At 57.2% G+C, this 282,859-nt stretch overlaps 2 protein-coding genes and 2 long non-coding RNA genes across 5 annotated transcripts; 1 reads left to right on the top strand and 3 right to left on the bottom strand.

The window, feature by feature from the left end:
* Positions 1-52,729: 52,729 nt before the first annotated feature.
* Positions 52,730-54,092, bottom strand: LOC118625782. The gene is made up of 3 exons (XR_004958725.1): positions 53,991-54,092; positions 53,569-53,683; positions 52,730-52,852 (listed from the first exon to the last, which is right to left on the bottom strand). It is a non-coding gene; the product is annotated as an uncharacterized LOC118625782 (long non-coding RNA).
* A 22,572-nt stretch (positions 54,093-76,664) lies between these two features.
* ACKR3 (atypical chemokine receptor 3) lies at positions 76,665-86,668 on the bottom strand. The gene is made up of 2 exons (XM_036254381.1): positions 86,605-86,668; positions 76,665-78,492 (listed from the first exon to the last, which is right to left on the bottom strand). The coding sequence occupies exon 2, from the start codon at positions 78,464-78,466 to the stop codon at positions 77,378-77,380; it is 1,089 nt and encodes a 362-aa protein (XP_036110274.1). The 5' UTR covers positions 78,467-78,492; positions 86,605-86,668; the 3' UTR covers positions 76,665-77,377.
* Positions 86,669-96,745: 10,077 nt separating this feature from the next.
* On the bottom strand, positions 96,746-98,554 carry LOC118625840. Of its 2 annotated transcripts, none has more exons than XR_004958732.1 (3): positions 98,531-98,554; positions 97,946-98,310; positions 96,746-97,289 (listed from the first exon to the last, which is right to left on the bottom strand). It is a non-coding gene; the product is annotated as an uncharacterized LOC118625840 (long non-coding RNA). The 2 variants fall into 2 exon arrangements; XR_004958731.1 differs by having other exon boundaries at positions 98,416-98,547.
* A 25,681-nt stretch (positions 98,555-124,235) lies between these two features.
* IQCA1 (IQ motif containing with AAA domain 1) lies at positions 124,236-261,485 on the top strand. Its single transcript, XM_036254819.1, has 19 exons — positions 124,236-124,246; positions 131,646-131,970; positions 135,597-135,716; positions 138,717-138,908; positions 141,147-141,218; positions 158,537-158,742; positions 184,805-184,889; positions 195,098-195,223; positions 203,520-203,595; positions 213,302-213,408; positions 213,528-213,629; positions 219,791-219,855; positions 221,744-221,826; positions 227,664-227,771; positions 231,053-231,252; positions 242,821-242,907; positions 250,942-251,119; positions 256,706-256,944; positions 261,369-261,485. The coding sequence occupies exons 1-19, from the start codon at positions 124,236-124,238 to the stop codon at positions 261,483-261,485; spliced, it is 2,499 nt and encodes an 832-aa protein (XP_036110712.1).
* Positions 261,486-282,859: the final 21,374 nt, after the last annotated feature.

The following is a 282,859-nucleotide window of genomic DNA, read 5'->3' as shown; positions in this document are numbered from 1 at the left end:
GATGTCCACGGGGCCCAGGGAGGGAAGCGATGGAGGCTGGCAGGGTGGGGACCCCATTCCTGGTGCCGGGGCTCTGCTAGAGGTACCGACCTCTTCATCTCCCGCACTGACCGAGATCCGGGGCGATGCCGTGGGCTCCGGGTTTGGGTCTGGCTCTCTGCCTGGAGACGGCAGAGCAGTTCTGCACAGAGTTCCCGGCGGAGGGACACTCGGAGAAGGCGAGTCGCAGGCTGCCGAGAGCCCTGGAGGAGGGTGGACACCCTGGTGTCGGAGCAGACGGCAGAACGGGCCTCCCCGGTCTCCACGCAGCCTCCCTCCCCGGGCCTCCCCCGGCCTCCACGGCTCAGGTCTTCTGCGCCCCCGGCTCTGAGCACAGGCAGGGCTGGGCTTCCGAGGGGCCTCCCAAAGCAGCACTCCCCCGGGCCCGTTGTGTTTCTAGGAATCTCCCTCTCCTCTTTCTCGGCCTCAGTCCAGAGTTTCACCTCAGAAGGGCTGAGTTCTTTTCCCTTCCTGACATCGGCTGCCTTCCGCCACCGAAATAGAGGGGCCCTGGCATGTGGCCCTGATGGCGGGGATGTTGACACTGCGGTCTGTGTGGAATGAGCCCTGGTGGCCCTGAGCCACTGGCTGCTCCAGACCAAAGGAATGTGGGGTGTCCAGGCCTCCCCAACGCCGCCACTCAGCCCCTAGGGGGTGTCCGCCGGGGGCATCAGCCTTCACCTCTCCTGAAGCCTGTTTCCTGTCCAGCAATTTGACACCTTCAGGAGATTGTTATCCGGTGTCTCCTGCCTCCAATCCCCCGCCCCCCGCCCTGCAGGGTCAGTGGCTCACGTTCAAGGCCTGCCCAGGGGTGGGCAGCAGGAGGGAGCCCACCCCACACGAGAGGGGCAGGGGCTGTCCAGCAGCGCCTCGGTCTCCACGGTCATTGCTCACCTGTCAGTGCGACCTTCCCGCAGCCCCCTCGGAGCCTGCTGCAGAAATCTCATAAGCTGCGTCCACTGTCCCCCCGACTGAAGCTGAGGCGCTACCACAGGCCCCAGAGGGAAAACCAAGTCCTCGAACCTCCCTCTCTGAGCACATCCAATGAAGAAGAAGGGATGAGAGCAGGAGAAACATGCTTTTTGCCACGAGGCCTCACCTGGTGGCAATGTCCCTCTGGTGTCCAGGCTGGCTGGGTCATCCTCCCCGCAGAGGCTGATGGTCCCCCGCAGGCGGGAAGCCACAGCGGCCCCGGGACTGGAAGCCACAGGCTGGGGCAGGGGTGTCTCTGAGCTGCAAGCAACGGGATTACCCGTAGAGATGGAGGGAGATGGCGGTAGATCGAGCCCCAGGTGAGCGACGCAGGTGAGTAGGGACACCAGGGGCTCTGGTAGTACAGGGACAGAGTTGGAAGGAGGAGAACCTGCTCAATGCTGGCGCTGGGCCAGATGCTTCTCATCAGTGAAGTTCACTTGCTGAAGTTTCCACACGCGGGGGACAGGCCACCTGCTGGACACCCCAGGGTTCCATCTACAGCAGGTCAATGCACAGGAAGATTGGGGTTTGCAACTCATCCTGTGCGGGGCCAGGAGCTGATTCATGAGAGAAGATGGCCCTCCCTCAAGGGAGATAAAGAACAAACAGAGGTATCCCAGCCCCAGGAAACCTCAATAATGAGAGGGTGCAGGGGAGACCTGCCTGTCTGCCTGTGTCCTCATGAGAAGGACTTCCAGGTTTCCTTGTAGTCATCTGTCCCAAGAAGGAGCTCAATGAACACATGTTCGATGGATGGATGGATGGATGGATGGATGGATGGATAGATGATGGATGGATGGATGATGGATGGATGGATGGATGGATGGATGATGGATGATGGATGGATGGATGGATGGATGGATGATGGATGATGGATGGACGGATGGATGGATGGATAGATGGATGTATGATGTATGATGGATGGATGGATGGATATATGATGTATGATGTATGTATGTATGGATGGATGGATAGATGGATGGAGGGAGTATGATGGATGGATGGATGATGTATGATGGATAGATGGATGGATGGATGATGGATGGATGGATGGATGGATGGGTGGATGATGGATGATGGAAGAATGGATGGATGGATGAATAGACGATGAATGATGGATGGATGGATGATGGATGGATGGATGGATGGATGGAAGAATAGATGGATAAGTAGATTAGTAGGTGGATAGATGGATGGATGATGAATGATGGATAGATGGATGGAAGAATGGATAGATAAGTAGATTAGTAGGTGGATGGATGGATAGATAGATACATAGATGCACTTGTATCTTGAGGGACCGCCTTTGAATTCTAGGACAAATATAACTACCTTTCAACTTGGGGCAAGTCACTCCAACTTTGTCTTTTTGTTTATCTATAAAATGCAAATAATGATTGCACTGGTGATGAGGATGAGGGCGACATCACAGAGGAGCTTAGCCCAGCAGGGAGTCGCCACCTAACTGGGCCGCTTCTTTCTCTCCTGGGCACATTGTCCTCAGCTTGGACTGGAGGATCTCTGACTAGGTGTTATCAAGGTCTCACCCTGCTCATATTCCAAAAGTCTAAGTGCATAAACGAACGCACGCCGTGAGGGTCCGTGGCCAGTGGGCGGAGACCAGTCTTGCAGGAGGCAGCCTATGAATGCAGGCGGGCTGGCTGGGTTCCTGCCTGTCCTTGGCTCAAATCCGAGATAAGAGAAAACATTCTTCTTTTTCAATTACTGTCATGACTGACAGGTTTTGCAGGGTTCCCTCTGCCTGTGTGGAATGCAGAAACGAGGAACAAGGCATTCCTGAACTCAGCCCCGAGAGACAGACAGGCCTTCCCGCTAATTGAGTCTGCCTGCCAACGCCTCGGCCCGGGCCCCTTTCGGAGGGATGCTAACCGAGGCGTGCCGGGCGCAAACCCGCAGCCCGGCCCACTGGATCTGGGCGCTCACCTGAGGCACCCACATACTAAAAATACCGTGCTGGGATCCCTGACATCTCAGTGTGGTATTTATCTTATTCCACACGTCTGAAAAAACCCTATAGGATGAGCCTTATGCCAGTTCATAGAGGAGAGGATTCAGACTTTGAAGGGACAAGTAAAGACATCCTTCCCAGCCGCACAGACAAGGAAGGTCGCACATCTCCCTGAGACATGGAATAAAGATGAAAAACAAAGTGTCCTCTAAGCTTCGGACTGTGGCATCAACAGGTACAGGGGTGACGTGAGCACCGTGACAAACTCACCGGAGAGGGGCCTGGCTCCCTCTCTGCCAAGCCCACTGTCCCGTCTGAGGACAGAAAGTGCCCAGGACAGAGCCCTGGGAAAGTGAGGGTCATCATGAGGAGAGCACGGCCCGGCTGAGGACAGGACAGTCCCTGAGCCACATGACGCCCACCAGGGGCATGGATTGCTGGGCTCTCCTGACTTGGGGACACAGAACAGAGCAGGGTTCTCCTGGGCAAGGGCTTTGGGCTCAGCCCAGCCAAGAGCTCAACCGCAACACCCAGCCTTTCCGGCCTTGGACTTGACGCGTGGTCCCCGGATGAGGTCTCCTCATTTTATTTTGTGCGACAGACATGGAGGGCACCTCTTCCGGTGACGCCCCGCACTCCGCTCCAGGGGCATTGCTTACCCGCCTGCTCGGCAGCCCGCAGATCACAAGCACCCAGACCAGCACGTAGCTCCAAGCCACCGGGGGACCCTCTACTCCAGCCTGACTTTCAACCCACGAGGCGACCGCGCACGGACAGGACCAGGCTCCTCAGTGCCAGAAGCAGCATGGCCCTCAAATCCCCCGATTCCAAGACCTTCCCAAACCTTCCTTTACCTCCTGGGAATTCTTGTAGTTCGGGGGGGAATTAAATTGGAAGTTTTGACCCAAGTAGCAGGATGCTACGCCAAGGCCTCAGGTTCCAAACCCAGTGCACGGGAACAGGAGAAACAGTGGCCCCGGGTGGCGGGGGCTTGTGAGGACAGCCGAGAGGGTCTCACCCCCAGCTGGGGGCACACAGCCGGTGCCTTATGCCTACCTGGGTGTGCCTGGCTTCTGCTGGTGATACACACGTTTGCTGAAGGAGAACGTTCTAAACAACTGTCCCGTTCCCAGATCGGGGCAGGGAGTCCGGGGTGAGCGGAGAGTCGATCGCCAGCTGGGCTTGTCTGTGGGATGGTCCCCGAGCCCCTGGGCTTTCTCCCTGTGAGTTTCTAGAACAGGGATGCCGGTCACATTTCTGGGTACGCTTTCATCTGGATTCAAACCAGTTCCAAATGCTCGATCCCTAACGAGCCCTTCTGGGCCCTCTCTATGTGGGAACATGACCTGTCCCACCCCATGGACACCCCAGGTCCCCGCCCGGAGTTCCCCCTGGAGGTGCGTCCATGGCACCATGGTCTCAGAGAAAGCAGTGCCCCTGGTGTCCACCCCACGTCTCCTGAGTTAGCAGCCCAGCAGGACAGGGGGACAGGGGGTGTGCCGTGGGGGTGCCTGAGGCCAGAGAGACGCACTGGGGACCCGAGAGCCTCAGCAAACCCTTCCGAAGGTGTGGCTGCTCCCTCCGCGGTGAGGTCAGGGCTCGGAGTCCCCACAGCACCCCACCCCCAGCTCCGTCCACGGCCCCTCCCCGCCCGGACGTCGCCCTGGAAACAGGAGAGCGTCCCCAAACATGGCCCTCTTCCCGCCGCGTTCAGGAACTCTCCGTGGAGATAAGAGGGACCTTGTGACTGTTTTCACAGATGAGGGGCCCGGCCGAGAGGAAGAGTAAAATGTGCTCTGTCATGAACAGTCTCTGTGATGCACTGAATGACAAACCCAGATCCTCGGAACAGACAGCTCAGGGGCTCACAGTCACTTCCTGAAAGGAACCACCCACAGTGGCTTCGTCTCAATGGATGGCTTCCCCGGAGCTCAGGGACGCACAAAGGCCACCCTCCAGGGCCGGGACACACCCACAGCCGCCGGACCGCACGTCCTGGGCCGCAGGCCAGCCGGGGGAGGGGGCAGCGGACGGGAGTGTGCAGGTCTGAGCCAGGCCTACGTGCCGGAGGCCGGAGCAGAGGCAGGGCCCATGGTCCTAGATTAGCCCACGGTCCTGATGCCACCAGGGCGGCAATGGGAAAGAAACAGACCCCAGTGGGCGCCTTGGCGTGGGTACTCCGCAGGCAACGCGCAGACTTAGGCTTTGCCAACGAAGCCCGGGGGAGGCGCCGTGTTCCGGAGCACCTTCCAGCAGCCCTCAGCCCATTCCCGGCGGGTGTCGGCGGCCCAGCCTCCGGGAGGCTCAGCCCTCCACGGGCTGGGGGCTCTGGCACAGTCCCTCCAGGCCTGCTGCCCGCGTCAGCCACGGCGCCCAGCCCCAGGCCCTGGACTTCGTGTTCTCTGTTCCAGAAGCTCCTCTGAGTCCTCTGCGCTCTGCCCTCAGTCCAGGCCCCCACATCTGAGGCTTGGGCCCCCCCACGGGGCCTGCCCTGACTCTGCCCCAGCCTCCGTTCAGTCCTGCCCTCCGCCCTGTCCAGCTGTGGCCACCGCCCTGTGGCTGTCAGCCCCTGAGGACGCCCTGTTCAAGCGCTGACAAGCTGTCCACACCCAGAGAAGCCTGAGGGACCACAGACACGTCACCTCCTCCGCTCATCTGGAAACGGCTTCACCTCTGGGCCAGGATGGAGAGAAGCTTCCACAGCAGGTTAAAGAAGACGGCCTGCGACAGGGCTGCTGTAGAACTGGGGGCCGGGAGGTCAGCAGACGAGCCCCAGGCTCCCATCTCAGGGTTCACATCTGCCCACTGCACAGAAGTCAGCCTCCTCCTCGGGCCCCGAACACAGAGGCTCGGGTTTGCCATAGATGACTCCTGCTGGGGTGTCCCACCTGGGCACTGGCTGAGAGCGGGCACACAGGCACACACAGATGGGCACACACACAGGCACACACAGACGGGCACACACACAGGGAAACACACAGACGGGCACACACACAGGGAAACACACAGACGGGCACACACACAGGGAAACACACACACAGGCACACACACAGAGGAACACACACAGACAGGCACACACACAGGGAAACACACAGACGGGCACACACACAGGGAAACACACACACAGGCACACACACAGAGGAACACACACAGGCACACACACAGAGGAGCACACACAGAGGAACACACACAGAGGAACACACAGATAGGCACACACGCAGGGAAACACACACAGACGGGCACACACACAGGGAAACACACACACAGGCACACACACAGAGGAACACACACAGAGGCACACACACAGAGGAACACACACAGAGGCACACACACAGAGGAACACACACAGGCACACACACAGAGGAACACACACACAGGCACACACACAGAGGCACACACACAGAGGAACACACAGACAGGCACACACACAGGGGAACACAGAGGAAAACACACACAGGCACACACAAAGGCACACGCAGCACACATAAATGTGCACACACACACACACACACAGAAATGAGGCGTGACGGTGGCTGTGTTGCTCCCACAAGACCCGGTGTATTTCCACCTGCTTCTGACGAGCACTTTGCATGCTGTTTGGGAAACATCGTAGAAGGGGAACTGAGACTGAGAGAGGAACTGGACGTGGGGGAACTGGACGTGGGGGCGGGGCGATGAGAACTCTGTGGTGAGAAGGGAGAAGACGCAGGGTGGACGCGGACCTGCCCTCCTCGCTGTTGGCTGAGCTTCGCTGCACCAACCACTGACCACTCGACAGACCATCCGAGGCCCTGCTGGGAGCCAGGCTGGGCACAGGCCCGGGGGGTAGTGTGAGCCGCCTGGCCTTCCCCCTCCCGGAGAGGCGGTGGCCGGGTCTGAGTGCCACGTGGGAAGACGGTCAGGCGGCAGAAACCTGAGGAGCAGGGAGACCCGAGGCGAGCTTGCTCAGCCACAGCCGGGGTGACGTTCACGGCGACGAGGGACGAGCGGGAGCAGGGAGTGTGCTACGGGCAAAGAGGGTGCAGGCAGAGTGCTCCACACATGCGCCAAGGCCCTGGGGCAGGAAAGAGCTCGACACGATTGATGATCAAAAGAAACACAGGAAGAATGGGGAGAGGGACCCTCGGAATGCTCAGTACGGTGGGGAGAGGGGGCAGGGATGGGCCATGGTGAGGAGCTGGGATTTTATTTCAAAGGCAATGTTGAGGTCTAGAGGGCTTTGGGGTGGGTAATAATGTCGTCTTGGAGAGTATCGGCCTGGCTGTGGTGTGGACACAGGACACAGTGGGTCAGCGGGAGCAGAGAGTGCAGGGACCTGGGCCATGGAGACAGGTGGGAGGCTGACACATCCATGCGGGGTGGAGGCGGGTGGGAGAGACAGACGGAGTCACTGGGGCTGCTGGCTGCAGTGGCTGAGTGGTCGGGGGGCTGGGGCGGCCTGCAGGGAACACGGGCAGGGAGGGGCAGCAAGGCCTCTGTCCCAGGATTTGCACAGAACAGGACGGAGGCAGAGGACCTGGACGCCCCCAAGTGCAGGGAATTGTTGGCCCCAGGCGAGGTCTGGGAGGGGCTCGGGACATGTGCAAGGCTGGGACGAGGTGCCCTGGTGGGAGGCTGGCTCCTCGGGCACCGGATGGCAGGGTGCAGCCCAGGGCGGGCAGAGGGAGGGGCCGGCAGGCCAGAGCTGGTGGCCAGGTGACAGGAAGTGGACGGACCTCCCTGCTCTGAGAACGCGAGTTGGGGTTGTAGCTGACTTAGGTTCAAGGAAGAGAGAACCGTCTTCTCCCGCCCACGACCGCTCCAGAGCCAGGGGTCCTGCCGCCAAGTTCGGGGGGCTTTCCGGTACTTCCGTCTGCAAGGGGCTCGGGGAGAGGGGCTGGGCCGGGCTTCTTCACCAGCTGGGATGTCCTGGCACAGCCTGTCCTCAGCATCCGTGACAGCGGGGTCGTGCGGGGTCACCCAGCCTGTCACCTTGGGATCAGCCTCATTCACGGAGCGATACCGGGGTCCCTTTGTTTGCATGTCACATGCTGCCTGTGATACCGGGAGGTCTTTCAACCCCCAGGGAGGAGAAAGTGTCAAAACGCAAGGCAATGGCGGAAACGAGGCTACTATTAATCCAGCGGTATTATCACCGACACCTGTCAGTACTGACCGTCTGTGTCCCAGGCGCCATGCCAAAGGTCTACGGGACTCTCTCGTTTAATCCTTACGGAAACCCCGAGGGGCAGACACTCTGGCCCCCACTCTGCAGAGCAGCAAGACGGAGAAGCTGAGAGTTTGGGCATCACAGTCCGTAGCTCGGGAAGTGACTGGGGACAATCCTACGTCTGTTCTCCAGGGGAGAAAAGCAGGGAGCACGCCGGGGGTGGGGGCTTCAGGGGGGCAGGAGTCTCAGCTGGGAAGAGAGGGAGAAACCAGAGAAGACAGAGCACTCCTGACCCGGGTCTACCATTTCGTCTCTAATTGTAGACAAAGATTTGGGGGTGTCGCGCGCTAACAGCCCGGGCAGGTCACAGCAGCGCTGCCCAGGGCAGCTGTCTGCACGGCGGAGCAGGTGACGCGCCGGCCCTGGCAGATGGATGAGAGCGATGGCACACCATGTCCCGGCGCGTCCAGCCGCTCACGGGAACTGCCGGCTCCTCCCGGGAAGCGCCAGCCCGGATTCCGGGGTGAGGAGGCTGCTCCGAGTCCTTTCCGAAGCCAGGCTCCCTGACTTCTGCAGGTGCCGGCAGATCGCGGTGTCCCCGCCTCCGCTGTTCTTTCTCCAGCCCACGGGAAGATAAAACCTCCTTCCGAGAAGATCCACACCCTCTTCATCCCGAGGCCACTCCAGAACCTCGAAACCAAATAACAGTGCAGCCCAAAGAGGCGGGGCCGACGGGCCGAAGCCAACAGCCCGGGAGGACTCGTCTCCGCCCGGTTACTTCGCTCGCCAATGTGTCCTACACGTTTGTTCTCAGCTGCCCCTCCTGCACCGTCGGCAGGTTTCCGGGGTGTCGGTGGTGACAGAGTCCGTAGGGAGCACAGCTGAGTGGGTGGAGAGCTGCAGGGACCTGGACTCCAATGTCCTCACCAACAGCAGGATGACCTCGATAGGCCCCTTGGCCCACCTCCTCCCGGTCGTCCCCTTTGAGCTCAGGCCAAGACACTGCCTGTGGAGCCCGGCTGGTGTGGCTTGGAGGATGAGTGTCGACCGTGGACCAAGAGGTCACCAGTCTGATTCCTGGTCAGGGCGCATCCCCAGGTTTCAGGCTTGACCAAGCAGGAGGCAGCCAGCCAATGTTTTTCTCATTGATGTTTCTCTCTCTCCCTCTCCTTTCCTCTGTCTCGCTCTAAAAATCAATAACAACATGTTTTAAAAAATACTTCCTGTGGGGCCGGCGTCAGGACCAGTGCAGCAGAATCCCAGCTAGTGGGGAGGCCCCAGTTTGCCTCGTGGGGCTCAGCCACAAGCTCAGAGAGGCCTCGATGGTCCTGGCTACCTCCCGCCACCCCACCCCACCATCTCTCACTACCGGTGCTCTGCACCCTGCACCCTGTAGGGTCATCTCCCTCCCAGTCCAGTGCCCTCTGTTCAGTGAGCTCATGGCTTCCCCACCCCCCACCGCCAAGCGCCAAGAGAGACTAATTGCATTCATGGGTCCCAGGTCCAAATGATTTGGGCAGCCTCTCATTGGCCCAGCTGGGTGGCGGCCAATCCAGCCCAGTCCCTCATGCATTCACCCTCGGGGTGCTGGGTCACAGAAGGGGGACGCTGTCTGGGAGGGGCCCTGCAGGGTGGGTGCGTCCTCCAGTGTGAGGAAAGCAGTCGCCCTGGATACGGGGATCATTAAGTGAGACTGGACGCTGGCTGCCAACTCCGTGCGTCTAGGTCCCCTCATCTGCAGCCGGCAGCCCCGGCCACCAGCCGGGACCGTGCACAGTGGGTGTCACGGGGGAGCACGCCGGCCGCCAGGTCCCGGAGCACAGCGCAGAGAGTCCATCCAATCACGCGCCCTGAGCTTCTGGGGCAAAGGTGCCACTGAGCAGCTCGCTCAGGACGCTTGGACGGTTCGCAGTTAGTCAGCGGGTGACGGTGACAGGAAAGCCATGTGGACCCGCAGCCGGTCGGTTTGGGGAGGTCTGGACGCGTCGATGGAAATTCTCTGAGTGAGCGTCTGCAGAGCGGACATTCTTTGCACACAGCGGCGCCCCCGCGGTGAAGGCCACACGCTCACTGCCCCACACAAAGCAGCTGCCCAGTCTCTAGTGATGAAGGCACATCTCCCTCACCCCCTCTCCAGTCTCTACGTGTGGGTGTGTTTGATGAGGGATCCATGCCCCCCATCCAAAGGAGAACTCAGCCGTCGGCAGGAGAAGCACTCGGTCTATCACCCTAGCGCCCACAGAGAAAAGGCGACCACTGATGAAGGTGGGCCTGCAAACCCAGCTTTCCTCCCTAACCCGTCGTGGGCATCGCTCCGCGGCAATGACATCTCTCACGGGCCCAAGCTACTCCTCGGCGGGGCGCGGGCCTGCGGCAGGCTCTCCATTGGCCCCCTGCCGGCTGTGCGGGATGCTCCCTCCTCTGTGGGGAGCAGGCCCATCGTCCGTCGGTCCTCACGGACGCTGCGTCGGAGCGGGCCCGTCGTCCGTCCGGCCTCACGGACGCTGCGTCGGAGCGGGCCCGTCGTCCGTCCAACCTCACGGACGCTGCGTCGGAGCGGGCCCGTCGTCCGTCCGGCCTCACGGACGCTGCGTCGGAGCGGGCCCGTCGTCCAGCCGGCCTCACGGACGCTGCGTCGGAGCGGGCCCGTCGTCCAGCCGGCCTCACGGACGCTGCGTCGGAGCGGGCCCGTCGTCCGTCCGTCCTCACGGACGCTGCGTCGGAGCGGGCCGTTCGTCCGTCCAACCTCAACGGACGCTGCGTCGAGCGGGCCCGTCGTCCGTCCAACCTACGGACGCTGCGTGCGGAGCAGGCCCGTCGTCCGTCCCGGCCCCACGGACGCTGCGGCGAGCAGGCCCGTCGTCCGTCTGTTCTCATGGACGCTGCGTCGGAGCGGGCCCATCGTCCGTCCGGCCTCACGGACGCTGCGTCGGAGCGGGCCCATCGACCGTCCGTCCTCACGGACGCTGCGTCGGAGCGGGCCCGTCGTCCGTCTGGCCTCACGGACGCTGCGTCGGAGCGGGCCCGTCGTCCGTCCGTCCTCACGGACGCTGCGTCGGAGCGGGCCCGTCGTCCAGCCGGCCTCACGGACGCTGCGTCGGAGCGGGCCCGTCGTCCAGCCGGCCTCACGGACGCTGCGTCGGAGCGGGCCCGTCGTCCGTCCGGCCTCACGGACGCTGCGTCGGAGCGGGCCCGTCGTCCGGCCGGCCTCACGGACGCTGCGTCGGAGCGGGCCCGTCGTCCGGCCGGCCTCACGGACGCTGCGTCGGAGCGGGCCCATCGTCCGTCCAACCTCACGGACGCTGCGTGGGAGCGGGCCCGTCGTCCGTCCAACCTCACGGACGCTGCGTCGGAGCGGGCCCGTCGTCCGTCCAACCTCACGGACGCTGCGTCGGAGCGGGCCCATCGTCCGTCCAACCTCACGGACGCTGCGTCGGAGCAGGCCCATCGTCCGTCCAACCTCACGGACGCTGCGTCGGAGCGGGCCCATCGTCCATCCAGCCTCACGGACGCTGCGTCGGAGCAGGAGGTCAGAGGAGTGAGCAGTCTCCTGGGCAGCCCGCCGTCCGGACGCATAGTGAGGCAGGAAAGCTCAGCCTTCCTGCCCTGGGGCTGCGGCTTCCTGTTATCGTCCTCACTACTGCCCCCCGCTTTCCTTCATGTGCTGAGGAATGGGGAGCGCCCTGTCTGCACGTTGTCCTCCGCTGAGTTCTTAAACGCCAGTGAGCTCTCCAGTCCACCCCGCGGGTCCCCTGGCGTAGTCAGGAGGTGCCGGGCTCTCCCTTCAGACGCAGCCCCCATGGCCCCCGCAATCGACTCAAAGTTCAGAATCACACTATTTAAATCCTCACTCTCCCTTTGCCCAAGTATCTCTTTGAAACCAGAGAAGGGCCTTCCGCTGCTCTTCATTGCTGGCAAGTCCCTTGCTCCCCACGTCCAGTCGGAGGGCTGTGCTGGTGCTGTTCTTGGCTGGAGGGTCTGGGGATCAGGTCCCCAGTGGGCCCCGGGGTGCGGCCCCGTGTGTCGGGTCTTTTTCTTCCGGAACAATGGGCAGCAGCCCATGGAAACAACCCCACTCTCGTCCACAGTTGCTCTCGTGTCTTTTTTCTTTTCTTTTTAAAATTTTTTTTTTTCTTTATTGATTTTAGAGAGAGAGGAAGAGAGAGGGAGTGAGAAATAGAAACATGGATGAGAGACAACATCGACTGGCCGCCTCCTGCACGCCCCCTACTGGGGATCGGGCCCACAGACCAGGCAGGTGCCCTGACCAGGAATCGAACCTGCAACCTCTTGGTGCAGGGTCCGACGCTCAACCCCTGAGCCACACCGGCTGGGCTTGCGTCGTAATATTCTTCATCTCTCCCACCATTTTCACTTCATCCTGAATGAGCTTCTAACGGTTGCCTGATTCCGATTTCTGAATTCCAGCCGACTTTCACTTTCTGGTCCCATTTTACACTCTGACAGCTTTATTTTTCTCTAATCATTTTTCCTGAAGCCGCCTTTTCCGTGTTCACCCCCAACTTCTCGTAGCTCCTCTCTGGGCGCGTCTAGAAAAGGGGGAGACTCCACGTTTCCCTCTTGCTTTCGGGGGTACCTTCTTAGCTTCTCCCGCTTGGTCGCAGGAGTGGGTATCCTCCTGTCATGTGGCAGAATCTGCTCAGGGGTGAGTGTGGGTTTGGGATGTCACAGGACAGCATCTGACTGGACACGGTGGTCGTCGCCCCCGGGGCCCCTCCTCTGTCCACAGTCAGCACCCACACACCTGCCCTGCCTGTCGGATGGAGGCCACCAGACACCCGCTCACAGGGACAGGGCTGGGTCGCACAGGCCTGGGAGTAAGGGTGGCCTCAGTCAGCCCCTCGGTCTCTGCCTGATGTCTCCTCTCGCCGGGGAAGCTGTTACATGGATCCCCAGGGTCCTCAACGGGCCAGCCAGCCAGCCCGCCCCTCGGGTACCCAGGGTGGCTCTGGCTGCCCTGTCTGGCACCACACCTGCCAAATTGGAGAAGTGCTTCTTCCCACCTGGAGCGAGACTGTGGGTCATCCACGTGAATCAGACATCAGACGGCATGGGAGGGGCCCCTCCGAGACAAACCCGCATCAGCAGGCTTTGCATGTGGACTCCCTGAGGGTCCCGTTGGGGCCGGGCAAAGGGGTGCCAAGGGGCGTGTCCATGTGGCCCATCCTCACCTGGAGCCCTGCCTTCCCAGGCCAGGAGACAGTGAGGTTCCCTGTGGCACCCCCTCCACACACCCACGACCCTCCGTGATTTCTGGGGACAGCGAGGTGACCTCAGCAATCCTGCGTCCCCTTACGGCATCCAGCAAACGTCATCCCTTCTGGGGGCCATGGGAAAACCACCGGCATTACTCTCACCCGAGTGGGGCGCCTTCCAGACCGTCTGTTCTTTAGCTACCAAAGTGCCAACCTGCCTGCCAAGGAGCCCAAGCATTTCGCAGACGCTCGGCCCAATTAGCGCTGTGTCGTACACACAGGAGAGTTGGTGGGGTTCCCCCTTCCCTTAATTAAAGATCTCCATGGAGAAATAAACAAACGCCCGCCCGTCGCCGGCTCGGAGGTGGGCGGCTGGGCTGCGTCGCCCTGTGCGGTGCAGGGACCTCTGCGCGTCGGGGTTGGTGGGTGATCGGGAGGGTCCCCGGGCTGCCTGCGCGATCTCAAGCCAGCTCCCGTGCCTGGCTGACTTTTACAACCTGTAAATCGTGCAGGGGCATTAAGATCAGTCAGGGAATGTCTGCGACGTGCTTTGAACTCCGAGAGTTAGACGTTAAGTAAATACCCGGTGTTATTAGAACTCCACCGGGGCCGTGGAGTGTTCGAAACGGGACTTTATGATAAATACTCTCTGAGGTTTGCCAAGAATAAATTGAATGGGCACAGACAACGTGCTCGGCTGTAACTTAACCCGGACTTGGCATCGGGACGCATGAATAGGGAGCTCTGGAGGGAGCACGAAAGGCCTCTATTATCTGAGCCAAACATTTGGCTAAATTTCCACACCTTCCATTTCGTCCTTCTGCCCTTTGAATCGCTGCCTTTTAGAGGAAAGAAAAAGTGCAAAATAAAAATAAAGGTCCTTCCGCCTGTTGGCATCGCCCTACAAGCAGAACGACAGAGTGTGAATGGGTTTACAGTTCACGAAGTAACCCCCACACCGAGCTCTGCCGGAAATGGACAGACACCGGGACTCCGCCCTCCGGTCCCCGCAGAAAACGACCGCCGTCCCCTGCCCGGGCAGGGCCGCACTCTGTCCTCAGAGCGGCTCGGTCCGATTCGACGTGTGTTGAAGCCTGTGGCCTCAGAAGGAACCGTGGTCCTTCCCCCAGTGAGAAGGACGCTCAGGGCTGCTTCGGGGTTTTTACGAAGACACGGCGGGCGGGAGGCGCGTCCCGGGGCTCAGAAGCAGGGGTGGGTCTATGTCAGGGGTCCATCAGGGGAGAGGGCGGGGTGCAGGGACATCCCAAGCAGTCTCGGGGCTGGGATTGCTGAGTGTGGTCTCGCTTCTGCCGTGAGCTCGTTGTGCGGGGCATCGACTCTCCTCATCTGTAAGACGACGGCACGGATCCCAGGAACCCCCTTCTTCAAATCACCGCCTTTCCCAAAAGCAAGCCGCCCCACGCGGACACGCTGGCAGGGAACGGCCCCAGCTGAGGCCCGAGCCCACGCTCGGCCCCGAGAGGCAACCGTTCTGGGACACAGGCCTTCATCGGGCCTGACGTCTCCGTCTCTTCCCATCGCCCGCTCACAGGAGAAAGAACGTGACCCTGTGCTCCCCAAATGCTGTCGGCTATTTCCAGCGGCGGCCTCCGTCCTGGGTGTCCCTGTGTCTAAACTCAGCACGTATCTAAATTCTCAGTCCACATAAATCCTTGGGGGCACGTTTCCAGAGATGCTCAGCAGGGGATTAGCCCCCATGACGGACGGCAGGAAGAATGGGAGTCCCGTGTTTTCTGGACGGGTCAGTGGGGCAGCATAAAAATAAGAGATGATTTCAGCACAGCCGCACTCGGGGTCTGGCCTGACCATGTGCTTTCGGCACGTGAGAAAGGAGACGGTCTGGATGGTCCGGCTGATCTCGGGGTGGACACGGATCGCCGCCGCGCGGCCCAGAGGAAAGCGTGGGCATTGGAGCCAGGCTGGCAACCAGACCCGCGGTGCCCTCACCCAGCCCTCCATGAGCTCACTGTGCCCCGGCGCCCGGCCCCTGCACAGGGGGCAGCTGGACCTCAAGTCTGAATGGGGTCATGCCGCCAGGCTGGGGGCAGGGGACAGCCGTCAGCACTCACACGACTGACAATGCCAGTGCCCGACTATGTAGGAAGCTACTGGTCACCTGGCCATGAACTCCAGCCACTGGACTTGAGCCTGCTGGAGGGGCGGACAAAGGGCCAGTCCCACCACGAGGGAGAGGGCCCTCCAGGCGCTGGGACCTGCCAGAGGCCCACCCCGGGAAGCAGCGCCCAGCTCTCCTGACCTCCCGAGGCAGCCGGTCCCAGCAGCGCAGCGCCAGGCCCTGCAGGGGCTGCGGACAATGGGGCTGCCTCCCTCGTGTGGGGTGCACATGCCCGCCCTCCCTGGACTACTTGGAAGTCCTGCCCTTCAGGACGTCTAGTGTGCCAGCTGGAGCCCGTGGAGTGCCCAGGGCGTGCGGAGGATAACCAGTCGAGGCCCCCCACTGCTCTGCGACGACACAGACGGCAATCCTAGCGGTGAAGTCTCTGGGGAGACGGGCGGTGTTACTTTCCTGCCGGAGCTCAGCCTCCCACGCACGCTGTCCTCCGGATGTCCCCGTCCCCGAGGCAGGGCACCTGCTCCTCATTGTTCCCGCGGGCCCGGCCCCGGCGCTCAGCACACTGGGTTCCAGCCAAGGCGGGCGATGGCCAGCCGTGTCGGAGCGTCTGAGGAATGCGACACGGAGGCAGGGTGTTTCCTCCTACGGATGGGATGAGGCGGGGACACCGCTGAGCACCACACACACACGGCACACACTCAGACGTTTGCACCATCACGTGTGCACCTCACACTCGGGCACGTGCTCACACACAGGTACACAACCCAAGTACTCACACACGGCACACACTCAGACGTTTGCACCATCACATGTGCACCTCACACTCAGGCATGTGCTCACACACAGGTGCACACACCCAAGTACTCACACACCCCGCACACACTTTAGCAAGTACACACCACACTGCACATACTCACACATGCACACATTTATGCACTCACACTCGCTTGCACACACCGGCACACTCAGGTACACACAGAAATGCTTGGGTTGTGAGGTGACGTGACATAAAGAAAGAGGGTGGGGAGGATCCCAGACACACGGTACCACGGGGTGTGCTCAGGTCAGAAGTTCAGCTCCTCTTCGTGGGTGAGCCGTTGTCCATGTTTCCTTGGGGCGGCTCCATCCGCCCACAGTGTCACCACTGCCGCTGTCCTGGGAGCCGCAGACCCACCCTCCCCTGTGACCGGGGCTGGCACAAGCCCTTTTCAGTCTGGAGAGGCTGCAAACGTCTACAGTGTCCCAGGGACCCCCAGCTCCTCACCCCACAGCAGATGCCTTCCAGACGGCACCAGTGCCAGGCCCCCCTCCCCAGGTACCTGGGGTCTGGAGGTGTAGTGTGGGGCGTCTGGTGCCCCCGTCCCTGGTCCAGAAGAGCCAGGGAGGACGTGCTGAGGGGTCAGGGAATGAGACTCACTCTACTGCGGCCCAGATGTGTCCTGTGTCATGAAGACCCTGACCCTCCCTGGGGGCCACCAGTTCTGTGAGAGGGACAGGGAGCAGCCCTGTGACGCCATCAGCATCTCCCTGACATGACGGCGTCCTGGCCAGTCAGGGGCTCCTGCCAGCCAATGAGGAACTGCATGGGAGGTGGGACGCTGGTGTGACGGACCCGCCACATTGTCAGTCTGTGTGTGTGCTGACGGCTGTCCCCTGCCCCCAGCCTGGCGGCATGACCCCATTCAGACTTGTCAGAAGTGTGACAAGGCCCAGGAGATGGCAGCCTGCAGGGATGGTAGCAGCACAGCCCTGCTCGGCACCGAGCTCGGGGAACCCCTTACCCACTGGAAAGGTGGGGGACTGACCTGTCCCGCAGGTCGAGCAACGAGGACTCTAGAGGGGGAGTGAGGATGAGGAGGGACAAGAGACCCGAGAACTGGAGACAAGACAGGGCTCTGATCAAGTCTGTTTTTTCTGGGGAGATCCACACTATATATAGGGCAAGAAGCAGAAAAACAAGAACATCTGTTGCCAAGCGATAAGTTTGTGGTAACCACCCTGAAGCAATTTCAAGTAAATATCACGGGTGGAACAAAAGATAAACAGAGCATAACTGGCTGAGTAAATAGTTACTTAAAGGAATGCAGAAACATTGTATGCAGAGCAGATTTTAACAAAACGGATGCCATGCAAAGAGTCTCCCACAGGGGACGCCGTCCACAGTGGGGCAGAGTCCCCGTCTCCCTAGCTGGCCATTGGATTCGTCTTTGAAGACAGGTCGCTACTCTGGGAAAAGTATAATACGAAACACTCAAAGAAACCTGTGCAGGAGAAAGGCAAACCCTCTGACGGGAAGGGGTGTGGGAGGGAGCCAGGCGCTAACCCTCTGATGGGAAGGGGTGCGGGGTACCCAAGGGCAGGGCTGCCTCTGGGGCAGGCGGGCCTGGAATTCAGAAGGTTGTCGCGACTGGGATAAGGAGAAACCACTGTTTTCTCCCTCAAAGTGTGGGGGGAAGGGCCTGGAAAAGGAGGGCACAGTCCTTGGCAGCCCCAGAGTAGGCAGCAGGAGACCCCCCCCCCCAACATGGCAGCAGGGGTGAGCTAGGGGCCGATGGAGCCGGGAACCCCACTGGGGAAGTGTGGCTAAAAGTCCCCGCGAAGTGGACCTGTCTCCTGCTGGCCCGGCCTGCGGCCGAGCTGTGTGGGGCTGTGCTCCGAGTGATGAATGAGGACTGTGCACGCCGGGGAGGAGCAGGTGCGCAGGGGGTAGCAGCCTGGGAGAAGTCAGACCCAGGATGCTCGGAGGAGACTGTCACCTGCTGTAGAGGTGCCCACCTCAGTGGTCTTCAGACCGGTCTCCCCAGGGGCCACCAGAATGGGCCGGGAACCTGGAGCTCCCCGTGTCTGGTTATTAGAAGGCCACAGGCCTGAGCATACAGCTGCAGGAAAGGTGGGCTTGGCCATCACACGTGGACCACTGACCGGAGACTTAGGGACCGTGGACGGCAGAGCTGGCCCATGTATCTGTCAGGAGAGACGAGGCAACACTGCGTGACAAACCGTCCCCCGTGTTCGTGCCTGAACAACAGAGGGTCGTCCATGAAGGGCGCGGGGTCTCAGGCACCAGGGAGCCAGGCTGATGGGGCCTCCGTCTCCAACTGGGATCAGGGAAAGAGCCCCGATAAACCCTCCACTCGCCACAGCGCTGATCACATGGTCCCACCCGACCGTGAGGCCATCACAAGGCCGGTCCCCGGGAGGACGCCCCCACACCCGGCCGCCCCCCCCTTGCAGATGGTCGGGGAGCCGGCCTCAGCCTCCCCTCCCGCTGACGGCCCCTCTGAATGCCGGCGGCCTCTCCCCGGGCTGGTGGGGTTTGGGTCCCTCCGAGAACACAGGGAACTGAAACAGTGGCCCTGGGCGGCTGGCAGAACCAGAACAGAACAACCCACTGCCGAGCCCCGGCGTCTGCAGACGGACTCCAGACGCGTGCTGGGACCACAGGCCACTCAAGACTTCCACTCGGAACTCGGACTGAAGAGAACATTCGTCCGTGATTCCCTAGGGAGAAGGACTCAGATGAAGAACACGAGAGATTCCCTTCATCTTGAGCTGCGCCTTTTTCTACATTTCTACTGAGAACAGCATCGCAGTTCTCTCCATAAATGTAGCAAGTCTTCACTGAAGCCCGGCTCCGGCCCGAGGACCGTCTGGATGCGATGACGTGTCACCCTCACACCGCGGCTGCGGGGAGCTGTCTGCAGACACCAGCGAGGCCAAGTGGCCTCAGAGGTCCGGGGACCCTGGCTCCTTACTTCCCAGGGGACCTCGGCCATTTGCTCTAGTTGGAACAAATCCCACTCCGACCAGCCAGGGGCTCACTGGCCCCTGGGTTGAACCCAGCCCCCCAAATGTTCTCCTTGTCTTCATGGTTTTTGATCATTGAATGAGTTGCCAATATTTTTATTCATTTTAATTTTAAATATTGACCAAATATTTCACATTTTAAAAAAACCAGCCTGGCCGGTGTGGCTCAGTGGATTGAGCGTCGTCCCACGGACTGAGAGGTCTTGGTTCGATTCCCGGTCAGGGCACATGCTCGGGTTGTGGGCTTGATCCCCAGTAGGGGGCGTGCAGGAGGCAGCCGATCGATGTTTCTCTCTCACATCAATGTTGCTCTCTCTCTCCCTTTCTTTTTCTTAAAAAAAAAAAAATCAGTGGGACAATCTACTGGAGCCAGGGGCAGATGGCTGTCACCCTGTCCACATCCCAGTCCCCCCTACACCTCTCGGGCCTCCTGTCACCTGCCTGTCCCCCGACATCTGAGGTCGTGGCCCCTGAACTCGGCCCAGCGCTACCACGTCCGGCTCGCGGCAGGGCCAGGGCTACTTGAATGAGTGCTGAGTAGACAGACGTACGGGCCTTGGATCCGCCACCAGGACAGTACCTTCCTTAGCTCGGCCTCTCACTGGTACTGTTGGCCATTTGCTTATAAGAATATACATGGACTCTGGTGACAGAATCACTGAAACAAACAGGTGACCCTGCCCAGCTTGGAAACCTTGGGGACCTTCCCCTTGTGTGGCTGCTCTGGGGCCCAGGGTTCTTCCTCCACCCCGTCCTGTCCTTGGGGTCAGCAGTGGCAACAAGTAGAACCCATCTGGTCCTCATGCCTCTCAAGGCGTGTGAGGGGCACCTGTGTGCAGAGAGCACCTGTGTGAGGGGCACCTGTATGTGGGTCACCTGTGTAGGGGGCACCTGTGTGCAGGGAGCACCTGTGGGGGGGCACCTGTGCGCAAGTGGACACCTGTATGAGGGACACCTGTGTGCAGGGAGCACCTGTGTGAGGGTCACCTGTATGCGGGTCACCTGTGTGAGGGTCACCTGTATGCGGGTCACCTGTGTGGGGGGCACCTGTGTGGGGGGCACCTATATGAGGTGCACCTGTATGAGGGTCTCCTGTGTGGGAGGCACCTGTGTGGAGGGCACTTGTGTGAGGGGCACCTGTATGCGGGTCTCCTGTGTGGGGGGCACCTGTGTGAGGGGCACCTGTATGCGGGGCACCTGTGTGGGGGTTGCCATGGCAGACTCACCCCATCAGACAGTAGGCGCGCCCTCGCCTCACTGCTCCCAAACCCTGAGGACAGCGGGGCACGTGCTGGTTCAGCTGCCACTGTAGCAAAGGACCACCGAGCGGCTTAGAAACAGGAAATTCCCACCTCACAGCTCTGCAGGCTGCAAGTCTGTCCAGGGTCCCACCTGGCCAGTCACGGAGTGGACAGGGTGCCTCCCTTCCCAGGCTCTGGGGAGAGCACGCCCCGTGCCTCTCCCAGCATCTCGGGGGCCCGCACCCCTGGGCCGGGGCCCCTCCATCCAGAGCCCGCGGCTGCGCTGCTCCGGCCTCCTCCACCTGGCGTCTCCTCTCCTCCGCCCACACCCGCTCCGCCTCCCTCTCCCGCCCCGTGATCACACTGGATCATCAGGAAAACCTCCCTATTTTAAGGCCAACTAATTAGCAACCTTAATTCCATCTGCAACCTTAGTTCCCCTTCGCCATGTAAACTAACATATCCCTGGTTCCAGGGATAAGGACAGGGGCATCTTTGGGGAGCATTACCCTGCCCCCACAGGCATAGTTCTGGGGAGTGATGAGACCGCACAGAAGTCCTCCTGGCAGAAACTTTCATTCTGGTGACCCCCCCCCCCCCCCAGCAAATGCACACACAGAATACCTTACACCAGGGCCACTGCGGTCCCCAACCAGCGAGCCCAGTCTCTCGGGTCAAACAGGACAAAGCCGATGAATCCTAGGCCCCTGCATCAGGCGCTCTCCAGGTCAGGTGCTGTGACAGGTCCTCGGAACGAGGACAGTGGGTCAGCACCTGCCCCAGAGGAGCACACGGCCCGCAGGGAAGCGGTCAGTGGCGGGGCAGGGCCACCGTCCACGGGCCCTCCCTGGCTGGTGGGTGGCCGGTGGAGGAGCCTAGCATTCAGAGCGGCATACCCGTGGGCATATGTTCCAGCTTTTAAAACTCCACCTACTCGGCCGCGGAGTGGAGACGGGCACAGCCACCGCGCAGGGCTGGTGAGGACCAAGAGGTCGGGCACGGTGAGCCTGGCAGTGTCCTGTCGCAAGCCATGCTCAGTCCACGGCGCCCACGTGGTCACCAGGGTGGTGCTGGATTTCCACGGAGGCCACATCAGAGCTGCACTCTCATCTCTGCCCTGACTTTCTCCCCCTCCCTTGACCTTTGGGGGCCCCCACCACCCTCCTCCCCATTGCTCGGGACCCATGCTCAACGTGAAGGAAGAGAACAGCGGCCCCTGGAAACCGCCCGAGGACCGTCCCGCGGCCCCTGAAGGAGGCGTCCTTCCTTCTGAAATGTGCTGTCATCAGGGGCCCTCAAGTGCCAGCACAGAGAGCTGGGCCCTGCGTCAGCTTGGCCGGCTTTAGCTGGGTGACCTCAAGCCACTTACACGCCCTCTCTGGTCATCACCTGTAATCTCGCACGGGGTCAGTCGGGTTTCCAAACTTATTTTTCTTCCTGTAGCAGTGGGCCCTTTCCTGGCGCCGGGACCCGACCTTACAGAGTCCAACGTGTGGGGCCAGGGAGCAGGGCGCAGGGGCCAGGGTCACGGACTCCCGGCAACCCTTCAGCTCCCTCCGCAAAAAACCCCCAAGGGAAGCGGAGGCCCAGGGGGAAGGTTCCTGGTGCAGAGCCCCTTTGGCTCCAGGCCCCCTTGAGATCACAGTTTGCCCTTTGGGGTGTTTTCTGTCTTTAAACTAGGGTTCCACGTGATTTTTAAATTGTATACGTATAGATTCTGGGGCCGTGTAAATGCCTTGGCTCGCTCCATCACCGGGTTTCCGGTGTCACTGCAGGTACAACCGGAGGCCGCTGGTCTCCACGGTTTCCCAGCTCCGACCAGAGTCCGGCTCCTCTTCAGCTCGGCTGAGCCCCTGCTTCTCCAACGTCCATAATCAATACCCAGCTGCTGTGTGTGGTCCCAAACCCCCGTGATTCACCCAGAAACTGCGCTCGCCCAGAAATCCATTAAATTGTTGCAACTTGTTCCAATTACTTAACAAAGCTTGTAGGGTGTTTCAGACCCCTCTGATGAAAGCAGCATTATTAGTGTAAAACATCAGCATTACACCAACAGCCGCCGTCTTGCCAAGTTCCCGCGTCCGCTCAGAAAGCCCGTGAGCTCCATCCAGGTGGGCGCGCGGCTGCGGGAGGCTGCGGTGCAGACGCGCCCGCCGGCCAGGCCCGGCGGCTGCCCCAGGAGGCGTGGGCTGCCAGCCGGCGGTGGGGGCGCCAGTGGGGCACCGTTCCTGAGTTTCCCCTCGGCACAGCCCGCCGACCAAGGAGGCTGCTAAGATGTCAGCCACGTGCCTTGCTGATTAGGGCTGTGGTTTGGGCAGCCTTTCAAAGACGCCCCCAGGAGACGCCCCAACCCTCTCGGCCCAGCAAGGACGCTCCGTGCTTCTCTTCCAGGAGATCCAGGGTTTCGGGGAGAGCAGATGACACCCTGACAGCCGTCCACGCACACGCGTTCCCCAGCTGCAGCCTGAGCGTTGGGCTCTGCTGGCCTCTCCTTTCCAAGTCGGCGAGCCGCACGGGGAGGCAATGCCTGCCCGGCACCAGGCAGGAGCCCTCCCGCGGGAGGAGAGCCGGGGACGGTGCTCGAGGCCGGGAGCGTCCCGCAGGCCTGCCCCTGGAAGCCCGTCCCTCTCTGACCCCCTCTCTCCGCAACCCAGCGTGAGCTTGCTGGGTCCAAACCTCAGCTGGACGAGACTCGAGGCAGAAGACCGGAGACCAAAGTAAATGAAGGCGCCTCGGGGTTTTTCCGATGGTCACTCAGGGGCTCGAGGAGCTTCCCCAGGTGGGACCCCGGGAGTCACCCTCCCCGAGCCCCCTGTGACCTCGTCAGTACATCCGCCTGCTGTGTCTAACCCTGCCCTCCGGAATCACAGGAAGTCCAGTCTCTTACTAAGGCTAGCATGCCTTTCCAGGCACGGGACAGCCACCAGGCACCCAAGCTTCCTGTCCCCACACAAATTCTCTTGGGTCTGCTGGCCCTCCCGGCTCCCACAGCTGCCACCTGTTGCAGGTGGGCTCCAGGTGGGCTCCAGGTGGGGCTCCAGGTGGGCTCCAGGTGGGCTCCAGGTGGGGCTCCAGGTGGGCTCCAGGTGGGCTCCAGGTGGGGCTTCAGGTGGGCTCCAGGTGGGCTCCAGGCGGGCTCCAGGTGGGGCTCCAGGCGGGCTCCAGGCGGGCTCCAGGTGGGGCTCCAGGCGGGCTCCAGGTGGGGCTCCAGGTGGGCTCCAGGTGGGCTCCAGGTGGGGCTCCAGGTGGGCTCCAGGTGGGCTCCAGGCGGGCTCCAGGTGGGGCTCTAGGTGGGCTCCAGGCGGGCTCCAGGTGGGGCTCCAGGTGGGCTCCAGGTGGGGCTCCAGGTGGGCTCCAGGTGGGGCTCCAGGTGGGCTCCAGGTGGGCTCCAGGTGGGGCATGCTTCTCCCACCAGCAGTCTGGTGAGCTGCTGTCCCTGGAGCTGTGGCGCAGGAGCCTGGAAGGGGTTCAGTGATGGGGGGACGGGGTGTTCCACCTGGGGCACGTTCCGGCAGGTCGTTCTCTAAGGGGCTGGGCTGTGCAGGACAAGACGTAGAGCAGCGTCCGGGCTCCGCTCACCACACGCCTGCCCGATGGCGACAACCAGACTGTCCCCAGACAGGGCTCAGGTCCCTGGGGAGGCAGGTCCCTGGCTGAGGACCATTCACTAGGTAGAAAGTTTGATCGGGGTCCCTCCGACCGCAAGGTTCCACCCTGAACGATGCCACGACCTCCGACCTTTCCCCAGTCGCCTGCTTAATTCAGATGGTGAGACGACCGAGGGCCGAATGCCCGCTCAGCACCAACCACAGACCCTGGCACTGGGAACGTCCCCGTGACGACGCGATCCCGAAAGGGCTGTGATGGCGAAGATGAGATGGTGGAGGTCCCGGCCCCCTGGGAACAAAAGGAGCCGAGCAGAGCTGGGTGCGTGGCTGCGAGGAGGGTGCGGAAGCACGCCCTCCAGCACCTGCTGGGCGAGAGCATTGGCGGCGGAGCTTGGGGCCGACCTTCACAGAACATTCTGGGCACCTGCCGATGGGGGCGCCCCGTCCCTCCAGCCGCGGGCAGGGAAAACCAAAGAGCCACGTGGACCCAGAACCAAGGAGGGCAGCGGGTGCTCGGGCGTCTCTGAAGAAACGGCTGCTGGCTAAAGCAAAGTGGGGTCTTAGGAAATGGAGAAGCAGCCTCAGACGCCCGCCGCTGGCTGTGCCGTGGCCGGAACCGCGGGCGGGTGTGAGGGTGTAGGCCGGGGAGCCCGGCCCGGCGTCGCAAAGCATCTGATTCCGGTTTGACATGAGCGAGCGGCACCCGGGGAGAAGCGTGGGGTCCGCATCCAGCACCGCAGGACACTTCACCCCGGAGCCCGGAACACTGCGTACAGGCTGAGCTCACCCGCTCTGGGCCTTCTGAGGCCTCTCGGAAACATCGTTACAGCCTTTATTTTTTAATGCGGGTCAGATCGGCTGCTGGAATCAGATGGAGCTTTGGGACACGTCCCCGCCTGTTTTGATTCCTGAAACGGTTCCCCCCGGACCTTCTCTGGGAGAGCCACACGGGTCTGGGTGTCGGAACCAAGTGACAGCCTGCTCCTCCGACGCCTGCGGCCCAAGAGCTCGTCTGTCTCCGTCTTAAATGTGTGGCCACTCTGAGCACAGGAAAGGGACCCCAGGACTCAAGGGAGCCGGTGTGTGAGGGGGAGACACCCAGCTGCACTGCACAGGGAATAGGTGAGCAGCACCCCAAATCCCTCCCCCCAGCCTCTGTGCGGTCCAAAGCATTTCCGCAACGACCCACTCTGCCGCCCGCGTCACGCGTGGTGGAGGAGGGCTCCGTGCCTGGTTGCCGTCTGTTCCAGACGAGGCGGGGGGTGCGGGCTGGCGTGTGTCAGCAGCGTTATGGGTGGCGGGGGTGGGGGGGACAGCCCTATCTGTAGCCCTGGCCGGTTTCCATCCCGTAAATAAACATCTGCACCTCAGCCAAGTCCAAGGCACCCAGGTGAAGTCATCAAGTAGCTCCGCCCGTCCCCAGCACTGAGCCGCAGCCCTGGCAAGCAAGGGCACGCTGCCCGGGCACACCCCGGGCCCCCCCACCGCCTCACTGCTGCTCTGTCGGCCTTATTTACTCTTGTCTCGTAAATGCCAAAGGGCTAAAAACGTTTTTGGCAAGAGAACCAGACAATCTGGCTCTGGAGAAGGCGAAGGGGAGTCAAGTAAATTTGAGTTTGCTTTTTTTTTAGGAGACAGGGTAGCGGCAGAATCGGGCAGGAGACACGAGTGTTCCCCGCTGTGATCCCCGGAGGGACGCACTGTGCCCGACATCAGACGGACCAGATCCTTATCTCGGAAGAGGGAGAGCTGATTTATTTTTCTTCAGCTCCTCCCCGCCGCAGAGGAGCCTGTGTTGTACAATGAGGCCAATCTTTATTAAATGTCAGGGCTGCTTTTACCCATTAATTTTTTTTTATGATGGTTGGGTATCGATAGTGTCACCGAAAACCCCTGCCAGGGCTTTACCTACCTCCACGGTGTGATTTTATCATGGTAGGTGGGTCTTCATGGCAGGGAGAACAGAACTGAGCGGTCTCACTGCTCGACGTGGAAGCTGAGGGTCACTGTTTTCTGGTTCAAAACTAAATGACCCTCGTGGTGAAGTCATGGCCACGGGTGTGTGACGCCTGCTCCGCTCGGACACCCACGGGCAGAGGGAAGCTGAGGTACCCACTGTCCCGAGGGGAGGTGGTTTCATGCACATAAAATAAATGCAACAGCAACGTCGCAAGTCTGCAGAAAGACCTTTTTTTTTTTTTTTTTTTTTTTAATCCTCACCCGAGGACATTTTTCCATTTTTTGTTCAGATAGAGCGGGAGGGAGAGAGAGGTAGAGAGAGAGAGAGAAACATCGATGTGAAAGGGACACATCGAGTGGCTGCCACCCGCACGGCCAACCAGGGCTGGGGACAAACTGCATCCGAGGTACGTGCCCTTAGCGGGAACCGAACCCCGGTCTCTCCGTACCGCAGGCCGACGCTCCAACCGCTGAGCCAAACTGGCCAGGGCTGCAGAAAGACCTTTAAGAAAGCACATCAAGCCCTGGTTTGGCTCAGCGGTTAGAGCGTCGGCCCGCAGACCAGAGAGTCCCGGGTTCAGTTCCCACTAAGGGCATGTACCTCGGTGGCAGTTTGTCCCTGGCTCCAGTCGGGGTCCTGTGGGTGGCGGCCAGTCCATGTGTCTCTCTCACATCGACGTTTCTCTCTCTCTCTTCCTCCCTCTCTCGCTCTATCCGAAGATAAATGCAAAAATGTCCTCGGTGAGGATAAAAGAAAAAAGAAAAAAGAAAGAAAACACAGCAAATGACTGGACATAAACATCCAAATCGCTCGGAAGCCCTTCCCCCTCTGGTCTATTCCAGATGGGAAACAGCTAACAACAATGGAAGCGGGGGAGGGGAAGCGGATCTCCAAGGCGCCCCCACGTGCTTTCATCCTGATGACCAGACGGGGTTCATGTCAGTCCGTCTCCCAGAGATGCTCACTGTCGGTCTCCTGAAGCGCTCGCCGAACGCTCATGACTTGGCACCGGTCCGGGCCCCTGCGATTGGCCAGACACAGAGGCTGTGTGAGCGCCAAGCGGCAAGGCGGTGCCAGGGCCCCGTCGCCGCTGACACGCGAGGAGGGGTCAGCGGGCTGCCTGGTTCAGTGACGTCGTCCCACAGTCATCTGGTCTCGGGTAACCCAAGGCTCCCGGAGACGGTCCGTAAAGCCGTCCAAACCTGCCTGTGTTTGAGGGTTAGCCCCGGAGCACTGATTACAACCACGGGCTTGACACACGTAATGAGGTTAGAAAAGCTCTCTGAGTGAAACTGAAGACAGGACCTCGTGGAAACAGATGTTTGTGCAACGAATGCTGTTGGGGGAGCGCCACGGGCCGCGTCTGCGCCGCGCTGGCCTGGAGCATCCTGCGCTCTCCTGCCTGCTGGCCACGCAGACGCCTCTGTTTAACGGAGGACAAGCGCCCCGCCTGGGGCCCACCGAGGGGCCGGGAGGCCGCGCCCACCTCTTCCTCCGCCCTGGGCGTACCCGAGGCAGAGACAGGCTGGGGACTGGCGAGGGCAGCGCTGTTGTGGAGAACAGAGAAGCAGCCACCCTGACAGCCCAGCGACACCATGGTCACCAACTGTTCTAAAGACAGGTGGAGAAACAGCGAGTCCCAGGGAGGGTCCATTAGCTGGGGACCTGGGAGAAGCCAGAGACGACTGAGCTCATGGGCCTCTTGTCTCCTCACACAGCCGGTGAAGGGAGGAAGGGGCATAGTAGCCAAGTCAGACCTCAGAGGGCCCCCTGTCCCCCCCCCCCCCCGCGGCTTCCCTTCGGGGTCAGCACCCTCCGCGGAGGAGACGCCTCTCCCCTGCCGGCCACCAGAGGGGCTTGACCGGGGCACACGTCTGTGCTCGTGCCCCTGGTGCCCTTGAGGACTGGACACCAGCTCCCTCCCCTTCTGACGGAGGGTCTTCCTGTCCCTGCAGTTTCTCTGGCATGAGGGTGCTCGTGAATGCTCTCCCCTTCTCCCCCACTTCCTCCTGCGCCCCGTTCCCTCCCTACTGACCTGCCATCCATCAGGGCGTCTCTGCGGACTCACCCCATGGCCACACCACCACCAGGTCCTGTCAGCTCGGCCCCAAGCTGCCTTGGGTGTGTCCACCCCTGTCCACGTCCCCCGCGGCTGCCCTGCTCCAGGCCCCCGACCCCGTTCCATTCCACACGAGACAGGCAGGGCGATCCGCTTCAATTCCCAGTCAGTCAAGTCATCTCGCTGCCAAAACCCTCCCGTGGCTTCCTACCGCCTTTGGATACGATCCAGGACCCTCGCACGCCGAGAAGACCCCGCATGACTGAACATAATGAGAAGCAGGACAATTAAGAGCCGAGTCCATCTGAAGGAGGCGGGGGGGTGGAGGGGAACCTATTACCACACGTTAATAGGAAACTTAGCTGTGCGTTTCCTACAAGCCAGTCAAAAGCGAAATGCTTTGGTGTGTGATTAGGTTTTAAACGAAAGTCCCCTCGCGGATACACCGAGAGAGAGCGCCTGACATTACACCCAAGGCCTCCACTCGACCTCGTCTAAGGCTGGAAAACCCACCCGTCTGCGTGGCGCGGTAAAGAGCCTCTCTCTGCAAGGCCACGGACACGCCACGGACACACCACGGACGAGTCCGAGATGCCAAGAAGACGCTGCTGTACGCGAAGGCGCTTTGTAAACTGCAAAGGGCCTGACCCACCTGAGGCCATCTCGCATGAAGGAGGCTTCCGTGTCCACGCTGTTTGCATAGCTGCTCAGAAACGTGTCCAGTGGGAATAACAGGCCGTGTGGTCGAGGTATTTTGCTTCTTGGTGACCCAAAGTGCGTGGCTAGTGTGCTCCTCTGAAAGAAAGAAGGGACGAGAGTTTCTCTCTCGGACAGCCCCCTCCTGGAGCACAGCTCCGCAGGTGTCGCCGCCCAGGTCCACGCGGCCGGCAGAACGGGCTGTAGTCCCCACGGGCGGCGACGCAGCTCCGTCCTGGAACCAGGGACCACAGCTGCACCGCACACACCGTGCGCTTAGTTCTTTAGGAGAAGCTACCCGGTCACCCGTCCCCCACTTCCGGGAACAGCCGGGTGCCCGTCCAGGGGCTGTTCGCGGCTCTTCGTGTGGACGCAAGTCCAGAGCACTGTCAATGGAGAGCGGCCCATCGAGCGATGGACCCAAGGAAGGGGCCCTATTTCATCACTGTGGGTGGTGGGTGCACCTGCCTCGACCCCCTCCCGACCCCCTCCCCTTCCCAGGCCTCCGCACACCCGTCAGGTACTGGAGGGAACCGATGAGGGTCTCTGCTCCTCAGCTGCCCAGAGCAGGTGCCCAGCTTTGACGGTGAGATTGGTGGAGGAGGTCGAGGCCCCCGCGGGCCCTCCCACGCCCCTCCCCACCTCCACACCCACATGCACAGCGAACACCGAGGCCGGCTCTCTGGGGCCATCGTCCGTGTTTCCAAAACCGTCTCCAAGGCCACGGTGTATCCAGGCCTCCTGCTAACCAGGCAAAAGCACCCTGTGGTGAGCAGAAATAAGTCCGAGTCCCAAGCCTCCCCAGCGGAGACACAGCTCCCATCAAGTCCTCAGTAAGTCCCGGCTGTGGGCCCCCTGGAACAGCAGCCGCTGACGTGCGGCCTGATGCCGGCAGACACGGGGAGGGGAGCCGCGTGGGGGTCCCTCCGAATAGGCGGCAGCTGGAGACACTGCCCTGAGAGCCGCCGTCCTGCCGCGCCGTGAGCGAGCTTGAGTATGACCGTTTAAGTCCAGCCTCACAGTGGTGGAGCGTCGACCCTGCACCAAGAGGTCGCTGGTTCGATTCCCGGTCAGGCCACATGCCCAGGGTGTGGCCCCGATCCCCAGTGGGGGGCGTGCAGGAGGCTGCCAGTCCATGTTCTTTCTCATCGATGTTTCTCCCTCTCCCTTCCTCTCTCTCTCAAAATCAGTTTTAAAACAATTTTTTAAAAAGATATTGTAACGACACTATCTTCAAAAATAATAAAAAGTCAGTTCGTTATGAGTCACATTTAAACAATCTACGATTACAAAACATTATCCAAGAATAATAAAACCCTATCAAGTGTCCGTCTGAGCCAATAAAAACTAGCAGCAGATAAAAGGGGAAAAAATCAGAATTGTTTCACTCGAGAAAAAACTGCCTTGTTACGGTGCGGGGTCCTCAGAAGCAGCCTCAAGGGGGGTCGGGGCACCTGGGAGGCAACTCACTTTGGCCTCCAGGCGCCTGGAGTAGACGCATCTCTCTGCACCTCGGTCGGGAGGAGCCGGGGGGCCCTTCCAGGGAGGACTCCGGGCAGCTTCTCCCTTCCAAGGGGAGCGCTGTTACCCGGAGCCATCCTCGGAACCCCGGAACCTCTTCCCAAAGCTGCAGCCCAGAGGGTGGAAGGAAGCCGGTCTCCTTCCCACGCGCAGTGAGGGGTGGTCTCCGGGGCTGGTGCAGACCTGGCAGGAGCTCTTGCCCCCAGGCCTGGACCTCGGACCCCCGCCCAGCATAGCCCAGCGCCCCTGCGTGCCCGGGGCTGGTCATCCCCCTGGGTGTCTGCCAAATGCCCCCTGGCAACAGGAGGGACCTAAGGTCTCTTTGGAAACCTTTAAAATTGTTCCTCAGTCTTTTCGGGCTCAGGTCAGCCCTCATTTCTTAGGTGGACCGGGTGTCTTTTCGGCCAAAAGAGCGCTCCGCTGGTTCCCGGACGCTTTCCTCTCCTGGACGTGAGCCGCCTTGGACAACAGCCAGCGGCTCTTCGGAATTTTCTGGAAGAACTTCGGCTTGTGTTTTATAGGTGTCATAGCGTGCGACCCCACGAGGGTGACCCACCTGGCCTTGTGCTTTGGGAGACCCTCCTGAGCTATGACCGGGCCGGTGCTCTCTCGAGAGACTTGGCGAACCTGCTTTGTTTTCCTTGATGGGGGTCGGGAGGAGGTGCCATTTCCCGGGGGCCACGGCCTCCCACCCCGACTGGTTTTCTGACGGTGGCAAAGCCTTCCCAAGGTGCAGACTCCCCCCGTGACCTGTAGGAGCAGGGACGATTCCACCTGCTGCGGAGATTCCCTCTTCACCTGCGGAGTTTCGTAGGCGTCCACCCACCGTGTCTTCAGAAGCCTGGTCCTCACCGTGGCCTCCTCCATTCAGTCCTGCCCCCCGGACTCTGCACCCTCCTCCTTCCGTCCCAGCACCCAGCTCTGAGCAGGGCACGGCGTCCTCAGGACCGTGGACGCACGATCCTAAAAGAAATGGGTCACTGGACACCGTCGACATTTCCAAACGTTTGCTCTGCCACAGAAAATGAGAAAGCAAGCCGCTCGTGAGAGGAAATATTTGCGAATCGTGTAACTGACAATGAACCTAAGGCTATGTCAGCAACTCTCAAAGATCAACAAAAGGCAAAGCCCAGTTTTTAAAGAAAAGAACAACATTTGAGCAGGCGTGTCACCAAAGAAGACACACAGATGGCAAACCAGCTGCTTAGGAAAACTCGGATCGACCCACCACGGGACCTACACGCACCAGAACGATTTACGACCCTTGAGCGGCGATGCCGAGGGCTGGCGCATGTGGACGCCGGACCCCTGCAGGACGCCTTCGAAGGCCGTCCGCCGGCTCCCCGGTGACTCGCCCACACCCAGCAACCTGCCGCGAGAACGGCAGAGTCCACAGAGCAGCCGTGTTCTAATTGCTGAAACTGGAAACAACCACAGGCCCCCACGGGCGGTGGATAGACAACTCGGCGCGCACGTGGCACGGGGTGCGGTTGGTCAGGGGAAGAACCGACCATCAAAACCCAACACACGCGTCTCAGACGCTCTCTACGTGGAAGGAGCCGACTCGAAGGCCTGCCTGCAGTTCTGTCCCATCTACTTTACCTTCTGGCAAAGGACAGCTCCGGGGACGGAAGACGGGTCAGCGCGGCCACGGGACAGCTCCGGGGACGAAGACGGGTCAGCGCGGCCGCGGGACAGTTCCGGGGACGGAAGACAGGTCAGCGCGGCCGCAGGACAGCTCCGGGGAGGGAAGACGGGTCAGCGCGGCCGCGGGACAGCTCCGGGGAGGTAAGACGGGTCAGCGCGGCCGCGGGACAGCTCCGGGGAGGGAGGACGGGTCAGCGCGGCCGCGGGACAGCTCCGGGGAGGGAGGACGGGTCAGCGCGGCCGCGGGACAGCTCCGGGGAGGGAGGACGGGTCAGCGCGGCCGCAGGACAGCCGTAGGGGACCCCGATGAGGGTGACTCTGCCCTCACCCTGACGGCAATCACATGCCTACGCACTTGCCGAACCCCTAGAACTGCCCCCCAAGAAGAGTGTGCTCTGCTGGCGTAAACCAAAGAGCAGCCGCGAACTGGGTTGGGATCGGCTGCCCGGTGACGGACGGAAGAGAGACTTCTGGTGGGGAGCACAATGTGTACAGACATCAAACTATAACAGTGTACAGCTCAACCCAAAACTCACTTAGGGGTATAAGTCAATGTGGCCTCAATAAAAGTGTTCTACTAAACAGAAAGAAAAAAAAAAACCCTTGCCCTGGCCGGTGTGGCTCAGCGGTTAGAGCATCAGCCCACAGACCAATGAGTCTGGGTTCAATTTCGGTCAAGGGCATGTACCTCGGTTGCACTTCAGTCTCCAGCCCTGGTCAGGGTGGTGCAGGAGACTACCAATCCGTGTGTCTCTCTCACATCAATGCCCCCCCCCCCATTCTATCTGAAGATAAAGGGAAAAATATCCTCGGGTGAGGATTAAGAAGAACAGAAAGCCCTGGCCGGTTTGGCTCAGCGGTTAGAGCGTCGGCCTGCGGTCCGGAGAGACCCGGGTTCGGTTCCCGCTAAGGGCACGTACCTCGGTTGCAGTTTGTCCCCGGCCCTGGTTGGTCATGCGGGTGGCGACCACTCGATGTGTCCCTTTCACATCGATGTTTCTCTCTCTCTCTCTGTTCCTCTCTATCCCTCCCACTCTATCTGAGCAAAGAATGGAAAAATGTCCTCGGATGAGGATAAAACAAAAAAAGAAGAAGAGAAAAACCTCGAAAGGCCGGCATGCACTGTAAGCACGCATTCACTGGGGCTCACCCGGGGCTCACCCGGGGCTCACCGGCGACTGTCCGGATCTGCGCAGGGCAAACGAGGTGCACGGGTCTCCACTCTAACTCGCTGCCTAGAGCACGGTTGGCAGCCCACAGCGGAGGCCCCATTCCAGCCCAACACTTGTCGTCAATAAAGTTTTATTGGAACCAGCCTGGCCTACCCATCTACACGTGATCTACGGTGAGAGTTTAGTTGTCATGGAGACTGATAGCCCACACACGCTAAAAAATATTTCCTATCTAGCCCTTTACAGAAAATGTTTGCACACCCTTCCTGGGGTGGGTCTCCAACCTGATTTTCCCTAAATATCTCTTAGAGCCTGTGAAAGTCAAATTCTACCCAGAGAATTTCTCACTGAGGGGTCTGGAGCAAGCCCAGCCGTCTGAAGATTTCTAGATGGTTCTGAAGCAAGTAGTTCCCGACCACACTGGGGAATGCTGTTTAAGAAATCCAGGCACTAAGCAAAGAATTGCAACTGAGAGCTCCCTGTTTGCAGCTCGGCCATAACTCACGCCCGCACCTCCAGCCCCGCAGCTGGCCCTTTTAGAAGCTGCCTCCACTGTTTGGAGGTGGCACCCTCACGCACGCGCCTCCAGCCCCGCAGCTGGCCCTTTTAGAAGCTGCCTCCACTGTTTGGAGGTGGCATCCTCACGCCCGCGCCTCCAGCCCCGCAGCTGGCCCTTTTAGAAGCTGCCTCCACTGTTTGGAGGTGGCATCCTCTGGGTAAAACAGTATTTTGAAAACAGATGTTTCAGAAGAATTATGGGCACGGGGTTATTGTATTCACCTTATCTCCCATTACAAGAACATATAAAACTGTTCAAGAATTTGGTAATAAAACCGCACATTATTTTAGGTTTCAGCCCCAGCACAGTCCAGCCAGGGTTCACGAGCGAGGCCAGTGGGCCCCTCCGCAGGGAGGGTAATAGCTGTGTCCACGTGGAATCCTGATGGGGGGCGCGGGGGAGGGCATGCTGGGAGAGCGGGCGGCGCTTGGCGGGGGTGGGGGCTCGCCCGTGGGGCTCACGAGCAGAACCGCGTCCCGCACGAGAACTTGGCTTTGTGGCTCTTTGTGCAACCCGCCCGCCGCCCACCCCCCGCCCCCTCCCCAAGCGTGGAGGCCCACGCCCAGCCGGGCCCCGGTGCTCCCCACACTTACCGAACACAACACAGAATTAAAGATCAGAGCAGGAGAGGGATAACCTTCGGGGAGCAGAGGGAGTTGGGGTGAAATAATGACTGAGCCCCGAGTTGGCTAAAAGCTAAAGTGAAAAAGTAAAGAAACCCATCGCAAACTACCAGCATTAGCAAACTGTCCTGGCCATGGGTCAGGATGACTCGGGGGTAGTGGGGGGGCTGGAGGAGGGTCCATGTCACTGGGTCTGTTCATCAGCCCCCCTCCAACAGCCACCCTGGGGGACCAGCCGTTAGCTCATGTCTGTTTGCCTCAAAGGACCACGTGGGTTGTTGATTTCAGGACTCCGCGGTCAGCCCGAAGCAATCCAGAGAATTCCACCCGCTTTAGGGTTCTAATAATAACTATGCAAGCACATAACACGCTGGGAATATAACTGCTTTAATTAGCAATTAAATGACATCACCAGCGAGAAGATTTTATTTTGAGAGGGAAGTTACCCGGGATGCAAAATAGAATGATGTTTGGTCTCTTCCAGCACCTTCCTGAAAGCTGGTGGTTCTGAAGTCTCACCAAACATGTGAACCATGTCTAACATGTCAACACAAGTGGTTTTTTTTTTTTAACTCTACTTATTTTCCAAATATATGGAGCTTGAGCTCCACATCTGAAGCCAAGATGGGCCTGCTCTATAATTAGTAAGGAACTGTTGTCTGTCTTCTGTCCGCTATTCTCTCTCTGGTTATTATTTGACAAAATTAGTCTGCCCAACAGGTGCCCCATCTGAGCTTTCTCCCCAGGGCCCGAGGGGGCGACCCTTGCTGGATGGGGCGAGACCAGGGAATGCGCTCCGTGTACCCAGAGAAGCAGAGCACAGACTTCTGTCCGGAATGACAGGCGTTCCCCGCTCCGTGGACGGCGGGCACGGGGGCCAGCACTGACTTGTCCCGAGGGAACCAAGCTTCGTGCACCCTTACAGAGAACACAACCCAGCGGGAACGCCAGGGTCCTCCTCTCAATTACCGGGCGTGATAGGCGCGAACGTGGAGACAGGAGGGAGGCAGTGCGGGTCATCTGGGCCCTCGTGCGGGCTGCGTCACCGACGCGCACGTTCCGAGAAGCGCCTGCAGGACCGTCCTGCTCCCGCAGCTACGGCAGAGAAGCCGCCCAGGGCGGGTCTGACTGTCCAGCTCAGGATGAACAGTGACGGGGTGCACAGTCGGTGCGTCTCTAGACCGTGTCTGGGGTCCCGTCACTTCACTAACCGGTGAACGTGACAGAATAAATTCAGGGATTTTACTCTGATCTACACCCCTAATATATGATGCGCCGTACTGATGCGTGTGTGTGTGTGTGAGGAAAGAGCCTCGGCCGACACCCTAAGACAGTCGCATCTCGGTTAACACTCACAGGAGGGGGGAGAGAAAAATCATTAAGACTCTTCATGAAAATCCAAACTGGCTCCAATTGCCTTTAACATCCGAATGGTAAGGAAGATTCCCAGGACCCATCTCCAGGAGAAGACGTGAAGTCTCAGTCCCGGCCGTGTGCGGGCCATGCGGCCGTAGGGACAACCACGGGGAGTGGGTGCTCAGGCCACCTGGGGTCCGGAGGACGGACAGACAAACCAGCGGCGCTGCTCCCAGGGGAGGGGGCCCTGGCGCGATGGGAGGGCGGCCACCCCAAGGGGCACGGAGGACGGCAACCAGGAGGACAGGGCCGGTGCCTGGGGTCGGGGAGGTTGACTTCAGACAGCGCCCTTCAGTGACCGGGGGTGTGGGCACGCAGGACAGTGGCCTGGAGACCGAGCCGGCTGGTGGGCGTCTGCCGGGAGACTGGTGGTGGTGAGGCACTGGGCGGTCGGAGGAAGTGGGACCCAGCATCTGTGATGTGGCTGAAGTGTGGGCTGCTCTCCAGTTGCCACTGCCCTCCAAACAGCCCGGCCCTGTGCTGATGGCCCTGAGTCCAGTGTGAGTGTGAGTGTGTGTGCCCGTGAGTGTGTGTCAGTGTGTGTGTGTGCCTGTGAGTGTGTGTCAGTGTGTGTGTGCCTGTGGGTGTGTGAGTGTGAATGTGTGTCAGTGTGAGTGTGTGTCAGTGTGGGTGTGTGCCTGTGTGTCAGTGTGAATGTGTGTGCCTGTGAGTGTGTGTCAGTGTGGGTGTGGTGAGTGTGTGTGCCAGTGAATGTGTGTGCCTGTGAGTGTGTGAGTGTGTATCAGTGTGTGTCAGTGTGGGTGTGTGTCAGTGTGAGTGTGGTGAGTGTGAGTGTGTGCCAGTGAATGTGTGTGCCTGTGAGTGTGTGAGTGTGTGTCAGTGTTAGTGTGGTGAGTGTGTGTGCCAGTGAGTGTGTGCCAGTGAGTGTGTCAGTGTGTCAGTGTATGTGTCAGTGTGAGTGTGTGTAAGTGTGAGTGTGGTGAGTGTGAGTGTGTGTGAGTGTCTCCTGTATTCATGTTTTGTGGCTGCCGTAGTACGTTACCACAAATTAAAAACAACAGAAACTCTCACATCCCTGGGGGTCAGGAGCCTGAAGTCAGAGTGTCAGGGGGCATGTGCAGAGGCTCCGGGGGCCGGTCCTCCGGCCTTGTCCAGCTCCGGTGGCCCCAGGTGTCCTCGGCTGGTGGCAGCATCACACTAGTCCCTGCCTCCCATCTGTGTCCCCCTGTGTTTCTTACAGGACACGCTGCCCTGGATGCACACTCACGAGATGATCCGGGAAATCTCACCCGGGGTCCCTGACTCAATTACGCCGGCAAAGACCCTTTTTAAAGGACGTACCTCTTTGGAGGCTGCCCTTCATCCTGCTACACCCGCCTCGTCCGTGTTGTGGGGTTTTTCGGTTAATCCTCACCCGAGGATACTTTTCCACTGATCTTTAGAGAGAGTGGAAGGGAGGAGGGAGAGGGAGAGAGAGAGAGAAACACTGACGTGAGAGAGACGCATGGATTGGTGGCCTCCCGCGTGAGCCCCGATGGGGCTGGGGACCAACCCTGCAACCCAGGCACAGAATCAAACCAAAGACTGTCTGCTGCGCAGGCCGACGCTCTGACCGCGGAGCCACACTGGACAGGGCACGGTCGTCTGTGTTTTCACGAAACCCGTTGCTGTCCTTTCTCAGGCCGGTGAAGGGGGGCGCAGGTTGGCCTGTCGGCAAGACAGAGTCTCCGAGGATGAATGAGACGAGGATGGCGCCTGGCGGGCCCAGGAGGGTGGGCGTGTCCTTCAGGAGACCAGGTGGCCAGGAATTACCCACCAGGGGCGGGCGAGCCTGTGCAGGCCAGTGGTGCCAAAGGGGATCCGGACACAGGGCCCCAGCCGACTGAAGTCCCTCCCAGCTGACCGGCAGTGACCTTCCCCGGGCTCCTCAGAGACGGGCTGGACGAGGGACAAGTAGGTGCTTGATAAATGTGTTTGGAGGCCGTGCGTCGCTGGGGCTACAGAATTTTTAAGTGATCCACCCACAGAAGAAACGAGATCCCAGATCCGAGGAATGCTTAGGAAAACCGGCCGGTGACATTCCAGAGCTGTCTGTTCTCGTTTGAACAGAATCAGCTCCACGTTCAACGCGCAGAAAGCCGGCTGGGTCCGGCTAGGGCTTTTCCTCGGGAAGGGCGAGGTGCAAGTGAGCCCAGAGGCTGACTGCGAACCCCGAGGCCGGGCTGTGGTGACGCAGCACCGGAGGGCAGGGCAGCGGCGGCCGCCTGTCCCGGGGGGACACTCTGAAATCAACCCATGTGTCACCCCACCGGCTGTTTCTCCTTTACTGCCACTCAGCTTCCAGTGACCCTTCAGAAGCGCAGGGCCTGCCAGAGAGCATTCCTTCCCGGGGTGGGGGGTCACCTCCGCAAACCCCAGCTGGGGGAGGGGACGGAGCCTGGGGAGACCCAGCCGCACGGCAGGAGGAAGCTGGGGCCGAGCGCAGTCGACTCCTGGGCGTGGTTTGGCTGAACCTTGGGGACGTTTCGGAAACCACTCAGCTGCCCCTCATCTGGAAAGAACCCCGTGGGCCGTCCTTCTGGGCTGCTGGCTCTTCCATGGACATGGGCGTCCGAAGACACCTGCCACGGAGGGCGCGTGGGCGGCCCGGGCGAACCCATGGCTGAGTGCGAGCCCACTGCGTGGGGGGTTGTGGTTTCGTTTTGTTTGGAAGTTCCACGAGTCCCTCAGACGGGTGCCACTCGCTGAGAAGCAGTGAGTGCCGTGACCTGAAGTACCCGTCCGCGTCCCGGGCCCCGGGGAGCTGGATGCTTTGCCCAGGTCTCAGGAGGAGCTCCCCAGCTCCATCTTAAAGAAGCAGGGTGCAAACCTGGCCCAGGTGCACAGGCAACCTGTGCGCAGGCCTGGCCGGGCTGGGGCCCTCCTCCCTGATCACTGTCCCGGCCATGTGGGTGATGGACGAACCACAGGACCCAGGGCTGCGATGACACCAGAGGCATGGGCTCGACAGTCTCCTCCGCTCCGCCGTCCGCGCTGCCGCTCCGGGTCCCAGTGTGCCCGTCCCAGATGGGCACCTTCTGCCCCCGGATCCCGCTGAGCATCCCTGCCTTCTTCGGTTGTCACTGTGTGTCACTTCTCCGTGTCAGGCTGGCCGCCACCTTTCGGTTAGCTGGCTTGGTCTCCGTGACGCGGAGCAGACGCTGGGCGATCTGTCTTGTAGGACGTCTGGCACTCTGGACTTGCCGGGCTGTTTTCTCATCGATAAGATTTGGGGGAAGAATGCCAGAAGGGTGCATCTGCTGTCGCACATAATTATTCTTTCTGCCGGCTGAGCCCGTCGGCCCGTGAGCGCCCCCTGGAGGGCATCCGCCGTCCCTCGCCAGCCCTGGTCCGTCGGGGCCCCGTGGTTAGACACCAAGGTCTGAGAGGCGGATGTGCTCGTCGTAACAGGGCTGTCGCTGTGCCCTGCACTGGTGGGTCACATTGCATCTGAGGCCTCTGGTTCAACGCAGTGTGACAGGCTCTTCCTCACCCCTGTCCGCACCTGTCCCCCTCTGCCACAGTGAGGGCTGGGTCCCGACAAGGTGACAGACTGACTTCTTTGATCTCTCCCATGATACCTGCAAAGTCATTTAAAATGAAACTTGCAGCAGCCAATAACAAACCTGCTGCGCAAAGTTCCAAGTCATTTCAATTACTTCTTTTCTCTTGTGCGGTTACGGTTATCGGTTTGACAGGCAGATACGTTCACTTGCTCATTATGTTGTTTTTTAGTACTGGAGTTTGCTTTTTTTTTTTACTATTTTGTATTCAAAACCTTAGTTTCGGCCCTGGCCAGTTTGGCTCAGTGGTTGAGCATCAGCCTGCGGACCAGAGAGTCCTGGGTTCGGTTCCTGCTAGGGGCACGTACCACGAAAAAAAAAAGCAACTTATTTTCGAATATTAAAATATAGATGTTGCGAAAATCACAATCCCATACAGAATTATATTCAAACATCCCTTCTTTCCATTCCTACCTTCTACCTCATTCTTACTCAGTCCCTAAAGGTCACTGACTTTCCTAAATTCTATGTATCTATTTCTGTGTCTCTTTTTGCACACCTAGGCAGGTGTAATCGTATATCTCTGCTTTCTAACAGGCATTCGCACCTTAACAACATATCCTCACTTAACAATACATCCTAGAAACCGTATCGGAGCGATTCTTGAAGACCAGACCTTCCTCGTTTTCATTCCCTGGGAGTCATCTATCCCATTCTGCCCTCCTCACACAGAACCCCCTCCCGACATTGTTGAGAAGGAGACACGGGGTTGGTGGGGTGCGAAAGCGACAGCGAGAAGAGAGACCAGCGCGAAGTGGCGATGACAGCTCGATGTCCGCCTGTGGCACGGTCCAGGGCGCCATGACCTCCCTGGGGAAGGAGAGGGGGCCCCATAAGGTCCACACAGCAGGGTTCTTCGCAGGCTCAGAGAACCCCGGGCAGCGTCAGAGTAGACGCCGTCCTCCTCCGCAGATCGACCCATGGGTGTCGGACGCAGCAAGCCGGTTTGCAACTTAGAATGTCAAAGCATCTGTGTGGGATCATGACGCCCGTGGCACAGGGACGGATAGAATGACAGTCCCCAGAACAGCTCCCTCCTCAGGAGCTGGGGTCCCCAGTGGGGGGCCTGGGAACCCCCAGAGCTCCTTGGAAAGTGAGCAGGTTCGAGGGGAGGGTGCAGAGGTTTCGCTGGAGTTTGGGAGGAGCTTCTGACTCAGAAACATTTGCTGAGAGTCAGGAGCGCCGATGTGGAGGCGGGGACTCGGGGACGAGCAGATGGCCACAGTCACCACCCTGACTGCACACAGCACATGGTTTTCCCAGACTCCGTCCTCAAACACAGATGCTCTTTGCATACATAATCTCGCGCATCCTTCTGACAAGTGTTTGCCATTAGCCCCGTCCCAGAGGGTCCGTAACAACCCCAACGCCAACACGTTGGCACGTGGTGGGGCTGGGACTCGAGCCCACACCTGCCTCCCTCCACAGCCACTTGCTGAAGCCTCCATCAGGTGGCTTGTCACCGCCTAGCCCTGCTGAGACCCCCCAGCCCGCTCGGTGCACCTTCCTGAGACCAACTGGGAGCACGCTCGGGGAGAGCCGCTGCCCGGAGCGAGAACGCACGGCCTCGTGCTGATGCCTCCCAGACTCCCCTCTGCGCCAGCTCAGCCGGCACACCCCTGCAGCCCCCCAGCTCCTCCATCCCGTCCTCAGCCCGCCTTCCTCCAGGGCGGGGTGCTGCTGCAGCCCAGCTCCCCCTGTGGCCAAGTCACCACCTCCACCCCGCTCCGGAAACCAGGTCCCCCACATGGGCCTGCTCTGGGCCTTGGTACCAGACTCTTCAGTTCTAGGCCGTGTGCCCCAGGTGCCCGCTCGGACCTCCCTCCTGCCTGTTGGCTCACTTCCAGGAAGCCTGGGTGGTCTGCCAAGCCCCGGGGCCAGACACCTGCTGTGCACTTGCTCACCCCGCCCTCTGGACGGGGCAGGCTTCCTCCGGTGGATTGTGTCCTGGAACCTCCCCTGGGGCTGCTGGTTCCAACAGCCCCTGTGGGTCTGTCTCAGAACATGACGTCCCTGAGGCCGTGAGCTCTTACCAAGTGCATCATGCTAGCGGTCAGAGAGCAAGCGCCAACAGCCACTTCGGCGTTTCTCGTTTGTTCAAGTGTATTCTAGAAGCCTTTTATGACAAGCGCACAGTGATGAGGTCTCGTCCTGCAGAGGAGAGGCCAGGGCATCCCGGCCAGCCAGGGACGCGGGTCCGCGTGCCTCATGAATATTCATGTCCATGGGTACGAGCACCACTCTTATTGAGACGCCCATCAGGAATGCAATTAATAACACATGGAACGAATCCACTTATTTGAAATTATTACAGCAAAACGTTGTGACTTAGCTTTCGTGGGATTGCGTTTTCTTCAAATTGGTCATTTTCCACGGCTTCTCTCTGGAGGGAAGTTAGGAATATTTTCTGATATTTAATAAGGAATCATCCCCTTCCCGAGACACCCTGGTTTGGAAATCTGGTGCCTCGCCCCCGTGGAGCAGACGGGATTTTCCATGAGGTCATTTCGGAGGCGATGAGGACTGTGTGTGTGATCGGTCCTGAAGCCGCCCAGCAACGCCCGTGTCGTCCGTTCACGAGCAAAGCCGTTTGCAACACGGAATCCGTGCCGGGCTCAGCTGTGACACTCGATATTAGCGCGTGGACATGTGTTCTCACAGGACACCCCGGGGTACAGAAGCTTCCCTGGGTTAGTCAACTCTGGGAAGCTGGGGGTCCATCTGTGATTTAAAATGTACTAGAAGTAAAAAAGAAAAATATCATGTTATGCTAACTCCAGCCAAAAAAAAAAGGACAAGTTGCGTACAATAACGCGATAAATAGAAGCTGACGGAGGGGTTCAGACAGGAGACAGAGCGGCGGAGGGGCCGGGCCAGATGAGAGGGAGCCCCACAGGGCGGTCAGGGGAAGCGGGGCTCAGGGGGCGCTGCGGAGGTGGCCCTGACGGGGACCCCTCTAAGTGACCGTCGTCCCAGCACCAAGGCCAGAGCACCTCGTGCGCTCCCAACGCGCTACCATCTCCCCGAGAAAGAGCCGCCTTCACGACTCCTGGGAAGGGTGAGGCCCCGACGGGCTCCGCGGCCGGAACGCCAGGCCTGGGCTGGACGCAGCAGCCCTACGCGCTTCGTCCCTCGGTTCCGCCCACTCTGCGGGCCTGTTCTCCTGGGCCAGGCGGCGCTTTGAGCCGGCCGGGGAGAGGCCCCGGGACAGGGTCGTTGTGCCGAGTGGCTCATGGCAACAAGGAGGGCTCTTACAGACCTCGTCCTGCACGGCCCGGGGACCTTCTCCAAGGGCCTGGAAAATGCTCCCTGGGGGCCGTTCAGCGGCAGGGTTCCCGGGCTGACAAGAGGAATGTGGAGAAACAATGAGCCATCACACGGGATGAGGACTCGAGGTGGTTACATGCTTCGGATGATTTCACCGCCACACACGCACCCGTGTGAACACACACGCACGTGCGCACATACACACGTCACACCCCCACCCCTGCGAGAAAATACTTTGATACAATGGTACATTAGTTTTCCCCTCCCTGACTCAGACGGTCTACTGCCTGGTAGACGTTACTGAGAGCCAGGCCAGCAAGGCACCCCCAATAAATGCCAGAAAAGGGCCCCAGGCTGTTTCTTGGGGCTCCTCTCCAGAAAGCCCCGGCAGGGGGCAAAGCCCTAACTCAGTAGCGGAGGGGAAGGATGTCACCGCCAGTCTGGTCCAGGCACTGCCGGCGGGGGGGGGGGGTCTCACCCTCTTCACACCATCTGGTGGGGACAGGACAGTGAGTATTAGTCCGTTGTGGCTGCTGTAACCACCACAAGCCAGGTGGATCCAAACAGCAGTGATTGCTTTCTCTCACCGTCTGGAGCCCAGACGCCCCAAATCAAGGCGTTGGCAGGGCCGCACCACCCCGAAGGCTCTGGGAGGGCCCCTCCTATGTCTCCCCTGGTCTGGAGGGGGAGGCGGCCCGGGCTTGGAGCTGCGTCCTTCCAGCCTCTGCCTCCACCCTCCCGTGGCCTCTCTGTGTGTCCCCTCCCCTTTCACAAGGACACTAGTCACTGTCCACGATCATCCCTTCTCAAGATCCTTAACTAATCCATCTGCAAAGACCCAACTTGCAAACAAGGCCACACTCACAGGTACCAGCACACGGACACCTTTGGGAGGGTCGCTGTTCAAGCCCCCACTCGAGAGATGAAGACCAGGAGGAAAGGTCAGTGGCCCGTAAGGCACACAGCTGGCCAGAAGCGGAGCGCAGAGCCGCGGCGTGTGCTGGTGTGAGTGCGAGTGTGTGTTCTAGAGAAAGAGACAGGCCGCGTAGATCTCTGAACCCCAGAGCGGAGCCGAGTACCCCGGAAGGACAGTGTTTCTACCCTCCCGGGACCAGAGTTCCCGAGTGGACTCTGTCTGTCCGGAGGGCACCGGGCCCAGCGAGGTCTGCAGCAGGGAGCCGCCCACCCAGCCGGGCTGTGGCAGTTGGCAGCACCCACGAACCGGAGAGGTGCCGTTCTGACAACGCACACGCACGCTGCCTGCCGCCCCCGAGCGCGTGGGAACACGCCCGTGCCCATCGTGACGGCGCGCTGGCGAGGGCCGCCCTGGCGCTCAGGAGGCAGCCCTGATGTGTGAGGACTGATCATAAATCCTCATTTAACGCGAATCACTGCTCGGCGCGTGGGGAATATGTCAGCTGTCACTTGCGCCCGGGGCTCCGCGGCGCTGCCTCTGCTGAGTGGAGCCCGAGGCCTGGGGAGGCGGCGCACGAACCAGCCTCTGGAAAAATTACAGAAATCTGGGAGCAGACACGGAGGTCTGCAGACCACTGGCCCACGACTGGAGGAATCACGGTCGGAAATGTGACGCGCGCAGGGCAGGAACGTCAGGGACACTTAGAAGCAGGGGGAGAGGAGAACACAGGCAAAGGTAATTAACCTGCCAAGTTTATAATCCTTCACCTGCGTTTCCGAGCCGGGAAGAGAGCGATGGAGAGACAAAGAAAGAAGCCATTTCTGGAGCCCAGACTGCATGCGGAAACCGTCCCCAATCCCAATGCCGACGTGAGGACGAGGCCAGCGGAATGAGGGGACCAGGGGAGAGTTGCCCTGCTCCTCAGTCCAGGCTGCTGTTCGACGCTGGTGCTACTGACTCAGCGCACCCCATTGTCCCCCAAAATGAGCTTCCTGTTGACAGAGCAGCCAAGTTCCCTCCTGACTTGCATGGGTGTCAGCTGAGTTCTTGGTTCTTCCCAGCGTGCGGCAGCCACCGAGGGTGCAGGAGAGGACCTTCACGTGGTGCCCTGGGGCAGCTAGGCTGAGCCGGCCAACGGAGCAAAGGGCTCTGTTAACGTGGTGCAACTTCGCTGCAGAGACGCCCGCGGGTGGAAAGGCAAGGAGCCCAGAAAGTGGGTTCGCAGTGTTGGCGGCAGCCCCGCGTGGTGAGTGAATGCTCCAGAATGTTGCAGGTGCGGTGCCGGCGTGGTGCAGGGGGCCGGGCGATACTGCTGAGCCCGCATGGGCGCGGCGGGGCTTGTAGTTCCCCACCGATGCCCCCTGGGCCCCTGGGCCCTCCATCCCGGCGGCCCTGCCGTGAGCACACTGGACCGTATTGGAGAGAAAGCACCGCACCAGCTGTGACCCACCGTCCCGCGCCCAGGCACATAGGCTGATTTCAACAGGGAGCCTGAGAAAGTCCCTCCCCGGCCCACCTGGGCCCAGTGCCCCTCCCTGCCCTTGGGGAGGACCCTGCCTTCAGCTGGTCCACAGGAGTCTGGGAGGCCGGCCCCGCCCTCTCCAACTTTCCTTCCCTGTGCTCCCTGCTCCCACTGACCCTTGTCCCCTCTCAGACACCCAGACGCTGTCTCCGCTGCGTGCCGTCCCCCACCCCAACGCCCTGCTCCTTCTGACCCATCAAGTCGCCTCGTGAGGTCCCCTCCTCAGGGCCGGCTGCCTGGCTACCTGGGGAAGCAGGCACCGTCCAGGGCGGGTTCCGCCACAGCCCTGACCACCCAGGCTCGTCACCGCGCACTGGACCCATGAGAGTGACCTGGGCGCAGCTAAGACCGTGGAGGGACCGGCTGGGGCCAGGAGACAAGGCTCCCGAGCAGGAGCTTCAGAAAGTGCTGGCTGCCCCCCACCAGGGGGGCCTCCTTCCCTGGAAACTGCAGATAAGGCCCCACGTCATCGGGCCGACAGGATTAAATGAGATAATGTTTGAAGGGCAGGGAGGTGTCTGGCACCGAGCAGAAGCTCCTTCTCCCTTGCTCTTTAAAGATAGGGGTGAGCCCGCGGGGCCGGCTGCTTGACCCCCCGGCGGTCACTGCTCCGTACGTGCAGAAACGCGTCTGTTTTATCTCGCCCGTGAGTCTCGCGGAGCAGCCCGCTGGAGAAACCTCCATGCTTCGCCTTTCCCGCATATCTGGCGTTCCAAAAAGATTAGGGTAATGCGTTTGGAAGCAACATTTCCTTCTTCAGGGGGTAAGAAAATAAGTAAAAGGTGCATTTTGAGACTGTGCAGGGGTGCAGGGCCCGAGAGGCAGGGCCTCAGTTTCGAGAGGAAGGGATTCCGAACACAAAACTAAGAGCGGGGAAATCGGTCAGTGGCCCTCCGCCCTGGGTCCTGCCTCTGCTTGTCAACCTCCCCTGGCCAAATTTATAAAGAAAGAAAAAAACAAAAAACCCTTTTCTTCGTGACTATTAGGACATTCGGCAAACAAAGGCCTGGCAAAGTGGGGACGGCGTAATTTACTGTGGTCCCGACCAGTGCCCGTCAAGGCAGACGATACATAAAAAGGGACAAAGAGACAAAGCCCGACACAATGGACTGGGGCGGGCGTGACCGGGCCTCGCAGGCCGGCGCAGCTTTGCCCAGGAAGGCGGATGGAGTCACAGAACTATTTGCCCCCGAAGAGGACGTTTAACAGAGGTGAGAATGCAGCCCCGCCGGAGAGCCGCGTCCCAGCTTTGTGTCGGGGTGCTGGCGAGACCTTGATGGATCGCCGCCGTGAGGGGGCCATTGTGCAGGAAGAAAGAGACATCTGGAGGGCTCCCCTGCCCCCCGGTAGGTGCCCAAGGCTGCTGTGCACCAAGGGCCCGGGGTGGACAGCTGGCTCACCGCCCTCCCTGGCCGCTATCTCTGTGCGGGCCTGAGCAGAGTCGGGGTGTAGACTGCGGGAGCAGAGGACACGTGGGGGTCTTTGCTCCTAAGCCCAGGCTGCAGGCAAGGACAGGGAGTCGCTGACCGGAGCCCGGAGCACACCGTGGGGCCTGATGCATGAACTCAGAGGTTCAAAGACTCCTTGCCCTGGCCAGGAAAGTACCTAAGATAGTGCTATCTCCAGACAGCAGGCCCAGATCGCCACAGAACAGCCCCTCTGTCCTCCTCTGCGTCACCAGGACCTGCTCCACCGCCAGGCTGGGTCCATCGGAGGGGGGCAGCCCAGCAGGCAGGTCCGTGCTGGGTGTGGGGGTGCAGCCAGTCCCCCGGAGGTGGGACTCGGGCAGGCTCAGCAGGGCCGGCCACCCCTCCCAGCCCAAAACACTCCGACTTCTGTGTGAGGCGGGGTGTTGCCGGGTGAATTATGGCTCCACCCAAAAAGTATGTCCACATCCTGGAACCTGGAGCTGGGGCCTGATTTGGAAAAGGAGTCTTTGCGGATGCAATCAAGTTAAATCACGCTGGGTGATCCGGGTGGGCCCCAAGTCCAGTGACAAGTGTCCTGGTAAGAGACAGAGGCTGCAGGCCTCCACATCTCTGTTGTTTCACGCTGCGCCGTTTGTGGGGTTTGTTACGGCAGCCCCGGGAGATAACACACTCAGTTCCTTTAAGTCAAACCAGACTCAGGAAGGAGTCCATTGCTGGGAGCTGGCGCAGGAGCGCAGCACCAGCCCCTCGCCCCCAGCCGCCGGGGCCCCTCCAGAGCGGGCTCCTGCGACGCCCAGGGAAGGTGCAGTGGCCTCCGAGGAGGTCAGAGCGGACGGGCAGAGGCAGGAGAGGCCCCCCGACGCCAGCTCCCCGCCCGGCCCCCCCAAGTCTGTCAGCATCTACAGGTCCGAATGGAGGCGGGAAGGAGCAGGAGGAGGAGGAGGACCTCAGGAGGTGATCTTCTCCGGAAATCGGTCTTTGCAGATGTAATTAGTTACATTAAGATGCGGTCTGTCTGGTCGTGGGGGGCAGACACCAGGCTCCCAGCTGACTTCTGCCCGGACCTCCCCAGCCTGCTCCCGCATCTCCCCCCAGGTCACCGAGAGCTGTCCCCCTGCCCCGCGCAGGTCAAATTCGGCGGCAGGTGGGCACCCGACCGGCTTTCCTGGCCCCAGGCCCCTGCAGGCAGTGAGCCCCCTCTAAGCCCCCCCACCAAGACCCCGAGCCAGACCCAGCGGGGGACCCACAGCCCCGTCTGCTCCAGATGGAGGGGCTCCCAGGGTGCCCAGCACCGTGGCAGGCAGCCTTCTTAGAGGGCCGGGACCCCCAGAGCCAAGAGGCGGTCGCCCCGAGCCTCAGAGTCCCGGTGTGTCAGCCGACCCTGCTGCACGTTACCGAGACCCTCCCTGGGGCCACCTTCTCTCTTCTCGCTCGGGACCCATAGCGAGCGTGGCGGTGTCAGGAGACCTGGGCAAACAAGGCTCAGAACACTGTTTGCTGGGGTCCCACCTGACCACCGTATCTTCTTCTTGACACTCAGCTTCCCGAGACCGCAGCCGCGGGCCTGTCAGCACAGAGAGAGCCCTGGATGAGCTCCGCCCGACACCTGGGTCCCACCACCATCGCTAGACTGCAGCCTCCCCTCCCCGAACCTGGCATGGGGGGGAGACCAGCCAACTCTGCCCCTCACAGGGAAGGGGAAGACCCTCCTTGTGCGTAGACAGGTGCACGCCTGCCTGAAGGGGGCGCCGCTGTTGGGGGCGTGGAATCCACACAAGGAAGGAGCAAAGGCCATGGCAGGTCTGAACCCCCCACCCCCACCCCAGCATCATGAGCCGGTCTTTGGGGCGGTTCCCCCAGTTCCCTCTGCACCCCAGAGTTGACATAAAAAATGAGGAAATCTGCCCTGGCCGGTTTGACTCAGCGGTGAGTGTCGGCCCGTGGGCCAAAGAGCCATGGGTTCAGTCTCGGGTCAAGGGCACATACCTCGGTCTGAGGCTCAATCTCCGCCCTGGTCAGGGACCTGCGGGAGGCAACCAATCAGTGTGTCTCTCGCGTCGATGTTTCCCTCTCTCTCTACCCCCCTTTCTCCACCCCACTCTATCTAAAAAAAAATCAATGGAAAAAATATCTTCAGGTAAGAATTAATACATATATATAATAAAATGAAAATGGGTACGTCTGATGGGGTGGAGACAGTGTGTCCAGACTTGTGCTTCACAGACGGGAAATACTGAAGACAGTGTAGCAGGTCCACACTGAGGGGTCCGCCCTCTTCCTGCAAACATGCCACCTCGTGGAAGGCTCTCCCGGGGTCCTGGGCGCTTGTGGATTCCGAAGTCAGGGTTCCAGCGGTCTGCGCAGGAGTTCGCCGCTCCTCTGAAGCGCCCATCCGACCCCGGCAGCGGGAGCTGGGGGCCGAGGGCCTGGCTCGGCTGGCCACTGACCTGACCTCAGACAGCTGTGGCCCCTGGACGGTAGCTCCCTCCCTGCTCACTGGGCAGTGACCGCCCCGCCACAGGGTCAGGCTTGCTCCGGGGAGGCGCAAGGGACAGGGGAGACCCTGACTTACTGGCCTCTCCCCTGGTTTTCTCGAGTGTCGCTGCACTAGATAAGTGGCTTCTGTTCCGTGACATCAGACTGAACTCTCGGGAGAAAGCCACCTTTGTGCATCTGGGGACATCCAGAGCCCAGGGGACACATTTCTTGCAAGTCTGGTGACTTGGTTCTGCCTTGCAGCTCAGAGGCGTTAAATCATTTGTCAAGGTCACGGGTGAGGTCAGCTTCACACCTGGGTCTCCCGAGTCCTACTGCAGCACGTCGGTCATCCCTGTAAGATATTCACGACAGGCCGATGGGAGCCGGACACGGCTTCTGTGAGGCTCCAGCAGCCCCAGGAGCGGCCGCCCTGCGGGGCGGAGGGACAGCCTGGCGGGGCGCCACCTCCAGGCAGGCCTCCAGCACCGCAGCCTCCCTGAGGGCCTCAGACACCTGTCAGGCAGGAGGAAACCATTCTCTGACCCCAAAAGCCGACAGCAAATTGCACTAAACACAGCCGATCCAAGGTAGGGGTCTCTGGTTGCGATGGGCGACGGGAGGGTCCACTCAGTGGCCTGCCTTGTACGCCAGCCCCTCGGGTCCATTGTGAAACCTGGGGGATCCATGGACCCCAAAGGGCACCGGGACACCAGCCTCAGCTCAGCCGTCCTCTCCCAGTCCGCGGCCCCGGCCCTGACCTCGGCGGCCCAGAGAGCCCCCCGGACCTGGGCGGCGGGCGGGCCGGAGAACCACCGCTGGCCGCTTTTGCGCTGGGAGCCGGCCAGGTTCCGTAGTGGCTCGCAGGCGCGGACCCCCGTTCGCTGCCGCGCTGGGGTGCTTTCCTGTGGCGAGGGCGTTGCTGAGAACCCGGCATCTCCTTGAGGGAGGGGCCACCTCGAGGCCGTCCCTGCAAACCCTGACGGAGACAAATGGCCCTCTTGTCCGAGGCAGCGAGCACCCCGGCCATGGCACATTAGTGGGGTCCTGAGAAACGGGGGCTGCTCGGCCCGTCTCCTCCGGGCCTTTATTCCGCGCTTCATCCTGAGCGGAGCCGATTGGTCAGGGCCCCTGCGGTCGGGGAGCTGGGTTTCTGAGCAGGGGACAGGGTTCCCTCGGGACTTAAGAAAAGCCTTTGATTCCGTGTGTCCAGGGGCCGAGCGTGGGGGGAATGCTGAAATGAGGGGTGCCAGGAAGGGGGGGCAGCTGCGAACTCACAGTTCCTCCCCAGACCTGCTGTCACTGGGAGAGGCCCCCCTCTCCAAGGCTCCCCCGCCCGCTCCTGCTCCTTCGTGGGTGTTCAAAGCTCTCTAACCCTCGCGCTGGGGTCTGGGTCCCCCCAGTGCCTGTCCTGGACGGCTCTGGGCGCTCCCTCCAGAATGGCCGAGGGACTTGATTACAAAGCTGGGAAGTATTACAGGGAGACCAGCGTCAGGAAGCCTGGTCCCCTGCGCGACCATTTTCTGATTGTTGACAAGTGGGCACCCCGGAGCGGCAGATGCTGTGCAACAGGACGCCTGTGCCCTGCCCATCCGCCTGGACTGGCCCCTCCCCACCGGAAGGGTGCGGGGCGCGCTCTCTGCTGGGGGCCCTCACCAGCCGCAGCCCCCGCCTTGTCACGTTTGAGGCCCTGCTGGGTGCTGGTATTGGACTCCCCCCGGGCCGCCCACTGGCGGGAGGGGCACGGGTTCTGATCCGGATCCATCCTGCTCACCCCCTTTCCCGCCTGTGCCCTGAGCCCAGCTTCATGTCTGTGACATGGGGTGCTGTGCTAGCCACTCACACCCGCCGTGGTGGGCCCCCCCCGTGAACATCCTGCCCAGCTCCATCACCCCTGGGATGCCAGAGGGGACAGCTATCATCGGGTTATGATACAAAACAGGCTGCTCCTGAGGAAGACACTCCGTCACTAACCTCTTCAGCACGCGGATTACGGGCGTCCCAGCTCGGCCCAGAACACACCCCTGTAAGTAAGCGCCTCAGAAGTCATCCTCCGCCTCCACGCCCTCCGCTTAGCGATGGTCCTGGAGGCTCTGGGGCGGCGGGGACATGCTCCCCTGTCCTCTGGGCTGTCCCTGCTTCACTCACCTGCCACCTGCCTCACTGTCAGTCCCCTGCCCCGTCGGCTATGCTGCTCCCTGTTCAGACAGCTTTGCTGTCACTGTTACGTGCAGGAAAGGAAGGCGTTCGAGCTCCTCACCATCAGCCCAGCTGCCCCCTCACCTCTCTGCCAGCCCCCGGCGCCCTGAACTGACCGCTGAACAAACCCTCCGGCAGGGTCGGGCTGCCGTCTCCCTTCCACGGGCCGGGTGCCCCCCTCACCCCTTCCCTGCCTAGGAAACCAAACCGCTCAGCCTCGAGCAGTGCCCACCTACGCCCATCGGGGGGCTTCCTGGTTTGTGGTCGCCTGTCCTCTGGGCACCCCAGTGCCGTGGGCAACGTCGGCCAGTCTCACGGAGCCCGAGGGAGGCTGCCGGAGGCTCGTCTTCCACCCCCTCCGGCCGGCAGAGGCCGAGCCCGTTGCGTCTTTGCGTCCACGGTGCCTGGCACACGGAGGCACCCCCAGGCCCTGGGCACATGCCCGAGCAATGTATCCAGCGAATAAACCTCCGCCGGGGTCTCTGCAGGGAGCTTCTCTCGCACTGAGCTGCAGGCTCCGCAAAGTAATAACGTCCTCAGAGTTCTGGGAAATCCCGTATCACGGGGGCCAGGCGGGCGCGTGCCGGAGGGGCAGAGGGACGGACGGAGCTCTGGGACTCGAGGTGCAGCCCGCGAAGCCCTGGGAACCTCTGCAGGGAGACCGCGTCCTCCTCCCTCCCGGCCTGCCCAGCAGCAACTCGGGAAAACGCCGAACGTTTAGTCCCGTCTGCTTTGCAAGCAAAGGTGCTGCCTGTGAAGGGCCCGGCAGCTCCCGAGAACCAACGGCCCGAGAAAGCTGTGCTGTCTGCAGGGCAGAGGAGCAGTCAGCGACGGGGCTCCCCCGAGTCCCCAGCCCGCCCTTGGCCTCGGGGACAGCGGAGAGCGGGGGCATCTGGGTCCTGCCCCAGAAACAGGAAAGGGGGGAGGGGACACGATTTCTGAGCAACACGGCTTTGCTTGCTGGCATGAGGCTGTCCCTGGGCTCACGGGATGCTGCTGGGCTTCCGGAGTCTCCACCTTCTCCTTCAGAAAGTGGGACGCAACCCGAAGCCGCAAAGTCGCGGTGCGCTGCCTTCTGCCTGCCGAGCCCATCGGTCTGCGGGTCCGCGAGCCCGCACGTTCCTCCGGGCTCAAGGCAACCCGACACAAAAGCCCCCACTCTGACCGCGGCCCGAGCCTCTGAAACAGGAGGTGGTGGCCGGCCTGGCCCAGGGCGCACCCAGCCCGAACCTCAGCTTCCCACGGGGGTTACCCCGCCAGGCCGGGAAGACGCTGACCCAGCACAGCCCTCTCCCAGCTGTAGCCACACCCTCACGCATTCGTTCATTCACTCGTTCAGCAAACCCTGCTGAGCACCCAGCACGCACCAGGCCCAGCTGTCTGCACGGAGCACGCTCCGGGCAACGGCCGCTTCCCCAGCCCGGCCACCCCCTCTCTTCCAACACCCCCCCACCCCAGGCTGCTGGTCGCCAGGTGGCCATGGATCCTCTGAACTTGATGGCTTCTGACTTCTGCTTCTTTCTCTACCTCTGCTTCCTTCCCATCCCCAGACACGGAGGTGCCTCCAAGAGCAGCCCCCCAATCCCTGTGAGCTGTGAAGGGTCCTGACGCAGCCAAGGCGACTTTGCAGGCGGGTTGAGACGGAGCGACTGCTGCCGAGATGGGGATTGTCCTGGACGACTGCCGAAATGCATCAGAGACGTTCTCAGGAGCAGGAGGCGAGGGATTCTGAGCAGAGGAGAGAGGACGGTGTCAGGACGGAGGGGCTGATGCGCCTCCAAGGGGGAGGGAGGGGCCGCAAGCCGAGGCATCCCGGCGGCCTCCAGCCCCTCAGAGGAAACAGGTGATCCAGAGCTTCCTGAAAGAGCCGGCTCTGCCCACCTGGACTTGACCCGCTGCAATTGAATCTGACCCCCAGGATGTCAAGAGAATAGATAAGTGTTGTTTTCGTCCACTAAATTGTGGGAGCTTGTTATAGCAGCCACGGAAAACCGTGCATGCCTCTTCTTTCACGTGGGGGGCTCTTGGTGCCGTGGTACCCAGGCCCGGAGGGAACACCCCAGACCATCTAACGTTCCCCCAGATGCGTGGCGTTCATCAGTTCGCTAACTGGGCAAATGTGTGGGGCCTGTGTGAGTCAGGCATGGTGCCCCTGCTGGGAGTGGTGAGAACAGACACAGCCCCGGTGCCTCCCTGCTGGGGGCTGCTTGCACACACCCAGTGATGGGGAGCTCACTCTCTCCCAAGGAAGTCCATTTTATCCTGGGACAGCCCTTGCTGTTAGAAAGTTCTTTCTTTAGCTGGAATAGGGTGCCTTGGAAATTACTTCTTCCCAACGGTTCTAGGAAAGCGAGCTGCCCAGAGACGAACGCAATAACCAGGTCTTTCTGTGCCGTCACTCCCCACACCACCCCCGTGAGCGAGCCCTGCACCTGGTCACTCACCTGGAGCTCCACTCCGTCTTCCTCCACGGAGCCCGGCCTCCTCCTGCGTCACTCAGACGTCCTGCACGATGGCTTCTGGAGGCCAGGTCAGCTGTGTTTGTGAGACTCCCTCCGTCTGTCACCCATCACCTCCATACGTCACCGATATGATAGCGGCCTCAGCGCTATGTCCCCAGAAGACTCTTTCTTCTGTTATTTCTCTCTAGGCAGACCACGCCCATCCCCCCGTCCCTGATCCCCGAGCCCGCCCTGCGATGGACCGCCGGACACCTGATGTCCGACGCCGGACACCTGCCCCACCCTCGTCGTTGGCATTCTCCAGACAGCCCCAGCTCAGCCACGCAGGCAGTGGGCACGTGTCCCTCACGGTCTTCCTGCAGACCCCGACCTCAGCCTCTGCTGGTGCATTCCACGAGCCTCACCGTGCCAGGCAAAACCCTCCCGGAGGGATTCCACAGATGCAGGGAGGCCTCCGCAGGCTAATCAGGGAGCTGGCCTGCAGCAGAGACCTGGGAAGCCTCCTTATCAGCCTGGGAACCGCAGCTGCCGCCTCACGCCCACGCTAATCCAGCGACAGAGAACAGATCTAGGTGATGGGGGCGCGCCACGTATCAGAGACGAAGGGCAGGGCACCTGGAGAGGCCACTGCAGATGTGAGTGGGGGTGGCTTGTATTCACAGGCCCCCGAGCACCTTCCCAGCCCCCCCGGCGAGGCTCGTTCTCCAGCTGTGCTCACATCTGCTCCCGGCACAGGAAGGAAGACATGAAAACAAAGTGTGTGGAAAACGGGAGGTTCCCCGGCATCCCCGCTGCAATCCGCCCACTGCTGAGACAGAAGCCTGAGCGAGCATCGCGATGTATCTTCCCGGCGCCTTGGCTGAGCGGCGCACACAGCTATCGACGCGCACGGAGCGCGAGAGGCCTCGGTCTCGTTGTTTTTCCTTCGTGCGCGTGTGTCTCCCGGGTGAGGCGTCGCTGTGCGGTTTGGTTTACCCAGTGGGGCCTGAGCGTCCTCTCGTCTCTGAAGGTCACACTTGCTTCGCTCTTTCTCGGCAGCGGGCACTGTGCGTAGGAGCACCCTGTCTGTGTCCCTGTTGCTTTTGCAGTGAACACGGTGGCTGTGTGCACCCATTTCCGCTCCTGCCGGGTCCCTGAGCCTCTGTCACCAGCCGCTCTGCAGTCGCTTGTGCAAGTTGGTCTCCACCTCTTTCCCTGGCTCAGCTCCCGACCTGCAGCCACGGGCAGCCCAGGGACCCCGTGCAATTCCCGGAACAGGTGCCGAGGCTCCCCCGCCGTGGCGTGGCCCCTGTGTCCTCTCTGTCACCCAGCAGACCTGCCCGCCCTCCACGCTTGGCTCCATGGACACCTCTACCGAGGGCGCAGGGCCCACGACACTGCAGCCGGCAGTTAGATTGGCAGGAGCAGAGCAGGACCGAGGGACGCGCTGCAGAGGGTCACCATGGTGGGGACCCCCAGGTGCCCAGCAACGGGGCAGAACTACAAGCCCTGGCCCAACCACTCCCTTAAGCATTCACCACTGGAGATGACTTCTGGGCCCAGAGAGGCAGCAAGGTCAGGTGGAGCAGTCCTTGGGGACATCAGGACCAGCTGCAATGCCTGATGACCCCCGCCTGGTGCCGACCCGACCCATCGTCAGAGACCCTGAGGAGACCACCAGCAAAGCTGATGAATATTCTACTGAGATCCTCCCCTGACACCTGGGATAAAAGCTCGAAGGATGGGGGACCCAGCTGGGCTCTCTCTATGGGGCAGCCGCACCTTCCCCACCCCCTTCCCAGGCGCGCTCTCTCTCTCTGGAGCCCTGGGACTCTCTCCTCCCTCCCTCGCCCCTTCTCCCTCTCTCTCCTCCCTGCCCCCCTTAGCTCCAGGGCCCCTTCTTTTGCTGGAACTTGTTTCGTGGGCCCCTTTTTCTGCGGCTCACTTCTACCTCTGTGACTTTCCAAATAAACTTTCTCTTCTAAGTTGAGTCTTGGCCCGAACTCTCTCAGCCAGAACTCAGGGACCGCGGTTGCTGAACCGAGGTTAACCCCGGCTGCCATTTCTCCACCGCCAACAACACCGCCGACCATGGCCTCCCAGCCCCAGACGGTGCGCCACGCCAGCCAGGGCCGGCGGCGCTCGGGGACAGCCGTGAGGACGCAGAACCACCCTCCTTCCTTCCGTCTTCCTGCCCGCGTTAGGGAGTGAAGTCGGGAACCCGGTCGCACAAAGTCCTCTTCCCCTGGGGCCACGTCCCACGCCCTCGGAGCCACCAGCAGGCCCGGAGCTGGTCCACGCCGCAGAGCCGGCTCGTGAACACGCGGGTCTCTGGCCCGAGGCTGTCCTTCTGCCGTCTCTCTCTCAACCTGGTTTCGATTCGCTGTACATGGCACGCTCGCTGGGCACAGGGATATTTGCAGGGTCACCGCAGACCTCACGTGCCCAGCCCCAGCCTGCGCCCACCCAGGCCTCTGCGGGGGTTTGGGCGTGGAGGGCAGTAGAGGCTGCTGAGTTGGGGGAGGGGCTCGCGCACCGAGTCTCAGCAGTTTTTGCAAAATGCAAATTCAAGGAGAAAGTGATTAAGGATTTCAAGAGGGTGACTGCAAAGCGTTGAACCCCAAGTGCAGGGCCCTTCTGAGCACAGGCCCTGTGACCGGGCGGCCACGCACCCAGGAGGCCAGCCCTGGTCAGAGCGACCTAAGGCCCTTAGGAGAAGAACATCAACATTTAGGGTCTGTCGTGTGTCAGGTTCGGCAACTTAAAGCCTCGTCCCGCTTCCAGCTGGCCCCAGACGGCGCGAAAGGTGTGTCACTTCCCTTTCCCGAAGCTCACAGGCCCACGTCGAGTCCGGGGTGCTCTTCCCGGGCGAGCCTGGCACAGCCGCTCCTGCAACGGGGGCTCCCCGCCGCCAGCCAGCCCGCTCAGCCCGTGGAGAAGAAAGTGGCCTGGTTCCAGGGAAGGTCTGGGGCAATTTACACAGATGCAGTAAATCCAGACGCTACTGAAGCATGGACACAAACACCAGAGTCGAAGGGCACGGTGGGAGGCGGACGTTTCACCAGAACAGGAGCGAGAGGAACGGCCTCGCCCAGCCCGCGCCAGGCTTCTGGCCGCCACGCAGAGGGCGGGGCACGGCCACAGCCCTGGTTCTCCCCCGAGAGGGAGAAAACACCCTTCGTGAGACGAAGCCGGGGAAACAAGGCCGCCCCGTCTCCGTGGCGGGGACACAGGACAGCAAGTGGGACTGACTGCTGGAATCGGGGGATCACAGTTTTACAAAAACACACAGAATCCGGCCATTTCGTGAAATGAGGCTTCGTATGAAAACCACGGGCATCGGGTGCAGGTCATGGGGGTCGAGCAGGATGGACTCGGTGGGGCCTGGTTTCACCCAGACCTGTGCTTCTATCCAAAGCCCTGGGAAGCGGGGTGAACACCACTGGCCCCTTCATCCAGGGGTCCCCAGGTGTTCCCCCAGGTCAGTGGAAGAGCAGGAGCCTGTTCAATGAGGCGAGGCGGGGTGCTGAGTGACACCACCCTGTGGGCAGTAAGTGCCCCCCCTGCTCCCCACGGCACACCTACGCACACTACCTCCCTCCACAAAAGTCTCTTCAAGTAAAACAAAATAACATCCTCTTCTTCAGAAAGATGATGTGTTTGTTCTTAGTTGATATAAAAGTATGTTGCTAACAGCATTGCTATTTTTTTGCCGTGTAAACATGACCTTGGCAAAGGCCGACCTTGGAGAGACTCCTGGAGAACACAGGGCCCGGCAGATGGTGTGGTGGGCTCGCTGGAGCTGGAGAGGGGACCGGCGGGCGGGAGGGAGGGAGGCCAGTGAGTGGCCTCTGCCTGGGCTGAGGAGCTCCAGGGGAGGGTGGGGGAGGGGCTGAGCGGAGGCAGTGCCTGTGGCCAGGCCAGCCTGGCTCCCTCCCAGCCCAAGGGACCAGCTGTGAGCCCGCAGGCCAGCCTGCCCCCCGCATTTGTATAAGGGTGATGAGGGCTCAATGAACAAATCAGCAGGTACCCAGGCCAGAGCTACAAACACGTCCTCAGAACATCACTTCCCTCCTCCTCCCCCGTGGGGCCTGCCCACACTTACAGGGCCCTCGTGCGCACACCCCATGACACAGAGGAGTCTGGGCCCCTTGGGAAGACAACAGAGCAATAAAAAGCGGCTCAGGGGACGGAGAATCGTCTGACTCCTGTGAAGGAATCTCTGTGTTCCCTGCAGGGAGGAGCCGCGATCCCCCTGGGTCTCCAGAACCTTCGCTCAAATGAGGACTCTGGGGAATCGTGACTTGCTGGAGAACATGGCCGTGGGGCTTGCTGGGTTTTCTTAAACCCCACCGTTCTGTGGGCGCGGTAATGACCGCACAGGACACCCGTGACCGAGGGCTGGGCGCGGCTGCAGGCCAGCGTGAGCAAGCAGCCCAGGCCCACTGTCCTGGGGGCCCCGGGGGGTGCCAAGGAGATCTGGGTGTTTCCGGGGCTTGCCCAGAGCTCGGCTCAGACTCCCCGAAGCTGGACTCTCCTGGCAGGGCCCGGCTGCAGAAAGGGGAAGGTGAGCAGCCCCTTAGCACCCTTTAGTGTCCATACGTAAGACCCTTCATGGCAGAAAAAATCATCATCCCCAAACTACCCTTCTAAAGGCTACACAAGGAAAGTTAAATTTTAGTAAGAAAGATGAACCCTTTTTTTTCCATTCTGTTGAGTAGACTGCCGACTACATCTCTTCTGGACACCCTGTTCCAGGGGCCTCAACGCGCATGTCCTGGGAACCCTGTGCCATCCTAGATGCCTCGGTGACAGAGGTGAGTGGCGTCCAGTCCCGCCCTCGGGGAACATGCAGTCCAGCACAGAAGGGGACCAGGCAGTGTCAACATGATCAGACAAGTAGCTATGAGCTTTAACCCCATGACTTCCAAGATCAGACTCGAACATGCCCAGGAGACAATGTCTGAGGTGTCTGGTCCCCAGCCCCCACCCACATTTGACCCAACGAGAGAGCTCCAATTTCTAGGGGACCCACTTCTTTAGAACTGGTCCCCTAGAGCCAAGGTGGCCACTGAGTTTCCCCTTCGGGGCCAACCTCAGCTGCCTGCAAGTGAGCATGTGTTCAAAGGGTTTTGAGCCAAGCCAGCCAGACTCAGTGTCGGAGAACCAGGACGAGCCCTGGGTACCCCCAACCCCCATGGAATTACTGATATTTCACATCCTGATAGTTCCGCTCAACTGGTGTTGTCTCCCCAGCCTGACCCAAATGAATGACCCAACTTCTTCAAACTTCCTCTAACTCCCTTTCACAGTGCCCACCCTCACTTCCCAGGGCAGCCCCCCTCGACCCCCCGACTCCCCAAGGGTCTGGGCGTGCAGGGGGAGGCATGCCTGGCCCCGGGGCACAGCCGCCCGAGATGGTGAGCAAAATAAATTTGGCCCTAATTAGTTCACTCAAACCATCCGCCAAGGAGCAAGCTCGGAGGTTGGGGCTGATTAGTACTTGTTGCTAAGCCAGGGGTAATTAGTCATATAGTTCTGAGCACTTGACCTGGAACCCCACCGAGTTTCCATCACAAGACCAAAGCGTCCGCGTGGATTCCTTGCGAAGGGCCAAGAGGAGTGACCGGGCTCTCGTGTTCTCTGCATTTCATCTCGTCCAGGTCCGGCTCCGGGGCTCACGCTCATTGTTTTAATAAGGTGTCTGTGGAGCTGGAAAACGTGAGGATTTCTTTACCGACCCACCCGATGCCCACTGCGGGACAGAACGCACCCACCGCGCCCTGGCCGGTGCGCCACCCTCTCCCGGGGGCGCTCCTGGCCACCGCTGTCCCTGTCCCTCTCCACTCGGAGCTTGGCTCCTCCTGTCTCTTCGCTGATACGCCGTGAAGCTGTCTTTTCCATGTGCTTTGGGGGCTGCTGGTAGCTTTGGTCACGGTGACCTGAAGAAGCCCCTCACCCGGTCGTCCTAATTCTACTTTTTAAAGACTGCAGATGGTCAGTGGGTTCCACTGGGGCACCCTTGGGCTATGTGTGGTTTGCAAAAATGTGAAATCTGGCCCTGGGCATGCATTTCTAAAATAGGTGTATACAGAGTATAAGGTTAAGCCCCCAATTCCTCACCAGGCTTCGCTCTGCCCTCCCCCGAGGGAAGCCGCAGGGGTGGGGTGCTCGGGGGTCGGGCGGCAGTCCCGTGCTTTCGCCACACCGGGCCTCAGTGTACGAAGTCAGTCTTTGCCTTCATCCGAGACTCCCACGCCACCTCTTTCTGTCCATCCCAGATCACGTCAAAGGAAAACCCATCCTGCTGTACCCCGAAGAAGAGGCCTTGGAGTCAGGCAGACCCGCACCCCAGGCATGGCGCTGGGATGGGCCATGGGGTACAGTCTGGAAGGCGGCTGAGGCACGAGAGGCGATAAGCCCACCTGGGCGTGGGAACCGGTGAGTCAGGGCTGAGGGCGTGGGGACCTGGGACACAGAGGAGCCACAGGCTCGGTCTCCGGAGCTCACAGCCCAGCCCAGCCTGCCAGCCGGGTCCTTCCCGCCACCTTAGGGGCTCATCTCTTGTGTAGCGATGTCTCGCTGAGAACCGGTCACCTCAAAACCCCATGTTCTTTTGAAAATCGAACCCTACGCCAGTGACCGAGGACAACATTGAGTTCGTTTTATCGTTTTGTTTATTTCCTCATTTCTTTGAACAACAAATCCAACTTGATTACAAATATGCATAATAACTTGATTTTTTTTTAAATACCAAGACCGGACGCACAGAGCGAGGCGTCCAGGGACCCACAGACAGCACGTGGGCCAGCACAGGAGTTTCCGGTCCAGGGAAACCGTGCCCACTCCCCCACATCGGTGCGCTGAGATGCTAACCCCCAGGGCCTCAGAATAGACCCACAGCTGGAGGCAGAGTCTTCAAAAAGGCGATTACGTTAAAATAAGGCCAGTGGAGCGGAATCCAGACTGGCGGGTGTCCTTAGGAGAGGAGGACGGTGTCACACGGAGGGACACCGGGGAGGGACACCGGGGAGGGGCACCGGGGAGGGACACCGGGGAGGGGCACCGGGGAGGGGCACCGGGGAGGGACACCGGGGAGGGGCACCGGGGAGGGGCACCGGGGAGAGACACCGGGGAGGGGCACCGGGGAGGGGCACCAAAGACCACGGGAGCACAGGGAGGGCGTCAGGAGAGAGGCCTGGGCGGAAACCAGCCCCGCCACACCCTGCTCTCGGACTTCCGGCCCCCAGACTGCAGATGGACCTCTGAGGCGTAAGGCCCTGGCACGGTGCTGTTCTGTGGCAGCCTGAGCAGGGCCACCGAGGAATCTGCAGGAAAACGGGAGGAGGTGGAGGGACGAAGAGCTACCCGAGGTGACAGAGGACAGAGGAGCCGCAGAGCAGAGGCAGCCTCCAGGGAAGCACCTGCCACCCAGACGCCGCGGGGGGAGGGGGGGGCAGCAGGGGCGGGCCTTGCCCAGCGGAAGGTGGCGACATGGAGCGCAGTGAGGCGGGTCAGGGCCGATCTGCAGCCCTCGGGGCAGGGTGAGGGCAGAAGCAAGAGGGCAGCGGAGCGAAGAGGACCATGTGTCCAGGGAAGAGGGTCCCATTTTCTTGGGTCTTGTTGGCGAAGAGTGTGTATCATGTGAGGAATCCGAGACAGCTCTGTGCACGAGGGTGCCGCGCACGGCCGAAACGTGGCCACCCCCGAAACGTGGCCACCCCCGAGGGCGGTGGGACACACGCACACTCGGCGGGGCCGCGGAGAGGACCCGGGAGATGCCTGCTGAGGGACAAAGTCATTCTACATCCAGACCTGGACGGAAGAGAAACGGTGATGCCCACTTCGGGCAAGAATAGGAACCGTGACGGGGTGCCCCTCGGAGGCTGTGCCTGAGGGGCCACGGTGCTGCCAGGGTGTGTCATTGTGGGGGAGGGTCGGAAAGAAAGGCCCACTGCCTCCCCCCTTCCCCTCTGAGCCGAACCAGGGAGCTGGGCAGGAGTGTACAGTGACAGGGACAGGCCTAGGGTCGTGCCCAGGGGCACAGAGCAGAGGGGATCAGGAATTTGGAGGACGCTCCGGGTGAATCGTGCCTTCCCACAAAAAATATGTTGCGGTCGTAGCCCCTAGGACCTCAGAATGTGACCATCTTTATAAACAGGATTGTCGCCAGTGCGATTAGTGCAGATGAGGTCGTGCTGGAGCAGCGTGGGCCCTGTCCGGTGTGACTGGTGTCCTCACAGGACAGCTGTGGAAGCCACACAGGGGCGGCACCGTGTGAGGAAGGATGCCAGGGAAGCAGCTACTGGCCAGGATGCCAGGGTTGGAGTCCAAGGACTCAGGGAGCCTGTGGCCCTGCGGGCTCCTCGATTTCAGACCTTCAGGATCCAGAACTCTGAGCCGGAAAAGGCTGCAGACTGAAGGTCCCCGTGTGTGCCGCTTGTTAGGGCAGCCCCAGGAAACCAACGCGGGGTACACCGGCTAACCCGCACATTTAGAAAGGACGGCGACCACGTCCCCGTGTGGCTGCAGGGGCTGGAGCGAGAGGAGAGGAGAGGGAAGGCCCCCCAGGGGGACGGAGGAGCGGGCAGCGGGTGGTGAGGACGCTGGGAAGGAAGTGAAGGCTGTGCCCAGCTCCCGCCCCAGCTCCCTCCAGGCCGCACAGGCAAAGCCCTCTGCCTGGAGTCTGGGGCAGGAGCCGGAGGCTTCGGGGCCAGGGGACGGCAGCACACTTGGCAGGAAGAGGGGGGCGTCCAAGCAGGACGCGGTGGCCAGGGGCCTGGGGACCTGCCAAGATGGGAAACTGCTGCGTGGTTGGCACCACTCTGCACGGCCCCGTGACTTCTCTCCCCTGGCAAGCAGCCTGGTACGGGGCGGAAAGGGGGCCCTTGGCCCAGCCCCGGCTGGGGACTGGCCATGTGGACGCTGGGAGCAGCACTGCCCGGCTGGACCCCTGGGGAAGGCGGTGTTCTCTGCCCCATCCTGGGAAAGCCACCAGCCCCGCGTGCCCTCCAGCAAACTGAATTCATTTTACTTTCTTCCATTTACACTTGAACAACGGCAGGGGGCTCCTGGCGACCACACTGGCCCGGCGTGCCGTGGAGATGGTGACGGACAGCAAGGGCACCCTCGGAGAGCTGGGACGCAGGTCGGAAGCCCAGCTGGACGCCCCTCCGCGCAAAGGAGCAGCCTGAAATCTCAGACCCTCTCGACTCAGCTGGACTTAGGGGGCGACGGGCCCCCGGCCCGAAGTCGGTGGGAAATGCCCTGGGCCTTCTTGTGCCCTGGTCATTGTGTGAAGTCGTGAGCCCTGGGAAGTGGGCTGTTCCTGGCATTGCTGGTCTGGCCTCGCTCCTCGAGGCCACCAAGCTCCGAGTGTGCTAGCAGCTCGCCGAATCTGTAAGCTTCCCGGACGCTGAGGAGTCGGAGGCCGGAGGAGGGTGGACGTGCGTCCGCACGGTGTGTGACCGTATCGCTGGGCCCCTCTTCCAATGTTGTAGAGAAATCCCTCCAGGGGATGAGATGCCTGCTGATTAACCGAACCCTTAAGAGGCCATTTGCCCCCCCCCCCCGGGCCTCATTAAGCCACAGATATTCCACAAAGCAGCCCCCAAAGGAGCTGCGGCCCGGAGACATATGTCACTGCCCTTGCTCCGTCCGCTAAATTTCTCCCTGGTTTTCTTGATGCCAAAATGCATTTTTTGGAAACTTGGCAGTTTCCTTCCATGCCTGTGTTCACCCCGCCCCCCGCCCCGTCAATTCTTCAGATCCTCAGATGGGGGAGCCACGCCCCCATGCAAATCACAGGACGTCAAGCTGGGCAGTGGCCCCCAGATGGACAGGGGCCCTCCCGACCTCTGAGCTCTCCCTTCATGCCGAGTCCACTGCGAAGTGTTGCCTGCGGAACAGCCCCGGGCAGAGTACAGTAAAACCACCGTAAGGCACCCTCTTCTCAAAGCCTGAAAACCCCCACCACGGCCTGTGTTCAGATATAAGAAGAAAACAAAACAATTCTCCTGGAAAGAGCCACAGAGGAATTGTTAAGTGCAGAAGGAAACCCCGTTGGGAAGCGGTGGCGCGGTGCCCGCATCGAATGACAGATAGACGGTCTCTGCGGGACGACAGGAAGCTGGGCCTGGGGCCTGGGCACCAGGGCCATCGCGTGGCTCTGCTTCCCAGATGCAGAGGCGGCACCGTCCGCCTCGGTTTGGAGGGGCGGCCCTGGTTTCCGATGCAGATGTCAGAGGGTTAAGGGAGGCTACCTCGCACGCTGCCTCCTGGACGGACAGAAAGTGTATGCTGGCCCCACAGCCAGGCTGCCCGAGTCTCTGTCCCCGGCAGCTCTGCGCTGCCTACGTCTGGCCACGTGGTTCCCCGCCGGCTCCAGGCTCCAGCCCAGCCCACAGCTGTGGCACAAGAGAAAAGGATCTTTGTGGTCTGTGAATTCCTCATACATAATCCCTGGTGCTCTCGGGGAGGTGGGGGGGGTCCATTTATTCAAACCTAATTGGTGAAAAAGTCGTTCAGGGAACCTCAGTAAATACTGTCATTTCAGACGGGAGTGTTTATATTCACATAATAGTTAGGATGTGTCATTTGGGGATTTTGAAAAACGACTTCTTTTTCCCCCCCCCCCCCAAAAAAATAATCTATGAAGTTGGCCTTACCTCTTGAAGTCTGGGTGTTATGTTAGTAAAATGAGCGTCCCAAGGTGACACTTTCGGAGGAGAACAGGCTGGTCGCGGCACACAGGTGACCAAAACAGCTATATTTCTCTCTGGTCGAACAGCCCGAGAGGTTTCTCTTACTGTAGCAACATCCATCCCCTGCCTTTGGCTCCCGCTGGTGCAAATCAATTCTTGAACCAGCACGGAGGGCCAGTCTGATGATGAATGGAGTCATTCCGGACGGAGGGTTTGGTAGCAGCGTGGACGGAGTCTTTCGTGAGCTGCGGAGCAGACAAAAGTAAGTACCTCTGGGTCGTGAGTTTTGTTCTCTGTAGGAATAAGAAACCTTTCAAAATAAGGTCTGGTGTTGACCTCTCCTTCTGAGAGTCACCTGCCAGGTGCTGGGTTGGGGGCGGGAGCAGGAGACAGCCTGAGGTTGATTGGCAGCCCCCCGGGCGTCCACCTGGAGCCACGACCCGTCCCACAAAACCCCCAGGACGAGTGAAGGCGGCGTCCTGACAGCTAGTGTTTGCGTGATGACTGGGATTACCCACGGGTCAGTCCGGTGCTCGGCCCCCCCGCCGCCACCGCTGCTCCCCGCGGACACGCTGCGGGTCAGGAGAGAGAAGCCTGCGCCCCTGGCTGGGCCGGTGCGTCCTGGCTCGGTTTCTGTTGTTTGGTTTTTATTAAGGAACTCACGGACCCTTGCTGTCCAAACCCAGCCTGCCCTGAGGCTCCATGTGGTGAGTCGTGGCCCAATGCATGAGTTCCGTGCAAGGGCGTGAATCATGTAGCTGGGCCGGAACGAGCGAAGCCCCTGTTCCCGCGAGGGCATCGGCTCCTTACCGAGGGGACTCTTCCTGGCCCTGCTGTGTCCTGGGCAGTGTGAGGACCCGAAGACGCCGGACAGCAGGACAGTCTTCTCTTGAAGGGTCCCACTGCCCCACCCCTTCTTGGTGAAATCCATAGCTGAGGTCGGAGAACACAAGCGAAGCAACCCACACCCATTCTCTTACCTGGCAGGTGCTCCCCAGTGGGCGTGGCCCTCACCACTGCCCCACCCCGCCCCGCCGGGGGCTGCAGAGCGAGCCGCAGAGCAGCCGGAGGCTGGACGCTCAGGGACGGTGCAGGCAGCTGCCCGACGGAGCTGGCAAAGTACATTCTGATGAAGGCCTCGGGAAGAATTCCCCCTCCTCCAGGAAGCTCTCGGGGCGGGAGGCAAGCTGGGGCCCCACCCCTTTGTATGGCGATGTTCCATACGTTAATCGACCTTGGGGGATGCTGCCTGTCATTACTTACTCGGGCCTGGCTAAGACGGAGCGTTCTGTGAATTGAGTCATCATAGGTGGGGCCAAGAGTTTGTGTTCTCTATTTCCCCCACCATTACCAAGTTTCAGAAATATGTAAATTCTTCAAATATTGTACATGCGACCGCAGGGTGGGGTTCTGAAATCAATCGCAGAGGGTCATGACAACGGAAAGGAAGTTTGCATTTGAAATGTAAGAACAGGCGACCCCCAATCAGTCTGTACGGGAAGAGTGATGAAGTGGAAGGAATTGTTTTCAGAAGACCAAAGGCCTGCAGAGTAATCGGCTGCATCCAAGTCCAGGCACCTCTGCCAAGCTCGCTGATGGGGAACATGAGCTAAGCCATCGGTTCATCTGCTCACCGTCCTCCCGGCCCCCCGTGTGCGGGGCCCTCTGGGCACAGGGCGTGCCCGGCACCGTCCAGCCTGCCGTCACGGGCTTGCCCACCCTGCCGCTCAGCTGTCCTTTCGGGATAGTGTCCAGCATGGGAGCAAGGCTGGAGAAAGACGCAGACAGGTGAAGGGGAGGGGGAGCCGGCACCAACGGGACAGGGGCACACAGAGCTGTCCCCGCGAACACTCACCGCACACGTCGAGGGGGGCGCTGCCACGCAGTCCTTGCTCCCGGGAGAACGAGGCCCACGGCTGAGTCATGTGCCCAGAGGGAGAATGTGAGTCCAGGTGTGTCTGATTCCTCAGCCCTGTGGCCATCTCTGAACCAGAACGTGCTAGGAGCGGTTCTCCACCCCTCTGGGGGTCGAACGACCCTTTCTCAGGGGTCGCCTAAGACCTTCGGAAAACACATATTTCCGATGGCGATTTATAACAGTAGCAAAAGTACAGTTATGAAGCAGCAACGAAAATCATTTTATGGCCGAGGGTCGCCCGAACAGGAGGAGCTGTACTGAAGGGCGGGGCATCGGGAAGGTGGGGAGCCCCTGAGCTAGAGAAAGGAAGAGGCAAGACCCTGGCTTCACGGGTCTGAGGTGGTGGGTCCGGTGAGGCCTGGCCCGGTGCTGGCTTCGGGCCCGCCCTACGGCCGGGACGTTCGGAGAAACAGAACCCCAGGCGCAGTGAAGCGGACTCCCTGGCCCCCAGACCCAACCCAGGGCTCACACCCTCTCAGCCTCGCCCGATTTCTTGTAGCTGAGTTAAAGTCAAAGTGCGCCCATTGTGTCCGCCCGCTCTCTCGCAGAGAGACGTGTTCCCCAAGAGCGTGTCAGGGCCTGTGGGCCAGCAGGCACTTAGTCCGGCACCTCGGGAGGCCTGGGCAAGGCCCCGGGGTTGGAGACCTGGAGCGGCAGTTGCGGAAGCATCTCCCCTGGAATGGGACCGAGCAAGACGCGAGCCGCCGAGAAACAAAGATACTCTGCTGCTGAGCACGCGGGTCAGGGGCCTTTCCTAGCTCGAGTCACCGAGAGAGGCCCGCGCGTAAGCGGATGCGGTACGGAGATGGCCGTCGGTTAACGCGGGACCGCGCTCTGTGGTCAGAAAGGCAGCGACGCTCGGCCTCCTCACAGGGCAGCAGGACCTCCGATTGCCCTTCCTGGACACAGCATCCGATTCCAGACACCCGGGCCTTCCCCGCTGGGCAAGCCTCGTGGTTTGGGATCCCCAGCCTCCCGAGGGTCGTGTCTTCACGGCAGGGACCCAGCTCCCGAGGGTCGCTTCCTTCCTCTGCACATGGCGCTTGGTAATTTTAATGCACCGGCGGGGAAAAGAATGGACAGTCCATTGAATCACCTTGAATTAATCTTAGAAGACCAGCTCTAGCCAGCAGCAAGGAGGGGGAGGAGCCTCAGAGTGGAAACCGGTGTCCTGTGCTCGGCTTTCAAACAATTTTTTTTTCTTTATTGATTTGAGAGAAGAGGAAGGGAGAGGGAGCGATAGAAACATCGATGAGAGAGAGAACGACTGGCCGACCACCTCCTGCACGCCCCCCACTGGGGATCGGGCTCACCACCGGGGCACGTGCCTTGACTGGGAATCGAACCAGTGACCTCCTGGTGCAGGGTCGACGCTCAACCACTGGGCCACACCGGCTGGGCCTTTGCTCAATTTTAAACCCGCTTCTTCCTTTGCTCTTCCTCTGGATGGGACCAGAGGAAGATCTGTTTCCAGATCGTGCGCCTGGCCTTCCATCTCGGCCAGTCTCTGCGTAACCTGGGTCGGTGAGTTCTGTGAGGTGGACCTATATTCCATCAGGTGTCTCTGAAACCCGAGACTCTCGGTCTCCTGCTCAAATCCACAGCTCTCAACTGAGAGACGAGAGATCAAATTCTTTTGTAAATTAGGTTTGGATTTCGGACAGGGCGGGGCTCTCCCTGGGCAGCTAGGCTCTGTCTCCGCCTGCCCGCGGGGTCCCCCTAGGGTCTGCCCTGACTGCTTTCTTTCTGGGGGCATGTCCAAGGCCGTGGCCTCAGATCCAGCTGGTCTTAGGTTCAAATTCAGGCCCCACCCCTACACCCATGCGCCAGTCTTGTATGCACGACCCGGGAGAGATGGATGAAAACAACGCCGTCCCGCCCTGGCCGGTTTGGCTCAGCGGTTAGAGCGTCGGCCTGCGGTCCAGAGAGACCCGGGTTCGGTTCCTGCTCAGGGCACGTACCTCGGTTGCAGTTTGTCCCCGGCCCTGGTTGGGTCGTGCGGGTGGCAGCCACTCGATGTGTCCCTTTCACGTCGATGTCTCTCTCCGCCCCCTTCTTACTCTATCTGAACAAAAAATGGAAAACTGTCTTCAGGTGAGGATAAAAAATAAACAAACAAGTAACAAGAAAACGCCGCCGTCCCAAGCCTGGAGCAGGAGCCCACGACATGGCGTCTGGGACAGGCTCAGCCCAGCCCTGAGCACCTGGTGGGCATTTCCCTCTCACTCACTGCCAGGGGCTCGAACCTCAGGTGGCCGTCGGGCCCTGCCTGGGGCCCCGGTCGCCGCCCTGTGCGTGGTGTTCAGGGTTGTGTGAGGGCCGCGACCACTTCACAAGTCAAAGCACGTGGACACGTTTCTTCTTCCTTCCCAGAGGAAAGAAAACCCTTACACCACTTAGAACCTTCGTTTTCAGGTCTCTGAGCAGAGCACCAGTGGACCCCGGGGGAAGACCAAGTCCCAGGACGCTCCTGCTGGGGGCACCTGTGCGCTCCAGCGCCCCGTCTGGGATGCGTCTGAATGTGTCAGAATTCCTTCGAAACGTAACATGATGTAGTGGGACGAGCTCCGGGCTTCCGGGGCACAGCTGATTCTGCTCACTTACTTACTCCACAGCTCCGCGCAGAGCCGGCGGGGTGCGGGGCATGGGGTGCGGGACATGGGGTGCCGGCACCTGGGTCCCTGCTTCCGGATGCTCACGTCTAGCTGGGGAGACTGGGGGTCCAGGGCGTCAGGGCAAAGCCAGAGGGAAAGAGCCTCTGCTGACTGCCCACCCTCTTGGGAGCGCGTCCGCGAGCCCGCGGTTGGAGGTCCAGCCTGTCCCCTTTCTGTGATGTAGCTCTCGCAGTCGGCGCGGGAGACACACCAGCAGTCCCCCCTCAGCACGGCCAGGGACCGAAGCCCTGAGATCTGCGTAAGTCCCGGGTCCCACGGAGATCAAAGGGGCGTGAAGCCCGGATCCACTGGGTCCTGCTCTGCTCACCTGTGACCTGGGGGCTGCCAGCCACACCCCTTTCTCTGCAGTCTGCCATTAAAACCCCGGGCACCCAGAGAGCAGGGTGGGGAGGTGCAGGTCATTTCTAGATGCGAAGTATTATCGGCCAGTAATACCGAGTTTTCTCTACAAGGACGGACTCTGAGTGGAGCAAGGGGTTGATGCAGTTTAACCCCCGAAACGTACTTGGAAGATGAGATAAGGCCGGTCAGTTATTAAACATAACTTATTCAACCGATTTTCAGACTGTTTTGTGCAGCCAAGCTTAACCCTGGGAGGTTCACGGGGGCCACAGGGAGCCCTGCCCAGCCTGGCTCCCACCCCGCGGGCCCACCCAGTCCAGGGTGCTCCCAGGACCTCTGGTTCTCCTGCCTTCACCACTCCCGTTTTGTCGGGTTTTGTTTTAGTTTTTCCTGGTCTCAGGCCCTCACAGCGGCCTCGGCGCAGGAGGTGTGAGGCAGCCGGCCACCGGCTCCCGCCTTCCCCACCGATGCCCCTGAAGTGGTTGGTGCAGGCCTCCCCGCCGCCAAGAGGGGCTTGGCGGACCCATTCTGCTCCGTGACCTCTTCCTCTAGCGGTTCTCAACGGGCTGCGCCCTTCTGGGGTGTCTCCGACGACGAGGCTTTCCGAGGCAGGGTGGACATGTCTCAGGATGGGTGGGACTGAACTGCAGCATCTGCCCGGACGTCCCGCAAGCCAGGGAGGAGGAGCACGCGTGGGGGAGCTGCCCCTCCCGCCTGCCAAAGGGGAGCGCGGAGTGAGCAGCTCGGGGAAGGCCGCTGCGGAGGTGTCGCCCCCACTCCCGGCCTCGGTGAGAACCACCAGGAGGGCCACGGCCCTGCAGCTCTCTCTCCAGCCCTTGAAAGGGCCTCCCCTGCACCCGTGTTCCCAAGATGCTCACCCAGGGGGGATGGATGTGTGCCACCACCGACCTCTCTCTTCTGTTCGCTGCGGGGATGCTCAGGCTTTAAAAAGTCAACCTTGGGTTCTTCGGCCAGTAGAGATGCTTCCATGAGCACGTCAGTCCACATCCGAACCCGAGTGGGAACCAGAATCACCTGGGAGGCTTTGAAAAGTGTGGATCAGAGGGTCCACCCTGGAGCTCCTAAACCAAGGCATGCAAGAGAGGACCCCAGGAATGTATGTCTCAAACCGCCCCCCCCCCCAAGTGTGCCTCCTCGTGGCCGGGCTTGGAAACCCTCCCGTGTTCAGCAGTATCCCTGCAGCTGAAGCAGCTCAGCGGCCAGAACTTCATGCCCCGGAGGAGAAGGCTCCAGGACCACAAAGCCAAAGGGTGTCTCTGCCCCGGACTCCTGCAGCCTCAGACGCACGGGGGTGCCTGTGAAGCTCCCAGAACTGTGACTCAGACGCCCTTTCTCCGGGGCCGCTTCTGGGCGGTGGCTGGGCTGGGCCCCGGGAAAATGCTGCCGGGACGCAGAGGGGTGGGCTTCCCTCCACCCTCATCCCCAGTGCTAGCGTTTGGGGGCCTGCAGCCTGTACCGCTCGGAGCTTCACCCGGCCGAAATCCGTCCCCAAGAGCTGCCCCGGCGCTCGCTGGCTGACCTCCACCAAGACGCCTGCCCTCATGGGGGACGTTTCTCCCCTCAAAGCCAGTGCTGTGCCCGCAGCCCCAGAGTCGCACACCTAACCACCCTCAGAGGACCTCTGCAACCAGGGAGCAACCAGCCGGGCTCCTGGGTGTGGTCGTGAAGGAGGGCGAGGGCGAGGCCGGTCAGCGATGGTTTGTTTTACCCACACAGACTTGACCCAGCGCAATGTGCAGTGTTGGCACAGGGAGCTGGACGGACAGTCCAAAACAATGACCTAAGGCAGTCGACTGTGACCACACCTCATTGCTCACTGACCACCGCGGCCCGGCCCTTTGAATTCCTGCTCTCTGAGTCACCCTCCTCCTGGGCGTGTCCCCTTCCCCAGCGTGCTGGATTTAGGGGGCTGCCGGGGGAGCTGGCACCCCCGTCTGTGCCCATGATCACTGCCCGCATCGAGCAGTGTTACCCGAGTAGCTCGCGAGGAGGACTGGGGGTGGCAGGATTCTACGTGGCAGCTCTGGGAACGACGTGGACTTTTGCCCATGCAGGCCACAGGATCGGAACGTACTGAAAAGCAGAAAGTACCCAGCGCAAAATAGTGGGGAGACGGGTGGGACTCCAAACGTCCCTACGAGAGCCGGAGACTTGGTCAAGTTCAAGGAGAGGGCTCAGACGCCAGGCAGGGACAGGGAGGCCACCAGTCGCTAAGCAGAGAGAAGGTAGGGTGGGGCCTTGGTCGCCGAAAGCATCCAGGGGTCATTACCGGGGGGAGCAGCCACCTCCCTGGCCTGCAGGACTCGGGAGAAGGTGGGTTACCAGAGACCAAGGCTACACAGTGGGAGACTGCGGGCCAGCAGCAGCCGTGGGAGGGGCATCGGAGACTGCAGAGACCACCCCGACTTCCCAGGCAGGGGACCACCCTCCCGTCCGGACAGAAGCCTAAGCCTGACCTGTGGGGAGATGGAGCCGCAGGCACGGGCTCCCCCAGTTTGCATGTAGAGGGTTCGAGGCCCCTGCGGGTGGTGGAGGAGAGGGCGCCGTGGAAAGGCTGGGTCTCGGCTGGCTGGGTGAGGCCGTGAGGGCCCAGCATCTCAAATGCGGGCTCTCCTGTGACTTACCGAGCAGAGAGGGCCGCCCCCGGCGCTGCAGGCCGAGCACTGGCCCCGGGCAGCGGAGAGACGCCGGCCGCGTTCTCGGGCTGGGGCCGCCCAGGAGCCGGGACGCTGGTGCTCCGAAGGCCGAGCCCCCGTGGCGAGCAGGGCACCGCGTGTCCAGGGCAGGATCACAGGCACCGGAGTTAGGGGTTCGGGGTGGAGCAGGGAGCTGCCTGCCGGAGGCCAGGTGGGTGGTGGATCCTTCCTCAGGTCGGAGGGCAGCTCTGAGGTCTGACCCCGGGCTCCTCTGTCTGGTTTCGTGGGAAAGTAGCCAGGGTGTCGTCCGCCTGAGGGCGCAGGCGCTGAAACGGCACCGAGTCCAGACGTGATCCTTGGCCTGCGGAGGTCCTGACCTGGGACCAGTAGTCAGGTCCGGGCTGCTGTCTCCTGCGGCCTCGGGGTGGCTGGTTATGCGGGAGCGGCTAGGTCTCCGGGGGGGCGAGAGAGAGACGTGATTTCCAGAGCTGGGATTTTAATGATAAATGTGATCAAAGACGTCAGGTCCCTTGGTTTCCCTCCGCTGCTCCGTGAACATCTGCACACGCCCAGCAAGTCAGCCCGTAGCAGGCGCCGCCGAGCAGGACAAGGAGGGGCGCTCAGGAGAAAGCACAGCCCTTTGGAAGCACAGGTGCAGCAGAACATGCTACAGCCTGGGAGAGCTGAGTGCCACCCCCCCTCCCCCCCAACGTCCTTGTCCCCGAGCCTCATCGCTGTCCTCAGGATGGGGGCCACCTTTATGACCTCCAGCTCCCACCCAGAATGATGCCCCCCACCACACAGTGATTAACGACCGCGTGCTCATTGCCTCCCGGACGCCGCTCAGGCGCCTTCGAGTTTCCTTAAAGCGTCTGCTCGCGAGACCGACGGCCTCGGAGGAGCTGTCCTGGGCCTCCACCCACACTGTGTCCCTGGGGCTGCTCCCGGGTCCTGGCTGTCCTCAGGCCAGGAGGGAAGGGCCCTTCTTTGTCAGCCTCCTGCGCCCTCCTCTGAGGCCATCCTGCCTCTGTGCGCTGGGCGTTTCCAGAAAACACCACCGGGGTTTCTCTCCGCCTCCCTGTCCGTCTCCCTCCGGGCTGGGAGCCCCCGCCGGCGATTTGGACAGACAAGCACGCTGCCTGGCACACAGTGGGCACTGAAGACAGCTTGTCGGGCTGGTGACGGGACGACAAAGGCCCGGGTGGGTGAATAGACGGACGGGAGCGCGTGCGGAAAAAGCCGCCGAGAGAGACATTCATGGGCTGCACAGCTGGGCGGATTTCCATTGACATTCCGGGCTCCCCACGAAATTCAAATTCTCTTGACGGGGCCACACAGAACACAATCCGCACTTGTCACCAGGGCCCCGAGACAGGCGGCCGTGGGGAGGCCTGGACGCGTCCCCGCCGTTGGCCGCCGCTCTGCAAAAGGAAGGAGAGCCGGGCCGAGCCGCGGGCGTGGGAAAGGCTGTGAGGACGCCGGTCCCGCAGGTGCCGCGGAGTCCCAGGCCCTTTCCCACAGGCCGCGGCCACTGAAGTGTGCGGCGCGCCCAGGACACGTTGCCGGGCCAACGCACATTCCGAGTCACCCAAGCAGATTTAATACCTCGGCCGCCATGGCTCCCTCCGGTGCAAAGGGAAGATTCCGACCTACCTAGGAAATGATTTTAATCAGGTTAGTTCCACAAATAACTATGGAAATTCCGATTTCCCCGTCCGGCTGCTGCTGAGCACTGCAGTGTGACAAATGGCTGGTGCGGCCGCCCCCCGCCCCCGCCCCCGCCCGGGCGGGAGACAGGACATGATTGGCAACCGTTCTGAATCCCCCATGGAAAGGGCTGAGGGCATAAGCATATGAAAAGGCGACAAAAAGGAAGCTTTTGAAAGTAAGGAAAACTCCCAAATTACCCATCCCTCCCCACATACCCCACAGACAACCATGCCCCTTCCTTGCAAGGAGCGCCCGTCCCCCGCCCACGGTGTGCATCTCAGTCCCTGGGAAACTCAGAGACCACGTACACGGTGACCCACACAGCGCACCGGCGGACGTACCCAACCTTGGCTTTGACCAGCCTCCAGCACGAGGTGCCCTGTGTGCCATCCCGGGCAGCCTGTGCGTCCGGCACTGGGCAGCATGACGTGAAACACGCAAAGAGCTTGGACGCCCTCAGGGCCTCTGCGTGGCCTGCGGGTTTCTGGTCACTCCTATGTGTCTTCCTGTGTCCATTCCGCAGTGTCTGCTGGCAGCCATGCTCCCCATGACCTCCACGGGCGCCTTTTCGTGGCGGTGGGGACGTCACTGAAAGGATGAGCCAGCGGAGGCTCAGGCGAAATGTGGCCAAGGTCGCTGAGCTACTGAGAAGAGGGAATGTCAGCCCGGGCTTCCGATGTCACCCTGGCACGGACCATGCTCTTTCTGGGACTTTTTTTTTTTTCTTTATTGATTTGAGAGAGGAAGGGAGAGGGAGAGAGAGACAGAAACATCGATGAGAGAGAACACTGACTGGCCGCCTCCTGCACGCCCCCCACTGGGGATCAGCCCACAACCTGGGCATGTGCCCTGACCGGGAATCAGACCGGCGGCCTGGTCCATGAGTCGACACTCACCCACTGAGCCTCACCGGCTGGGCCCTTTCTGGGGACTTTTAAGGTGCATGTTGCAAATGTTACATTGAAACCTGAGCCCTCCCCGCACACTTGCAATGAGGCTGCTGTTGTATCCGCGACACCTCTGCCATGAGCCCGCCTCTCGCGTCAACTGTTAATGAACCCACTTCGTGCAACTGAGATGCTCAGGCACGAGGATGTCGGCAGAGGCGTCCTCTGCACACCGCAGGCTCATCTTACCCTTTCCTGTCATTTCTGCAGAGGTTAGGGGCAAAAAATGTGGAACTGAGGGCACTCGGCACCCCCTAGGGTGTACCCCCAGCCCCGAGACTGTCAAAGTTCCCTGCTCAGAGCAGACAGCAGAGGTGATGAGTAGTGTCCAGAATTCTGTCTAAATGGTGCTTTATCCTGCCCAGCCGGTGGGGCTCAGTGGCTGAGCGTTGACCCTGCACCAAGAGGTCGCCGGTTCGATTCCCGGTCAGGGCACATGCCCAGCTTGTGGGCCCAATCCCCAGTGGGGGGCATGCAGGAGGCGGCCAATCGATGTTCTCTCTCATCGATGTGTCTCTCTCTCTCTCCTTTTCCCTTCCTCTCTCTAAAATCAGTAAAAAAAAAACAAACAAACAAAAAAAAAACACAACGTTTTTTAATTGAAATGGTTGCTTTATCCTAGAGCAGGGTCTCCCAACCTCCACTCTGCTGACATTTGGGGCCAAGGATGTCCTTGCCGTGGGCCGTCCTGGGCTGCAGCATGTCCAGCAGCATCCCTGGCCTCTCCCCCTAGATGCCACAGCACCCACCCCGAGTGGAGACAACCACAAATGTCTCGACATTTCCAGATGTCCCCCGGGGACAAAGTCACCCCCTTGAGAAGCTCTGTCTGCGGCAGACGTCCCTTACCCTTCGGTCACAGCCCACGGCGGTCATCCCTCGCTGTGCCTCCCTGAAATGCCTTGTTTCTTGCAAAGAAAACGCAGCCCGTGCCGAGACTGCAGACGGACCGGCTGCAGCCCGAGCCGCAGGTGGGTCCGGGCACCCCCAGGGGCACCTGCAGAGGCTGTGGGATCCGATCATCACTGTGACCCTGAGAAGAAGGCACTAGCACCATCTGACTTCGTGAACGAGCAAACTGAGGTCTCACAGAGCTTCCCCAGGACAGTCATGGTGACGCCCTTTGGACCCCACCCTCAGCTACCTTCACTCCGGCCCGAATTCGAGAAGGACACTGGCTAGGGCCGTCCCACAGGTGACGTGAGAGTCCCCACGGAGGGTAACGAATCCACACAGCGTGTGTGCGTGCAGGAGAAGCAGCGTTAGCCTGGCTGGTGGGGCTCAGTGGTTAAGCATGAAGCCTGCACCAAGAGGTCACGGGTTCGATTCCTGGTCAGGGCACATGCCCAGGTTGTGGGCTGATCCCCAGTGGGGGGCGTGCAGGAGGCGGCCAATCGATGTTCTCTCTCATCCATGTTTCTATCTCTCTCTCCTTCTCCCTTCCTCTCTTTCTAAAATCAACCAAGAAAACAAAAGAGAAGCGGCATCACGTCGACTCTGCTAGAATGTTCTGGAAGCTGGGCCATCGTCAGCCTCCCAGAAGGACAAAGAAAAGGCACCTTCATGTGCAAACTGCCCACAATACACTCATTTCCCCTCACGCCTCACCCAGACCAGCACCGCGTTCCGGAACCAACTTTGTCCTGGCTGCTGGGCGTCCTTGCCACCCCTTCCCTCACACACAGAGCATGAAATTCTTTTCTAAAACAAACAGCCCTGGCCGGTTCAGCTCAGCGGTTGGAGCGTCGGCCTGCGGTCCCGAGAGACCCGGGTTCGGTTCCCGCTAAGGGCATGTACCTCGGTTGCAGTTTGTCCCCGGCCCCGGTTGGTCGTGCGGGTGGCAGCCACTCAATGTGTCCCTTTCACATCGATGTTTCTCTCTCTCTCTTCCTCTCTCCCTCTCCCACTCTGTCTGAATAAAAAATGAAAAAATGTCCTCAAGTGAGGATTAAAAAAAAAAACAAAAACACCTCCATGCCCTCAGATGTTTTTCCTTTTATACCCAGTGGTCTGAGCTTTCACAACGTGGTCGTTCTACATTGGCCTGTACCTGCTGCCTGTGTTTGTATGTTATCATCATACGTGCCGCCGAAATGCCGAACGTGCTCTTAAAACTGAGACTCAGAAGCCTTTTGAGGAGAAAGAGAACACGATCTTTATTTTAAAAAAATAACTGACAGATGGAGAGAACTCTGACCGCCGCTGCCGGTCTCCTGCCCAGCGCTGCGGCCTGGGGCAGGGGTGCGCCGTCTGTCTGTCTGTCGTTCCGATGCAAGTTTACAGAAACCGCGCGACAGGGCAGGTCTGGTCGCATACCCCGTGCCGGTGCAACGGGCCACGCAGATAGAAAGCTGGTAAATGAAACATTCCGCCCAGCCTGGCATAGATAGATAGACAGATGATAGATAATTTCCCATCAGCTAAGAATCGGTGTCGTCCTCAGTCAAAGCCAACGTCAGGCGAACCGTAAAACAACAGCACGGAATACATGTCAGCATCACACTGACCATACAGCATCAAAAATAGCTTTAACTTTTCCAAATACATGTAGAAGGTACACAGAGTGAGAAAAATAAAGTCTTAGCGTTTAAATACAAGTCACCATAGAACCTGGAGGGGAAACACGGGGAGTCCTATTGTACACAAGTGCGGGCAGGCCCCTCCGGCCGCCGGTCTGGTCTGGCGGCACCGGCCGGTGGCACAGTCCTGCGTGGTGGCCCACCGTCAGGGCCACAGCCACGTGGCAGCCACGCCGGCATGGGGGCACGGTGGCGCGCCTTCCCCTCGAGCCCCGAAGCCCGTGGAAACCAGGCAGCCGGGAGCCCCCCGCAAGCAAGCACACGCGTCCCGGCGCTCGGCCTCACTTGGCGCCTTGCTCCAGCGCGGAGTACTCCGTTTCCGACAGCCGGGAGGCGTCGATGAGCTTGGTGAGGCCCGTTTTGGCCGAGTACTTGAAGATGAAGGCCTTCATCAGCTCGTACCGGTAGTTGCGGCTGATGAAGCTGTAGAGGACGGGGTTGACGCAGCAGTGCACCAGGGACAGGCACTGCGTGACGTGCAGGGCCGTGAACAGGAAGTTCTCCAGCTCGCAGGAGAACGTCACGTAGTGCAGGACGGAGCAGACGTCCAGCAGCACCACCACGTGGTAGGGCAGCCAGCACACGAGGAAGACCACCACGTAGGAGAAGATGATCTTCCGGCTGCTGTGCTTCTCCTGGTCGCCGGAGGCCGAGAGGGCGCGGGCCAGCAGGAAGTAGAAGACGGCGATGACGCAGAAAGGAATGACGAAGCCCAAGACCACAGACACCAGCTCCATGCTGACCAGCCACTCCCTGACGCTGTGCTCGGGGTAGAAGGACCGGCAGTAGGTCTCGTTGTTGGACGCGGACGTGACGGTCTTCAGGTAGTAGGTGTCGGGCAGGGACACGCAGAAGGCCAGCAGCCACACCAGGACGCAGACGACACGGCGGACCACCTTCTTCCGGTGGCTCGAGGTGTTGGTGAAGTACGTGATGGACAGGTAGCGGTCCACGCTCATGCACGTGAGGAAGAAGATGCTGCCAAAGAGGTTGATGGAGAAGATGAGGTGTGTGATCTTGCAGGTGAGCTCGCCCATGGGCCACTGGTTATGCTGCACCAGGCTGACCACCCAGACCGGGATGGTGACCACCACCCACAGGTCGGCGATGGCCAGGTTCAAGATGTAGCAGTGGGTGTCGTAGCCCGTGGTCTTGGCCTGGATGTTCACCCAGACCACCACGGAGTTGGCGATCATGCCGATCACAAAGATGAAGATGTAGACGAAGGACAGTGTGTAGAGCAGCACGCTCTTGTTGGCCATGTTGGGGCACGTCACCGTGTCGACCACGATGCAGTCGCTGCTGTTACACGGCCAGCTGATGTCGGAGAAGTTCCCGGGCTCCGAGTAGTCGAAGAGGTGCAGATCCATGGCGGCCAGGGCAGCGGTCCAGTGGCCTGCGCGAGAGACCGAACCAAAGGGGCGGAAGAGAAAAATCGCTGTTACAAAACATTCCGGTTTCGGTCAGAACGCCTTTTCAGCGCCCCGCATGCTCGGCTGCTCTGCGTGAGCCCTGCAGCGTTTTTGCCAAGAGAACAACCGTAAGAGAACTCGGCGCGACGAAATCCAACACCCCCAGCACCTAACTCCACGTGACGCTCAGAGAGCCAGAGTTCGCCTTCTCTGACTTTGCACGGCTGGATTCACAGGACCTCGCCAGCCAGGCTGTGCCCAGCGTGTGAAATCAGCACAGTCCAGGGGCCAGAGAAATGTCAGGCAGCTGGCCCGAAGGGCCGCTAGCTCTCAGTGGGGGGACAGCGGAGACATTTAACCTACACCCCCCAAAATGGCAGAACAGATCTGTTCCTCACCGGGTCCTGCTCTGGGATCTTAATGAGATGGACTCAGGCTCTCCTCCCCATTTGCACTTAAAATGGGACTAATGCTTTTTATCTCTCTGCAAAGTTTTCCTATAAACCCGGACCTCGGGCCGCCTCGGCCTGCAGACATGCAGACCACCGGAAACGTGCTCAGCATGCGGACACCCTGCAGCTTGACCGCGCTCCAAGCCCGCCGACTCCGGGTCTGCCCTGGGACTCCCGACCGAGGGCGACCAACCAGCCGTCTCGAGGGCCGGGCCAGCGCCTGGCTCCCGTCTTTCCTCTGTCCCACTGCCTCAGGAGCTCCGTGGGCCGAGCCGCAAAGGCACCACCTGCTGCGCCCCTGGAGGGCCGAGGGGTTTCTCAACTGTCTTCCCTGCTGACCCGACGCAAGGTCAACACTCTGAACTGTCGCCATTCAGCACCCGGGAGGATCCAGCCCCGAGGCACCACTGTGCCTGGAAATGACTTCTCCACTAATTCACCAGCAGGGAGCGGCCAGGGGCTGTCTCTCCTGCTGACCTGTCCACCTGGGGCCCGCGAGGCTGCACCGCACGGCTCTGGGTCGGCAGGACGGTGGCGGGTGCAGGGTGAAAATCATCGCGGGCCTGGCAGGGTCAGGAGCTTCTCCTCCCTTCCTGCCTGTCGCAGGTAATGACAGACCAAGTCAAGTGCACTTGCCAAGTTCATGTAAAGTGGCCTCCAGGCCACCCTAAGAACTCCCTGGCGGAGGGAGGTCCGTGGTCCGTCCGTGGGTCAGTGCCCAGGTGGCCACGCTAACGGTATGAAGAGAGCTGGGAAAAGCACCCCCGGGGAGCAGACCCCCCCCCCCCGGGCTGGGATTCTGGCTCCTCACTCATTAGTGTTAATTTCGACTAGTTCACCCGTCTGTCCGCTCTTCTCGGGACACCAGCACCTAAGAACTAAAGGCCCTGCTGCAGTCTAACACGCAGCAAATGCTCAAAAAAACTTCACCCCCCCCCCCCAGTGAAAAGCACACCCCTGCTGAATTCTCGCTGCACATTTGAAGCTGACTCTTCCAGGCAAAGCAGTAAGTGTCCCCGCCGTGGGGGACGCGCAGGAGCTAACACAAGGAGCTAACACATCCGTTCACCTGCAGGATAAACAGACAGATTCCTGAGAAATGGGAACTTCTGCTGCCTCTCGGGACCAGCTGGCCCCTTGGCCTCAAAACTCATGGCCGGTGACCCATCCGTGAACCCCGTGGGAGTTCTCCTATTCTGGTCGTAAGTGGCCACTGGTTCCCCTCCTGGTGCCTACCCAGACCTCGGTGTCCCCACTGCCGATGGACAGAGCACAGGAGCTCGGTCAGAGGACAAGCCACAGCCCGGCAGCCAGACAGGTGGGCCGGGCCCAGGCACCGGAGAGCCCCTGGCTGGGCCCTTCTCTGCCCCAACTGGCAGGGCCTCGGCCACAGCCTTAAGTCCTGGGGTGTGGGCAGACCACAGGACCCAGACTTGTTAGCCTGAGTGGATGCCAAGTTCCCCATGTCTTTCTTCACCCCAAGGAGACACCTCGCTCGCTTGGGTGTGGACAGGCAGACCTACGAGGAGACAGCGGCCTCTCGTGCACAGCCCCAGGAAATGAGCATGCATTAAGTGTGGGACTGGGGCGTTTCCAGAGAGAACTATGGTTTGACAAAGACAGCGGCCAGGTCACGTGCGTGTACTCGCAGCAAAGACGGACCGGAGTGCGTCCGTCCAGAGGCCTGGGGTGGGCAGGGCAGGTCCATGTCATGCCATTACACTGACGGGCGTGGCCCCCACCAGAGAGCAGACTCTGCCTAAGGCACCAGCTTGGATTTGAGCAAGGGAGGCGCTCAGGGCCCGATATGAACGAAGGCATGAAGTGGCAGACAATGAACTGTCTACTCAGGCACCTGCTTCCCCAAGGCCTGGCCACCAAGCAACCAGCAAATTCTGAGGGTCGAGGCGGGAAGGGAACCTCTTCTGACAACCCCCTGCCACAATCACTTGAACTCCCTGAGCACTCCCACAAGCATCCTGCTCTCCTGTAGCCAAAGGGGGGGCGCCCTCGTGCAGAACACAGAGCTGAGGGTGCCCTGTGCACACACGTGCGAGCCCCCCCGCAGCAGCCAGCGCGACGGGTCTGCTTTGCCGGGGGCAGCGGCGGGGCTGGTATCCACCAGGACCTGGGGGTGACGCCCTTCCCCCCCTCGAACCTGTCACCCTCTGCTGGAACAAACTGGCCATTCTTGGGGCTGACGCTTAGGAGTAACTACATGGTGTCAATCAAAGCTGCCCACTGCCTGCCACCTTGTGGCTCGGAGCCCACAGCAGGGCGGGCCGGGGCACGAGCCCCACCGCAGACACTGGGGTTGCCAGGCATAAAGGGTTCCTGACAGGAGGGAAATGGGGCACAGAATGAAAGGGTTCTCCAGGTCTGACTTCACTGCTCACACCCCCCTCGAATGGGTGGCGTGCTCCCAAGTGTACAGGTAGGAATGTTTACTGTAGCACAGATTATACGCCAGCGAAAAACTGGTCCTAAGTGTCCATCCACAGGGAAACGGCTCCATAAACTGGGCGCATCACTGTGGGGAATACACTCAGCTGTGACAGCCGAGGAGGGGACTCTGAGCGCGGGCAGTGGACCGCCGGTCCCGGGAAGCAGCGGGCGGGCGCACACACAGAGCCGTGTCCCGCGTAGGAAAGGGCAAAGGTGACGTGTTTCTGTATGGAAAAGAACGAGCGAAAGGCACAGAGAGAGATCAAATGTCATGTAAAATGGGGGCCAGGAGGGTGGGGTGAGGGACAGGAGGGGATTGCAGTTTTGACTCCGTCAACTTCCACAGTATTTGAAATTTGATATCAAGAATTATGCAAATTTTAATTAAGAAGTATAAATTGGCAGCTACGAACTAGCCGCGAGGATGTCAAGTGCAGCACAGGGAATACAGTCAATAATATTCAACAACCGTGCACGGTGCCAGGTGGTCACTAGACTTATCGGGGGATCACTGCGTACGTTACATAAACGTCTCACCGCTGGGCTGGACACCTGGAACTCATATAATATCGGATGTCAACGGTCACTGAAAAGTAAAATAATTACGTAAATTTTAATAGAGGCAAGAATGTTCCAGAAAAAGATGAAGGTTCACGCTCCACGTTTCTGGACCACAGACACTCGAGTGAGAACAAAAAGCAGCGAGGTCTCCATCCGTTCCCCCTTTCCTGACACTTCCTGTGTTTCATCCCACCAGTCACCTACATTCCACGGGGTCCTCGTCCGACCCCTGCGTCACGGGTCCGCCACCAGGGGCAGTGTCTGCGATTTCCCATCACAGACCAGAAAGACCCTTCCTGACGAACCCCCAGCTCCCCCCACCCCGTTTCTCCCGACCCCCCCCCCCCCAGGCCGGGAATCCCCATGCTGCGTGCTGGCCTGGTTTACCTCTCTCCTGCCTGCTCGGCCCCCACCCCCCTCCCGTCTTCACGCACACACAGCCAGCCACGCCGCCTGGCCCGAAGTGGGTGTTCGACACCTCAGTAGTCAACGAGTCAATTGTTAATCAAGCCCCAGAGACCAGAGGTCTGAGGCCATCCCTGGAGTCGGGCATCCAGAAGAGACTGTTCTGAGATCCCCCTGAGAGATACCGTCACCCCTGGTCAGGCCCCAAATGTTTATGGAGCCTCTCCTGTGAGGGGCTCTGCCCTGGGGCCCAGCAGCCCGCGTGGTCCCGGCCCCGCGAGCCGAGAAGGCAGCAGAGGCGGTGGGTGCCGCCTGGAACAGGAGGTGAGGGAGAAAGGAGGGGGCAGGGAGGTGCTCAGCGACATGCCATGGACGGGGTCACCCAATCTGGCTGAGGCCAAGCCCCACCGAGGCGAGCTAGAGGCAGAGTCAGGGCTTGAGGGGTGAGGGGCCAGGGGGGCCTGTCCCTGCAGGAGCCACAATGGTCTTGAGCAAGAGAGTGGCTTTGGGGCTAAAAAAGCTTCTCAGGATGGGGTGACACAGACCACATAAGCTTGTAGGGGGTGACGAGGCGGCAGGATGCAGCACCGGCTGGAGTCTGGGCACCTAGGGGAGAGGGGCGCTCCCAGCCTCCATTGGAGCAAACAAGAGAACAGGGGACAGGCAGGGTCCCGACACCCACTCGGACACCGAGGGGCCCTCTGGCCCTTTGAGCGGGTCAGGACCTCTGGCCGACAGGGGACCTTCTCCATCGGTTTTGTGCGCTGTGGCAGCCATGTCCTCCCAGGGCAGAAGTGCCAGGAGCAATTAGCTCGGTGCTGCCCCCAGATGAGGTCACCCGCCCAGCCCCTCTCGCTGCAGCACAGCTGGACACTGAGGCCTGCTGTCCCTCTGCCAACTTCTCCAGGGACGTTCCCCGGGCAAAGCCACCGCTCCCCCTGGGGCCTGTCACGGGGACGAGAGTCTGCACCTGGAGAGCCATTCGGCAGTTGCACAGGACTGAGGTTTGGGTTTTCTGTTTGCTTTTGGGAATCTTTCTGTAACCAATCCTGCCATAAATCTACTGGGCAGCACAGGGCCCTTCAGCCCCGGCAGGCCTGTGGCCGGAGCAGACTGGTGGCACCCTGTCCCCAGGCCCAAGCAGACAGAAAAGATGCCGACTAGCCACACGCTCACGAGGGACCCCGAGAGACCCTAGTCTACGCAGGCAAAGAGCTGCTCTGAACTCGAAAACTAAGAGGGAAAAATAATTTGACAACTTGAAAAATAATAGAAAGGGGAAAGAAAAAAAGAAAAAGCCATACCCCAATGCAGACATAAGCCACCTATGCCTGGGGTCCTGCACAGGGGCCCCCTCGTCCACTTAGGAATTGGAGGATAAAGTGAAGGCCACATCCAGAAACCCGATGCTGCCTGGTGTGCTCGGCTGCCCCCCGGAAGTGCTGTCGGCCCAGCAGGGCAGGTCCAGAGGCCCCGAGTCCCGAGCTGCCGCCTGGGTTGGCCGAGTGTGACCAGAGCCCCAGTTCCCACCCAGCTCAGGACCAGGACTGCAGGCAGCGGGGGGTCAGCCAGGCCGAGCCGCTCAGGGCTCTGCACACAGTGGGCTCCCAGGACAGCGCGCACTCTGCCTCTTGCTCAGACTCAGAAGAGCCCGCAGAGGTCTCCGGAGCCGGAGAGAGCCGGACGCTCTGGCTGACCGACCCCGTGTGCACTGTCCCCACGCTGCCCCCGCTCCGCATCTGCCCTCAGCCAACAGCAGTCAAGGCCCCCTGAGGCGGGTGGCAGCCTCTCCCCCCTCGGGGCACTTGAACAACACGGGGGTCAGCTTCCAAACCTACTGGGGGCTCAGCGACATGTTCACTAGGCAATTACGCAAATTCCCCCATCGCTTCAATAGCAAAGCAATAAGGGGCTCCACCCCCCAATTCTAAATTTCTAAATTCCTAAAGTGGTGGGTTCTTAGGTAACAAAAAGCATCTCATACCCCTGCAGAGTCATCAGGGAGTCCAGACTAGAGACCCACCCTTCCCCCCCCCGCTTTTATTTATTTATTTATTTTTCCTCGCCTTTATTTTAAGAGCTAAGACGTCTCCTGGAGCTATAGTTTCCTGGACTTTAAAAACAGTGTTTCTAAAGGTACCTGCCCCACTTTTGTTCCCTGGAGCAAAACTAAGTTCCCTGGTTGCCAGGTTTTAAAAGTGCAAATACTTTCCAGCCCCCAGTTTCATTGATGTGCTGCAGGATCCCTGGGAAAACTGCTGAGATGGCTGAGGCTGTTTCCTTCCACCCGGCCACTCTTGGGGTTCGGGTAACTCGCCCACTCCCCCGGTGTGTCCTGCAGAACAGGGGCCTCGCCACCTAGACCGACTGCACAAAAAGCCACTGTTCCTGCGTAAATAGGTTTTTTTGTTTGTTTTTTGTGGGGTTTTTTTTCCCTTCGATTCAGAAAGTCTATACTTGGCCTGTTCTGGGCCTGATTAGGAACTGTAATACCTTCTCGTTTCTCTCGGGACCTGCCGCTGAAGGGGACACCTCACCTCCAAAGCCCCGACTCCCGCGAAAGCGCAGGCAGGCTGCCTTGGCTACACTTTCCAGAATTTTCTTTCAACTAGATTGTGACGCATGCCCCTTTAAAAAAAAAAAAAAAGTCAGATGGGCCACAAAACTCAGGCACTTTCCAGTTTTCCTTTTGCCTTTCCACCTGCATTCCCAATGTTTCTTTTGCTTTCCCACGTGTGCAACTCCCTTTCCCCCACCCCCAGGAGGCTGTGGCCTCAACCTTAGCAGCTGTGTGTACCTGGGAGATTTTACAGCAGAGACGGGGAGAGAGCACACTGTTTCCAAGCTGGAGCTCCCCCGTGCACCGTGCATCACCGTGCATGGGGGGGAGCCCGTGCATGGGGGGGGATCCCGTGCATTGGGGGGGGTAGCCCGCGCATCTGGGGGAGCCCGTCCTAGTGAAAGCCCAGCCAGTACTACACCCACTGAAACTACGGAGACTTTGTGGCCTCTGCTTTCTTTCCTAGGCAAGCCTATTTGATCTCGCCTTTTCCTGGCATCAAGACAAGCACACAAAGGCAGCATCTGGGTTTAAAACCAGAGGAAAGAGTTATCACATTGAGACTTTGCAGAATGCAGTTTCAGGTAATGTCACTGCACCAAGTACCTTCAAAGGGCTGTAAACCATGGGGGGTGGCACCTTCCACTTCTGGAAAATGTAATCAATCTGTTGTGAGTGAATGAAGAGAGAGAGAGAGAGAGAGAGAGAGAGAGAGAGAGAGAGAGAGGGAGAGAGAAAGAAAGAAAGAAAGAAAGAAAGAAAGAAAGAAAGAAAGAAAGAAAGAAAGAAAAAGAGAGACAGCCAGTCTGACTTTTACAGCTTCTCATTCTGTCTGGAAATTACACGTCATGGGGAACCACCCATCTCTGCCCTTCCTCCAGAGTTCTTCCTCCCAGCACCTCCTGAATATCTGAGCATGCTGACAAAACTGAGCACAATTTACGTTTCACAGGAGAAGTGTATTTAAATGACAAAATTCTAGACTCGTGCCTCTTTTCTCCAACCGAAGTTGGACTACACGCCTTCTGAGAGAGCAAGAAATACTCCAGTTGGATGTGCAAGGATGCGATCTACATCCAGCTTCCAGGCTCCCTGGCCCAGGCTCGGGGACCTCCCACGGCACTGAAGGGAGACGCTCCGATCCACGGAGACGCTCAGCTCTTCTCTGCCTCACGCGAGGGTGCCCGAGTCAAGTGTACGTCCTCCTGGGGCCGCGTGAGGACCACGGAGTCTGCTTCACGGGTGACATACCGCAGTGAAACAGGTAAGCAGGGTGCCAAGCTGACCCCGGTGCCCACTTCGAGGAGCAGAATGAGCAGTCTGCACTCTTTCCAAGTCCTCTGCGTCCTGCTGCTTAAATACCCGCAGCGGTAAATCAACACCAGAGTCCCACATCCCACGAACACATTGAAAGGTCCTTCCACAAGTGACCTAAGAAAACTGCCCCTCTTCCCCTCTGCAGGGAAGGGTGCCCCCTCCCCGTGGGAGCAGGCGCGCTTTGCAACGCAACCAGGCGACAGCAGCCGGGCTCAGCAAGCTGACCTGCTCGCTCGCTCGCACCCATGGGGCGAAGAGAAAGAAGCGTCCGACAAAGATCACTCCACTTAGGAGCAGAAACCCTGCCTGCGCCTCCCCTCCTTCCCACCAGGGCTGGAGAGGAGCAGTTTGCTTACCTCCCGGCTGGGCTCTGGCTTAGGGCTCGCCTCCCCGGCTCCTGCGCTCCCTGCCTTCGGGCTGAGCAGTTTGGAGCAACTGTGAGCTCTGGGCTGCGGACTTGCATTATATACACTGCAGAAAGGCGCCTCTAGATGGCAGCTTTGTAACCCACATCTCCCTCCTTCCCTCCCCCGTGCACCCCCACCCCCATCACGAATGCAGACACACATGCATGCATGCACGCACACACACCCCTCTTTGTAAACCCTGGTCTGCCGCTTCCAGCAAAGCTGCTCCAGGCCAGCGCTCTCTTGGAAAACCCCCACCTTCCTTCATTTGCAAAGTCTAATGAAGCCACAAGGTCCAGGCCCCATGGGGGAAAATGTGTCAGCAGAAGAAAAACTGCCAAGGAACCCTAGTGCCCTGTGAAATCATCAAATATTTATCTGGTCCCAGGTATATCTTTAACAATCCCATTAACACCCAGAGCCCCCTTTGAATGCCTCAGAGCTCAGGGGAAGACTTTGCTCCCCAGACAAATGCTCTGAACTTCTGAACCTGGGTGTTGATTTATTCAGCCTGGATTTTCTTTGTTAATTTTGCAAAACAGAAGTCACAGTTGGAGCAGGAACAGTCATCAGTATCACATCCCCCCCAACGGTAGGGGGGAAGAACCCCTGTCATAGATTTTATTTAAGTTCTTTTTTCTTTTCTTTCATTTATTTATTTATTTATTTTTTGTAAAGAACTTTAGGCCCAAAGGGATTCTGAAGTTCTTACACAGTGCCAGGCACACATTAAGGGTAGAAAAAAATATCTTTTTGATAATGTCTTTTCCTGAGGTGAGTGTAGCCAACATTATTACTGATGGCATTAAAATCTGCATTCTTGTCTAGAAGTACGTGGCTGAAGCTCTGTCCAGGAGGGTGCTTGAACCTAAAGTGTGTTCCCCACTGCATTCCCCTCTGCTGCCCTGTTTAGGAAAATAACCACAAAGCAACCACCTCAACTTTCACTTGTAAAACCACGCCCACGGGCTGTGCTCCCCAGACTGAAGCTAGCTTGGCTTTGTGGCTTTTCAGGGTGTCCGAGGACAGTCCTCTCCCTCCTGAGCTAAAACTTCGAGATTCTTTTTATACTTTTACTAAAAATAAGAGCCGACAGCCAAACGCAGGCAGGAGGGCTGGGAGGTCAAAGTCTCCTGGAGCTGCAGGCCTCCTGGTGGAGAAAGCCCTTAACAAAAGCAATATTTTGTTTAGCTCCGTCTTCAGGGAGCTGAGGGCACACCTGCTCCCCGGGGCTCGCTCGCAGAGGGGGTCTGCTCACAGGAGGCCCCTGTCCCTCCCGAATCCAGAGGCCCCGGAAAGTCCGCCCGCAGGCTCCCGGGGCAGGCGGGGTGCAGATCCCTCCGCACACGCAGGGTGTAGGGAGGCTGGGAGAAGGCTCGCGTGCAGCGGCTGGGGTGCTATTTTCTTGTCCTGGGGGACCCTGCCTCCGAGCCTGATGGAAATGTGCCCACCGCCGCCACGCAGAGGCCTCGTCTGTGACACTGACCGCCGGCCTGTGTCCGTTCCCGCGCACTTGGCGTCCGCGCCTTGGAGAGCGCGTCTGTCCTTGGGCAGGTCGGTGCGGGCGGCCCGGGCGGGGTGCATCTGCCGGGGGAGCGCGCGCTCTCCAAAAGAAACGCGCATTGACGAGAGGTCCGCAACAGGATGCACTGCTAACCCTGGAGGAAGGAACATGCAAAGCCGTTGTAAAAACAGAACCCAGTTCAGTTCCTTCGCTGTGGGGCCCTCCCTCCCCGGGGGCCGCCTGCTGGGTGCAGGGAGCGCCTGAGCCGGACGCGCAGCAGCGGGGGGAGCCGCTCGGCCCTGCGCCCTGGGAGGCGGCCTGCAGCACCCGGGCCGCTTCGGCCGGGGTGTCCCCACCCCAGCCGCCCGGAACCCAGCCCTGGGGGCAATGAGAGGGGAAGTAAGCGTTGCTCTTTAAGGGTGCAAGATGCCATCGCCCCAGGACCTGGCATGTCTCTGGGACGGTTGGGCACTCTACCCCAGCTTTTGGATGCATTGCACTTGTGGGGAGGGTCGCACCCCTGGTTAGCTCAGGAGGCGTGAGCTTGGCCACCCCGTAGGAAACTCTTCGAAGGCAGAGGCCGCTGACCCAGCCCACTGGGCACTCGCTCCCCGCTCCCTGCGGCCTCTGCGGGCGCTGGACCTTAGCGTGAGGGCGGAGGGTTTCCAGCCGGGCCCCGCGGTCTGTGAGCCGCCTGGGATTTGAGGCGCAGGCTGCCCCACCCATCAGATCTGCGTGCAGGCTGCCGCCTGGCTCAGCCCCTGCCCAAACCCCGCCTCCCCTGGAGAGGCTCTGGGACCCTGGAGGGCCTGGACCAGCGGCCAGTCTGCGGCGTTTAGTGAGCGGTTGGAACGAGGCAGCGTGGATGCTGGTGTGACCCAGACCCTCAGCTGCAGGGCTAGCTGGGGGGCTGCAGACGACTCTGCCCCAGCAAGCTGGAGAGTATCACACAGGGCATTTCGGACCCTGGAGCCCTGCCCGGGGAGGAGCTTCAGCATCCAGAGGCTGGGCCTAGTGGGAGGCGGCTCAGCTGGGACTGGACCTCCCGCTGAATGAGGGACACCTGGCTGCTCTTCCCCCAGGTCCCAGGAGTACAGAGCCCTGAGCCCAAGGGCCGGGGCTCTGTCCAGACAGGTCTGCCTTGGAACCCCAGCTCACACACCATGTGTCCCTAGGCGGCTTAGCCTTCCTAAATATTCGGCTCTTATCTTTACAAAAATTATAATAGAACCTTCTATTCTTGCCAGAGGCTGCTTAGGAGTAAATGAAAGGGTGCCCGTCAGAGGCACCTGGCAGGTCCCAGCAAGGCCCCAGCAAGGCCCCACCCCTGGCCCCAGCCAAACCCCGGTGACACAGAGCATTTTCTCAGGGGCACAAAAGATACATCCCTCAGGGCTGGCGACCTCTGACGGCCCCTTGGACAGGTTTGCAAGGTTTGGGCACATCCCTGAGTCTGAGTGCTGACTCTGGTCTCTCTGCTGTGTTTCGTCTACATTCTCTCACTGAATTGTCACAGCTGCCGTACAAGATGCACTCCTCCCCGGTGGACCTGTGACTGAGGGGTAAGCCCAGGGAGAGTGGGCCCCCTGCCCAAGGGTACTGCTGGCGGGGGGAGGGGGAGCCGCTCGGGTTCTCTGGCCTTCAGAGCTCACAGGGTCACTTTGTGCCACGGAGAGACACGCTCGTAAAGGAGGAAGAAAAGCCGTCGTGACAACCTATCAGTCTTAAGTTGGGTTCCCTAAAAGCACACCCTTGGATGAGAATTCGGGGGCAATCGATTTAGGAAGGAAGCGCTCCCGGGAGAAATGTACAAGGCATGGGGGAAGACAGCTGGAGGTACCTTCTGCTAAGTCTCAGCTGCAGCCTGACCGCCCCCCTCGACTCTCTGAGCCCGAACCCGCCCTGAGTTTGCCCCCAACCCCAGGCGTGGGAGCTGGATCCTTCAACCGCTGGACCAGGGCTGCTGGGGGTGAGGAAGGGGGACTGTAACCCCCAGATACTTCCTATTCCCAACCTGTGTGGGCAGAGGTGCTCTAGTAACCCAAGGTCAGTCTCTCAAAGACTCATTCCTGTCACAAGTCTGGGCAGTGAACCCACATTAAATGCCCGAGAGGGACATAGAAATATGAGCAGTTGGGATCTGGAAGCCGCACCTGGCATCTATTATATTAGTGTTGATCCAAATAAGAGAATACATACTCTCTTAGTGATACGCAGACCAACTTGTTTCTACCTCAGGACCTTTGCACCTGACATTGTCTCTTCCTGGAATGCTCTTCCCCATGACTGTTAAATGGCTACCTCCTCTTATTCTGATGCAGGCTTAACTATAATTTCTTTAGAAAAATCTTTTCTCACTGCTAGTCGAAGTATCCCCCCAGCCCAGTTATTCCCTTGTTACCCGATATTTTTTGTTTTTCGTAGCCCTGATCTCCATCCAAAGTCATCAGCCTACTGTTGATCTTCTCCCCACTAGAGCGTAAGTCCTCAAGGGCAGGGGTGCTGTTATTTTGTTCACTGCTGCTTCCCATTGTGACCCCCAGCTCTGGGGCACGGTAGATTCTCACCAACATTAGCTGAATGAATGAACTCAGATGAATCTTATTTTTTTTTTTTTTTTTTTTTATCCTCACCCGAGGACATTTTTCCATTTTTTGCACAGATAGAGCGGGAGGGAGAGAGAGGAAGAGAGAGAGAGAGGGAAACATCGATATGAAAGGAACACATCGAGTGGCTGCCACCCGCACGACCAACCAGGGCCAGGGACAAACTGCAACCGAGGTACGTGCCCTTAGCGGGAACCGAACCTGGGTCTCTCCGGACTGCAGGCGGATGCTCTAACCACTGAGCCAAACCGGCCAGGGCAGATGAATCTTATTTTTGAATCAGGGCTTTTGTCCTCCTCATAGTCCACTCGCCTTCTGCCTCATAGGAATGGGGGTTGGGGGAGAAAGTAAAGGACCCACGTCAAATGTTTTAGGAAAATGGAAAACCGTACACCTTAAACGTGGCAGAGGACTGGAAAAGGTACTTCACAAGAACGGGATACCCCGACGATCAGTAGTCGTGAAAAGTGGACGACGTCCTTCATTATTGGAAAAATGAAATGAGAACCCCAATGCCACACGCCTGGACAGCCACCGGAAAGGCTGAAATGCACACTGCCAGGGGTCACAAGGCTGTGGAGCCCCAGAGTTCTCCCACACCAGTGGCGAAGGACCGCCGTTCTTTCCTCTGTTACACTTCCAGTGCAGACCCCACACGGTCCCTCTGAGCACGGCTAGCGGAGCGCCTGCGCTGTGCCTCGGCTTGCTGTCTGCACTGACGCACCCCTCAGACGCGGCTGCGGACCCCATGTCTGTTCCTCACCACCCTCATCTCCATACACGTTTCCAGAAGCTCACTCCGTTTCTGGACCTACCTCCCTGCAGGCCAGCCGCAACAGCTCCCGGCCCGCGCTTTGGGTGGCCCTGCTGCACCCTGACAGTGAGCGTAAATTAGCACAAGCACATTGGCGGCATTCACTGAAGTTAAACATACACCTACTCTATGACCCAGAAATGTCATTGCAAGGCATATACCCGACTTAAAGGTGTAATAGTGCACACACAAAAATATGCAAGAATGTTTATTACATGACTATTTATAAGAACGCCAAACTGGAAATTACCCAACATGAGCGGAAAAAAAAATATTACAGACCAAGATCTCTCATGAATATAGACATAAAAATATTTTTAAAAAGCAAATAAAATACAATATATATCATGACTAAGTGGGAGTTATCCTTGAAATGCAAGGCTGGTTTAACATTTAAAAATCAACATAAGTCCGGCGATGTGGCTCAGTGGTTGAGCATTGACCCATGTACCAACAGGTCGCCCGTTCAATTCCCGGTCAGGGCACATGCCCAGGTTGTGGGCACGATTCCCAGTGGGGGGCATGCAGGAGGCGGCCAATCGATGTTCTCTCTCATCGATGTTTCTCTCTCTCCCCCTCTTCCTTCCTCTCTCTCTCAAGTCAACAAAGGAAAAAACATTTTTTTTTAAATCAACAAAAGTTACTAACTAAGAAAATAAAGTATTTGAAAAAAAATTCAAAATCAATTTGTGTTAACAAATGTCAATCTAAAAACAGAATGATTCTCATTTTATTTCATTCCTCAATTTGATACAGGACGTGTCCGAAACCTTAAAGCTAACATTCTACTTAACGGTGAAATCTGAACACTTCTAAGATCGAGAACAAGGCAGGGATTTCCATTTTATCACTTCCTCTCACCATCTTCCCGGACATCCTAACTAGTGCTAACAAAGCAGAAAAAAAGAAATACGGGCATGTAGGTTGGAAAGAGAGATGCAAAACCACTTTTATTAGCAGTTAACATGATTGTTTACGCAGAAAATCCTGGTGAATCGACAAAACAACTTTAAGAACTAATTGGTGATCTTAGAAAGCTCACAGAATGCAAAGCCAAAATACAAAAGGCCATTGTATTTGTATCAACAATAAACAATTAGAAAATAAAATTTTAAAATTTCATTAAGTAACAACAAAACTCGTAAAATACATAGGAATAAATTCAGCAAAAGGCACATGAGACCGCCACAGAAATAGCCCTGAGAGAAATGAAGGAAGGCCTAAGTAAACGGAAGGCATGCCTCATGTATGGATTGGGAGATGCAATATCGGTGCTATGTCCATGTTCCCAAATCGATGCATAGATTTAATGTAGCCCGAATCAAACTTCTAGATGGTTCTTTTGTAGAAATTGGCAAGTTAATTTTCAAATTTTTATAGAAACTCAGAAGACCGAAAAATAGCTAAAACTATTTTGAAATGGAGGCATATTGGAGGACTCACACTTTGTGATTTCATGACTTCCTGTGAAAGCATGGTAATCAATTTAGTGTGGTATCGGCATGGTAAACAGAGTGAGGGAACAAAAGAGTCCAAAAATACACTCATACATGTACAGGCAATTGATATTCAACAAAGGCATGGTAGCAATTAGCAATATTTAAGAACAATTCTACTACTCTTTCATGGTAGAAATCAAATAATGGTTGTCTATAGAATGGGGTTCACTGGGATGATGACAATGTTCTGCATCTTGATTGGACTAGGGTCTCCGTGGGTGTATATATTTATCAAATCTCATCACACTGTACACTTAGATGGGTGCTCTTTCTTCAATTTTACCTCAAAAGAAGTTGTTGAATAGACGCATAGAGTAAGATCATCCTTTTACAACTTTAAAGCACTCGAGCAAAAGAACACATTGTTTGTGGAACTACACGTAAAGCCTACGACGCCCCGAGAAAGGCTGCCCACCAACTTGACGACAGCTGTTGCCTCTGAAGGGAGAGAGGTCTGGGGTCGAGTGGGATACGCAGAGGCATCTCCACCATCTCCGGGATATTTTTGTTCCTTTAGGTAGAATGTTCACATTCGGTAGAGCTCATTGGTGGCACATGGATATGCTTTCCATGACTTGCTATTCTCTGTGTTTGCAGTGTTTCATTTTGGCCTGTACATTTTAAGAAGAGGACAAGAAACGTGAATAAAAGTTCTGGGTGAAGTGATGCTTTCTTGACTTTCACTCCATTGTCAAGTCTGACACAGAGAGAACGTTTTCTGATCTCTGAGCGAGTCCAGGAACCTGCTGTCACGAGAGTGTATCAAAGCCTGATGGGCCGCGAGGGTCGCAGGTCACGCCTGAGCCCCGTTTCCCTGGAACCTGACGACGGGCTGCAGCATTGTCACTTCACTGTCCTCAAGCTTCAGTGTACGGGTTTTAGCTTCAAACGCCCAGCCCGAGTCAGCGGGGAAAGATCTAAACTTGAAGACAGAGAAGAAATATCTGAGTATATCCTGTACATTTATTTCAGCGGACATGGAGCTTAAGATGACAGATTTTATAAATGCTAATAGAGTTATATATTTTAATTTCCACTTATGTTGGGAAAGACCTCTAAAGAGCTTAAAAACATCTGAGTTCAAATTAATAAGGGAGACCCTTCCTCCCTCCCTCCCTCCCTCCCTCCCTCCCTCCCTCCCTCCCTTCCTTCCTTCCTTCTTTCCTTCCTTCCTTCCTTCTTTCCTGTTCAGAAAGAAAAAGGAATAAATGGGGTAGAGCAAGATCTCACTTTCAAACTATATATATATATATTTTTTTTTTTTTTTTAAATTACCAATACATTTCCAGAGTTTCTACTTAAAGTTATGCTAGCTTCTACAGAAAACCTGCCCCAAAGACACGAGCCAATGATGCTTCTGCCTCTTTTTTCTTTTAAAGTCAGGATGTTCTTTGTTGGTAATCGCCAGACACCCAACTTGAACTAGTTTAAGCACAAGGGAGAACTGTGTTGGCTTAACTCACCAAACCAAGGTGAGGAGGGCCAGGAGCCGGCCTCGGGTGGCAGGAACCAGGGACGCTGACGGCATCAGGACTTCCTCTGGGTTTCCCAGGCCCGCCTCTCTCCGTCCTGGACGTCTTCCCTCTGGGTGGGAAGCAGGCCGGAAGGCCGCTCCCCGGGTCCTTACCGCCTTTGCTTCATCTCCAGGTGCGAAGAGACTCCTCTTTCTAGCACCAGCTTGACAGGTCCCATTGCTGACATAGATCAGGAGTGACTCAAGGTCGACCGCTGTGGCCAACAAGACGGGCAGTTAGGAGTGACCCGGTCCTGCTCCACTGTGCACACCTGGAACAGGTTTTGGGGAGACACTGCCCAGTCTTGGGGAGAGACACGGAGGTGCCCTCATGCCCGAGCCTGGTACAGTGAAGGGTTCCGGACTGCCAGGGAGGCTGTAAGGTCGTGCAGTTCACGGGAGTCAGAAGAGGTGGGAAAGAAGCAAAGCAGAAGGTCCCCGTTCGTGTATCTAAAGAACTGTCAGGTGGCAGACATACATACTTATCTCCAGAACCAGAACCATGGAAGAAGCTGCCCCCACATGCAGAAGGACCACATCAGACAGTACTTAGCTGCCTTGACACAGATGTCTCACAGCCTAGCAACCACTCAATGGGACCTGAGGGTTGGAGATTCGATAGGACCTTTACGTCCCTTTCAAACTTGACATTCAGTGAAACCCAACTGTGATGTCCATACATGTATTGCCTCTCGGCTCCTAACTCAGTCTTTTTGCCTGTTCTGTAAAAATGGACGTGACTCTTTTAAATATGTTTCCTTTGCCAGTTGGCATGATGTTCAGCTTCGTCAGTGGAGGGGGCCAGAGAGAAACAGAAGGAGGAAGTGTCTAGTTCCCTCAGTTCATGGCACCAGCAGCTGTCAGTGCTGCCCCAGAACCACTGGGTGGGATTTCTGTGCAAAACCTGGACGCCCTCTGATGAGACATCTCACTAAGAACAGCTTTTTCTGGTACTGTAAGGACCGAGTTCTGGTAAGGCCTGACAGTGCGTTACTGTGGCAGCATCTGTGCCACAGGAAGCCCTGCTGGGCCCTCCTCAGTGCAGTCCAGGTCTCAGCCCTGGGGTCATGGCTGTTCCCTGGTCTGCCAATCCTGTCTTCTGTAGAGTTTTCTTTACTTCTTACTCACCATCCCTCCTTCTCCAACCCTCTGTTATAGGTAATAATTCTTTACATTAAGCCTCCCCTGTTCAAGTTACTAGGAGATTTCTCTCTCTGGTCTGGATCCTGACCCATACCCCCCACCCCCATTACTCATGAAGCCTCTGCTTCCTCCCACTAAGAGTCTACCGATCCCTTGTGGGCGCAGAAATCTTTGTGTGATCTTGTCACCATGGGGAATTGTAACACGCCCCACCATTCTTTGACGTTGTTTCTGTAAATGCTGCCTCTGACTAATATGTAGCTTGCAGAGAAACAGCATGTTTGTGTAAGGATCCTAGGAACCAGCAATAGAAGATGCAGACTCTGACCTTCAGTCATCCCAGCTCTGGGAGAATTGCTGATGTTCAACCATAAAACCAGGATGACGGAAATCAGGATGACGAAACCAGGATGATGTATACCAGACCATCACATGACCGGCTTCGACATCCCTACCAGGATGCACTGTGCTGGTCTGCGTGTAGAGAACTTCTCACCCCTCTGCTTGATTTCTTGGTCCTGCTTCCCCTCTCCCTCCGTATGAAAACCTCTGCCTGCACTGAGATGCTGAGATGGGCTATGAACCAGAGGCCCCATCTTCTCAGGCGATCAGCACGTGAATAAATGTATTTCCTTTGTCACCAGCACCTGTCTCGCAAGTTTGGCTCTCCTGGTGGCAGGCCAAACCTTGGTTTGGTTAAAATCTGTGGGTGCAAACCTCGATCATGCTTCAAGCTAGGTATGCAAAACATGCAAGGGATTAATAACCCTTCAAGGGCGGGAGAACGTGTCTGACTCACCTGCTTTCCCAGAATGGAGGAAGGGACGGGGGCAGGTATCAGAATCACCTGGGAGCTTTTTCAAGCTACACTTTCCATCTTGAGATTAAGTTCCACAGAAGATTAAGTCCACCCCGGACTTCCAGCTGTGGGTCACCATAGCTCCTTAGGACACTGTCCTGCCCCTCAGCAATGAAAACACCTGTGAGCCTCTGTCCTGGCCCCTACTCAGCAGTGGGGCAGACAAAGGTGGGAACACAGCCCTGTGCAAATGGAGTAACAAGACAGGACAAATTTCCCAAAATGATTGGAATAATGAGTGGAGATGAAATAATTAAAATAACACCAAAGAAAACACGTTCTGAAGTCAGAGTTTTTTTGAGACACTTCCCCCTCCCGTTACTGTATCAGATGCTTATGAAACAAACTGCCTCACTGCACAAACCCAGTGTCATCCAGTTCAAAACTGCTCTGAACACGGCTTTCTGAGGGCTCCCACAGTACAGAACCGGTCCCTCGGGGCTCTGACCACCCGTGTGTCATGGGCTGGCCACAGAAAGCATTCCAGCCATGTGCAGTGGACGAGGACTTGCCTTCCTGCCTCAGATTTTCACCAGATGCTCCTCTATCTGAGCCTCCGTTGATTGAACTTGTGATTCTGTGCCAAACAACCGATCATTTTCTAGTCCAGCCGTCTCCGTGACCGTGACTCCCGGGAATATGTTTTCTGGCTTGTTGTTCTTGGCTTCTCGATGTCTGGGTCTTTTCTGCAGAGAACTGTAAACATACATGGACCTGACGTCACCAGTGCTACCTTTAGGTGGAAGATGTACAGGGGCCGAGCCTGATGGCTCTCTGCTTCAGATCCATACTCCGCCCTCCTCCACCGGCCCTTTGCCCAGAGGCTGACCCAGGGGACACGTTCACGGGCTCCTGGGTGCTCTGGCTCCTGTGGGATTCGGAGCAGAGGTTACTCTGCTGTCCCACCCTCATGCCCAGGGACGGCAGAGCCACTCACACCAGGCAGTTCTGTCTCCTTCTCCACAGAGGTAGAGCTGACGCAGTTTGGTGTCCCCTTTACAAAAAAGAACACGAAGCCCAGCCAGTGTGGCTCAGTGGATTGAGCATCGTCCCATGCACCAAGGGGTCACTGGTTCGATTTCTGGTCAGGACACAGGCCTGGGTTTTGGGTTTGATCCCCAGCAGGAGGTGTGCAGGAGGCAGTCAATAAATGTTGATGTTTCCTCTCATCAGTGTTTCTATCTCCCTCTCTTTCTCCCTTCCTCTCTCTCGACAATCAATAAAAAATCATATTTTTTTTAAAAGAATACAGAATTATGTAAAGAAAACACCTGTGCCACTCGAAACCCCCAAGTCTGGGGAAAGGTGGCAAAGGGGAACTTGACATCAGAGTGGGAAGAGGAAGTGTTTACCTGGTGTGCTACTTGCTCAGCTGTTCCCATGGAGCACCCGCGCACCTGCCGGCGTCACCCCGCTCTGCCAGGTTCCCCTCACGCCCGGCTTGTACGTCCACCCTCTGAAGACCAGCAAGCCTGTTCGATGGTGTCACCCAGCTGATGCATGTCATTCTCCCACAATAGCAGACAGTTACTGCTTTTTCCAAACAACATTACCCCCTCAAACACATCCCCACAAAGGAGACGTTTGGGCTCACTGCAGCGTTTCACCCCCGCGAGGAAGGAGCGGAAGAAAACAGCGAAACCTCCACGGTGCTTGTCCTTGGGTGACGGGGCTACTTCCCTTGGTCTGATTTCACTCATTTTCTCCATCGTTTACCCTGTAAATTAGAAACAAGTGGCGTGAACTATCGATAGACCAGTGCCAGGTAGGTGGCAACACATGCCCCCTCCCCAGCGTTTGTCCCCTCCTGCCCCTCACACACCTGAGGACTCGTGCACAAGCCCTGGTCCAGAGCCGCCCACCAGGACGGTCTCCTCCTTTCCCGAACCCCCTTTCAGGGTTTCACCACACTCGTTTCCATCTTAAAAAAGCGTTACCATTTCACCCTGGAAAGTCCCCTGGGTCCCCACGAAGATGTAAATACTGTGAGTCAGGGATGGGACAGGAAATGAGCTGACGTTTCCGCCAGGGGAAGAGACCGCGCTTCAGTTACTAACTGGCGATAAAAGGGAAAGTGTGGTACTGAGGAGCCAGGCCAGAGACCAGCACCGGGTCCGGTCCCGGGGAGGGGGACCAAGCTGGCCCTCTGAGCCGCAGCCTGGGCCCCTGCTCTGCTGGGACAGGACTGGCTGGCGGGTCCCGGCAGCGGCAAGAATCGGAGCAGCATGGGCAGGGGACCCAGCGGCCAGGACTGGGGGGCTGGGCAGGGCTGGGCTGAGGCAGAAATCAAGGCGGGGGCCTAGCAATGAGAGGAACCTTAGTTCACGCAGCCCAAGGAGTTTGCAAATTCTCCGCGTGCCATTTCAAAGCCTCCTTCCTTCTGCGGATTCGTTGGTGGGGCAGAAACAGGAGACAGTCCACACGGCCTGTTTTGACCTTGGCATCAGTTAGCATGTGGATCGCCAGGCACCTGGGTCCCGTTCTCCCGCAGTGACAATGGGCTCTGGGGGTGGCTGGCAGGGTGGTCCCCTCCCCATCCTAAGCTGCTGTGCCCCAGAGGTTCGCAGGGAAATGTTCCTTCCCGGGGCCACACTGCTGGCCTTGGAGACACACCTTCAGCTCAAAGCCGGCAGTGGGGCCCTGGGTGCCTGAGCGAAGACCTCCCCTGGCTGACGGGGTGGGGCAGCGGCTCTGGGGCCCCGAGTGCCGGAGGCCGGAGGAGAAGCAGGGACCCGGTCACGCAGCCCCCAGGCGGCAGGTGAGACGCAGAGGCGGGAGGTGCCCTGCGGATGGAGGGCAGGGGACAGACTCACCTACAGAGCTGAGGGAGGCCCGGACCAAGGAGGGGACTCCCGTGGGAAAAAAGACAGCGTCTCCGAGACAAGGACTTGAGTGCAAGGCGGAGGCTTAGCGATGAGACACCAGGAGCAGGGCCCCAGGCTTTCCAGTCGAGGCGGAGAACAGGTGCAGTCACTGCGGCCACCCAGGGGGACAGCCGGGTCGGGGGGGACGCAGCGTGTCGAGCGGTTTTATTACTAATAGAACAAATGCCGCGGTAACAAGTAAACACTCATTGAGCATCTGCTCTTTAATAGAGACGCTGCCTGTATCTCCCTGAGCCCCGGGACAGCCCCGCAGAGTGTCCGTGTATATTAGCACATCTACCGGGCAGAGAGCGGCTGCGGCTGGGTCCCCGCCTCGCCCAGCTGGTGGGTGCCGGTCAGCCTCGGCCTGGCTCGGAGAGAGGCCGCCCTGCCCGGAGCCAGTGGGCCGCGCCTGGACAAAGCAGAGCGCTGACCGGGCAGGACTTTCCTCCGGGGGCGAGGCCGTCAGTCAACACGGGCTTGATTGCCCGGTGACAGGCAGAATGTTGACACACCAGTCCTCAGTCAGCGGCTGGAAACTGAGACTGTGTCTTGAACCCGGCTCTGCGGGTCAACACGCTGGCCTGGCAGATGTGTGGGCAGCAGGGTGCCCGACCGGCCCCCGACCCCCTGCCGGGACCTCATCTGGCAAAGCAGCTCTGCGGCACTCTGGGCCCAGGGGACCCCAGATGTGGGCACCGGCAAGGACCTCACTGGCTTCCCCACAGCCCGCAGGCTGCATGGACCGGCCAGGGACAGCCCCTCGTGAGCATGGTCCCGAAAGGACCGGGCGCCACGCGGGAACCCACACTGCTGGCCTCTGCCGCCTGCTTGACTGTCCGCTCTCCGGGCACACTTGTCGAGAGGCCAGCGGGCGCCCGGTGGCCAGCCCTCGGCAGCAGTCACACCACGCACGACCGTGTCAGGAGAGCTGGAGAGGTGGACGCTTCCTCAGCTGCCCAGAGGAAGTGACGATCTGCAAACAGCGCGCACCCATCGGTGCTCCGGAAACGAGGGGGTCGAGTCATGGCTCACCGCCACTTGCCTTCTGCCAAACGCTAGACATCATCTTCATGTTGGAAATGCTCTCTCCGGGGTGCACCGGGCACTGCAGTAACTAGTACCTGCCCCAGCTGGGAGGGCACATCAGGGCGACTCGCCCCCTTCCGGCTGCGGCGTGATCTGGGCGGACCAGCCTCCCGGCACCGGTGATGACCCTCCCTGCGTCCTGTTCTCGCAGACAGCAGTCAGCCGCCGGAGGAGCCGCCACAGTGGACATCTTCTCTCCGCCGTTACTTACAAATGAAATCACTCGAACCTACTGCAACATGCCTCCCAAGACCTCATGGAGAAGAGCCTTTGGGGCGAATGGACACTCAGCATGCTGTGTGTGGGGACCCCGAGGAGGAGAGCCTTCTGCTATTGAGGCGGAACTCGGGGTTCCTGGAGCCACCCTCCCGGCAGGGGCAGGGGACAGATGGCGTGCTCAAAGGGTGACTCATGAAGGATGACGGGCCGGTGTACAGACAGCACCGGGGACTGGAGCGTGCTGGGACCAGCAAAGGCGGGACACGCCCTTTCCGCACCCTCAGGCCTGAAGGGTGGGTCAGGTGGGGGGAGAGTGGGAGTTGGGGGCTCAGACCAACCTGCCTCAGACAGGGACGGAGCAGGGGCAGAAATACCGCAACCTTAGAAAGCATCATTTTTATTAGGAGAAAGAAGAGCGTACCCCAAGTGAGACCAGGGTCATCGGAGCTCGCCAGGGCTCTCGGTACGTCCCTAACGCAGCCTCAGGTTTCCTTCCAAAGTTGGAGTGAGGTCATGAAGGTCCTTTATGTAATCAAACAGCTCTAGTTTGTGACCAAAAGATGCCCCAGTTCAAGTTTTAAGGAAACCCGAGTGGGTGTCCCTTGTTGTCTGTTGCTTCAGGGAAACATGCTCCAAACGGGACCCTGTCCTCTGCAGACACAGGTAAGGGGCTAGTCGGCGAGAGGGGCGTCCAGCGAGCGTCAGTCAGTGGAAGAAACTCGGAACCGCGCCGGAGCGTCTTCCCCGGCTGCTCTGTCTGGAGACCTCGGCGTGCGCGTCTCTGTCTGTCCTCCGGCTGCACTGGTTTGATCATGAAAGATGGGACAGGGACAGAGCCGAGGGGTCAGACCATGGACCCACACACAGTCACACACACACACTCACACACAGATTGTGGGAAGGTTATCAGGGAGATAATGATGACTTTTATCCCCTTGGTCTTGATCATCATTAGAAGGAGAAGAAAATATTCCTAAAAATTCATAATGATATGGAGCCAGTCTTTCTGCGGATCTGGGGCCTGATTTCTTCCCGTCGTCCGGGTCCAAACACATGTTGGTGCGAACGTGACTGAAAGGAAGGAAGCCTTCCTGCAGGAAGCAGACCGGAGCAAACACACGTGCCGTTGGGGGAACGCACCGCCCTCCCGGGCCCCTGAGGATCCCGGAGATGAAGGACGCTGGTCGTGAGTCTGCAGAAAACAGGAGGAAACGAGGAACCAGGAGCACTGAGTGGGCAGGTTCCAGCCTGCAAAGACACAGACGTCAGAACCGTTGGACGGAGACTAAACAATAAGGACATAGAAAAACATGGCCCGTTACATGGGGATAAGGAAAGAAACGCTGGGAGGGCCAGGGGGGTCTAAGGTCTGCCTGGTGGGAGCTGCGGAGAGACTGCCAGGAATGGGGGTGCCGCAATAGTTGGGGAAATGATTCCGAAGTTTCCATAATTAATGAAAGACACGAATCCTCAGATTGAAGAAGCACAACTCTCAAAGAACACTTGCAAAGAGCTCAACACCCAGACACATGGTAAAGAAATTTCAAAGCACTAAATTCAAAACAGAACATCTTAGCAGGTGGGGGTTGGGTTGGAGGGGGGGGACAGACAAGCAGGAGGGAGTGGTGGTCAGCTGTAACAATGGGCCCCGGGTGGGCGGAGCCACACCCGCCAGGGAATGAATGAAAGTGCCTGTCAGTCTCGAATCCCAAACCCGGGATACTCACCTATTAAGAATGAATGCAGCCCTGGCCGGTTTGGCTCAGCGGTTAGAGCGTCGGCCTGCGGTCCCGAGAGACCTGGGTGCGGTTCCTGCTAAGGGCACATACCTCGGTTGCAGTTTGTCCCCGGCCCTGGTTGGATCGTGCGGGTGGCAGCCACTCGATGTGTCCCTTTCACGTCGATGTTTCTCTCTCTCTCTCCCCCCCTCCCATTCTATCTGAACTATATATATACATATATATATATATATATATGTATATATATATATAATGTCCTCTGGTGAGGATAAAAAAAAAAAAGAATGAATGCAGCCCTGGCGGGTTCGGCTCATCCATCAGAGCGTCAGCCAGCCGACCAAAGAGTTGCAAGTTCGATTCCGGTCAAGGGCACGTACCTCGGTTGCAGTTCAGTCCCCGGCCCGGGTTGGGGTTGTTCGAGAGGCAACAAATCGATGTGTCTCTCTCACATTGATGTTTCTCTCTCTCCCCTGCCCACTCTATCTGAAAATCAATGGGAAAATATTCTCCTGTGAGGATTTTAAGAAAAACAAGAATGAGTGCCAAGTGAGAGCCGCTTCTGACCGCATACGGCGAAGTGCACCTGTTGCACAGACAGCTCACTGGTCCCCAGTAACTATATAGCTCTGCACCCAGACCCCAGACCCAGTTTCAGAACATTTTCATCATCCCAAGGACACCTTTAAATTTTTTAAATTATTTTCAAAGACTCATTTCTCAGGGAGCATTTTGACAGTCAAGCATCATGCATTTATACACTCAAGAAGAAATATTTTTGACGATCAGAAATTGAGGGTTTTTTTTTTTTTTTTATCCTCACCCGAGGACATTTTTTGTTCAGATAGAGTGGGAGGGAGAGAGAGGAAGAGAGAGAGGGAAACATCGATGTGAAAGGGACACATCGAGTGGCTGCCACCCGCACGACCAACCAGGGCCGGGGACAAACTGCAACCAAGGTTCATGCCCTTAGTGGGAACCGAACCCGGGTCTCTCGGGACCGCAGGCCGACGCTCTAACCGCTGAGCCAAACCGGCCAGGGCGAGGGGTTTTTTTTTAACAACAAACCTTAAAGGAACTTTGTCAAAGGTTCTACCTTCAGAAGAAAATTTAAAAATTAAGGGAAATAAAAAAGATTTGATATGCACACGCACACAAAGAACGATGAGGCAAATTAAGTAACACATTTGTGGCGACATCTAAACCGATTCTGACCACCTATTCAAGGAGCTTGGTCTTTACGTATTCTTTTGCAGATAAATAGGAACAAATTGCCTCTCTTTGGAGCATCTCTTATTTAGGACTTAAACTTTAATAACTGTGCCTACATCTTTATAGCCTAGGATTTGAATTATGCTCAAAAGAAAAAAAAATAAGTATCATATTTTAAAATAGTGGTTATCTGCATGGAGATATCTGTATTTTCTTCTTTATACTTTAGTATGTCTTCTGAGTTTTTTAGACTCATCGTTGCTGAGGTCCGAAATGATTCAAAGACACCCACTGTCGCTCGGGAGGGTGGCCGAGCGGGCAGGCCTGAGGCCCGGTCTTTGGACATCAGCCTTGCATTCTACAACAGATCTCAGAGAACGCTCTTCCTCCCTTAAATCCAGCTTCTCACCGTGACCCACAGGAACACGTTTTATTAAATGCGTAGAGAAAAAGCCGCTGTGGATTAAAGTAACATGGCTTGCCCCGCCCTCGCACAGACAGAGGCCATGAAGTCCTCCATGAGGACAGAGAGTGGCCTCAGTGGGTGGCCCCGGGAGGCCAGCCTGCTGGACGAGCCGGAAAGAGGCCAGATTCCCGCGTGGCCACGCCAGTCATCGAAGTAACCGTTTTACCTCCAACTATGGAAGAAGCCAGCTTCGTATCAGAAACTCCGCCAAGTTAGTCGGGGCGCTGGCTTCTCGTGGGACCGTGAAACATTCACGCGGGCCACTGGGACATTGTCGTGCGGCGCCTCGCAGCCCACAAGGCACGGCGCATGGCGTGGCTTTCCCCGGCCACACATGGAATGAATCTCTGAAAAGGAAGCAAAACTCTCGTGGTCAGAGTGTGGCTCCCGCCTTTGTAGTCGGGCTGGAAAGGACCCCGGAGAACAGCTGTTTCGTAATAACTCATTTCCTTCCCCACAGGCAGGACTCGGGGTTTTTCAGTTCTCATCACACGGTGCGTCTGGGGCATGTGAGGTCCAACAGGGAGAGACTAAACCATGCAAATAATTTAATAAACATACATGACTACTCTTTCTAGGAATAGCAGAGCCTTTGGCTTGGAAAACCCAGTGCACTCCCTCCGTCAGAGCCATAAAGCATCCCCAGGGGTCTTATCGTACACCCCAGAGAGCAGAGACCCGTATTGCATACCATGAAATCGTCCTGTTTTACAACCAAGTTGTAAAGTGGAGCATTAAAAAGCTGTTGTTCTGAGACTGAGGTCCAGGCAGAGTTCCCCAGCCCTGCTCACTGTCGAGGACAAAGTCTCGAAGCGGGGAGGGGAGCCCCCCGTCAGGCCCCGCTGAACTTCCTGACCCGTGTTGGCTTGAACTACGCTCACAGGAGAAATGGATTGTGCTGGCTTCTCACTTTCTTTCTGCCTGCGCGCACCCCCCTGGAATCTTAGTGTTTTGTCCATCATCACTGCTGTATCTTGAACGCCATCCCCGAAACGTGGCGGCCTGGCTCTGTGATCGCGGGGGTGCGACCTGTAAAGCAGCCGTGTTCCCCGTTAGCACAGCACCGGTGGAGGGCCCCCAGACCTGCGGGGATGTGCGCAAATGCTCCAGGACTCAAAGAAGGAAGCGCTGAGTGGCCCCATGACCCGGAGGGCCCGTGAGGACCCGTGGGCATGTCAGAGTTGGGGGACACCGCCAGCCACAAGTTCCACGGAGCCCCTGAAGCTCAGCGTGTCCGTCTTCTACCCTTCAGAAGCCCTGAGACAGAAGCCCTCTCACCCTCGCTCGACCTTCTGGGAAAGAATGAACAGGAAGGACCCCGAGTGTCCCGCGAAACCCAGAGGAAGCGAAGACTGCACCCCGAGAGACTGTGGTGAGCAGGGCACACCAGGCCCCCGAGACGCCAGGCTTCTTGGGGGTCACGCCCCCCCACTCCACTTTGCTCTGCTTGTCCATCACTATCTACAGACCAGATTTTTCTTCTTTGAGGAGAAAATCAGTGGCCCTGTCCCCCTATAAAGACATCCAATGTCTTCAATGAAAAACAAACAAATTCCACATTCATCTTCTAGATTTCTGCCATGCTTTCTAAGTTTCTTAAAATAATTGCCTGCACTCTGTACCGCTACTTCCTTCCAAATCTAGCCCCGATCCTTCTCAAGCATCAGAGCTGTATGCCCTCCTTCCTTGCACCCCATATTCTCAGACTGAACCAGTCGGCTCCTCCTCTGCTCCCCCAGCTCAGTCTCAGACCGTAGCTGCTTCCGCCGGTCCCTCCACATTCCCGCTGATGCCGTCTCCTGGAGACCTCTGGCATCGGCCCTCAGCTCTCCCTTCCCAGCTACAGGCTCCCTCATGTCTCCTCTCTCAGCCTGCAGACACGGGGCCACCCATCAGACAAGCCACCCTGCCACCAAGGGAAGCCACCAGAACCACAGAACCGCCCCTGAGATGACCCCACCCAGCTGAATGCCTCCCCGGCCAACCTCTCGGACGCCCTCCCTGTGTCTCCATAGAGCGACCCGCCTTCCCAGGTGAACAAATGCACATACCGGCGACCCTGCCGCGGAGAAGCACCGTTCATGGCCGAGACACGTCAACTTTACCTGAGGGTCCACTGCCCTTTCAAATTTACCTTGGAGGCTGGTTCTCTCCCTGCCCCTGGATCGAATTTAGATCACATCCCGTCACTATTCGGGTCACTTTCAACCAACAACTGTGCCCATACCAGTCAGTCGCTAAAATGTGAGTGTAATGACTTACAACGTGCGGTTTCATTTCGAATCGCTCCTCCTTGCCAGCCCATGCCTACTGCAGGCTGGGCGCCGAGATGGGAGGGGGGGGGCTTGTGTCTGTTCCCCCGCACCCACCCCTGGGGGTACACAACCATGACTCCCCTCTTCATCTGTGCCTCCGCTCCTGTAACCCCGGTGCGCAGCTGAGACCAGAGGAAAAATCAGCTTTGTCTTCGCCACCTTCCACGCGGTGGCCTCAAACTCCACTTTGGACGGTGACATCCATTTCTTGGGGTCTCTGCTGAAACTGAACAAAGTGGTTCCGCTTTCACACGCTGGTTCACACCATTCCCCAGGGTCCACCACACACGAACCGTGTCCTTGACACCTGCCACCGCTCCATCTCTGCCCCAGAGAGACCCCAAGGGCACGAGACTCTTCCGGTGCACTCTCCTCCCTATCCCGTCTGCGAAGGGAGCGCCCACTCAGAGACTTACGCTCCAAATGGCAGCTCCTCCAGGGGGACTCCCTGGCTTCACTTACCACACTGCACCATGAGTGCTTATTGTCTCTGTCTCCCACAGTCACCGTGTACCTCCGGAGGGCAAGAACCACACTCTCAGGAACGTCGATGTTTCCGGCCTCATCGCGTAGGCACTGGACAAGTACTAGTCCCTGGTGGAGAACTGAAAGGCACCCGAAGGAGCAGAAACTGTGACAGAGAGAGCTGGAGTCGTGGTGTGCTCCGAGGACATACAAGGCACCCTCCACCACAGAGTGGGGGACTCCCTGCTGGATTCTCTTACAGGAGGGCTGTCCCAGATCAATACTGCTTTCCTGTTAGGGTTACACTGTGGATAAGAAACGTCACATTCTCTTTCATTTACATGCAAACTTAATTCCAAACGAAATGCAGCTCTTCTTGCAATAATACCGCAAGGCCGTCGGAACAAAACCCTTACCACTCCTCCCTAACTCGAAACATATGTAAATAGGATTATGAGCTCCTTGCTGCCAATTTTCTTTGATGGCATAAAAGACCCAAGAGATAGTCCAAAGGCTCGGGGGTGATTATTGAACTACAGCTCGTTGGGAAATGTTCCAACCGTCCAAGCCTCTGCAGAAATAGGGGCAGCGATTTAGAAAAGGAGACCCTTGTCTTGGGCCAAGGCTGGAGCAGATGAGTGGCATGCAGGCAGACACCAATGAGGACGCGCAGCCCAGACTGGCCCGCCTCTGGCCACGCCCCCCAGCCTCTGGCTCCAAGGCTCTGGTGGGGCCAGATCCTTCAGAGCCCAGCCTGGGCCTCCTTCACCCTGAGCTGGGGCTGCCAGGTTCATGGGACAAAATGCAGGGCATTCAGCTATGTTTCAGTTTCAGAGAAACCACAAATGGCTCTTTCATGTCCCTTGCCGTATTGGGGACATGCATGGGACATACTTATACCAAAAAGTGTTCATTGTTCATTTGGAATTCACATTTGACGAGGCACCTGTGTTTCACCCGGCAGCCCCCCACCGTGATTTCCGTCACCTCTCTGAGGGCACATCGGCTGACCGAGGGGTCCGCAGCCATTTCCCAGAGAAGAGGCCACACAAGGACCTCCCCTCCTGACTCGGCCGCCCCTTCCATGCTGGGTGACGGGTTTTCCCTTGGTTTCTCAAAGGGGGAAGGGTGCAGGACTTGCTGTCCCTCTAAGTTGGGGGAGGGGCACCCCCATGGAGGGCGCTTCGCTTCCCCATCTCTGGCTGGAATAGATGCTTTGGGCCACACCGTCATGATTTCAAAGTGGGAAAACATTCCATTGCCGTGTTGCTGTGTGTCTGCCCTTCTGTGCGGGGGGACACCTGAAGTTCTGTCGCGGTTCACGGAGCTGGGACCACAGCCACACGGCTACCCGCGGGTTTCCAAGAGTCAGCCCAGGTGTGCGGGGCCCTGCTCTGAACCCCCAGCCCGGGAAGGGGGGTCGGGTCTGCTTGGGCTGCTTTTCACACTGGTCACAAAAAGAGCCTTTGAATCAAAAACCTGTTAAGAGTTGTTTGGGGAATTATGTTTAAAAGAAGCATTTTTTTTAAAGCATACCTACTTTGAACATAAACACTTTCTTAATAGGTTTTTCCCTAACCTGACAAGTAAAGAGGTATAATTTGCAAGCGTGGATCCCCTACAAGAGGCACATTCACCGGTGTGAAGGAGTGTGATTACGTGTCCGAAAGAAAATGCCTGTGATAAGGAAATTACACCTTCTGGGGAAAGTGCGAGACACAATGCAGAGGTGGAGGAAACAGTTTGATCGTGAAATTACTATGCTCCCCCCCCCCCATAGTTCTCTGTGGAAAATAACTACTGTTGGCTCATAAATACTGGTAGCAAAGAGACAGAAATGTAAAATTAGAAGCAGACCTCGTTAAAAAAAAACACACAAAATGCGAGGAATGCAAGCCATTTCGGAGGACGAGTTAGACGGGTCTGGCTCGTTCCGGCGCCCAGGGGCCGCACCTTCTGTGTTTCCGCTGGCCGGGCCTGCGGAGTGGCTGGAAACCCCGGGCTCAGGGGTCCTCACGGCCCTAACACGCACCATGAGCCGGCCCAGCAGAGTGCACACCCCGCACAGCCCGCTCCGGGGGCTCGGGCCCTGTCCTGCTGTGTCCACGGAGCCGGGGTAAGAGTCCTGTGTGAAGCAAAACCAAAATCTTTAAAATTTGTTTTTTATTAATTTTTTTTTTAAGAGAGAGAGATAGAAACATCGATGTGAGAGAGGGACATCCTGCACACACCCCACTGGGGATCGAGCCTGCAACCCGGACATGTGCCCTGACCGGGAATCCAACCGGGACCTCTCAGTCCGTGGGACGACGCCCAAGCCACTGGGCCACACCGGCCAGGCCAAAACCAAAGTTTTTCGTGTGCTTCCTTCCTCCTGGCTGAGCGCCTCGCGGCCTCTCGCACGTAGGGCTGAGGCGGGCTGCCTGAGGGTCCTTGCCTGGTGCGTTCCCCCGATCGGGGCCAGCAGTGAGGGTTTGCCACTGCCAGAGTCCAGCATCTGACCGCGAGTCCCAGACGCTCGCCAGGGGACCCCACACTTCACCCAGGCCGGGTGCGCACTGGGGGGCGGGGGCGCTAAGCTCCTCTGGGGTAGGCAGGACGAGCTAATGGATTCATGTTCAAAAGCACGTCAGACATTGGCTTGTAGACCAGCCGGCCACATATATGGACCCTGGTCGCCTGGCCTGCGACCCCTTCCCTGGGGGTGGCCTCATGGCGTGACCATGTGGAGCCCTAGCTGTTGACGCAGGTGCAGCCATCTGTTTACCTTGCACACAGCTCCTGGGCCTCGGCCTGGGGAGGTGCTGAGCGGTGATGGAGAGAGAAGCCCGTCACCAGACACGCGGGAGATGCCTTTCTGTGAGATCCAGTGTTTGCTCGAGAGTTTCCTTGCCTTTCATATCTAGGACTGAAGCTCCTTGGGTCTGAAGCATGGGGCTGGGGCTGTCCTGCCCTGGGCCACAGATGCCATCTGGATGTCCGACGGAGCTTGGAGGGTGTAGGGCGGGATGGGAGGTGGGAAGAAGAGCTCTCGACCTCACAGAAGGGACCCAGTGGCCGTGGGAGGCTCACTCAGAGGCCACGTGTGACTTGGGCGTGCTGACGGTGACTCCTGATGGCAGCCCGGGGAGCAGCTGGCCCTGTCTGGTTAACCCTCCTCACGCGGCCGGGCCGGGGACACCGGTTCCTATGATGAGAGAGGGACGCATCCCAGGGTGCGAGGGAGTCTTTCCTCCTGCTTCTGCTGTTTCTGCAAATCTGCCTATATTGGCAGAGGATGTGCGCGCGTTGATATAACGCAAAGGCTTCAGGTGCTGCTCCTTCTGCCTACAGGTGTTCGATTTAGTCTCACCTGGTCGCCCACCTGGTCGCCAGCCGGTCTCCCCTTCCGCAGGGAACTCCGCGCCCTCCACGGCCCGCCCGGATTTTGGTACAGTTGTCCCGTCTTCTGAATGAAGTTCCCACGGCCCTTTCCGCTGAGGCGTCCAGATCCATCCTCGGGCCCTGTGCTGAGGTCTGGTTCCAGGAGGGCTGGCCACGTGTCCCAGGGGCTGGCCTCACCTTTACGGGGAGACTTGGAGACAGCGTCGTACCTAGGAAGCCGGTTAGCTCTGAGCTTCTCTGATTTTTGCACTTTCACTCGAGATCCTGATAGAAATATTTCACGTTGCCCACGATCTTCAAAGCTGACTGTGCAGTGGCCCTGCATAGACTCTCCTCTTGGGAACCTCCCCAGAGTAAGTACACAGATCACAGTATCCCAAATCACTTCCCGTAGGGGACGGAGGGTCTAATCAGGTGCTTTGCTTGCTCCTGGGAGTGAGCGTTTTCCCATCTTATTTCCTAATTGCATTTCTTCTTGGGAGAGTGCCTCCTCATATGTCTGCCCGTTTATCTGCCAACTGTCTGTGGTGCCGCTTATCCGTCTGCGTGGCTGTCGGTGTGCAGCGGGCGTGTAACCCTCTCCCCGGCGCGAGCTGTCGTTACTGGGCTTGCAGATGGACACACTGAAGCTCCCGGGTTTGCTCTTTCTGCTGGCTGTGGCCGAAGAGGGCCTGTCAGGGCCGGAAGAAGCCAAGTCATCACCTGTCCGTGAGTCGGAAGGCTCTTCCTCTCGGGGCAGAGACACTTGGGAGACGGGCCTCCTGCAGCTGCCGCCTACATCACCATCCCTCAGGTGCCTCGTGGGAACTGTCTGAGTTATACCACTACTCTTTCAGAACCTGGTTTTTATTTACTAATTATATGTCCTCTTACCAAAAAAAAACACCCATACTCCACCCGTTTTTGATGTGTGGATTAAATTTAATACCCGACACTGAGGACCGGTAATCAGTCTATCCAGATCCTGTAGCGGGAAGAGTCTATGGGAAAACGGACGAGCTGAGAGGTCCCGAGTAACACTCGTGACAACACGCGTGCGCAGGTAGGTGTGGAGCACGGAGAGAAGGTGCCACCTGTTGAAGAGGGTGAGGAACTGGAACGCAGTGTAGCAGTCTCCCCGTCCCCCAGCTGCGAGTTTTCTTCAGTGAATAATATACTCCCACGTGCCCCCTATTTGATCGGGGATGTGGTTAGTGCTTGTGAAAAGCAGTGGTGAAGATTTGAAGTCTGCCCGGCCCGTGTGGCTCCGTGGTTGAGCATGACCCCTGCACCAAGAGGTCGCTGGTTCGCTTCCCCGTCAGGGCACACGCCCCGGTTGTGGCCCAGTCCCCAGTGGGGGGTGTGCAGGAGGCAGCAATGGACATTCTCTCTCACCAATGTTCTCTATCTCTCTCTCTCTCTCAAACCGATAAAGAAGAAAAAAAAAAGATTTGGAGTCTGACCCAAGAGGAGCATGTGGCGGGCGAGCGGACCAGTGGAGGGAAGGGGCACCTGGGTGGGGGGGGAACAGCTCTGTTCCCAGGTGCTGGAGCTCTGGCCTGGCCCAGCTACCCTGGGACTGTGGACAGATGCTGGAATCGTCTCAAGAAATCCTCTTTCAGAGGAAATTGGTTTGCACGCCAGTCTTCCCCCCACACCTTGTGGTTCCGGGGGCGAGCTTCTTGGGGCTGCCTCGGGCTCTCTCGTCACGTGAGGCCGGCCAGCCTGAGTCTCGGGACGGGCCCTGGCTCGCCACTCTCTAGCCTCTGACCCTGAGAAAGGTATACGACCTTCATCTTCCAACGGACACCATAATACAGTGATACCTCGGTTCTCGAACGCCTCGGTTTTCGACCAAATCAGGATTCGAGAAACTTTTGTCTCGGAATCCGAACAAATATTTGGAACTCGAACTTCCGAGTTGAGCCGAATGGCGTTCATTCGGCCCAGCGCGCCTTGCTTGCGTCATCAGTGTGAGTGCAGAGAGAGAGTCACGCTTTGTGGAGTCCGCTTTCCTATTGGGTTTCATTGCTTCGGTTCTCGAACAATTCGGTTCTCGACCGTCCTCCTGGAACGAATTATGTTCGAGAACCGAGGTATCACTGTAATACAAAAGCTTGGCTCCGCGGTGTGAGGGCTAAATGAGATACGTAAGAGCTTAGAACGTATGAAATGCTGTCTCTAGCCATTTGATATTGGTTTGCCCCGAAAACAGCCCTCGGGGTTCTGTAAGGAAAACACCCTCGCCGCTGTTTTCTGGATGAGGACCGGGGTGACGTGGAGGGGGGCACAGAGGCGGGGCCCAGCCCGGAATCAGGCCGGATCCCATGTCAGGCCCGGTCCCGGCTACCCCTACGGGTCCACACGCCCGGGGCCGGGAGCGAATGTGGACGATGAGCATGGCTGGAGGGATGCGGGGCTTTCTCTCTGGATAAAACCCAGGTCTAAATGGCAGGTCGTACGCATGGTGCCCGAGTGCCCCAGCGGATCCTTACCGGCTGAGACCCCGGGCATTTCAAGGAAACCGTAGCGGACGCCCGGCCAGGAGGCTCAGACTATTGGCATTTGGTGCAGGCATCGACCGGGGGGCTCTAGTGTGCCCTCTTGCTCTTTCTGTTCCCTCTGCTTCCTCTCTCCTCGGAGGGGTCCGAAGGCCGCGGGCAGGCGGGCTCCCTGCGGAGACGCCGCGTCAGGGCGCTCGGCCGAGGACGGGCCACCGCGAAGGGTGGGTGTACCCTCCGATTTTTATGTTCCCAGTAACCACAGAACACTGCCTCTTCTCCCCTCGCCACGCTGCCTGAGCTCCCTCGCCCAAGCCGAAGACATCTCCGTCACTTCCGTAGAAGGGTGGCTTCGTCTGAGTTGGGGCTGTCGGCTCTGGCTTCTGGTTGCTCGGGGAGGTGCTATTGGGGCAAGTTCTGTGAGCTCATTGACTCACACTGACAGCCCGGACACCCTGCAGGATGGACGGTGTCCTCCTGTGGGAGGAGGCAGGCCGGCCCCGCGGCCTCGGGGGCAGGACGGAGCTCCCACATGACGCGGGCGGGGGTGACGCCACGCGCGGGTTCGAGCGCTGGAGCTCAGGGGTCGCTTGTGCGTTTCCGGGTGTTGGGGTGTTGCTCGCTCACGTGAGGGGCACGGGGCACGTGCGGGTGGCGGTTGGGGTGGGTCACAGGGGAGGAGCCGAGGCTCCCTCTCCGTCTGTCCAGAGGGATCAGAGCCTCCTCAAAGTGCAATGTTCACGTGACCCGCGTCCGTTTGCCGTTGTCCTGAGAGAACAAAGTACGCGTCACCCGCCGGTCAACGTCACTTTCCGTCTTGAATAACAGGTCCTCGGGGCCCGGGAACAAACTCGAGTGGTCAGACCTGCTCATCACCAGGGACGAGCTCCGTTCGTTTATAGACGGACTAAACCAACCAAGCAACCCAAAGGAAACTGCTGGAGGTCCCGCAACTGTTGAAATTCTCGACGTCCGTCGGCTGGGACAGGGCCTGCTCGAGCCACGCCACCCGGCGGGGCGGAGACGCGGGCACAGAGCTGAGGTCACGGGGCAGGGGCTGGCGTGTGCGGCGCAGAGCCAAGTCAGCCGGAGCTCCGCGGGACAGTGCGGACGCCCTGGGCTCCCCAGGCTTAGGAACCAATACACATCCCTGTTCCTAAGCCAATTTGAGGTGGTTTCTCTGCCATTTACAACCTAACAAAATAAACAACAGCCCTGCAGGAGTTAGACAGGGAGGGATTGCCCGGCGGGGCCCGTGTGGGGTGTCTGGCGCTCGAGGTCACGGGAAAATGAGGAGGGAGCTCTCTAGTCTGCAGAACCAGAAGGGACCACGTAGGACCCCGGTCGGTAGCATGTCCCTTGGTAAGAGGTCTCAGCTTGAAATGAAACTACTGTTTGGTTCTCCAGGAAGGCGGCTTCAGGGTTGAGGAAGAAGACACGGCTGTGCCTGGGGCTGTCAGTCAAGCTTCCGTGGAGGAGATAAGAAACAGCCCTGGTGTGATGACAGCCGGAGGTGCCCAGGTGTCAGCCTTCAGAGAGCCGTGTCTCCGCCTACTCCTAAGCACAGCGTCACACACCCGACCGAGCGGGACTGTGTCGTCTAGGCTGAGGCGGTGGGTGGCTGCTGAGGAAACCACGCCCATGTGTTTACCGCTCTGAGCCTGGGGACAGAGAGCTGTCCACAACGCCCCTAACTTGTCACACGTTCACACCAGGTCACTGGGTCACTAATAATCCCTTCGCCCGGATGACTTCCGGGGCCTGCCCGTCATCTATGTTATGCCAGGAGCAACACGGCCGCTTGCAGTCTGAGCCTGCTGTGGGTGCTTCGCCCCGCACCCCGAGATGTGGTCCGAAGACGCCGGCTGCCGGGTGGCCCTGCAGGCTCGCTCATCTCGGCTGGGAGCCGGCCGCTCCGGGCCTTGCGGGCCACCGGGGGGCTGGCGGCCGTACTGCGCATTGCGACCGTGCGTCTGCGTTCGGCCGTTTGTCCTTCCGGTGAGGCAGAGGCAGCTCAACGCGGCGTCTGTGCCATCGTGAGCCTCACACATACTATTTGGAGGCCTCGTTTCAGCACAGAAGCACCTCCAAGAGGCAGAGACCAGGGGAGCAGCCACTCGGGGCCACTCCTGGCTGAATGCGGGCGCTCAGGCAGTGCTTGACAGAGGGTCAGGCGCCGTCCGCTGGCCAGGACCCTCCGGGGTGACTGCTCTCGGCCCTGTGATGGGTGCACTGATGGAAGAATGACTTTCACCTTAGTTGTTGGTGACACGGAAGGGGACACACCTGAGGAAGGTGCACGCCCTGGATAGGTGGGGGAGGTGACGTGCCAGAGAAACCGCAGGGTACGTGGGACGTGTGCAGCTCCGAGAGAAGCAGAGGTGCACCCGGCGTGGAGAAGTGAGGACTCACTTGCGGTGGGGAAGAGGGAGCGTGTGATATGAATATGTCACTGCACACACGGGCACGCGGACACACACACACACTCACAGATATGCACACTCACACTCACAGACACACTCATACACACACTCACAGATGCACGCAGACACACACACAAAGACGCACAACACGGACATGCAGACACACAGACACACAGATGCACACACACACAGGCACACATGCAGGCACACACACAGACACACAGATGCACACATGCAGGCACACACACGCAGACACACAGACACACAGATGCACACACACACAGGCACACACACTCTCTGATTTTCCACCGTGCAGCAGTGTTCACGTTGCAGGAGTTTTCGTGTCATGACCCATCAATCTTGCAGCAGCCCACACAGGACAGGGTTGGTACAGTCTCCACATGAGAAAGGCTGGACCTGCAGACCTTTCTCCCAAATAACATCCATTCATTGTTTTCTTAATTAGCCAAAGTGGTTTTTTAAACCATCCGGTTTTATAGCCCGTGGCAGGAAGACTTCTAAGAAGGCCCCCAGACGCCCACCCCCTGGCGCGTGGGCCCATATAAACCCTCCCCTTGTGTGTGGACAGACCAACGGTGCCTGGGATGGGTCAGTGGCTCCTTTGATCAGGTTACAATCCGTACACTCTGTTGTCATGCCCACTAGAGAGGCTCTCCAGCTGGCTTTGCAGAAGTGAGCTGCAGGGAATCCAATCCTGTCAACAACCTGAATGAGCAAGAGGACACAGAGCCCAGCAAGGGGACCCGAGCCCAGCAAGGGGACCCAGAGCCCAGCAAGGGGACCAGAGCCCAGCAAGGGGACCAGAGCCCAGCAAGGGGACCCAGAGCCCAGCAAGGGGACCCAGAGCCCAGCAAGGGGACCAGAGCCCAGCAAGGGGACCCAGAGCCCAGCAAGGGGACCAGAGCCCAGCAAGGGGACCCGAGCCCAGCAAGGGGACCAGAGCCCAGCAAGGGGACCCAGAGCCCAGCAAGGGGACCCAGAATCCAGCAAGGGGACCCAGAGCCCAGCAAGGGAACCCAGAATCCAGCAAGGACCGCAGCCCAGCCCACCTCAGCTGCAGCCTTGCGAGACCTGGAGCAGAGAGCCCAGGTGCGCCTCGCTCAGACCCCTGCCCCACAGACTGAGATGCTGACCGGGTGGTGTTGGAAGCCACTGAGTTTATGATAACTGTTTGCACACAATAGAAAGTGGATGCACAGGGCGTCTTCTGCGGTTTCTGTCCATTTCTCCGTTCTCTTCAGATCCGATCATGTGTGTTCTGCATTTGTCTCTGCCCGAATTCTGCACCCATTTTCCTCTTTAATAGTGAGACAGCCTCCAAACCACACACGCGAGAAAAGGAAGGTGACCCTGGCCAATTCATCCAGGCCTTGAAACCAGCAGAAATAAAGGCACTCCTACTCCAGCTTCTGGGCCCGTGGACAACAGAACCCACCCTCACCCGAGGTCCCTGCATTTCCCAGCAGGTGAACGTGAAGGATCTGATCTGGCCGGTGCGTGTCCGAGACGGAAGACGGGGACGGGTCGAGGCCTTTGCGCCGGGCCTGAGCGGGGGGAAACCAGGGCTCCTCTCAGAGTCCGAAGGCACCGGCGTCCCCCGGCTCTGGGCAGACGCAGATCCCTCCATGTGTGTCAGTGACGCGGAGACGGCAGCAGTGGACGGGGCCTCCCGGGCCTGCCCCAGTCTCCTGGCCTCCAGCCTCATTCAGGCCTCGGGCCACTTCCGTTGTCTCTCCTCATCCTGTCTTCTCAGAGGAACGTGGACAGACACCAGGAGTCTCGGGAAGGGCAGCCCTGTCTGAGGGGAGCCAACGGATAGAACATTAAACATTCTGATCCCCAAACTTCTGCACAAGGAACCCGACACGGGTCCACATTTCAGAGAGCGCCTGGACTTACACGGGGGACGGAGATGAGTACATGAACCCCATGTTTCAGTGAGCGCCTGGACTTACACGGGGACAGAGACGAGTACATGAACCCCATGTTTCAGTGAGCGCTGTCGTGTCCGGAAGGTTATCAGGACCACGGATGGAGGGACCGAGCTGTCGTTAACTTCACGCTGCAGTTCTTGCCTGTGTCGTTAAATCTAGAGGTCGCCAAGGTAAAGGAGCAGATGGCAACAGTCCTGGAGCAGAGAGGATGCAGAAAGACGATTGGGCAAAGACACAATCTGTCGGTGCTGGGGAGCAGGGAGCCCACACGCTGACGGCCGTTATTTAGTAAAATAACAATAGTTCCATCCAACCCCAACGGCCTAACTGGGGCTGGATCAGTTTACCTTGCTATAAACAGCTGTACCGCAGGATAAAACCGGGATCTCAGCATGTTCGGGCACTTCCAGACAGTAGGCAGTGCCGAATCTGGGAGCAGGGAAAAGCAAAAGTGATGGGAATCACTTCCAAGATTCGGTGACAGAAAGACCCTGGCTTCCATCTTGCCCCCACTCCTGCTCGCTCATCTGGGAGTCCAGCGGTCGCCCGGGGGGAAGGCCCGGATGAAAAGCACCAAGCGAGGCCTCTGGCCTACAGACGACACAGAGCTCAGTCCCTCAGCCCAGCAGCTCGGGAGACACTTAATCCTGCCAAGGAGCCCGTGAGTGAGCTGAGCACCCTCTCTCCCTCGGCCGAGCCTGCGGATGAGACCGCAGCGCAGCCGGCTCCTCGGTGGCGCCGTTGGAGGCTCCCCTGAACCGTGCCGGGGTTTCTGAGGCTCGGGGCTCAATGGTGGGCTGTTGCTATGCAACAATAGAGAACCAGGACGGGACAAACAATAAAGAAAATGATAGAACCAAAGGTTTCCTCTTCGGATATATTAATAAAAATGACAAACTCTTAAGGAACAGAAAGAGAGAGAAAAAACACAAATTGAAAATGAGAAAGGACAAAGAGGGTACCACCACAAAAGCTGTAGATCTTAAAAGGAGCATCGGAGAAATGTTAGAAACAATTTCATATGATAAAGTCCATACATTCTGTGCCACAACCAGGCGGCCTGAAACACACAGCGTACCAAAACTAAGAAGAAATGGAAAGTCCAAATAGCGTTATATCCACTCGAGACGTCGAAGTCTTCATTTACAAGAAGAAAAAACAACACAAAACACCTTCTCACAAAGAAAATTTCCGGCAACAGTAGCTTCTAGCAAACATTTCCGGGAGAAATAATATCAATTTCAGCTAAGTTTCAAAAATCAATGTACTACTTACAGTAACAGAATAAAAGGAAAGAATTATGTGATCATCCCAAAGACACAAAAGCATCCAGCAAAATTCAACACCATTCACAAGGAGGTCACGTGCTCACGGACACGTGACTGATGAGAACGGAAAGATGCTCTTTCCCGACAGTGTTGGCTGCTTTCACCATTCACCGAGAAAACAGATCTAATCCCGGCTTCACACTATCCAGAAAAAATTAATTCCAGATGGAGTCTAAGACCTAAATGTGAAAGGTAAAACAATAAACCTTCTAGAAGATCGCATATGTTAGATTGCATTAAAATCAGGAAATTCCGCTCATGAGAAGACATCCTAATGAGAGAGAGAAGGCAAACCATGCGTGGGAGTTATTTTCAATAAATACATCCAACAAAGACGTTTGTCAGAGTGCATGAATGTCTTCTACAGATGAACAAGGGAAAGACAGAAAATGTAGCAGCAGTCCGTCAAAGATGTGGAGGCACATCACCAAAGAGGCACCTGCACAGGTTCTCAGCACTATGATTGCTCATAGGGGAAACACAAATTAAAACAACAGTGAGTATTACAATTTCAGAGAAAAAGAGAAAAAGGCGGAGAATAGCAAGTGTTGGGAAGCATGTGGAACCACCAGATCTCTTACTGGGAAAACTGGAGAAAATTCTGGTACGATCACAAGCTCTTGGCAGCACCTGCTGAGGTTGAGCGGACGCACACCCTCTGGTGCAGCGAGGGGGATGCGTGCAAACGGAAGCTCAGCCCGTCCGAGACTGCTCAAAGCAGCCCCAGCCTGGGGGCAGTCCCTCAGCTGTAAGAAGGACAAATACACTGTGGCCCACTCATATGGGGACTGCTGCACAGCAATGAGAACAAATGTCACCTACATGCAACAACACGGCTGAGTCTCACTCCCACAGGTTGGCCACAAGCTAGACCCAAAAGAACGCACACTGAGTACATTTCACATAAAGTGTACATAGGTCTTCCTTTGTCAGGGAAAAATAATCTCTGGTGTCAGGCGGGCGTGTTTGCCTGGGGGAGGGAGACACGGGATGAGGTTGGGAAGGCACAGAAGAGCTGGGGTTCTGCTGCTCATCCGTGTCTTATCCACGTACTTGTCACGCGGGTGTTTGCAAATGGAGACAATCCACTGAGCTGGATGCTTAACAGCTGCACACTTTTCTGCACTTATATGTTAATAAAAATCACTTTAAAAGTTGAAGCTATCGTTATTTTTAAGTGCACTTTTATGTATGAGGACAACTAAAAAGTCTGAAACCATTTTCTCTGTGTAGGAAGTGTAAGCAAATGACTTCATGGGGAGGCAGGAGGCGGGCACATGCCCCCGATGGCCATGTTTAAGCTCTCCATGGCATCCCAGGCCTCCCCAGTACGCTGCCAGGGGCAGGTCCGCCAGTGTCACCACCCCGTCATCTGCTCTGACGGCCTCTGGTATCCTAGCCCTGGGACAGGGCCACTTCTCAGAGGTACTGCACTTGCAGGGAGACGGCTGGAAGACAGGCGGAGGGAGCAGGGAGCACGCGAAAATCCTTACGAACCTTCTGCCTGTGTTTTTAAAACCAAGATTATACTTCTGTTCCGTCTGGTGGTAAACGAGGTAAATTGATGGATTAAGCAGATATTTTCTCTGCTGTTAAACTGCATTCTACTGATCTGCTCAGGGCCGTGGGCAATTCAAGTCTGCAAGTAAGTCTCATTCATGCGTCACCTTTGTTTATGAACAAGGCAGCTGTGTTAGCCTTCTGCCCCGTGCATCAGGAGCTATTGTTTTATCACAAGCATTGTGGGAAAGGCGAAAGGGGAGGGACGTGGACGACCAAACAAAACAGAAATTGGACGGACACATTAGTTACTCAGAAGTATTACTGAAATATCGGGGACAGTCATTCTCGAGGAGGTTGAGGACTGAATGGATCAATGGCTGGTGGCAGCCGTGTTCGTTCTGAGAGATGGCAGGTGTTAGAACAATGAGGAGTGACCTCCTCTGCACCTGGCTCACAAAAGCTGCCTCTGTGTTTGTGGCGGAAAAAAATAGGATAACAACAATAATAAAAAACATCCTGCCTCTGGCTAGTTCCTTTTTATTTTTTTCTCACACTGGGCAGTTTTATTTATAGATAATAAGGCTGCTTTTGAGACACACACACACACACACACACACTTCCCAGTGGAAGTGATGTTTATTTGACGTAAAATAGCTGGGGCGTTTATAGAATCTGTTTTCTTTGGAATTCCATCCAGAATGTGATGTGCGGATTGCTCATATCCCTTTTAAATCAGTTTACTAGCACATTTTCCACCAAATCTGTCAAATTAGACTTGTTTCCCGGCAACATGTCCTCACTGTGCTGCTATAGCAGCCTGGAGAGACGCCAGGTTGTGTGGCTGCGCTGGGCACCGCCCGGACACGGCGCTGTCAGCTGCGGGCGGCGGCGGCGGCAAGCAGCTATCCGTGTTGTGAGCGCTCAGCTGCGCGCCCTAAGAGGACATCTGGGATATCTCCCCGGGTTTCTCTGAACCCCCCAAACTAGGAATTCTCACTGAGATGTGGGTTTTGAGCAGACCCCAAAGCAACCCCTGCAGCTGAGGAGCCAGGGGCCACGCCATAGCATGGAGTTCTAATTTGTGCCAAGTGCACGCCACGTCCCCTGCAGCTGTCTGGCAGTCCCAGTAAGCCGCGGTGGGGTCACGGCGTCACTTCTCAGAGCCTAGTACTCACACTTGGATGACCTTGCTGCGGCCTCATGACAGGCTCTGTAAACTCATCTTTGGAAGACTCCACTCCTGACCGTGAATTCCAGGAGGAACACGAGAAAACTGCCAATGATGCCTAAGCACCGAGTTTTCAGAAGAACATTTCAGGAACTAAATCTCCCGAATACTAAATACACAGGGGTCATCCCCCCCAGGGTTCTAGCACACGGCGATCTGGAAACCAGCCAAGGAGCCACCCCACACTTTGAGTGACAAGCAGGCGTTTCTCATTGTGTAGAAATGGACTTAGTTGCAGAAATGTCACCTGAGCTTCTTCAAGTCACACTGTCAGGAAATGGCAGGGTTGGGACCGACAGTTCCAAGGGCCCACAAGTCCATCCATCCTAATAACGCACCCAGCTGTTTTCAAATGAACCATGGGCGTACGTACTTTGCCTGATTACCATGTAGCATAGCTTCTCGTGTCCGTACGATCATCCAGCATCTAAGACAGCTCCCAGAGATGCAAAGGCCATCAGAGATTGATGATGTCACTGAGCCCCTGAAACAATCAGCTGCGGAACACTTACCTCTCTTCTCGTTGTTAAGGGAGATTGTAAACCCTCCTACTGTCTAAGCCCTTGGACACTGGGTTTCCTATCACTCACATTTGAAAACGTGTCAATTTAAACATGAGCACTGTAAATCCCAAGGGCTTTTGTACTTAGGGACATTAATTTCAGTGAGTAGAAATATCTTGGGTCACATTTTCCCCCCAAAACTTCATAAATATCACTTCTTTTTCAACTGACACTGGAAGCTATTGTGGGGATATCGTACCATTTCTCCCTGAAGTTCAATAAAATCTTTGGTATCAGTTGTTTCAGTTTTTCTTGGAACAGAATGAGAACTTAGAATCTGCAGATTTAGGTTCTTTTATTTCAGAAATGTTTCCTTAAACCTTTGAAAGAAAATTAATATTAGGAGTCTCTCTTTCAGGAATATCAACTCACCTTTATCTAATGGCTGGAAGGCCTCAGACTTTTTCCTCTATGTTCTTTGTAATTGATTCAAGCTCTTCCTCTGAAGTCAGTAATTCAGACAGATTGCACCGTCTATTTCTTGGTTTCTCTACTTTAGTTTCTGTATTTGGACTATTTTTCATTTTCATCTGGTTTCTTTATATGATCTTCCTTCCCTTCTCACTATGTTGTTTTATCTTCTCTCCCAGCTCTTATTCTATTGTTTTTTCATTAACGTATTCTATTACATGGAACACACGTGAAAGTTTTCTTCTATTTGGTTATGTCTTCTTTCAGACTAGGTTCTTCGCCTGTCTCACCCATGCCATTATCCTAATTTTTCCCCTTTTATTGAAGTCCTGGATTTGAATACTGAATATGCTGCTTTTCTCTTATTAATGTTTGACACGGGTCACTCTTAGCAAATTTTCTGTTTGTTCAAATGTAATGTGAATGAGTTCTCCTTGCATCTGAATGACGTTGTGAGCTGGGGGATTGCATTTCTATCTACATTTCGTCTTATACACAGTGAGGGTGAGAACTGTCTCACTGCATCTACGCCAGGTCTGAGCTCTGCCTTCTCTCCTGAAATTTTGGTAAATCCTTTGCCACTGTCCCCTTACCCTTGTTAGGAGTGTATCCTATTTGTTTAACAAAATGCCCTACAACTTTGATTCTTTGCCTCCATAAAGTGCAAGGCCTTAGTGATTTTTCCTAGCTCCGATCAGGTCCTGCAGGAGGTAGGGGTTGGTCCCCACTCGTGATGGTGTTATTTCCCCGGGATTTTCCCAGGTGGCTTGTTTATTCTCCTCTACACTAATTTCTGGCTTACTCTATTCCCCTCACTTCTTAGATTCGTGTCTTCCTTGTATCAGAACGATGAGTGAGAATCCTCGGTATCCTGTCTACAGGTTTCTCTCTCCTGCGGGGATTTGCTAGGCGGTGGGGGTAAAATAGACACCATTCTGCAATGCAGTTACAATTTCTGAAGTCGATGGCATGAAAGGGTCCTCAATTGTTTCTGTTAGGTCGCTCCTTTATTTTTCGTTGGTGTTCACTCTTCTGTTGTCGCATTAGTATTTGGGGGAGAGGGGCTCTGGGAGGCGGATGCCACCATTTCCACGTGGATGTCCTCACCATGCTCTGGGTGCATGAGTTCTGAGTGTGCTCCTGTGCGAATTGCTGAGTATAAAATGTGCAAATAAATCTCAGCAGTTACCAAACATGAAGGAAGAAGAGCACAGAAAACCATGGGAGCGACTGCGGAATCACCAACACCCACATGGCATTTACATCTACGACACACCGGCGCCTCCATTTGCATTAAGCCCCAGAAGGGCACCGTCTGCATCCGTTCTGTATCCCCAGCCTAAGTCTGCTCTTGGCCCAGGAACAGGTGAAGGAAGTTACCCCACTTTACAGGTGGGGAGGCTGGGGCCACAGTCGTTCGAGGGAGGCCTTGTCCAGGGCTACATATTTGAAGACGGATGAGAACGAGGCAAACGGGACGACGAGCAGGTGGAGGGGACCCGGGGCCAGTCCGCGGGGCTCCCGCCGGGCGAGTCCTCCGGAGGCGGGCTCCCCCGTCCGGCTCCAGCGAGGCTGGGGCACCACCAGCTGCTCCTGCTCCGCCAGCACCAGCCGCGGCTGCTCCGCGTCCGCCGCGGTTGCCACGGAAACAGCAGCCGGCGGCGCAGGCGCGTAGCGCGCAGGGGGCGGGGAGCGCGCTCGGCCGGAGAGGAACGGCATTGCGCAGGCGTAGCGCTTCCGTTGCTAGGCTCCCGCTAGCGTCCAGATCAGTGGCCGCGGCGAAGTTCCAGAGCCTCGGGGTGGCGACGGATCGATCCGACGCCCTCTCTGTGCTTGCCAGGCCCTGGCTGTCGCCTCGCCTTGCCTGAAGCGCGAGGATACCCCAGACCCCTGCCCTCCCCCCGGAAGGACCGCCCCCGAGGCCTCTGGTCCTGACCCCTGCAGCCAGCCCGGCCTTTTGGGCTTCCTGGCGGGCAAGGGAAAGAGGGAAAGTAGCCAGCCATGTCCAGCGCGTAAGTGAGGGGCCGTGGCCGAGGGGGGCTTCTCCAGCCAGAAGGTGGCTTGCGCTTCTTTGCCTTTTTCTTCTCTTTTCTGCCCCACCCCCTTCTTTTTATATGTTAGCAAATAAGGATATTAGGCTGAAGGATCAGCTTCCTGTGGGCAAGGAATGTCATACACTTAGATCTACCGCCCTCCCTCGCACTACCCCCTCCCGCTGCCCAGAAGGTGACCTCCAGGCCCCGCTGGTGTATTTGGGGGGAAGCAGAGCCTTCAGAATTTCAGTACGTTGCCTGCTTTTTTGTGAGTATTTCAAAGTAACATACGGTTGCTTTGGGAACGCACCCAGGCCCCGCTATTAAGTCAGAAGAGACCTCGAGGAAGCTTTATTGTGCCCTCGGCCTTCCGCAAGGACACCAGTCAGGTGGCAGTGAAGGGCAGGGGCTCCCACCTGCTCCGCAGCCGTGTCATTGGCCTTCACTGTGGTCACTTCAAACATGCCGGACAGTGCCGGCCCTGGGCGCTGGTCTGAGTGCCCGCATAGGATAACGTTCAGTCTTCACCACACCCCTGTGAGGCAGGAGCTGCTAGTGCTCTGCCCATTTTACAGATGAAGACACTTAAGCACAAGGAGGCTAAACGGTCAAACACAGAAAGTAGGCAGTGCCAACCCAGGCCCAGTAGCTCCAGCCTGTCCCGTTACTAACCCTGTTTTCCAGGCAAAGACATGGGGGCAGAGAGGTTGAGGGCTTGCCGAGGTTTGCAGGTGGGGAGGGTCGGGAGCTCAGTGTCCGACGTGTTGAGTTGGACGTCAAGTGGAGATCAAGTCTCGAGCTGGGGAGAGAGGTCTGTGTGTGAAATATAAATCGACAGCTGCTGTGTGTGGGTGGTCTTTATGAGGCATGGCCAAGTGCAGACGGGACAGGGGAGGGCTCCAAGGACTGAGCCTGGGCCCCGCTGATGGTAAGAGGTTGGGGACAAAAGGGGAGACTAACAAAGGGATCAAAGGCATGATGGGCGAGGAAGAAGCAAGATTGTGGTGCCCCGGAAGCCAGGTGGGGAAAATGTCTCGGAAGGAGGGGTAGCAGGCTCCCAAATGCTGCTGACACAAGTCAGAGGAGAGCTGGGACCTCGCCTTCGCTTGGGCAGTGTGCAGCGCAGCGGTGACCTTGACCTCCAGGGAACGACGGACCAGAAGGGCTGAGTGCAGGAGAGAAACGGAGAGAAACTGGAGACAGCGCACACTGCTGACTCTTTAAAGGAGTTTTACTGGAGCTGGTGGCAGGGAAATGAGACCCGGAGACAGACTTTTTTTTTTTTAGATTTGTTTTTTTTAAGATAAGAAACAATAGCCTATTTGTTTGTAGGAGGGAATGGCCCAGTGGTCAAGGAAACAGGATGCTGCGGGGGGGAGGAGGGAGCAGAAGGCACAGGACCCAGCTCCAGCCGTGGCCTCAGACCGAGGAACATCTATCATAGGTCGGGTGCAAGGGCAGAGTCTCTGTAATCATGCAGTTTGGTGGGTGGTGTCCTGGCGAGGGCCTGGAAGGCGGTGTGCATGGGGACCATGGAGACCCAGAGAGGCAGTGGCAATGCCTTCCGGTGAAGTGAGGTTCAGAGCTAGGGAGTGTTGGCGGGCAGTGAGCAGGAATGGTCTGCAAGGGGCAGTAAGGAGCAAGGAAGGCCCTTGACCCAGATCCTCGCCGGTAGGAGAGGGAGGTTCCTGAGAGGGCCACTGTGTGCTTAAGGGACGGCCACTGTGTGCTTAGGGGACGGCCGGGCCTCCCACTGAACAGAAGCACTGCGGGAACACTCCGGAAAGAGGACGAACAACTAGATAATATTGGAAGAACTGAAGTCCATCATGTGTACTGTGACTCGGTGAGAATTCTGATTTTGCAGCATTTAGATTTTCTACTGGAGTACGTGGTGTGTCTGAATATTCGTGCCTCCCCTCCGCCCCCACTTGGAGTTTGGGAAAACTGCCGGCTACAGGTCTTACAATCTGGTCTTTTTCAACTGTCATGTTCCGTCTTCTCCACCCACAAGCCTCCTGACTTCAGTATCTGTAACATTTCTAGGTCATGTGCTCAAGTCTGAAACCAATCATGTACTTAAAAAAAGTCTAAGTGGTCTCGGGGATAAAATAGTGCCTTCTCTTCACTCGGCGAGTTTAAGCTTTCCAGAGCGCCCCCACATCTGTTACCCCGTGCCGCCGAGGTCCTCGGGGGTGCCCAGGACAGGCGGCCGTGTCCAGCATGAGGAGGTCAAGGCACGGGCGGGTGAGTGACCTGCCGGAGACCGACAGTTCAGAGAGCAGGTTCCAGCTTGCAGCTTGGACACTTTTACCTGTAAAGCCACCTGGCCGTCCCCAGGGGACGTAAAAGCAGGTGTTCACACAGAAACCGCACGGGCGTGCTCACGGCAGCGTCAGTCCAATAGCCAGCGGGCAGACGCGCCCACGCCCCCAGCACCTGACGAAGGATACACAAAGGTGGTGTGCACCTGCCGTGGGACGTGGGTCCGCAGCACACAGGGACGAGGCACTGACCCACGCCCCACACGGACGAACTCTGAGCGCGGTGAGCTGAGGCGGAGGAGCCGGTCACAGAGGACCCCCCGCCGTACGATTCCACTTCAGTGCAGTGTCCAGAGCAGACCAACAGAGACGTAGATGCGCGATTGCAGGGGCCAGGGGAGGGGCTGGGCCAACAGGGAGTGGCTGCTGAGTCGCAGGGTTTCTTTGCGGCGGGGGTGGGGGGTGGGGGAGGAGAAACTGTCCTGAAATCAGATCAACCTGATAGTTGCCCAGCTCCAGGAATGTACTAAAAACCACTGACTTCCAACGGGTGAATCATAGTATGTGAAGGATAGCCCAATAATGTTCTTAGTACAAAGTCATCTCACCACATCCCTTATCCGATGTCATCTTTATGGGCACCCCCTCAAGGACGCTGCGACCTCGGGGCAGCAAGGTCGGTTGGGGCTCAAGCCAGAGTGGGGTTTCAAGGGAAGTGGGGGCTCCATGGGTGGGCCTGGCTGAGGCCCAGTGTCCAGGCCCCTGGCAGACCAGGGAATGGGGGGATCGTGGCCAGTGGACATGCACGGAAGGCACTGAAGCCAAAGTCGGTCTCCAGGGCCAGGGGTATGATGCAGGAGCGGGCTCCGGCCTGCTTTGTAAGACAGCAGGTAGGAGAGGCTGCGGCCCCCGTGGCAGCACCTGGGAGGCTCGAGCCGCCAGGCCTGTCTTTGGCCAAAAGTCCCACGGAGGGGTCAGCTCTGCATGGCCCTGGGGGGCTCTGCTGCTCTGACCCCGGGGGAATTTGGGCAGCACAGGGCCTGGCTGGGTCTGCTCCGAGGGAAGCCCAGGCGTTCTTAAATTCTAGGCATGTTCCGGTCCTTTCCTGTGGCTGTCCTGCCCCTGGTGGGAGCCTCCTTTACCAGGGTCCCTGGCTGTCGATGGGATTGGGGCTCTGCGGGGTTCAGTCACCCGCCCGCTCCCTCTGCGGGGCGCACCCCTAGCCATTGCGCGACCCAGATGCTTACGGCTGTTAAACACTTTGAAGTCTGATAAGAGGCCCTTGTCTTCTTTACCGACCCCACCCCCACACGTGGAGACTGTGACTAAGGTTATCCACGCGCCTGCAGGGTACCGGCACCGAATCTCGGTGGTCCTGACGTCTGCACGTCCGTCCGTCCGTCTCAGGAGTCCGCTTTCTTTCCGTCTCCGCGCTCCGTGCGGGAGCAGACACTGCCTTCTGCCTCGTCTGAACCCTGCAGGGAGCGGTCTAGAATTTTCCTCAGCTCTGCCGTGGGTTTTCCACATCTTGCCCCTTGGCTGGACTCACTGACTTCTTACGTTTCGTTTCTGATTTCCGTGGATTTTGCGGTGGTGTCGGGTACAGGCGGTTTTTAAACGGTTTCCGTCCCCCTCTCAGGCCTGCCTTCTCCATCCGCTTCTCGTGTGCCGGGTGTGTTGCCGCGTGTCGCCGCGTGTCTCGGCTGCAATCGTCGGGTCTCTGGGTTTCGGCCTTTGGTGAGGCCGCCGTGCTCGCGTCTTTGGAGTGACAGTGACTCCACCAGGCGTGCACAGTGCACCGTGCCGAGCATCGGGGTGTCTGTGGGCACCACCCCCGGATCTCCCTGTCCTCCAGCTCTGTGCGGAGCCCCCCGAACTCCTGAGAGGACCCCCTGCTTTACCACAGGGAATCCTTCCTTTCATCTGGCACCCTGTTCCGTTTGCCAAGTGGAATTTCAGATCCAAGTTTAAACAAAATTAGCCTGTGATTTTCTTCTGTCGTGTTGTCCTGACGGATTCAGGCCCTTGGCCTCAGCGAGTCCCCAGGATGAGCGGGGGTGGTTTTCTGCTTTCTGTGGCCCCGGGGTCCCGAGCGCCTCGGCCCGCCGCGCCTCGGGCTTCTCCGGACCCCACACGATTCTAGGTTCTCCAGGCAGACGTTAGATCAGCCTCTGTTTATTCTGACCCCTGGTGCGTCCGGCCCTGCTGGTCTCTGCTTCCTCCTCTCCCCTGCGGGTTGCGTGTCCTTTCTGAGGGGCGACAAGCAGTGTCCCCGCAAGGTCCCCGATGCTTGGAACAGGCGACGTTGCCGCGTGATTACTGTCCTCGTACGGGATTGTTCCAGCCACAGCCCTGGTTTCGGGTCATTTGTTTTGCGCCGAGGGACACGTCCTGGGCTGAAGGAGAATCTCACCTTCTGACAATCAGGTTCTCTTTTATGACAGCTGGGCTGGCAGGGTGCTCTCCCACTGCAAAAATATATGTATGTGGTTGTTCTTTTAAATCCTCGCCTGAGGATATTTTTCCATTTATTTTCAGAGTAGGAGAGACAGAGAGAGAGAGAGAGAGAGAGAGAGAGAGAGAGAGAGAGAGAGAGAGACACTGATGTAAGAGAAACACAGCGATTGGTTGCCTCCCGCACGACCCTGACCGGAGCTGGGGACTGAACCGCAACCCAGGTGTGTGCCCTTGACCAGAATCAAACCCACGACTTTGGTCCACAAGCCGACGCTCCAGCCGCGGAGCCAAACCGGCCAGGGCACACTGCAGTATTTTTAAACATATTGCGAAGTTTGGAGAAATCGGCCACCTGGGCCGGTGGATGGGGCGCCAGGGGCCATATTCAGTGCCCAGACTCCCTCGGGCGGGGCCGGCAGGGGCGGGACAGGGTGGTGTTTGGGGCTCTGAGCCTTGGTGTCCTCCTGTTGTTGTCACATCTGGGCCATGTGATGCGTTTCCTCCCCCATCGTCTTGGTAAAATCACAGCTGTGCGTCAGGTGGTTGCGGCGGCTCTGTAATCTCTGGTAGAGGGGGTTCAACGCGGGATACAGTCTGAGCTAAAACCACGCGGACCGGGGGTCAGACACTGGCCCCGACAGGCAGGAGCAAGTCGTGTCCTCCCCTGACCTCGGGGTGACTGATAGGAGCCCCTTTGGTGGCCTGTCGCCAGGACCACCTGCAGGACAGAGGTGGCCACTGCTCGGGGTTCAGTTAGTGGAAAGCAGGGGCGTGGGGGGGTCAGGCCGTGGGCCGAGCAGACAGGTAGAGGGTGCCCCAATGACCTTGGGAAGGTGGGGGGCTCCCAGTGTAATGAAGTGGATTGAATGAGTATGTTTATCTCCACCTCCTCCTGAATCACCTCCAAAATGGCAATAAAGGACTTAAAAGGCAATAAACGCATGAGAGCCCAGAGGACATTGGAGCATTTGACAAGGGATGTCACAGAAGTGTAGGGGGAGGGGGAGGAGGCCCCATGAGAAGGAGGAGGCAGGGCAGAGACCGTGACCTGGGGCCCGCCGAGCGCGAGGTGACCGGTCTGGGCAGAGCCCTGGGAAGAGGCAGGGAAGGTCTGTCCTTCCCAGCTGGGCTGCACAGGTGGGGACCGGCTGTAGGTCAGTGTGAGGGACTCTGGGCCCGAGCAGGCGCTGAGCTGCCCGTCCAGGCGGAGGAGGTGCGTGCGGGCAGCGGGGCCCCGGGGAGCGTGAGGCAGCTGAGGGTGAAGAGGAGCGAGAGCCCTGGGCCTGGACCCACACTCTGCCGCAGGAAGACACCCAGACAAACATGGACCTTGTCGGGCCCCCTCATCGCCGGGAAGAGGCCAGGGTCCTGCCCCCACCCCTGGGGAAGCCCACTGGTTGGTAAGCCCCTTTCCAGACACATGGACGTCAGTGCTTCCAGTCCTGCTTCCTAGACATTGTAAAAGAGCCAAAATCACCCAGTTTTTATAAAAAGTCTCTGCCAGGAACGGCAGAGTCCGGCAGGGCTCAGTCCGCAGGGGGGACCAATAAAGGGACGGGTGAGCCGGTCCAGGGAAACCAGCCAGGGATGGTGGGTGTCCTGAGGCCGGCAACGCTGGACCGGCACCACCCGAGCCTTCGGTGGACGGAGCCGGACCGGCACCACCCGAGCCTTCGGTGGACGGAGGCTCCGACCCAGTGTTGGCTCTCCAGGCCTCCATCTCACCCCCACCTGCTTCCTGCCCGCCCCCACTGTCTCAACCAGCTGGGCGCTGGGGCCAGGGAGCCCGCAGGCGCCGTCCACAGGGCCGAGCCAGTCTGCGCGGCTCTCGCTGTCCTCAGGTCTGTAGGCTGCCGGCGCTCACCCCTGTGACCCCCTCGTGCCCACTGCCGTGGAGTCGTCCGCTGGTGATACCCTGCGGCTCATTTGCCCCTTCCCCTGCCCGTGGGCGCTGGGCATCTCCAGGTGTTCGCTGTCATAACGAAATGTTACTGTGGCCATGCTTTTTTCTTTTCTCATTCAATTTTAAAATAATTTTAACACAGATTCAATATGCTGTGATCTATGAAAATGAATCGCTTTAGTAGACTTAACATTTACTCTTAAATAGTATAACATAGCTCTTTATCTTTTGAAGTGTCTTTCAGATTTTTTTTGCATGTTTTTATGTTTAGTTCAAAAAATATGTCTTAGTGGTCCTTTGATTGGTTTTTTTGTTTTTTGTTTTTTACTTTATCTTTGTTGTTGAAAGTATTACAGTGCCCCTTCTTTTTACTCCCCATTGACTTGACTGTGGTCATTCTTGATGCAGATTTGGGGTGCCATTGTTCCCTCGTAGGGCGTGCCCGTGGCCGGCTTTCCAAGGCCTCCCCGAATCACTTTCCAAAGCCGCCGATCCAGTCCATGCTCCGCGTGCCCCGTATACCGACAGTCAGTTACCGGGCCTGGGTGTCTGCGTCAACGCCCGCGTTACGGGTGTGGCGGTTGGGCGAAACGCGTTCCGTTTGATGGTGAGAATAGCAGTGGTCACCTGCACAAGTCGCAGGCGTGTGCGAACAGGACACACGTCGTCTAGAGGCGTGTGTGTCCTCAGCTCTCGCGTGGCGCTGTCACACTTTGCTGTCTCGTTGTCTCATCGGAGCTCTGTCTTTCCTCAGCATGTACAACAAGATGTGGCACCAGACCCAAGACGCCCTCAATTCTTTGCTTGATAAAGAGTCTCAACGGATGAAAGAACCACAGAGAAATCAAGTCTTGATCTTCCAGATGTTAGCCACCTTCTACATCAAGTACGTGCAGATCTTCCGGAGCCTGGAGACGGTCTACGACCAGATGGTCCACCCGCAGAAGCGCGCACTGATCCGGAGAATCCTGGACGGGGTGATGGGCCGCATCCTGGAGCTGAAGAACGAGATGGTGGAGTTGGAATTAACCGAGTTTCATTACTTTGATGACATCTTACAGAACCTAAAGCTGGCTCCCGTAAGTACTCAGTTTTCTTTCCTGGTTGGTCTGTTTTCATTTTAAATAAGATGCGCAGGCCTGTCACCTGTGTCCTCCGGGCCGTCCAGGCATATCTGTGCCCTGCTGGTTGTGCAGGCCGCGGACACGGCCTGACTTTCCCCGCTTTGCGTCACCAGTGAGTCTGCGTCGCTGGGTCTGTTGACACTGAGGCTGGGGTAGCCTTGTCACCCGCGGTCTGTCCAGGCCTGTTGGCATGGAGTGACCCGACCCCCTCCCAAACAGCCTGTGCACAGACCCTCGCGGTGCCCAGAAGCAGTGTCTCCTCAGTGTCCGAAGGAAACCTCTCCCGGGCCTGTTTCCTCGCCATTTCTGGTGAGTAGCCCTTGCTTGCTGGTTCCCTCTGCCCGGTGGCCGCATGGATTTGGGTCAGTGGTGACTCCAAGGATGTGTGACAGTGGCCGTTGGCCTCAGACACCAAAGAAGGGCCCTCTCCCTCTCTGAGGCCGGAGCTCTCCCGCCGCCACCTGTGGCCACGGCGCCTTCCTGTGAGCGTCCGCCCCGCGGTGCCCTCCGACCTCCGCTGCCGGACGCCCAGCGTCTCCTCTGACACTGTCTGGCTGGGTCTCCCAAGGGCCACGGACACTGCACTTCAGGGTCATGGTCTCTTGAGCTCAGGCTTCATTTTGAAAGGAGCGTTTCTCCTAAATAAAGTTAAAAGGAGAAAATGTTTCATTTTCTACTCGGGGTTTAATGTTTCTTCCTTTTGAAAATATTTGGGTTTCCTTAAAGGTTGTGTTTCTTTCTGGGATAGACTTTCCTAGCACAAGTGGTGCATTTTGTCAGGACGGACTAAAGAGAATAGCCGAGGCGAATGGAAGGGTTGAAGGTCACTCGAGAAGTTTGTGTTTACTTCACTCATTCAGAGGAGCGGGGATTAGAGCTGTTCCAGGTCACGTGCTCCTCCATGCGCAAGTGTCAGGAACAACTCAGGACAGACATGAAATAGTCATTCAGTCACAGTCTTAAAGTTAATTAATTACTATTACATTTACTAATTTAATTTAAGGATGTTAAATAAAATTCCTAAGTTTAAGGAATAAGAAGTTTATGAAATTTGTGTGGCAGGTTTGTTCAGTTCATCCCCTGCTTTTCTTACTGCTTCAGCCAGTGCTCAGCTTGTGCTGGTTTGTCTTCTTCAGGCCACAGCGTTGAGGGGGCGATAGAGCTACAGAGTGTTGAGAGGGATGATGGAGCCGCCAAGCACTGAGAGGGATGATAGAGCCGTTGAGTGTCAAGAGGGGCAATGGAGCCACTGAGCACTGAGGGGGATGGTGGAGCCACCAAGCATTGACAAGGATGATAGAGCCGTTGCGTGTTGAGAGGGGCGATGGAGTCACTGAGCACTGAGGGGGATGGTGGAGCCACCAAACATTGAGAAGGATGATGGAGCCATTGAGTGTTGAGAGGGGCAATGGAGACACTGAGCACTGAGGGTGATAGTGGAGCCACCAAGCATTGCCAAGGATGATAGAGTGGTTGAGTGTTGAGAGGAGCGATGGAGTCACTGAGCACTGAGGGGGATGGTGGAGCCACCAAGCATTGAGAAGGATGATAGAGCCGTTGAGTGTTGAGAGGGGCAATGGAGACACTGAGCACCGAGAGGGATGATGGAGCCGCTGAGCGCTGAGGGAGCGATGGAGCCACCAAGTGCTGAGGGGGCGATGGAGCCACTGAGCGCTGAGAGGGATGATGGAGCCACTGAGCACCGAGAGCGATGATGGAGCCACTGAGTGCTGAGAGGGTTGAAGACCAAGTGACATCCTCCTGGAAGCTTTTGTGCAGGACACTATCCACAGTGTCTTCTGCCTGTCCTGGAAGGTGTGGACTGGGCCATGTGACAGCACTGAGGGCCACCTGGTTAGGGATGCACGAACTCCATAAACTGCCCTGGCCAGGGAGCCACATGAACCTCTGGAAGCTTCTATGCAGACTAGTCCTGTGTTTCAAGCTGGAAGCCCAAACCAACCAGCATCCTGCGTGTTTGACTCAGTGGCTTTGTCACCTGGCACAGCCTGCAGCTCCTCTGTGTTTCGGGGCCAGTGCCCAGCTCCGTGATGGAACCAGCCCCAGGAGGAGACCTCCCTCATCGTCCCCCAGTGCAGAGAGAGAGTTTCTTTGCCACCAGCAGGTTCCTGTGTTGGGGTGGAGACCCAGCGGTGAGCTCGGAGTGACTGGTCCGTCTCCTCTCTCCCGTGCTCAACTGCTCTGTTCCCTCAACGTCCTAACCACAGTTTCTGGTCCTAAACGGACCAGATGGAGCCATGTCCAAAGTTTTGTCTTAACATTTAGAAAAGTACAACATTTGAACATACTTATTAACAAACAAACTCACAACGTGGAATAAAAGCGTGATCATTCTCCCCTGACTGCCCTTTGTCCCCAGGCCACACTCACCCCCTGGGCCCTAGAGATGCATGGGTAGTGCACCCCAAGCCCGCCGTTAGACCACAGGTTTGGCTTTCAGAACCTGCTGCCGCCTCCCAGAAGTTCTGGGGATGCTGTCCCACCAGCCCTCAGAAAGACACTGCTCTGTGCCATCTGTTCATTCCGCAGGCTGGCTCACAGCTCCCGGCGGGGGAGCAGGATGTGGGGGCACATCAGAATAGAAAAAAGGATGGTTGACCCTGAAGAGCAGAACCTTAGCTTTCCACAGTCAGCTGGTCTCCCAGAAGACAGCCAGGAGTGACTCAGAGTATTCAGGGCAGTTTTTTATCAATGGGGCGGGCCAAGGGCCACCCACAGCCTTTTTTTTTTTTTTTTTTTTTATCCTCACCCGAGGACACTTTTCCATTTTTTGTACAGATAGAGTGGGAGGGAGAGAGAGGAAGGGAGAGAGAGAGAGAAACATCGACGTGAAGGGACACATCGAGTGGCTGCCACCCGCACGACCAACCAGGGCCGGGGACAAACTGCCACCGAGGTACATGCCCTTAGCGGGAACCGAACCCGGGTCTCTCCGGACCGCAGGCCGACGCTCTAACCGCTGAGCCAAACTGGCCAGGGCCCACCCACAGTCTTTAATAACCCTTGTACACACCTGATTATCCAACTCGGACTGGTAAATATTTATTTGACTTTTCCTGATTTGAAATATTGGGGAATACGTGCAGTGAAGAATAGAAGTTTATATTTATTTTAAAAAAGGAACGAGTTTCCTAACAAATAAAATTAATTTTATGAGTATCTTTTGTTATGGGGCGATTTAGGTAAAAATAAAACCAATTACTAGGAAAAAAGTATGACCATTATGTCCAAAATCCGATGGTGCTAATAATAAATGATGGGTTTAACTCTCAGATTTCTACTGCTCAACACTTTGCTATTCTAATTTGCATTATTACTCTAGACTGAGATGGCATTACACTTCTTTAAAGAAATTCATTACGTTATCATTAGTTAACTGAAGCCTAATTGATGAGCATTACTGACGTCTTGCTGGACCGATTAAAACCAGGACGCAGGTACAATTTGTCCCTTTGACTTGGAAGCGAAGCCTGCTACTTTCTTGCTGTATATTTTAAATGGATTTGAGTCCTGGAATTGTGACAAATATGCTCTTTTGCTTATTTTTTCTCTTTCTCTAGCAACAGTTAGATATTCCCATCCCCAAGTATTTTTTGAAGGAGAAGTTGGAAGTCATAAAAGGAAGAGAGAAAATCCTCGCTCAGATACTAGCCAACGCTGAATTGAGAGGACCCAGAGAGGTTCGTATGTCACTTCAACACACCTCACTCCGCGATCTAGAAACGTCCGCCTCTCCTGCTCCTGACTGAGAAGCGGTCCGATCCTCTCAGTGTGAGGGGAGCAGACCCTTCTCCGCCTCTCACTCAGGACAGAAGTTGTCGGTGACCCGTAGCCAAGAACCTAGAAATCCAGACCAAGTCATAACACGTTGTTGGTCAAATCGGCATCTCTAAGGTTGTGTAGATCATCAGCTCAGCTTACTTTTTCATCTCAAATTCGCCTAAGTCAGGAGCCGGATGGTGTTTCTAGAAAATACTTGAGGGCTGAGATGACTTTCTCAGAATTCAGAAATGACTACACTTTCTGCAAGTGCTGATTGGCCTCGTATCCCCTCACACTGAGTGACGCGTGGACCACCTCAGGTGGACGTCTGTGGGAAGCAGAACCCCGGAGGTGCCCCGGCGAGCAGAGCTGAGCCCCGCACACGGCTGTTCGGAGTCTCAGTTGGCCCCGCTGCCTCCCGGCCTCCCCCGGGCTCTCACAGTGACCTCAGCCTGCCGTGGGCAGTCCTCCCCCCGTGGCACTGCCACTAGCCCTGCAGGTCAGCTCTGCACTCCCGTGACCTTCACCGCCGGCAAAGCCAGGCCTCTGACCGTCCAAACCGGGCCGATCGGAGCGACCAGACACTCCCAGTGCAGGCCGGGCGCACAGGGTCCCGGGTGCCGTCTCCCTACACATGAGCCCCGTTGGGTACTGTCAGCCTGACTCCAGGTGCATGCAGAGTGGCGGTGGGGCGGGAGCCCGTGCCCTGGGTTCGAAGCTCTGTCTCTCGCTTGCGCCCTGGGCAGAGAGGGCTCCCTCTTCTCCCTCCGTCCCTCCGCCTCTCCTACCCCCCCCCGCCCGGGTCAAAATGATACTCATCGCCGCAGGAATCCTTTCCTGACCCCTAACTAGAGACTCTCCTTCCCACACCTGTCCCCTAAGTGACTTCCAATTGTACATACTTGGAAGTAGATGCCAAGGTTGGCTTCCCTGGGGTCTGGCCTTCAGCAGAAGGCTTCATTTAGCCACATCCCCCCACCCCCCAAATCCCTGGCACAAAGCTTTGGCAAGGGTGCACAATTCTCCGAAGTGGGCACAGGGGAGCGGAGAAGAGAGACGACATTTCGCACACTATAGTAACACCGTGAAAGCTCCCCTTTGCTGTTTCTACTCCCCTCGGCCCCCCAGTTCCTCTTCCTTCGGCCGGTCAGCGGCAGCAGCGAGGTTTCCCTCTCTCAGCACCCAGCCCCGGGCTCTGCTCCGCTGCCACGGGTCCATGCTCAGCAAGACTCAGGGCCTCGGGCGACTTCTCCACGCCCTTCGGTGTCTCGCTGGACCCCCCTCTCATCTTAGGCTGCTTGGTTCTTGAAAATATGTGCAGTATGAACCCCAAGAAGAATTCTGATAGGTGGAAATTATCATCCACCCTGCATTTGTCACTTTACCCGTTCCTTGGGGGCCTCCAGCTGTGTTCGGAACTCTGTGGTGTGGACTCCCACGGCCTCGGGTAGCCAGCGAGGGCTGTCATTAGCTTCGGGATGACAGGGCGGAACCTAAGGAGACAGATCAGTCCCAGCTAAGGTTCGCGGGCACCTGCGGCCTGCGTACGTGCCTTTGCACACCTGACACCCGCACGCCATTCATCCCGCGCTCACGAGATGCGTGCAGGACAGCACAGCAGACGAGGAGGATGGGAGCGCACGGGACAGAAATCTGAGGAACGTTCTGTGAGATCGCTTCCCGGAAGGAACCCCTGGGGCCACACTGAGGAGCAGGACTGCTCTGGGGCAGAAGGGTCCTCCCTTCAAACTGGCTCCATCCCCTGCCAACCAAGGAATGAGTACAAATTACTGTACTTCTTAGAGCCTCGGTCTTCTTAACCCTTACGTGGCCACGATAACACCTGCCTTGGAGGGGCTTTAGGAATCTGATGAGGATGCACATGAAAAGTGGCATCTGTAGGTTCTCAGTAAATGTCCCTTACTCTCCTTCCTGTGCACAGGCACGCACACGCACACTCATGCACACACACACACACATTCTGTTCCTTACACACAGACGTGATCATCCTGGGGAGCAGTGGCTGGGTGATGAACTGGAGCACCCACGCTTGGGACCTCAGTGTCTTACACTGTATCCCAGCATGGTGGCCATTGCTGCCCTGAGGCCTGGACAAGGGCTCAGCCCGTGCTTCGGTGTTTTTCTGATTCCAGTGGCCTCTCCCTTCTGCCTAAGCCAGGCCACATGCCCAGCTCCACCTCTGCTTTGGGGACAACCAAGGGTCAAGGACCTGAGCCCACCCTGAACTCATGAGGCCTCTGGGTGCCCCCAGCAGCCTTACTCTTACGCCCCTCTCCTCCAAAACAGCACAGCCTGTTGCCTGACTTTGCCTCAAAAGACAGCATTATACTGCACGAACCCAATGTTACTAAGTCTCCATAGCACCCATTACATCTGAATGTTTCAAAAGGAAAACTTGTAGAAACTGGAGGACATTTCATATCTTAACACTCCTCCAGTGATTTTACCATTAGTCATAGTCACCAGATTATTCTGCAATGGATTCTGAAGTGGGCATTTTACTTCAGGTCTATTATATGCCTTAAGTTCTCATACCAGAGACATGTTTTTGCTTAGTGTTGATACTGTTAAGTTAGTGAACATTGATAGCCATTTAAACTTCCCTCGAATCCATTTGGTTGAAATTCCTGGTATAATTTGCCACCAACCTGAAATGTGGAGCTGATTAGTATTTTGTTTGGAAAGGCGGAGGACAGCTCGAGGGGTCCTTAAATGTGGGACCACAGCACGTTCCCCAAGCACACAGAAGTCAGGGCCGATGAGCAGCGCCGAGCCATGTCACGCGCTCTGTTCGTCCGGCGGCTCTGGAAGGTTGGGCTGGAAGTGTGTCATGTCTCTGGCATCCATGATGTGGCCAACATGTGTACCATTGATTGATTGCAAATGTCTTTTTGCAGAAATCCTCTGTAAAGAGTCTTCCCCTGGAGCAGGCTGTGAAGACGATCCAGGTCGCGGAGAGAGCGCGGCAGGGTCGCCTGAGGGCGATGCTCATGAAGCAGATCTTCCTCCAGGAGTTCAGAACGCGGCAAGCCAGGCTCCTCGGCGAGAAGGTGGCAGACACGGGGGTAGCAGCGCTGCGAATCCAGAAGGTGCGCGGGGGGCTCCTGGGCCTGGGGCTGGGCATCTGACACGCCCAGGGACGTGTATCAGGGCACGGTCAGCTCCAAAACTCAGACCTCCAAAATCCAGCCTTTGGAGGAACTGGATTAAATACCAGAAAGGTTGATTTTTCCTACCCTGGGGAAACTATGAACTAAGCTTGGTCATGTTTTTTTACATTTTCATTATAAATCAATATAAAGTGCAGGGCATTTTCTGCAAATGGTGTTGAAATCATTGATCATTGTTGGAAAGAATGTTGCCAAAAACTCAGTGAGGATATAAATCCTTCATGAATTTTTAAAGATCCATTTACACGTGGACATGTAGTGACAGGAGGGGCACACCTGCTGGCTGGCCGTTCACACAAAGTCCCAGCGACCGTCGCCAAGACCAGAACCCCAATGCCCCTTGTACAGGCGAGCCTTGAGTTTTCTCCCCCCGTCAGATGTGTACCCTGTCTTTCTTCAAACAAAGGCTCCGTTGCTTACGAGAAGATGCAGAACATGGCAGGTGACAGCTAGAGAGAACGTACAAGGACAGGAAATGCAGCAGGGAGGTCAGGACCCTTGTCCCTTACTGTGTCTGAATGGCAGCCAGGGGCCCAGGGCAAGGGTCAGAGAAGAGGCTGTTTTCTGTCCAGTTCCTGTGCAGGTAGGAAGTTTTAAACAAGCACTGGAGTTCACAGCTGAGTTGTGCAATCCGGTGTTACCATGTTCTATTGCCCACATGGCCACAGAAATTTTTCTTTTAAAACTGTGAATTGACACCCTTAGCTCTAGCCCCACACTCCTGCAGTCTAGAAGTTTCTCTCGAAGAAACCCAGGTAGGAGAGTCTCAGTAGTGAGAATTATAGGCCCTTTCTTTCCCCCAACTCTACTGAGACTTATTCGATATATAATATCGTGTAAGTTTTAAGATATATGTCATAATTTGATACACAAATGTATTGTAAAACAATAACCACTGCAAGACTACTCCACACATCGATGACCTCACATAATTACCGTTTTCCTTAGCACGTGAGAATGTTTAAGCTCAACTCTCGGTAACTTTTTAAAAATTTGTTTTCTTTATTGATTTTAGAGAGAGAGGAAGTGAGAGGGAGAGAGAGACAGAAACATCGATGAGAGAGAACATCGATTGGCCACCTCCTGCACGCCTCCCACTGGGGATCAAGCCCACAACCTGGGCATGAGCCCTGACCAGGAATTGAACCGGTGACCTTCTGGTGCATGGGTCGATTGATGTTCAACCACTGAGCTACACCGGCGGGGCAACTCTCAGCAATTTTTAAGGCTGCATCACAGTGTTGTTAACTCTGGTCACCACACTATACTATACGTTAGATCCCAGAACTTACTACTCATCTTACACCTGGAAGTTAGATCCCTTTGCCCACCTTCACCTATAGCCCCACCCCAGCCCCTGGCAGCTACGGATCTGTTTCTATAGGTGAGGTCCCATACCATTGGTCTTTGTCTGACTTACTTCACTGAGCATAGTGCCCTGGTCCATCCATGCTGTTGCAAATGGCAGGATTTTCTTCTTTTTATGGCCGAGTATACTTCATTGTACATATATACCCCATTTTCTTCTCCCATTCATCCATCCACAGACACACAGGACCGTCCATGTCTTTGCTCCTGTGAATAACGCCGCAGTGAGCAGGGGGTGCAGCCGTCTCTCCGAGACTCTGACTTTATTCCTTTTGGATGCACACTCAGAAGTGGTGTTGCTGGATTGTGTGGCAGTTCTGCTTCTAAATTATTTTTTTTAGTAGCCTCCATGTTTTTGTCCACAGTGGCTGCACCGGTTTTCATGCCCACCAACAGGGACCAGGGACCCCTTTCCCCACGTCCTCACCAGCATTGGTTTCCTCTGAGCTCTTTGATAGCAGCCACTGTAACAGGTGCGAGGCTGTGGCTGGGGCTCGAGGCGAGCAGGGGTCTTCCAGGGTCGTGGCTGAGTGTGAGCCAGTCGGGTCCAGGGCACCCTGTTCAGGGGGCGGCACTGGCGTGAGGGCCGCGTCGGGGTCCACAGCTGTGCCCCCACACAGCCAGAGCCATCGCAGGGATCCCTCCTCCTCCCGCGGCCACAGCAGGAACGTTACTCCGTCGGCACGTGGCACAGGCAGTGCGCTCGCTGCGCAGCTCACACGGCGGCCACGCGGCCACGCGCTCTTCTGCTTGTTCGCGCCCAGACAGCGGACCCTTCCTTCGTTTCAGGTTTGGCGAGGATTCCGTCAGAGTAAGAAAACCGAGAGGGAGCGAGAGGAGGAGATGGTGTTCCTGGGCATGGTGAGTCCTTGCGCGCGCCGGTCCCCGGGAGCAGCCGCCCTGGGGCTCTCCCGTCCGGTTTCGGAGGGAAGGGAGGGAAGGTGACCGACCAGTGCCTCTGCAGAAGCCTGCCTGGGGGTGGGGAGGGCAGCCGTGTCCCCCACACGGCTCTGTTGGAATCCGCGGACACCCCCGAATGTGGGAACAGGCCCTGAGCTGCTCACCGTGTGCTATTCCCGTCGATGTCAGCAGCACACTTGACGTTATTAGTACCTGTGGTCCGAGGGTGGGTGGGCTCCGACGTCCCGCCTGCGGGGTCATGACTGAATCAGAGTTGAAGGGCACGCGTGGTAGTCCCTGCGCTGTCGCAGACTGAGCGGCTCACACACGTGCTAGCTCGTTGCCTCGGTCAGGAGCCCGTGCCCAGCGGGGTCCTCTGCCCAGCGTTTCACAGGCTGCAGTCAGGGTGTCGGCCGGGCTGGGGTCTCCTCCGAGCTCGGCAGGGCGAGGATCGGCGCCTGGCGTGCGGCTGTTGGCAGGATCCAGCTCCCGTGGGCTGTGGGATGGAGGCTCAGTGTTTGGCCCACTGTTCACTGGAGACTGCCCAGCCCAGTGCCCTGGAGGCCTCTCCACGGGGCAGCTCGTCCACCAAAGCCAGCGGGGAGACGCGCTGCCGTCTCCCGCAGAAGTCACCAGTGGGGTGCCTCACCTGTGCCAGCTCAGCTGGTTAGACGCAGGTCACTGGGTCACTCACTCAGGCAGAGGCGAGGGTAGGAGGGTGTGGGCACCAGGAGGTGGGGACAATTGGGGACCATCTTAGAGTCTCTGGAGTTTTCTCCATGGTGGGCATCCCCCGCGGAAGGCCTTTAAGGAGGGTCACCTGCCAGGGGCGCTCCTGAGGGGAGACCTGTGCTCCCCAGGGCAGCCCGCTGGGTTCACCCGGGAGCTTCTTCCTTCCAGCCGGGAGCTTCTCCCTTCCAGCCGGGAGCTTCTCCCTTCCAGCCGGGAGCTTCTCCCTTACACTCCGGGAGCTTCTCCCTTACACTCCGGGAGCTTCTCCCTTCCAGCCGGAAGCTTCTCCCTTCCACTCCGGGAGCTTCTCCCTTCCACTCCGGGAGCTTCTCCCTTCCACTCCGGGAGCTTCTCCCTTCCACTCCGGGAGCTTCTCCCTTCCAGCCGGGAGCTTCTCCCTTACACTCCGGGAGCTTCTCCCTTCCAGCCGGGAGCTTCTCCCTTCCATGCCGGGAGCTTCTCCCTTCCAGCCGGGAGCTTCTCCCTTCCACTCTGGGAGCTTCTCCCTTCCAGCCGGGAGCTTCTCCCTTCCAGCCGGGAGCTTCTCCCTTCCACTCCGGGAGCTTCTCCCTTCCACTCCGGGAGCTTCTTCCTTCCAGCCGGGAGCTTCTCCCTTCCACTCCGGGAGCTTCTCCCTTCCACTCCGGGAGCTTCTCCCTTCCAGCCGGGAGCTTCTCCCTTCCACTCCGGGAGCTTCTCCCTTCCAGCCGGGAGCTTCTCCTTTCCAGCCGGGAGCTTCTCCCTTCCACTCCGGGAGCTTCTCCCTTCCAGCCGGGAGCTTCTCCCTTCCACTCCGGGAGCTTCTCCCTTCCACTCCGGGAGCTTCTTCCTTCCAGCCGGGAGCTTCTCCCTTCCAGCCGGGAGCTTCTCCCTTCCACTCCGGGAGCTTCTCCCTTCCAGCCGGGAGCTTCTCCCTTCCACTCCGGGAGCTTCTCCCTTCCACTCCGGGAGCTTCTCCCTTCCAGCCGGGAGCTTCTCCCTTCCAGCCGGGAGCTTCTCCCTTCCACTCCGGGAGCTTCTCCCTTCCAGCCGGGAGCTTCTCCCTTCCACTCCGGGAGCTTCTCCCTTCCACTCCGGGAGCTTCTTCCTTCCAGCCGGGAGCTTCTCCCTTCCACTCTGGGAGCTTCTCCCTTCCACTCCGGGAGCTTCTTCCTTCCAGCCGGGAGCTTCTCCCTTCCACTCTGGGAGCTTCTCCCTTCCAGCCGGGAGCTTCTCCCTTCCACTCTGGGAGCTTCTCCCTTCCAGCCGGGAGCTTCTCCCTTCCACTCCGGGAGCTTCTTCCTTCCAGCCGGGAGCTTCTCCCTTCCACTCTGGGAGCTTCTCCCTTCCAGCCGGGAGCTTCTCCCTTCCACTCCGGGAGCTTCTTCCTTCCAGCCGGGAGCTTCTCCCTTCCAGCCGGGAGCTTCTCCCTTCCACTCTGGGAGCTTCTCCCTTCCACTCTGGGAGCTTCTCCCTTCCAGCCGGGAGCTTCTCCCTTCCACTCTGGGAGCTTCTCCCTTCCACTCCGGGAGCTTCTCCCTTCCAGCCGGGAGCTTCTCCCTTCCACTCTGGGAGCTTCTCCCTTCCAGCCGGGAGCTTCTCCCTTCCAGCCGGGAGCTTCTCCCTTCCACTCCGGGAGCTTCTCCCTTCCAGCCGGGAGCTTCTCCCTTCCACTCTGGGAGCTTCTCCCTTCCACTCCGGGAGCTTCTCCCTTCCACTCTGGAGCTTCTCCCTTCCACTCCGGGAGCTTCTCCCTTCCAGCCGGGAGCTTCTCCCTTCCACTCCGGGAGCTTCTTCCTTCCAGCCGGGAGCTTCTCCCTTCCACTCCGGGAGCTTCTCCCTTCCAGCCGGGAGCTTCTCCCTTCCACTCCGGGAGCTTCTTCCTTCCAGCCAGGAGCTTCTCCCTTCCACTCCGGGAGCTTCTCCCTTCCACTCCGGGAGCTTCTCCCTTCCACTCCGGGAGCTTCTCCCTTCCAGCCGGGAGCTTCTCCCTTCCACTCCGGGAGCTTCTCCCTTCCAGCCGGGAGCTTCTCCCTTCCAGCCGGGAGCTTCTCCCTTCCACTCCGGGAGCTTCTCCCTTCCAGCCGGGAGCTTCTCCCTTCCACTCCGGGAGCTTCTCCCTTCCAGCCGGGAGCTTCTCCCTTCCAGCCGGGAGCTTCTCCCTTCCAGCCGGGAGCTTCTCCCTTCCACTCCGGGAGCTTCTCCCTTCCAGCCGGGAGCTTCTCCCTTCCACTCCGGGAGCTTCTTCCTTCCAGCCGGGAGCTTCTCCCCTTCCAGCCGGGAGCTTCTCCCTTTCCACTCCGGGAGCTTCTCCTTCCACTCTGGGAGCTTCTCCCTTCCATCCGGGAGCTTCTCCCTTACACTCCAGGAGCTTCTCCCTTCCATGCCGGGAGCTTCTCCCTTCCAGCCGGGAGCTTCTCCCTTACACTCCGGGAGCTTCTCCCTTCCAGCCGGGAGCTTCTCCCTTCCACTGCGCTACGGTCCGCCTCCCTCACTGCCCCACCTGGCTGTGGCTCGGCCCCTGGAAGCTCAGAGCATGTCCGGTCCCCTTTCTCAGGACACCTTCAGGTATTTGAAGGTAGCTCTTGAGTCTTCACCAACTCTGTCCAATGCTAACCACCCTCAGAGGGGCAACCATGTGGGGCGGGGGAGGGGGCCGGTGGGGGACCTGCTGGGTTTTCGTTAGAGGAGGCTGCCATTGGGAAGGAGAAGGAGAGGCCTTGGGAGCTGCCCCAGCTGAGTGCAGGTGTGTTGGGTGCGCCGCGGTGCCCGTGCCCGTATGTAGCGGCCAGGAAGAACAGGGCACGGGCTTTAATAAACGGGGCCTTGGATCACCCTTCTCTGGCGAGGCCAGTCAGGGCGAGGAAGGAAAACAGACCCGCCGCAGAGCACTGCCGGTGTGACCGGTTTAATGCTGCCGGTAATACTGTGAATAGCTCTGCTGACACAGTGGGAATGCCAAGCAGAGGTTATCTCGGGCGGCACAAACACGGACACTGACCAGAGGTAAATGCCGAGATGAACCGCCCCCCGCGAGGAATGCGGAGGAGATTCCAAGTCCCTCCGCTCGTGCGGGTGCTGCGCGAGGCGATGCCTAGAAGTGGAACGTCAAGACCATTTACCCTTCTTTCCCCGCATGGATGTGGTTTCCTTACGCTATTCTTTCCTCCTTGTGGTGGGTGACGTTTTCTGACAGCGTGTGCCCACCCCTCGGCTAGGACAGGAGCCGGGCGGGAGGCGCTCCAGGCCCCCTGTGCTGGGGTCCGCCTAACGTGACCGTCTCAGCCACACTTCATCAGATCTTCGGTATAAAAATGTCCCCTCTTCTCCCTGAGATTTCAGGATTCAAACTAAATTAAAAGGTGTTATCAGTGATTGTATTAATATTAAGAAAAATGCAGTTTAGTCGCCCACTTCGGGTGTTGCTCTTGAATTGCTGTCGATTTTACGATGGCACGTTCCGAGTGACAGGACAGGTAAATGCATTTGTTTTAGAATAGCTGACATTTCCTCCAGCCCCTGAGCCGACCGCCCCACCCGCCCTGAGCCCTCTGTCGTCAGCACAGAATGAAAAATGTGAATTCTCCTTGGGAACAGAGTTCGACTCTGTGTTCCAGACACTTAGGAGAGTGCCGTTTCTTGGCAGAGGGGCAGGATGTCACCGCATGTGTGTGGATAAAGTCTCAGTTGTGACACCCAGGCTTCAGTGTCTTAAAAAATGGTAATTCATACCAGAGTGGCACATATGATTCAAGATATACCTCGATTTTATCACCTCCATCCTTGATTCCGCTTTGATCTTTGAGTTTCAAATATAGGTCAACATATATTTTTGGAATTGAAAACCCCTTGGGAGGCTGACCCATCTTTTATTTTCTTTTTCTTTAAAAGAATTTTTTTCTTTATTGATTTCAGAGAGAGAGGAAGGGAGAGGGAGAGAGAAAACATCAACTGGCCGCCTCCTGCACGCCGCCCACTGGGGATCAGGCCCACAACCTGGGCATGTGCCCTGACCGGGAATGGACCTGGCGACCTCTTGGTGCAGGGTCGATGCTCAACCACTGAGCCACACCAGCCGGGCCCATCTTTTACTTTCTACCTGAGGTATGCTGGGACCAAATGGGTGAGTAATCTGCCAGATGTCACAGATTTTTATGATTTAAATTTATCATAAAATGTTTATGATTGTGGAATATTATTTAGCCACAAAAAAGGAAAGAAGTCCTGAGCCATGCTACAGCCTGGATGAACTTTGAGGACATTATGCAAAGTGAAATAAGCCATAAAAAGACAAATACTGTGTGAAGCAAAGTAGTCAAACTCATAGAAACAGGAAGTAGAAAGGTGGTCGCCAGGGGCTAGAGGGAGGGGGAGGGCACTTTTGTTCAGTGGCTACAGAGTTTCAGTTTTGCAAAATGGAAAATTTTTATACATTTGTTTCACAACAATGTGAATATACTTAACACTACTGAACCATATACTGAAAAGTGGCTAATAAATTTTGTTTAGTATTTTTTACCACAATCAAAATTTTTTTTTTAATTCACTGGCACATTGAAATGTGTACTGAGGTGGTCCCTATAGAAATCATGACTATTCACTAATGGCCCCAAAATGCAAATTAAAAATGAAAGGAGAGACAGTATTTTATTGAATCTGAGATATTATCAATTATAAGATATATCATGATTTTTATTTGCTATTAAAGAAAGAAAATGTTTGGCCTGGCCAATGTGGCTCAGTGGTTGAGCGTTGACCCTGGACCAAGAGGTCACCAGTTCGATTCCCAGTCCGGGCACATGCCCAGGGTGTGGGCCTGATCCCCAGTGGGGGGCGTGCAGGAGGCAGCCAGTCGATGTTCTCTCTCATCAGTGTTTCTATCTCTCTCTCCTTCTCCTTTCCTCTCTCTCTCAAATCAATAAAGAAAAAAAATTTTTTTTTAAATAAAAATAAAAGAAAATGTTCGGTTTCCATCTTAAGGAAATCATCAGAAATAGAGATGTATGTGCATAGAAGTCTCCTAGTGTTCTTTTAACCATGAAAGATGGAAATAAACAATCCTAGTGTTTAGAGTAGGGCCTGCGTAAACACCGTCACAGGCCACCATCGGAAGCTTGTGTCTACGGCTGCTTTTCGGTGGCCTGACAATGCTCAAAATGAAAATGCGGGATTTAGGATTATACATACAATATGCCTTCAGCTAAATGTGCACACACATCCACGCACATGCAAACAAAGAAAGGAAATATACCAAGTTCAAATAGTTCTCGTTTGTTTACTGTGGGGGCTTCGGAAGATATTCTTGTCCCTAACTGTCTGTATTTTCCAGAGTGTTTGAATTTTGCTTCATTAACTAGAAAAGCACATATTTGAAAATTAAAGTGGCCACAGAACATTATCCACTTTTCCTCCTAAGATCTCCGAGTTGTGTGGTGAGCACCGGTGGACAGAGAGGGATGGTACAGTGATTCTCTGGTCCACCACCAACCGCTGGCAGACAGAAGACGTCGGGATAGAAACAGTGATCACCTCCAGCTTTCTACTTCAAACGTTAAATAGGCAGGCAGGAGAGTCCACCTAAGATCATCTGAGTTGAACACGAAAGTGTGTGTGAGCAGCGGTTTTAATTCAACAATTTCCATTTGAGTGGCATCCAGCCTGCATTTACTGTCCTCCCACCGTGCTCACGGGCCAGAGACGTAGGGAGCCGCCAAACAGTATTTTCTTCATCTTGAAGTCTTAACATCTTTTATTGGCACCACATAAAGACAGAATTACATGGGGGTTTTTTGTTTGGTTATTTGTTTTTGTGTGTATTTTTTAAATCTTTTTTCTTTACTGATTTAAGAGAGAGAGGAAGGGAGAGGGAGGGAGAGATAGAAACATCCATGAGAGAGAACATCGACTGGCCGCCTCCTGCAGGCCCCCCCACTGGGGATCGGGCCCACAACCTGGGCATGTGTCCTGAGGGGAATCGAACCAGCAACCTCTTGGTGCATGGGTCGACGCTCAGCCACTGAGCCACACCGGCCGGGCGAATTACATGTTTTTTATTACGATTTTTCTGTTTTATTTTGTTGTTTATATCTGCTCAGCTCAAATTTAAAAATGCCTATTCATTTTTCCAGCAATCCAGAGGTTGGATAGTATGCAGGGAGTAACTTATCTGTTTTCTATTAAATGTGACTTTTCCCACTTTGCTTGTGTGTGTGTGTGTTCTCTTGGATTTATGCTTGTTTGAAATTTTACACCGATGTGAAATATGTAGATTTAATTTATAAAGAATGGTATCTTTACTCACTGGCTGATAACCATAAAAATCCATTACCCCCAAGCCAAGAACTGTTTCCAATTGAATGTATTTTCCACTCTATCACTAATTGAGATATTGTCCACTCATTTCAAAATTGTGTTTTTCCATTATTTCATGTTGTTAGATCGTGCCAGCGGCGAAACCATCAACGTATCTGATCAAAACTGCGTCTCTGTCTGTGCAGGGCTTGGCGTGTTTCCAGGGTGACCGCTTAGTTACTGAAACCAGAATTCGCCCAGGAGACATTCTGCCATCATTCCTCCCGGCCAAATGTTTTTCCTACCGTGGTCATAGAAATTTGTTTTTTGATATTGCCATCTTAAATATGTATACTCTCAAATCTACAAAGGAAAATAAATAGCACTCTGAAGATTTATGTGCAGTCATTGCAACTGGCAGAGCCGACGGGGTGGTCAGGTGGCCGGAAGCGAGGTGAATGTCGTACTTTTCACCCTGTGAGCCCTCGGAATCGTGGGTCCTGCAGTGGGGACTGGCACAGACTCTGTGCGGCCTGGAGCGGCCGACGTTTGCATCATAATGAACGCCCCGACGCACGTTAACCGGAGGAACCCTCGCTCTGCAAGGCCTCCTGGAACCCTCAAAACACTGCTCACTTTCAGATCCTAACTCAAAACAGGCTGGATGCTAGGTTATTTTTTCAGGCAATAAATTATATTACTTTCTTACGAACAAATAGCCCCTCATAGGAGCGGGGGCACCCAGGGAGCACTCCCTCCATGGCTACCTTTGGGAAGCGGGGTGCAGCGCCCCACGTTTCCCAAGCCCTCAGCATCCGTGGGCTCGCTCCTCTTTGGAAAAGACTGTCCAGGCCAAAATGAGCCAAGAAGCAAAATTAAACACTCTTCCGTGGTTGAACTTGATTACCAACCAAAAGCCACGTCGGCCAGCTGTGTGTATTATTTATTATATGTGGCTCCAAATGATGTTTGATTGTTTCTAGGAAGAAATGTGTTCTCAAGAAACGGATTTGCCGGCATTTCTGGCTTCCGTTTGGCTTTGTTTCAGATTTGTCTTCTATTTGAAATGCAGAAGAGCCGTTCCCCAAGTGGTGGTGGGGGGCAGCATCTTAGAAACGAGTGGGCGTCTCCACCGACTGTGTTGAAGGGTTTGCGGCGCGGTGTTGGCGAGGGAACCAGGCATCCGGTGGCCAGCTGGGAACGTGGGCCCGGCTCCACCACGTGGGCCCGTGGGGGCACCTGGAGGGGAGCTCCTGCCCTCCCTCCGAGCCCCACTTCCGCTCCTGTGGGCCGGACAAGAGCTGTTAGGACTTGGAGAGACGCTGTGCCTTCTGGTGGCTGCAGGTCAGCGGCTTGGAAGCTTACAGTGTGTTGTGAGAGCCAGATGTGTCATCCAATGCAAGGTAGCAAGCAGTATGGTCACTTTTCTGCCACAAAACAAGGAAATCCTTCAAAACAAGGTGTTGCATAAAGTACGCAGGCCACTGATTTCAAAATAGAAAACATTGCGGCTCTTGTTGCTGGGACTTACTAGCCGTGGAGCTGGAGTTGGGCCCGGTCTAATGTGCAGCATGTGTCCAGCTGCAGGGGGCGCCGGAGGCCACAGGTGCAGCGCCGGTGCAGGTGTGCAGGCCTCAGGCCGTCTCGGAGACCAGAGCGCCAGGGAGGACCCGCAGTCGGCTTGGGGAATCCGAAAGCCTGCCTCAAGAGGTCTTGGGGAAAAAGAGGAAAAGTCACCCCCTTTTTTTTTTTTCTGTTAAATGGGATTTTACGATCTAGTGACACAGGAACCTTTCATCGGATATTAAGTGGTTTTTGTTACTATTGCTTGGCTTTCTTCTTGCCCCGGATCTGCAGGTCACCGGAAGTCCCATACTGAAAGGTGTTCTCTCCCTCCGTCTCCTCGTCCCAGGGTTCCTGGAGCCAGGTCCTCCGCGGGACATTAGCCCTCACTTATCTCTGGGGCCCAGCGCCGTCCTTATCAGCGGCAGGCGGAGTGGCTGAGGCCGCAGCTCGGGGCCAGCCTGCCTGGGCTCGCGTTCTGGCCCCGCTACTCAGCAGCCGTGTGGTCTTGTGCGGTGACTTGGCTTCTTGGTGCTGAGACTTGTGCACACACACACCGGAAAGGGTCCCGACACCTTGCCCCTGGCTTGCGGTCCGCAGGAGGGACTGCTCTGGGTGCAGCACGCAGACGACCTTGTGCATCGCACACGGAAGCGCTGAGTGTTGGCTGGTATTCCCCCCAGCGGCTCACGGTCGCAGGTTCGGATGCTCACACCACTCACGATTCAGAAAGACCAATTCAAAAAGTGCCACTTTGCCCTGGCCTGTGGGGCTCGGTGGGGCAGCGCCCCACACACTGAGGGGGCACTGGCTCCATCCCAGTAGGGGGCGTGCAGGAGGCAGCCAGTTGATGTTTCCCTCTCACGTCAATGTTTCTCCTTCTCTCCTTCCTTTCTCTCTAAAAATCAATTTTAAAAAATATTTATATTTTCAATTGCCATTTTTACCTGCTGAAGTTAGCCAAGAGCAGGAAGGTTGGTGGCACAGCGTTGGCGAGGTCTGGGGAACCGTTGGGCGGAGCAGCAAGGTCCCCTGAAATCACCAACGCACGTTTTCTGAAGAAGCGTGGTTCGTAGCACCCATAACAAACGTTCTCCGACGGAATGCTCTCAGCTGTGAGAAACCCGTCGGCGGAGGGGCACAGCAAAGCACAGAGGGTCAGACCCTAGAAACAGATGCTCGGAGTCAGCCCCCGGCCGCCACTCCTGGCTGCGTGACCCTGGGTCCGTCCCTTGGCCGCTCAGTTTCCTCATATTCAAAATGAAAATAATAATAATGGTACCTACGCATGAGGCTATTAGGAGAACTAAATTAGTTAATATCGGTGAACCCCTTAAATCAGTGCTTTGCAACCTGGAAATGCCGTCAAAGTGTTTATTTGGAAACATTTGTAAAGAAGTTGGACACGGGTAGCCGGTTAAACTTCCTCCACCATCAGTTACACGCTCAACCGTTCTAGCCCATCTCCCACTTACAGCAAATTTTAAAACCACTAAGAAACGTTTTGGAAACTAGGCTCCAGGGACCAGGAAGAGCTTCATCCTTACTGGTGTGGCACCACTGACGTCGTGGTTTCTTCAGATAAAGACTTAACTGCGCTGCAGGCAGGGGAGGCCACCGGCTCTCGGTCTCCAGGAGCCTGGTCCCCGCTTCTGCTCTCATCCTCCTGGGGAGGCGCGTCGGCAGGAACACGGGGACACGCGGGACTCTAGACGGGCCGATGACGCAAAGGGCTTGTTCCATACACTCAGGAACACGCATGGTCCGGGAGCGGGCCGCCCAAAGAGCAGAGCAGTCCTCCCCACAGCGTGAGACAGGCAGAGCCCGGTGACGTCAGCGCGGGCCGCCGCCCCCTCGGGGAGCTGGAGGTTCCCGACGTTTGGGAAGGAGCAGCGACGCCCTGCCGCTCCCGGGAGGCTCCGGCTGATTCCTCTGCGCCTTGCTCACAGCACCGGCTCCCACAAGACGGTCACTGGCTTCACGGGTGCCCCTCCCCCCACTGCTCTGTCCTCGTCTTCGGGGACAGCGGAGCATTGTGAAGAAGTGAACCCCCGCCCCGGGACCGCGAGCCTTGGGAGAAAGTTGCCCTCATCAAATCGCTTATTTGCAAGTGTATTTATTTGCGACTGATAAATGGAACGGATATTCGTTTGGACAAATGTCCATTTTATCTTACTAATTTGAACACGGACGTTTACAGACAAAGCCCATGAAACATTAGCTAAGCATTTTAAGTTAATGGACCATGGAGTCCTATTTCCCCGCAAACCCAGGAAGCATCCTCCGATGGGCTGTTTCCACGGCAGCATCAATTATTAATATGTATATTTGTGCTGACAGAGGACCTAGCCATCAGCGTAGGTTGCGTCGCCGGTTCCGGGTCATTAGCTGTGGAAAGCGTGTACACATAATGGTTTATTCACGTGGGAAGCCTTCATTAAGACGCGTAATTCTGCGGCTAATGTATTTCGATACATCGTATGTTATCATGTTCTCTATTTCCCTTTTAATATTCGTAATTTATTTTTAAATGAGTTGCTGTTTGTGTGACGAGTTCTTGAATTTTAATTCCACGTGACCAGAGTTGCCAAAGAGGAAGAGATGTTTTAGCCCCCAGGAAAAGCTGCTCATTAACAGGCACCCAAAGAGATGATGACCTTCACACGCAGAGGCCACCAGAGAGAGGCTCCAGGGACTCCAGCTGCGTTGTTTTTGCCGGAGGAACTCACACGAGGACACACTCGGTACAGCATGCGCGGCGGCGCAAGGGGCAGGGAAGCCAGGCGTCGGGGACCTTCTCATGCTTCTTCACGGACACGGAACCACTCGGGAAAGTCTCAGTGAGCACCCTCAGTGTCCTCGTCTGTCCGGTGGGGTGGCCACGCCCTCATCTCCACCTCGCAGGTGGATGTGAACACGAGTCCAGGACCCCCCTGAGGGAACGGGGGCAGAGGGCCCGTCCCCGGGGTTGCTATGAAAAGCCGATGGGAGCCGGGAGGTCCCCCCGTCCCCCCAAAGATCATGGACGCGATAGGAAGTGAGCTGAACGCGTCATAAACATATTGACCGGACACAGATCAATCACCTACTCATCACCTCATTTTCGGGGATAAACGGAACTGGCCCAGCTTAACATACAGTCCGAAAGTGTACTTCACCCGTGAAAGAAGTTGGCTGCCAATTACCATAAGAAGGTGTAATGGGGGGCGGGGCATTCACGTGACTCGCTGGCCCGGAACCTCAATATTAACACAAGACTTCAAAACAATGTCACAGGTTCCTCAAAGACAACGGAAGCTGGATCATAAGCAGCAGAGATCCGTTTTAACATACTCACGAAAACAGTTCACTTTAAAGTAGTCCTTGGAGAGAGGAGAGAAAAATCTACAGAAGAATTGCAAACTTCTGTTCTGTACATTTCAGATGTAGACTCGAGGGATGGAAACATCCCCTGGGAGATGTAAGAGTGGATATTTCTTTATATGATTAAATAAAGGACATTCTGCCCTGGCTGGTTTGGCTCGGGGTTAGAGCATTGGCCCGCGGACTGAAGGGTTGAGGGTTCGATTCCTCAGCCTTGGGAGGTAACCAATTGATGTGTCTCTCTCACATCAGTGTCTCTCTCTCCCTCCCTCCCTTCCATTGTATCTGAAAATTAATGGAAAAATATCCTCGGGTGAGGATTAACAACAACAACAACAAAAGGAAATTCCTAGCTCTTTATTTTGACACCAAGTGTATAATATAAAGTCCTGCCTTTGAGCACCTGTACCATGAGGCAGTTTAGTTTGTTTTTAAGATTGTTCTTTAAAATGATTCTATAATTCTCATTCTAGATTCAGTATTGAGTAGTTTTAGGGTTTTTTCCTATTCTAGAAGTCACACACACTTACACTCAATGTAGACAATTGGTTTATCTTCGTAGACCTTCCGATGCGTGTTTTTATAAACACTCGTGTGTGACTTCTTTCCGTCTCCCTCACTTGCGTCGTTAAGTGGACGCTGGGCCCCAACATCTGGACTGTGGTTTCCAGCTGAGGTTCACTCCCAGGGGTTCACAGGTTTTCTCGGTTGCGTGTGTGTGTGTGTACTTGTTCTGTTTAACTATGGCATCCATTCAGCATTTCTGTTAGTATAGGACATGAAGTGAGTCTTTAGGATTATCCTTTCTTCCCCAAGTTACTGATTCAAACTTCTAGTTTTGTCCCTGGAAACAGGCTTGGATTCTGTCGCCTGCTGGTCTCCCAGCTTTGGAAATGGACGTCCGTGTCTCCCAGCTTTGGAAATGGACGTCCGTGTCTCCCAGCTTTGGAAATGGACGTCCGTGTCTCCCAGCTTTGGAAATGGACGTCCGTGTCTCCCAGCTTGGAAATGGACGTCCGTGTCTCCCAGCTTTGGAAATGGACGTCCGTGTCTCCCAGCTTGGAAATGGACGTCCGTGTCTCCCAGCTTTGGAAATGGACGTCCGTGTCTCCCAGCTTTGGAAATGGACGTCCGTGTCTCCCAGCTTTGGAAATGGACGTCCGTGTCTCCCAGCTTTGGAAATGGACGTCCATGTGTTTCTCTTGTCCCGGATCTTTCTCAACGAGGCAGCTTCCTAGCTTCCCTGGGTCCGCGCGTGTTGACGTCGGTGCGGCGGTGCGAGGCCGCGATGTCACCGGCCCCGGGGTGAACCTGCGCCGAGCACCCCGCCCCACCCCGGGGCCGGCTCCGAGCGGGCCCATCGGTCGGTCCCATGGGTCGGTCTTCACCGCAGACGCCGGTCCCGCCCCGAGGAGACGGCCTTCAGAGTCGGCGCCCTGTGTGAGTCACACGGGCAGCCATGGGGCAGCCGAGACTTAGTCCGGAGCGTGGCTCTGGGTCAGACAGACTGGGGCTGTTTCCTGCCCGACGTTTGCCAGCCGCGTGCCTTGGGGCAAGTTAATTAGCCTTTCTGGTTCCATGTCCCTGTGTGATGACACCTGCCTGGAGGGACTGGGTGAGGACCAAGAGACAATCTCTGTACGGGGAGCAGGCACAGGAGAAGCTCAGGGAGGGACCCCTACGTCTGCTTCTTTGACCTTTTTTTTTTGGTTAAATCCTCACCCGAGGATAGTTTTCTATTGAACTTCAGATAGAGTGGGAGGGAGGGAGGGGGAGAGAGAGAGAAACATCAAGGTGAGAGGGACACATGGACTGGTTCCTCCTGCTTGACCCCAGCCAGGGCCGGGGACAAACCACAACCGAGGTACGTGCCCATGACTGGAATCGAACCCGGGACTCATTGTCCTCGGGCCAACGCTCTAACCACTGAGCCAAACCAGCCCGGGCTTTGATCCATTTATTTATTTATTTATTTATTTATTATTTATTTATTTATTTATTTTGGTACGTGCCCCTAGTGAAAACTGAATCCAGGACTCTCTGGTCCACAGGTCAAAGCTCCAGCCACTGAGCCAAACTGGCCAGGGCTTGATCCCTTTTTTAAAACATTTCCTCTTTCTCCTCCTCCCCTCCACCCCCTCCTTCTCCTCCCCTCCACCCCCTCCTCCTCCCCTCCACCCCGCCTCCTCCCCTCCACCCCCCCTCCTCCCTCCACCCCCCTCCTCCCCTCCACCCCCCCTCCTCCCCTCCACCCCCTCCTCCCCTCCACCCCCTCCTCCTCCCCTCCACCCCCTCCTCCTACCCTCCACCCCCCCTCCACCCCTCCTCCCCTCCAGAGTGGAATTGGATTATAACCCAAAGTACCAATGAAATATCCATGCGTCCATAGTGATATAAATAAATTATTGAATCACTTAGGACATGTGGGAGAAGAAACAAATCTTTCAAATCTTTTTTTTTTTTTTATCCTCACCCGAGCACTTTTTCTTTTTTTCATTTATCTGCAGACAGAGCGGGAGGGAGAGAAGGGGGAAGAGAGAGAGAAACATCCATGTGAGAGAGAAACATCCATGTGAGAGAGACACATCGAGTGGCTGCCACCCACACGACCCCAACCGGGGTGAGGGACAAACTGCAACCGAGGTACATGCCCTTAGCGGGAACCAAACCCAGGACACTCTGGTTCACGGGCGATGCTCTAAGCCAAACCAGCCAGGGCAGAAGAGACAAATCTTTTATGCAGAATTCCAAATAATTTCGCGTTCTCCACCTTCAAGGAAGTGGAGTGTAAGCCCCACTCCTTAAGCAGGGGCCGTGCTTAGTGACCTACTGCCAGAGGACAGTGTGGAGGTGGGGACAGTGATCTTAGAACGGGAACCTGGCAAATACGATGCAAGCCAGGTGGTCAAGGTTGACAGGCTGATGGACTGTAGTCTGCACACGATGTGATGGGAATGCACTTGACCTCTGCGGTCTTCCTCGCAGTGAGCCAGGACTCTGTCTGGTCGTTACCAGATAGAAGCAGTGTGTCAGTGCATACACTGTGTATTTTATTTTTATGCACTCTAAAACTCTGTTTTGAAAAGAAACCCGCAGGCTTCGTCAGACTGACAGAGGTCTCTGAGGCACAGACCTTGTTAAGAACCACTGATCGGTCCTGGCCTATTTGGCTCAGTGGTTAGAGCATCGGCCCGTGGACCAGGGAGTCCCGGGTTCAGTTCCCGCTAAGGGCACATATCTCGGTTGCAGTTTGTCCCCTGCCCTGGTTGGGGTCTGTGGGTGGCAGCAACTTGATGTGTCTCTCTCGCATCGATGTTTCTCTCTCTCTCATCCTCCCTTTGTCCCTCCCACTCTATCTGAAGATAAATGCAAAAATGTTCTCGGGTGAGGGAAAAAGAAAAAGAACCACTGATCTGTGTGAGGGATGATCCAAATCACAAATTCTTCCGCCCTCCTCCGGCTCATCTCACTGGTACCCACAGCCGTGGTCCCTTTCCACCTCAGCACCTGGTTTATCCTGCCCCCTTTTCCAGTAACTGAAGGTTCCTTCTGTGCTTCTGATTCAGCAGAAATCTTTTGAGGTTCGCTTTGCCCTGGATCCTTCGGGCTCTTTCACCATCCGATACCGTGCAGCCTCTTTGGGATGGAAGGTGCACAGAAGTGGGCGGGATGCAGAGGAGAAATGAGAGCTGGGAGCATCTTCAGGAACAGCGGGCTTCTGTTGGACGTACCCAGGGCTGAGCTGGTAATGCTTAACCATGGCTCTGGGGAAATGGATACATGTATCCTTTCATTGATACAAGGGTGTGTGCATACAAATTACTACTACTGATAACATGGACACGCTCTCTGTCGGAAATTCCCCATAGCCATCGATTCTCACGGAACACTGTCCTTGATTGTCACCGAGCTCTTGTGTCCGTTGTCTGCCCGAGAGATGGATATAGTTCTGCGACGGACACTGATTGTTGTTTTCATTTATGTTAATCACATAAAAGCGAGACCAGAGGGCGCTGGAGTTCCAGTCAGTCATCAGTTTAAAGCCAGGCTTCAGCCGCATCAGGTCACAGTGTTTAGTCCTGGAAGGGTATCCCCTCAACTCTTTGCGCTCTTCACAACGTCGCCAACACAGATGCGGCATGTGTCTGTGTCGACCGGCGTCCTTCGTTTCCTGGAGCTGAAGTCTAGACAATCCGAGCAGAACCCTGGGGAAGCCCTGACGTGCAGCATCTGCTCATTCCATGGTGCCAAGTCCCCACGTGGCAACTTCGAGAGCACAGACAAGAGTAAACCCAGTGAAAACGACCAGGAAGGGGATGAGGATTGACGACTTTCGCTTTTAATATCATTTATGTAACTATAGGTTCATCTAATGTGGCATTCAGAAATGGCTGTTTACCAGCGAGGTTGCAGAAATCCTGAAACTGCATCAACTGGATCTCATGAGCCGCCAGGGACGGGCTCCAGCTCACCCCTGCGTGTGCCCTTCGTTTGCTCAGTGACCTGGGTGCCTCTCTGGACCCCTTGAGCTCAGGATCCACCCATCAGGGAGAACTGTCTCCCAGCTCCCAGAGCTGTGATTCTGGGCACCGCGGGTCCCGGGCGTGTTCCTCTCCAAGTCCCTTTCAGCTGTCCCATCCAACCCCAGCTCGTAGCCCTGTCCCAGACCCGTGGCCACCTTTCCAGATGGGGTCGTGCATCACTCTCACCCTTCCAGCGCGTCTCTCCTGTAAAGAACAGGAGCTGTGTCTCCACGTCATCTTGCGTTTCCTCTGGCCCCGCCCCCGCAGATGCTGGTCGCGGGCGCTTGCCCCTTGCTGAGCCGCAAGCCTGGAGGGAGAACGTTCTGGCGGCGAGAGGGACTCGCTGTGAGTGTCTGCGTCCACGGAGAAGTGTCCTTGGACGTCTCCAAGGGCAGAGCAGATGTTTTCAGGGCGGATGTTGGTTTCTTCTCCTTGGTGTCCGAGCGCGCAAGCTCTCCACAGTCCTTGGGCTCAGATGCCTTCTTGGTCTACAGTCCTTGTTCTCCCGCTAACCAAGATTTGGGAGAGGCCTGCTTTCTGTAGATTGGGTGATTTTTCTAACAGTTTATTGAATATGTGTTTTTCAAGCTGACTGACACCTCCCCCCGGATTCTGGGGAGCGGTGTGGGTGAGCCCCGCCTTCCCTCCCGTGGCAGTGGGTCACGTCTGCAGACGGTCCTGCCAGCCCGATTCCCCCATTCTGCGTGGGTTCCTGTGGGCCTTCGATGGGACCCCAGTGAAGTTATCGGCACAGTGCATTCGTGTCTTAGTACTTTCCACCGGCTTTGTGACCTTTCCGCTCTCAAGACTTTCTGCTCGTGTTTTCAGAATCCACCTCCTCTGTTTAACGAAGTCAGCGCCACCATAGTCCAGGCTGAAAAGGTGACCTACCTGCGGAATGAGGTGCAGATAAAGCACGAGGAGGACTACAGAGAAGCCATGGTCAGCATCAAGGATGACCTGAAGCTGACGGAAGGTCTGGACATCAAGGAGAACCTCCAAGACCAGATCCGGCACTGGTTCATCGAGTGCAGGTGAGCCGAGCGGTGCAGAGACGGGCCCTGGCCCTGGTGATGGAGGGGCGTGTGTGCGTGTGCGTGCGCGTGTGTATGTGTGTGTGCGTGTGTGTGTGCTGTGTGTGTGTGAGTATGTGTGTGTGCGTGTGTGTGTGTGAGTATGTGTGTGTGCGTGTGTGTGTGCTGTGTGTGTGTGTGAGTATGTGTGTGTGTGCGTGTGTGTGCTGTGTGTGTGTGTGTGTTGTGCATGTGTGTGTGTGCAGGTATGAGCTGTGTGTGTATGTGTGTTTGCGGTGTGTGTGCATGTGTGTGTGTTGTGTGTGTATGTGTGTGTGCTGTGTGTGTATGTGTGTGTGTGTGTTGTGCATGTGTGTGTGTGCAGGTATGAGCTGTGTGTGTATGTGTGTTTGCGGTGTGTGTGCATGTGTGTGTGCTGTGTGTGTATGTGTGTGTGCTGTGTGTGTATGTGTGTGTGTTGTGCATGTGTGTGCTGTGTGTATGTGTGTGTGCTGTGTGTGCATGTGTGTATGTGTGTGCTGTGTGTGCATGTGTGTATGTCTGTGCGTTGTGTGTGCATGCGTGTGTGTGCTGTGTATGTGCATGTGTGTTGTGTGTGTGTCTGTCTGTCTTGAGCACAGAAGCGTGTCGATATAGAGTCACGAGGGTTTTGGCTTCATTTCAGAAAACTGAAATGTCAAGGCTAAGAATTCAGGAACTAATGTTTTGCAATGAAATTGCTGGTATGTTTTTTAAATGCCATCCCTGTGATGTTTCTGTGACCCCATGGACCCGAACGTGGGCCTCCCCGGCCTCCCCAGGGCTACCTGGAGCCGCTCCAGAGAAAGAACTGCGTCACTGTAACTGTCACCGGGTGGCTGGTCGACCGCTCTGTGGGCCGGCTCCCCATCCGGGACAGGAGGACAGGGCACCCACACTTCGTCAGGTGGCCAGGGATGGAGGGTGCCGAGACCTGGCCTGTAGGTCATCAGCATTCCACTGTGCTGTGACCCTCTGCTTACTCACGTGGCCCTCACACCGCTGACAAGTCTTGTTCGGATGCCTGGCCTGGGCGGGGAATGGGCCGCGTGTTTGCGGCGGATCGTGCGGGCCACGGTATCGCAGCCTTTCATTCCTGTCCAACTTCATGGCTGCGTCCGGAGAAAATGACCTCGGGATGCCTTGTGGGGTCATGGAAGTGTAGGTAGAAAGGCATTGTTTCGAATGAACTGAGTCTTCTGATGAAATGTGGTTGGATCATAACTAAAAGCTTCATGGTTGTCGTGACGGAGGATGACGGGCCCTGTGTGTGCGGACCCTCGTCAGACGGGCGCTGTGCACGGACCCTCGTCGGGGCGGGCCCTGTGCGCGCGGACCCTCGTGGGGGCGGGCCCTGTGCGCGCGGACCCTCGTCGGGGCGGGCCCTGTGTGCGCGGACCCTCGTCGGGATGGGCCTCGCTTGGCTCAGGACTTCAGAGGACATGTGTCCACACAATGGTCCTCACTGATGTGATTCTTTACTTGCACACACACGTCTTACAATCCGATCTGCTTGACAAAACCAAGTTGAAAGCACTATGTACAATTATAACTGCCGATAAGCTAAAATCCATAAAACACTCAAATACACACACATACATATGTACCTATGTATTCGTCCACGATTTAACTTGTTCATTGCCTGTTTGTCCCCCGTGGAAAATGTCTGGAAGTGTACGCTGGGAACTGTTAGTGTTGCTACCTCTGCACACTGGAGCAGCGATGTTACCCTTTATTTTACATTCTGTGCTCAGAAGTTTTTTTCAGTATTTTTTTATAATTTAAAAAAAAAAAGCCTAGTTAAAAGTATATTAGAAGAGAGACAAGCAATGAGTTGGGCATAATCCAAAATAAACATTTAAAATCTTTAAACAGCCTCATGTTTAAGAGCGAGGAGCGCAATCCCTGCACCACTCCGTTGGAAATCATCTTGGGATTCAGGAACAGGGAGGTGGGACTTGTCTCCCCAACCTGAGGTCCCGGGAGGGTCACGGCAGACCCCGCGGGCCCTGACGTCACCCAGGGAGCCAGGGGCTCTGGGCTCCCTTTGAAGAGCCAGCCCTCGCTGGCCAGACCCTAGAGCACATCCATCCTGGTGCTGCTGACCTGACATTTGGGGCCAAGCAGAAGCCGCTGCCAGGGCTCTGGTGTGTGTGGTTCCCGAGGAGCAGAGACGCCTCTTTGGAAGGAATGGAAGGTCGAGGGCAAACGCACTGTCTAAATTGGATTATATGTGTCTGATCGACTTTGATAAAATCCTTTTCCTTGCTCTTTTAAATCAAAGACAAACAAAAAGCAAATATTGTCTTTTGAAACATGAAGCATGGTGAGTCTTCAGGCTACATTCCAGCAGGGCGCACGCTGGCACCCCAAGAGGTGCCTAGAAGCCACAATTCGTATGTATCCCCACCACTTCGGATGCTCGTTCCCAGCTCATTGAATTAATACTCACAGTTGCCAAAAAAGAGTTACACTCAGATTTGTTTTTTTAAATCAATTTTTAAATAATTTTAAAGGAAATCTATTTTTTTAAAGGAAGTCTTTTTTTCCAGTGGTAACAGTGATACATGCTCATTGTAGACAGTGCCTAAGACCGAGGAGTTTAAAGATCATTAAAATCGTCTGTGACGTTTGTACACACAGGCAGCTACTGTAACATTTTTGGTAAATTTCCTTCCGGTCTTTTTTCTCTTACATACGTATTTGAATTGCAGCTGTATGAATTCTTCTTCTAATTTTTTTAAAATGTAGTATTAGATTTCCTATGTCCTTTAAATATTTTCCAAAAGTGTCCTATTGCGTGGATGCAACTAGTTAATGACCTGATCATGACCTTTTTCTTCTTTTTTTTTTTTTATCCTCACCCGAGGATATTTTTCCATTTTTTGTACAGATAGAGTGGGAGGGAGAGAGAGGAAGGAGAGAGAGAGAGAAACATCGATGTGAAGGGACACATCGAGTAGCTGCCACCTGCACGACCAACCAGGGCCGGGGACAAACTGCAACCGAGGTACGTGCCCTTAGCGGGAACTGAACCCGGGTCTCTCCAGACCGCAGGCCGATGCTCTAACCACTGAGCCAAACTGGCCAGGGCTGATCATGACCTTTTTCAATTGATCAGAGAAGATGCCATCCCAGGAATCTTTCCGTTTGCGTTCATTTTATGAATGTGGGGGGATTGAAGGAACTTCGGGGGGTTGTCAATATCTTTCTTCTTCTGTGACCCTCCCTGTCATTGATTTGCTCCCTTTTGTAATGCCTTTTCCAGCTGGTCTCTAACATAGTTACATACCCCTATATATATTTCTGGTCCCCAGCCTTTACTGACACATTGTTGCAATCATCACCTCCCAGCTATCATTTGCCTTTTATTTCTTAACTGGCCGACAGGAGAGCTAGAAAGAGAGAGAGAAACAGAAGAGAAAGTCATCAGGAGCTCGCCGGCCGGTCTCCTGGGCACCCTGCCCTGGGCACCCCGCCCTGGGCACCCCGCCCTGGGCACCCCGCCGTGGGCACCCCCGTGATGGCACGAGCTGCCCGGCTGCTGCAGGGTTAAATGATGTGGTGCAAATACACGCTCAGGCCCCACAGCTTCCTGCTGAGGTTACGAATTTTACAGGTGTTTTTCCTGCTCTAAATGAGATTTTCTCCAAATGTCATGTTCTGTTGTTGTTGGTTATATGTTTTGTACAGGGTGCACCATTACCGAACCGAATCCTGAGGTTGGTCTGAACGTCTCTCCAGGGGTTCTCTGGGACTCGCTTGGATGTACCGTCACGGGAAAGTGGCGGATGGTTTTGCCCCCAGTAGCCACACCCTCACTCCGTCTCCTGCCCTGGGGCCAGGGGGCTCAGGCTGTGGGCTGGGGCATCCTTAGGCTGCCCTCCAGGGCTCCACGGCCCTGCTGGGGCCAGTCCGGCGGCGTGGCGGCGGGTCACTGTCCTTCCCACAGACCCGCCTGTTTGGAGCACGTTTTTGTCCAGTCCTGCAGTCTTGGAAACGTGGTTTTGGTCGGTGGGCACTCCCGTTCATCAAGCAGATGCCACCCTCTTCCCGTCACCGTCAGCCCCGCCCCCACCAGGAGTCCTAACTCGAAGGTGGGCCCCTGCCCGCAGCTCACCCGGCCTCCCTCCCTGTCACTGAACCGCTGTGGTGAGCGGGCGGAGTCGGCGTGTTCACTGCAGATGATCACAGTACCGGCCGTGTGTGGGGCACTCACGGCGCCGGGATTCTGAGGGCTCCGCGGTGCCGGGCGCAGCCCCGGGCCAACCGCGGTGGCTGCTGCCAGGAACACCGCACACTCAGCCCCGGCACCAGGAGCGGTTGATTTCCTCTGGGTTCGGGGAGTCGGACGTCAGCCGTGAAGGTGTCCTCAGGACGCTGCCCCTCCGGGAGCTCGAAAAGAAAGCCTGACCCTGCCTCTGCAGCTCCAGGGGTGGCCAGCACCCCTCGGCTTGCGGCCACGTCACCCCAGTCCTTGCCTCTGGGCTCACACTGCCTCCTCCTCCCCCACATGTCTCTGTCCCTTCCGCCCCTCTCCAGGAGGACACCCCAGCCTCCTCCTCCCCCACGTGTCTCTGTCCCCTCCACCCCTCTCCCGGGAGGACACCCATGGACAACCCAGGAGCATCTCCCTGTCCCCTGACCCTTCATTTAATCACATTTGCAGAGACCTTTCTCCATACAAGGCAACACTGGCAGCTCCAGGGGTGCAGAGCCAGTATCGGGGTCTGTTACTCAGCCCGTCTGTGAGACGCACACTGCTCCCCCGTGCTCGTGGGCAGCGCCTATCATGAAGGACCGGCTGCAGAGCTTTGCCCGAGGACAGCACAGGACTTCCCGAGGGCGGACATGGTCCTGGTCACACTGCCAGTGTGGTGGCCACGAGCCGCCCACGGCCGTGGAGCCCTGAAAAGGAGTCGGGGCGCTGAAGGTCTGACTTCTTGGTGTCACTTTACTTAGATGGAGGTGTAGGGAGCCAGGTGTCATTTGCGGCTACCATGTTGGACAGCACAGTCTCGGGGACACTCGGTTTGAAGAAACCTCCGCTGCAGTGGCTCTTCACAGACGACAGAAGGGTGGTTAGCAGGGCTGGGGCGGGCGGAGGGTGAAGGGCTGGACGTGGGTGCTGATGGGAGGACACGAGACCGCGGGGCAGGGCTCACGGTGCGCACGCGGAGTGTACGTAATGGCGTTAACCAAGGCGACCCGATAAGTTAGTGCAGAGTGCAGAACAGACGGATGGATGGAGAAAAATGAAGAAGTGACTTCCTCCACCCCCGTAGGGTGACAACGGAGAACCCGGGGCCCAGGGGAGCGGCCTGCCTGCAGCCAGGCCGGGGGACTCCTGTCACGGGAGAGGTTCCGGCCCCCTGGTCCCTCGTGGCCATCAGAGCCAGCTGATGGCCGTCAGCCCCGAAAACCGGGCTGATCCTAGACCTCAGGTCTTTGCAGAGCATTGCTGCTCCCGCACCCACATTTTCACTACCTGACTTGTTGGAACCACGCCTGAGTCCGCTCGTCCGCCAGTCCAGAGAGGAACGCGCCCAGGAGGGCCATAGCTCCGGATGGCCCGGGCCTAGCCCCTCCAGCGGTCCTTTCAGTCCGGGTCCTCTCGAGGAACCTGAAGGTGATGAAAATGAAGCAGACTTATGTCGCTTTTTACACCAACACACACTCAATCGGAAGTGATGCTCACGAGAAAAGGCTCCGGGGTCCTGCGCAGCCGCGCGTGGCCAGGAGATAAAGTGCCTTTTAATCCCATGACGTGATGATATCTATTCCGTTATCGGAATTAAAACTGCGTTATAAATCTCTCTCACACACGGAGGTCTCAGAGCCAGGCTCCCGGGGTTCACACCCCAGCTCTGACACTGGCTGTGTGCCCTTGAGCCCACTACTAGGCCCGTCTGCGCCTCCTTCTCTTCACCTTGAAGAGGGTGTTCCTGGTGCGTCCTCGAGGGGGCAGCGGGGTGAAGACCTGCTGCAGCTTACGCAGTGATTCCCGCGTGTCGGGGGCCCTGGCGTCTCGGACACCACCTGCCGCTCACTCCGGGGTCTGCCGCCCCTGTTCACCGCGTCTCAGACTGCGCGCTGCCCTCCACGGGGGCTGGCTGGGGTGGGGGCGAGAGGGCGGTGAGGGGTATGGGGGTGGGCAGAGCCGAGGAGATAGTCACAAAGTGGGCGAACAAAATACAGACGGCGTGGAATGTGGGCCCCAGGGTGGGGCCGTGGCGTCTGAGGTCGCCTGCGACCGACGTTTCTCCTGGAAGAGGGCTTGGAGCGCTTTGCTTTGCTTTGATTTGATTTTTCACTTTTAAAATCAGTCGGATTCCCCCTCTGTGTACAGTTCTGCAACTCGGGGTTTGTCAGTTCAAGGCGGGGGGGCCTGGGGGCCTGCAGCCTCCTCATCTCACCCTGCCCCCAGGTTCTGGGCTGCAGGATTGGGGGGTGGGACCCCAGACCGGTGGCAGGCAGGGCGAGGGCAGGAATCGGCGAGGGTGAGTGGTGTGTTTGGGGTGAGGGCAGTGTCGGGGTTCCTGTCGTCCTGGGGAGGGTGTGTCCCCTGTGCCCAGGGAGGCTGCTCCGTCTCTCCTCCCCCCGGGCCTGGCTTCCAGCTCTGTCTGCCCCTCTGGACACGGCCTGTCCTCTGATCCACGTGTCTCCACGGCTCCTACACGGGCTCTGCTGAGTGCTCTCCACATGCCCTATGGGATCCCAAGGCGTAGAGATGTCGTGTAAGGTTTTCTGGGGGCTCGTGGCTCGTGAGAGGCAGGGCTGGACTTCATACTCGGGTCTTGATCTCAAAAGCCACGAAGCCCCCAAAGTACGTTCACTCTGAGCGCTCCAGCCACGGAGACCTGTCCTGGGGGCCCGCTCGGCTGGGCACGGGCTGTGCCGAGTCATTTTGTGGGAAGTGATGGCGGTTGCCGAGGCCACGGGGCCCCTCAGCCAGGACCTGGATACCTGAGGCTCTCCCTGTCCCCCCTTTCTCCTGCTCCCGAGCCCCTCCGCGCAGAGCGGGGGACCGTCCTGAGCAGGGAAGAGGGCGGGAGAAGGAACGGTGGGATTTGGGAACGCTGGCTCGTCCCGTGATTTTATAGGCGACAAAGTGGACTCGGGGAAGTCGGGTAACTTGGCTGAGAGCCTGGGTAGCTACCAGCAGAAGAGAGCTGGGTGAGAGGCCTTCTGAACGTGAGCACCGGGTCAACCGGAACCGGGTCCGGAGAGGGTCCGGCATTGTTCTCTCCGAGCACTGGGGGACGTCAGGCGAGGCCACCGACGCCGACAGTGGATGCCTTTGGGGGGCGGGCCTGGCGGTGTTCGCTGCTTCCCTGTACGTTCCAAGTTCTCTACGTGGAGGGCGGGCGCACGGGGCGCGCGGGGGGCTCGCTGCCCTGAAGTCCTCCTGTGATTGTATCGTCAGGAAGTTCTCAGACGCGGCTGTGGCCTGTGGCGGAGACGTGAGTCGTGCGGGTTACCAGTGAGAAGGCGACTGGCCTTTCTCTCCAGTTGCTTTGGGGGAAAGGGAATGTGGATGCAGGTAGGGGAGAGACGGGACCGGAAGGTCCCCACTTGGCCACCGAGGCCTTGGGAACGGGCTCCACCCCACCCCACCCCCTCACCCCACGAAAGCAGCGTCTCTGTGGCTCATCCAGGCTCCGAGTCCTGTGAGAGGCAGGCCCGGGGGGCGCTGGCAGGTGCCGGGGACACACCCTCTGTGCGGCCTGGGCTGTTCCCGCTGCCCTGGTCCAGGCCTTGGGGCCGAGCACGGTGCCTCCCCGGGCCTGGGGGCAGTGGACACGGCATGTCCCGAGATGAGCCGGTGGGCGGGGAGCTGGAGATCCGGATGATGGGTCTGAGTGTGAGCCAGGCTGGGTGCCCCTCAGCCCGGGCACCGGGCAGAGCCAGCGGGGAGCCTCTCCAATGAAACCCCGCGTGCCAGGCCCGCCCTGGAAGTCTGTTCTCGGGGTCTCAGGTGGGCCCCGAGAGGCCTCACCTCTTAAAAACATTTTTATTGACTTTAGAGAGAGAGGAAAGGAGAGAGAGAGAGAGCGAGAAACATCAATCAGTTGCCTCTGATACGTACCCCAACCGAGATCCAACCCACCCCTTGGGCATGTGCCCCGACTGGGAATTGAACCTGTGACCCTTTGGTTCACAGGAGAACGCTCAACAAACTGAGCCACACCGGCCAGGGCAAGGCTGCATTTTCTTTAATTACCTTCCACTCCCTTTATTAATTTATTATTCTGTGTGAGTGACAAGAACTCTTATCATAGGTCCTGCCCGCTTGCAAATGTTTCAGTCCACACCACAGTATTACTCACTCTGGGCTCTGTGCTGTGAGCAGGTCCTTAGGACTTACCTGTCCCACGGACACTTCGTCCCTTGACTGGTACGCTGTCCCCTGCCCCTGCATGCCCCTGTCCACCACCTTCCTACCTCTGGTTCGAGTGTGTCATGCAGCGTCTGTCCTTCGTGCCTGGTTGTTCGCGTAACCTCGTCCCTCCGGTTTCATCCGTGTTGTCACACATTGCGAGGTCCCTTCTTTGTGACGGCTGCGTAGTATTCCACTGTGCGCACCCATGACATTTCCTTCAGCCACATATCTTCGTTCAGCAGATAGTTCGGGTTTTCCCACACCTTGGCCGCCGTGAACGGTGCCGCAGTGAACCTGGGGGTGTGAAGGAAAACCCCTTCCCTCCCTGTTGTTGCCCTTTACCCACACCCACCGCTGTCCCTCACTCATTAGGCTGTGCCTGTGACACCCCCAGGGGCCCCTCAAGGCACCACCGTTCAACACTGTACAGAGGGAGGGCTCAGTCCCTCAAAGCTGCCCCCCAACTTCAGGTCCCGGACACCAATTCCAGGTGTCACCTGCACGTCTGACTGACCTGCCGCGATTCGGGGCTGGTGCTGCCCCTTGGGTGTGATCCTTTGCTGAGCGGCGCACAGGGCTCAGGGAAACTGTAACCCACGTTCACAGGTTTGTCGTGAAGGGACGTGAGCGAGGACGCGGACGAGCAGCCAGGTGGCAGAGACGCGTAGGGCAGGGGCATCTTCCCGCCTGTCCCCTGTCGCCACCTCCCGGCCCCTCGACAGCATGCTCACCAGCCCAGAAGCTCTCGAAACCCCTTCTTCGGGGACTTTATGGAGGTTCCTCATGCCGTCGTGATTAATCATCACCTCGCTTTCCTAGCCCCTCGCCGTTCTCCGGAGAACAGAGGGCGAAATGACTCCCTAGCTTCTCATTGTGGCCTGGTCTCCCTGGTGGGCAGTGCCCACCGAACAGAAGACACAGTCCCCAGGAAGTGCCAAGGGGTCCAGGACGCCGCGTCAGGAACCAGGGTCGGAGTCCCACCATCAGCGCCTTGTGCCCCGTCACTGAGGAAGGGGCCAGGGCCCAGGGGCTCTGCACCCCAGCAGGAGCAGCGTGCGCTTAGCTCCTCCTGACCACACTGCCCCTCAGGGAGCTGCCCAGGTGTGGCTGGTCACATGGTAGTTCCGTTCCCTTCTTGGCGGAGCCTCCATACTGTTTTCCATGGTGACGGCCCCACCCACGAACAGGCGGTCTCTTCCGCACACCCTCACCGCTCTCATCCTCCATCTCTCCGAGGATGCCGTCCTGCCCGCGTGAGGCGACCGCTCACTGTGGTTTCGCTGTGCGTCTCCCCGATGATCCTGAGGTCCGACGCCTTCTCACGCACCTGTTGTCCACTTGCGTGTCTTTGGAGAAATGTCTGCCTGGTTCCTTTGCCCGTGTTTTTGTTTGTTTTTTGTTGTTGTTGTTTTTTTTTTTTTTTTTTTCCTTTATTGATTTTTGAGAGAGGAAGGCAGAGGGAGAGAGAGACAGAAACATCGATGAGAGAACATTGATCGACTGGCTGCCCCCTGCACAACCCCCACTAGGGATCGGACCCACAACCTGGGCATGTGCTCTGACCGGGAATCGAACCAGTGACCTCTCGGTGCAGGGTCGACGCTCAACCACTGAGCCACACTGGCCAGACTGCCTGTTTTTTGTTTTTTTTTAAATTGGGTTTTGGTATTTTGTTTTGTTTTTGCTTTTGCTCTCAAGTTGAAGGGTTCCTGATATATTTTGATGCTAACCCTTTACCATACACACACACACACACACACACACACACACACACACACACATCTATGGTTTGCAAATATTTTCTCCCAGTCTGCAGGTCGCCTTTTTATTTTGCTGTTTCCTTTGCTACTGAAAAGCCTTTTAGTTTGATGAGTCCCACTAGCCCACGTCACCTGTGATGTTGGAGGACAGTTTGAATTTCTGACGAGCCCTGGGAGACGCAGATGACGCTGGTCCTGGGGCCGTACTCGGAGTGGCCTTGGGCTAGAGGTCCTGCCACCCTGTGCGCACCTTCCAGGGAGCGGGCGGGCGTAGGGAGTCACCCCGTGGGGGGACGGACGCCGCGGGAAGACCGAAGCCCCAAACCTGCCAGTCGGCTGAAGCCCCTGACCTGGGAGTCGGGTGAGCACGGAGCAGTCTCTCCTTGCACAAAGCCTCGGTTTGTTTGAGGACGCTCTTCACTTCTGTGTCGTGTGGCGACGTGCGCCAGCTTATGTGGCTTCAGACAGAAGGGATCGTCTGTGCGTGCCATAAACGATGTCCTCACCGCGTGATCGAATGGGGTCCCAGAGTCTTCAGAATTACGCCCCGTGCCCTAAAGCCAGCCATTTCAGTGACCCACTCCGTTGCTGTGGACGAGAGGTTATTTTTGAAAGTGGCACAGGAGACGTGAGTTGAACACGCACGTGGTGAGCATTCGGCCGGCCGGCCGCTTCCTGCTCTTTCCTAAGCCTCCTGGATTCTCGCCTGAGAAAGGGGGGCGGTTTGCTCCCTTAACGCGGGGAGGCTGGTGGATGATGAGGCCTGGGGTTTTGAAAATGTGCGCCCTGGCCGGTTTGGCTCAGCGGTGAGTGTCGGCCCGTGGACCAGGGAGTCGCAGGTTCGATTCCAGTCCAGGGCACGGTTGGGTCTCCGTCCCTGGTCGGGTCGCGAAGGAGGCAACCAGTCGATGTGTCTCTCGTGGATGTTTCTCTCTCCCTCCCTCCCTCCCACTCTATCTGAAGATGAATGGGAAAATGTCCTTGGGTGAGGACATAAAAAATAAATAAAATAGAAAATATGAGTCTGTGCAGAGAAACGGGGACACCTGTTAGAATGGGGCGGTCTTTCCGTCCCCTGAGGTGACACTGCTGCCCGGCGTCCGCTTTTCTGCACAACACGCATGTAGACAGAAGGGGGGACAGAGCAGATGGCCTGTTCTCCCCGCAGACGGCAACCACACCAGCACAGTCAAACGTCATCAGTACCACACCCCCCTTTCCATGTCATAAAAGGGGGGCGGGCGGGGAGGTTGCCCCAGAATCTGAAGGTGCGCAAAGGTAACACTTTCAGATCAAGAAGGGAGCTTCTGTCTCGGGTGATATGTGTACGAGGTCGCACTAACAGGTGGAAACATCAAGGGATGAGGCGGCTTTGGTAACAGCCACCAGGAAAGGGCCGTGTCTGCACAACCCCCCACCAGGCGCCGTGACCGAGCCCCCCTCCCCACGTGGACTGAGCCCCCCTCCCCGATGCGCGGTGACCGAGCCCCCCCCCCCGCGTGAACTGAGCCCTCCTCCCCGATGCGCGGTGACCGAGCCCCCCTCCCCGATGAGTGGTGACCGAGCCCACCCCCATGCGTGGTGACCAAGCCCCCCCATGCGCCGTGACCAAGCCCCCCCTCCCCAATGCGCGGTGACCGAGCCCCCCTCCCTGATGCGCGGTGACCGAGCCCCCCCTCCGCGTGGTGACCGAGCCCCCCCATGCGCCGTGACTGAGCCCCCCTCCTCAATGTGCGGTGACCGAGCCCCCCTCCCCAATGAGTGGTGACCGAGCCCCCCCCCATGCGCGGTGACCGAGCCCCCTCCCCCATGCACAGTGACTGAGCACCCCCCATGCGCGGTGACCGAGCCCCCTCCCCCATGCGCCATGACCGAGCCCCCCTCCCCGATGCGCGGTGACCGAGCCCCCCCCCATGCGTGGTGACCGAGCCCCCCCCATGCGTGGTGACCGAGCCCCCTCCCCCATGCACAGTGACCGAGCCCCTGTGCGGCCTTTATGGAGTGTCGGGGATTTACGGGCAGCGAGCGGCACTTGGGGGCTTCTGTGCAGCGGCACCAGCCGCGCCCCTCAGAACGGGAGATTTACGGGCCTGCTGACATGGATGGAGGGGCCTGGATGGCCTGGGGTGCCGGCCGGAAACCCCGCCGTCCATATATTTTTCGCACTTGATGAAACGCAGATAAATCTCTGTCCCGCGCGTCTGCCGTGGGGGGACCCGCCGAAGCTCGGCGTCAGACCCCAGGGGGGAAATCCATCCCGTAAGTAGCTCTGCTTTTCAAACCTCCGCCAGCTTGGAGCTGGCCATTCTCACTCTTGCACGAGAATTTCTGACAAGGTGCGTAAATTTGTCACAGGCCCCGACTTCACCCCGTGTTCCCGACCCTCAGAAAGTGGGCGCTCGGGTGCTTTGCTCCTCGGGCTTCCGCGGTAGAAGGCGGGGCGCAGATGCTACCTCGAAGGCATTTTGTAAGCAAGGAGCGGGAATCACCCAGTGGCCTCGGAGAAATTAACACCGTCCTCCCCACCGGCGGTGTCACGTGGGACGAACACCCAGTGTTTGCAGAGCTGAAAGGACATTTGGAAATTGGAAATTGGCACACAGTGCTTGCCGTTCGGTAACGGAACCCGGCTCGTCCCCCGCACCGCGTGGCGGAGAGGGAAGCGGCCCCTTCCCCGCCGTGGAGCGACTTGCTCAGGCCACACCGCCAACGAGCGGCAGGGGCCCAGGCTGCTTCGTTTCCAGTAAAACTGTCTCCATCACACGCGGTCTCCCGAACGCGGCGACGCTGCGTCTCGGGCCTTACTTTCAGGCTCTGTCACCGGGACACCAGAGGGCGTGCGCTGTGCGTGGCCTGAGGTCGGCTGTGCCGTGAGACCCGGGTGGGGCTGGGCGGTGCAGCCGAGCCTGCGGGTCCTGGAGGTGCCCAGAGCCCGGCTCTGCGTGGACAGGGCGCTCACACCGTGCAGGCCCCTCCCCGCCCCCCTGTGTCCACGGCCATCATCGAAGTGCACGGCCTTCTGTTCTGTGGGGCTGTTGACTCCCAGGTGGACCTCCCGTCCAGGTCGCCCTCTGCACCCCAGACGCGGAGGCCCAGCTGCCCAGCTGTGTCCCCACAGGCCTCTCACCCCTCCCACTGCCCCCCGGCAGGTGGTAAACCCACCTCCATCAGTCAGAAAATGCCGTTGGTTCTGCCCGCAGACTACGCCCCGCCCCGAGCCCAGCACTGGTCCGGCCCCTCACTGACAGCGGAGCCATCAGCCCTGGCCTGGGCCCGAGCCTCCTCGGCATGGCCCTGCTCCCACCCTGTCCCCCGCATGCTGACAGCACATTCGCCCCCTGTTGCTGAGCACCAGAGTTACCCCCAAGCGAGTGGCTCCACTCAGCTTCCACTGACGATCACGCAGCTTCTGTGGGTAGAAGTGTGGGCACCACTGAGCTGGGCCCTCTGCCCGGGGCTCACCGGCTCATCCGGGAGTCGGCCGGGGCTACGGTCTCATCTGTGGGCAGCCAGACTGGGGACCTGGCTCCTTGCTGGCTGTTGGCCGAGGTCGCCCCAGCCCCTGGCCAGGTGGCTTCATCAGAGCCCGCAGGGAGCAGGTGGGAGGAAGCAGAGCAGTCAGGGAAGGGCAGTCCTTTGTCCTGCTGGGCTCTGCTGGCGGCAGGCAGGCCGCAGGTCCCGCCGCCACGCGCGGAGAGGAAATGCAGGGGGTGTGAGCACCCGGAGGCAGAGCACCGGGCTCCCTGAGAGGCTTTGCGAACCCCCCTGCCCCAGCCGAGGCTGGTCCCGCCGCCACGCGCGGAGAGGAATTGCAGGGTGGCGTGAGCACCCGGAGGCAGAGCACCCGGCTCCCTGAGAGGCTTTGCGAACCCCCCTGCCCCAGCCGAGGCAGGTCCCCCCGCCCGTGGCCCCTTTCACTCCAGGAAAGTGATTCTGGGCCCACTGCCCTGTGGCCGCGGACAGCCTGAGCTCCCAGAGGCTCAGACCAGCTCAGGGACACCTCCCCTCTGAGGGCTGGGGCCCTGCCCCCGACACCCCTCCTCGGGAACCTCAGCACTGGGCACGCTGCTCCCCAGCCTCGCCCCAGGACTGCCCCCGGATGTGTTCGTCCTCCCTCTCGGGGTCTGGGGAAGGGAGGCGGAGGCTGGGCTAACCCCTGGCCCAGCCGTCATTCCAGTGCTTGGCGACTTCCAGCGGCACAAAGTGGACCACGAGTATTTGTCCCCAGAAACATAACTGTTAAGTGGCAGGAACATGTAATGTTTTACACATCAGTAAAAGCAATATGACCATTTTGGTTCGTGCAGAAAAACCCTTTGATAAAAATCAAATGCTCACAAGCAGGAAGACAAGAGTTAATTCTCAGCATAATAAACTGTAGGATTTTATAACCTCTGTTTGCTGCTTCCCAGTGTGTCCAGCAGTGTCGACCTCGTAGTGGACACTCACGGAACATGCTTTAAATGAGCAAATGAATGAATGAAACACTCAGTATTTTTAAAGCAAAAGAGAACTATACGCCCGACCAGTGCGGCTCAGTGGTTGAGCGCTGACCCATGTCCCAAGAGGTCACCGGTTCGATTCCCGGTCAGGGCACATGCCCAGGTTGTGGGCCCGATCTCCAGTGGGGGGCGTGCAGGAGGCGGCCAATCGATGTTCTCTGTCATCAATGTTTTATCTCTCTCTCTCTCCCTTCCTCTCTCTCTAAAATCAATTTTTTTATTCTTTTTTTTTTTTTATCCTCACCCAAGGACATTTTTCAATATTTTGTTCAGATAGAGTGGGAGGGGGAGAGAGAGAGAGAGAAACATCGACGTGAAAGGGACACATCGAGTGGCTGCCACCCGCACGACCCAACCAGGGTCGGAGACAAACTGCAACTGAGATACATGCCCTTAGCGGGAACCGAACCTGGGTCTCTCTGGACCGCAGGCTGATGCTCTAACCGCTGAACCAAACCGGCCAGGGCTCTAAAATCAATTAAAAAAAATTTTTTTTTTAAAGAGAGAGCTATACACTTCACGAGGAAACACTATAGCCCTTCCCTCGAAAGAAAAGAGCAATGTGAATGGCCTTCGCCCTGACAACAGTTAGTGCCGCCGTGTAAGTGACTGTTAATATGACGACACGAAAGCAAGTAAGAGGAGCACCCATTGTACAGGAAGGTGTTAAAACGCACCTGTAGCCGGCGCTGGAACTGGAGCGGGAGAGAAGTCTCTGGAAGTGCCGGGCCTGGAGGCGCAGAGGAGGGGCGGGCGAGCCGCCTGGAGGCCGGGCGGGCCGGCTTCTGCTGCAGTGTGAGCTTGACGCGCCTGCTCCGGGAATTTATAGAGAGAACACAATTTCAATTAAAATCCCAACAGGATTAGTTATTGGCCTCGAAAACATACTTATTAAAGTCGTTGGGGTTAAAGGAAGGGAGGACAAATGGCGCTGTGTGTTCAAATGTATTATAAAGAAAAATAAGGTGAGTGCACGCCACTGACATCCAGGCACCAACATAGATCAGAGCAGAGCCGAGCGCCCAGGGCCGGGGACGGAGAAGGATGCGGGCGGCGTGTGATAGATCCAGTGGAAACGTAGTAAGAATGGGAAAAATAGAGTTGCAGCAAGTAGGTTGCTTAATTCTTGAAGCCAACGAGTAATGAAAGCAGAATGGAGAATGTAGCTCCCCGAGAGAGAGGTCAGAATTTTCCAACGATGGAAACAATGAATTTCCAAAGAAAATTGCACTCATTCCATTATAGAGATTCCAGGGTTCGTAGAATCCTCCACCCCTGAAGTAAGAAGACGTGGAAGGGACTGGGCGGACAGAAGCAGCCGGGAGCAAGTCAGCCCCCCAGAGCCATCGGCCTGGACAGCGGGACCTGGGAGATGCTCTCCGGCCCCGAGGGGATCTGGTGGCTCCTTGGCTTCTGTCATTCGGGACAGAGCAGCGCCATTTGCTTGTGAAAACTATTAAGCGATGTCTGAAGTTTTCTAGATAATAAAGCCCATATTCAGTGTTCATATTTCAATTTCCCTAAATAGCTTTCAGGGAATAACTTAAAACCTGTCTTTTGGAAACTGTACTTTTTAATACAAATTAAATAGTGTTCCCAAAGGCTGAATTCTTGCTTTAAGAAACATAAACACCCCCGTCCGGCCAGTGTGGCTCAGTGGTTGAGTGTTGACCCTGCACCAAGAGGTCATGGTTTGGTTCCCGGTCAGGGCACATGCCCAGGTTGCAGGCCGATCCCCAGTGCGGGGCGTGCAGGAGGCGGCCAATCGATGTTCTTTCTCATCGGTGTTTCTCTCTCTCCCTCTCACTTCCTCTCTCTCTAAAATCAATAAAGGAAAAAAAAAAAAAAGGAACGTAGCCCCCAAGACATGCCGGCACTTGCCTGGAGGCGACCAAACGCAGACAGAGCCCGGCACACCCACGCGCCCACAGCCCCTGGGCTCCGCGCCGTTTCTCAGCCCTGTGCTGGGCGGCCCTCCTGCTCTCGCCCTCCTCTCCTGCCCTGTTCTTCGATGGGGCGGAGTCAGCGCGTCTTCACCTGCGCCCTCGAGGTAGCTCCCGGCAGCCACGGGGGTGGCACTCTGCACCGCTCTCCCAGCTGCGGAGTCCACCTCGGCCTCACCCCTGCGGGACTGGGAGGGCCCGTGGAAGTTGGGGCGGGCGAGATGACACGCCAGCAGGGACTGCGCGCTCACGCTGTACCTCAGCACAGTGACCCCTGCGGGACTGGGAAGGCCCGTGGAAGTTGGGGGCGGGCGAGATGACATGCCAGCGGGGACTGCGCGCTCACGCTGTACCTCAGCACAGTGACCACCGTTCACGGGCAACCAGACGGCTCTGGAAGTAAGATCCAAAGCACCAGGGAAGGCCGTGGACACAATGGCTGCAGGCACAGGGCTGGCAGAGTCCGCGCCTCCCGAGTCTATGCCTGCAGGGGGCGCTGTGCTGACGGGCAGTAGGCAGAGGCTCGCGGCCCTGGGAGCACCGTGGAGGCTGCACAGAGAGGCTGCCGGGTCCGAAACCCACTGACCACTCCCCTCTCCGTCCTGAGTACGCGTCTCAGCGAGACCTCGGGCTGTGGGACAAGAGGCCCCTGGCTTATTTGATCAAAAACGTGCTTTACGCAGGGTAGTCGGGGAAGACCTCTCTGGTACGATGACATCTGAGCGAGTGAGGGACACACGCTGGGTGTGGTGTTTTACCTGGGAGTGAGCCTCTCTGAGGAGGGCGTGTCCAGGGCCCAGGTAGAGGGAGGAGCCTCTGGAACCAGGTGTCAGACAGGAAGTGGTGGGAGGTGAGCCGGGCGGCCAGGGGAGGCCGCGTGGAGGCCACGTGAGTGGAGGCACCGTGAGTGGAGGCCACGTGAGTGGAGGCACCGTGAGTGGAGGCCACGTGAGTGGAGGCCACGTGAGTGGAGGCCACCGTGAGTGGAGGCCACGTGAGTGGAGGCCCCGTGAGTGGAGGCACCGTGAGTGGAGGCCCCGTGAGGGGAGGCCCCGTGAGTGGAGGCACCGTGCAGTGCGGTGTTCAGTCCCGGACGCTCCCAGCAGTGAAGGGGGGTGCTTTATGAACGGCGCGTGAACTGGGGTGCAGGTCAACAGCTGCGTGGCATTGGTCTCATTCGGAACGACAGAGTCGGTGACCTGGGGCACAGACGTGGCTCGGCCTCGGCTTTAGAAGGGCCACTAGAGCTGGCGCGTGGGGCAGAGACGAAGGCGGGCGGCTCAGAGACCGTTAGTCACAGACGCACGAGCCCGAGACAGTGGTGGCCGGGCCAGCAGAGGCCGTGAGAAGTGGGCAGATTCTGGATGTGCTCGGAGGCAGCGCCCAAGGGCTGCTGGCGGTCAACACAGTGTGAGAGAGGGGCGTCGAGGGGAGTCTGGGGTTGCCCTTGGAGCGCCAGGAGTTTCCACCTTCGGAACGGGGGAAGGGGGAGAAGAGGCTGTCTGGGTGTGGAGGTGAGAACGAGGCTGCGCTGGAGCATTTACGTTGGAGGCCCCTCCGGAGGGACGTGGTGGGCAGGCAGCTGAGTGTCCGAGTCTGCAGTTCAGGGCGAGGCGGACACAGGGGACCCCGGTTCGGGAGAGGTGCAGCGTGCTGGTCAGGAGGTCAGGAGGGTTGCACACAGAAAGGAAGGGCAGGAAAGAGTCCTGGGACCCAGGGCTCACTGGTGGGGAGACTCCCCGTAGAGAAGGCCCAGCAGGTGGCCGGTGGGGACAGGAGAGCGGGGGGATCCCAGTCAGCAAAGCGGCTTAGGGAGAAGCAGGAGCCGGGGGAGAAGCAGGAGCTCGGGGAGAAGCAGGAGTTCGGGGAGAAGCAGGAGCCGGGGGAGAAGCAGGAGCTCGGGGAGAAGCAGGAGCTCGGGGAGAAGCAGGAGCTCGGGGAAAAGCAGGAGCAGGGAGAAGCAGGAGCTCGGGGAGGAGCAGGAGCTCGGGGAGAAGCAGGAGCAGGGAGAAGCAGGAGCTCGGGGAGGAGCAGGAGCTCGGGGAGAAGCAGGAGCTCGGGGAGAAGCAGGAGCTCGGGGAGGAGCAGGAGCTCGGGGAGAAGCAGGAGCTCGGGGAGAAGCAGGAGCAGGGAGGAGCAGGAGCTCGGGGAGAAGCAGGAGCTCGGGGAGAAGCAGGAGCTCGGGGAGAAGCAGGAGTTCGGGGAGAAGCAGGCGCTCGGGGAGAAGCAGGAGCCGGGGGAGAAGCAAGAGTGGGGAGAAGCAGGAGCTCGGGGAGAAGCAGGAGCGGGGAGAAGCAGGAGCTCGGGGAGAAGCAGGAGCAGGGAGAAGCAGGAGCAGGGAGAAGCAGGAGCTCGGGGAGAAGCAGGAGCAGGGAGAAGCAGGAGCTCGGGGAGAAGCAGGAGCAGGGAGAAGCAGGAGCAGGGAGAAGCAGGAGCAGGGAGAAGCAGGCGCTCGGGGAGAAGCAGGAGCGGGGAGAAGCAGGAGCTCGGGGAGAAGCAGGAGCGGGGAGAAGCAGGTGCTCGGGGAGAAGCAGGAGCTCGGGGAGAAGCAAGAGCTTGGGGAGAAGCAGGAGCTCGGGGAGAAGCAGGCGCTCGGGGAGAAGCAGGAGCCAGGACTGCTACGGGTGCTGTGATGTGAACTTCCATCCAAGGCAGAGGGGAGGTACCTGGAGGGCCGTGCTCAGAGGCAGGGGGAGCCAGGGGTGCGTAGCCTGGAGCCCCAGGAAAGGGAACCTTTCACAAAAGAGGGCTCAGACTCGGCCACCTGGGTGCCCACCCTGCTCCAGTATGACCTCATCTGAACTCACTGACCTTGGCAATGATCCTGTCTCCAAAGAAGGTCACATTCTGAGGTCCTGGAGGCTGAGACTTCAAATTTGAACTGAGGGGACCGATGCCACACCAGCTTGTGAACCTGAAGGGCTCTGGAGGAGCTGGGCGCCGAGGGGGGCGGAGGGGTGTGCGAGGAGCTGGAGGGGGAGAAGCCCTGGGCGGGGAGTTTTCCGAAGGAGCGAGGCCCGGGCATGCCTCAGACAGGGTGGCTCCCTCTGGGGGGCCGGCTGGGGGAAGGGCCCGGAGGAGTAAGGGGAGGGCAGGAAGCCAGGAGCTGCAGGGCGGGGCTGGCCAGAGTCCTGGGGGCAGTGGTCCTCTACCGATGAGGCCGGGGGCCAGTCGGGACTGGGACAGCCCAGTGGTCCCTGGGAAGACGGCAGCTGGCCTCTTGCCTCCCCCGGGTCGTATCTAGGCAGCTGGTCCAGAGCCTCGGCTGTGAGAGGGGCTGGGGGTCTCTCCAGGCAGAGGGCCCATCTTCTGTCATTTCTGTGGCTTGAAGAGTGTCCGCGTTCACACGTGTCAGCCCTTCGCACAGGGCGGCTTCTCGGGGCAGGTGGCCTGGACGGCACCTCGGGTGTCCAGTCGTTGCAGCTGGTGAAAGGACACCCCATCAGTGTCCCGTGGAAGAGAAAGGCCGGTCTCGCCCCTCAGTGACCCTAGGGCTTCGGGGAGACAAGACAGGAATGATGCCCCCGGGGAGGCTGGGTGGGGACAGGTGGACCGGAGTCCGCAGAAACCGGACACTGTGTTACTACTTTCACGTTTTCCTGACACCACACGATTTGAAGCCCTCGGCTACTCCCCTGAAAGTCAGTCCCCAGGTGGGCTGCCACCTGCAGGGATGATGTCACCCCAGCAGTTTGTGCCAGAAACACGTGGGAGCCAAGGTAATGTTCCATTCACTCACGTCTGAGTGTGAGCGTCTCCCCCGGAGGGTCAGAGCCCCAAAACACTCGTCACCTTCGCCTTCCTGACGAGGGGCAGTGACAGGTCCCTCGTGTCCTCGTCCTGAGCCCGACGGCCGCGGGGAAGGTGGCGTTCCCATCTCGGCCATAGCGCACACTGAAGACCTGGGGTGACCCGGCAGCCAAGGACGTGCCATCGAATTAAAAAGCCCTTTTGTCTTAGCGTGACCCAGCCCCAGGGACAGAGCCCTGACCGGGGCGAAGCCAGGGCACCCTCGGAATGTTGCCAGGAAGGGGCAGCCGCTGTGGGAGCAGAGGTCCCCTTGCCACGGGTGGGGTGAAGCGGCATGAGCACGAGGGGGTGTGTGTGTGTGTCCCCATGTGCCACGCACAAGCTAGTTTACATTCTTCAGGATGAGACCCGTTCAGTTTCAGATTATTAACTGTTTAAACCGTGTGGCTAACAAGAACTAAGTATCTTCATTTACCCTTTCAAAATAAATATATGTAATGTTATTTTGCAAAAAGCACTGTGAAAAATGTATGTTATTGAATCTCACTATGACAGTTGATGTGCGACAAAGTGAAGAATTCCACTGTAAAAATGGAACCTGTAAATCCTCCAGCTTTTCGTTTATAGAAAGTGCTAGGTCTGCCATGAGTCCTCATGACCATTCAAGCTTCAAATGTGGAAATGAAGGTGTGCAGTGGAGTCTCTCGTGACGGGGGCACGAAGGAGCGAGGGCTCTGAGGTTCACGCCAGTGTATCCGCGGTTTTTATCCAAGAACTCGCGGGGCCAAGGGATGCACAGATCAAGGCAAAACATGATCAGGCAAGTGTACGAGGCTTGAGCTACGAGCCTTGTGGACAGGCAGCATCGGAGGTCGAGCATGTGCATCGGCCAGATGCTGTGCAGACTGACTGTGGGACGTGAGCTGCGTAAGGGCAAGGTTGACGTCCTTGAGTGGGCCATCCCTGTCTCCCATCACGGCATCCGGAACGGAGCTGGTGCTAAACTGGTGCTTGTTGATTGACTATGTGAATAAATGGATGGGTTAATGAAAAAATGGTTGGATGGGTGGGTGGATAGATGGATGATTGGATGGATGGATGGATGGATGGATGGATGGATGGATGGATGGATGGATGGACAAATGGTCACATGGATGTATGGGTGGATGGGTGGATGGACGGATGGGTGGGTGGGTGGGTGGGTGGATGGATGGATGGATGGATGGATGGATGGATGGATAGACAAATGAACGGATGGATGTATGGGTGGGTGGGTGGATGGATGGATGGATGGACAAATGGATGGATGGATGGATGGATGGATGGATGGACAAATGGATGGATGGATGGATGGATGGATGCATGAATGGATGGATGGATGGATGGACAAATGGACGGATGGATGTATGGGTGGATGGGTGGATGGATGGATGGATGGACAAATGGATGGATGGATGGATGGATGGATGGATGGATGGATGGATGCATGAATGGATGGATGGATGGATGGACAAATGGACGGATGGATGTATGGGTGGATGGGTGGATGGATGGATGGATGGACAAATGGATGGATGGATGGATGGATGCATGAATGGATGGATGGATGGATGGACAAATGGACGGATGGATGTATGGGTGGATGGGTGGATGGATGGATGGATGGACAAATGGATGGATGGATGGATGGATGCATGAATGGATGGATGGATGGATGGACAAATGGACGGATGGATGTATGGGTGGATGGGTGGGTGGGTGAATGGATGGATGGATGGGTGGGTGGACAAATGGACGGATGGATGGACAAATGGATGGATGGATGGATGGATGGATGGGTGGATGGGTGGATGGGTAGATGGATGGATGGATGGGTGGATGGGTGGATGGATGGATGGATGGATGGATGGATGGATGGATGGATGGGTGGATGGGTAGATGGATGGATGGATGGGTGGATGGGTGGATGGGTGGATGGGTGGATGGATGGATGGATGGGTGGATGGGTGGATGGGTGGATGGGTGGATGGATGGGTGGATGGGTGGATGGATGGATGGATGGATGGATGGATGGATGGATGGATGGGTGGATGGGTGGATAAGTGTGTGAGGCCACCAAAGTAGCTGTGAGGATGTAGCTCCACAGACAGAATGTCACACGCAGCGTGCACTCACCCGCCATCCTCACGTTTGTCCACAGACACGCACTCACTGCATCGTGTCCAGTTCCTTTGGAAGCAGCGCTGCAGGCTGAGTCACCTTCCCCCAGAATGAGCCCAACGGGAAAGACTCAGAGACCTGAGCCGTTTTGTCCAGACAATGACTTAACTGTCTTAAAATGTTCGACCAGCAACGGGGGAAGGGAAGGAGTCTGATGCGGTTTGTCCCCAGAAGGGGAAACAGGAACCCCGGAGGCACGTTGCAGTTGGTCCAGTGTCAGAAAGGACCGCATGGCAGCTGAGGCTCTGGAAGTGGAGGGGCTGCCTGGGGGCACAGGCGACCGACACGAGGCGTCTGAGCAGTGGCTCCGAGAGATGATGCAGAGCAGGACCCCTGCGGTCGCCAGGACCCCTCCGGGATCCAAAGGTCCACTCCTTCCGTACGAGCACTGAGACATGATGTGGCCTGGTTCCTGGCATCTGCACCAGAACACAGGGGGGAGCAGCAGAGAGCAGGCAGGCACCCCCACTCAGAATCCCCACGGTCCTCACCGGCAGGCACCTGTCGTCGACACGGTTTCATTTCTAAGCAGTAAGAGATGCTGAGTTATTAAGACTTCAGCCTTGAACACGCAGCGTTTTAACATTCCCCGCGACAGAGTCAGGAGTACCGTCCGCCGCACGCCGAGGGTCCCCGCGTCCCTGCGCCTGCGGAGAGCCTGGGACGCTGCCAGCTTCCAGCTGGCCCGGCCGCTCTTTACGGAATGTCGCTTTTATTTAGGGAGAAACAAAACACTGACGAACTTGCCACTCAGAGTCGGTTTGGGGGGAGACATTTTCTCAAAAATGAACCCACATGAGCCTGAACGAAAACAACCAAGACTATTTGTTGCCAACAGTAAAACTCGGCTTTCTGGCAAAAACTGAAATTTCAGAAGCTCCGTGGCACCTCCTCGCGTTCGGCAGCTGCCAGGCGTGGGAGGTGAGGGGCTGTGCCAGGCCTGGGGAGACCGCCCGGCCCGGGAACCTGACGACCAGCACCTGGTGGCACAGCAGCGGGCGCGCAAGGCGGGCGCGGGTTTCGTGGGCGGCAGGAGGGCGTTCGCCGCTGTGGTGTCAGACCCCACGTCGCACGGGCCTTGGGGAAGCTGCCCCTTGCCCAGTGCGCTGCAGCAGCAAAGCGTGACGTGCTCAGCTGTCCGAAGGCTGCTAACCCCTGGCCGGCTGGGTCAGCGCCGCAGTGCTGGCCTGAAGACCGAAGGGTCTCGGGTTTGATTCCCGGTCAAGGCACGTACCTGGGCCGTAGGTTCGATCCCCTGCCCTGGTCAGGGTCGTGCGGGAGGCAGCCCATCCATGTCTCTCCCTCCCTCCCTCCCTCCCTTCCACTCTGTCTAACATTCAGTGGAAAAACATCCTCGAGTGCGGATTAACAAAAAACTGGAAATAAAAATAAATAAAAGGCTATTCAAGTGGTCCTCTCTTTTCCAATTACGTGTCTGTGGGGGACCAGGTGTCCTTCCTAATGCTTCAACCGAAATTACGCGTGGTGGCCGTTCGGGGCCGGGGCAGACAGGGCCTCCAGACAGACCTTCAAGTGACCGCACAGATTCACAACAGTGACATTCTCCTCCCTGTTTCTTTTCTGATGGGGGAAACGTGTTCATTAAAAATGATATTTCTATTAACATAGAATGAGTTTATTATTGTGTTTTGTTTTTTTTTATCCTCACCCAAGGACATTTTTTCCATTTTTTGTTCAGGTAGAGTGGGAGGGAGAGAGAGAGAAACATCGACATGAGAGGGACACATCCACTGGCTTCCTCCCCCATGACCCCGACCAGGGCTGGGGACAAACCGCAACCGAGGTACATGCCCTTGACCGGAATCGAACCTGTGACTCTTCGGTCAGCGGGTCAACGCTCTAACCACTGAGCAAAACTGGCCAGGGCTATTGTGATTTTTAAACGAATTAAAAACAATATTTTAGAAATTTCTGTTTTACTATCTAATTCAGTAAATATCAGTAGCAACAACACATTTCCTAAAGCGCTTTGGGGATACTGAAAACTTGTTTAGGAGTCTTGCCCGGCAGGAGTGGCTCAGTTGGTTGAGCGTCATCCTGTGCACTGAAAGGTTGTGGGTTCGAATCCTGATCAGGGCACATGTCTGGGTTACAGGTAATGATCCCCAGTCAGGGCACATACGGGAGGCAACCGATCGACGTTCCTGTCTCACATCGATGTCTCCCTCTCTTTCTCTTTCTCTAAGCATGTCCTCGGGTGAGGATTAAAAAGTAAATAAAATAGCCCTGGCCGGTTTGGCTCAGCGGTTAAAGTGTCGACCTGCGGTCCGGAGAGACCCGGGTTCGGTTCCCGCTAAGGGCACGTACTTCGGTTGCAGTTTGTCCCCGGCCCTGGTTGGTCGTGCGGGTGGCAGCCACTCGATGTGTCCCTTCACATCGATGTTTCTCTCTCTCTCCCTTCCTCTCTCTCCCTCCCACTCTATCTGAACAAAAAATGGAAAAATGTCCTCGGGTGAGGATTAAAAAAAAAAAGTAAATAAAATAGCCCGGCAGGTGTGGCTCAGTGGCTGAGCGTCAGCCCTGCACTAAAAGGTTGTAGGTTCGATTCCCGGTCAGGGCACATGCCCAGGTTGTGGACCCAATCCCCAGTGAGGGGCATCGATGTTCTCTCTCATCGATGTTTCTCTCTCTTTCCCTCTCCCTTCCTCTCTCTCTGAAATCAATAAAGAAAAAATATTAAAAATAAATAAATATAAAAATAAAAAGAGTATAAAGGGTTCCTAAGGCTAAAAGTTTGAGAACCACTGTTGTAGAGCCATTTTAAACATGGTCATCTCCTCCGGCCCTGGGTTCTGTATGTCTCTGTGTTAATGGAACTGTCCTGGTCATCTTATCTTTCAGCATGTGGACTAAACATAACACTGTCTAAGTCGGTTCCTCTTAGAAATATCAACTGCATATTCCTTCTGAAATTCCTCAACATTAAATTATAAAGCCTGCTTTTCAAGATGTAGAAATTATATGGTTACAGCAAAAGTAAACTGCTACTTGGAACCCATAAAACACTGGCCCTCAGACTTCCTGAAACCTAGTGTATTTCAAGCACTATTGGGGAACCTGTAACTCTAACACCTCTGCCCTTCTGTTTCGTTTCAAACTCCTGTGTTTATCTTCAAGTTTAAACAGGAAGAAATGATTTGTGCCTCTGTCCTCATTCTTAACTCGAGCACAGAGTACCTCGGTAATTTAAAGGGGGAAAAAAAAGCACGCAGCTTACGATCAGTCTTAGGGAGAGAAACAACCCCTGCAGGAGGGAAGCCGGTGCCCCTGCCCGGACCCTTCTGCTCCAGAGAGATGGGGAGTCCGCCCACGGTGGGCGGGGCGCCTCCCCCCAGTCACCGTCACTCATTGAAGCGAACACAGGGAGCCAGCGAAGGGGGATGGACCAGAGGGGGATGGACCAGAGGGGGATGGACCAGAGGACTGAGACCACTTCCGTCTAACCCGCCTTTTCCTGCCCCTCAGGAACCTGACTGGCACCTTCCCTGACTTCCCCAACGCAGAAGAAGGAGGCTCCGCCGTCCTGTTTTCGAACAAGACCCCACAGCAGGTACAAATGCGCTTGAGAAATAAGATGTCGGTGTACCCCGATGATACTTCCCTGGAGTCTGGGGTTGCTGGGTTTGCAGCTGTGAGGCCTTGGTTACTTTCCTCCAGGAAAATACCTGTGCTGTTCATCGAGGCGCGTACTTGCAAATCGGTTTCAGAATGAGTTTATGATTGTGGTTTTTATTTTCTTATTTTTTTTTTATCCTCATGCGAGGGTATTTCTCCTCCCGTCTGGCCTCTGAACGAGATGCAACAACACGATGCTCAGTTCTTAGCCGGTTCCGAGCGGCTTGGTTTCAGGAGCCCTTTATGTTCACGTCGGCTCCCTCAGTCCCCTCTCCTGTCCCACCGTCACCACAGTAACTCCCACACCCACTCACTGTCCACCACTCACGCTGCTGCGCCGTTACTGCCCTCGGACACGCCACGCCGTGCTCGGCCCTCCCCCCAGCTGCCCGCCCGTCCGTCTTCCTCCGCTTAGGTCCTGCTCACCCGTAAGGACTCCTCCCCTTATCGCCTCGCACCTGCCAGAGTGGCCGCCATCACAAACCCTCGAACAGTACGGGCTGGCGAGGGTGTGGAGAAAGGGGGACTCTAGCACACTGCTGGGGGGAATGCAGACTGGTGCAGCCGCTATGGAAAACACTTGCTGTTTCCTCACATTAAAAATTGAACTGCCATGTGACCCAGTGACCCCACTTCTAGGTATGTACACTACGAAGCCTGAAACACCAATCAGAAAGAATGTGTGTACCCCTATGTTCATAGTAGCACTATTTATAATAGCTAAGATCTGGAAACAGCCCAAGTGCAACTTCAAAATATAAAATAATAAAAAGTACAACTGGCCCTGGCCGGTTTGGCTCAGCGGTTAGAGCATCGACCTGCGGTCTGGAGAGACCTGGGTTCGGTTCCTGCTAAGGGCACGTACTTCGGTTGCAGTTTGTCCCCGGCCCTGGTTGGTCGTGCGGGTGGCAGCCACTCGATGTGTCCCTTTCACATCGATGTTTCTCTCTCTCTCTGTTCCTCTCTCTCCCTCCCACTCTACCTGAACAAAAAATGGAAAAATGTCCTCGGGTGAGGATAAAAAAAAAAAAAAAAAAGTACAACTGCAAACACACTATACAAATCCTTTAATAATTCATGACATATTTCAGTGGCATTAAATATTCATTTAAAATATTATTCAAAATAGCTATAGAGTATTATGTTTATAGATGTAGCATAATTAACTTAATTCTCTACTTCCTAATTAACTTTAATGGATCTAAACTATCACTATTATGAACAATGCTGCTATGAACATACTTAAGCATAAATCTTGGTTCACATGTTCCATCACTTCCTTTGCTTTAATTTCTTAAAGCAGAATGGCTGAAGCAAAGTTTATTTTAAAAAAAAGATTCTGCTCTTGGCCGCATCCGTGTTCTTCCAGAGAAACGCCATTGGATCATCTCTGTAGATGCTCCCTGGCATTTGATGAAATTGACATCAAAAGCTAGTTTCAGAAATGTCTTCATAAACTGGAAATAGGAAGCCTTCTCTTAACCTCAGAGTATTTGTCATAGAAACCAAGAGATGGTTTGCATTGTTCTTAGCAGCAAAGCTTTAGAAGTATTGCCCTCAAAGTGAAACTCAAGAAAAAAAAATAGTTGCTGTCAGATCTATTGGTTAATATTTTTCTGTACATTCTAATGCATAAGAAAAAGAAAAGGAGTTATAAGTATTTTAAAGTGATAGTTTTTAGATTACATGATTATCTTCCTAGAAAACACAGTAAACTTAACAAAAAATTGTGTTGACATATTATGCAGACTTATAAGGACAAATTCTACTGTAGAATTTGAAAGAAAACTTGAACCAATAGACTGATGGATTATTTCCCTGGAAAGACTTAATATAAGTACAAATACATATTATCTTTTCATTATTCTCTGCAGTCAATGCAATTCCAATAAAATGAAAACTACTTTAATGACAAAATTATTCTCCAACTTACATGGAAAAATGAATACATGAAAATATGCAAAAAGTTTTTGAAAAAGGACTATAAGTACAGGGAACTTGCCCCACTTGCTATAAATCAAACTATAAAGATAAAGTAATAAAAATGTCATAGTAATGGGAAAAGAATAGACTGGTAATGAATGAGATAATAAATATCTTTCATATATAAAGAGTTCTTAGAAAGTAATAAAAAAAATCTGAACACCTCCGTAGAAAAGATGACAAAGAATACAAACAGAAATTTGATAGAAGTTTTATAAGTCACTAACAGAGAATTTTAAATATAATGCTACTATATCTCTTTTCACATATAGGATTGGTAAACATTTGAAATCATTTTTTTTTTTTATCCTCACCCGAGGATATTTTTCCATTTTTTGTACAGATAGAGTGGGAGAGAGAGAAACATAGACGTGAAGGGACACATCGAGTGGCTGCCACCCGCACGACCAACCAGGGCCGGGGACAAACTGCAACCGAAGTACGTGCCCTTAGCGGGAACCGAACCCGGGTCTCTCCGGACCGCAGGCCGACGCTCTAACCGCTGAGCCAAACTGGCCAGGGCTGAAATCATTTTAATGACTGGAGTTTCTAGCATGTGGGAAATAAACCACTCCATACAGTGCTGCTGGATACACAAATTAACATAACATTTTTTTAAGGAACATGGACTACGTAAATATCAAAAAATTTCATCTGTATACCCTTTGATCCATAAATACTATTTAAGGAATTTATACTAAGGAAATAATAAGACAAGTTGCCACGGATTGGGATCAACACACTTTCCATAAAGGGCCAGATAGTAAGTATTTGAGTCTGTGGAACGCACGTCCTCTGCCGTCGCTACTCAACGTGGCTGTTATAGTGTGAAAGCAGAAACGGACAGTGTGTGAATGAATGAGCATGGCTGGGTTCCAATAAAACTTTCTTTATAAACGTGGGCATCGAGCCAGATGCGGCCGGGCACCGTACCTCGCCGACCCCTGCGGCAGACACGGAAGAGGCGGTTCGCGTCTGCACTGTTGACAGCAGAACACAGCACACGCAGCAGAGACCAGGCTGCGGGCCTCAGCAGGGAGCCCGGTACGGAGCAGGAGGCGCTGCGCAGCTGCACAGGCTCCCGGGCACCCTGACCGTCCCCTCTGCACACCAGCTTCCCCCACTTCCCTGCCAAGGCCAACTCAGCTTCCAGAGCCTTCCCTCGGCCCCCAGAGGACTCCTGTCTTCCTCCTCTGAGCTCGGCGGACACTCAGTATCCAGCCTCTCGTTTGGCAGGTCACCAGGCTGCCTGAGTGCCTGTCATTTGGACTTGGTGTTATTTCACTCTGTGTGTTTAGGTCTCGTCCCTCCAGTGAAATCGTCTTTCAAGTCGGGTCTTGAAAGTGCGTGGCAAGCAGCCAAACACGTTGCATGTTAGTTTAGAAAGGTAACAATTATAGGATTAAGAATGTCGGTGGAATGTCTAAGTGTACAGGAGAGACACCCAGAAGTACAGAGAGCATCTCGTCACTGAACAGGCGAGAGCAAAGGACGTCTGGTTAATGGTGAAATAGCGCGAAGGGCCACAGGGCAGGGTGGGGAGCCGCTGGAGGAGGAGGCAGGGTCCCCACGAGCTGGGTGCGCAGCCCGAAGCCAGCTGGCCCCCGCGGAGCCTCCCTCCTGCGCCTGATGTACTAATTAGAGGGTGTGATCCGTGTACTGAAAACAGAGCTGGTCGTGCTGAAAGCTGCTTTTTAAAATTGTTTTCTCTTTTATTAATTTTAGAGAAGAAGGGAGAGGGAGAGAGAAACATCGATGAGAGAACATCGATTGGCCGCCTCCCGCACACCCCCCACTGGGGATCTGGCCCACAAACCGGGCATGTGCCCTGCCCGGGAATCAAACCAGCGACCTCTTGGTGCAGGGTCGACGCTCCACCACTGAGCCACACTGCCAGACCACGCTGAAGGCTTTTTAGCAGTTGTCACAGATGTTAGTCGTAGTGGGATGAAGAGGAAGACCAAGCCTAATCACTATAGTGATGTACCTAAACAGTCAAGGTTGTATTTGTGAAAAATAAAAATGGTACAAATACTTTTTTATGAAATGAGTATAATCACGTTGATGCTAAGCCCCCGAAAAGATGTAATACAGGTCAGTCTCCCTTGTGAGTCCCAACGCAAACATTTCAGCTGAAATGTGAACACACTGAACACCAGCAGCACCTTAAACACGCAAGCAGGGCGGTCGAGCAGGTACCAGTTACCCCGGGACCCCGACGGGTCCGCGCTAAGGATGGACATGAATGCGCGGCGTCACGGGAGAGCCCAGCGCGGACCCCTGGAGCGCAGCACTGGCTGCTGAAAGGCACTGGACAGAGCCACGTCCATTCTCGATATTGAAAAGCAAAACGAGACAACTGGAACATACGAATACTTCTTTAACATGATGAATTATTTCCCTCTTAGTTCAAAAGCTAATATCACGCTTACTGAAATTCACTGGACACATTTTCACTAATGTCAGGAAAAGTACAGGGGTGGCCACGGTCACCGTGGCACACCTGATCGCTGGAGCACGGTCGGACAAGAGAGGACACTGAGAGGTGCAGACTGGGACGGAAGAGGCAAAGTGGCCACTTTCCGAACATGTGTCTATGCTTATAAGAGCAAAGAGAATAAACTGAAAAACTACTTTATTTATTTATTTAATTTTTTTTTTATCCTCACCCGAGGATATTTTTCCATTTTTGTACAGATAGAGTGGGAGGGAGAGAGAGGAAGGGAGAGAGAGAGAGAAACATCGACGTGAAGGGACACATTGAGTGGCTGCCACCCGCACGACCAACCAGGGCCGGGGACAAACTGCAACCGAGGTACGTGCCCTTAGCGGGAACCGAACCCGGGTCTCTCCGGACCGCAGGCCGACGCTCTAACCGCTGAGCCAAACTGGCCAGGGCTGAAAAACTACTTTAAAATATATAAGTCAGATGGGGGCATTATAAAATTAATATGCAGAAAGCAATAGGGGTACACACGGCAGCTGGATAGAAGAGATAATGAAAGGGTCCATTTTCAACAGCAACAACACAGATAAAAGACCCAGAAGTAAATTCAATGAGAAATGTGTGTTTATGTGGAGAGAAGTTTAAAACATCTGGGCACACAGACATAAGGTGGAAAGGCACAGCCACCGTGTCCTTGGGTAGGAATACGCACCACCGTGAGTACCCCCGCTCTCCCCAGCATCGTCGCCGAAGGTCACTGACCCAGAAAAATACCAAGAGTGATATGTGGAGCATGGGCAGGAGGGGACCCAGGGAGGGGGACCAAGCCAATTCTGAGCTTTAGGTAGGAAGTCAGTAACCGAGAATAACCAGTAAAATTCTGAAAACAAAGTATAATGAGGAGTATTAGCGCTGCCAGGTGTTAAGACGTGTTATTAGAGGCCCAATGACACATGCAAATGACTAGAAAGACACATTCGTGGAAAATCGAGAAATGTACCCAAGTACGTTTGGAAATGTAGTATATAATAAATGTAGCACCTTACCTTTCTTATGTAAGAAAGAAAAGACCATTTAATATGTGGTATTAGAATGACCAGGTTGCCCTGGCCGGTTTGGCTCAGCGGATAGAGCGTCGGCCCGCGGACCAGAGAGTCCTGGGTTCGGTTCCCGCTAAGGGCACGCACCTCGGTTGCAGTTTGTCCCCGGCCCCAGTTGGGGTCGTGTGGGTGGCAACCACTCGATGTGTCTCTCTCACATCGTTGTTTCTCTCTCTCTCTTCCTCCCTTTTTTCCTCCTGCTCTATCTGAAGATAAATGCAAAAATGTCCTCGGGTGAGGATAAAAATAAATAAAATAGAAATAGACTGTTCAGGTTGTCATCTGGAAAAGAAGAGAATTAGATCTCTGTCTCTTCATACCAGATTGGTTTCCAATGGATCAAAGATGTAAATGTCAACATAAAACATCAAAAGGACTTGAAGAAGCCCAGGAAGAAATATGTCATAACTTCACGGTGGGAAAGACCTTTCTCCCCTGTTCCACAACCCAGGGGTCATAGGAGAAAAAAATGATAAATTCAGCTACACACAGAACATATCTTCAAGCTGCGTGGTCCTGTCAGCTGACAGAGGATGCTGGGAGGATTATTTGTAATAAGTATCACAGATAATATAGATCATCTTTCTAATATATAAAGAGCTCCTTTTTTAAAAAAAAAAAAATGTTTTCATTGATTTTTTTTTTAGAGAGGAAGGGAGAGAGAGACAGAAACATCCATGTAGGAGAGATTGGCTGCCTCCTGCACGCCTCCTACTGGGGATCGAGCCCGCAACCCGGGCATGTGCCCTGATCAGGAATCTAACCAGGACCTCTCAGTCCAGGGGACGACGCTTCATCCACTGAGCCACACTGGCCAGACAAGAGTTCCTACAGTTCTATAAGAAAGGGATCAATAACCCAACATAAAAACACAGCCAAGGAATGTGAAGAGACACTTCTCAGAAAAGGAAGTCTAAATGGATTTTAAACATAATAAAAGTTGTTCAACATATGGAAAGATGATCACCCTGGCACATATATGAGAAATGCAAATCAAAGCTACACTGCAGACAAAACTGATCAATTGAGCCTCATCGAAATGCAAGATTTTCGCACTTCAAAAGACACACTAAGAAGTGCAAAGATGAGAGCAGGCTGGGAGAAGACATTTCGAAACATACACCTGATAAAGGACGTGTATACAGGATAAACAAAGAACACTTACATCTCAATGATGAGAACATAAACAAGCCAATCAAAAACTTGGCAGAAGGCTTGAGTAGACAATTCACAGCTAACAGACCATTCATAGCTAATAGACACATGAAAAGATGCTCAACATCATTAGTCATTAGGAAAATGGAAATTTGCACCACAAAGAGATAGCGTTCATACCCATGAGGATGGCCGTGATCCAGAAGATTCTTGCGTTCTGGGATAATTGCCCTGTTAGCAGATGTCAGGATGTGCAGACAAGGGAGCCCTGGAGCCTTGCTGGTTGGGATTCGAAATGTTGCAGCTGCTTTGGAAAACCAGATCGTCACTTTCTTCTTTTTTTTTTGTGGTACGTGCCCCTAGTGGGAACCGAACCCGGGACTCTCTGGTCCGCAGGCCAATGCTCAACTGCTGAGCCAAACTGGCCAGGGCTCGTCACTTTCTTAATAGTTAAACATAAATTTACCAAATGGCCCAGCAGTCTCACACTTAGGACTCTCTTTAAAAGAAATGAAAACATGTCCACACACACACAAATTATGTGCATATTCATAGCAGTGTTACTCATAATAGCCAAAAACTTGAAACAACCTAAATGTCCGTCAGCTGGTGAATGGAGAGGTGAACTGTGGTATATCCATGCAATGGAATATTATTCAGCCATAATAAAGGAACAGACAGCTGATACACGCTACAACCTGGGTGAACCCCCAAAACATGAAGCTAAGCAAAGGAAGCCAGACACTAAAGGCTGCGTATTCTATGATTCCATTTATATGAAATGTCCAGAAGTAGTAAATATATAGAGGTGGAAAGTACATGAGTGTCTGCCTGGGAAGGAGCAGGGGGAGCGAAAAGGATTAACAACGAATGGACACGAGGGGGTCTTACTGGGATCGTGGAAATGCTCTACAATTGTTTCATGGTGGTCGTTCACAACTTGGTAAATTTGCTACAAAATGAATTATATACTTGGAATGCGTGAATGTGTATGATCTGTAAAATATGCCTCAATAAAATTAAATATATTAAAAATAAATAAATAAAGCCGGCGACAGGCCAGATTTGGCCTTCAGGCCCCATAATTCACATGCACACACACACAAAAGGCCACCTTACTAGGCAGTAAAGTGCACTTCCATTTGGGAAGTTTTGCTATAATTGAAGAGAATGAGCAAAATGGAGTCAGTATTGACGGCTCAAAGAAAACCCTAGGACAACCCCCAGGGGACTTAACCTGACAATAAGTGGACATGCACTGGACCCAGACTGTGTCCTCTGCAGAATCAGGACTTGATTCTGCAGAAGAGCTCACACACCTGCAAAGTGATCCTTGCACCTGTCCACGCAGCATGTTGGCAACGGCAGATCGGAAACAACCCACTCTGCAGTGGTAGGAACAACGTCAAATGAATGATGAGTCCACGTGTTTCAAAATGGGCGGGAACCTTCTCTTGCACCGCTAAGGAAAACAGCCAAGGTCTAGGAGGAGAAAAATGCAGAGAAGGGACAGTGTGTGCAGTATGCTGACGTGTGTGCAAAACTGCCAACGTGTGCTGTGACACGTATCTGTGTGTGTGCACACGTGTGCACGTGGGAGGATTTTGCTGTAGCCGAAGAGTATGAGCCAAATAAATTCAGTGTGGGTGTAACACATGGACCACCACAGTCGTGTATCGTTTTCACAGACGTGATTGGCAGACGATGCTGGTGTGCTCCTGTATATGGGTGTGTGCACACACGCGTACCTGCATATATCTGGATATGATGGCTCTGGAAGCCGACCAAGGTGTCTGAGTTAGCTTTTGAAAGTGGATCTCATTGGCTGGCTCACAGCATGGGTGGAAAGTTTCGCTTACACTCTTCCATCATTTTTTAATTGTGAACCATGTAAATGTATTATCTGTTCAAAAAATAAGTTAATATAAACAACATAACGGATAAAGCTTTAAAAGATACGCTGGATCCCTGGCCGGTTTGGCTCAGTGGTTGAAGCGTCGGCCCACGGACAAGAGTCGTGGGTTCGATTCCAGTCAAGGGCACGTACCTCGGTTCCGGTTCGGTCCCCAGCCCTGATTGGGGTCGTGTGGGAGGCAACCAGTCAATGTGTCTCTCTCACGTCGATGTTTCTCTCTCTCTCTCTCCCTCTCTCACTTTATCTGAAAATAAATGGAAAAATATCCTCTGGTGAGGATTTAAAAAAGGATACGCTGAATTGTATGTTCCACAAGTAAAGATTTCATCCTTGTTGCAACAGCTCACATTCAAATATACATTTTAAAGTCTTTACATTTCTGAACGTTCCCAACTTCCGAGGGCCAGCAGGCGCCGCGCCCCCTGGCGCTGAGAGCAGAGCAGCCCCGGCGCCGCGGTCGGCTCTCCGAGCTGAGGGGCACCTGATCCCCAAGGCAAACATCGCTATTTTGACAAGAGGCTTTTAGTCCTGTCCAGAGATGCCTTTTTATTACCAAAAAATACGCACCACACATACGTCACCTGTCACCTTCCCGGTGCCTTTCCCAGCCTCGCCCACCAGTGTCCCAGAGCCCGGCTGGGGCCTCTGGACAGTGTCCAGCTGGACCCAGGACTGAAGTTTTGTTTGGGTTTTTCTTTAGTCCAGATGGTACCCGCTTAGCCTGATTTGTTCGTGACAAAGCGCTTTTCATACTCTGGAAGGTGTGAACTAGGCTCGCAGGAGCCACGTGGGAATAGACATCACACTAAAGAATCAAGTCAGGCGTTTAGGCAAATACCAACGACACACAGCCACGTGTGTCTGGGAGGAAGGGTTAGACTGCGTGGAGCTCAGGAACCCGGGTCTCAGGCCGGTACGCAGCCCGCTGCCCAGCGAGGGAGAGCCCGTCATGCATCCTCTGCCCTGAACCGAATCGCGTGGCTCTTCACAGACCTGCACGGATTCTCCGGTGAGGCTGATCCTGTGTGAACCGGGGCTCCTGAGCAGACAGTTTAAACTTGGGAGGAATCAACAGGTTTTGGTGAATGTATGAAGTGAATGTTAAACCACACTGAAAGAATCCAGCTGAAGAGATACGTGATCTTTCGTGGGAATGTGAGGTTGTTAGGACGGCAGCGCCACTATCAGAGTCAGGGCAGGAGACAGTGTCCCCACTTGGATTTGGGGACAAGGCGTGGCACTAAGGCCGTGGCTGAGGGCTGGAGGGACCTCGATGCCCTCACATCCATGGAGCCCCTGGGAGTGGAGCAGCTCAGAAACGCTGGCCTCTCCCTCCGTCGGCCCGGAGACCGGACGGCTGCGTCCCCTGGCGGATCCGCCCACCGGCACGGGCAGGCAGGAGCCCGGGACCCAGGAGGGGTCAGCCCGGGGCCCAGAGCAGAACAGAGAACAAGGCTGACCACACATATCCCTCCCAGGTGGGAGAACAGGTCTCGCCTGGATAGGGTCCATTAACGTGCCATCACTGTTTCCTCTTTCACCAGATTATTGATGACATTATTGCCAGCCAAGAAGAAGAGGAAAAAAACAAAAAGAAGAAAAAGAAAAAAAAGGAAAAAAAGGAGAAAAAAGCCAAAAAATTAAAGGAGAAGAAAGAACCAAAAGACAAAGTTAAGGTAAGGAATTTGGAACTTTAAAAATGTGGAGTGTTGTTTTTTTTGTTGTTGTTGTTTTGTTTTGAATCGGTGGGATAATCTCCCATCTGTTGAGGTGTCAGTCATTCGTTTCCTAGGAAACCAGGCTGTCTGCCAACAGTTTTCCAGTTTTTTTATGTTGATCGACAGTTGCCACCTTTTCTCTGACCTATGAAACCTGCCATGATAAGAAGTGGTTTCAACCACGCGATAGGTCCCGTGTGAAGCCGTATGAGGTGGCTTTGGATTTTCATTCCTGAAATGAGCGGTTCCACGCGTCTGTCCTCAGGGTAGAGGCAGGGAAACTGCTCGGCGAACCACTGACCACCGCACGGATCATGTGACGTCGGCCACAGCGAGTCCGTGCGGATTCTTCACTCAGTGCTGGCGCCTCGGGCTGTTCTCAGGGAGTGTGGGTTCTCATGCCCAGAGCAAGTCAGAGTTCAAACAGCGTCACTCGGCCCGGCGCTGTCTCGTGCGATGGGGTTGGGGTGGCCGTGGTTTGGGGGTGGTTGCGCGGTGCCGGTGGCCATGGGGTTGGGGTGTCCGTAGGGTTGGGGTGTCCGTAGGGTTGGGGTGGCCGTGGGGTTGGGGTGGCCTTGGAGTTGGGGTGGCCGTGGGGTTGGGGGTGGCCGTGGGGTTGGGGTGGTCGTTGAGTGCCGGTAGCCGTGGGGTTGAGGTGGCCGTGGGGTTGGGGTGGCCGTGGGGTTGGGGTGGCCGTGGGGTTGGGGTGGCCGTGGGGTTGGGGTGGCCGTGGGGTGCCGGTGGCTGTGTGGTTGGGGTGGCCGTGGGGTTGGGGTGGCCATGAGGTTGGGGTGGCCGTGGGGTTGGGGGTGGCCGTGGGGTTGGGGTGGCCATGAGGTTGGGGTGGCCGTGGGGTTGGGGGTGGCCGTGGGGTTGGGGGTGGCCGTGGGGTTGGGGTGGCCTTGGAGTTGGGGTGGCCGTGGGGTTGGGGGTGGCCGTGGGGTTGGGGTGGTCGTTGAGTGCCGGTAGCCGTGGGGTTGAGGTGGCCGTGGGGTTGGGGTGGCCGTGGGGTTGAGGTGGCCGTGGGGTTGGGGTGGCCGTGGGGTTGGGGTGGCCGTGGGGTGCCGGTGGCCGTGGGGTTGGGGTGGCCATGGGGTGCAGGTGGCCGTGGGGTGCCGGTGGCCGTGGGGTGAGCTCGGCAGGGGCTGCTCTGTGGCCCCTTCACCGCGAGGTGGGCAGGGACACTCCCCGGGCTCCTCACGGCGCCAGCACCACCCACGGGGTGGAGCCCGGGCTGGAAGCTCGCGTCCTCCCAGAACGCGGAGAGAGGAGCCTTTTCGCACAGATGCTGCCTCACAGCTGCCCAACCCCACCCGGGTCAGCTCGGGAGACCGGGTCCCTCAAGGTCAGGTCCCTCTGTGCCTCTGTCAGAGGCAGGGACCCGGCTCCGGCCCAGGAGGCAGGTTCTGACTGACGCTCAGACTCCAGGGTTTCTCTGGGGGCAGCTGCCTGGCGGGGCTGGTCCACGGCTCCTGGGCACTCTGGTGCCACGTTACAGGAGAGTGGCCGGACGGTACGATCCCAGAGGACACGTGATGGGAACGAGGAGGGGAAAGCTGTGTGCAAGGGGGATGGGTGGGGACGAACATAAGATGGCAATATCCCACGTCCACGCCCACGCCCACGCCCACATCCACGTCCACCCGAGGTGCGGGCTGTGGTGATAAAAGCCCACATCTTGTTAAGAATTCCTTGGCACGACCAGCTCGCCCAGCTACAGGCAGTGGTCCCGTGTCCTGTGCTGTGACAGAGGTCTTTCGCCTGTCCCCTTGCCCCTCCCCCTTACCCTGCTCCATTCCTGTTCACCACAGTAGCCAAACGAGAGAGGCCCTCACTGCTCACTGGGCACTCCCACTCTGCTGCAGGGCGCCCCCTTCAGGACCAGGCACTCAGTCCTCAACCACCAGGGACTAAGGGAGCGGAGCCAGGTCCCACACACCGCCAGGGCAGCCGCGTCCAGGGAGGGTCACGTCAGGGTACAAAGACCCAGCCCTGGGACAACGCCGCGGGGTTCTCCCAGCTCCTGGCTCCCCGTGGGATCAGCTGATGGCTCCCTGGCAGTACATGATGGTCAGCTGCTCCTCTGTCCAGAGCTGCTCCCCCTCCTCCTGCCAGTGCTGTTCCCCGTAAACCCTCTGAGCGGGGAGCCCAGCTCCTGACACCACCTGTTGCCCTGCTAATCTGCCTGAACCCCAAACGTTGTAAATTGTTTCCTTACCTCCCCCCAAAAAAGACAGCCCACTCCATAAACTAATTTTTATAATTCTCCTCTCACTTGGTAGAACGTCTGTGAGCAGTGCCCAGGGTAAGGACCACTGGAAGCATGTCACTGTCATTCCAAGTCATTCTGTCACTGTGCTCGAGGACCATGCACGCTTGCGAGTGAAAAATTCCTGGTTAGGGAAGCTTGTCCCATAAAAACCCCAAAGTGTCAGCTACGCAGTCTGGTCTGCGTTGACGGAAGGCGTTTGACTGACTAGCTGTCAAAGAGGCATTAAGGATGAGCCGTGGGGGATGGGAAGTGAAGTCCGAGTCCATCTGCATTTATGACGTAGTTGCAGAATCACTTAGAGATGAACGTATTCCTGAAAAAGAGAGGTCTCCAAAGTGACAATGTGATTATTAGAAGAACGAATGGTCACTGCTAATAGAAAGTGGTGTATTTGAATTATGGGGGTACCCTTCCTAGAGATCAGATGGTGTTTTCCACTGGCCTTTCAAAGTATTCTAGAACCAACCGGGAAGTGTCTGGAGGCATCTCAGACCAGCTGGTCAAATCCGTGTGTGAGAATTGGTATTTTGACCTGTAGGGAAAGGACCTCTGTGATTCATCCCGGTTCACGGAAGGCCGGAGAGGAAGCAGTCTGGTTGGCGGGCGTGGACCCTGACCGGCCGCCCGCCTCCCAGGGCCGGGCTGTGATCGGCCTTCAGATACTTTGTGACATTTAGTTGTTACCAGTTGCCAGCCCCACATGCACGGCCTGAAAACTCGGGACAGACCTCCTATTTTTTTCAATGATAGGATTATCTGAATATTCCCACTCACCTCTATAAATGGGAAGTACTCTTCCAAATATCACACAGGTGTAAGTCGAAAGCTTGGTAAATCCCCGACATGTTACCGATGAGCGGAGCATACCAGGGAGCAGCTGCTGAGAGACCCGAGGCCAGTGGGTCCGGAGGCAGGGTGAGGGGGTCCAGGCGGGGTCCCGGCAGTCTGCCACCGAAGGACCGGAGGACACCCTCAGAGAGGGACGGGGTGCTGGAGCAGGCGATGGGTGGGGCGGGGGCGGGCGGGGGCGCGCGGAGCCTTGTGCCCCCAGGAGAGCGAGTGAGCTGGGCAGAGAGGTGAGCAGGTGGGGGTCCGGTGTGTTGCAGGCTAAGACCTGGCCCTGCAGCCGGGCTGTGGGGACTGTGGTGAGAAGCGGCCGAGGCAGGGAGGTCGGTTAGGTCCAGGGGCGGGCAGCGAGACCAGGCGGGGTCAGGGCAGGGCGTGGCCAACCCAAGGACAAGTGTGGGCCCCGTCGGAGGAGTTCGCTGGTGCGGGCATACAGTTACAGTCAGACATCACTCACTGGGCTGAGAGAGAACCAGTGGGCTGTCTCCCTTGTTGACTTTTCCTACGGGGCGAGGGGGTCCCTCTGCTGGAGAGAGCTGGGCTCCTGGTCGAAGGTGCGCTCAGTAACCCGCCTGCCCCCGCCCAGCTCACAGAGCCATGGCCACCGTCACGCTGTCACCGCCGCTTCCCCTCCCCCTCCGTGCCTTCCTCCGTGATACCTCCACCTGCGTGACGGTATCCGAGCCCCCCGGCCCCGGCCTCAGAGTGGGGGAGAGCTCCCCGCGGCCCCGTGTTAGTCAGGAGTCTGAGGACTGAGGAGGGCCCCGGGATGGGCTGAGATGTTTGACCCTGGAGACCACAGGAAGAAGTTTGGGGTGTGAGCGTGTGGCTCTCGGGGGCCCTGCTTGGACTTTAATCACGGGCCAGTGGGAGAGGAAAGCAGGGCCACATGGTGGAGTCCGGAATTGGGCGCAAGAACATTTTGGGGTAAAATTACTGTGACTAGGACCTCGCGTTCCTTTGATCAGGGCACTTGGCAAACAGTCTCACATATAAGTCATGAGAGTGTCTAACCGTGTCCGACTCATCTGGGGCCGCTCTGCGCAGGGTGCTGAGGGACACAAGGAAGCCCCGGCAGGGAGGGGAGCCCTGTTTGGGGCGAGGGAGGGGACCACTTGAGACCACCAACACCACCTTCACGGGTGGGCTTCCAAACATCAGCGTCTCCTCCGCGGGCAAGAAAGTGCAGTTCTGTGCAGACTTGGCGCCTTCTCGTGGAGTTCAGCGCGAAACCCTGACGCCTGTAGAGGAAACCGGGGCTCGTCGGGGTCCGGGCGAGGCCGAGTTCTTGGACCTGCCGCCAGAGCCCGGGCCACACAAGGACAGACGGTGAACGGGGCTCCGTCGAAGTGAGACGCCTGTGAGGAGCCTGGCGGGACAAGCTGTTGTCGGGGAAGGACCTGCCAACTCTCTCTGACAAAGGACGTGAGCCGAGGGCACCGCGAACCCGCCACACTCAACAGTAAGAAAACAGAGCCTGTCTCTTGGGTCTCGGATTAAAACCCATCCCCAGAGGTGTCAGGGATCGCGGGTAAGGAGACCCTCCGTCAAGAGTCCGTTACCCGGGAGGATGCTCTTCCTGCCGTCATTTTTATATATATATATATATATATATATATTTTTTTTTTTCCTTTATTGATTTTAGAGAGAGAGGAAGGGAGAGGGGGAGAGAGAGAGAAACATCGATGAGAGAGAACATTGACTGGCCGCTCCCTGCATGCCCCCCACTGGGGATCAGGCCCACAACCTGGGCATGCGCCCTGACCGGGAATTGAACTGGCGACCTCTTGGTGCAGGGTCGACGCCCAACAACTGAGCCACAGCGGCCGGGCTCCCTTTCTTATTTTCTAAGCCGTAAATCAAACCACTGGAACTGCTTTCGGAGGCTTTGACCTGCCCGTCATACGTGATGGGTGACTGTCGAAGCCTCTCCCGCCTTGAAACGACTTGCCTTCGTGCCGAGTTCTCCCGGCCAGGTCCCTGTGCTACAGGCAGCACGCACAGCCTGAAAGCTGCGGTGTGTCCGCGTGCCACCCTGGGACACCGTGCCCCGGCCCTCTCTCGGCCCACGCGCCTCCTCTCCAGCCCCTCAGCCCACAGAGGTGCCTTCACGCTGAACGGCCGAGCCCGCCACAACCCTACGTTACTTTAGGGTGTTTCACGCCAGTTTCTGCACTGCTTCCCAGAGGTGGACAGTGAGCGTCCTGTGTTTCCCAGGCCTAACGGGGTCACTGTGGGAATGTTCGTGCAGAGACGGAGCCCGTGAGGGGCCCTCCACCCAGAGAACAGGAGCCCCGTGGAGAGACGCCCTCAAACTACAGAAACGGCTACGGAAGGGGCGCCCCTCCAGGAAGAACGTGTTTTCTCCATGTTTCCGAAGGACCCTGCCCCCTGAGAAGCTCCAGGGCCGCTGCTCACAGCAGGACACGCCCACCTGGGGGGGGGGGACTGGATGAAGGTGGTGGTGAGGCTGCTGATTTCTCTCCTTTGGTGTTTGTGTCTTCCACGGACGGCGTTGCTGTCATGCTGTTCTCGGTGCACGCGGTGCTTTTGCAAAACATGCCGCGTGCCTCTGCCCCCGGGCAGCAAGAAAGCCAGTGCTGGGCCTGGAGGAGGGGCTGAGGAGGAGCCCCCAGCTTTCGGGCATCCTGGCCGGCGTCTGCACAGAGCGGGTCCCGGTGATGCTGACAACCCTCCGAGTGACCAGAGGGGCTGGAACGTAACTAGGCTTCGTCCCACTCACCGGGCTTACTGGGTGGCAATATGGGCTCACTTAGGTCAGCTCAGCTAAGATGGGGTGGGGTGCATGGAGGGCTCATGGCCAAGAAGCATGGCAGGTGTGGGCTGGGGCGGGGCGGGGAGTTCTCAGGACTCGCCCGCCAGGACTGCTCCCCTGTTCATCTCCTTCTCGAAGAAGTCCCTGTGGAAGCTGGGATCCGTGTGTCCTGTCCCCGAGCAGAGAGAGCTGGTGCGCCTGGGAGCTGAGTGCCTGGGAGCTGGGTGCCTGGGAGCTGGGTGCCTGGGAGCTGGGTGCCTGGGAGCTGGGTGCGCCTGGGAGCTGGGTGCACCTGGGAGCTGAGTGTGCCTGGGAGCTGGGTGCGCCTGGGAGCTGGGTGCCTGGTCAATCCAGCCCCTCGGGTCTGGCTGCTCCCACACAGGAGCCTCCCTCTGCTTGAGCGCTCTCCAGCCACTTGGGGCAGTGAGGGTAGTGTTCTGGAAGTTTCCGCAGAAAGGGGTGAGGTCAAGGAACGCACCGTGCCAGAATGCAGCGGACTTGTAAGACCCCATCACAACAGAGATTTTTAACAAGTAGGTGACTGCGGGTCAGATGGTGGATTGAAACCTCCCTGTGGAATTTTCCTCTCCCAGTGTTTGTCCAAAGGTGCAAAATAGTAAATGTTTAAAACAGCAAAGAGCAGGAGACACCCAGTACACCTCAGGCTACTGATGGAAGCAAGCAACACCTTCCAGAGGGAAAGCAGAAACTTCACTGAGCCGTCGCTCCCGTTCACCGGCGTCCCGCGACGGCCCACCGCACCCTGCGCAGTGTGCGAGCCCCGCGCTCCTGGCATTCCGTGCGGTCAGGCTCGGACGCACCCCCAATCGGCCTCACGTGTTCTGTTCCCCTCGAGAACGTCGTCTTTATTGTAGAAATAAAGTTGAACAAATAGACCTATAAATCTCATTTTTACTTACATGCCTTAAACACCTACTTAGGAACCAGCCACAGTGCTGGTTCAGGCGAGGGTGTAAAAGATCAGCAAGATGGAGCCCCGCTCCGTGGGGTCCCCCAGCCTACAGAGCACGTTAGACATTCGTATTCGTACCAACAATCTGCAGAGAAACAGGAGCCAGGACACCCAAGTGAGTCCTGCTGAGCAAGGGGAAAGGGTACCCATGGGAATCCAGGAGGGCTTCCCGGAGGAGGGGAATTTGCCTCAAACCTAACAGCAATGCTTTCTGCAGAGGAAGATGAGGAAAGGAAGTCTGGGCACAGAGGAGGTGGGCACCCCGCCTCCCCTCTGGCCTCTCCCCACAAGCAGGTCTATTCATGCCCAGCTTCTTTTTGTTTTTAATCCTTGTCCAAGGATAAGCTGATTGATTCTAGAGAGAGAGGAAGGGACAGAAGGAAGAGAGATTGACGTGAGATACCTCCGTCCGTTGCCTCTAGTATACGCCCTGGGGATCAAATCCACAACCGAGGGGTGTGCCCTGACCAGGAATCGAACCCACAACCTTTTGGTGCACAGGATGACTCTCCCACCAACCCCCTCCCCCCCCCCCCCGCCCCGGCCAGGGCCACGCCCAGCTCTTGCTCAGAGCCCAGAGGTAGCCGCCCTGCCCTCAACCCTGTCCGCGCTCTGAAGAGGCCCGTCTCCTCTCTCCCCACTTTACTCCCCTCGCCCTTCGTGGGGTGACAACAACCGTGACAGTGGGTGTCACACCCCTGACGCTTGATATGGCAGAACCCTCAGACCAGGGTCGCGAGGCCTGGCGGACACAGTGGGGAGCAGCTGGGCCCTGGTGGCACGGGGGCGAGGGGAACGTCTGCTGCACGTGGGGTTCAGCCTCACCTGCGGGGCGGGGTCCCTGCAGGCTCTGACCCAGCCGCGTGGGAGCAGCAGGGACCGGGGTGGCGTGGTCGGGCTGTCCACAGTGGGCCTGGGGCAGGGCAGCCGCAGGACCTGGGCCCCAGCTCCCGGCGGGCTCAGTGGGTTCTTGGCTGGGGGAGCGGACAGGTGAGCAAGGGGAGGAGCAGCCAAGTGCTCACACAGGGCACAGGTGGCTCGTGGCCGCGCGGAGCACCGACGGCAGCCACTGAAAGCAGGTCACGGAAGGTGGTGAGGGAGGGCACAGGCCCAGATTTGGAGCACAGGGACCTCCGGGGAGGTGACTGAGATGGGGAGCCAGGCTCAGGGCACCTCATGAGCCGGCAGGCGGAGCGACATCCCCAGAACCATCGTGCCCAGCGTCAGACTGGCTGCAGGGCCGGCACCTGCGCTCCATGAAGCAGGATGGAGCCTGCGTGCGTGACCACGGTGACAGTCGTCACGACGGGTGTGCCACTCACTGTCCAGTCTCGGCAGACACACTGCCTGTGACTCACAAAAGATTCCTCTGCTTTGGTAGGAAGACGACGAGGCCTGGAGAATGTCCCCCAGCGTCTTCCTGCCCGCGATGGAGGAAGGGAATAACATCTACAAAGGTCAGTGCCGGGCGCCTCCACGTCACTGTGTCCGCCCAGGGCCCTGGCCCCGCCCCCGCCCCTGCTGGGAAACTCAGGCCGGGTCAGGACGGCAGCTCGGAGCCAGGGCCTGCTGCCCGTCTCCTGTGGGCGCCTTCCAGGCCTCTCGGGGTAAGAACACAGAGAGGACGAGAACGGACCTAAACCTCCGTTCTGCTTAAACCCTGACACTCCACACACCCCCGCTGGTGCTGCAGGGAAGACGTGTCCGGGTTTAAGGAAACTGTACCGCCCTCCAGCCAACCGCTTGACCCGATGAGACAGCCCTGCGTCCAAACGCCGACATGGCTTGGTCCCTCAGTTGGCATGATTATCAGCCCGGCGACAGCCACCAGTGTGGGTGCGGGCCACGGTGACCGGGCTCGTCCATGCCGGCTGGGACGCCTGAGTACCTCCCAGCTCGGTCGCCTGGGTGCTGCCCTGGCTCTAGCCCTGCTGGACAGCACCATGCTCTCACTGATAGACGTGTGTTTCTCGATCGACTCACGGTGTCACCCCTTGAATCGGAGCCTCATCCTCAGCCACAATCTCGGCTCCCTACAGGTTTGATATGCCGGCTATACAAAGTGAGAATGTCCGTGGGCCCCGCAAATGTCTCCACGTCCCGTGGGTGGCGAGGGCCTCGCTCCGTGTGAGATGCTGAGCCGCAGAGAAGCCGAGGGGAGGATGAGGCCGGCAGGGTTGGCAGCCGCTTTCCCGGGGAGGAGGGAGGTGGTGGGGTCACCTGGTGCCCACGACATACGAAGCTGCGTTTTGCCAGTCTCGGTCCTTCCCAACCACCGGGACAGGTGAGCATCGCCCTGGCGGCAGGTCCCGATGGCAGACCTGCCGCCCTTCCCGTTGAGGGCGTATCAGCTCCTCAGCCAGCAGCCGAGCCCGCAGTCGCCGTCACAACATCCGTGGGTTTGCGCCTTCATTCAGGGGCCACTGACCGTCTCCCGGGGCCAGGGGCCCTGCTGGCCTGGGGCACAGAGATGGCACGTGCCAGCAACACGCCCACTGGGCGGCAGTGAATGGGGCGGGGCAGTGGACGGGGCAGGACAGTGGTCAGGGCAGGACAGTGGACGGGGCGGGGCGTGGACAGGGCGGGGCAGTGGACAGGGCAGGACAGTGGTCAGGGCAGGACAGTGGACGGGGCGGGGCGTGGACAGGGCGGGGCAGTGGACAGGGCAGGACAGTGGACCAGCAGGGTGTGGACATGCTGGGGCAGTGGACAGGGCGGGGCAGTGGATGGGGCAGGGCAGTGGATGGGGCAGGGCAGTGGTCAGGGCGGGGCAGTGGATGGGACGGGGCAGTGGTCAGGGCGGGGCAGTGGATGGGGCAGGGCAGTGGATGGGGCGGGGCAGTGGATGGGGCGGGGCAGTGGACGGGGCGGGACAGTGGACGGGGCGGGGCAGTGGACGGGGCGGGGCAGTGGACGGGGCAGGGCAGTGGATGGGGCGGGGCAGTGGACGGGGCGGGGCAGTGGTCGGGGCGGGGCAGTGGACGGGGCGGGGCAGTGGACGGGGCGGGGCAGTGGATGGGGCGGGGCAGTGGTCAGGGCAGGACAGTGGATGGGGTGGGGCAGTGGTCAGGGCGGGACAGTGGATGGGGTGGGGCAGTGGACAGGGCGGGGCAGTGGACGGGGCGGGGCAGTGGTCAGGGCAGGACAGTGGATGGGGTGGGGCAGTGGTCAGGGCAGGACAGTGGATGGGGCGGGGCAGTGGTCAGGGCGGGGCAGTGGATGGGGCGGGGCAGTGGATGGGGGGCGGGGCAGTGGTCAGGGCGGGGCAGTGGATGGGGCGGGGCAGTGGATGGGGCGGGGCAGTGGACAGGGCGGGACAGTGGATGGGGTGGGGCAGTGGATGGGGTGGGGCAGTGGACAGGGCGGGGCAGTGGATGGGGCGGGGCAGTGGATGGGGTGGGGCAGTGGATGGGGCGGGGCAGTGGATGGGGTGGGGCAGTGGTCAGGGCGGGACAGTGGATGGGGCGGGGCAGTGGACGGGGCAGGACAGTGGATGGGGCGGGGCAGTGGATGGGGCAGGACAGTGGATGGGGTGGGGCAGTGGATGGGGCGGGGCAGTGGATGGGGTGGGGCAGTGGTCAGGGCGGGACAGTGGATGGGGCGGGGCAGTGGACGGGGCAGGACAGTGGATGGGGCGGGGCAGTGGACAGGGCGGGACAGTGGATGGGGCGGGGCAGTGGTCAGGGCGGGGCAGTGGATGGGGTGGGGCAGTCGATAGGGCGGGGCAGTGGTCAGGGCGGGACAGTGGATGGGGTGGGGCAGTGGTCGGGGCGGGGCAGTGGATGGGGCGGGGCAGTGGTCAGGGCGGGACAGTGGATGGGGCGGGGCAGTGGACAGGGCGGGGCAGTGGATGGGGTGGGGCAGTGGTCAGGGCAGGACAGTGGATGGGGTGGGGCAGTGGACAGGGTGGGGCAGTGGATGGGGCGGGGCAGTGGATGGGGCAGGACAGTGGATGGGGTGGGGCAGTGGACAGGGCGGGGCAGTGGATGGGGTGGGGCAGTGGATGGGGCGGGGCAGTGGATGGGGTGGGGCAGTGGTCAGGGCGGGACAGTGGATGGGGCGGGGCAGTGGACGGGGCAGGACAGTGGATGGGGCGGGGCAGTGGACAGGGCGGGACAGTGGATGGGGCGGAGCAGTGGTCAGGGCGGGGCAGTGGATGGGGTGGGGCAGTGGCCAGGGCGGGGCAGTCGATAGGGCGGGGCAGTGGACAGGGTGGGGCAGTGGACAGGGCAGGCAGTGGACAGGGCGGGGCAGTGGACAGGGCGGGGCAGTGGATGGGCGGGGCAGTGAATGGGCGGGGCAGTGAATGGGCGGGGCAGTGGACAGGGCAGGCAGTGGACGGGGCGGGGCAGTGGACAGGGCAGGGCAGTGGACAGGGCGGGGCAGTGGATGGGCGGGGCAGTGGACAGGGCAGGCAGTGGATGGGCAGGGCAGTGGCATATCTTGGTGGCTTCTGTAAGCTAGGCTGGCAGCAGCCACGTCCCAGGGACCCGGCTGGGAATCGCAGCGGCGCACGGCGGGGCACAGGCCGGCTGTGGGGCCACCAGCTCTCGGGTGTGTGTCCACACCAGTAGCGTGCGTGTTAAGACACCACTTTGCACAATATCATCTTTAACAGCAGCCCCCTCGTCCCCATCTGTCGATCTTCCGGCTCCTTTCTGGCCTCGGCCTCATCAGGCGACTCACCGTCCTCCTCTGGACACCTCGCGCCTGGTGCCCTCCTCTGCCTCCTGCCTGTACCCCCTCGTTCTCTTTTCCTCCTCCTTGTGGGGGAGCCCTGCTCCGGGGTGTGCAGAGAAGGGGAGCGCGGGTGCCCTGCACACCTAGATCCTGTCTCGCTCACATTCAGGCGGCCGCGTCCCCCGGACATGGAGGGCCTGGCTCCCTCCTCCTCTGACGTCCCGTGCGGAGGAAGTGGGAGGGAGCAACGTCTCCGTACACCTCGTCGGAGGTCGGAAGCTCACGGCTAAACCGGTAGATGCACAGGTAGCTGTGCCAGCCCACGTTATACGGGAGAAGCGCAGATGTGCAGTTCACGGGAAAACATGCCCTTCACACGCTGCCCCGTGGGCTCTGCTCTCCCTGCCACACGCCAATCACACGCCCACCGCGGGGCCCTCGCACCTTCCGTTCCCCTGGCCGCAAGGCTTGTCCCTGCAGGCCTTCCGCACCTGACCCCGCGCCCCACCCCCACCCAGTCTGCCTTCCCCGTCCCCGCCCCCCCTTCCCCCCCCCTGTGTGACCCCCTGCAGTGGGGAGCCAGGCCTGGGTGCAGGGCCGGCTGCTCTGGCCCTCTGAGAGCAGTGCCTGGCTGGTAATTGGGCTCAATAAAGTCATGAATTTAACAATTTATGAATAAAGTATTCATGAATTAGATAATGTATGAATAAATCAGATTTATGGATACAGCTGAATTAATTCAGTGCAGTTCCTGATGAACGCACGAACGGGGGACGGATGTATCAGGCAATGTCATGGGAAAGCAGAGACAGTTTTCTATGACAACCTTCCGATGGTATCACCTGAAGGCTCTGACCCGGGGCGGGCGCAGGCATCATTTTGACAAAAGCAAAAGTTATGGGGGAAATCTCCCGTTTCCTCGGAAGCCAAGTCTTTTAACCTACTGACCTCCCAGGAAAGTGCTTGAGAGAATTCACACCTTTTGTTTAATTAATCTGTTTCCATTAAGGCTTTAAAAAAAAAAAAAAAAAAAAGCCCACCCAGTGGCCCTTCCGGAGCAAGACAGTGTCATTTCCCGCGTCGGATGTGTGGCATCCCATGTGCCATCTGCCAGGTCTTTGGGAACGTAAAGAAATGAAATGTCTTGTCTTAGACCGCTTTTCGCAAAAATCAAAGGTTTGCCTTTTCAAACCAAACATTAGCATCTTAATCAGCGGGATCGCGGCCCCCCCCTCGCGGCCCCCTGAAGTGTGAAAGTGCCGGGCTTTTCAGGCTGCGGATAAAGGCTCCTTCTGTGCGGGGGGAGAGCGGGCAGGGGTCGCCCTTTGAGGGCCCTGAATAGCTCCCTGGGTTTACAAATGTCCATGACATTCCTGAAGGGATTGAGAAGTGCCCTGGGCAGAGGTGTCATGAGAAAGTCCCGGTGGCCGGCGTGTGAATGATGCGGAGGTGAGGTCGGCAGGGCTCCGCTGGTGTGACGCGGTGACAGGCCGGGGACTTGGCCGCGAGGGCGGCGCTGTCACATCAGTAGTCACGGCACGGCCTCCTTTCTGCGGGAGTCTGTGGGCCTTGCTTGCACAGTCGCCACGACGTTACTGGCCGTATTCCCTGTGCTGTGCTTGACCTCCCGGTGACGGTCCTGTGACTGCCGTGTGTACCTCTCAGTCCCTCCACCTGTCTCCTGCTCCCAGCCCCTCCCCCCTGACCATCTGCAGTCCTCTCTCTGCGTCTGAGTCTCTTTCTGTTTCGTTTGCTCATTTATTTAGTTCTGTGGATTCCACCTCTAAGTGGAATCATTCCGGATTTGTTTTTGTGTTTTTAATCATCACCCGAGGACATTATTCTATTTTTTATTCAGATAGAGTGGAAGAGAGAGAGAGAGAAAAAAAAAAAGACATCGACATGAAAGGGACACATTGAGTGGCTGCCACCTGCACAACCAACCAGGACCGGGAACAAACTACAACCGACGTACATGCCCTTAAGCAGGAACCGAACCCGGGTCTCTCTGGACCGCAGGCCGATGCTCTAACCCCTGAGCCAAACCGGCCAGGGCCCGTTTTTGTCTTTTCTTGAACTGACTTATTTCACTTAGCATAATACCCTCTAGGTCCATCCATGCTGCCTTGTCACAAATGATATGATTTGGTTCTTTTTTAAACCATGTAATATTCCACTGTAGACATGTACCCCCACTTTTTCATCCACTATCTTTGATGGGCGCTGGGGTTGCCTCCATAGCGTGGCTGTTGTCAGAGCGGTGCAGTGAACGTAGGGGTGTGTGTACTCTTCTGAATCAGTGATTTGGATTTCTTGGGGACGTGCCCAGAAGTGGGATCACTGGGTCATAAGGCGTTTTCATTTTTAATTTTTTTTTTTTTTAATCCTCACCCGAGGACATTTTTTTTTTTTTTTTTTTTTTTTTTGCGATATTTTGTTCAGATAGAGTGGGAGGAAGAGAGAGAGAGAGAGAAACATCGACGTGAAAGCGACACATCGAGTGGTTGCCACCCACATGACCCAACCAGGGCCGGGGACAAACTGCAACCGAGGTATGTGCCCTTAGCGGGAACCGAACCCGGGTCTCTCCAGACCGCAGGCCGACACTCTAACCGCTGAGCCAAACCGGCCAGGGCCATTTTTAATTTTTTGAGGAGCCCCTACACTGTTTTCCACAGCGGCTGCACCAGTCTGCGTGCCCCCCAGCAGCACAGAGGGCCCCCTTTTCCACATCCTTACCAGCACTTGTTGTTGGTGTGTTCTCTCATTATTAAATGCATTGCTTCCCGATTTGGGCCAGTCTGTCCAGGGAGAAAGCAAAGTAAATAAGTAACAAAGCAGTTTCGCTTTAAAATACTGAAACAGGTGAGTTTAGCTGTTGGAGAAGATGGAGTCATCATACAAGGTAGGAAAGAGTTGTTACAAGTAGATGGTACATTTTCATTAGCTATTATTATTAGCTAGTAGTATATTTACTATTAACAAACGGGACACACTTAAACCTTTGACGGTATTTCCAGGGGAAAGCTTACAACTCGAAGCAGAACCGCAGCATTGTTCCCGCGGCTCCGCGTCTTCCCGTTTCCGCGCGTGTACATCTCAGCAAAGCAGCTGAGCCTTGGGTGTGCTCACACCCCACGCGAACCACGTCCGCCTTCCGGGGCTCAGGGCAGAGATTAAGCTCACTTACTTATGACTTCAGGCGTTTTCACACCAGTGGGATGACACAATTTGTGCAAGGTGTCTTCTTCATGCCTGACTTGGGGGAGCAGGAGAGGCCTCTCTGGCCTCACTCATGGGAACGGTTATTTAAAACAATAAGAGTTCAGCCCGGCCGGTGGGGCTCAGTGGTTGAGCATCAACCCTGCACCAAGAGGTCGCCGGTTCGATTCCCAGTCAGGGCACATGCCCAGGTTGTGGGCCTGATTCCCAGTGGGGGGCGTGCAGGAGGCGGCCAGTCAATGTTCTCTCTCATCCATGTTTCTATCTCTCTCTCTCCTTCTCCCTTCCTCTTTCACTAAAATCAATAAAGAAAAAAATATTTTTTTAATAATAAAAGTTCATCCCCATCTTTCTGCCACTTCCGGTGTGCCCACCCCGCCACCGTTGGCCCACGTGAGCCTTTTGGGGCCAAGATTCTTCACACTTGATCTCCAGGCAGATCACCTGCCCTGTCTGGGTGACAACTCCCCTTGAGCTTCTCCTCAGTGTCTTCCTGGCAGAGACCGAGGTCAACCAGACCGGCAGAGCCCTGCCCAGGCCACCCCCCCTGGTCTGCTGGCAGCAGGCTGGGTGCCTGTGAACCCTTGCAGACCTGGATCCAGACAGGCTCTGCCCCACCAGCTCTCCTGCTGAGCCCACAGTCCCGGTGGGGCGATGGGCCCACCTGACCTCGTGCAGCCCCTGGGAGCGTGCCAGGGCCTTCACCGCGGCTCGTGGACCCCACTCCCTGTGCCCCCAATCCTGCGGGGCCCTGACTCTGACCACCCAAGAGGACACGTTCGCTGGCCCTCAGGCGCCCATGTTGCGCTCTGGCCTGCGCCCACACTTTGGGCACAACCCTTCCAGGGTAGCAGCTCTCCTGCTGCATCCTCTCGGGAGGGAGGGAGATTGTGGACGGGGATGGGGTTCACCTGACCCCAAGCCCTGGGCCCTGGTGCCAGGCTGCGCTGCCCAGGCAGGGGCCGATGGCCACAGCCCTGGGGACAGCTTTGCTGCCCGTTCGCCAGGTGTGCATCAGAAGCTGCTCGTCATTTTGCCCCGTGTCCCCAGGATCTGTGGCTCGGCCTGGATCACACCAGGCCCTGTCCCTGGGCCTTCATTTCTCACCCCTCTGCCCACCCGGGTCCTCTGACTTACGGGAGGCCCCCACCCTCCCTCCCACGTGTTCGCCCACGGGCTCGCCAGGCACCTTGTCTACTCGGTCTTCCCCGGTCTTCCCCGTCGACACCTCTCACTGCCTGGAGCCCCAGGCGCAGGGTCCTGTCTGTCTGTGGCTGACTGTCCCCTGCGTCTCGTTTAAGCTCCACCCCTTCCTTCTCGGTCAGCTCATCAGGGGGCTGCAGGCCTGGCCTGTCTCGGGACCCCGTGCTGTGCTCACGGGGTGAGCGTGGTTGAGAACCCGCTGTCCCACCCGTTCACAGCACCACCTGCCACCCAGGCCACATGGCCTGTCCTCCCAGGTCACAACGTGGTCAGAGGTGGGGAAGCCCCAAGCCCTCAGTTACTCCCCAGGTTGGTGGGAATCCCTGCTCCCAGGGGAGCAGCCACGCAGGCTTGGGTCCCATAAATTTCCATCATATTCTGAATACAGGTGCCAGGAGATCTCATTTCCCAAACTGGCAATAGTATCTCCCACGGGAGATCCCCCCAGTCTACTGCCAGGATCCCAGGAGATCCCCCCGTCCAACTGCCGGGATCCCGGGAGATCCCCCCAGTCCCACTGCCAGGATCCTGGGAGATCCCCCCAGTCCCACTGCCAGGATCCCGGGAGATCCCCCCAGTCCACTGTCAGGATCCCGGGAGATCCCCCCAGTCCACTGCCAGGATCCCGGGAGATCCCCCCAGTCCACTGCCAGGATCCCGGGAGATCCCCCCAGTCCAACCGCCGGGATCCCGGGAGATCCCCCCAGTCCACTGCCAGGATCCCGGGAGATCCCCCCAGTCCACTGCCAGGATCCCGGGAGATCCCCCCAGTCCCACTGCCAGGATCCCGGGAGATCCCCCCAGTCCCACTGCCAAGATCCCGGGAGATCCCCCCAGTTCACTGCCAAGATCCCGGGAGATCCCCCCAGTCCACTGCCAGGATCCCGGGACATCCCCCCAGTCCCACTGCCAGGATCCCGGGAGATCCCCCAGTCCACTGCCAGGATCCCAGGAGATCCCCCCAGTCCCACTGCCAAGATCCCAGGAGATCCCCCCAGTCCACCGCCAGGATCCCAGGAGATCCCCCCCAGTCCCACTGCCAAGATCCCAGGAGATCCCTCCAGTCCACCGCCAGGATCCCAGGAGATCCCCCCCCAGTCCCACTGCCAAGATCCCAGGAGATCCCCCCAGTCCCACCGCCGGGATCCCAGGAGATCCCCCTGTCCACCACCAGGATCCCAGGGCCTGCACCTAGGCACACCCCCTGAGAAACGGGCTTGATTTCCATCTGCTCCAGTGAGAAGAAATTCTCCCTATTTTCTCCAGGGTCCCCTTTCTCCAACCACCCACCTAAGTGCCAGGGCAGGGCAGAAAAGGGGTGTCAAACCCATATGACTTCACAAACACCCAAAAAGGAGTCAGTAATGCAGCTGTCGAATGAGGGGCCAGTAATGGGTGCTTGTGGGTTCCGTGTAGTCTTCTGATGGGGCCCAGGGTCAAGTACTAGTGACTTGAAGTAGCATCAGAAGCTTCTCTATTTAGTGAGTCATTTGAATAATGCAAGTAACATAAACCATTTTACAAAAGTAGTCACCCCACAGTTATGTAATTGTAGAACCCCACAATTAACATGTGCTTTTTTGTTATTCTGTGTGTGTTTATATTTAATCCTCGCCCGAGGGTATGTTTATTCATTTTAGAGAGAGGAAGGGAGAGAGAAAGAAACATGGAGAGAGAAACATCGCTTGGTTGCCTCCCGTAGGTGCCCTGACCGGACACTGAACCTGCAACCTTTCCGGTGTGTGGGACGCTCCGACCAACGGAGCCACCCGACCGGGACACATTTTTCGCCTGGTTGTGATCGTATAGAAAAATATTTGGTATTTTCATATGAGCCGTTTCCTCCGTCATTCAGATGTCGCACGAGCAGGGCCTTCTGTCCGGGAAGCGGGGGGAAGGCCGACGATACCACCAAGCTCGGACGGGTGTCCCTCATGACCCTGAGTCCACACACCAGGCTGGAAGTCAGACGTGGCTTCTCCACCGCAGCAGCCCTCCACTAATCTTCGCGTGAAAGTTTGTAACGTCCGTGTTTCTCTTCTTCCATGCGGGGCACAGACCTGTGGAAGAACAAGGACGAGTCGAAGAACTTCCCCCAGGACTACGATCCGGAGATGATCAAGGAGGAGAAGCGGAAGGAGCTGGAGCTGGAGATCCGGGAACAGGTAGAGCCGGGCTCGGGTGCGCACCACGCCCGCCCTGCCCGTGTCCTCCTGGTGACCCCAGACCAGAGACGCCCAAGGACGCGAGTCGCTCACAGGAGGTGTGTTTTGTATCCACCCAGGTTGATGAGCTGATGAGACAGGAACTGAAAAACTTGAAGCTCGCTGTGAACAGAGAAAAGGAACTCCCGCCCAAAACACCGAAGAAGAAAGGAGGTAAAAATGTGAGTAGTGAGTGAGCTGGGGGGGGGGGGGGTGGCGGGATGAGGCTGAGGGCAGAGTCCGACCATGAGAAGGAGCCCCGCCCGGGCTCTGGTGGGGTGGCCAGGAGGGCGGCGTCCGGCCTTCCCGTGCCCGGCGGCCCCACAGGGAACAGGCCTTCCTTTCCTGAGGGTACCTCCTTCCACCGCGTCATCCTTGGGGTGGTGGGCTCATGGACAGGGTAAGCTGACCCCTCACCACTGCGGATCCCTATTGCCCAGGCCCCAGATGTGATGAGAACTGTGAGGTGAACCAGGGCCCGTGCCCCAGATGCCCCTCATCTCCCCCGTCGGCAGATTGTGGAGGTGGGGAGCTAGTGGCAATGAGCAAGTTCTTTGCCCTGGGGCTGGGGGGGAGTTGAGATCAGATGAAATGAATTTTAAATCATCCCTGATCTATCTCACAGTGGTTTAGAGTAGCCCGTGGGATCCCAGTGTTCAAAGTTCCCTTCCCGGGCCTGTAGGATGATAGGGAATACAGAGGCGTCTTGGCCTCTGCGCCCGTTTTTGACAGAACTCCTGAGACCCTGGTACGTTTCCAGGTGATAAGAGCATTGGAACACCTGTGGTTCAATGAGGCGATTGGGTGGGCTCCTGGAGGTCGGGTGGGAGGGTCACCAGGCGAGCAGGCCGTGAGCAGGAGCCGGGGTTCCAGCCCCACCTCCGTGCTCTGCAGAAGGGTGACTGGCCGGAAGGAGGGTGATAACTGGCCATGCCTGTGGGGGCTCCATAAAGTCCCCCAGTATGGGCTTCGGAGAGTTTTCAGGGTGGTGAACGCACCACACACCAGGAGGGCGACGCACCCCGACTTCACCGAGACAGAAGCTCCTGCCCTCGGGGCTCCCCCAGACCTCGCCATGCGTCTCTTCATCTGGCTATTTGTCTATTATTTACAAATATATTTTATTTGTTTTTCAATACTTTTTAAATTGATTTTTAGAGAGAGAGGAAGGGAGAGGGAGAGAGAGAAACATCCATCATTGCCTCCTGCACGCCCCCAACCAGGGATCGAGCCCACAACCCAGGCCTGTGCCCTGACCGGGAATCGAACTGGCCACCTCTTGGTGCATGGGACGATGCCCAACCAACCGAGCCACACTGGCCAGGACTACAATATCCTTTAATACACTGGAAACTGTTTCCCTGAGTTTTCTGAGCCATTCCAACAGTTCACGGAACCCGAGCTGGGCTTCGCGGGACCCTCAGATCTGCGGCCGGTTGGTCTGAAGCTCTAGCCACCTCGTCAGTGTAGCATGAGGGGCAGCTCAGGGTCCCCTGCCCCCTTCGCTGGCTGTTCCCACCCGGCAGCCTCGCACGAAGCTGTTGGACTCCCATGTTGACTTCCTACAAGGGGGACGTCCACGGGGCCTGTCTCTCTGGGCAGCTGCAGTCCTCGTGATAAATGAGTCCAGTTACGTTAGTCAGCTGACATCCCCGGGAAGACAAGGCTGGCCCTGCCCCCGCCCGGCGCTCGCTCTCTCTCTCTCTCTCTCTCTCTCTCTCTCTCGTTCCTCCTCGTTATTTAAACAGAAATCTACAATCTAATCAAAAGAAACAAATGAGCATTATCATGAAAAATTCCATTGCACCGGAAATGAAGCTCTTCTGACTGCTTTCACAGTTTGGACCTAGCGGAGGACAGGCTGGGCTCCAAGACAGGTCGATGAGAAAGCCCAGCCAGAGCACGGAAAGAGCAAAGCACGTCAAGAACCGGCAAGAAAATCGATGGCATGCTTATCCACCAATGATGAGCTCACAGAAAGAGAAACTAAGAAAACAATCCCATGTACCATTGCGGCAAAAAAATTAAGATACCTAGGAATAAACTTAACCAAAGAAATAAAGGACCTATTCGCAGAAAACTACAGGTCATTGAGAAAAGAAATAGAGGAAGATATAAAGAAGTGGAAGCACATACCCTGTTCATGGATTGGGAGAATTAACATCACTAAAATGTCCATATTACCCAAAGCAATCTATAGATTCAAATGCAATCCCCATCAAAATACCAACGACATATTTCATAGAACTAGAACAAATACTTCAAAAGTTCATATGGAACCAAAAAAGACCTCGAATAGCCACAGCAATCTTGAAAAGGAAGAACAAAGTAGGTGGGATCACAATACCAGATTTCAGGTTATACTAACAAGCTACCGTAATCAAAACAGCCTGGTACTGGCACAAGAACAGGAATATAGACCAGTGGAACAGAACAGAGAAGCCAGAAATGGACCCAAGGCAATATGCTCAATTAATATTTGATAAAGGTGGCAAGAGCATACAGTGGAGTAAGGACAGCCTCTTTAATAAATGGTGTTGGGAAAATTGGACAGCTACATGCAAAACAATAAAACTAGACCATCAACTTACACCATACACAAGAATAAACTCAAAAGGGATAAAAGACTTAAATGTGACTCACGAGTCCATAAAAATCCTAGAACATGTAGGCAACAAAATTTCAGACATCATACGCAGCAGAATTTTCACTGATACATCACCTAAGGCAATAGAAACAAAGGAGAAAATGAACACATGGGACTACATCAAACTCAAAAGCTTCTGCACAGCGAAAGATACAATCATCAAAATGGAAAGGCTACCCATTGTATGGGAGAACATAATTGCCAATGATATATCACATAAGGGGTTAATCTCCAATATATATAGAGTGCTCATACAATTCAACAAAAGGAAGACATAGAACCCAATTAAAAAATGGGCAGAGGAACTAAATAGACACCTCTCCAAACAGGACATACAAATGGCTGAGACATATGAAGAAATGCTCATCATCACTAATCATCAGAGAGATGCAAATTGAAACAACAATGAGGTATCACCTCACACCTGTCAGAATGGCCGCCATCAACAAATCATCAAACAACAAGTGTTGGTGAGGGTGTGGAGAAAAGGGGACTCTAGTACACTGCTGGTGGGAATGCAGACTGGTGCAGCCACTATGGAAAACAATATGGTGTTACCTCAAAAACTTAAAAAGTGAACTTCCATTTGACCCAGTGATCCCACTTCTAGGAATATACCCTAAGAAGCCTGAAACACCAATCAGAAAGAATATATATACCCCCATGTTCATACTAGCACTATTTACAATAGCTAAGATCTGGAAACAGCCCAAGTGTCCATCAGTAGACGAATGGATAAAAAAGCAGTGGTACATATACACAATGGAGTACTATGCAGCGGTAAGAAAGAAAGATCTCTTGTCCTTTGAGACGACATGGAGGGACCTGGAAAGTATTATCCTAAGTGAAACAAGCCAAACAGAGAAAGACAAGTATCATATGATCTCACTTCTTTGTGGAATATAATGAACCTAACAGTCTGGGGAATGGGGTAGTCCCAGAGATGTGGAAGTGGGGTACAGACTGACAATCCCCAGAAGAGGGGGTGGTGGGGGAGAGAGAAACCACAGAACTTATATGCATGTGTGCATGAACAGTGGACATGGACAACAACAAACTGGGGACAGGGCAGGGAGGGAGGGGGAGGGGGGAATCAGTGGGGGGAAAAGGAGAAACCTCTAACAAAAATTAATTAATAAAAAATAAATAAATTAACAAAAAAATAAAAAATAACCGGCAAGAGCGTCGCCGTTCCCGCGACCCGCACGGAGGTCCGCCCACCCGCCCCAGGGAGACCACGTGCGGAGTCGGCCGGGCCTTCCCCCACGGCGACGGCAAACGAGGAAACGCCTCTAATCAATCCTCTGAGCCCCACGGAGGACCTAGGGGGAAAAGCAATAAAAACCCCACGTGAGCAGAAAGAAGAAAACAATCCAAAGAAAGCAGAAGTGAGTGAAACTGAAAACAAAAGGCAGCAGAGAAAAATGGAGCTGGCCCTTCGGAAATCGTCAATAAAACTGACCGGGCTCCAGAGACACGGGCAAAGGCAGAGGAGGGGAGACATGGGCAGTACCGGGGAGGGCACGGACGTCGCTGCCCACCGCAGCCGTCGAAGGGATGCTCAGGGCCCGCGGACAGCTCTGTCACCGGCAGCCGACACGACGGGCCTGCTCCCTCAGAAACACACGCTTGCACGACGCGCCCGGTAGGAGCCGGATCATTTGACCAGCCCTGCAGCGGTGAAGGGAGTTGAATTCATAATTAAAACAACTCCCCAAATAGGATTTCCAGGCCGAGGCGGTTTCACTGGAGAATTCTACCAAATGTTTGAAGGAGAATTAACACCAGTTCTACCTAATCGCGTCCAGAAATAGAAAAGAAGGAAAAGAAGCGACTCCCCAGCTCCTCTCATGAAGTCAGTGAAAAAGCCAAAGTCAGGAGCAAAAAGGAAGAAAGGTAGACAGCCAAGGGCCACTGTCCTTCGTGGGCATCGACGCCAACACCCCACGGAAGGTCAGCGCACGGAACCAGCGACGCGTGAGGAACTGCAGGCGCTGTGCAGACAGGGCCCCTCCAGGCAGGCAGGTGGAGTTCAGTGGTTGAAAATGAACCATGTCATCAACTCTGTCGACAGGTTCAGGAAGAAAAAATCAGATCACCTCGTTGACGCAGGAAAAATCATTTGATGTAATTTAACACCCACTCGTGATGAATCTGTTCAGAAAAACTGGAGCAGAACGTCCTCGGCTTGATGAGAGCATCTGCAAAATCACCCGCCGCTGAGCTCTCCCTCCCAGAGCGGGGCACGCCTGTCCCCGAGACGGGAGCGAGGCGCGGGGGCCCGAAGTGGCAGCCGCGCCGCAGCGCAGGGCTCCTGGTGTGCAGGGGCTAACGGTGGGGTGGCCAAGGCAGGGAGGTGACGGTGACCTCGAAAGCGCCCGAGGAAGGGGCCCCCGTGAGGACAGGAACGCTGCGGCCTTGACCGCATCAGGTTGATGTCCGTGTCCGGGGTGACTCGCGGGCCGTTCTGTGGACGGCGGCATCGGGTGAGCCCTGGCGAAGGCGCACAGGCTGTCCCCGTCTGTCTGCTTCTCAACTGCTTGGGCATCGGCCAGTATCTGAAAACTTCGTCTCGTTTTTTTAAAACTGAACGACATGAACGGAGCAGCCGCACGTGAACCTCGCCGCCGTCGCGCCCGCGGAAGGAAGCCAGCGCGACAGGGCTCAGCGCGGGCCGCGCCGGAGGGGCCGCCGTCTCCAGCCGGGCGGGAGGCGTGGCTGCGTGTGGGCGGGGCGGGAGGCGGGGCTGTGTGTGGGCGGGACGGGAGGCGTGGCTGCGTGTGGGCGGGGCGGGAGGCGTGGCTGCGTGTGGGCGGGGGCGGGAGGCGTGGCTGCGTGTGGGCGGGGCGGGAGGCGGGGCTGTGTGTGGGCGGGACGGGAGGCGTGGCTGCGTGTGGGCGGGGCGGGAGGCGTGGCTGCGTGTGGGCGGGGGCGGGAGGCGTGGCTGCGTGTGGCCGGGCGGGTGTGCGGTGTGAGGCCAGTGCGGTCCGGGACGAGCCCGTGGGTCTGGGTGGGCGCGCTCCTGCTCATACCGGTTCCCCAGGGAAAAAGACGAGGGGCCGACACGGAGCCGGGCGAGGGAGCGGCAGGCAGCCTGTGTGGTCAGGTCCTGGGCCCCTGAGGAGGCCCGAGATGGAAGAGAACCGGGCAGGGGACAGAGGCCGGGCTGGGAAGGTCTGCCTGTGCCGCGGGCCCTCACGGGGTCCTGTGGGCAGCGGGTGTTTCGTGAGAAGGGGAAGCGGCCAGCCCTGTTTCAGATCACCTTCTCGGCCCTGCCCCCAGCTGGCACGGTCTCTGAGGGCAGAGCCCTGGGGACCCAGACGTGGACATTGGCCCGGCCTGCAGCTGCTGACAGAGGTGACCGGGTACCAGAGACAAGCGTGGCTCGCTGGCCGTGCCCGCGGACAGTCACCCCTTGCTGTGCCCTGTGCCCGAGCCCAGAGAAGCATCCCAGTGCCCGGGCCTGATGGGGTGAGGCCGTGCGGGTCTCACGGTGCCGACCTCGCTTTCCGTCCACAGGGACGTGGGGTGTTCGGGGCGCAACCCTGGTTCACAGAGCGGCGCTCTCTAGATGCTCCTGGAGTCCCCACCGCTGACTCCACCCCTCGGCCGCGGGAACCAGCTCCCCAGCCCACTTCCAGACCTCACTGGTTCCCTTGTTTTTCCTAAACTACTGGGTATTTCACTCTCTTCTAGAAACAGAAGGAGAAGAAAGGCAAAAAAGGGAAGAAGGGGAAGTTTAAGGACCTGACGGGGGACAGGTGAGCAGTGCCCTTGTTCTGGTGTGATGCACATGGGGGGTCACCCCGAGGAGGGGGGACACGGCAGAGTCCCGGGCCTGCGTCGGGCTGGCTGGCAGGGGCCCCTGTGGCCCCTACGGGTGTGTCGGGGACGGTGCCGGCCCCAGTGCGTCCTGTACAAGGAGCAGCACCTGCTGGGAGCCGCGCCAGGAAGATGGGCCCCGGAGGCACCCCTGGGCCCACCGAGCTCGTGTGGCCTTTTCACGCGGTGAAATTCATGGGGTTCTTAAGAATTGTTTAAAATAGGACACCCTCGTCCAGCTCTGAGGAAACACAGAGACGCTTTCGTCGAACTAATGGAAACCTTAAACCGGTATTTTTCCAATAGCTTACGGTGGTTTTAAACTTGAAAATGTTTTCCGTAACAAAAATTCTTTCCTCTGGGCAGATCCGACTGCAGGCTTGCGTTCGGGGCTGCTTAGTGTATTGTTCTGATTATTTTAGGGACTCTTCAATTTTATGTTAATAGTTTGTGCATGTTCTATGTTTATATTAAATAAGTCATTCAAGCTAAACTGCTATAGTTGATATTTTCTCAACATGGGTCAGACACTGTTACCTGAAATACCACCACAATTAAAACCTTGATTCTCAACTGAGGGCACACTATTTTAAATATATTTGGTAGAATAAAATCCAGTCAATCAAAGGCTAGGGTCATGAGTTAACATTTATCCCAATGGTGTTTGGCCTGAATCTGATATTCTAGAGTCTCTCTTAATCATGCTAACCGGGATCCGAGAACAGCCAAGGAACTGTTTAAATATAGCATGTCCACCATTCCTCACTCTAAAGGAAGGCTGAGTCAGAACCAGAGCAGGGCCCCCAGAGAAGACGGAAAAGACAAAACATCTCAAAGGATTATGCCAAACAGTATTTGAACTTGACCTGTCTGCATTCCTGCAAGCCAGGTCCCTGTTAATTTCATTGGGGGTTTCGTTCGTCACGTGAGATGGTATCCCCATTTTTTCCTCAATTAGTGTAAATTACCCGTGCCCTGGCTCTAGGCCCAAGGACTTCTCAGCGAAGTGGTCTTGACGTCTGTGAACACTGTGGAAAAGTATGCTGTCCTCCTAAAAGATCATCACACTCAAGCTTGAGAGGTTTTCTCTTCCATACTAGAATATTTCCCCTGTAGGTCTTCGTTCTTTGCAGATGTTTCTTTTAAACGATTGTGCTATTGGCTAAAAGGGAAACATCAGTTTTGTGAAGGAGTAATGATCGACTACGGCTTGCAGATGCTAACTGAATATGTAATTATCGAGAATTTCTCATTCATGTCTGTGCCATCAGACTGCAAGGGTCATAGCTGGGCTCACGTATCATTGTTAATGAATAACGTCTGATACACGCGTGGATGTGGGGACGTAGTGTGTCTTTTCTTGTTGTTTTATTTTATTTTTAATCCTCACCCGAGGATATTTTTTCCAATGATTTTTAGGTAGAGTGGAAGGGAGGGAGGGAGGGAAGGGGGGGGGAGAGAGAAACATCCATGTGAGAGAGACACATCTATTGGTTGCCTCCCGCACAACCCTGACCAGGGTTGGGGATTGAACCTACAACCCAGGTACGTGCCTTTGACTGGGAATTGAACCTACGACCCTTCGGTCCTTGGGCCAGCCCTCCAGCCACTGAGCCACACTGGCCAGGACCAAAAGTATTGTTTTTTAAAAGCCTAATTTATTCTCAAATTGTAGCAACACCTCAAAAAAAAAAAATCCATTTATTTGCATATATGCGAATGGGCTTTGGAATAGCTGTGGCTGCATCTCTGCAGCTGCGATGCTTAGTAGAAATGTCCTGACTTCACCGGGCCTCTTCTGAAACTGACGGTCTGCTCCCTCCCCAGAACCATCGAGTCTCTGTACCAGGAGCTGGTGCAGGAGGGCCTCCTCATGCAGGTTCTGAAAGTCGGCCTGTCCGACTACATCGGTAAGTACAGGGAGGGTGCCGTGTGCACGCGGCCTGCGTGTCCTCCCTTGGCTCCGGGGGCCCCAAAGCTGGAAGTCCGTCCCATTGGTGGTTTTGTGCAAGCCCAGACCTGGCCATTCATGGCCGGCAGTGTCCGCTGGGTCCAAGTGGATTTGAGTTCGTCCTGTGCTGCGGACGGGCGGGGCCAGCTCTCTCCCCTGATGCAGCAGAGGCAGGTTTTCCACTGCTGGCCGGGTCCCCAGGCTCCCGCTCGGTGGAAGCTGAGTCGAGGACACGAAGAACTGTTCGTGTTTTGTGCTTAAACAAATGCCGAAGGGACGGCACCTCAGGGTCCTTTCTCAGCTCAGTCCGTCTGGGAGGAGTCCTCCCAGAGGGGCCCCGCCAACGCCATCCGGAGGAAGGTGGTGGGGACATGTGCGTCACCCTCTTCGAATCATTATTTTCCTAATATTTTTTAAAAAAACAATAGGACGACCTGAAAACACAGTTAAAGCTTAAAACCCCACACACTGCGCCCCTACTGCAGATGACGTTCACACTGTCACACGTCTGCAGGGGACGAGGACCTTCTACGCAGCCACAGAAGGAGACTCACACTGGGAAAATCGAATGTCGATACGACACTGTCAGCTACTATCTAGTTACTAGCCCTTGTCCACAGTGGTCCCCGGATGGCCCGTGTAACTCTGTCTTTCTCCGTCGACACTCCATCCCGGACCCTGGCCTGCGGGCCTGTGGGGACTCTCCTGCGTTCCTTCCGCCTAGGACGACTCCCAGCACTTTTCTCTCTTTTCGTGAAATTGACCTTTTTAAACAGTCTGCGCTGTTTCCCGGGCCGCCCTGCCACGGAATTGGTTTGACGGTTTTTTTATGACTTGATTCACATTAAACATGCGTGACAGGAAAGCTGTGTAGGGGACGCTGTGCCCTCGCTGGGGACACACGGTGACACTTTGTCCCTCGCTGGTGGTAAGTTTTTGTTTTGTAATTTGTTCTTTGTTTTATTCTTTATTGATTTTAGAGAGAGAGGAAGGGAGAGGGAGAGATAGAAACATCGATGAGAGAGAACATCGATTGGCCGCCTCCTGCACGCCCCCCACTGGGGATCAGGCCCACAACCTGGGCGTGTGCCCTGACCGGGAATCAAACCGACAACCTCTTGGTGCAGGGTCACTGCTCAACCACTGAGCCACACCGGCCGGGCTGGTGATAAGTTTAATCACTGGGGAATGGGCTGTTCCTCAGATTTCTCCCTGTAAAGCTCCATTTTCCACTCTTTAATTAAAGGAAAATTGGGGTGGGGAGTACATGGAGGCTGCGGAGATTCTGTTCCCATCTGTGTTTAAGGTGTCGACACCCACGGGTGACTTTTGCTGCATCGGCTGTTGCTGTGGTAGCTGTTGCCATGGTGGCTGTCAGATGGGGGTGCTCTGTTTCTAGCATCCCTTCCACATTAATTAGGGACCATTCTTCTGGAAAGACATGTCCCTCCCACCCTCCTTGAAAATGTGTGGTATCAGTGTGGGACATGAATTCTCCCCTTTCAAGTTGTGTTATAATTCAATTCATTCTTATGTTTACAATGACCCAGCTGGGTCTGTGGGAGCAAGAAGGCTGACGTTGCCCCCTGGGCAGAACAGGGTCACTGTGATCCGTTGCGAGGAGGCGCGTCGCGTCCTGAGGCCCCGGAAGGCTTGCGTGGTTCCTCCCCGTGCACCAGCTTCCCGAGGCACACTGGAATGTGTGCTGGCTTTCTGCTTATTTTATGTGTTTCTTGTTCAAGTACTGTAGGGCTTTGGCCCTTGATTATGTTCTGCTTATTCTGTGATATGAAAAAAAAATACTTTTAATAGAACCCTATATTTCCACCTTGTGGTTGGGGTCTCTGACTCCTCCCCTCCGTGTGGCTGGGATCTCTGACTCCTCCCCTCCGTGTGGCTGGGATCTCTGACTCCTCCCCTCCGTGTGGCTGGGATCTCTGACTCCTCCCCTCCGTGTGGCTGGGATCTCTGACTCCTCCCCTCCGTGTGGCTGGGATCTCTGACTCCTCCCCTCCGTGTGGCTGGGATCTCTGACTCCTCACCTCCGTGTGGCTGGGATCTCTGACTCCTCCCCTCCGTGTGGCTGGGATCTCTGACTCCTCCCCTCCGTGTGGCTGGGATCTCTGACTCCTCCCCTCCGTGTGGCTGGGGCTCTGACTCCTCCCCTCCGTGTGGCTGGGATCTCTGACTCCTCCCCTCCGTGTGGCTGGGATCTCTGACTCCTCCCCTCCGTGTGGCTGGGATCTCTGACTCCTCCCCTCCGTGTGGCTGGGATCTCTGATCTCCCCTCCGTGTGGCTGGGATCTCTGACTCCTCCCCTCCGTGTGGCTGGGATCTCTGACTCCTCCCCTCCGTGTGGCTGGGATCTCTGACTCCTCCCCTCCGTGTGGCTGGGATCTCTGATCTCCCCTCCGTGTGGCTGGGATCTCTGACTCCTCCCCTCCGTGTGGTTGGGATCTCTGACTCCACCCCTCCGTGTGGCTGGGGCTCTGACTCCTCCCCTCCGTGTGGCTGGGGCTCTGACTCCTCCCCTCCGTGTGGCTGGGATCTCTGATCTCCCCTCCGTGTGGCTGGGATCTCTGATCTCCCCTCCGTGTGGCTGGGATCTCTGACTCCACCCCTCCGTGTGGCTGGGATCTCTGATCTCCCCTCCGTGTGGTTGGGATCTCTGATCTCCCCTCCGTGTGGCTGGGATCTCTGACTCCTCCCCTCCGTGTGGCTGGGATCTCTGATCTCCCCTCCGTGTGGCTGGGATCTCTGACTCCTCCCCTCCGTGTGGCTGGGATCTCTGACTCCTCCCCTCCGTGTGGCTGGGATCTCTGACTCCTCCCCTCCGTGTGGCTGGGATCTCTGACTCCTCCCCTCTGTGTGGCTGGGATCTCTGACTCCTCCCCTCCGTGTGGTTGGGGCTCTGACTTCTCTTGTCTGCTTTCTCCCTCACAGTGTGTCACTTTTGTTCACCACTGACTTCCTAGTGTTTTGTTTGGTGCCTGGCACATGGTAGAGTCTCAGAAAAATAATGTACCTATTTCTCGTCTTCCTATTAATGTCTTGTCCATCTGGACTTTTTCAATGACCTCTGTGCGTTTCCAGGCAGCATCCTAAGATGCCTGAGACCAGAGTGAATGGGGTCAGCTACGGAAGAGTGACCGCCAATGAAAATGAACCCAGTCTTACAAAATTATTCAAACTGCCCCAGGGCTGCCTCCCTTTGATGTTGTCCTCAGTGTTTCCCAGTTAAGATCTCGGCTTGAACGATGGCTGAGGGCCTCCCCTGGGCCCCTTAGAGAAATAGGCAGAGCGACTAGATCCCAGAAACTAAACCTGTGGACAACATTACACACAACGAAGTGGCCAGGTTTCCCCTCAAACCTCAGAGCACAAGACACTGGGAATGAGGACCAGAAGCCTGAGTAACTGGCCAGCACCCCCGGGAAAGGACCGCGGGAATGGGGGCGGTTGGCCCCTCGGGAGCGAAGGGGTGAATAGGAGGACAGGCCGTGGCCAGGGCAGCCCTACCTCTCTGTTCTCCTCAGAGTGACCGGCCGCAGCTCCCTCCACGGGGCCTCATCCCGGCCAGAAGCTCTTGGGAACAGACTTACAACTGAACAGGACAAAACAACAGAGAGCAAAGAGAAGGTCCAGAAGCTGGGGGAGGGGCACAGAACCAGGCGTCTGAAGAAGCGAGCCCCTTTGGAAAAGGACGCCGGTCAGACTGGGCCAGGACCCACCCTCCTGACCTCGTCTCAGCTCATGACACCTGCAACAACCCTATTTCCAAAGGGGTGACCTTTGAGATCCTGGGGGTTGACTCCTCCTGGGAAGGGTGAGGGGATGCAGGCCCACCCGTCACGCGTGGCCTGTGTCTCTGTCCCCTTGCGCCCCCCCCCCCCCGCGGAGGAGCTCCCCGTGCAGGGAGAAGCCCTGGGTCCCAGCTGAGGAGGTGACATGGGCTTGTGGCTCCCATGCTGGGGACAGCCAACGTGGTAAGATGTTTTCAGGGTGAGTCTCGTCCCTCGGTAGAGGGCCCCGGCCAGCTGTGTCCTCCGCCCCGTCAGAAGCCACAGCCACTAATTCACCCTCAGGTGTCAGAATGAGATCTGGTGCTAGAAGCCACGGTGCACTGGATACGGGTTTGCGTGAGCAGGGACACGGGGTCACCTGCGCGTCACCTGTACCGTGTGTGACAGCAGTGAGTGCGATGTGCGCTGGCCACGGGCTCTCTCCCGACTCCAGCGCTGTTGTGAGCTGCTCACTAAAAAGCGCGGATCGGAAGCCGCACGGGGGGCTTTGCTCATCGCTCACCCCCCCCACCCCTCCCCCGTGCTCTCGCCAAGGACTTGAGTTTTTCAGCGGAGGCTGGGAGAGGCTGCCCTCCGCCACGTGACAGTGCGTTCTCTGCTCTTTAACTCGTTTTCTGAGGGTTGGAAAGTGCTTTCAAGCTTTGATACTTCCAGTATTTCATATGCACACGAGTGTACGTCTTCAGCATTTTATCCACTCACGTGAATGTGTCCGTGGGACGCAGATAACCTCCGACGCTCGGCAAGGTCTGCGCGTGTCATACCAAGAGTCAGAAGAAAGGATCGTTTGGTGTTTTCGCTTCGGACTCCCGCACAAATCAAGAGGACTCTGCGAACACGTAAGGGTCCGTCCTCTTGACGAATGGTGACAGCCAGACTCATTGTCATGGTGACCTTATCTGGACCTGTTGGAAAATAACACTTCAGATTTATGACTCGTCACAATTAAGCCCTTTGATGTCTTCTAATTAAATCTGTAAAGATTTATTTCTGTCTTACTCCTTTGGTGAAGCCTTTTAAAATGTAAATGAATATTCCCCTCAAAGAGAGACACTTCTATCTATCCTAAATCCACGCGTGTCCTTCCTTGCAAATGACTCTGTGTCACATTCAGATGGGCACCGCTCCCACGCGGATCCCACGTGGCGGTCTGTCTGAGCGTATGTTGGCATCTCCTGGACTGTCAATTAAACCTGCTCAATTCGCCTTGCCCGATGTGGCTCAGCGGTTAGAGCGTCGGCCTGCGGTCCAGAGAGACCCGGGTTCGGTTCCCGCTAAGGGCACGTACCTCGGTTGCGGTTTGTCCCCAGCCCCGGTTGGGTCGTGTGGGTGGCAGCCACTCGATGTGTCCCTTTCAGGTCGATGTTTCTCTCTCTCTCCCTCCCTCCCACTCTATCTGAACAAAATATGGAAAAATGCCCTCAAGTGAGGATAAAAAAAAACCCTCAACTTTAGTCTTCTTTGTACATCCTTCGTTTTATTTTTTATTTTATTTTTTAAAATCTTCACCCAATGATATATTTACATTTATCTTCAGACAGAGTGGGAGGGAGGGAGGGAGAGAGAGAAACATCAATGTGAGAGGGACACATCGACTGGCTGCCACCCGCAGGACCCCAACTGGGGCCGGGGATGAACCGCAACCAAAGTACGTGCTCTTGGCCAGAACCGAACCCGGGCCTCTCTGGTCCGCAGGCCGACGCTCTCACCGCTGAGTCAAACCAGCCAGGGCTGTACATCTTTCACTTTAGAACTTTGTTCCTCTTCACCAGCCCCATATTCAAAGGTTATTTTTTAAATATGAAGAGGTTGGTATCAGAGTCAGCACGCAGCCCAGTGCACTTTCGCGACGGACGGTTCTCCCAGCCTTTCTCTGAGAACGCGTGTCCTTCACCCGGACCGCCACGCGCCTCCGTTTCTCAGAAGTGTGCCCTTGCACTCTGTGCGAGCTCTCGATGCCGTTCCCCTCCCGACTCCTCGTTTCCTTCCCCAGGGGAGTACAGCTACCTGGGGACCACGCTGCGCCGCGTGTCCATCGAGCCCATGCCGTCCCTCCTGGATGTCAGACAGCTCGTCACCCTCTACGGGATCCTGCCTCTAGGTAAGACCCCGCTCGCCCACCTGCCGGCGTCGACTGTCTTCCCGGTCATCACCCGTGCGCGGGCTTCCTACCCACCCCACCCCCCCAGCTCTGAGTGAGGGCTTGTCATCGCGACGGTGCGTGGCACAGCACCCCAGGGAGTCTCTGGGTGCCTGCTCCCGGTTCTGGGCCATCACCTGCAGAGAGAGTAGCCAGAGCCCCTGCAATGAAAATGCGTCGCCTTCGACACAGGGCTGCGGGAACGGCGGGCCTCCGCACACAGACGTCTGCGGTGAGGTCCCTGCCAGGGTCGGCGAGGGGCTTCATGAATCCAGGGGACGGAGGCCCTGCCGGGCGTCACTGAGGGCCGCTCCCACCGCTGCGTGGGGCTCAGCCATGACTGCTCAGACGCTGGGACCCAGGTCCTGCGGGGTCCCGGAGGTGCCGGGAGGCGGGTTCTCCGGGACATGCAGCTGCTGCTGTTCACTGTAATTCTCATTTTTACGACGTTAACATGTGAATGTCCTGAGCCAGCTGGGACAGGAACCCGGCCAGGCTGCGCCCCGACCACCATTCTCAAACAGAAATCGCTTCTCATCGGGTCAATGTGCTTTGGAATGAGATGGTAAAACTTTGGGCACTTCGAATATTGCTCCACTTTGACGAGAAGGACTTAAACTTCCTGGCGAGAAGTGGTTCACGCCCCTTAACTTCACGTGGGAAGTAGTGAATGGATTCGGGTTAGCGTACGTCTATTTAACGTGAACAAGTGGACAGTGCCTGGGACCCTCACAGTCAGTATGGGACATCCACGGCCCATGCAGACAAGAAGCCATCACAGGGTAACGGACGGCCCCGGAGCCAGGAGACCAAGAGCTGGCGAGACTAAGGAAGTGCCTAACAGAGGGGAGGGGGCGTGGGCGACCCCGGCTCCTGGGTACAGGTGACAAAGTGAGGAGAAGGGCGCTCAGGAAGCGCCCGGCCGGAACCCCCTTCAGTGAGGACCCTGGAGCCCCTCAGCTGCTGACTTCCCCAGGCCCCAGAGCTGGCCAGCGTTTGTTCTCATGACCGGTGTGCGCACGTGTGTGCACGTGTGTGTGCGCATGTGCGTGTGTGCACGCGTGTGTGCGTGTGCGTGCGCACAGCCAAGGCTGACAGAAGTGTCCACGTCTGCCTCTGAGTGCTCCATCCCCACACCGGCCGTCTAAAGTAGGAATGTACTCGTTGGCCGGACCCGTCAGGCCACCACTACCAGGACTGACCAACTTGGCCTCTCGGCAGAGGACACCAAGGACGCAGTGGAGGCCACTGTCCAGCCGGGGTCTGCGGGCCTCCGTCCTGGCTCCCGGGCCTCTGCTGGGCTACAGGACAGGGTTGAGCTGTCAAAGGCCCTGGGGCAGATGGAAGCCCAGGGGGCATCGCGCAGCGTCCACGCCCTTCCTGGAACCGCCACCGTGCCCTGAGCAGGAAGGGGAAGGGGAAGGGCAGAGGGCGCCTGGCCCGCCCGGGGCTTTACAGGAATTGTGTGGGTTCCCAGCAACGTGGCAGGTGGGCGCTGGACCCGCGTGCCAGCTGGGCCAGCTGCCTGGCGTCCCGCCCCAGGAAGCCACAGCGCTGGCTCGGCGCACGGAACACGGGCCCCTGTGGCTCCAATCCTCCGAACACCGAAAAGCCTGGAAAGTTACAGTCTCTCAGCGATTCTCCGTACGTTCTGGAACTGCCATCGAAAGTGGAGATGGGCGGGAAGGGTCAAAGACGCTGGGGCAGGTGCGCCCCGCCAGCGACCTGCCCCTGCCCCGGCTGCCGCTGTGCAGAGGCCTCCCAGACCACCCCTCCCTCTCCGCGACCTTGGGACCACCTCTCCCTTCCGGAAAGTCACTGCCCTGGAGTAACTGCGCCTTCTCTTGGGCCTCCCGCCCGGTCCCCTCCCCGGTTCTGGTCTCAGCCCCCCCTCTCCCACCCTCCCAGGAACCTCCCTCGCACCCCGCACCCCGGCCCAGCTAGCACCTTGGGCTGGTCTGCACCCCGACCACCTTCCGGGGACCCCGCAGCTGGCGTCAGTGTCCCTCCCCCCTTGCCGCCCCTCCCATGCTCCTCGGGATTACCTGCCGCTCCCCAGGGCCCACCTGACACCCCGCAGCAGGCCTGCGTCCGCCTGGAATCTCCCCACATGTGTCCCTCGCCGTGTGCTCCCATTCCACCGGCGCTTTGGAGGCGGCTCGACCGCCACCTCCTCCTGGAAGCCTGCCTGAGCCACCCCCGCCCTGCACCCCAGTCGAATCTGGTTTCTGCCCTGAACCCTCCGTGGCTCTCATGGATCTTCACATCATTTGCCCTCCATCCTCGTCATACCCACTTGGGCTTCATACAATTTTTACAGCAGTTCTTGACTCTGCACGTTGGAACCCCGAAGGCTGCCGGCCAGGACCAGGACCTGGGCAGCCCGCAGCGCCCCGCTGCCGAGAAGACCCAGCGAGGGGCGCCTCTCTCCAGCTGGGTCCCCTCACCTCCCACTCACCACGGATGAGACATCCTGTTTAATTTCCCTTGAAGGAGAACTTCTCAAAACTAATTCACGCGGAGCGCCCTACCCTTCCCGCTCCCCGAGAAGAGAGAACAGCGCAATGACAATGACAGTATTAATGTGGTTACAGCTGCTCGGAAAATGCCCAGTGGTGGACCCAAAGCAAAGTAGAGTGACCGCTGTCTCCACCGCAGCCCTCCCCGGTGCAGGCCGCTCGCTGTGAACTCAGCACTCGGCCCGTGGCTCCGGGAGACAGACGTGTGGCGCGGGGTCCCACTGGGTGACGGCACAGTAGTTCGGGTTGACAGGCCCCACCGATGGGCTGGGAACCAGGCGGGACAGGAGCACGCCGGGCTCGGACCCTGGGCTCCCGGTCATGTCCTGAGATTCGCTAGCGGACACTCGGCAGCCCTCCGCCGTCCACCCCCACGTCCACTTCCCCAGTGTTCCCAGGATGTGCTGACCAGCAGAGCCCCTCCCTCAGAATGCCAGAGGTAAGTCGTCGCAAAAGGGCCTTTAACTTGTGAGTGTGGGGGGAAGTCCAAGGTGGGGGCGAAGGAGGAACTATGCGCTGGATTCCGGGGAGACCCCGCCCCGCCTTGAGCCCTGACTACGGGCAGAGTGCCGCAGAGCAGCGGAGACGGAAGGCAGGCCCCTGGTCAGGACGCCCGATGCATGCGTCATGGATGCAGAAGCGAGGCGCGTGGACCGGTGGCCTGGCGGGACCCGGGAGAACCCGGCCACGGGCAGGGTTAGAGCGCGGCTCTGCCTCTTTCAGGCTCCCAGGCCGTGCACGAGAAGGCGCCCCTGGTGAAGTCCCTGCTGCTGGCCGGGCCGGCGGGGGTCGGGAAGAAGATGCTGGTGCATGCCATCTGCAGCGAGACGGGCGCCAACCTCTTCAACCTGTCCGCAGCCAACATTGCGGGGAAGTACCCGGGCAAGGGCGGCCTGGACCTGATGCTGCAGATGGTCCTCAAGGTACCTGCTGTGCGTCCGGTTCCCCTCACCCTCTGTCCGTGCCCACGTTCCGATCCTGGGTCCCCTCCTGGGCCGACAGGTACCTGCTGTGCATCTGGGTCCCCTCACCCTCTGTCCGTGCCCACGTTCCAATCCTGGGTTCCCTCCTGGGCCGACAGGTACCTGCTGTGCATCTGGGTCCCCTCACCCTCTGTCCGTGCCCACGTTCCAATCCTGGGTTCCCTCCTGGGCCGACAGGTACCTGCTGTGCATCTGGGTCCCCTCACCCTCTGTCCGTGCCCACGTTCCAATCCTGGGTTCCCTCCTGGGCCGACAGGTACCTGCTGTGCATCTGGGTCCCCTCACCCTCTGTCCGTGCCCACGTTCCGATCCTGGGTCCCCTCCTGGGCCGACAGGTACCTGCTGTGCGTCCAGTTCCCCTCACCCTCTGTCCGTGCCCACGTTCCGATCCTGGGTCCCCTCCTGGGCCGACAGGTACCTGCTGTGCATCTGGGTCCCCTCACCCTCTGTCCGTGCCCACGTTCCAATCCTGGGTTCCCTCCTGGGCCGACAGGTACCTGCTGTGCATCTGGGTCCCCTCACCCTCTGTCCGTTCCCACGTTCCGATCCTGGGTCCCCTCCTGGGGCCGACAGCTCTGGCCTGGCAGGGCACTTCCTCAGGCTGGCACGAGCGTCCCCCCACCCTCCCACTAAGCCCTGCAGTGTCTCAGCTGCTGTGGCTGCTAAGTGTCCAGCCATTAGCAACAGCTCCTCCCTGGGCGTAAACACTCCGCTGTGCCCAGGCCGGCTCCGGTGCCACAGGACCCTCTCCGCAATGCCCGCACCCCTGCTGGGAATTAAGTCCACGGTTTCCTTTTCAGCCCGCCTCCCTCCAGTAATGGCATCAGATTTGGGGTCCTTTCTCACACGCATGAGTTGCCCAGGTCTGGTGCCTTCTGCACACCAGCCCCTCACACGAGCAACAGGGGAGCCCGCGGGCAGCCAGCCGGGCACAGAAGTGTGTGCTCAGCTCCGGCACAGGCAGCGGGCAGGTGGTCTGGAAGGGGGGGCACCGCCCAGCTCTGCGTCCTGTCGCTTTCACCTCCCTGGGTCTCCGTCTTATCGTCCCCAAAACGAACGCGCCAAACCGAACGATAGGAGATGTTCTGTCGGCCCTGAAAGGGATGGTTTTCCAATATAGTTTGTTTGTAGATGATGATGGTGACAGACAAATGGTAGACAGATGATAGGTACATGACAGGTAGATGACAGGTAGACAATAAATGATAGCTACATGATAGATAGATATTGTTAGATAGATGATAAATGATTGATAAATAGATGATAAACAGATGACAGATGATTGATTAGATAGATGATAGAGGACAGATAAATGATTAGATAAATAGACAGTACACATATATACACACAAGGATTACCAAGTTCTACAGCATTTTGGTACAGAATATTTCTATGTAACAGTAAAACTTCAGAGCATTTCATTTGGCTTTTGTTGAGTGCCTCAGGGTTGACTTGATGCTGCTCGTCATTCTGAGTGGCAGCTGCCCGACCAGGCGCGTTCGCCCCTTCAGAGTTGGCGGGGCAAGAGCGCCCGGCACTCAGGGCTCGATGCTAGCTGTGCAGGGCGACGGTTGTCACAGACAGGGGCTCACAGGGACGGTTCCTTCCCCGTCACCCCAAGGGCCGCCAGGGGGAAGCAAGGGCCCCAGGACCCACCTGCAGCAGGGTAGGACGCTCTCCCCTCTCCTCCTCCTGCGTAGGCCCGGAGGACTCCCTGGGGGAGGAGCGCAGGGAACAAGAGCGATCGCTGAGTGATTAACAGAGCGCCTCCCACAGGTAGCTGTTCCGCACCTTTGTATTGTTGTGTGGGGGTTCGTCCTTATCCCCACTTTACAGAGAGAGAAACGGTGGTTCTGAGAAGCCCCCTAGGTCAAGTGGTCGAGCTGGGATTTCGACCTTGGTCTTTCTCTTCTTCGCCTTCCTGTTTGAGCAAAGTCAGCCTCATGTACGGCCAGTGCGCCCGTCTCAGGTACGCGTTCCGAGAGTGAGCTCCGAAACGGGCACGGCTGTGCGGCCATCGTATGCTCTCGGGCCCCTCGTGCGACTGTGTTTTTAAAATGTGTTCACATCATTTTAAACTGGACTGTTGGTCTTATGACTTACCAGGATTCCTTATGTCGTCTGGACTCAAGTTCTTTGTGTTGCAGATGTCTGCTCTGGGACTTGCTTTTCACTTTGTTGGTGCTGTTTACCTGACCTGTGAACCTCGGAGAGGGTGTCCAGACCCCACTCGGAGTGCGGGGTTCTCTCCGCGGACGGTGAAGCCCTGCCCTGGGGTGCACCACGGCGAGGGCTGTTCCATCTTCCTGGTGGTGATTCTGTCACTAGGAGAAGCCCCTTGTCCCTAGTGACGCTCCTGTCTGAAAGCACACTGGGCAGACCGGAGCGGCGCGACCCTCTGGTTCTCAGTGTCTTCGTCCTGGAAGCGCATTTCCTGTGGACACATGGTCGAGTCCCGCGTCCTCGGTCCATCTGACGGGCCGCGCCCTTTAACTAGAGCGCCTGCTCCACTAGCACCCGATGCCGTTACTCATTCGGCTGGGGCGGGTCCGCCAGTGTGCTTCAGTCTCCATTGATCCCGCCTCCCTTTTCCCTTCTGTTTCTCTTTCCTGCCTTCTCCTGGCTAGCAGTGCTTTCTAGTATTTTATTAATTTCTTTATTGTCTCTTTAGCAATGCCACTTCCTTTTTTTATTTTCTTTTTCGATGACAGTTTGCATTCAGCAGAAATTTGCATCCGTTTCAAGTGTGCAGCACAGCTGTTAAACCAGCACATGTCTCAGCAACGCCTATTTCTTACGTGTCAGTGGTTGCTCTACAGATTATAATCGCCGCTTTTCCTATATCACGGCCTACGTAGGGTTAGCATTGTGCTATTCTACATAAAATGTGAAAGCCTTACAGTAGTATCGCCCTTTATGCTTTTATCATATGTTTTATATTTAGAAATGTTATAAACACCACAAGAGAGTGTTATAATTTTTGCATTAGTCATTTGTCTTTTAAAGAATTTAAGAGGGGAACATCCACGTTTCACCCCAAGTCACGTATTTCCCCATTTCCAGCGCCCTCTATTCCTTTCTGGGGATCCAGCTTCTCACTTCAGGTCGCGTCCCTTTCTGCTGTGGAACTTCCTGCCGTGTTCATTCTAGTGCAGACCTGCTGGCAACCCATTTCTTAGCTTTCATTTCATTTATTTCAGAACGTCTCCTCCATCGCCTCTATTTTTGAAGGATAGTTTTGCTGGATATAGAATTCTGGGCTGACATGTTTCTTTCAGACCTTTAAGGATGTTATTGCATGGTCTGAGCCCCAGAGCATTTGAGTTGTTTTCCCGGGATACAATGTTGCTGTGTGAGCCCAGTCTGCAGCCACAGCCTCCAGGGTCAACAAGGGCATTGTCCGGCCTCTGACGGAAGTCGGCTGAGTCAAGCCTGCCTTCCCCCACCCACCCATTGGCTCAGCGCTCCTGCTGTGATTCCAGAACAGAGCCCCCAGCAGGGTCACGATGTCCTCACGCTCAGGGAATTGTTTCTGCTGCTGAGAGGTGTTTTTCCCTTGACCGATTAGCTATGCTGGCATTTCTAAGAATCACTGTAAACTGACACTCCGTGGACCACAAAATGCTACGTGTCAGATTTTCAAAGTGTGGAACTGCACACTCACCCCCGGGGCCTCTCCACGTCAGAGTGCCTGACACACACCTCATTAAGCTTCACCTCTACTGTGTGCATAACTGATTAATGAAAGGCCCAGAGGCCCAGGTGAGGGAGTCAGTCAATTAAAAACCGTGTGCAGTGAGGACACCGTGTCCTGGAGTGAGCGGCAGGCCAGCGATCTTCATTGCAAAGAGGTATTTTCTTTTAATGAAGCAGAAGAAAGCGGGTACATCTCTGGCAGGAGGAGCCGAGCGTTCCTGAGTTACGTGAGCCGTGGCTCCGGGCGGCGGTGATCTGTGGCATCTGCCGGAGAAGGTGACTAGCAGGAGGCCTGCTCATGCATCCTGTCTTCCCGTAAAGGGCTCCTGGTCCAGGATTACTCTGGAGAGAAAAGCTTGCGACAGTCAGGAAACTGGTCACAAGTTCACTCCTGGCCGGTGGCCTTGCTTTAGCCCCAACACCCCGCACCCCTGGAAACACCCTAGGAGACGAGCCTCTGGTCTGTTTCACAACCACAAATTCAAATCTATTTTGTTTTCCGTATTTCTGGAGGGTTCCTTTCTTTCACACACAATAACTTTCATGGAATAATAACTTGGGTCCCTGTAAGAATGTGGTTACTGTTGTTTATAATTCTCTCTCCCACCAAAGCTGTGTGTGGAAAAGAATGTTCATCTCCTGGGTGAGGAAGTGTTAGGAACACAGCCGTCTAACCAGCTACGAGCGTGGTGAGTGCTGACCTGCGCAGAGAGGTCCCGGGCCAGGCCGTCACTGCGCCGCGGCAGCCTCCGGGCTTCTCACCACCGTGACTGACCTTGACCTCTGCCCAGGGTCCAGCACACCCTGGGAGTTTCACACACTTTCCTTTCCATGGGCTCCAATCCCTGCCGAGCTGGGATGAACGTCCCCACTTACACACAAGAAAACGGGCTCACAGTGCTTCACTGGGACCAAAACACACGAAGGAACTCGGGGCCTGGCATCTGGGTTGAGGCCCGGGTCTGTCTCCACAGCCACCGTGTGGCCCCAGCTGGCGTCCAGGGGGTGAGGACTCTGCCTGGGGAGCTGTGTCCTCATGGCGACCCGAGCGGCCGAGGTGTCACGGGGGCATTTCAGCGAGCGAGGGTTGGCAGGCTCCGGCCAGCCTCCCGCCCCCAGCAGTCCTTCCCGCCCTCCAGCCGCCCACCCCGAGGCCAGGGGGACCAGCGGGGCCGGGGAAAGGGGCCAGAGCGGGGCACCCCTGTGTTTGGGATCTGGGAAGTGGTGTGCACTCTGCCTGGGGTCCTTGCGTCCTCCCTGGGAGAACGGGTCCGAGCCGCGCGGCCTGCGAGTGTGGACGAAGGGCGGCCACGCTGCTGGTTCTGCCTGGGTGCCACCCGCGGGCTCCTCGCCCGGCTCACAGCCAGCAGCCATGGCAGAGTGCCAGGGATCCTGCCCAGATGTGCTGGTGTCGGCATCTGGGCCAGGAGTCAGGCATAGAGACGTCTCCTCCAGGCTAATGACCCAAACAAAGGCAGTGCTGCTATTTGTGGGTGATTTTTTAAAAAACACACACAGATGTGTAATAAATGTAATAAATATGTTAGTCCCACCTTTACAAGGTGAAATTCAATAAGGATAAAGCAAAGACCTACACCCGGCCCAGAAAACAGAGCTGCTCAGGTGGGGACGGGGCAGAGGGGAGGAGGGAGAGGGGAGGAGAGAGGGAGGGGAGGAGGGGGGGAGGGGAGGCCCCGGGTGCAGCAGCAGGTGTGAAAACGGAGGGGGCGGGGCTGGTGCCAGGTCCTGTGTGGGTCTGCTGTGGGGCCCTCGCCCTGTGCGTGGAGTTCCGGGTTGAGGCAAGGGGCACTCATCAAACCCCGGGGCTTTACGGAGACGTTCCATTTGAGAGCAGTTGAGGTTACGGCGACGTGGGGCAGAGTCCAGGGTGGGCCCCGCGGGCAGGAGGCGCCAGGCACGGGTGCCCGGGCACGGTCTCAGGCAGGTCCAGGAAAGCGCTCTGCGGGCTGTAATTCACCATCACATAGGGCACACCCGGGGCGCGGGGCTGAGCCTGGGACCAGGGTCCGTGCCACAGGCATTGAACTTTTCACCGGTTTGGAAACACAGGGTGGGTGCCTCCCCCACCTTCACTGAGGCCAACAGGTGCGGGAGGAGTCGCGTGCGGCCTAGCGCACGGGCGCGAGCCTGTGCTTCTCAGCGCCGGCACCGAGGGGGAGGGGCTGGGAGGAGAAGGGTTCTAGGAACCCCCCCCCCAGCTCGGCAAGCTCACACCTGCCACCTCCACACACCTTCCCCTGAGCACAGCTGGTTGTCAGCAGAAACCTAGCATGTCCCTGCTGCTGGTCTGGGTCCCCCACGTCACCTGTCACCGTCCAACAACGGCACCGCCTCCACGGCCCGCTCCTCTCCTCTGCCTCAGTTTACCTCCTCTCCACACAGGGTCAGCCCAGCAAGCTCCTGACTCTTAGTCATTTGCAGTTTATCCCAACTGACACCCAGTCAGGGCCTGCGGTACCTTCCACAATCTCATGAACGGTGGTGCAAGGAAAGGGATTTAAAAGAGCAGTCTGACCAGTGGAATACAGCGTGTCCCACAGGTCAGCACTTAAACAGAGCCCCAGCGACTGCAGCCCCGGTCAGCGAGCCCCGCCCTCTGATAAGCCACACCCCTCCCCTTCCGCCACACACCGCAGTACCTCTCCGGTGGTGGCCAGGAGGGAGCTCCACTCTGCGGGCAGGGGCCACGTCTCTGTTCCCAGGCGTCCCCTGCATCCCGCCCGGAGCCCGCCCCATCACAGCTGCTCGGGGGTATGTGTGGGACGGACGGATGGACGGACGGACGGACGGACATATGGGTGGTCCTCTTCAGTTTGGCAAACTGATGCACTGAAAAAAGTAGCCAGTTTGTTCCTAGCAAAATAGGAGCCTTTCCAAAAGAACGTCCCAGGCTTCTAAGCGTCGTTTCATCAGCCAGACACAAACATTTTCATCGCTGAGCCGTTGTACCCTGACCCCCGGAATCTCATCCGATGCTGCGCGTGTGGTAGTGCTTCTTTGGAGAATACAAAAGATCAAACCCACAAAGCTGACACGAATGGAGGAGACTTTAATTCTTTGCTAGAACTTGCCAGAATTTGAAAAGGCCCGTGTTGGTGGAAATTGATCTTTCTTCCGGAATCGACAGAAACCTGAACCCGGTCGTGGGATTTGATGGGACTGACGCGCCCTCTCGTGGCCATTGAAGTAAACGACCCCGTGTAACAATGAAAAGTTCAATTAGGCATTAATTACATTTAATTGTCCATGACCTCAAACCATCTGTGGGTAATTTCAATGAAGCCTTGTCATTGCTAAATGAAAATTAAAAGAGCAAAGGATACCATTTTTCATTAACAAATTGGCAAAGAGTGTTATTGTTAATACTCATTGCGGGGAGAGTGGACCGGCGTTCCAGGCTGGACAGAGCACAGAACCTCCGGGTGGCAGGAACGTGAGGGACACGCTGGCCCTCGGACCCAGCCGCGTCGTCCTGAGAAGACCGCTCGTGCCCAGTGTTCGGCCCTCGGAGCCGGAGGCAGAAACTGCACAGCTTCAACACACAGGGGTCGACCAGTAAGTCACGGGCGTCGTGTTAAAGTGCGCTGGATACACACGTCACAGGAACCGAACAAGGACACAAAGCCCGGCAGGAGGGGCATCTCATTTTTGCAAACGCAGGTGCCAGAGGGTCTGCAAGGATGGGAGCCTCGGAGGACCACTCCTCCTCGGAGAGGGCGGAGCCTGCGGCCGTGGCAGTGTGATGCGCCCTGAGGGTTTTACTGACTAATGCAGCTTTTGCAGTCACAGCGAATTTCTGCGGACGTGGCTCAGAGCTCAGCCCATCTGCCTCATGCTTCTGCAGACGTCCCGTCCCTTGCCTGCGTCAGCAGCCCTCCGTCCTTCCCACGTCCGTCCGTCCGTGGGGCTGGGAAGATGAGCCCTTCTCCCTCCAAGGTCACCCTTTCCTGCCTCCCCTCCGCACCCCACCCTGCACTGCCTGTCCTGAAAGAACGTCGCTGGCTCTGTCTCTGTCCCCTCCACGCCCTGCCAAGGCCCCCAGTGACCTCCTGGCTGCCAGACCCTTGGGCCACACTGGCCACCGCTGCCCACTCCCTCCCTGCAACTGTGTCCTCTCTGGGCCGGGGGGGCTTTTTCTCGGTGCCCCTCTGCCCTCTCCCGAGTTGCTCTCAGCCTGGACCCTCCTCCTCCACCAAGGTCTTTACCCCGGGCCCACTCCACCGCCCCCGTCTGCCCTCGTCCACTCTCCCCTCCTCGTTTGCTCCGGCCCCTTCCAGCCCCCACCTCTCCTGCTCCCCGGACCCGCCAGCCCATCCGTCTGAACGCCCAGCTGCCCGGCGCTCCATGCCTAAACTGACCTCATCATTCTGTCACCCGTGCCGTTTGGAGTCAGGGGTCACCACCCTTCTGTCCTCCTCCCCCTCCCCCAGCCACCGCCAGTCCACCCACTCATTCCCTGCAGGTCCTCGGCCGCCCTCCCCGCCCTCCTGGCTCCAGGCCTCACCTCCCGCCAGCCTCGCCGCTCGCCCTCCGGGCACGCGCCCACCCTGTCCCCTTCCCCCGCCTCGTGCCTCACAGACCCCGGGAGAGATGTTCTGCAACACAACCAGCGCCAAGGGTCTGACTGGGCTCCTGCAGACTCCACAGCCCCCAGGATGAGGCCTGTGACGCCTCCCAGGTGGCCCCCAGCAGCCCCGAGGGTGCACCTAGCCCTCTGCGGGTTCCGTGACCTGCTAGAGACCTTGGAAGGTCTGTCTGCTTGAACTGCTGTCTGCAGTGCAGTCTCCATTCCCGGGGACCCGCCGCCCCCTTGTCCCGCTTCTGTTTCTGGTGGGCCCTGCTGATGCCCCTCTCCGGGGGTCTGCCCGCCTGCAGTCGGCGGGCTCCCTGACGACGAGCCCAGCCCCTGGCATGTCCCCGCTCCTCTGGAGATGTTTTGTCAATGAAAAATTAGAGAGAGTAGCTTCTCCGTCTACCTGCTGGGCCCCGAATAATGAAACTTCTTCCCCGCAACGGCCTGTCCCGTTTGCAAATGGCGAACTCACCCCTCCAGACACTTTTTTCTCCAAGGACGGAGCCCCCGTTCCTTCGGCCCTTCCTGCTCGGGGGGGGGGGGGGCCTCCTGGAGGCCCCGCCTTCCAGCCTCTGCTGCCCAGGCACTGACCAGCTCACCACGGAGGACGGTCAGGGGCCCAGAGCCTCACTCCGGAGGACGAGACGGGCGGGTCAGAGCTCCCTGCTGGGACGAAGGCCACGGAGGGGGCCCGGGTCCCCGGTGAGCAGGTGCTGTGGGGCCTGGTAGGTGCGGCTGCTCCAGTGCTGGCGGGCACCACACGGACCCCTCGGCCTCAGCAACCTCACCTGTGAAGGGGACAAGGTGGGCACAGCATTGGCCTGTGGCAAGGGAGGGTCCTGGACACCGAGGCCCTGGGCCCAGGGTCCTTCCCTGGATTGTTATCATCAAAGAACTCGCTGGGGAAATGTTTTCTGTCGTCTGATGGTGACAACCTTTCTAACCGCGTCACCAGCACGGTCCTCCACACAGGGCAGTGCCCCACAGCAGGTGACGCCCCGGGGAAGGGGCCCCCCACTGGGGCAGCGGATCCCCACCGGCTCGGAAAGTGCACACAGTTCAGGGAGCGAGCGGGAACTTTCGGGCTCAATGGGGTGGCGTGGCCAAGATTTCAGATCCACTTTAAATCAGGGGCGACAGTAAGACAGACGACCTCAAGATCATCCCCAGCCACCGAGGCTCCTGTTTCCAACCGTCCACGTGGCGTCCTGTGTCACCAGCAGGAGGAGGGGACCGCTCAGCCCGGGTGCGCACATCTGCCGTTTCCATTAAGAAACGCCGGACTGAAGGTCGCCAGTAAAAGCTGCAGAAAATCCTCCCTGCGCCAATGGGTGCGGGGAGGAGGGAGCGCGGGGACGGGCCTGAGACAGCAGACGATTGTTTATGTGAAAATCGTTTTTCCATGCGTTTCGGTTCTAAAGCAGATTCTTCAGACTGAGAAGAGCGAGGTTGTGCCTCTGTCATCATAAAGGATCTTTTTCTAAGACGCTTCAAGCCTTCCCCACACTGTACCTCACTTTCTTCTTTTCCTTGGGGGCTGGAATTAGGGAAGCTTTTGACCAACTCAGACTAGCTTCTGGGGAACAGCGGTACCTTCGGGCCGCCCCCTCGGGCGTGAGCCACAGTGAGCAGGCCTTACTGGGCAGAGTCGGGGCTACCGGGACGGAGAGGATGGACGGCCATGGCGTGGAAGACGCTGGGGTGGATCGGGCGGACCACGGGCTTGCGGGACGTGGGCAGCGAGGCAGGGTGGATGCTCAGGTCTGTGGCTCGAGTAGAGGGGCCTGTGGAAGTGGCTGAGCCTCCGCACAGGCCCGGGCACCCTCAGCAGGCCTGGTATCCTGCTCCCCTGTCTTCCTACCTGCGTGACCTTGGACGGGTCACTTGCCATCTGAGCCTCGGTTTCCCCATCTGTAAGCAGGGTCAGTGACCACAGTACCTGTCTCATCGGGTAGCAGGGAGGGTGAGGGAGGACGCACGGGGTCCATGCTGGCCCTGACCCTGTGCGTGATGCCGCGAGCCAGGCTGCTGGAGAGCCACGGCCGGTAGCAAGGGCACGCCGCCTCGGGCTGGGGTAGCGCGATCCTGAGCTCTTCCGCTCTGGCCCTGGCCCTGGCCCTGGATGATGCCAGCCAAGTGTCGGGCTGGGCTGCCGTGTGTGTGCACGGCCAGCGGGTGGCGCTGTGAGCGCAGCCAGCCGGTGCCGGGCTAGCACCAGCGTCCAGTGAAAGGCAACACGAGCAGCCTGCTCCGCAGGGTCCCTGATGCGGGGAAACAGGCCGCCAGTGTTCCCGGTGCTTTTTCCGTCGTTGATTAAATGTCTGTCTTGGTTTAAAATCACGCCTGCTGCCTTCGTGATGTTTAAAGAAATATAAAAATAGGCGTACATAACACCATTCACTGGCTGGAGACAGCTTTCATCTGTCACCATTCCGCACAGAGCACAGATTGTTGCAAAAATACCCGAACTTCGCTGCCATGGGGGCGCTTTGAAGAGATTGCTGGGCGAGTGGCAATTATTCCCTGGCCCCAAAGTCCCAGCGCTGTCGCAAAGCCCTGCCCGCCCTGGAGGGGCTTGGAGCCACGGGCCGGGCGAAACCTCGGGCACAAAGACACAGCCAAATGAGACACACGCGGCATCGCGGGCCCGGTGCTGAGACAGCTTCGCTCGCCGTGGGCAAACCCACTGAACCTGGGCGCCGGGCGGGCTGCAGTGCAAACTCCCCCTGAACCCCTGAACCTGGGCACTGGGCAGGCTGCAGTGCAAACTCCCCCTGAACCCCTGAACCTGGGCACCGGGCAGGCTGCAGTGCAAACTACCCCTGAACCCCTGAACCTGGGCACTGGGCAGGCTGCAGTGCAAACTCCCCCTGAACCCCTGAACCTGGGCACTGGGCGGGCTGCAGTTCAAACCCCAGCTCCGTTTCCGTCTGTGGGCCCAGGAAAATTTATTGGCTTATTTCACGCCAAATGGGGTGGAGGCCTGGGGACCTAGAACAGAATGTGCTGACATTGAGTGTGCCCTGCCCGAAGGTGGGACGGGACCCTCTCGGCCCCGCCCTGCGTGAAGGGAGGTAGGGCCGGGCCAGGTGCAGCGGTGGTGCTCGGATGCCCGCCACCCCGACAGCCCGCATGGGGAGCACTCCGGTCCTGCCGTCCCGGGGATCAGGCGCGCCCCAGGACGGAATGGCATTCCCCACCGAGCCTTCTCCTTGCAGGTGGCCCGGCAGCTGCAGCCGTCCGTGGTGTGGATCGGAGACACGGAGAAAACCTTCTACAGAAAAGTCCCCAGCGCCGAAAGGACGGTGAGGCCCCCACCGGCTGCGTGGCCTCGCCCCTCCGGGCCCCTGGAGAAGGCCTGGCTCGCTCAGGGAGGGAGGAAGCACACGGCCGGCCTCTCCCTCCGCCCCAAGTTCTTGTCCCTGTCTGGAAGGACCCGGGGGCTGGTTTCTGAGGCATAATTTAGAAGACATGAAGGACTGGGGTGGGGGGCCCAAACACCTGATGGGAGGTGGGGAGCCGCTGAGCACCCTCGGAGTTATTATTAGGACTTCCCATTGTTCCGAGGGACATGGCAGAGGGCCGAGCGGAACAAAGGCCGCGCGGACCTGGGAGAGCAGCAAGGCCGGGGCCTCGACTGCTTCCTTCCCTCCTTTCTCTCCCTTCAGTGGCCCCTCCCCCGCACTTCCCCCCACAGCTCACCCGCAAATTTCCCACCAGTTAAAAGGAAAACAGGTGCAGAGGCCCAGGCTCCTGTAGACGTGGTTTGCGCCAGAGCAGACGGTGGGGAACTGGAGTTTCTGACCGAGCCCGTCAGGGTGCCCCTCACCCTGGACCCGCACGGTTTGTGCGGCGCCTTGAGCAGGTGGCGATGGAGTGGATGCAGGAGGAAAGCTTGGTCTCTCCTCCCCACCGGAGCCTCCATTGCCCTGTCCTTCGTTATTTAGTCCGCGAGCCTGGTAGGTCGCGCCCTCTGCTGGCCAAGCGGCTCCACGTGGAAAGAAAAGTCCACGGAGGCGAACGGGAAGGTTGGGGTCACAAGGCCCAATCATAAATCTAAAGAGAAACGCCGGGGGTGTTTAATCCCAGAAAGCTGTGTCTCGCCTGTGGCAAGGGCTGCTCCGTGTCCTGCTGGACAGCAGCCTGGGGAGCGGACGCCGGTGGACAGTGGGGACTCAGGGAAACGGCTCCTGGCCTTCTCTGCTGTTCACCTTAGCGCTGTGTGTCCTTAAGCAAGTAACTTAACTTCTCTGAGCCTCCAATTCCTTACTTTCTCACTGAAGGGTTTCAAAGAGAACAGCCCCCACGTTCATGAAGCCCCCCTCACATGCTCTCTCCTGCGCCCCTCGAGCTGTCAGTGACCCCTGGGACGACACCGCAGCACTGAAACCTGGCTTCTGTCTGTCCACCCACCACCCCGCCTCACCCTCCGGGCCACTCTAGACCACATCCTGAAAACCGCCCATGGGGCCCCCTGTCCTAGTGCCCAAGGCACAGGGCTCCGAAAGCCCCCCACTCCGGACCACACCCCGCGCCCTGCCCTCTGCCCTCAGCACCCCGGAGAAGCCCTCGATGTCTAGCCGGTCAGGAAGGCCCAGCTCCGCGCCCGCCCGCCCGCCCGGCCCGGCGGCCTGTGCAGAGCCCGGCCTCCTCCTCCTGCGCTGGACGCACAGCCGTCCTCCCAGCCCTTAGCTCGAGGCAGGGCTGTGAGGGACCCGGCCCGGCGGCCTGTGCAGAGCCCGGCCTCCTCCTCCTGCGCTGGACGCACAGCCGTCCTCCCAGCCCTTAGCTCGAGGCAGGGCTGTGAGGGACCCGGCCCGGCGGCCTGTGCAGAGCCCGGCCTCCTCCTCCTGCGCTGGACGCACAGCCGTCCTCCCAGCCCTTAGCTCGAGGCAGGGCTGTGAGGGACCCGGCCCGGCGGCCTGTGCAGAGCCCGGCCCCTCCTCCTGCGCTGGACGCACAGCCGTCCTCCCAGCCCTTAGCTCGAGGCAGGGCTGTGAGGGACCAGGCACCACGGCCTGTGCAGAGCCCGGCCTCCTCCTCCTGCGCTGGACGCACAGCCGTCCTCCCAGCCCTTAGCTCGAGGCAGGGCTGTGAGGGACCAGGCACCACGGCCTGTGCAGAGCCCGGCCTCCTCCACCTGCGCTGGACGCACAGCCGTCCTCCCAGCCCTTAGCTCGAGGCAGGGCTGTGAGGGACCCGGCCCGGCGGCCTGTGCAGAGCCCGGCCTCCTCCTCCTGCGCTGGACGCACAGCCGTCCTCCCAGCCCTTAGCTCGAGGCAGGGCTGTGAGGGACCCGGCCCGGCGGCCTGTGCAGAGCCCGGCCCCTCCTCCTGCGCTGGACGCACAGCCGTCCTCCCAGCCCTTAGCTCGAGGCAGGGCTGTGAGGGACCAGGCACCACGGCCTGTGCAGAGCCCGGCCTCCTCCTCCTGCGCTGGACGCACAGCCGTCCTCCCAGCCCTTAGCTCGAGGCAGGGCTGTGAGGGACCAGGCACCACGGCCTGTGCAGAGCCCGGCCTCCTCCTCCTGCGCTGGACGCACAGCCGTCCTCCCAGCCCTTAGCTCGAGGCAGGGCTGTGAGGGACCAGGCACGACGGCCTGGGATGCATTTATGCACCGCTATCCTTCCTGCATCTCGGGAGCCTTCCCCAGTCGAGGGGCCTCCACGCGGGCTCGCTGGCCTGTTGGAGCGGCTGCGGCTGCGGTTCGGTGGAGCCGACTCCCGAAAGGCACACGGACGTTCATTCGAAATTGCCCCGGAGACTCGGCTTGCAGGCTGCTGGCCGGCGGCAGGGGCGGCGGCTGTGGAGGTGGCCAGCGAGGGGCTGTCGGCTGGCACGATGATGAGCGCGAGGGCCTCTTGCACCGTGGACGCTGCTCTGAACCGGAGCGAGGGCGGCCCCTGTGCAGGGTGCTGATGGGGCGGACTCACTTCTCCCTTCCGCCCTCCCCGCGGGACGGCGCCGCCCTTCAGCCGCGATGTCACTCCGGACACAGCCCAGGACCAACACTTGTCACCTAAACAGGCGAACTGAGTCCAGCGGTCCCTGCGATTTCAGGACAGGTAGCAACACCGTCTTCTGCTTCAGCTCCTCCAGGACTGCCCCATCGTCACCATGGCAACTCGGCTGCTGGAAGGGGCTCAGCCGGTGCAAGCGCGTCTCCGCCCTCCCAGGACCCTGGGGTCAGGTCTTCCACGTGTCTTTGGGCAGCTCCCATGTGCCTGCCTTGGGCACCATCTCATGGCTGCAGAGCTCACCCCTAAACCAGTGACTCCCCTAGTCCATCCTCAGCTCAAAGCTCTCCCCCGAGACGCAAGGTGTCACCCGGGGTCACCCCAGGACACTCCACGCGATGCTGCAAACTCAAGCAGGGCCCACCCGCACTTTGCTCCCACCAAGACTCCCCCCCCCAAGCTCCTGCCCCTTTTGCATTTCAAAGAGTTGTTTAGCTCTAATCGAGCCACCTTTCCTGAGAGGGCTTTGGACCCACCCCGGTCCGATGAGCTCGGCTGCAGGCCCCGCGGGCCTCATCCGGAGCAGCGCAGTGCCTCCTGACACGGGGCAGGTGTCCCCGCGAGGAGTCATCTTCCCGGGTCTCAGCAGAACCGCCTTCCTCAAGGGACGGGGCCAGAAGGCGGCTTCTCAGAGCCGAGCGGGTCAAGGCTCACCTCCTACAGTGGAAACCGACGGGAGCTTTTCTGCAGTCATTCTGAGCTCGGTGGGCAGTGTTGCTGGTGTGTGTCCTCCAGGTCACAATGACCCCGGCCTCTCTGCCTCTCCCCTGTAAACACTCCCCTTCCACAGAGCGGACCCAGCCCTGCCTTCCCGCCGTCACTTGCGTTTCAGAACGATGGCTCCTTATTAAGCACTTGGTCGGGCACATCGGGCCACGCGGTGCCCACAGCATCCCAGTGACGTAGGGTCTAAGAGAACCCCATTTCTCAGGTGCAGGGAAGGCTCAGAGAAGTTGAGTGACCTGCCCAAAGCCACACAGCTGTTCGGAGCAGAGCCAAGACTGGGAAGAGATCTGTCTGAAATCAAGTCTGCGCGCGTAGCCGTCGGCTGCTCTCCTGCCCGTTGCTACGGAGCTTCTTCCTCGGCTTTCTCGTTTTCACACGCAGCCTGCGCCCAGGGGACGTCGAGTGTCCGAGCACAGGCCCAGCAGCCACCCTCCTGTCCCGGGCCAGCCCAGAGACTGGTCTGAGCGAGGACGGGTTCTGTGAAGACCTGGGGGGCGCTGGGGAGCAGCACCGCGTGCGCAGGTGTTTCTCCTTCCTGCTGGGGCTGCGTGTCCTGGGGTTCAGGGCGTCTCCTGCGGCGTCATCCCTCTCCGGCACTTCGCCCCCTTAAGCCCCGCGTTCTCAGCCCCCACCGGAGCTGCCTGGGGGTGTGCGGGCCGCTGCTCCCCCTGCCGGAGCCGGGGCCGGCCGGACTCCTGTGAGTGCCGGAGGACCGGACACGAAGACACCTCGTGGTCTGGCCTCAGGCCCAGCCTGTGAGATTTATTTCGCTGTGAAAATCCAGTCTCTTTCTCTGCTGTGACTCAGGTTACAGAAGCCCCCCCTGAACTGAACCCAGCAACATAGAGAGAGGAGTGTACACCATGACCAAGTGGGGTTTATCCCCAGTTTAACCCCAAAATCAATTAAGGTGATATAATATATCATCAGGATAAAGGACAAAACCCCCATCATCAGTTCCTGGATGCAGAAAACCATTCGACAGCATCTAACACCCCTCGGTGATTAAAAAAACTCAACAAAGTGGGAGAGGGGGAACTTCTCCAACTTGCTAAGAGGACAGCCACAGGACATCACAGCTGACATCCCGTGCACAGGAAGACCGGACACTTCTCCCTACGGGCTCCTCTTCTGGCCAGTGTTCTATTGGAGTTTCTCGCCAGGACAATTAGGGAAGGAAAATGAAATAAAAGTCCGTCATATTGGAAAGGAAGAAGTGAAACTGTCTCTGTTTGCAGATGACATGAGCCTGTGTAATGAAAATCCGAAGGAATCCAATAAAAAAAAATATTAGAACTAGTTCAGCAAAGTTGCAGGATAGAAGATCAATATACAAATACACACACACACACACACATTCTTGCAATCAAAAATCAAATGTTAAGAAAACAGTTCCATTTATAATAACACCAAAATATAAAGTATTTAGGAATAAATTTAACAAACAAGCACAAGACTTCTGTGCAACCTGGAGAACATCAAAAACAGTTACAGAAGACCGAGCTAAATGGAAACATGTCGTGTTCATGGACTGAAAAACTCAATGTTGTTAAGAGGGCAAGATTCCCCAGCTGATCTGCAGATTCAGGGCAATCCCCATCAAAACCACAGCGGGCATATTTGTAGAAATGGACAAGCGGATCCTAAAATTCACAGGGAACGGCGGGGGCCCCGGGACAGCCCGAAGGATCCGCGAAGGAACGGACTCGGAGACACACTTCCCAAAGTGGCAGCAGTCCGGACAGCGGGTCAGCCCACGGAGAGACGCACGGCTCAGCGGAACAGAGTCGGGGCTCCGGAGGCAAACCCTTACTTCTCCGATCCGTTGATTTTTGTGACAAAGATGCCAAGACAATGCAGTGGAGAGAGAATGGTCTTCTCAACAAATGGCCATTGGACAGCCACCCGCAAAAGGATGAAATGGGACCCCTCCCTTAAACGGTGTATAAAAATCGATCGATAATACCCCGAAGAACTAAAAGGGGCAGAAATAGTGGCAGAAATCCACGTGGCCTGGGCTAAGCAGTGGTGTCTCCGGAGAACACCGAACGCACAAGCGTACTTGTGTTCCATCAAGACTGAAAAAGATGTCAGTGTGGAAGACATCATCCAGAAAGTGCAACGGAAACTCACAGAACGGGAGAAAGGGTTTGCCAAGTGACCTGTATCCGCAACATATAAAGAACTCTGACATCTCGGTAATAAAAAGGCACGTAACCCAAGGAAAACGTGGGCAAAGGACCTGAATACACATTTTCCCCGAGAAGATAGGCAGCCAGCCAGTGAGCACGTGACAAGATGCTGGACATCATCGGCCAGCAGACAGTCCTCCGAGCCACAGAGAGATACCACTTCTGTCCACCAGGAGGCGGGAGGCGAGAGGAAATGAAAATAGACCGTAACAGGCGTTGACCAGGGTGTGGAGACACTGGAACCCCGGTGTTCCGCTGTTGGGGTTGTGAAGCGGCGTTGGAGAACAGTCTGACATTCCTTCACAAGGTTAGACCTAGAGTAGCCGTATGACCGGCAAGTCCGTTCCCAGTGTACGCCCCAGAGAACTGAGAACATGTCCACACAGATTTCATGGTGGCACCGCTCACGTGAGCCAAGAAAACGGAAATGCCCCAAATGCCCAGCAGCCGAAGGGTGGACAAGCGAAACGTGGTCCACTGTACACTGGGGTTGCCCAGCAGTCGCAGTGAGGAACCCACACACGCACCACGGGGCGCCTCGGAGCAGGACGCTGAGAGAGAGAAGCCCCCACGCACAGCGCAGGTTCTGGTTCTGTGGACTCGGGAGAGCGCACATCTGTCCGCGCAGAGGGTAGACTGCGGCTGCCTGGTCTGGAGAGGGGGTGGGGGCAGACGGGCTACATTCCTTTGGGGGAGATGAAAGTGTCCCAAAATCGATTGTGGCGATGATTGTACCACTCTGGTTATACTAACACACAGTAAATAGGTGAATTGTGAGGATGTGGATTGTATCTCACTGAAGCGGACATCGCATCACAGTATCCATATAACGATAACGTTACGATAGGGGTAATAGTGATAAGTATACGTTTGAAGTCTCCTTTGCGGCCTCAGTTGGGACAGGCCCTTACCCAGGAAGGAGGTTTGAGGACACCCCCCGTGACGCGAGGCCCGGAGCAGAGGAAGGAGACAGTCCTCCGTGTCCACGGTCAGCATCCTGCTCATTAACTCGGGGACTTCAGGGCATTGCGCAGCCTGTGTCTCAGGTGCTCCCGGCAGAGTGGGGGTGAGGACTGCCCGCCCCCAGGCGGCCCGGGCTGAGGGAGGAAGTCCACTTGCAGCATCACTTGGGTGACGCTACCACCTGTGCTGCCAGCCGGGAGCTGTCCCCCCAGCTGGCTAAGGACATGCTGTGTGCAAGGTGGATGTCTGGGTGTCAGGGGGAACCCCCAGGCTTCTGCAGACTCCCATCAGATGCCCCCAACAGTCCTTCCACCCGGATCCCGCTCTCCCTGCCCAGTGTCCTTCCTGCCCCTGGGCGTCCGGACAGGGAACTTGGCCTTTCGCGGGTCACGCAGAGAGGGAGACGGCAGAGAACCACGGGGCCGCTGCGTGGCCACACAGTGCGAGTGGACACCTGTGCCCAGAGCCCAGTCCAGCTGCCCCCCAACCCCAGGTGCCCCAGCTTCCCTCCCACCCACCCACCCCTGTCTCTGCTCAGCACCCCTGACCTCCAGGTGCACTGTCGCCGTGCACAGCAGTTTGGCCACCTGGGCCCCAAATCACAGCCCTGTAGGGTCCCACTCGGGGAGAGACGGCCACCCAAGGCCTCCTGTGGAGCAGGCTTCTCGAGCACAGGAGTGTCCCGCACCAGTGCACAGCTCTGTCACCAGCACCTGCGGTTCGCTTCTCCTCCCTCCCCCAGGTGTCCGGCGGGCGCTCTGCCGGGCGTGCAGGACACATAGGGCCGGACCCAGGGGCCTCTCCGCAGGGTCGGCGGTCTGCTCCAGAGCAGCCGGGCAGCGGGGCCTTGAGCTCAACATTCGCGTTGTCACCCGCTCAGTTGTCCCTGAACCAGCCGGGAGCAAAATGCCGGGGCTGTGCCCTGTGCCCTGCGCAGGCCCCCCCTCTCCCAGATTTCCCCTGGGCTCCCTGTGCCAGGCGGGTTCATTGAGCGTCGTGTTTCCATGGCAACCCCCTGGTGTTGTGCCCTCCCTGGGCCGTGTCTCCTCTCCCTCGTCAGTGCTGAGGTCACAGGGACATCCAGGTCACACCCTTTCCAAACCGCCTGGGAGACGGATGCTCCACCCTCGGTGCGGGCGTCTCCCAGACACGCGGTCCAGGGCCCGGCCCCTCCTTGTCACTGTGGTCAGCAAGGGACTCTCGGGTTCCGCTTCGAACAGCTCAGAGGAACACGGAGCCCCGTGAACTGACTCCCAACCCCAGCCGGCCCCTGCGCTCGGACACCCGCCACCGTTCTCAGGGCCCGGGTGCGGGAAGGTTCCACAGCCCCCCCAGATCTGCATTCCAGAGGCTGAGGGCAGGAAGCGCCTGCTGCAGGACGAGCCCCCCACTCGCCCCTCTTTCTCTACGCCAGGCTCATGCCTCCCCTCTCTTGCCCCAGATGGAACCCAAACGCCTGAAGAAGCAGCTCCCCAAACTCCTGAAGCTCCTGAAGCCCAGCGACCGGATCCTGATCGTGGGGACCACGCGCCGCCCCTTCGACGCCGACCTGCAGCCCTTCTGCAGGGTGTACCAAAAAATCATCCTGGTGCCCCGGCCCGACTACGCGTCCAGATACGGCAAGTACCCCGGCCGCCTGGCCGCCGGGGGCGGGGGGCCCTGCACACCGTCACCACCAGGGGACGTCGCTGGAGCCCCTGAGCACCTGGCGCCCCCAAGCTCGGGCCACGGGGGGGGAGGGGGGGGATGCGGAACGCGCCTTGTCCCCGCCGCGAACACTCCTGCACGAGAGCGGAGCAGGGCAGACGGGATTAATACTCCGGGCCTGGCGGTGACAAAGCCTCGTGGGTGCGAATGTTCCTTTTGAAGGGTAGCCAGGGATCGCGCGTCTCGTGCCCGTGGGGATGGAGTCTTTCTCATAAAAACCATTTCTTTTCACAAGGTCGGTTTTTTTTCTTCTTTCAGCCTCCAAGTCCGAGTCCAGGAACATGTTGACTTACTTAAAATAAACATGAAACACAACAGAGGCTCACTCTCTTAGCTTCTTTATGCTTGAATAGACAGATTCAAACTCCACATCTTTTGAAACGTTTTTAAATGGGAACAATACAAAAAAAGAGACCCCGAGAGGCAGTGCAGACCCGGGCTCTGACAGACCTGGTTCCGGGTCCCGGCTCAGCCGGGGGACAGCTGGATGACCGCGACGGCCCAGTTGACCTTCCGACACCGTTTCTCCCCTGTGAAGTAGCAGAAGGGTTAAGTTGCGGTGCTGTTGAGACCCGTGCGGAGGTGGTTAGCGGATGCCTGGCACGGCTCCGCACCCAGGAGAGCGCAGCGTGGTGGAGAGGGCGGGAGGAGGCTGGCGTGGAGGGTGGGGGCCCTCCGTTGCTGGAACGACACTCTCCCTCTCCCCCCGGAGTGGAAAACAACACCTAATCCCCTGTGGTGGTTCTGAGGGTTCACTGGGCCCCACTGGGGTGCTCCCTGGGCTCCCAGGATGTGGCAGTCAGACCTCAGGGGGGGCTGTAGTCATCAGAGGACTGGACAGGGCCGGTCATCCAAGGTGGTTCACTCCCGTGACAGGGTTGACGCTGGCCGTCGCTGGCCGTCACTGGCCGTCGCTGGCCGTCGCTGGCCCGGCTGCTGACCAGACAGCCATGCCTGCCCCGAGCACACAGCGCAGCGCGGGGCCAGGCCTCCTCAGAGCAGGCTCCGGAGAGGTCCGGGCAGCAGCCGCAGGGCTCCTGGGGCCCAGCATCGGAAGCCACACGGAATCACGGGCCGCCGTCCACTGGTCAAGAGCCCGTCCCAGGCCCAGCCCACATCCGAGGCAGTGGGCACGGTGTGAACACCACCGGGGCTCAGGGAGGGGCACCTTCCCCTCCCGCAGCGGCGGTGGCATGTGGCTCTGATGGAGGGGGCGGGGTCACGGCGAAGGGGGAGGGGGAGGAGACTGTGACAGCCGGGACATTGCAGCCGTGTTGAGCATTCACGATAATTGTAAAAATGACCAGGTCAGACTCCCGTTCCTGTTCGTCCCTAGCCAGTCACGGTACCACCACCCAGACAGAGGGGCCCTGGTGCTTCAGGCTGGTCTCTAACTGCCGTCAGCTAAAAGCAGAACCCGCCCCCAACACGTGTTGCAAGCTCCTGGCTTAGCTGCCCGTTTGTACCGTGGGGGCATTTCTGTCTTGAGGAATAATGACCCTGGCTTCGTGGATCCATGTTACCAAAGTACAGAAGCGCCCTGGTCCCGTCCTGTCTCCATCCGTCGGGGAGCGTCTGCTTCCTAGGGCCGCCCAGCCCTCCGCTGGACCCCTGCGCCCAGCCAGCGACACAGGGCAGAAGGGTCTCAGGAGATTCTAGCCACTGGGCCCAGCAGGGGCCATCCGTTCTCCCACCCATGTTACACTGGCCAGAGGGACTCACGTGGCCCCGCCGAGGTTTGAGGGGGAGGGATGGGCAGTCCGGCCAGCGAAGGAGCCGGCACAGAAACGGGTGAGCAGTCCCAGCCCACTGGGTGAGTGCGGAGGGTCCCATGCGCCCGGTCTTGCCAGAGATACCCCGTCACTCCTCACTGCCCCAGCAGGGTTCCTTTCCTCCTCCTCTTCCTCTTCCTGTTTCCCTTCCTCTTCTTCCTCTTTCCTCCTCTTCCCCTTCCCCTCCCCCTTCCTATTTTTCCCCTTCCTCTTCCCCTTTCCCTTCCTCTTCTTCCTCTTCCTCTTTTCTCCTCTTCCCCTTCCTCTTCCCCTTCCCCTTCTTCTTCCCCTTTCCCTTCCTCTTCTTCCTCTTCCTTTTCTTCCTCTTTCCTCCTCTTCCTCTTCCTCGTCTTCCTCTTCCTCCTCCTCTCCCTCCTCCCTCTCCTCCTCCTCCTTCAAATAGGTATTATCTTCATGGGATCGTAACGGGACAAAGGGGGGCACTAGTCATTGTGAGGGGCTGGAGCACTGTTCTCGACTTTAGACGGAGTCGTTTCTATTTGACCAAACCGTGGGCTTTTTCAAACGAAGCCGTTGGTGTATAACAAAGACAGTTGTGTCTGATGAAGTGCCCATCACCTCTGAGGGCCAGATCACGTGGCAGCTGCGCCCCGGAGTGTCCGGGCAGCACCGGGAGGGAAGGGGCGGGCGGGAGGGCCCAGGGCCTGCAGTGCGTTTCCTTCTCTCTCGGTGGGCGATGTTCTCAGGTGGCTGTTTTGCCAACATCGTCAATGCTGCCCGACATCCCCTCCTGAGATCTCGGGGTTCCCCAGCCCCCGTGGCTGGGATCCATCTTAAAGACTGTTCCCGTCTTTACAGTGATCAAAAGTGGTCTCTTCCAGCTCAGAAAGTGTAGTTACAGACCCGGGACGGGGCCTCTGCCGGCCACCCGTGTACACGCGGCAGAGTGGGGCGGGGCGTCTCGCCCACCTGTCCCGTCCTCAGTCGGGAGTGACTGGGCTGGACCGGGTGGATCAGCCCGCGGAGATGCCGTCCCTGGGTTCCCCACACACAGTTCCGTCTGCCTTCGTGCCCCACGTCAACTCTTTCCTTCCAAATGTCTGCGAAGCAAATCCACCCCCCGCTTGATCAATGCCTGTCTGGTCCCCAAAATTCCTCTCAGGCTTCTTCTCTCCGCTTACCCGGTGCTCCTCCTGGGCCTCCGGGGGTCCGTTCCGCTAATAACCCACCTCCCGCCCCACCCCGGCCCCAGGCTCTGCTCTTCTGACTTTCCCGGAATCCCAGGCCTCGGAGGCCAGACTCCCTCCCCGTCATTCACCTCTTCTGTTGTGCAAAACCCGTAGAACAAACTTGAAGACGCTGTCGTCACAAACGCCAGGCAGGGCCGCGTCCGTGTGGAACGCAGAGGCGGAGGAGACCCGGAGGCCCGGGCCCCGTCCCTTCCAGCCCCGGGGGGCCGAGGATGTAGATTCGTCTGGAGAGCGGAGGTGCCTTTGCATCCAAGAGAGAAAGTGAAACACATCACTCAGCCGGGAGGGACCCCCGCCGCTGCCCTCCCAGCTCCCTGGCCCCCATCCTCGCGGCCACGCTCTGTCCGCCCCCAGCCTGGGTGCTTGTGTTCTCCGTGGGCCAAGGGCTCGGCCGCCTCCAAGAACACGCCAGGCCACGCCTCGCTCTGCCCGGCTCCGTCTCAGCCCCGGCCGCTGTGGGGGGGCTGGGCTGCTGGCGCTGGAAGGACGGCCAGGCTCCTCCGAAGGTGCGTGAATCCAGCCCAGCTCGAAGGGGACGTCGGGCCTGGTCGCCCTTCCCTCTCTGGGCTGGCCGTGGCTCTGGACTCGGCCCCGTGACGTGTCCACAGGTGCCCTGCTGCCCCCACCAGACACCGGCGGGCTCGGAAGCGACCCTTCTCGAGGGAGCTTGAGCACAACCCTGCACGAACACCACGAAGCATCCGCGCAGGCGGTCAGCGGTGCGTTCACGGTGCTCGCCAGACCCGAGGACTCGTGGTCTTAACTCCGCCGCTCGTGAATCTTTGCCTGTAGAGGTTCCTCGCGTGGGGTGGGGGGCGGGACGGTCGTAGCTTCACAGGGTGCAGGGGAGAGCAGAGTGTGTGCTGCTGGGAGCCCTTGGCCCTCGCGCGTGCCCACTGGCTGGTCCCCTTTGTGCTGCAGGGAGGAACCTGGGTTCCCATCCTGGGGCACCTACCGGGTCCTCGGCTTTAGGGACAATCCCGAGACTCCCCTTCCAGCCCGCAGACTGACCGCTCAGACGCGTTTGCACCTTTTGCAGAGTCATAACTGTGGGCAGGGGACAGGCTGGACCCCTGGGACGACATTGTCCGGTTGAGGCGGTGGTTTATTTTTGCCGCGGGCAACGGCTCCTGGTTTCTAACCCTCCAGCCATCGTACCGGGGCGGGGTGCTCCTCACCCGCCACGCTCGTCTTCCCCCACACAGCTCGCTGAGCCCTGCGGCGTGCCCGGCACCTCCTGCAGTCGATGCCTCCGTGGGCGGTGTGGGAACGGCGTCTCGGGCTGTATTTACATTCCTACTTCTCCGCAGCCGGAGAGTTCGGTCGGTCTCCTCCCAGGCTACGGGGAAACCCGAGACGCCCTCAAGCTCACTGAACCCCCAAGCATGTAGATCCAGGAGGTGAGATGTGGCTTGAGGGGCCACTTTGAGGCCCCCAGAGCCCTGGCCGGCCCCCTTACTACAGCGCTCGACCCTCGAAGACTCACCGTCCACGCTTTGGAGACACCCGCAGGCCCCGTGTAGTGTCCTTTCCCAGGGCCTCGACCGAAGAGGGCAGGGGGGATTGTCGGAGTAGCTCGTGGCCCCAAAGCCAGGCTCGGACGTGGTCACAGCCCCGTGGCACGTCAGTCGTCAGACCGGCGCATCTCGCTGCGCGTTCCTGACCGAGGTATTCGGACGAGGTGGTCACTCAGCAGACCGGCCGTGCGCGGGTCAGGCAGTAATGGTCGCCTTTTAAAGAACATCTTTGACCTTCCTCAAAGAAGGTCGAAATGCGTCGTCTGACCAGGTCCTCCCCGGCTCTGAGACCGGCGGCTTGCGGGGCCCGCCGTCTGCAGACCGCACTGGGCACGGTGGGTCTCGTTTCCGCCCCTCGCTACCGAGTGGCTGTGAGTGCTACCGCGAATGGTTGTGGGCGCCCCGCCGTCTCCAGCGTTCAGTGAACCCCAAGAATCACTCACAGTTCTCGTTCACACATCCCTGTGTTCTGAGACCTCTCGGTGCCCCAGGTCCCACTCACCCAGGAAACAGCCGGGCTCCCATCCCGTCCATCAGTCAAGCTACGTGTGTGTCCCCGGTTTCTGGGGGGAGAGAGTAGGGTCACGTCGCTCTATTGGACACGAGGTCTGACACAGTGCCTCGCCCCAAGGGAGCTGAGCCTGCCATGCGTGGTGGAAATTAGAATCTGCATCTAAAAATAAGCAAGATGTGACCCCCTACTTACCCAGACTGTGGGGAACCCTGTTCTGATGGGCAGAGACCCCGTGTGCTCCTGTGTGAGTTTCCAGTTCGGAAAGAGTTGGAGTGTCTTCAAAGGCACCCCTCTAAAACCGGACCGGCCGGGGTTTGATTTATCTTTGTCAATTCGCAAGGGACTCGTGGGCGTGCACCTCGCTCTGTGTGTCGTGGGTGGGAATCGGAGGACAGCCGTCGTGGGGGCGCTCCGCTCACGGGCGGGACGGGGGCCTGACGAGGCGCAGCTCCGGCTGACCGGGCGTCTGTCTCTCCCTCCACAGTTCTGTGGAGACACATCATCCAGCGCCAAGGGGGCGTCATCACGAGCACCTTGAACATCAGCTGCCTGGCCAAGGTCGCCGATGGCTTCACCCAGGGGCACATCGTGCAGGCGGTCAAAGGGGTGCTCACGGAGCGGCGGGTCCGGCAGCAGTCGCAGAAGCCGCTCGTGGCCCTGGAGTTCATCGCCGCCCTGAGCCGCATGGACCCCGTGTACCAAGAGGAGGAAGACAGCTTTAAGGTAAAGGGAGCCCACACGGCCTCAGCAGCGAAGGTGCCGCTACCCCTCCCTCTGCGCGCCTGCGTGCCAGGAGTGGGCACTCACTCTGCCATAGGCGATGAAATCTGGACTTGAGCTTTTCGGATCACAAGGTCTTTCCAGCCTTAGCCGGAACCAGTGTCTTCCAAACATTAGAAAAGTCGTGGTCCACCAGCTTATACAGTAATAGCCAGATTACAGAAATGCGAATCAGCTTCAAAACCGTTGGATTTTCTCTCTCTCTCTCTCACACACACACACACGTACACGTATACATGTGTACAATGCATACATGTGTGTACGTGTACATATGTACAATGCATACATATGTACATGTGGGTATGCAGTGCACGTACACATGTGCATACTCGCATGTGCATACACTTGCACACACCCTTGTCTTGGTTCTCACTGGTTTTTACTTCATATGCTGTGCAACGGAACAAGTCTTGCAGAGAGAAGACCATTCCCTAAGTAGAATATTTCAGCCCAGTGCTGCTTTTGCCCTGTGTCTGCCATGGTCCGCTTCCATTTTCAGGGCACTAGCGATAGGAAATCACACCTCTCAGGAGAACACGCCGAAGTCTAGTGTTCTGATTTTTGAACACATTCTGAAGATGTTCACAGATTTTCTAGATCTGGAGGCAACTTTGAAAATCAACTCTCCCAAATCCGTCTTTTATAGGAGGACAAGACGTTAGACTCACGTCCCTCCTTACCCAAGGGCGACGTCAGCGCCCTGGCCGTTGCCAGGCCAGCGGGCACGTCTCGCAGCCCTTTCATCCAAAGGAGTGCGGCTGTGGTCTCTCTGGCCCTGGACAGTTTTCTTGCCCAACTGGGAAGACAAGGGAGGAAAAATGCCATTTCACCCGCCCAGCACTGGCCATGCGGCCATGAGAAACGGAAGCAAGCACTCCTTATTTGGAGGAGCTCCGTCAGGGCCATCACACCTGTGCTTCCTCGCCGCGTGTGTTTCACTTTGCAAAACCATCTCCAGGTTCTTGAGGCCCGGGAGCTGCCACACACGCGTCAGGAGACGTCAGTGCTGCCGTGTTACCGGGGATGAGAACACACGCTTCTCACGGTCCTTCTTGGCATATGTGACTCCTGCACTTTTTAAGGGAGCCCTGTCATTTTACCACCATCCCCCCAGCCTAGGCCCCTCCCCCAGTGCATCTGCTGCCCGTTGGTGGCTGCAGGGCGGGGCACAGGGCCTGCCCACCTACATGCTCGGTAAACCTGTTTGGGCGAGTTCGCAGAGCAGGTGGAGAGATGGAGCGGCCCTGTCCCTCTCGAGTAATGTGATCCTGTGGCTGCAGTTGCTTGTAATCAGGCCGGTCATTTCTGTCCCGAGAGGTGTGACCTGTGTTTCTGACAACCTGTCAGACGAAGGTCTGACAGAGCCTCCACACACTTGTCCCCTGCCCATGGACATGACGGAGCAAATATTTAATGGTAACGGTGGTAATAATCACAATACTGTTAGTTCATACCTATTGACGCCTTATGCCAGACCCCCTAGTAACTCATCTAGCCCCCTATTTTACAAATGAAGGTACTGAGTAACCAAGAGGTATGGGAGGCAGAATATTGGCCCCCCAAAGATGTCTACATCCTAGGCCCTGGAATGTGTCAATATGTTGATTTACATGGGAAAAGGAGACTCAGGGAGTAGGTCGAATTACGGTGGCTAATTAGTTGACCTAGAAATAGGAATGTCGTCCTGGGTCACCCTGTGCGTCCACTGTAATCACAAGAAGTGTGAAGAGGGGATCAGAAGAAAGAACCAGAGACAGCGCATGGGAAATAGACTTGGGTGCCCAGTGTCGCTCGCTTGAGGCCGGAGGAGGGCCTGCCAGCCAGGAAAGCAGGTGGTCTCGAAACTGCAGAGGGTGAGGGAACTGCACCTCCCCCGGACCCTTCAGAAGGGACCCCGGCTGCAGGGACACCCATTCTGGACTTCGGACCTGCAGAAAAGCAAGATCATGTTTTGTTTTAAACCACTGGGTTTGTGGCACTTTGCTACAACAGAACACACACACACACACACACACACGGCTGAAAAGGAGAGAGCTGAAATTCAAACCTTATTCCAAAGCTAAAAGCCAGTGTCATTAACTGTATTCTGCACTGTGTCCCAGTAAATCAGGAGCGCATCACCTAAGTGCTTGGCCGCCTCACCTTACATTCTAGCCAAAGCTAAAAGAAGGATGAGAAGCCCCCTAAGTGCCAGAAACAAAGACAAGCCTGAGAACACGGGGACGGTTATATGCCTGGCATGCAGCAAAGAGAAAAGTAAGGGGCAGAACTCAGAGTTCGTCGTGGAAGGTGAAATAGCAGGCACGGCTGCTTCTGCAGCTGGCTCTCGGGTGCCCCCACGTCACCAAGGAGGACTCACTTCTAGACACCATTAGAATCGCCATGGCCTCTGGATCTGGGCTCAGAGGCCCGTGTAGAAGCAACTACCGTCTTGCTAGGGAGGAAGGAATAATGAGGGAGAGGGAGCGGGAGAGAGAGACCAAAGCAAAGCCCCTGCTTGAAATGAATCAAAAAATCAAAATTCAAAACATTATAGGAAACCTAGTGCTAAGTGTAATCTGACAGAAATGTTGCAATTTATATAATGCTGATGTTCAAGAAAATAAATGAAGGCATAACTTTCCATTAGAGGTATATACACAAAGTTTAGAAACAAAGACAGGAAATAGAATAAGAGATTGTTATGAAAAAAATCACAAAATGAAGCTTAGAAATTAAAAATACAGCAGTTCATATAAAGTGAAAGACATAAAAGAGGATAAACTCTAGATTAGACATGGTCAAAGGGCAAATTAGTGCACTGGAGGATGGTCGTGGGGGAATTAGCCCAGAAGGTAACACAGAAAAACAAAAAGTTAAAACCAATAAAATGTATTTAAGAAACTTTAAAGACATTGACACCCAACTAAGAGAAATTGTTGAAGAAAGGAATTGAAGAAATATCAAAGAAACAATAATTTGAAGAAATATTTGCTGAGGGCTTCCCTAAATTAAAGGCATGAGTTCTCAGATTAAAAACACACTCCAATGGACCAACAGAACGAATAACAATAAATCCACCCCTACATCCATCATTGGGAACCTGAGAACAAGACCATAGGCCTGTCTTAAAAGATACCAGATTAGACCTACAAAGAAACAACATTTAGGAAACCAGACAGCGCTTTGACCACAATGGATGTCAGAAGACAGGGAGATCATATCTGCAAAGTGCTAGAGAAAAATAACTGGCAAAGTGCTGGAGAAAAATAACTGTCAACCTAAAATTATACCCAGCTAAGCTGGCATCTAAGAGACAGGAGAAAATTAAGATGTTTTAAGACATACAGAACCCTGGCTGGTTTGGCTTAGTGGTTAGAGTGTCGGCCTATGAACCAAGTCGAGCGTTTGATCCTGGTCAAGGTCATGTGCCTTGGTTACAGTTCTGTCCCCAGCCCCTCGTTGGGGTCGTGTGGGAGGCAACCAGTCAATGTGTCTCTCTCACATGGATGTTTCTCTCTCTTTCTCCTTCCCACTCTGAAAATAAATGGAAAACTATCTCAGGTGAGGAGAAAATAAAAAGATATACAGAGTCTGAGATAGTTTCCCACTCACAGCCACTTCAGAGAACAATTTGAATCTAAATAGTAAGTAAAATTAAAGTTGCCTGTGACCTATAACTCCAAGGATCCTATTTCTGTGTGTATGACCTAGAGAAGTTTTCTCATGTGTGTCTAAGGAGATTTGTGAAGACTGAATTTCAACATCCTTCATAAAAATAAAAAATTGGAAATGACCTATATGTCAACAATAAGGGAATTGATAAATAATGTGTAGTATAGTCACTCAGTGAACTATTACCATTATCAAGTTCACCAACCAAAATGTTTCTCAAGTTTCAGATCAAATGTGAAGGCCGAGGAAAATGCCGACATGGGCCCAGTTGCATTACCAAGTGCCTTGTTGATGTTTTGGCTTCGATATTTCCACCGCGTTTTCAGCAGTCTCCCCTAGAGTGCTCGCATGGCCGCCCATGGCGCACACAGCCACCAGTCCTGCGTCTGGTGGTCTCTGTGCACCATCGGGGGCCATTCAGATTACCAAGGAAACCCACGCCGTCGGGATAGCGTCAGACCCCTGGGAGACAGACGACTCCATTGGGAAGCGTTGATTAGATGTGGCCTGTGACTCTCTGAAACTGTTAACTTCTTGAGTAGAAGTTCCAAATTGTGTGGAAACACAGGTGAGAAAGGATTTGTATTAAACATACATTAAATGCCCACAGTTTAATGCCCCTTCCATCTTAGCAAGATCTTCTTTATTTTTGAGAGTATTCCGGTGAATACATGTCATTTTGATATTCTCCTAAACATGTGTTTTATTTTCAGAACTGGTACACCAAAACCCCGATGGGCAAAAAGCGCGCCCTGGCACTGATGGGAGGAAGTGCAGGAAAGGCCAAGGAAAAAGCGAAAAAGGAAAAGAAAGGGAAGAAGAAAAAGTAACGCCTTTCTGAGGAGCCACCCGGGAGCCTCTCGGGGCGGGCGACGCCCGACTCTGCCGTCTGAAGAAGACCCCAGCGGATGCGGTGAGCTCCTCGGCCTCCGGTTCCCTCAGCTAGACCTGTGCTGGGCTGCGCACCAGGTTCGCGCCCCACGACCACTGTTCCAGAGCCTGTGACTGTCCCTCAACCCATGTAAAACGTGTACGTAACCAGAATTCCTTCTTCATGCTCCGCAGGCTTTTCAAGTCGGATACTTCGCCTCATCAGTGCTACACGACAAATTTAAAATCTGATAGTTAGGAAATACTCTAATTCGACAACGCATAAGAAACTGGGGTCTAGCACCAGAACACTAGCTTTTTATTAATCCATAGATACTGTATATTCTCTTGCACATATTTTAATAAATTAATTATTTGCTCTATTAATAGACTTTATATAATGGAATAAAATTCTGTTGTCCTTGAACTGACTCAGTAATTTGATTGGTTGAGCGGGGGGGAAACAAACAAACAATAAAAAAACCTTTAAAATTAACTATGTCAATCTTCTGACTTTGAAGATGGGAAAACTAAGGCCCGAGGTCATACAGAAATAGAATAAGAAGAGATAATTATGAAAAAAAATCACAAAAAGAACACTTAGAAATTAAAAATATAGTCATTTATATAAAATAAAAGAGGTATGAACTCTCTATTAGACATTGTCAAAGAGCGAGTTAGTTAACTGGAGGATGATCCTAGGGGAATTACTCTAGAAGGCAGCACAGAGGAATTAAAAGGTAAAATCTATAAACTATAATTAAGAATCTTTAAAGACATTGACACGCAACTAACAGAAGTCCTAGAAGAAAAGACGAAATATCAAAGGAACAATAATTTGAAGAAAAACTTGCTAAGAATTTCCCTGACTGAAAGACATGAGTTCTCAGACTTTTGCAACACTGGGACTAGTGCCCCTTGATTCCCAGCTCACTGTGTCTGCGAGTCTCTGGAACATTGGCAGGCCAGTGGCTGGATGAAACCAAGACATAAAACAGGGTAAATGTGGAGAAGAAAAAGCCTGAATGAAGAAGCGTAAAAAGTGCTGAATAAGAAACAGAATAAAGACTAGGAAAACAAGGATTCAAAGAGAAATTTAAGTTGTATATGAATACGAAAGGGATGGGGATAAGAAGTCGCCCACTTCTCAACTGTGGTGAGGACACAAGGGAAGGAGACTTAAACTGAGGTGGGATGAATTTAATTGGAGATTTAGCACTACTCCGTCTGACAGCTCTGCCACAGAATGTGGCCACAGTCCCCTGCTCAGTAGACCGCGGTAGATGTCACTGCTTCCCCGGGATCCCCAGGAGGCTGGGTCTTCAGTGCCCAGAACCAGCAGGCATCTCCCTCAGCCTGTGTCTGCAGGAAATCAGTGCAAATCAGGACGGAGAGAGACAGCCATAGGCCCACATGCTCTGGACACATTCTAAGCGCAGCGGGAAGCCACCCCCAAGTCTGTCCTCTGGACCGAGATCTGCTTCCCAAGTGCCCTGCCGTAGGCTTGCCTTCTCACACCAGAGGATCACCATTTCCAGGCCCCTGCCCACTTCGTACTGAGTCTGGCCACAGCCCAGAATGACCTGAGAGATGGACAGACTCCCCACCCTAAACTCAGAGCACAGTTGAGTCTCTCCTGGACAGTGGCACTGAGATTCTTTCTATGGAAAACAGACCCTTGGTTATGACCCAAGAACTACAAGACTCTAGGATCTGATGTTCTTTGCAAAATAATAGAATCTGAATAGTAAATAAAAAAGAATATTATGATAATGAAATAGATAGTATGAAAATGTTAAAAGTGGGCAATACCATTGAACTTGGTCTCAGCTTAACGACAAGTATACTTTATCAGAACTCATACAAGAGTGTGTTGGTAGAGCTTAATAAACAATCATCAGTGACAGAAACCTAACCAATGTCTGTGCTCTAGAGCAGCTCCAACCAACAGAACCTCCAACCATGAGGGAAATGGTCTGGGCCTATGCTGTCCCTCGGGGGTCACCAATAGTCACACGTGACCATTCGGCACTTGAAGATGTGGCCGGTGCAACTGGATTTTTTAAATTTATTGAGAGCTGATTTACATCTAAATGGCCAAATGTGGTTAGTGGGACTGGTGCATCGAATGGTACACCGTCGAGTAACCTGAGTCTGAAATGCTAGATGGCCTAACTGTCACCTCTCCTGCCTAACTGTCACCCCCCTGCCTAACTGTCACCCCCCTGCCTGTCACCCCCTTGCCTAACTGTCACCCCCTTGCCTAACTGTCACCCCCCTGCCTGTCACCCCCCTGCCTAACTGTCACCCCCCTGCCTAACTGTCACCCCCCTGCCTAACTGTCACCCCCTGCTCGCGCGCTCACCGCACACTCGCTGAGATGGGGCCCCCACCGGTGCTCTGTTCCCTCCCAGCTGTGTCTTCAGGCCCGTTCTGTTGCTAGGTTTTCTCTCCGGTCCACAGGGCTCCCATCAGCCGGCCCCCCTCTGGTTACCAAGAACCACCGTGGTGCCTCCCTCCCCAGCGGGCTCTGCCCTCGCTCACAGATGCCACCTGCTCTGTGCTGAGCCGACTCCCTGGTGTGTCAGTACAGACCCCACAAGAGCTCGGCAGGCCCTGCCCCAGCACCTCCGGCACGGACCCCTCGGCCTCCTGCGTCGTGTGTGTGGCAGGGACACACGGACATGCACCACAGAGACGCACATTCCACTTTTTCTACGTGAATGGTAACACATACATCTTGTTCTCCCCGTTCTTCTCACTCAGGAACATGTCGTGGGTGTTGTTTCGTATCAGCACACGCGGAGCGGCCTCGTTGTATCTTAGCTTCATCAGCCCACCGTGTGGAGAGAGCGTGACAGACGCAACCAGCCCCCTCGGACTGATGCAGAGATTGCGCCCGCTCTTTGCTATCCCAATGCGACGATGGGTCCCTTTATGCGATGTTTGTGGGGACGTGTGCCGGGGGAAATAACCTGTAGGGTAAATTCCTAGAAGAGAACTCACCGGGTCAAGTTACCTGTGGGCTTTTAATTTGGGCAGCTCTGGCCAGATGGCTCCCCGGAGAGGTGCCCATCGCAGCCGTCCTGCAGGAGGGCAGGTGCCCTGTGTCATCACCCACAGGGCAGGGTCCCCGGACAGGTGATGCAACAATGGGCCACAGCTCCCCTTTGTCAGGGGCGGGGAGACAGGACAGAGGGCAGTTCTCCTGTGACAGAGGAGGAGCCAGAAGCTGGCCTGGGCGGGAGGGCGGGGGACTGGCCGAAGAGGGGGAGACACACTGCTCCTGGAGGTCTCCCCCAGTCGGAGCTGCCCCGGGGCCATCGCCTGCCCATCAGCTCTTGACCACATTCCTGAGTGAAGAAGGCAGGAGTGAGCATCTCGGACGCTCGTGAACGGAGCATTGGGTGGAGTGAAGTCCGATTGGAGTGGAATTGGAGCTGGGGCGGGGGGCCCAGCCCCGCCTGGAGTCAAAACCCCTTGTGAAAACATGCCCTGGAGAGATCTTCCCGAGACCTCAGGGCCTAAAGGCCTCCGTCCAGAATGAGCAACGGTCGAACCCCGGAGCTAAGGGAGCTACTTCTGAGACTCCTCCCCAACCTTCGTCCACATTTAACACAAAGGCTGTCCTTGGGGGGGCCCAGCTGCTTCGCAGGGATGACACTGGGACCCACACCATGGAGGGGTGCGGCTCCTGGCGTCCTGAAGGAGGTGCCCGTCCCCGCAGTCCTGCAGGAGGACGGTGTCCCTTCCTCACCACCGCAGGGCGGAACGTCACCCGGAGCCAAAATCAAGCTTTTTGTTGAAGAGAGGCCCGGGCGGGGCTGGCCAAAGCGGAGGAGGCAGGACAGACGTGGGTTTGAGACCACGCTGACCGCGCCCTAAAAGGTAAGAATTGCAAAGCCAGAGGGCCCGGCCCCGTCGGCCTCGCGCGGCCCTGGACCTCCCCATGGGCGCCGCCCGTGGGAACAGGCTGCCTTAGGGCTCAGCTGCAGCCACCTCCACCCAGGGGCGCACGCTCCCGGGGCCTCGGGAACCAGCCTCTTAGACGTAAGTCTAGGTTAAGCAAAGGCCCGGACTGACCCAAGCACGGTCTCGCTGCGGCTCGCCCTGGCTGGCTCTGCACACCCGCGTCTCAGGCGCTCGTGTTACTTGGTCTCTGCCTCCCTGGCTGCCGTGAGGACACCCAGCTGGACGGGCCCTGGGCTCAGTGCCAGGCCCCGTGTTCCCAGCAACCTGCCCAGGGGTGCAGGAGCCATCGGGGAGGTCTCAGTGGTCATGAAAGACCCACGCAGCAAGTGATGGGGGGCAGGGAGCTCAGGACACCTCAGGGCCCGGGCAGAGGGTCCAGTGAGGAGCAGGCAGGGCCCCGCACAAGCTGGACACCCAGCGCCTCCTCCTCCAGCCCTCTCACTGGGCCCGGTTTCCCTCTGAGGGACCCCAGTTCCATCTCCGTCCTCAGGCTGACCCCAGCCTGTCCGGGAAGGAGACCAGCCAGCGCCCTGGGAAGGGGCCCAGAGTCCTGGAAGCTGGTCTGAATTCACAGACAGCTGTGTGACCGTGAGCCAGGCAGCCACACATGCACGCTGTCCACCAAATGTGGACATGTGAACACATACAGAGGCAGGTATACACACATCCCGCTCCTAGGAGCACACGCACACCCCACACAAACACACCCGTAACAATACACGCACATTCACATGCACACACACACACACACACCCCTCCTACCCCCCATTTTCTCGTGCACCTGAGCGCACACGCATCCCCGCGGCCCTGCATCCCTGAGCCTCGGGCTTCACGAGGGGCCCCGAGTGGGGAAGGTGCCCAGCAGGGGCTTCTGGGCCACATGTTTGCTGTCCACACAGAGCGAGTGCGCCCTGAAAACATCCGCTTCCTGCTCCTCGGGGCGGGGGGGGGGGGACGCCCGCTGCGGCAGGAAAGGCTGGCGCAGACCCAGGGCCAGGCGCGAGGGGGCAGGAAGGCCGATGCCGCTGCCCTGCAGGGACCGGGCGGCCACCACGCCGAGCGCCTCTCCACCAGAGCCCGAGACTTCCAGGCAGGGCTCAGACAGGCCGTGGTCTCCCCCAAATCGCCGAACTGCTTCACACCACGAGACCACACACGGCATTTGGAGGAAGGAACAAGGAGTCTGAGTAGCCGGTGATGGGGGCTGGTCCTGCGGTCCCCCAGGAAACCGTGTTTCCTCACCGTAATAGACCGGGGGAACTCCATGAAGACTCTCCTAGCTCCAAGTCCCTGGCCCTGAGGACACAGCTCCCCAAAGCTGAGGGTACCGAAGAGCCTTCTCCCAGCTGTGACCGTGGTCAGGGTCACTTGTGCTAAGAGGGTCACGGCCAGGTTGCCCACGCCTTCCTAACCACCGGCTCCAGTACACCCTCGAGAAGGCTCCCGGTGCCACCGGCAGGGTCCTCCCCTGGCAGCGGGTGCTGGGCGGGCACTCAGCCAACGCCCCAGAGCGAGGCTTTTCTCCCGCAGGATGCAAGAGCCGGTGCCCTGGGAAGGCAGGCAGCGGGGCTCCGAGCGGGTGCGCTGGCGCCTTGTTCTGCGTCCGCAGTTCCAGCTCCAGCGTGGAGCCCGCTGGTCCGAGGGTGTCCCTTTGAGAGCCGGGCGTGTGCGTGTGTGTGCGCGTGTGTGTGCATGCATGTGTGTGTGCGTGTGTGTGTGCATGTATGTGTGTGTGTGTGTGTGTGTGTGTGTGCGTGTGTGTGAGTGACCAGGCTGCCTCTGCCCCCCGGGAGGCACGGGCTCTCCGTGCCAGCCTCGCATCTCGCTGGCACCACTTCAACAGCCGGAATAAATCATGTTTTAAACGATGACGAGCAAGTGCAGACAAAAGGAAGGAAGTGGCCGTCTCCACGTGAGGCATGGGCCACCACGATGCGTGTGTGCAAGGCCGCCGGGGAGACTGGCTTCAGATGTCCCTCAGATTTCAAAGATGCAGCAAAGGGGACCCCACAGCGTCCCTGTCCCGTCGCCAATTTCAACGTTTGTTTCTGTGCTAAAACCGTAATCTCTGCGCGTCCCGAGACGCCTCTGGAAGCCCAGGGTGCGCTTGAAAAGGTGGATAACATGGTAAACAGTGGGAAGTGGGAGGGATCGAGTGGCGATGGAAATAAGGAGACAAGCGAGTTATACCCAGCTCCACGGAGGCCCAGAAGAGGACATCATCGCCTTGAAACACCCGCAGACCAGACACCCAGAGGAGAAACGGGTGAAGTGTCACTGGAAACCCCCTCACACCGGCCACAGCCACTGCCCCCTGCAGGCCTGGCGGGGCATCACGCCTACAAGCGGGTGTCCGAGTGTGAGCTGATCTCATGGAAGAGACCCCGTGAGCCAGAGAGGATCCCCAGCGGCCCCACATTCCTACCCAGCGCCAACCCCACAGCCCGCTGGCCCCGCCTGCCCGTCCTCTGTGCTGTCCTGACTCGGAGCCCAGACCCCAATCTGCTTAACCGTGACCGTCCGGCCACAGCAGTCCTGGGGCCTTCGGTACCCCCAGGACATGAGGACATTGTGCAGAGCAGGGCCACTTGGAAAAATGTGACCAGAAGGATGTGACGACGGAGGCCCGGCCAGGAGGTGGGGGCACCAGGCAGGGCTCCACCCCGACTCTGAGACCTGTGGCCTGGGATAGGAACAGAGCGGTGGACCAGACCCCAGGCTGTCCCTACACCCACAGTGGCTGCAGAGCTGCCCTGGGTGCCTGTCCGCTGGGTGAGGAGCAGCACGGCCACCTCCTGTGCCCTCCTGTGCCCTCCACCCAGGGATACGTGGCGCTTCCCCCGAGTTCGTGGGGCCGAGCGGGTGGGGACACGGCACTGTGTTGTAGGTGCTCCAGCAGGGCTGGATGAGCAGATACCAACCAGAATCGGGGCTCCCGGGCTCCCCATAGGGCTGTGCTCAGCGGCCCTCAGCTTTTGGGGGGCCTGGGGCTCCCCAGCTCACAGAGCACGTACCGCATCCCCGAGAGAGCTGGGTGCCTGACTCGGCAGCTGAAGCCGGGTGACATCCTCCCTCTTGAAGACAGATTCTACTCCAAGTGGAAATTAATTGATTCTGCCTCAGCAACTTTCCCAATTTGCGAGAATTCCACCACTGACAGCCCGGCGGATGGGGAGCGCTGCCTTCATCTCGAACGGCGAGCCCGGCTTCAAAGGGTTCTCTAAGGCAACTTTAATTACATCCTCCCCAACGAGCGTCCCAAACACCCTCACTTAGCTTTTGTGTGTGTATTTATATGGAGCACAATGCCCACGTCCTGAGACATTAGTATTTCTCCTCACATCGCGGAAAATATGAGTACTTGGGAACTGGTCGGAGGAATTAGAATGCCCCCAGCCAGGGCCCTTTGTCAGGCGGGCCTTCAAAGCCGGCCGCCCGGCCCTCTGAACGCAGCCAGACGACCGGAGTTCATCTGAGAACACTCTACCCCACGCGGGTCTTGCAAATTATTTTTGCCCTACGCAGAGAGCTTTTTCTCTCCTCGCGGCACCGGGGACTTTGAATCGTGCATAATGCACACTCCCGCGTGGGCCGGGACGGAGCGCGGCGGCGCGGGGATGAAATGAGGTCCATGATAATGAGCCGGCGGAAACGGGATGGCCGAGGTTTTGTGTCGGTGCCTGGAGGCTGGTGGAGGCTCGGCCGCCAGGGAAGGAGGGGACCACAGCACCGCCAGGGCTCTGCGTGCACCCAGAGACGCTGTCTGCAGTGGGCTGACTTTGGCCTCGGGGACACCCAGTGCCGCCTGCCTTGCTGGGCTGCCGTGAGCTTGCTGCCGGCCCGGCTGTCCAGCGGCCAGGCCCAGGGGCACCCCATGCGGACCCTGGTCTCTGTGGAGAGGTCCCCCCAGCCTCTTTCACCAGAAACTGATCAAGCTGGGGCTCAGCACCCCGATGGGCAGCCCGGAGAGCTCGCCATGCCTGCGGGTCGGCACCCGCACCTCTCACAGGGCAAAGGACATTGACGCTCTGTCGGAAGAGCAGCAGACAGCCCCGCGGCTCCCGCCGCCATCGCTGAGGAGCATGGGAGCCTCTCTCGGTCCATCAGCACATGGAGAGAGGGATGAAGAGGTGGACCGGCGGGCACCTGCCCGGGGGTCCAGTGGAAAGGGACACCTGAACAACGCTGGGGTCACAGTGCCCTCCAGTGGACATTCGTGAGCACTGCGCTGCGTCAGTTCCAGGTGAGGAGCGTGGAGGGCGTTGCGCTAGGTCTTGAAACGTCGGAAGCTCTCATTCTGAGTGTGAAGATGGTGGCGTGTCGTCTTATGAGTAAGTATGCTTAGTATTAGAAAATAAGCTAGCCTCTTAGTCTAATAAGTTAATGATGCGCAAATGTTTACAGAGTGTCTGTCTGTAGCCTGCGTGGGGCGCCCCACGCCAGCCTGTCTCCGCCCCAACCCACTCTGCGTGGGCTCACAGAGGTGTCCCTCCCTGGGACCGAGGGACATCTGGGCGATGGTCGAGCGCAGGCAGAAGAGGGACTCATGAAACTCGCGATTGTTTCAGACCGATTTGTATAAGGCACAGGTCGGTATTGACCTCACGACGTGAGCTGACCGGGAGCCGATGGACTTGGGCCCAGGGCCAGGCCCCTGGGGAGCCTGTGGAGTCTCAGCCAAATGCTCAGCTGCTGTGGTTCCAGCCCTGCCGTCACCTGCCTGAGAGGGAGCCTGTGTCCTCCTGTTTCATGGGGTCACCGCCACGGACACTTCCGCAGGAGACTGTGCCCCGCCAGGGGCTGCCCAGGAGGAGGGTGCCCTTGGCTTCACAGACGGGCGTGAAGGCACCAGCAACCCGAGGCTCCTGCTGGCAGGTCCGTTTGCCGCGGGAGGACACCGTCCTTCCTGAAGGAGGAGCCCGCCAGCTCCGCCTGGGTCTGCCTCCCCCGTGGAGGCGGTGTGAGCGTCCAGGGACCGGCTGGGCCACTAACACCCTTTCACGCGTGGCTTTGTTCACCGCGTCAACTGTTCCTGCTGCCGAGATTCCCGAGAGTGGGCAGGCCGGGTCAGAGTTCGTGCACACAGGACGCGGAGTTAGGGGTGAACGTCCTGCGCTGTGGGGTTGTGGCCTCCAGAGGGGGTTGCCTGAGTCAGGAACACGCCCAGCAGAGGGTGCCTGTCACTCATTTCTACCGCCGTGGGCACTGGCCTAGGGCAGGCGGTGCCACATGGAGACAGCGAGACCTGGTTGGCGACACTCTCGGAATCACTGAAGTCTGCCGATGTCCTCGGGGGTCCCCAGGGCTGCCGACGGCCGTGTCGCCTCCGGGGCCACTTCCCAGTGGGCAAAGCAGGCATGCCACAATGCTTGTCTTGCTGTGTGTCTAGAAGGCCCCGGGACCCCCAGGCACGAGGGCAAGGATGCCATCGTCAGGGTCAGGTGGAGGAACCCCGAACCCCCTGAGGGCGGGAGCGCCCCAGCCGAACCCCCCTCCCTGGAGGAGCACCTCTGAAGGCCCGCTCCGCGGAGTGCTGCGGAGGGTGCAGCCGGGCGCGTGCGCACCTCGCCCCTGCTCGTGATGGCCACAGAGGGTCCCCCACCCGTCGGGCCCATCGCACTTGGGGTGCTGGGCTGGACGGCTGGCAGACATCTGAATTCACAGCAGACGGGCAACGAGTGGAGAGAGAGGCTCTGGGAGTTGTCATCAACGAATACAGAGTTCCAGCGAAGCCAGTGAGTGGGCTTGAGTACAATGCTGTGCGCGTGGTCAGCATGACTGCCTGGGGTCAGCGAGACCACCCAGGTCAGGAAGACTACCTGTGGTCAGCACGACCGCCCGGGGTCAGCGAGACCACCTGTGGTCAGGAAGACTACCTGTGGTCAGCACGACTGCCCAGGGTCAGCGAGACCGCCCGGGGTCAGCGAGACCGCCCGGGGTCAGCAAGGTTGTCTGTGGTCAGCAAGACCACCCCGGGTCAGCAAGACTACCTGTGGTCAGCATGACTGCCCAGGGTCAGCACGACCACCCGGGGTCAGTGAGACCGCCCGGGGTCAGCAAGGTTGTCTGTGGTCAGCAAGACCGTCCGGGGTCAGCACGACCACCCGGGGTCAGCGAGACCATCCAGGGTCAGCAAGGTTGTTTGTGGTCAGCAAGACCATCCGGGGTCAGCAAGACTACCTGTGGTCAGCTAGACCGTCCTGGGTCAACAAGATTGTCTGTGGTCAGCAAGACCCCGTGGGCAGCAAGACCACCCGTGGTCAAGAAGACTGCCTGTGGTCAGCACGACTGCCTGGGGTCAGCAAGGTTGTCTGTGGTCAGCAAGACCATCCGGGGTCAGCAAGACCGCCCATGGTCAAGAAGACTGTGTGTGGTCAGCAAGACCGCCCAGGGTCAGCAAGACTGTAACGTACACTTACGTGTGTTAGGAGAGTGGATCTCATGTTTCGTGTTGTTGCAACAATAAAATAATTTTTTTAATGAGATGATGGGGAGATGTTATAACTACAAGAGCTAGGAAGTCAGCATCTTGACAGCTCACTGTGATGTTTAAAAGAGCACTGTAAAAATCTCATTTTAAAGAGGGCCCTTCAAACAGGATTGGAGAGTGCTGTCCAGGGCCAAGGGCAGAGACCTGCGGCGACCAGCCCCCTCTGTACCCCCCCCCCCGAGCTTTCTGCACGCTCTGACGTCTCGGACTCCTCATGCCTGGTGCCCCCAGACCGAGAGGGGACGCTTGACGGAGCGCTTACATGCTGGAAGCTGACCGGCAAGTCCTGAGCCCCGAGAGCCCAGGAGTAGACACGTCTCCCCGAGTCCTAACACCCTAAGGGACCGTGCACGTGTACCTCACGGCAGGAAGGCCAGACCCAGCTCTGAGGACACGCACTTGTCACAGGGAGACTGATGCAAGCACACTCCCCTGCCCCTAAGACACCCAACTTTGTTCCAGGGGCTGAGGGGGGCGGGGCGGTTATGCAGCCAGACGGGTGTGACCTGTGCTAACCTCTGTGACCACTGGCACTCAGTAACACGAGCGAGTGCAGCCGGCTCAGGCCAGAGGTTTTCAGAGGCGTACTGCTCACCAGACAGCCTTAGCATTCGGAAGATTCGGAGGAAATGAACACGTAGAAAGTGTGACCCCTGCCCTTTCTCCTCCTCTTCTTGTCAGCCCCAGGGTCTGACGGGCCTTCCCCAAAGCTAGATAAATCTGTGCAGCCCATGCTTCTCTCCCTGTCCTAGCCACTCACGTTACAATATGAGTGCTCCGTCCCCCTTCCCGAACCATCACCGCCATACCCAGGCCAGTGTGCGCATGCACACACACACACATGCATGCACGCACGCACACGCGCGCGCACATGCATGCATGCACGCACACGCGCGCAATGCATGCATGCATGCACACACACATGCACGCACGCGCGCACACATGCATGCATGCACACGCACACACCCACGCAGCACAGCTGACAGATATAAGTTGGAAACGTTACATCCTGATGACTTCCACTGACGGGAAGGAAGAGCCAGGGCCCCTTGAATAGGATGCATTTTTTCAAAGCCTTCCTCCTGGTTGCCTTGGTGAGTCCCCCGGAACGGAGATTGTCTTGGTGATAAGGGGGAGTCACGCCAGGAGAATGGAGGAGATATTTGTCTATTGGGGCCAATAAATCCCCCTGAGAGTTGGTTTCTTGGAGACAAGGTGGGACGCGGCAGTGTTTGCGCCCAGATGTCCTGCTGGCATTATTGGGTCAATAAACTCTGCTAAGATTCTATGAGCCAAATGGTGTCCCTCCCCGCACGCTCCCCTCCCCCCGGGGCCAGGGCCCGGCTTCCGTGACGGGGAGAGGGGTCGGCAGCTGAAACAGACTCGGTGCCATGGGGCCACCTCCAGAATGCCTTAGGGCAGCGGGAGGTCAGTGAGATGTCCTCGACCCTGCCCCTCAACCTCGTCTCTGCCTGAGGTCCCTGAACTTTGGAGAGGACAGAGCTCGCAAGGTGGGGAGACAGGCCACTGCACCAAACAAGCACCTCCTCAGGGGACCAGCTCAGAGTGGACCACAGCAACGGGGCAGTGTCTATGCAGCCAGGAAACAGACCACGGGGGAGGGGAGGGACGGCGGAGGGGGGTGGGTCACCAGGGTCGCCTGAAGGAAAAAGAGTGAATAATCTACATTGGTCTTAGAGAACCTGCAGGGCGCCCTGGCCGGTTTGGCTCAGCGGTTAGAGCGTCGGCCCCCGGTCCAGAGAGACCTGGGCTCAATTCCCGCTAAGGGCACCTACCTTGGTTGCAGTTTGTCCCTGGCCCTGGTTGGTTTGTGTGGGTGGCAACCACTTGATGTGTCCCTTTCATGTCAATGTTTCTCTCTCCCTCCCTCCCTCTCTCTCTCCCCCCGTTCCTCCCCCACTCTATCTGAACAAAAAATGAAAAAATGTCCTCGGATGAGGATAAAAAAAAAAAAAAAGATCCTTCAGGGCAGCCTCGGGGGCTCCTGGCAGAACTGGTGCAGCGGCTGTGAGATGGCCGCCTGCAGGGGGCGCTGCTGCATCCCTGAGCCGTGGCCTCTCCATTGGCGGTGCCCTTGAACCTCCTGAGAACCCTGCTGACAGGTGCACTCGTCATCAGCGGGTCAGGGTGGAGCCCGAGACCCTGCATTTCCGACAGACTCTCAGACAACACTGCTGCAGCTGGTCCCCAAAACGTTCCCAGAGACACGGCGCCTCGGGCTCCCGCTAGACCTACTGAGTCGGAATCTGCGGCCCACCTCGCCCCCAGGGGACCTGTTCTAGGGCGGCGTCAGGGCGCCTGCTCGCGGCCTCCCCCTTCGTTGCTGAGCAGCACCCCACAGCAGGGAGGTGCCCCAGTCTGTCCCCCACTCTCCTGTTGAAGGACACTCGGGTGTTTTCAGTTTGAGGTTGTTCCCAGTGAAGCTAGGAGTGAATATTCATGTACAATATTCATGTAAACCCACAGTTTCATTTCTTGGGATAATGCCCAGAGTAAACGCCCTGGGCCCACAGGCATCGCATGTGTACTGTTGCCAGGAATCGTGCCCTTGCCGGCCGGTGTGGCTCCGTGGTGGAGCGTCGACCCTGCACCAAGAGGTCGCCGGTTCGATTCCCGGTCAGGACACATGCCCAGGCTGTGGGCCCATCCCCAGTGGGGGGCGTGCAGGAGGCGGCCAGTCCATGTTCTCTCATCGATGTTTCTGTCTCTCCCTCTCTCTTTCCCTCTCTCTGAAATGAAAAAAATTTTTTAGAAGGCAATCAAAGCCCCACCACGCAGCTCCCCACGAGTCACAGCTGGTCCGCGGCCGCTGGTGGGCCACTGCTGCCTGAGTCCCGGGGCCACGCAAACGGCGGGTGTCTCCAGGGGGGTGGTTCCAGGCCAGGACGTTTGTCAGAACTCGAGTGTGCACCTGCACTTGAAGGACTCTATCGTGTGCAAGTTACACCCCAGTAAGGCTGAGGTGTGTTTTTGTTTTCGTGTCCACCTGGGGGCAGCTCCCTCCTCGAGGAGGGTGACGGAGGCGCTGTCTCGGGTCACGTGTGCATCAGCGTGAAGAAGCCGCCCAGCACCGTCCTGAGTGGCTCTTCCCTTCGAGGTGAGCTCACTGGCTCGCTTCCAGGTAGGAGGGTGCTCCGCACACTCTGAGGACACGGGGTCCGGACTCCCCTCCGCCCGCGCAGGGCGCCCCATCAGCAGGCTGCCCGTCCGTCAGCCTCTTCGTCTCCCAGTCTCCCCTCCTGTCCCTCTTGTCCTCGTACCCAATCTTGACGACTTCTCTGTCAGGCTTGCTCCCTGGGTCACACCATCCCATCTAAAGGTCTCGGGTATCACCCACATGCTGAAGACTCCCAAAGTCCTAAACCTCGGACTACATTTGGTCCAGGGTAGAACCAGGGAGACACTTAGGAAGTTACTGCGGCCACTCAGAGACCAACGCAACGCCTTCCTTGGATCTGTAGTGAGCAACTCACACTCAGCAAGCCCCAAATCAAACTCCTGGCTCCCCCCAAACCTTTCTCCCCCAGTGTCCCCAGCTCCGTACATGAAAACGCCCCCCCACAGTCGCTCAGTCCGGAAACGCTGGGATCGTCCTCGACCCTCCTCACTCACACAGCTGCTCCGTGGCTCCTCTGTCTTCAAAATCCATGCAGATTGCAAACGCCTCTGGCCCACGCTACGGCGCTGATACAAGCCGTCCGCGCCCCTGAACTGTTGCAGGAACTCCGCGTCTCCCAGCTTCTGCCTGGTCCCTGCAGCCCACCCTGAGCTCAGCAACTCAGACGGGAGTCACCCCTCTGCTTCAGACCCTCCAATGCCTTCCCGTCTGCCCCAGCAGAGGAGAGCCAAGCTCCTAGGGATGACGGTGAGCCCCTCCACAACTTTGCCCCATCCACTCTGGCTCCCGACACCAGCCCAGTGGCAGCCGGGCTGTGCCCCGGGCACACCTGGCACGTGCTTTGCCCGGGGCCATTGCACCTGCTGCTGTTAGCAGAGGATGCTCCTCCCTCTCACAGCTGCGTGGCTCTCGCCTCCCCCTCTCTTGGGGTTTGCTCGCCTTGCCTTTGACCTCCTGCATTAAAACCATGCTCTAGATTTACAACTGGTTGTCCAGTTGCTGTCAACCGCATGACAAAGCCGGGGGAGCGGTTTACGTGGTGTGACCGTCTTCACTCCCCACCGTCGTGCAGTGTTGGGAACAGAGAAGACACCGAGCAGGTGGTTACATGTGATAACTCTCTATTTTGCCCACACTTGGGTGGTCCCAAACTCTGGGGTGATGGACTCCCACTCAGGGAGCATTATCTTCAGTCATGGGTGCTCCAGGTCCCTGCAACTCCAGGTCATCCGGCAAGATGCCAGGGGAGTGAGTCCCCTGTGCCTCCCAGGCACACGGCCCGAACCCCAACAATGTTGTTGTGAGGCTGCAGAACAGGGAGGCAATGGCCGCTGACCTCCCTGGCCCACCAGTCTGAGGGGAGCAAGGTCTGCGGAACCACGACTTCTCAGACAGGTGCTGCTCTTCCGTGCTCGTATGAAACCGGCGTCCCCTGGGTCCCTCCCAACTCTCCCTGGTGGGGTCTGAACCACCTCGCGGGTGCCCTGCCCTCCTTGACGCCCTCGTCTGGGGACCGGAGCTCCGGACACAGAAGCCAGGACGCCTTGCGCCCGCGTCCCTGGCGGCTGAAGACCAGCCACCTCCCAGAGGGCGCCCTCTCCAGGGAGGCGGAGAGCAGGCCGCGGGCGCACCCCACGCAGTTTGGAAGAGAAGCTGCCTGGGGAGGGGCTGCCAGCCTTCGGAGCCTTCAGTAGGTGCCACAGACCATCCGATGGTTCATTTGCGGCTCCTCCCCCCTCCCCTCACCACCAGCGGAGAGGGAGCTTCAAGTCGGAATACATTTGAATGGCAAAGTAATTTATGCTTAATTAGGGTGCTGGATTTAAAATTAGACGTTTAAATGCATAATCACATAGCCGTTTAACCCCATTGTTTGGCCATCATGAGCCACTCTGTGATGTCTGAGGCGCTGGGGCCTCCCCTCCTCGGCACCCCGCCCCCCGCCCTTCTGCAGCTTCTGCCGAATGAATCTTCACCAAACGCCACCCTGGGTGTTTCACGAGCCCCTGTGAAACTGGACAGTTGCTCATCAGCATCCAATTTCTGGCATTTAGGGCCTCGTGTCAACCGCTTTGCGCGGCATCATGCCCACGCCTGCCAATGCCACCGGCCCGGCCCACACACCTGGTGGTCCCTCCACCCGAGAGGGAACCTTCTTACTACCCAAATGCTGCCCACTCCTGAAAACTCAACTCGAAACCGCCCACCCGTGAATTCTCTGGTCACTTCAAGGAGTCACCTGGCCGCACCTCCACCACGTCTGGTCCCGGCTGATCCGGTTCTTGTGATGCCGCCGATCGGTCAGCCCCGGAATCGGAAGCCTTGACCTACCAGCCTTTGGAGCCTACGCGAGGTAGGGTCTCCCCAAACCGACCCTGCGGATGGAGAGTGACCGCCAGAGAGGCCGTGTCTCCTTAGCCCTTCGGGACAGATCCGAGACGCGTGGGCATGCGACCGGCCCACGGCAGGGAGCCTCCGCTGGTGGGCGCTTGAAGCTCGCAAGCTCTCGGGGCCGCCCACCCTCTGCCCTTGGCTCCTATCGGCTCCCTCAACCACGACAGGTGTTTCTCAGGACCGCAGGCTGACGCTCTAACCGCTGAGCCAAACCGGCCAGGGCCACGACAGGTGTTTCTAATGTTCGCTTCCGTGGGCAAGCTCTCCACCCCTCACCCCGCCCCTCTCAGCAACGAAAGACTCCAGGGAGGCCTCCCCCATCACTATAGACCCGGGGCCAACTTCCCTCTGTCCCGAGGGCACCTGTCCCTTCTCCTCCGCCAGCTCCTGGTAGGTTGCTGGTCCCCTCTGCTCCGCCATCCATGGCCCCTCACGGTCGCACTTGGACGTTTCTCTCTCTGAGGGCCGCCTCCTGGCACAGACACCTGCTCAGCTCTCCCACACACACTGCAGCCCATCCCCGTGGTGGCTCCTCTGTGTGTCCACTAGGCCCCAGGGGCCCGGACACCTGGGTAAGCATGACTTCCAGGTGGGATCAGCATTGGACCTGACGACGGAGCGAAGCAGACGACGCTCCCCAGCGTGGCGGCCTCACCCAACCTGCCGGCGGCCTAGAGCAGAAAGGCCGAGGGGGGATGTGTCCCCTCTGCCCAACGGGTGAGGCTGGGACAAGAGCCTTCCTTTCCTCCCAGACCGAAACTTACATCAGTGCCTCCGATTCCCAGGTCTTTGGGCCCAGACTGAAACCCGGGCCCTCCTGGGCCTCCGGCTGGTTGGCGGCCGATCTGGGGACTCCTAGTCCCCACAATCATGTGAGCCAATCATATAGTAAATCTAGGGAGATGACTCTACTGTCTGATGGCACCTGGCCAGGGCAGCCTCAAACTCCTGTCTTACAAAAGAGATGGTTTTGTCTGGCCGGTGTGGCTCAGTGGTTGAGCGTCGACCCTGCACCAAAAGGTCGCAGTTCAATTCCCGGTCAGGACACATGCCCAGGCTGTGGGCCAGATCCCCAGTGGGGGACATGCAGGAGGCAGCCAGTCTATGTTCTTTCTCATCGATGTTTCTCTCTCTCAAATCAATAAAGAAAAAAAATATTTTTTTAAAAAATAGATGGTTTTTACCTGTGGGTCTTTATGACCTGGCAGCCAGGGGCCTCTTCCTGGGCCTCTCTGGGCCTCTCTGGGCCTCTGCTGACCAACTCCCTTCCCACTGCCTCCGTCTTGAATGTATGGACTAATTCAGTCATTTTATAGTTGAGTCTGGCAGACCTGGAAACCATTCTGTTCTTTTTCACATTTTTATAGAAACTGTACATCAACCAGATCTGTTATGGATTCTCTTGTGAAAGAGACATGCTCATTATAGAAACAGATCATGCAGATAAATGAACAGAATAAAATAAAACCCTTCCTTCCTCCATGCTATTTTTTAAAATAATGGATCACAACATGCAGTTTTGAAACCGGATTCCTCCTGCACAGTAAACCGTAAGCAAACTTCCAGCCCGCCATCCTCACAGACGTGTGCGGCCCGCAGAGCGCCGAGCCGACAGGGCCCTGCCGTCTCTCTCCGGGTGTCTCCAGTCCGCAGCGGTTCGGCCAGCGGCCCGGCGGACTAGAGCCCTGTGCAGAGCCGGCTCGCCAGGCTCCGAGGGACAGCTTCTCAGCCTCTTCTCCGGTCACACCGACTCAGCACCCCGCTTCGGGTCGGGGTCGGGTCGTACCTTCCAGGGAAGCGCCCCCCTTTTCTACGCCCCTCAAGTTCTCTAAACTATTCTCACGTGTGTTCTTTCCAAAAAAACAAAAAACCCCTTTCCACAGTGTTGACTACGAAGACAAACAGGAACGATTGTCGCGCGCCCCCCCAGAGCAGAGGTGCGGGCGTGTGAAGGGCGTGGCCTGGCGGGGAACCGGGCCGCGGGCTGGCCGTTCTGCGAGCCCAGGAACCCACGCGGGCAGGACCCTGGGACCGATGCCTGCGTGCCTCCCCCCCCCGACACGTTTTTCTCCACTTCGGGTGCTTGTGGGATTGGGTTGCCATTTTGCAACTGCTGGGTATGTAAGTTCAGATTCTCACTCTAATAAATTACGATGTAGGGAACACAAAACACAGCTTCTCCTGCATGGCTACAAAAGTAATCTTCTCGTCGTCGAAAACTGAGGAACTAGATTTTTTAAAAGACTCATTTAGTGATAACTGCTGTTAACATGTGGAATTTATTCTTTCTCTAATTACAGTTACATACATACTTCATCAAAAATCAGATCAGGCCCGGCTGGTGTGGCTCAGTGGCTGAGCCTCGACGCTGCACCAAGAGGTCACCGGTTTGATTCCCGGTCAGGACACATGCCCAGGTTGTGGACCCGATTCCCAATGGGGGGCATGTAGGAGGCAGCCAGTCAGTGTTCTCCCTCATCAATGTGTCTCTCTCCCTCTCTCTAAAATCAATTAAGAAAAAAAATTTTTTTGATCAAATCAGTCTCCACATTCTGCCTTCCAGAAACTTTACACCCACCAGGAATGTACGTAAAACATTCCTTCCCCTATAGTCACCTCAACACACAAACAGGCTGTTTGTTTGTATGTTTGTTTGTTAATCCTCACCCGAGGATTTTTTTTTTCATTGATTTTTTTTCGTTAGAGTGGGAGGGAAGGAGGGAGAGAGAGAAACATTGATGTGAGAGAGACACATCGATTGGTTGCCTCCTGCATGACTTCGACCAGGGCTGAGGACCGAACCTGCGGCTCTAATCACTGAGCCACCGGCCAGGGCAGCAGGTACTTTTTACAGCTTTGTCAATTCACTAACTAGTTTTCACTGGCTTTCCTCCGAGTGTCAGTGAAGTAACATTTTTTTGAGAGATCTATTGGCATTTTCACTTCTTTCTGTGTGAAATAGCTGTGAGTCCTTGGCCCCTTTTGCCCTTGGAGACCCGGAGTTGTGCTTATTGAATACAGAAAAGCTCTTTACATAGGAAGGTTTGATCCTCTGCAATGCTTCTCGCAAGTGCTCATACTATTTGTTTTTAGGGCTTTTTGTATTTAGAAGTTTAAAATTGCTTGATTGGGCAGATCAATTTTCTGGAATCTGTCTTTGTTTTAATACTGAGGAAGCCCCTTTTCACCATAAGGTAATAAACTATGTATCTCTATTCTCCTTTAGTCGTTATATGATTTCACGTTCGTTATTTACATTTTTTTAACCATTTGGGACTTCTTTTTGATGCATAATATGACTGATTTAACGTTTTATGTTCCCAGTAATCCCAACACCATTCATTGGCCATCCTTTCATTCCTGGTGAACTAAAGGCTGCTACTTTGTAACCTAACCTGCGTGTGTTCCTGCTTCGGAACTTTCTGTGCCTGTCTGTCCACCTTCCATCATCCCTTTTCCCACCATCACACGCTGAGAATTATCGTAGCTCTGTTATGTGTGTTTGCCATCAACAAGGCAGATTGTCTCTCAACATTCTTCTTTCATTGAATTTCCTAAACATTGATATAACTCTGTTTTTCCAGGATTCTCTTCTATATATCACCCCGTTTTCTAAATTTGCTGGTATATGGAAAAACCATCCATTTTGCTCATTTGGGAGGGCAGTGGACTAGCTCCCTGAACATTTTATAAGTTCTAACTAATGTCTTTCCATCGATTGACTTGGATTTCATACATGTATCATCTGCAGAGAGTGGTTGCTTATTTTGATTTTTTTTTAAAGCTCTTTATTGTTCTTATTCTTGCCCTGACTTCGTACTGGCTACAACTTCGCAAAATGTGTAGGATACCGTTAGAGGTCCCCTCGGCCGCCGGTCTCCTGCAAGAACTGGTGTGTGATGCCTGGCCTCCCCCACTCTCATCTCTTTCTCCGTGGGGGACCCTACTGGTATCTCTCGGACAGAGAACTTGCTCGCATGGCCCAGCCCCTCTGGATTCTCTTGGGTCCACCTGTCTGAGGAGAGGGTGGTCTTGGTCTCTGCTTCCTGGGAAGGGTCAGTCCTGGTGGGGGAAGCGAGGAAAGGGTGCCCAGGGCTGCCAGTGATGTGGGTGGCGCCTAGTTCAGGGACTGCCAGCAAACTCCTCTCGCTTCGGATCTGAAGACACATTCTTCAGTGGCCTTGTCGGGCACGAAGCTGACGTTCTGGGCCCCTCTGTCTGACGCCTCCTCTCGACTGATCCCAAACCGAAACAGAAGAAGTGACAAGAGTTGGCTCGTCTGCTTTGTCCCTGACCGCGGAGCAGCAGTGAATCTGAGGTCGCTTGCTACTTTCAGAAAGACAGTCTCCACCATGTAAGGGAGCGTCCTTTCGAGAGGAAGTTCTGACGCTGGCGTCCTCTGATGGCCATGGGCCTGCGCAGGTCACTGGGCTTCCACACCGGCCTGCCCTCACGGGGGCCGAGCCGTGCTGCGAAACCCTGTGCTTCTCAATAGGGAGCTGAGTCATGAGTTCTCCATCTAAACACATCTGAAAACGTAACTTGGCAGAAGTCACAGTCAACATGTCACTGACAATCCGTGAACTATGGTACCCTCCGATGATTACTTAAAATTACAGCAGAACAATGAGGCGCCCTCTGTCTGGCTCAGAGAAAGCCAGGACCTGTCTCCCATGATTGCTTAAATGTAGTCCGTACCTTTCAAGGACATTTGCAGAAGGAAAGAATGAAATATAAGATTTCCAAGAGGTTAAGGGGGAAATATTAGTGCTGAGTCCCTTCCCCCTCAAGGACGGAGGTAGGGTGGGCAGTGTGTCTGGGGGGCGACCCATGAGCTAATCAAAAAGACAAGATAAAGAAAAAGGGATTGGAAGATTTCACACTGAAATAAATAAAAAAATTCATGTTGCCTTAAATATAATTTGTGTTAGTTACATTTCAATTCCTAATTTATACATAGCAGGGTTGATAAAGAATTGCATTATAACAAAATTAGCCCGAATAATTAGCATAGCGTATGTGCCTCTGATTAAACACCCAGCAGATCACTTGGTAATTAAGATCAGCGAGCACCGTAGTTTGAGGCTTTGTCAGCTTATTATCTGTCTCACAAATGCTTCCTTTTCACCTCCCTTCTGATTTGGAGTCTGATAGCCATCTCTAGCCATCCTCGGGTTATTTCTTTGAATCACCTTGCCCAGATTCTGGTCATTTCCCTGTGGTCACCGGCTCCTTCTCTCGGTACTTAACACCAATGACCTGGTGCCAGATTTCTTTCTAATGGAAGGCACCTGATGCTGCAAAGCATTCATGCCTGGAAATTCAGGTTCAAACATTTC

Source organism: Molossus molossus, unplaced genomic scaffold (genome assembly GCF_014108415.1).
Source record: "Molossus molossus isolate mMolMol1 unplaced genomic scaffold, mMolMol1.p scaffold_m16_p_11, whole genome shotgun sequence".
Taxonomy (NCBI): Eukaryota; Metazoa; Chordata; class Mammalia; order Chiroptera; family Molossidae; genus Molossus; species Molossus molossus.
The sequence above is the reverse complement of the archived record's forward strand: the minus strand, read 5'-3'. Positions and strand labels throughout refer to the sequence as shown.

Excerpts from the sequence above, each read along its gene's own strand:
- ACKR3 (XM_036254381.1), bottom strand. The coding sequence starts at position 78,466 with ATGGATCTGCACCTCTTCGACTACTCGGAGCCCGGGAACTTCTCCGAC.
- IQCA1 (XM_036254819.1), top strand. Across the intron at positions 213,630-219,790 it reads AGAAGAAAGGAGGTAAAAAT|AAACAGAAGGAGAAGAAAGG; the intron begins GTGAGTAGTGAG and ends ACTCTCTTCTAG. Across the intron at positions 256,945-261,368 it reads AGGAGGAAGACAGCTTTAAG|AACTGGTACACCAAAACCCC; the intron begins GTAAAGGGAGCC and ends TTTTATTTTCAG.